At 36.9% G+C, this 223,464-nt stretch overlaps 4 protein-coding genes, 1 long non-coding RNA gene and 1 pseudogene across 5 annotated transcripts; 4 read left to right on the top strand and 2 right to left on the bottom strand.

Moving 5' to 3' along the window:
- The first annotated feature begins 10,329 nt into the window (after window positions 1–10,329).
- LOC140246719 (uncharacterized) lies at window positions 10,330–29,809 on the top strand. Its single transcript, XM_072326058.1, has 6 exons — window positions 10,330–10,443; window positions 15,231–15,335; window positions 15,623–15,730; window positions 26,399–27,229; window positions 27,527–28,498; window positions 29,675–29,809. Exons 1-6 carry the CDS (start codon window positions 10,330–10,332, stop codon window positions 29,807–29,809), a joined length of 2,265 nt encoding a protein of 754 aa, XP_072182159.1.
- An 8,921-nt stretch (window positions 29,810–38,730) lies between these two features.
- Window positions 38,731–52,239, bottom strand: LOC140246718 (deoxynucleoside triphosphate triphosphohydrolase SAMHD1-like; annotated as a pseudogene).
- A 764-nt stretch (window positions 52,240–53,003) lies between these two features.
- Window positions 53,004–53,591, top strand: LOC140246717 (uncharacterized). The gene has a single exon (XM_072326057.1). The coding sequence runs from the start codon at window positions 53,004–53,006 to the stop codon at window positions 53,589–53,591; it is 588 nt and encodes a 195-aa protein (XP_072182158.1).
- Window positions 53,592–72,345: 18,754 nt separating this feature from the next.
- On the top strand, window positions 72,346–134,281 carry LOC140246716 (autocrine proliferation repressor protein A-like). Its single transcript, XM_072326056.1, has 15 exons — window positions 72,346–72,532; window positions 72,893–73,007; window positions 74,223–74,288; window positions 74,893–74,941; window positions 84,405–84,521; window positions 85,132–85,227; window positions 85,932–86,021; window positions 86,550–86,679; window positions 87,508–87,625; window positions 88,893–88,980; window positions 89,430–89,474; window positions 92,861–92,949; window positions 93,592–93,685; window positions 126,189–126,254; window positions 134,159–134,281. The coding sequence occupies exons 1-15, from the start codon at window positions 72,346–72,348 to the stop codon at window positions 134,279–134,281; spliced, it is 1,473 nt and encodes a 490-aa protein (XP_072182157.1).
- LOC140226503 (uncharacterized) lies at window positions 117,827–119,711 on the bottom strand. Its single transcript, XR_011900969.1, has 3 exons — window positions 119,530–119,711; window positions 118,504–118,582; window positions 117,827–117,881 (listed from the first exon to the last, which is right to left on the bottom strand). It is a non-coding gene; the product is annotated as an uncharacterized lncRNA (long non-coding RNA).
- Window positions 134,282–141,042: 6,761 nt separating the features above from the next.
- On the top strand, window positions 141,043–214,580 carry LOC140246715 (uncharacterized). Its single transcript, XM_072326054.1, has 13 exons — window positions 141,043–141,115; window positions 146,557–146,862; window positions 166,776–167,117; window positions 168,358–168,483; window positions 169,188–169,262; window positions 180,524–182,070; window positions 183,209–183,370; window positions 186,937–187,119; window positions 196,093–196,275; window positions 202,220–202,402; window positions 205,584–205,769; window positions 213,852–214,028; window positions 214,524–214,580. Exons 1-13 carry the CDS (start codon window positions 141,043–141,045, stop codon window positions 214,578–214,580), a joined length of 3,600 nt encoding a protein of 1,199 aa, XP_072182155.1.
- Window positions 214,581–223,464: the final 8,884 nt, after the last annotated feature.

Here is a 223,464-nt window from a genome sequence, read left to right as displayed (position 1 = left end):
ACAGAATATATACTGGGTTATACATGCATACATCAAGTTTTAAAAAAAATCCTTCAGGCACTGCATAAATATAAGGAAAGTAGTTATATTTTGAGGAGTTGACCTTGACCTTTGACCCCTGACCTTTGACCCATGACCCCCAACTTCCCTAGATAATCACTGCCCATCGGTACAAGCATATATACTAAGTTCCATGAAGATACCTTGAACCATTTGTGAGATATGGAGAAAAACATGAAATTTCAATTTTTTTTCACAAAATAACCTGTGACCTTTGACCTTTGACCCTGTGACCCTAAAATCCACACAAAGTATCATCCCCCAAGGACATACCCTCATACCAAGTTTGATGCAAAACCACCACACGGTTCTTGAGATATCGACAAAAACAAAACGGGACGGACGGACGTACGGAAGTACGGACGTACGGACGTACGGACGGACGGACGACCCGAAAACATAATGCCTCCGGCCACTTCGTTGGCGGAGGCATAAAAAGGATAAGAACAAAACGTGATGATGACGCGGAAGTATACATATTTCGGCTCACTCGCGCGTGCTAATTTGGAGTATTTTTTTTCAAGTCCTCAGTTCAGAATTGGTATAAATCGTTATCTTAATATGTAAGGCCGTCACTATATCTTGATTAGAATTGTAAGATTTGATAAGGAAAAAAATACAAGAATTCCATGTTTTGTAAGCTGAAATACAAAAATGTTCGGCTCGCTCGCTGCGCTCGCACGCCAAAATTTATCCACAAAAAAAAAAAAAGAGATAAGAACAAAACGTGATGATGACGCGGAAATACACAAATTTCGGCTCACTCGCGCGTACAGATTTAGAGTATTTTTTTTCAATTCCTCAGTTTGTTTGTATAAATCGTTATCTATAAGGCCGTCACTATATCTTGATTAGAATTGTAAGATTTGATAAGCAAAAAATGATAAGAATTCCATGTTTTGTAAGCTGAAATACAAAAATTTTCGGCTCGCTCGCTGCGCTCGCTCGCCAATATTTATCAAAATTTATTACATTTAAATCATCTTCAAAAGACCCTTTCAAGTGCTTGAAAAAGCATATCATGTGGAAATTTTTAAAGTCCCTACCGGGATGGGGTTGGGGTTGAACACTTTTTCAGAACTTAAGGGCGCAATTTTCGCGATTGCACCGGGCGCCTTTTTCCCTAGATGCGCCACTGAAGCAGATTCCTGGAAACTTATACCTTTGGCTGGTGAATACTTTTACTTTGAAACCTCACTCTTTAACCTTTTGAAACGACATTGAATTTTATCTCATTGTGAACGTTTGTGAGCTTAAAAAAAACATTGTAATCAATTTGTGTCATATTACTAAGATAACCATCATATTATATGCATAATAAATATCCACTTTGTTTGTTATGCATTTGTTTTATCTGACTAGATTCAAATAGAAACCATCTAAGGCAATTAGTAAGCCATTCTAGTCATAGTCCTTGCTTGTTTCTTCATTTATTCTTTGTCTATGTAATTGTGTGTCAAAGTCGTTATAAATCTGTAGTCTCTTCCATCCCTGTAGAATCCAAGTATATCATACTTTCTCTTTCTTGCTCAATTTCTCTTGAACCTATTTTTCTTATCGCTCTCTTCTTGTACTGCTCTGATTCTCTCATTCTCATTCTCCCTGGTGTGCATAATTTGCTACCTTTCTCTCTTTTCCATTCTCCTTGTTATGCATATATGCTACTTCACTCTCGACCTTTAAGAATGAAAAAACAACAACTTTTGTCTTGTGTTGGCGGCTTAAAAGAGGGAATGTCTGAATGGAGTTGTCTCATGTTGTAATGTGTACGTTTCTTTCATGAATTTGATTTGAATTTGAATATTTTCTCAGTTGTAAGAGAAGAGAAAAGCTACTGTATGTAGAAGAAAGATGCATACTATATCTTATTCACTCATGACTTCAATTACCATTTTTTCTTCTATGTGATTTTAACACACCCAGATGTGAACGATTTGCCCTTCACGTGTGAACGTGATGTAGTGATGTTGAAACCCAAGTACAGGGTTTCATATAATGAAGAGTGTGTATTCATTGCATTTTTTTTTCCGGTAGCATTTTGACATTGCACAATTAAATTGCATCAAATGTGAATATTTTTGAAACAGTTCACTTATTCAGAACTGTCTCGAGTGCTGTAGTTGATTGATGTTGTTGATGGTTTTGTTGGCGCACAGTGAATTTTGTGTATCTTTAAAGATGAAAAGATGAAAATGGCAAACAAAAAACAAACATATATACGAAATAAAGAATACAACATTGTTCCAAACATTAATGACCGCAATTACAGTCCTCAGTGTGAGTGGAACACATTCTATATATATATATATATATATATATATATATATATATATATGTATGTATGTGTATAACTGCACCATGTGTGTTAAATGCCCAATTTGGCGTATAGCTAAAACTAGCACAAAATTCTGTACTAGTATGAGGTTCAACATAATTAAATTGATAATTTCACCCTGTGCATGGTCTTTATATTATACTATTGTACTGGGCAATATATTATGTACTTAGCCTTGGCGTGTTACTAGTATACTACATATGGCATTTTCCTCACCCTCTTCCTCCTTATTTTCTCTCTTTCCCTTCTTTCTTCCTTCCCTTCACTTATACTTTTTTGCTCTTCTCCCTTTCCGCTCTATGTAACATACGAGCACATGACAAATTGTATCACTTCATTGCCATTATGACGCTTCGGTGTAAGGTCATCGCTATTATGACGTAACAATCATAAGCGCGCAACTCAGCGAGTGTAATGGATATTTTCCAACTTGGGTCAGATCTGAATCAATCCCAACTTTGGGTTCAATTCCCAGCTCCGTATCGTTCCCCAAATTGCTTATTGAAACAGTTCCAAACTTGTTGGGAATGATCAATCACAAAACTGCCCCTGGGATCAATTGAATTGATTTTAGGATTGATCCCAGAGCTTAGTGAAACAGGCCCCAGGTGCATAATGGGTACCTGGCAACGCAAGGGTAATAATAATGGCAGGGCCCTCTGGTAGAGCAGTGGCAACACTGAAGAGGGTACCCTTGGTAAATATGACTTATTTTCTTATAATTATTATCATCGTCATTATTATCATGTGTGCTCTGAATATCTATTTTTTTCTACTACGTTTGATTAAGTGTGTTGCTGTACAAATTTGCTGAGCGCATTCGGACGAACGGCCGACGAATAAGACACGAACGCAGAGCGACCAAAACTTTCGATCAGCGGATGCTAAGCGAACACAGAGGGATTATCATTCCGTTCGTCATCCGCTCAAAACATGGCTCCGGCGGATCTCTGCGAATCTCTGCGAAGAGCTAGCGGATACAGCGAACGTCAAGCGGGTCACGAACGACGAGCAACGGATGTGAGCGTATCTCTAAATTTTCAGATCCACTGGGCATTCGTTGGCTCGATCCGCTCTAGTGTGACGGGGGCTTTAAGGCAGTCATACTGCCGTATCAGAAGGAAAGTCTGTATAAAATCGTGGAGCAAATGCTCAATTGCCATTGAACGCCCAAGCAGTTCTCACACTAAAAATCGAGAGCAAAATTTGGGCGATCCTCCTTCACAAGGCTTTGGGTCTTGTGAGCTCCCAACTTCTACAACTTCTACCACATGGATAAATCCTTTCTGAAATTCACAGATCATGCAATTGACACAACAAGAATTAAACAACTCACGTTACCATCGATGGCCTGACACTCTCGGGCTTTGCCTATTGTATGATCTGATCATGCACCATCGAGGTAGCTTGAGACCGCTTCTCAACCCTTCTCAACAACACTTGTGCAGCAAGTCGATTCCACTTGATAGAAAGTTGTTCAAAAAGACATCTGAGAAAGATTGACAAGTGTCACATAAGCACACAACGTGGGTCATAATGTATCTATCCAAGCCAGCAAAATGAGAGAGAAAGAAAAGATGGGTACTGTCCAAAACCGTTCATTGCTGGAAATCTCAAGCTTTCCAAAGATGTCTGGTCAAAATAACTTCCAATCCTTGGATATTGGCCACAATATTTGGCTACGAAACCAATAAATCTTTCCTCTACAAAGGGTACATTCTACCGAGGAGGAAAAGGCAACCCATGAAGACTTGTCTCCATAGATTCTCTCAAAGCAAGCTATTAGAGATTCCTCATTTAAAGTATCAATTCTTTTCCACCAGAGACTGGCGGTCTATAACTCTAATCATAAATTTGAAAAACTTGAAAAAATTTGTGAGATACGAACACTTCAGAGTGGAACAGTTTCGCTTGATTAAGGCTTCAATTTTGCCCCTCCAAAGGGTGCATATTTATCGGTATCCGCTCACCTCGTTCATCAAGCATACTATTAGTCTTTCGAATGGAAATAGTGTTTTTACTGCACGCCTCCAGTGCCTTCTATCTGGCCTTAGTTCGGCCCCACAGATTTTCATTAAAGTCATGAAACCTGCCTTTGCCTCGGTGAGGAGTAGTGGCATTAGAACAGTCACCTATCTCGATGATATCTATATTCTTTCTCACACCTGGGAAGAGTGTCTTAACAAAACCAATTTTATGATCAACTTGTTGTCATCTTATGAGTTTCAGTAAGGATTTCGACAAATCCAGCTTAAACCCAAAGCACGTCGAGACCTTCCTTGGTTCTCATATTAGATCCAAGCAAATCATTTTCAGTTTTTCCTCAGAACAATATTGACAAGGTTATTACTCTTGGAAATTCAATCTTGTAGAGCAACGAAACCAAATTTCGGGATTTTAAATGCTTTCCACAAAGAAAATTACATTCTTGTCACTTGGGACTAGAAGAAAATGACTTCGACACTTTATTTACGTTATCTAGTCATGCGATGCAAAATATTCTTTGGTGGTGGCTGTCTCGCAAGACAAAGAATTATTTTCCACCTCCATTAGCATGATAATTTCAAGCGATGCTAGCATCTCAGTATGGGGGGTAGTTAATTCTGAACAATGACAATTCCTTTCCTCAGGGAGTCTGGAGTGCTAAACAGAATTCCCCGCATATCAGTGTGCTTGAACCGCTTCCAATTCAGAACGGTCTTGAATGCCTGTGTGGCTCGTGTGCAAAAAAATGAACATATTCATAATTCGGTCAGACATTTCTACAGCTGTTTCTTACGTAAACAAAAAGATGGTAGCATACATGACCCGAACGAATTCACAGCCAACATTGGAATTGGTGTCTAGGAATTGGATATCAGCTTCATATTTAACAGGTGTAGAGACATGAACAAATGGTTACTATTATACAAGTTTTTTCATCACATAATCCACAAACTACATATCAGTGACCCTGATGTTGACCTTAATTTGCATCTCGGATCAACCACCAGTTCGCTCCTTATGTCAAATGGAAGCCAAATTTTATTGCCCTGGCTTTTGATGCCTTTTTCCTTACCTTGGAACGTTTTCACTCCTCCACAAGCTTCAACTGAACAAGGTGGACAGAGCAATCCATTCTCAGCTCATAAGTACGGAAGTGCCACAACTTCTAAAGCTTTTGCGCATGGAGTATAATAGTCTTAATGAAATCTTGTCCACAACTGATTGGACAAATGCTGGTACATTTTGAATCTTCTACCTTCTGACAATTGATTCCACATTAGCTCAACAATTCTCGGTTCTGCTGAGTTAGAAAGGGACATGTAAATTGTGATAGTATGTGTATACTTTTATATCAGTATCTCAAGAACAATGTCCTAATACGAGTCAGATAAGACACAAGACCAATTATATCACGTTACGTTGTGCACTAGAAATTGGTGACACATAACTCGGCCACTGGTTTAGGAGATTTGGTTCACCAAAATGATGAATTTAAACTCTAATATCAACCCAAAATGGCAACAGAGTTGCCTCTAATTATGCTTACTGCAATATTACTATGCCGAGTATGAACTGGTTAATGTCCAACTCTTCCATCAAATGTATATGAATTAAGGAACAATGATTATGTCTTGATTGGGGAATCGGTACAAGAGGTCCATTGTATTTGATTTGTCTGTGCGTTATCATGCTTAATCCTGCTCCAGTTAAAGCACGCAAGGTATAAAAATGATATCATACTCAAAACCTATGCCTTGCACCTTATAGGTTCTCAAGCAAACTTTGCTCGAGTTCTTCTCCTGTTTGCGACATTGTGTGTCACCATCGATAGACATTCTCTGTGCATGAGGTGTCATGATTAAAGTTTCAACCTTGTGAAAACTGTCCATCATCCTTCTTGTCCTCTCGTTCTCACTAAACTGACTTCTGTACCGAACTTTAAACATGCTAACTTCTGAAGACTTATACGAGTATTACGTAATATAATTCCTAAATTATACAAGTAATAAGAAATGTGATTAGAATTCTATTAGTAATAATGAAGAATAAGTCGAAGAGGTTTCCATCCAGCATCTCTTTTATCATGATTGACTCTCTTAGTTCTGAACCCTCCCTTTCCAACACTGTGCAGGAGTCAAAACTACTTGGCCCTACTGTATGATTGCTTGACATGAGATGTCCATACGTATAAGAATGCTCCTTACCATTGGAACAACAATGATTGTCCTTTATTTGTTGCTTGTTTGTATGATCAGAGGGACCAGTGAGCTAATTGTCTGCATTGCACCCAATACTGGTGTTGCTTGTCTATCTTAAGCCGTTTTCTCTTTGAAAAGATGTTTGCTGCTCACTAACATAGGTATTTATAGCCAACTGGGACTGTTTGGAATTTTTACCAACTTTGAATTTCATTATGTGACTTTACTGCCTTAAACACCTGGGAAATGCTAACCTCTTCGACTTATACTTTATTATTACTAATAGAATTCAAATTATACTTCTTGTTACTTAATTAATTATTAAAATTTAGGAATTATCACCCCCAAAATGCGCTTCGAGGCGGGAAACAATTTGTGCTGTCAACCCTGAGCACAAATTATCGTCAAGCGACAAATTGTGCAGTGGACACAATTTGTGTCGCAATAAACGCTCGTAGATGCCTATCAGCCATACTTCACCGGATGAAAGTTAATAAAAGGTTACTTTTCGTGTTAAAATGCAGAGTGTATGGAGAAAAGGACCGGTGACATAACGTCATTTTTTAATGATAAGAATGTGTAATTATGCAGCGAATACATTGCTGATCTGAATTTGTCTGCAGAATTAACTTCCCTTTGTTTTGTCAGGTACAAACATGCATTTCGACTGGCTTATAAACATCTCAACTTTCAAGGAAAAGATGGGTAAGTTTTGTAATTTGAATTCTTGCGAAAAAAAATCATAAGGGATAACACAGTATGTGAACTGCGAGCTGCACTCTGAAAACTAGTATAGAGTCATGTATTAGTTTAGGTGAGAATGCATAATCTTTTTGGTCAAATGGACACTTTGGAAATTCTTCATTTTGTTTCATTATCTTGGTAAAAAAAGACATTGAAAGTTATACTGTTTTCTCTAAAAAAAAAAAAAAGAGGAAAGCAGAATATTTATAATATATTTAAAATAGGTTAAATAAATAAGGTTTAATAAATATTTATAATTTATAGGTTATAAAGTCTTTCATTACATCCAATATGTGATTCAAAATTTGATAATCACACATTGATAATGTCACATTTAAAGGTAGGGGATACCTTTTTCACACCTCCGAAAAATGCAGCAAAACATTAAATATGAACCTCGGGGGACTTGTTTAGGCCACTGCTGAGAAATTTGGAAGTCAGCAGTTATCTACAATTTGAATAATGGACAAAACTCAACTACTCAGTAGTTCTGTGTGTCAGCCACACTTATGCTTTTTTGTTGCAGTCTTCTGTATTTTCTTATCTATAAACACAAATCTAAAAGACAGTGTAAGAGCTGATGTAATAACATATAGAGTGTGTGGCAAGAATGTATATAGAAATGTTAGTAGGTTTTGATGAACTTTCTTCACAAAATATACATGATGCAAACGCATGCAGTGCATGGGTCTGCAAAGGTAGCCTAGTAATGTACTGGAATTTACGGTGAGCCCCGAAAAAAAAAAAATCAATTCAAAATCTTACGGTCAACAAAAATGTACTAAATGTTACCTTCCACTTTCAATACTTTATGGGATACTCTCTTCAACATACCATTGTATCTATACAACTCTTCATTTAAGGCATGCAAATGGGATTCCCTACCTTTAAACTATGAACTGATTGTTATGGGTCAGTTCAGATTATATTTATATAATATTCTCTCTTCAACATACCATTGTATCTATACAACTCTTCATTTAAGGCATGCAAATGGGATTCCCTACCTTTAAACTATGAACTGATTGTTGTGGGTCAGTTCAGATTATATTTATATAATATTGAAAAGAATTACGATTGGCTGCACGATCTGTTTTAACCTGGACATCCGTTCACACATTTCACACATTTCATATTCATAAATCATTTAAAATGCATGAATTGCATCTTATCCATCGTCTACCTCAGGTGTTCAATCCGTGGACTCTGCAGCCTCCACTAAGTTTAATGTAATAAGAACCGTCATGTTTAATCATAATAACTCTACACTTGTCAGCAAAAAAACTAAACAAAAAGATCTTACCAAATACCTCATATGCGTACTACCTTCAGCAAAGCACTGTCATCAATTCTGGTCTATTTCAAATAGTTTGCCCACCGGTGTCATATTTGCAGCATTTATGCAGACATTCAAAACACCTCCTTGACTCGTATGTTATTGGTGTGTAACCGTTAATCAATTATCAGTACGTGTATTATTTTTGTACTCCCAAATACAGCTTTCCAACCATAGACAATTTGTCTGGTTATCTGGCCTCTCAATAATGCCATACACTGTTTTCTGAATATCAAATATTCGTCACAACTCTCTTTAGCGGAAATGAAAAAAAAAAAAAAAAAAAAAAAAAAAACATCTAACTAGTCTACATTGACTATAACGAGAACCTTAATGTGAGCCTGCACCTCAAAACCAAGAAAATAGTTTCCAAAATATGGATTTTTAGTTAAGGGCAGATTCTAAAAGAGCAAACTCTACGAATTAAAATGATGTATACCTCAATAAAAATGGACTCCCCTAACCTACCTAAATACCCTAAAGAAAGCACACACTCTGGAAAAGTGTGAACTGAGCAAAGAGGCTCTGAAGTACACGACTTATTCAAGCGCTTAACTTTTACCGATCAGTGCTAGCTGTGCCATGAAAGTGACAAAGCACAGGATGTAAACCATAGGAGCAACAACAATCAAAGGAATTTCAGATAAAGCTGAAATTAAGCCTGTTCTACAAACATATTCTGCCCATGATTTATGCTAACATCCAAAGCAGTGCCGTCATTCTTTTAAAAGTTATGAGATTTGAAAGTGAAGAGTAAGCAAAAGATTTCCAAAAAAAAAAATGAAAAGTGGCCTCTGAGACATATCTGATCTCTCCCTCAGAAAGAGTTGTAGAAAATCTTCTTGAACACACTTTCCCATTCACGTTAAGATTCCAAACTGAAGAATAGTGTAAAACAAGGAAATATAAAAAAAACCCTCAAGATTGGCTTGGTTCAATTATTTTTTCTTTTCTGAGTCCTCACGTAAAATCAGGGGGTGCCACTTTTTTTTTGTTTTTTTTTTGTGTTCATGGTCACAAATTGTTGTTTTCTTTGCGCTGAAATAAGAACACGCCAAATAAGGTCATTACCTATATATGCAGGATCACTATGTTTGTGGAAAGATATAGCTCGCTCGTGCACTATATATGCTAAGTATAACTGTCACTGCTCCATGTCATTTTTTTATGCCGGTACGCAGTGTTTCTTCTTTCCGTACCTCCTACTTTATTTCTTACCCCAGCCCTACCTTTTGAACTAGGTCATATTCTCCATCTAAACAGTAATCTACTTTATTTGATGGTTTGTTAAACAAGCTGTACATTCAAATCAAATCAACATGCGATGTGTAAACCTGTTTCAATTTTGAAAGTGATACACATTTCATTATTATTTAAATGTTCCCTCTACGTGTCTGTGCAAATGTTCATCAACTTAATGTTTGATCGAGAAAATAAACAAAAAAATGAAATGGAAATATCTTTTCACCCTATATTTGAAAGAGAGTTCTTGTATGTAGAGCCGAACCGTAATAGCACTAAATAGGATGTTAACATGACATGATGAATGCTATCCATTGTTTATCCTTCTCCTTGGGTGCCTTTTTTTGCGAAGGATCTTTAACCTTTTAGAGTGCTGGAAAGACGATACAGCATTCTGCAAGGCGACCGATGTAATCATTCACGATATCATGGCATCAAAATCCACAAATCCAGGAATGGAGAAAGCCAAACGTATCATCAGACGGATCTACGCAAGACATCTTTACCAATGTATAATAGAGATCACCCATGCAAAGGGAAAGGTAAGAAGTGTGCCACCATCCACTCCATCAGTCAAAAAAAAAAAATATATATAGTTTTAAGACAATAGCTTTTAATTCAAATCAATTCCATTCAATAGTTTATTCATTTCCATCATCAAAAAAAAAAAAAAAAGGAACATGATCCATACTGGTAAAGTTTTTCGATTCGTCTTTCATTCGTCTGATAAAGGCATTTTCTTTTCAAAAACGATATAAAGTGTATGCACAAATGATGTCATAAAAAAAAACGATACACTTTGCCATGGTAACCAAAATAGTAAATAATCATAACGATGGAAACAGTGTTCTACTAAAGAGCCAAGCTTGTAAGACTTGGAACACTGGAACCTAACAACAGCACCAATTTGTTACACCAATAAAACATATTCGTTTTAAATTCTTTTATTTACTATTGTAAATTTACTCATAGATACATGATGCTGATACTATAAACAATACTTACTGTGCTTTGGGAATGCAAACATAAGAAAACTATATAACATATCACATTTATGGCACATACACTTTAGGGCCAGGCATGCCAGGAAAAATGACCAGAAATGAAGATATACAATCGGCCACACAAAACATAACAACAACAACAACAACAGCAACAACAACAGTAACACAAAACACAGAAATATCAGAAATTGAGAAAATGCACTCAGACAGCTACTGAACAACGAAGAACGAGGAAAGAGAAGCAGTGAAGAATAGAGGAGGAAAGGGAGAAGGATGGAAAAAGGTCTGTGGACATACTACAAAATCCCAAGGACAAGTGAAACATAACGTGTTTTTTTTTTTTCATTAAACAGAATTAACTGGTATATAGAAAACAAATAAACAATGTACAAATATACTTAAAGGACAAGCCCACCTTCATATACACAAGGATTAAGAGAATGCAGCAATATTATTAAAACACATCAGTGAAAGTTTGAGGAAAATTGCACATTCCGTTCAAAAGTTATGAAATTTTAAAATATCTGCTCAGTCACTTCTGGATGAAAAGACTACTACAGTGTATGATGTCACATGCGTACAACGATATAAGGAAAATAAAAAGAGAATTTCACAAAACGTTACTTCTTGAATAAAGTGCACATTTCTTCGACTTATTACTGACGTATGTTAAGGGTAATATCATTCCCCCTGCCTTCTGATAGAGAAAAGTCAAGTGTTCTTTTGCTGTGCAAGAAAAATGGAAATATGTTGAATTTTCTTTATTCTTTCTTTATATCGTTGTACACATGTGACATCACAAGCTATAGCAGTTTTTTTCATCCAGCCGTGACTGAGTAGAAACTTCAAAAATTCATAACTTTTGAACGGATTGTCAGATTTTCCTCAAATTCTCATTGATGTGCTCTACTTATATTGCTGCATTCACTCAACCCACATGTCTATGAAGGTGAACTTGTCCTTTAAATGTAATTAACTTCTCAGATTCTTGTAAATCAATATGTAAGCTATTCCAAAATCTGGATCCGGTATAAACAAATGTATGTTGAGTGTGTACAGTTCTCATTATTTAGTGAAGACGTAATACTTTGGATTGTCTCGTGGGATAGTTATGTACGTGATTGTTACGGTGAAATAAAGGATGAAATATTTTGGGTAGGTGGTTGCATTTGTAATTAAACATAAATTGACCAAGTTGAAAAAAAAATGCAAGTGTTTTATTTTAAGTATTTTGTATTTAAGGAACAGCCGATCGGTATGTGCTCGGATATGAAGATTTAAAAACAATTCTGAGCGTCATTTTTTTTTTTTTTTGCAAACGAAAAAAATATGTCTAACAATGCCGAATATGTATTCCCCAAGCAAGAATTCCGTAATTCAAATACGGCAGTACCGAACTCGAATAAAGCGTCATCAAAGCAGAAGAATTAAAATCATATTTCAATCTATTCATTATGTATATGTTACGTGCAAATACATTACAAATATCAGTTTTATGACACTTCCATAACAGCTTATTACCAACACAACACCTAAAAATTTAATAGAAGAAACCTCTTCTAGGGGATTACTGTCGAACATAACATTAACTTCGGCATCTGTGAATAATAACATTAGTACAAATGATAATAATGATAATGATAACGGTATTAACAATAAGAACAACAATGAAATAATGATAATGATTATAAAAGTAAAATGAAAAATAATGATAATGATTCTAATTATTTTTATAAGGCCTTACGCCCCATGCGCACCCCACCCACCCACTCACACAAGTACAAAGACCAGTTCTTTTTCTTACCGTTGATACCTAATTATATTGAAAAATGTAATGCATTACGAGTACATAAACTCTAAAAAGAATAATGATGAATTGCACGTTTTCCAAGCTTGTGTGTTGATAAGGAGGAACAATGCATGTCTTACCGCACGGATGAGATGCAGGGAAAGTGAATGTGAAAGTGGCCAATTAGGCCAGCCTGTACTAATGCAGGTTTGTGTTTAGGGCTTGTGGTTAGGTTTGCCCCTAACATTTTATGGTTTATAAGCTTGAATATGGCAACCAGTCTGATAACTTGGTCTGCACATTCATTTTTTTCTGTTCATATTCAACACATAGCTTGGAGCGCCAAATCATGTCTTGAATATGAAGAGAGAGAGAGAGAGAGAGGTGGAGAGAGAGAGGAAAAAATAATGGTAACGTTTTTGTTTTTGTTGGTTTTTTTTATGAGAAGGACCAACTTATCGACAGCAAGGCTACGTTGAAGGTTATGTAGCATTAAAAGGCTCAAAGAAAACCTTAAAACGAATTTGCAGTCGTCCAGGCTGGCATAATGTTTGGGTCGTTTTCAAGGACATATCACATCCATGCAATATTACATGCACGGTAAGCCACTGCATTAGAAACTGCATCTGAGACTTTTTTTTTTTAATATCTATTCTAATACAGGACATTGTTGTAAAACAGCTTTTGCTGAACTTTTTATCCTAAATAAACATATTTTAACAAACAACAACACAGTCCCTTCTCGATAACAAGCAAACTTAAAAAAAAAAAAAAAAAACGCGCAATTTGTCAATGCTGTCTTTAAAGTTCATGACAGCGTTCAGTCGTGAATGATATTTGTCAACATAACCAGGTATCATTGTATGATTATAACTGGATGATTATTTTTCCGAGCGCTAAACATCATTTGAAACTTATCAAATTTTAAAGGGAAGGTAAACCCAAAGAGCAATGTGGACTGAGTGAAAGCAGCAACATTAGTAGAACACATCAGTGAAAGTTTGAGAAAAATCGGACAATCGATGCAAAAGTTATGAATTTTGAAAGTTTTGGTGTTGGAACCGCTGGATGAGGAGACTACTAGAGGATATGACGTATGAGTGGACAACAATACAAAGAAAATATAAAGGATATTCAACAAAAATTCACTTTTCTAGAATTATGAAAGAGCAGTGGACCAACCGCTTTCAGAAAGCAGGGGGAATAATTGCTACCCTTAACATATGTCAATATCAAGTTGATGGAATTTGTAATTTTCATGAAAAATTGATTTTTGTAGTATTTTCTTTATATTTTCTTGATATTGTAGTCACTCATACGTCAAAATCTCTAGTAGTCTCCTCATCCAGCGGTTCCAACACCAAAACTTTCAAAATTCATAACTTTTGCATCGATTGTCCGATTTTCTTCAAACTTTCACTGATGTGTTTTACTAATGTTGCTGCTTTCACTCAATTCACATTGTTCTTGGGGTTTATCTTCCCTTTAAATAGTGTGTTTGATCTCAAAATATGATGAGATTAGGTTATCCAAGTTTTTTCTTTTTTTTTTTGCTGCATATTAACCTTGTGATTTACGCCTTTGTATTTTTATTGTCAAGAAGTTTATTCTTTTTTTAAAGATGGGTTCAAGAAATTGAAACAGATTTCGTTTTAAATTATTATATTATGTCTCTGATATTTGATCATGACAGCATAATTTCCATTCAGCGTGTAAGCCATACTTAGAAAAAAAAAATAAAAGAAAGTAACATTTTCAAATTTTATTTCTCTAAGAATACTTGTCTAAAATGTAATGCCTTTTAGACCACAATAGAGGTAATTTAAATTACCATCAACCTGGTAGGTCATTATAAAGGTAAACTTTAGGCATGAGTGTATAACTACATTTTATGCCTCGATGGCACACAAGAAAAAGCAAAAAGATACAAAGTTGTCATTTATGCGTGCTCTTTGTAAATACTTTCCTTGTATCAATACAAAAGATACATTTAACACAATAAAAACATGAGTGAAGTTGTTACCTTTGTTGACTTAAAGGGCAGTTCCCCAAAAGACATGTTCTTTTTGAGATGTTTAATTTTGTGCCTTACATTATAAAAACCATTCTGTTCCCTCATGTGTAAACATTTCCTTTCAATTTTTTTACTAGTTTTGTAGTCACTCAAATAACTCTTAGTATAGTATATAATACATTGATAATAATCAGGATTTTGATGAAAACAGTGAACTGATTTTTATTCTCTGTTTTTCTTCGTGTATACTGCGAGTAACAAACTTCATCTCATTTAAGGACTGGATTATCCTTTGACATTTTGATAATGAGAGACCCGAACGTATTAACAAATGAATTGTTCTTCGTAGTAAGAAAATTATTTCCAATTACAGTCTGAAAACTAACCCTTGTTAAGATTATCAAAGTTACCTATTCTTTCCCATTTTAAATACAAATGAATCCTCGAAACAATAAAATGTATGAAAACGTATTTTTTGGGGGGTCAGATTTCCAGTCTTTTTATGGCGTTATCTCCTCATAGGTGCGGTCGCATGATCCGATGGAAATAAGAAAATATCTTGTTGCAGAGAAGGACGCCAAACCTGAAGACAAACAAGTGTGGAACAAGGACCATTTGTTCGTAGCGGTATGTATAAGAATTGAACGGTGTTACTAGATTTTTCTACACCAATACTGACGAAAAGATGAATATCATCTATTACTATAAACAGAAACATAGAGCCTGTTCATTAGATATTTACACAACCTAAAGGTCACTCTTGGTTTCACTTATTCCATGTTCTGTGTCATATATAAATATATGTGTGCGTATGACATGTAGGCATGCGTTTCATTTTTGTTAAATACGCTTACTTTAGTATTACATAACATCAATGTATATGCTGATTGTACATGCACTCATTGTTGTTACAGGTATCAATATTTGATTACGGCATGGGAAGCAAAAATCCATTTCATGAAATTCCAGTCTACAAAAAGTCCCAGGAGAATAAAGAGGCTGAGCCATTGACACCACAAAAGGTAAATTTTATGAGAGAGCTTTAATTCTGACATAGATTTTGTTTGGATTTCCGAATCAGTCATGAGAACTTTAAAATGTGACCGTGAATCACAAAACGACCAAACACCTCTTGATATACATGTAAGTGAGATCTCAACAAATTTAAAATTTGTCAACCTTGACATGTTCATATTTCCTGAAAGAGTTGTTCTTCCCGTACATAATTTCTAAGTTTGAGATTTAAAAATGAAAAAAAAAAAAATGATTTGAAAAGTGTGTTTTCAGATTTTTTTCTACATTTTTTTTTTTTTTTTTTTTTTTTTTTTAGTAGTGTGATCAGGTATGTTACAAAAGCCCCCTGTTGCGACACGGATTGTGACGGGCGTTAGCGGCACGGATTGTCGCCCGCCCTCGAAGCACATTTTGCTGGGTAATATCGTTCTTGACATAGTCATTGAAATACTAACACATAACTTACATGGCTACATCCATGCAAACATGCCATGTAAAAAGTCATGGTGAGGTTTCAAGGAAGTGTGTATGTGCGCGTGACATGATGATTTAGTGTCCGTTTGTGCGTGTGCGTGTGTGTGTGTGTGTATGATGGAAGAATGTGTTTATTATGTCAGCTTTTTACGTATGTGTTTTTTTAGCTGCGCGTGGGGAGGGTACCTAGTAAGCTGTTGCTGGCATAAACGTTGATACTGATTTTATCAGCAGCTTTGACTTTGATGAGTTTGTTTGGCGGATTTGTATATGACTTCGGAGTGGAGCTTGCGTGCGGGCGGATGCTGCTTTTCTGCATACGGTCCATTATGTCTTATTTATCAACATTGGGAAGTCGTTTCATCAGGAAGGATTGTGGTATCGGTTTGGGTGTGCGTGTGTATGTGGGGAGGGGGTTACATTTCGTTATTGCAAAAGTTCATTATTCTGAAGGCTCCTTAGTCCGAAGGTTCTTTATTCCGAAGGTTCGTTATTTCGAATTTCATTTTTGGATCAACAAACCTCTAGGTATAGGGAATTGTGTGTTTCGGATAAATGAAGCCTCGGAAAAAACGAAACTTCGGAATAACGAACCTTCGTGTGTGTGTGTGTGTGTGTGTGTGTGTATGTATGTATATATGTGGGTTGGTGAATGTGGGTGTGGGATGATTTAGGTTTTGGTTAATCAGGGGTTGGTGGGTTGGGGATTGGATTTGAAGAAGGATAGTTATAAATGGTATGACAGATGTTGGTAGGATTTAATACTTAGGATAGATGTAGGCGCTAGATTTGTTTCGGTGGGGGGGGGATGGTCGGGTTTTTTATGACTGATTTCATTCTAGATTTGTGTAATGTATTTGTGTGTGTGTGTGTGTTTTTTTTTTTTTTTTTAATGTCTATGCCCTTGTAGGTAAGAAGGTGTAACATGATCCAAACCAATATATTCAAGGAATATAGATTTGGTGGGGCCCTACATGTCAAAACTTTCTCGTGAAAAAATTATTAGTAGGGTTGGTCTATAATCTATGTTGAAGTGAGATTATTTGTGACCGTGCACCTCAAAACGAACATAAAGTCGCACACACTGATTTTGCGTAAGGACTGAAAATAAGTGAAATGGGTCAACCTAGCAGAACTTGACTTTTTCATATTTTCTGAAAGAGCTGGTCTTCTTTTACATTATGCTGAAATTTGGTATGATAAAACGAGCAGGAAAGTGTGTTTTTTAGCAGTTTATCTCGAACATTTTTGGTAGAATAGTGTGATTAGGCGTGTCTTTAGAATCCCTTTTTTCATTTCTGAAAAACCTTGTCCACACTCTTCACTTTCAACTCTAATAACTTTTGAAAGGATAGTGCTACTGCTTTGAAAGGTGGCATTAATTATGGACAGAATGTGTTAATGAGGCATGCATTTTTTTTTCACTTTAATCTGATAATCCCTTCATTGTTGTTACTCTGGTGGTTTACTTCCTGTTTTTTGTCCCGTTCATCGCACAGCCAGCACGGTTTGGTAAAGATTAAGCGCTTGAATAGACACTGTACTTCAGAGCCTCTTTTCTCAGTTCACACTTTTCCTGAGTTTGTGCTTTCTTTCCAATATTTAGATAGGTTAGGAGAGTCCATCTGATTTGAGTTATACATCATTTTAAAGCTTAAAGTCTGCTCTTTCAGAATATGGTCTTAACTAAAAATTCATGTCTGGCGACTTTTTGTTTGTTTTGAGGTGCAGGGTCACATTTGTAGTATAAATGGATTTGTTTGTGTTTCGAATTGCCATTTGTAACTTTTTTGTTCATGTTACACCCAGAATGGGTCGATTTATGAATGATTGGAATGAAATCAATAAATATCAAGGAAAAAAGTGTTGAGTTGGTTTATTTACATTATGAGGATTTGTTTGAGTGTTTGTTGGTGTTTGTTTGTTTTACGTATGTATTAGCGGTGTGCAGTGGCAGTTTGTTTGTGCTAAAATCAACTGACGATTGACAAATTATTTACGGCGTGTGGAAATTATTCGCTCATGCATATAGCATGCCAAACCTATTCTGGGACAAAGAATAGTGGTATGGACGTTGTAGTTAAGACTGATGGAAGAAAATGACTGCAGTGAAAAATGAACAAAGACAGATAACATTTGGGGAGGGTACCTCCATCGTATGTATTTTCTCTCGGTCTCTCTCTCATCTAGCCCGCCTCACCGCTGATATTGGTTGACACACCCATACTTTTTTTTTTTAGATCAACGCTGGTGTGAACTCTTTAAACACGTGCTCATACACGCTGAAGGCATTTTCATTGCCACAGTAGTGCCTGCTGCTCAAAAAAAGTTTGTTCGCACAACTATCAAAACACTACGGAGCCCTTTCAGGTGACATGAGGAAAAAAAAAATCTGCATGGATTATTGTGTTCCCTCTCAATAGTTATTGCGTTCCCTCGCAATATTTATTGCGTTCCCTCGCAATAAGCGTGCGTCAACTTGACGTGCGCTTCTGCGCACGCTCAGACCATTTTTTCCCCCCTTTGAACGTCCGCGCGTCTAAAATCTAAAGCTCCCTATTATTGCATGGGAACGCAATCATTATTGCGAGGGGACGCAATAAAATTGCGAGGGAACGCAATAATATGGCGAGGGAACGCAATGATATTGCGAAGGAACGCAATAATTATTGCGAGGGAACGCAATAATCCATGCAGATTTTTTCCCTCATGTCACCTGGCGGGCTCCGTAAAACACAAACACAAACAGACACACGTACGCATACATGCACACGTATAAACACAGACGAACAAACCACTACCACTATACAACCACCACACATGCACAATTTCTATTATATGTGACCCTGCACCTCAAAACAAACAAAAAGTCGCCAGACATGAATTTTTAATTAAGAACATATTCTGAAAGAACAGACTTTAACTCTTTATTTGCCACGTTCGCACGTCCGACTCAGTCGACGGCGTGCTAACTTCGCATATTCTGCTCAACAAACAAAGCCGCCAAGACCGATCGATAAACCGCTAATTACTGCTAATCCCGCGGCACAATGAAAGCGTTTCTCGTGCTTTTGTTTCTCTCATATACGGCTTGCACTCTTATGTGGTGATCGACTATCAAGCGACGTTCCAAACTAGATTTGCTCGTACATTCTGAGTTTCTGTCACGGTTTTATGTGCAAAAGTCATGCCTTTACAGTAATGTAGCATTTGGCCATTCAAAAGAAAAATGGAAAATAGGGTCGCCATACAATTTATATCGAAACAAAGATTGGCATTCCTCTTAACTTTACCTACTATTATGCCCATCTTAACAGAAATTTGTAGAAGTTATACAAATTGGAAAAACATAATTCTTTCTCCAAGCATGACTACCTTCATGTCTCAGAATAACGTGGCACACAGGGAGTTTCCACCATGGCACATAAAGAGTTAAGCTTTAAAATGATGTATAACTCAAATCAAATGGACTCTGCTAACCTTTCTAAACATTGGAAAGAAAGCACAAAATCAGGAAAAGTGTGAACTGAAAAAAGAGGCTCTGAAGTACAGTGTCTATTCAAGTGCTCAATCTTTACCAAACCGTGCTGGCTGCGCGATGAATGGGACAAAAAACAGGAAGTGAACCACCAGAGTGACAACAATGAAGGAATTATCAGATTAAACTGAAATTAAGCATGCCTCATTATCACACTCTGTCCATAATTAATGCCAACTTTCAAAGCAGTAGCACTATCTTTTCAATAGTAATTAGAGTTGAAAATGAAGAGTGTGGACAAGGTTTTTTCAGAAATAAAAAAGGGATTCTAAAGACACACCTAATCACACTATTCTACCAAAAATATTCGAGATAAACTGCAAAAAACACACTTTCCTGTCCGTTTTATGATACCAAATTTTAGCACAATGTAAAAGAAGACCCGCTCTTTCAGAAAATATGAAAAAGTCAAGTTCGGCTAAGTTGACCCATTTCACTTCTTTTCAGTCCTCACGCAAAATCAGTGTGTGCGACTTTATGTTCGTTTTGAGGTGCACGGTCACATATTGTATTATACTCCAAACACACACACACACACACACACACACACAGCTATACGGAAACTCATACACAAGTCACTTATAATACTCACCTACAAATCATACACAGCACATATCATGCAGCTCACAACAAACACACACACACACACACACACGCACACATACGCATAACTTACCAGTCATACCCATCCCACCAAAGCTTAACACCGGAGGAACCACCCCGAGCCCGGGGCGACAATCCTCGACGGGGCGACAATCCGTGTCGCAACATTTTTTTTTTTTTTTTTTTTTGCCATCACGGATTGTCGCCTTCGAGGTCAAACACTGGGAACTGCACAAGCGTCACGGATTGTCGCCAGACGACAATCCGTGACGGGGGCGACAATCCGTGTAGGGGCGACAATCCGTGTCGCAACACCCCCTTTCATTTCATGGAAAACCTTTGCACATGACTCTTTGCTCTAATAACATTGGGAAAAAAATGCTACTGCTGGCAAAGTTGGCATTAATCATTGACAGAAAGAGTTGATAGAGCCTACTTAATTTCATTCTGTTCCAATAATGCCTTACTTGGTGTTGTTCCAAAGGTTTTCATCCTTTTCATCTATTTTTTTTTTTTTGTTCCATTTGTCACACAGCTGGCATGGCTTGGTAAAGATAACGCGCTTAAATAGACCCTACAGTTAAGAGTCTCTTTTCTCAGTTCACACCTTTCCTGAGTATGCTTTCTTTCAAATATTTAGATTATACATAATCTAAAGCTAAGAGTGTGCCTTCTTAGAATCTGCCCTCAATCAAAATCTATGTCTGGCGACTTATGGTGGTTTTGTGATGCATGATCACAAATGTAGTGTACCTATGTGCTAACAAGTTTTCGTAGAACCTTTATCACTGTGTCGTGGGTTTTAAGTGAAGGATATATTCTAAAAGACCAGTATCTAAGCTGGTAAAACTCAGTGGAAGCAGATTTTCGTTACCTATCTAAATAGAAGAATCTTTGGGAAAGAGATATCTGAGAAAAAGTGGCTCCGAATGTTAGGATCTATTCAAGTGCAAAATCTCGCGACAAACTGTGCTCTGTGCAGGGAACGAGACAGAAAAACAGACAAACGAAAACAACAATACATTACAAAACAAAAACAACCAAAAACAGGATGGAAAACCCCCCAAACAACCAGTATGAAGAGTAGATGTGGGAGTGCTGGTGCTCCGCCAACCGTATATTCTATATAGGTGAGGCGCAATTACAGTGTAGATTGTCATCAGGGGTGAAAGCCGAAGGCAACGAAGCAGCTGTTAAACGCCCGCCTACAGTCACTCAATGACTGGAAATAAACCTCCCCCCCCCCACACACACACACACAATTGACTACAGCTGACGTTCTCAAAGACGAATGTGTTCATGACGAAAGTGAACTTTCTACTGTTATCGAGACTGTTGTTCGAACTCTCCTCAACAACAAAAACTTTATCGCCTGATAAGCATGTGTTTCATCAGGCAGAACTACGTATCTCTTTTCGTGGTTAACCATGTGCTTATCAGCCAGAACTGCGTATCTCCTAGAGATACGCAGTTGTGGCTGATAGAACTTCCCCAGATATTGAGTCAAGAAATCTGTATTAGGTAATTTTATTTGTAGAGATGTACTACATTGTAGGCCGTCTAGACTGTTGTCTATTCATGCCTAACGTTACCCTAGACTATCTATAGTTAGAGACAGAGTACAGTGGTAGAGGGATCTGCATGCGATACAGATCACATCGTTCTTACTCTATGCCCAAGTAGGAGTAGGCCTAGACCCTATTGACTGTAGGCTCTAATCTTATACTCTATTTAAACTAAAGAATACTAGGCCTGGCTAAAGGTTTATATACAGCTCCACTCGATATAGAAAATACACCTTAGGTCTAGTTTGTGCAGTACCGTACTACACTAATACTACAGTACCAGGGTAGTACCAGTAGTAGTGTTTTACTCTATACTTAAATGGGATGGCTAGTAACTGATCAGTGGGAATCAGCGGGAATCAGTGGGAATGCTGGGGGATGACTGTTCCAATTCTTGTGGGATTCATTTGAGAGTATGTTATATATCTGTAGTTGTGTGAAAATCATTTGATTCAGAATAGTCTCATATTCAAGTAATGTTCAGTTTAATGTCCCGTCACTGTACAGGCATGCTAACCTGGAAACATTAAACTGCACATTGCTTTAGCATGACTGTCGTCTACTGGCAATTATCCAATTAAATTTAAAACAAATCGCAGTGCGTTTGTCGCTACAAAGGCCGCGCACGCGCGTGTTAGGATATAACATGTCTGTGCGGGATGCAAAAAAAAACAAAAAACAAAAAAAAAAAACACCTTAGTCCAAGCGTTGTCGTAAGCTTAGTGGACTTACGCACTTCTGCCTGATTAACATCGGAAATTAATTTTGTATCTCGCTCTCTAGGAATTTTGCCAAAATACTTTCTAAAATAATCTGTACCGATTCACAGCCCATTTTAACCCACTTGAAAGAGCATGAAAACACACACACACACACACACACACACGCTGGTATTGTGTAACGAAAACAAAATAGTTCTGTCTCTTTTTTTGAAGAAGTTGAGGAAAATCTAGAACAAGTATTTTCGGTTCAGAAAATTCCTTGTCCGGCAGGCTAACTGAAATGGGTAAATCACTGGGATTAAAACAGCTTATGGAGAGACCAACACGTGTGACCCCCTTTAATCAGACTCTTAATGATGTGATTTTTGCTTCAGCAGCTTTCGGATAATATTATTGCAATCTTTTAGGTTCTGTTACCACTCTCTAGTATAGCTACATTGTAACGAAGGTAAATCTTCAAATATGTTGCCTCAAGTATCTCGTTTTCGATCTTTTCAGTCGTGTAATGGAACTGCTTTCCTCAATGATTCATTATGTATTGATTGGAATGAATAGTTTTCAAATGTTACTGATCCAATGGAAGAAGTTTAGAGATTTTTTTTTCTGAAAATTTCTGACGATCAGGCACCTTATTTATCAGTGCGCAAGAAACTTAAAGGTTCCCCATGAAAGTAATCAATTATTGTTTTTGTGGGGAAAATATATTTCATCGAGAAAAAAGATAATATTTGAATTAAAAATAGTTGAAAAGAGCTTATTTCCACAATAAGATTTAAGAATGAAAACAACTTGAAATTATACAGTAGAAGGAATTTTGCCTGATAGCAAATGTAACGCATCTTCACATCTGGTCATCGATTTGGATATTGTATCTTATCCTTCGAAGATAGCAACGGAGTTCAACAATAATAATTTTTAGTAAAATAACTGAATCAATTCATGGAAGAGAAGACTCTGGTGAAATGGAACACAACAGCGAGGATGCTATTTAACGAAATAGTAAAGTACAATCATGTTTTGTATTTGACAAGATCACCTTTGAATTTGTAAAAAAAAAAAACTGATTATCCTAGATTGCTCGAAATCTGCAGGGCTTGATGACCTCTACCCTCGACTGCTAAAGCCTAGTGCTGAATTTCTTGGCATTCCTGTTTTGCGCCTTCTTAATCAATCACTACAATTTTGGTGGCTCCCTGATGATTTTAACGTATCCACTGTTCCAAAAACGAGAGCAAGTCATGAACTAAGTGACTTTCGTCCAATTTCCCTTTTGTCAATTGTTTAAAAAAAACTTTACATTTTTTTTTTACTTTTTTTTCTCAATTTTTTTTCTTTACTTTTTCTCAATTGATGGAATATCTGACTAAAGAAGAATTGTTTAGTGATAGGCAGTCTAATTTCAGGAGTAAACATTCCACCTCAACGTGATTAATAGAAGTTTGTGAAATGTTATACGATAACTTTAACAAAGGTGGATTTACTGGTGCTGTCTTTTTAGGCATGAGGAAAGCTTTGATATCACTCCCTATGATCTTCGTATTAAAAAAGTCAGTTTATTTTTTATCTGTTTTTTTTTTTTTTTTTTTTTGGGGGGGGGGGGGTAAACGGTATTGAATTATCATCGTTTGAATCATTTTTATTAGGGAGAAAGCAATGTATATCAAACAAAGGAATACGAAGTGATTTTCTTCCAGTATCTTCCAGTGTACCGCAGGGTTTAATACTGGACTTTCATTGTGTATAATGTACATTAACTGGCATAAGCAGTCTACCTTTTTATATAAATACGAATGTTTCATTGTACGCAGGATATGGAGCACAGGCTGTCCAAACACAGTTACAGAATGATATTTATGTTTTATGTAAATGGTTAAATGAAAATGGATTGTCAATACCGATAAAACTAAAGTTATGTTCATTTCTGGTAAAAGGAAGAAAAATCATGTTAAATTACAAAATAGAATAAAAGACAAATTCTTTGAAAATGTAAACAATTTTTAGTATTTAGGCGTTCTTGTAAATCGGAATTTAAATTGGTCTTTTCAGATCAATGATATTGAAAAGAAAATAATGAACTTTCTTATATGTATGCGAAGGATTAAGCACTGTCTGACGCAACCAGTACTCCTTCATTTATATTCAACTTTGATACTTCCTTATATTGATCATTGTTGTTGACTGATTGGGTCTCACTGCCGGAGAAAAACTTGATAAACTCACTACCCGTGTTTATCAAATCCTCCCCCTCACTGCCCCTTTTTAAAAGTAATGTCCGCAACATCCAAGTGGTTATTAGCAGGAGTTAATTTCTCTTTTCTTTGAAAGTTGCACACATGTATTCTTCTTGTCACCTTTCTTTCTCTGTTTCTCTCTCTCTCTCTCCTTTATCTAATCTACCTATTCTACTCTCTATTTACAGAGGCTCTCCACTTTTACGAAGTGTATTATTGGGTATATTTGTACACTATATAATATGTTTGTTATGTATATATTTTAATAAAGATAATAATAATAAGGTCTTATTTACCCAGGATAGCCTCTTCAGTGTTGCCACTGCTCTACCAGAGGGCCCTGCTATTATTATTATCCTAGCGTTGCCAGGTACCCATTTATACTCCTGGATCGAGAGGGACGCAGTGGGTAAAAACGTCTTGTCCAAGGACGCAAGCACTGAGCTGGATTCGAACTCGGGTCCTCCGATCGGGAGTCGGTAGTCTTATCCATTATGCCACTAACAGCGTCCCCCGCTTTTATTTTATTGTATCATAAACGCTTTTTTGTTACGGACGGGCTACCTTGGATAGCAGTCCTTGCGGCTTGAATTGGACTACCCTGCTTTTATAAAAAAGACAATAAATAAACTAAATAGATGGTCAAAAGCGAAGATTGTGTAGATTTTCTTTTTTGTATTTGATTAGCTTTTTGAGAATAAGCGCACATACTCAAGGTTAACATTTGAAGTCAAACGCTCAAGAAGATTTCCCTATTTCCCCATATCTATATAATGTCTGATTTTTTTTTTTTTTACATGTATTACCTGATAAAGGCCATCTAGATAAAGTTTCGGTCATGATGTCAAAGTTCAAAGGTCAAGAAAAAAGTACTTATTTTTTTCCTCTATATCTCGGAAATGGTTCAAAGTATGAATAATCATGTGTACATTGGCGCTGTCATCCATAACTACCTTCTATGCTGCATGGATCCCCGCCCTACTGCTCCATGGATCTAGAACATTGAAGAGGACGAAGTTTGGTACTATAATATAGTACAAAAGTGGATATTATCCACTTTCAGTTTCAAAAGGTAGTACATACACAAAACATAGAAATGATGAATTCATGAAAAGAAACAAAAATGAATGCATGGATGAGGATTCTTGTAAAGAGCACTTAACACTTTATGTGCCATGTTCGCACGTCCGACTCAGTGGACGGCGTGCAATATCGCATATTCTGCACAGACACACTAATCCGCCTAATCCGATCGATAAATCGCCCAGTGCCGCGGTACAATGTAAGCGTTTCTCGCGCTTCCGTTCCTCTCACATATAGCTTGCATTTCATGCAGTGATTGACTAACTTCAACCTTGGAGATATTGACTGGAAGGAGAATACTGTCAAACAATATGCAAAAGAATCCACTAAATGCCAAACCCTTCTGGATATCTGCAATGAATACAACCTGGAGCAACAGGTCTCAGGGCCAACAAGAACCAGAGAGCGAGCGAGTAATGTACTTGACTTAGTCTTGGCAACTCACCCAAACTCCATCAAGAACACAAAGATCGTTGATGGCATCAGTGATCATGATGCAGTTGTATGTGACGTTGACCTTCATCCCTCTATCAACAAGAAACAACCAAGAAGGATCTTCATATACAGCAAGGGAGATATAGAAGGCATGAGGTCTGACTTCAAAACATTCCAAGATCAGTTCTTTTGTGTAAACCATCAGCAGACCACGAATGAGAACTGGCTCCAACTGAAGAACTTCCTCTTACAGACAATGGAGAAACATATACCAAGTAAACTCTCACGACCCCTTACGAAACAACCATGGATCACGCCATCCATAAAACGTATGGTCAGGAAAAAGGCACGACTGTACAAAAAAGCAAGAACAACAGACTCTGATAAGGACTGGAATCAGTTCAGGTCCTTCAGGAAAACTGTACAGAAGAAGATTAGATCTTCCTATTGGTCTTATACCAACGACATGCTAAATGATCCTGATGACAAACACTATAAAAAGTTCTGGTCTTTTATCAAGGCAAAGCGACAGGACAACACCGGTATACCACCGATGGAACAAAATGGCAGGAAAGTTACAGACAGCAAGAACAAAGCTCGCATATTAAATGAACAATTCCTGTCAGTTTTCACTTCCGAAAGCCTTGACGCTCTGCCGTTGATGGATGATTCTCAACTCCCAGATGTCCATCGCATTAAGGTCACAGTATCTGGCGTGTTAAAGCAACTGAAAGAGCTCAATGTTCAGAAAGCAACAGGTCCAGATTTAATACCAGCTCGAATTTTGAAGGACATGGCATCAGAAGTTGTACCTATTCTTGCATCAATCTACCAACAGTCCTTCGATGAGGGAGAAGTTCCAGATGACTGAGGATTGGCCAACATCTCTCCAATCTACAAAAAGGGAGATCACAGCATTGCAGCAAATTATAGACCAGTATCACTTACATCAGTGTCATGCAAAATACTGGAACACATTATCTTCAGTAATGTGATGAGCCATTTTAGCACCTACAATGTATTGAATGATAATCAGCATGGTTTCCGCCCGGGTCGCTCTTGCGAATCACAGCTCATCATCACTGTTCATGATTTTGCTAAATGTCTTGATGAAAGAAAACAAGTGGACTCCATCTCCCTTGACTTCTCAAAGGCATTTGACCGCGTCCCACACCAGAGGCTGCTCATGAAACTCCAACACTATGGTATACGGGGCTCCTTGCTGAAGTGGTTCCAGAATTTTCTCACCAAGCGGTCACAACGAGTTGTTGTGGATGGTCAGGCCTCAGAGTGGACTGACGTCCATTCAGGTGTGCCTCAAGGCACAGTTCTGGGACCCCTGCTCTTCCTCTCATTTATAAATGATATTGCAGACTCCATCCAATCACCCATACGCTTGTTTGCCGATGATTGTCTCATCTATCGGTCAGTTACGACAACTGAGGACTGCATAGCACTACAGAAGGACCTTGACATGTTACACTCATGGGCAACAAAATGGCAAATGAAATTCAACACCAGCAAGTGCCATCTCATGCGAGTATCTCATCGTCAAAACATCATCAATCACATGTATCACCTTGGTGAAGATGTCATAGAGTCTGTCAACAAATACCCATACCTAGGCCTCACTCTCACATCCAAACTCTCCTGGAAAACACACATTTATAATGCCACCCTGAAAGCCAACCGAATGCTAGGACTCATCAAGAGAAACCTGAAACACTGCCACCCAAACCTCAAAGAAAAAGCATACATATCCCTTGTCAGACCCCATCTGGAATACTGCTCAACTGTCTGGAACCCCCATCATACAACTACCATCAACCAGGTGGAAGCAATCCAGAGGAGAGCTGCCAGATTTGTGCAGAATGTATACCAACGCACAGAGAGTGTAACAGCTATGCTGCAGAAAATGCATTGGGCCACACTACAATCCAGGAGGGAAGCTGCCATCAAGATAATGATGTACAAAATCACTAACAATCTCATAGCCATCAACAAGGACACCTATCTGAAACCAATGACCGACATCAGATTGCGGAATTACCATCCTTCCAAATATCAACCTCTCACAACACACTCCACTAAAGATGTATATAGGCACTCCTTCATGCCAACAGCAGTAAGGTTATGGAATGCACTCCCTGCAGATGCCCTCACCGCCACATCACTGGGCGTCTTGAGGACTCGGATATTCGCATGTTAGCTCCACACTGGATTTTTTTTTTTTTTTTTTTTTTTTTACTCGCACCATGTATAATATTTGCACAACCATCCACCGGCATCACATACTCAAGTTTCATCCTCAGCATCATATCCAGAATTGGACTTTGCTGAGTACCGACGTAAACAAGAGGTGTTCTCTGCTGGATTTGAGAGTAATTTCTAAGTTTCTGTCACTGTTTTATTTGCAAAAGTCATGCTTTTGCAGTAATGTAGCTACTGGTCATATGAAAGAAAAACAATCATACATTTGTCATGCAAAAATACATCAAGGAAAACTTGGCATTTTCTCTACAACTTTACTCACTATTTGCCCCAGCTCAACAAAAATCTAAAGAAGTTAAAGAGACTTGAAAAATAGAAGTGTCTCAGAATAATGTGACACAAAGGGAGTTTCCACCATGGCACATGAAGAGTTGATAGTGTTGTATCACAAATCAGTACAACGGGGAGAAATGTCATTTATTTTTGACACAGATAGTTATTATGGTAAAAAAAAAAAATCAATTGAATTGAAAAAAAAAAAATTTTTTCCAAAATTTGAAATTATGGATGTAGAGCCTTTTGAAACTGAACTCTTCATTTATGCAAGAACAGCCTAGCAGTGATTCCCTTGCAAATTTTAGGGTAATGGGGTCGAAGGTCATTGGCGAAAGCTCAAGGCCATTTTACAATGCTAAAATAAAAATGAATAGTCTATTCAATAAAATCTAAATACTCAACACATTTTCTGACAAATAAAACAGTTGCCAAAGTGACATTCATTGACTCTTTTAAGTGTTATCAAAAAACAACTCTCCAAAAATTTCATTTTTATTCCTAACTTTCATATAATGTAGAAGAAGAAATTTTGTTTTCGAAAATGTAAGAAAAATAAGATTGACCAGTTTGACCTATTTAACCTATTTGTTGTCCTCACATATTTATTGTAATCAGGATGTGCAACTCGTACTTGTGATGCACGGTCACACATGAAAACGTTCCATAATTGTTTATGGTTAATTCATCATTCCTTATGTACCCTCAGAAAAATTTTATCATTCTTATATCTATTTTCTCTTTTCTGTGTGTTTAGATACCTGCTGATGTTCCTCACGAGTTGGAAGACATGACTGTGCGAATCTATACTAGCGTGACTGGAGCTGACTTAACTCGGGCTCGCAAATACTACGAGAAGAACCTCAAACACCTTATTTTGACTGATCGTTAATTACTCTCGAGCAAACAATGAAAAGCGATGAACTTGTGTTACTACATTCTTGCAACCTTACCTGGCACTTTTTTAGACATCCGTTCCTGCTACTCGGCAACCCTTGGATGGTCCTTTGAAAGTATACATGTGCTTTTTATTGTGGAATGTACTCAAGCTATTATTGACATGTTGGTCCGAGTCGCTGGTGCTAGGTCCCCGTCGGCGTACCATACAGATTCATTGTTCCCGAGAGCATGAAGGGCCACTGACTTTTTCCAAAGTTTAACTATAGTGTTTGGCTATTTCAAACATCAAAGTTTCCGCAGTAAATACATCGTTTATTAAATGTTATTAATGGCTCAGGTAACCTTCCATACAGACGAGGTTTGAAAAACAAAATTATACAAAGATATGCATATATATTACTTTGTCTTTACTTGTATAAGCTTTTTATTATTCGTCTTCACTAATGGTATTATTTTTCTCAACAGCATTTGCATTTCCGATTGAATTTTTCCACTTTTCTGTAGTGGTTTTATCCCCGGTCGTTTCTTCCATATGTAATCAATACGTGTTATAAAATCATGCTGCTATGACAAATTCGTATGAGCGATCCATAACGCGAGGACACCTTGACGAGGAAGAATACGGGCGAAGAGCTGACAGAATCTATTCCGATCAGGGAGACTTATGATAGATGACATGTGCTCGAATGCAGTTTAAGATGCCTGTATTTGTGTGAGTGTGTTGGTGTCTTGTGTGTGCTTTCTATTGTGGGCAGGTGTACTTGTGTAAAGTTGGGCGTGCATCCCTCTTTTTTTTTTTTAAGTTAAATCCCTTTAGTAATTAACAGTACAAATTGTTCTTATTTTTTAGATAACATTACTTCGCCACAACCATTTCAAAATATTGAAACAGCCCATGCAATAAGTGTACGTGCGTGCGGGCATACATTTATGACCTTTGAATGGTATTTCAAGTTTTTGTGTTTGTATGCTCACATTTATGTTGTAAGGATTTATCATAGTTCTATCGATTCCAGTTTTGTTGATACTTTAATGATCGCACTAATCACTTTTTTCCTTTAATGTGCATTACGGTGCTGGAAATACGCCAGTGAATATTAGTCTACAAAGAGCATCCCTATCAATTTTCTTCACCATCCAAGCAATTGTATTTGCTTTCTTATGATATTTCAACGTAATCCGAAATGTAACACAGTGGATACCTCCACATAGCAGTATACTGCGTTGTTGAAATGGTCATTCTTAAACGCAGTGTAGACTTCATAGGCAATGTATTCAACGCAACCATAGTGGTACAGGAAGTTATTCTATATCCTATTTGACGCCATAGCTTTTGAGCTTTGTCCTCACAACCTCTAAATAACATTGTTTCTTTCTTAATTCCTTATTTACCCACATGTGGCGAGAATCCGATTACAGGTTTTTAGTTAATTTGGAGATTTAGTTCATTTTATGTCCTTTATGACGCTATAACCTTTGACCTCATTAGCTTCAATTTCATTGTTTCTTCTTACGTCACTATACTTTACTAAGAACACATCCAATCTTCCGTTCTTGGATCATTTGGATATTCCGCTTAGCTTTAGTCTTTTATGGCGCCTATATAACCTGTCAAGTTTGGTGAAAATTCAATATTTTTTTGTTTTAGTTATGAGGAGATAAAACTTATTTCCAGTGTTCATTCTAACCCTTATGACCTTTGACCTCATAACCCAAACAGATTTCTATTTTAAAACTCAACATGAACAATCGATATTACCTTGTTGTATAAGTATGATTTTTAATCTTTTCATGTTTTATAATCATCGATTTTGAACTTGCATGCCCATAATTGGGTTATTGAGTTATAAAAAAAGGAAAAAGCAAACTGTTAAATTTCAACTCTACCACTTTGGAAGATTTTAGTTTTGTAAACAAACAGACAGACAGACGACCGGACAAGACAAAAAGACAGACCGACATACGAAACTGAAAACAGAACTTCCACCAACGGTACGTTTCACTATACTTGATGAGAAAAAAAAATAGAGGACTCTGTTCAATCATTTAAATCTACTGCATGCACACCCACGACTCCAGAAGTGTCATATATGCTAGGCCTAATAGGTTTCATAGCTTATCATGTACTTAACTTACTTCAAACCAATAACAATGTGGGCGGATCTTCATTTTCCATGCTAATTAATAATAACATTATTTTATGAAGAATGCAAAATACATTGCAACTGATTGACAAATTGCCCTACATCGACGTAAATAAGCACTGAATTGATTAGTGTTTTAGTAGTAGCCATGATAAAAAATCATGGGCGTACATACTCAAGCAGGATTCGAACCCACGACCTCCTGTCGATGTAGGGCAATTTGTCAATCAGTTGCAATTAAAACATCACGTTTGAAGAACTTCATAAATTTGAATAGCAAAATACATTATCACGTAAAACGGCTCTAAACAAGCTGAGTTATACATTTACACACACACATATATATATAATTATATATGTACGGACATTTCCATCCAAGTACACCTGTTGTGACTCTTCGATACCCCAGAATAGGTCAAATATTCCTTAAATTTTCGTGAAAATTAAAGTACTATAGGAAATGATGTTCGGTTTTAGCACCGCGCTATTCAGTAGGAAGTCCAATCTCAGTTCCCAAATAAAACTGTCACTTCTTCAAGCCTCCGAGTTTGCGTTGATTAAAATTTTATTTAGTATCAATTTTGATTATCAATTATTTGAAATGATACAGCATGATTACGAATAACTGATGATGTTTTCACGTGCTACGATATTGACTTTAGTGTCTGTATAGTTTATATTACACGCATATATATATATATATATATATATATATATATATATGTACAACTGCAACTGCAAAAACAGTAACCAGACATTATGACTTTGAAGCAGATTGATGTGTGTAATGACATAATCATTAGGGGCTATTGTAAAAGGGCCTAGTTGATGTGTTGATATCACATGTAAGGCCATTGTAAATGTTTCGTTCTTCGGTTCGGAACAAGTGTGATGAAATTATGTCGTTGACTCCCACAGAAAGACAGACAGACCCACACACATACACACACACACACCGTCAAGCATACATATTAATATCATCGCAGTATACATCCACGACAACGTGAACTGTATCTTCACAAAACATCCGGCTTTCAATAATTGCAGATGAAATAGAATTAAAAACAAAAGAATATAATACACGATTTTCATATTTCAGTTGTGATTGTCATCATGGAATTGTATTGACGATTAATGATCAACGGGGATATAATTGGATTTGACTAGAATAAACCCTTGTAGAGTTGAATTTCATTATAGAATAATGTTGACTTGAATTTGATTGAAACGATTGAATGATTACCTAATCGCTACGGACAGCAGAAATGAGTTCAAAAGAAAGCAAAAAGCTTCGACAGGCTGCTTAAAGTATATTCTGACTGACTAGACAATGAGATTAAAATGCCTTGCTCAGAGGTAGGCATCTGAATATACTAATAGAATACTAGAACTAGAACTAGCAGAACTAATATAATTTACTATAAATATCGTGTATAATAATTTTGTTACCCACATGAAATCAAAGTGGCAGATTAAAAAAAAAAATGAGTACATGAATTGCCATATTCTCTTAATTATATAAAAAAGTGATACTGTGATTTTATTACGGCCTGGCTGTAGAATAACATGTAAATGAATAAAACCGTCCAGAAATATTGACATATGTGTGTTCTTTTAATGCTTTCCGTATTTTCTTTCCTCTATTTTCATTATACGTGTAACGCGTCCTCTTTTATATATTGTGTACTGTGTAGGTCCTAAGTGTGTGCGCGTTTGCGATCATGCCTGCCTGCGTGTATTATTTATGACACTTTAAAGAAATAAGTATGTAGAATGAGGATTGTCGACGAAAGATGTTTTCTTCAAAGCACGTGATTGTCTTTTTAGACTTTTCCTTTCTTTTCCCACATGATTGAAGAATAATGAGACGGGACTGGTTTCAGAATAAAACAAACAAACAAACAAACAAACTGCCCTTTATGCATTTATTAACGATAAAACTGTCAAGGAAATATAAGTGAAATTCCACAAAATGTCATTTGCACATAACATATCGTGTTGGAAACTGACATGCCAATGTAGAAACAGATGCAGATGCGATCGACTCAGTAGTATTAAGTAGTGTTACGAATATGGATAAGCAGAAAACCACTGACCAGGGACCCACCTCCCTGCACTGACCATGCAGAACAATAAGTGCCTTGTTGTAGATGAAAACCACTCACCCTCCCCAGCGAATTCTCGTGGGCTCAATGTTTACGTTCCGCACGTGCCAAGCACGCCCCTCCATGTTGACACTTTCTAGGGTTTCTCCTCCTAGGATTTTTGGCATAACTCTACCTCATAAAGTACCTAGTAGGGCACATTCCATAACAAGTGGGTTTCCGTTCTAGACTGAATCTCTGATAAAGTACACATTCCTTGCACATTCCGTAAATTCTGTCCATTCCTCGCATTACATCGTTTGGAATTTTATGTTGTGTATAGTCCACTAAAGAATTCTATGTTTTACCTAATATGAAGGTATACGCCCCAAATATTCTATGTTCCTCATAGTTTCCGCATAATTTGAATTGCCCGAATACCTTTGTAAGTTTAAAGAAATACACTGAGCATAGAGGTATAAATATCGATTGCTCTGTCTAAGCAAGGGACTTAACTTTTTGGACTTCTGGAACTTTACTTCTTAAGAGGAGCGACTTCTTGAATCTAAGGACTTTAGCGAAAATCGTCGTGTCATGCTGTTAGAGTGATTGCACAAGTCCTGTCATAACTCATTTTGATCATGTACGTTTGTCAACGAGAAGTATATCTGCCAATAAAATAGCAGTTTTTGCCCGGAACATACGCTCTTCCGATTGAACTATGTTGCAGCCCTCTCATCGTGATGGTGAATGAATTGTGTGAATGTACCTGATGCACCTTATATCTAACTAATTAACTCTCTTCCATTGCGGAAAATGTGCCTTTCTATTGGGGGTATCATTCCCGCTCGGTAAACATCCTGCCACCCCCAGTAGTCAGTGCAACAACACCCATTTTCCCGCAACAGTATATTTCCTCGAATGTCGACCAAGAATTGAACAAGAGGTTGCATACATCTTTCTCTAAGATTCTTGACCATTGATTGTTCTTTGAAGTGTTGGTACAGACTTTTGTATACGATCGCCAATATTGAAATTTGCCCTTCTTGATTAAAAAGAAAAATGATTCGAAATGAATAGATGACTGTAACTGGGTTGGAATTTCAATGCTGTCGCTGGCCCAATCGATGGGTCATTAATTTTAGTCTAATACCTTTTGTTTAAATTTACATGAAAACGATGGGAGAGACGTCAGATGATTATTATTGTTATTGTTTAGTTATTATTATTGTTGTTGTGACTGCGATTTCTCTTCTTTTCCCACATAAATGGATTGTTACCAGAGTACTCAGTTGCGTTGAATTCTTCAGCATTTAACGTGTTGAGTTAGGGCAGTTTAATTATTATCTTTTTTTTTTAATGAGCCATGATGGAAATCCCCCCGTGTGCCATATTCTGGGACTCCAACGTAGTCACGCTTTAAGAAAACATTGCGTTTTCAAATCTATGCAACTTCTATTTACATTTCTGGTAGTGAGTGAAGTTGTAAGAGAAAATGCCAAGCTTTGCTTTGATCAAAATTGTAAAACAAATCGATGATTGTATTTCTTTGAAATGACAAGTAGCTGCATGACTGTAAAATAATAACTTTTGAACACAAAACAGTAACAAAAACACGGCTTGATAGTAAAATCACCACGTAAAATGCAAGCTATATGTGAGACGAACGGAGTGTGAGAAAAATGTCGTTTTACTGCGGCATTCGGCGATGTATCGATCGGACGTGCGAACGTTGAACATAAAGAGTTAAGGCTAAGGGTTTTATTTGTATTATAATCTTTCCTGTCATTAATATATATTTTTTCTTTTAAGATATTATCATTATAACTACATAATCCGATATTTCGTCTTTTGCTTTTTGGTCCGTACGTGTTCAAAGACACAATTGTTAATACCAATAAATGAATTAAAAAAGAAAATCAGGTTCAACCCTGAATGGAGACCTGACTTACAAGTGAAAGTACCACGTATAATGGATGTTACTCCCGGTAGACTTGTACTTCTGAGACAGTTAAAAGACGAACACTAGAATAAACAGGAAAGACGATTGATTATAAATGGCGAAGCGTCCAACACGGATGGGTACATCATTGGCTTCATGGCATGATGTCAGACAAGCTTTTTTTCCACGTAATCCCGAGCCTCTATGATCTCAAAACCAGTCACGCTAGTAAAGATTCGAACTGTCACTTCTTTCAACTGTTGGGGGATATCAGCTGGTATCTAAGTAGAAGAAATTGGGAAAAAGACGAGCAATGCAGTATAACTGGAAGTAATTTGAGAAACAATAAGTGAGGAAAATCGAAACCGTAGAAAAGAAATCTAAGAATCTACATAAAGAATTTATATGTCTTGGCCTTATATGCCATAAAGTATACTTCTATAATTAAAGACCTGAATATAACAACGACCCAATGCCAATTTTTTGGTCAAATTCAGTTTGACATGGGAAATTCTAGATTATGCATGGACTCATCTTGTGTATAAATAATAAATCCTAATTACCCCCGGAAGTGCCTGAAATGAATGAGTGAAATCTTATATGAATGTAAGAATGACTCAAGTCCAGGACTTGGGTCATTTTTACATTCATATTTACAAGCGCCCTCTCTCATCGCTTCTCTCATCTCATACAGCAGCCTATCCTCATCCTGTATATATGATTCAAAGAACGACCCAAGTCCATATGAATCAAAGAACGACCCAAGTCCATATGAATCAAAGAACGACCCTAGTCCATCACACAAAATGGCCTCTCCACACTTGATATAAATGTTGATTGTCATAATAATATATGTTCTAATGTGTATATACAATGTTGCCTTCCTATCACAGTTAAATTGAATATTATTGGGCAAATAAAAAAGATATGATTTTTTAACGTTTACTCGAAATGGCCTTCCATGGACTTGGGTCGTTCTTATATTCAGATACTCATATATACTGGGTGTCCCTAAAAAAACAGAACAGTGGATTTTCAGTACCTTGCGTTCTAAAAGTGATATACTATTTGGCATCATTAGAAAGAGTATCTTCCGTAGAAGACAATGATACCATAATCATTACATTTAAAAAGTACTGAACCAAATTTAATGACTTTGATATCATTGTCGTTTGCGGATAATGCTTTTTCAAATGATGTCAAAAAATATATCACTTTTAGAACGCAAGGTACTGAAAATCCACCGTTCCGCTTCTTTTTTTTTTTTTTTGACACGCAGTATATATATATATATGAATATATATATATAGATATATATATATATATATATATATATATATATATATATATATGATAAAAACATAAAATGGCATTAGACTGAAGACGGACAAGGCACAACTACTGGCTGGGATGTCTCTATGGGGGCCGGAGGTGTGAGTTTGCGTCAGTGAAAGACAAGATGAGGTGGGTCTCTGAACCGTTTATCTTCGTGATAGTAAATGGGAGCATGACGTTGGCAATATAAGTCCATTAAAAAGCTATCAGGGATTCATATTTGTCATGTTTTTTTAAACACTGATTTCATCCTTTCATCTTTGGCTCTTCGTGGAGGGAACCATGCCAGTCCATGGATGCGTCGTTGCTACGCCAAACGCGCACATTCACACTGCGCGGTTACCATGCACTGTGGCAGCAACTACCAGTCTAGACGCATTCCATCACAAGCAGGTTAGTTTTGAAATCCGTCCGCCCAGGAGCAGACGTATACCCTTGTGTGTATGTTCTGCTTCAGAAACGGATTTTTAATATAACATCACATCGCATCCTGGTCGCTGATGAAGAATGCGATGACTAACCTGTTTGGTGTCTTGTTCTAAAACATGCGCTTAATTTCCTCGCCAGGATATAGCGTTTTAATGCCATGGTTTCAATCTCATATATATATATATATATATATATATATATATATATATATATATATACATATATATGATGACAACATAAAATGGCATTAGACTGTAAACGCTTTATCCTGACGAGGAAAGCGCATGATTTAGAAACAAACAGGTTAGTCATCGCATTCTTCATCAGCGACCAGGATGCCATGTGATGTTAGATTAAAATCCGTTTCTGAAGCAGACATACACACAAGGGTATACGTGTGCTCTCTCTCTCTCTCTCTCTCTCTCTCTCTCTCATATATATATATATATATATATATATATGTATATACAAATATATGAGAGTTCTCCCAATGCACCATATGTTTCGCCACATAGATTTGTCATATAATTCACCAAAGCTCATTTTACGCTAAGGACAATTAACAATGTACAAAAAAATATATATATATGATGCAATATTGATCCTAGGAAAGAAAGGAAATATTTTCCTTGGTGACACATTAAAGTTTAGTTAGGCAGCTAGTTTTCACTTATCAATTATGGGATCGACTGTTTTTGAATTAAAATATTTGTTTATGTTTTTTTTTTTTTCAATTCCCCCTAATTACCGATATATCTTAATAATATCAACAAATTACATAATTCCCCCATGCCCCCAATAATTTTATATATATATATATATATATATATATATATATATATATATATATACATTATAAATTAAATAATTGACCTTGAAAGTGAGAACAGGTGTCTCCGACTATTAGAACGTTAACGCTTCGATTTAAGCTCTGTTTACCTTGTCAGGTTGCAGTGGTTGTGCCTGGTTATTCTGCTCCTTATCGTAGAACGGTATGCTGAACAATGGATTCTCGTCTCTCATCCCGTACCTGCTTTTCGATACCTATTGGGTTAATTGCAACATGTTTAAAGGGTGTGTACAGTTCTGGTCGAGGTGAGGATTTAGCTTTTAACGTTTTGCGAGATATTCAGAAACCACTCTATGAGATGTCAAAGAGCATGCAATTCTAAAGGGTATCAAAAGTTTATTTGATGAAAATCAGTTTTGAAATGGCTTAGATATCCAAAAACAATGTGAAACAAAGAGATCCTAATAAAGTTGTGGCCTGTCGCCTTTTATTATTATCACTTTTTTGGATATCTCAGCCATTTCAAAACCAATTTTCATCAAATAAACGTTGAATCCTTCTTAAAATTACATGCTCTTTCAAATTTCATAAGAGGTTTCTCATTATCTCACTTAGAAGTGTTCAAAACATGAATCCCTTACCTAAACTAGTACTGTGCAGTCCCTTTAAAGCAGTGGTAATAATGCTCAATGCAAATTTGTCAATTATGCTGTTGTTTGTCTTTGTTTTGCATGTAGGGGCTAGCAAGAAATAAATGTCATTAGTTAAACACAGTTCACATAAACCATATACATACAGTTCATGTTACATATTATATGACCGTGCACCACAAAACAAACTAAAGGTCGCACACCTTGATTTTACGCGAGGACTCAAAACAGGTGAAATGGGTCATCTAAGTCAATCCTGAGTTTTTCATATTTTATGAAAGAGCTATCTTTCTTTTACATGATTCTTTAGTTTGGGATCATAACATGACCCTTTTTCGGGGAGAGTAGAATTATTAGTTATGTATTAGAGGCCCCTTTTCATTTCTTGAATTCCTTTGTACACCCTTCACTTTCAAGTCTAATAACTTTTGAAAGGAAGGCTCTACCGCTATCTAAGGTTACATTAATCATGGACGGAATGTGTTAATTCCTGATAATTCCTTCATTGTTGCTGATCCAGTGGTTGACATCTTATGTTTTGTCCCTTTCATTGTACAGCTACACGGCTTGGTGAAAGATTAACCGCTTGAATACACCCTGTACTTTACAGCCTCTTGTCTCAGTTCACATTTTCCAAAGAGTGTGCCTTCTTTACAATATTTAGGCAGATTAGCAACGTTCATTTGAATTGAGTTATACATCATTTTAAAGCTTAGAGTTTATTTCAGAATCTGCCCTCAACTAAAAATCTATATCTTGCGACTTTTTGTTGGCTTTGTGATACAGGGTCATATATATATATATATATATACATATATAGAAATATCGGGATGGGAGGATGAAACTAACATTTCCTGTAATCATGAATTCATTGCCTTTGTAGTCGTTTTATATATAAAGAAACAACATAAAATATTGTAGTCGTGATAGCAATAAGGTGTTGTTACATTTGTATTTCAGATTTATACCGTACGGTGTGTGGAGAAAAATGCACCTTGACTGCTGGAGATTTTCATTATCGATTTCCCTATCAAAATTTAAAGCCGTATTCCCATCCTCCAAAATTAGTGTTGCTATCCCTTGCGATAATACACGGTTGCTCTTTTCACGTTTTATATCATAAAATCTCAAATTTGTAATGTTTTTGTTGAACGTGCCTTCAGGGGAAAATATTGAGTCCTTGTTATTGTATTTTAATCCCTTGAAATAAAAACGTTAAGTTGTCATCCACAAGTATATTGCATACCTCTACGAAGAGATTGTCTTTTTTCCAGATGCTTTTCTGTAAAGGTGAGATGTCATTTCGAGAAATAAGCTTCTTTATGAGTACGTTTGGATCCGTAGTGCTTAACTGAAATAAGAAAAAGAACAGTGATACTTGAAAACAAACCTGGTTTTAATGGCATGGGTATAAATATAATAATTATGGTTATGTCAAAGAACATAACATATATCACTGGGAAATCGTTCCAAAAACGTTCCAATTTGACATTCTCTGATTGCTTTAATAGTTGCGCGCGCGCACTCGCACAAAGCATACAAGGATATATTCAATCACACACGTATATATGTATATGTGTGTATCTAAATACAATGGTGTAATAATTACGATATAACAATTCAGACTACTTATAAATGAATTGTTACTTTAAGATATCACCTAAAATTCCTCATTCAAATTTTTATCATGAAAAATAAAATAAAAATAAATCGAATGGCATGGACGTTCAAGCGTTGTCAAATTTCCGTTCACCGACAGTCCATTGCATAAACGTAAATGTAGAGAGCAAGACGCAGATTGGGTACGCAATTTAACCTTTATATTAGCTTGTGGAATCTCTGTGATGCATTGGTAAAGCTGTCGGCAGTGGATTCGATGAAGGATGTGTTTAGCTTTCATCATACCCGGCTCTGTGGATCTCGACTGCATTATGACATGAACAATGCCATCGGTGGCCTGACAGAATGCTTCCTCGTCCTCAACGCAATTTGTGAGATTGAATTTGCTTCGAAAAAGAAAGAAACAAACAAATTAAAACAAATTATATAGGCATGTCAAATTAGGTATACGTTTATTTTAAGCAGGAGAAGCATGATTGTTTTCATCATCATTACTCTTCCAAAGACGACAGCACACAAAATGTAGCCACGTCTCTCTTTTTTTTTTTTTTCATATATATCTTCGCTTGGGTGACAAAACCTTGTATATGAAATTTTGTTGAAAAGGACTTTTTGGATTGATGGTCAAATGATGGGCTAATGATGTCCTATCCCGATCCCAACTGTCGTACTACAAAAAAGTGAAGCCAAAACGGCATGTCAAAGGAAAGGCTGTCGCATAAAATACTCTAGTGCTTTGGCCGCCATGTTATTTGGCTCTCCTGAACATTTGACATTTGTAGATACGAGGTCTAGGATGTAATTTATAATATAGACGTGAATTATTAGAAATACTGAACATGCCACACACTCTCCAAATATGTTACCGCGATATAGGATGAGATTTATACTGAAGAAAAACACTAATGCACAAGTTACTAAGTGCTTAATATTCTACTTGAAGTAAAGAATGAGCAATTCACTTAAACTTGTGAAGGATGACTTACCCGTTAGCTCCGTAAAACTTGATATGTCTTGCTGCTGCTCGAAATGCATCTTTATACCTAACAATTAAACAAGTTTTACCAGTTGATCATAATAGGTCCATTCTTAACAGCAAAAAATAAAATGTTACTTTTTGAAAAAAAAAAATCTTGATAAGCATCGTGTTCATGGGCTTGTAAATTGATTAAAAAGATATCACTAAAGGTGACCTGTGAGGAAATTGTATCATAAAATGTAGTGGTTCTTGATGAGATTCAATAAATATTGGAATAATTTATAAAGACTTATAGACTGACACACACATCCACCCCCACACACAGAAGCATACACTTGAATATATCATATACGACATAAACAAAGAAAATTGTTCTTAGGCTTGGAATTATTTATCCTATTATCGTCCTCTTTCGCTAATATTTGTGGGCATGCTAAAATATACATTTATAAGATGTGACGTGCACCACGAAACCAACATAAAGCCTCCTCACATAATTTTACTTGACGACCAAAAAATGGTGAAATGAGTCAACCGAGTCAATATTTAGTTGTTTATAATTTCTGAAAGAGCTATCCTTCTTCTACATTATTCTTTAGTGTGGGATCATAACATAAATGGGAAAGTGTGTTTTCACCAGTTTTGGAATGATCAGGTATTTCTTAGACACTTGTCTTCATATCTTGCAATCCTTTGCACACACTTCACTTTCAAGTCAAATAACTTTTGAAATGATACGCTACGTAACTGCTTTGAAAATTGGCATTAATCATGGACGTAATGAGTTAATACAACATATTCAATTTCAGCTTAATGTGGTAATCTATTCAGTGTTGTTGCTCCAGTGGTTGACATCGTGTGTTTTGTCCATTTCATCGAACAGCTAGCACGGCTTGGTGAAGATTAAGCACTTGAATTCACTCAGTATTTCAAAGCTTCTTTTCTCAGTTCACACCTTCCCAGAGTGTGTGCTTTCTTTCCAGTATTTAGGCAGTTCATTTGATTTGAGTTATCTAAAGTCTGCTCTTTCAGAGTCTGCCCTTAACTAATCCCTGTTGGCGACTTTTTGCTGGTTTTGTGATGCAGGGTCAAATTATCAAGAATATATGTACCTGAATTTCTAAGGGACCCAAATTCATTAGAGAAAAAAAATATAGAAAATAGAAATCATGACATGATTGGAAGAGTGGAATGGTATTCATATAAATTTAAGTGTAAAACATTCTACTGATTATCTTTCCTTGTATGACTTCGTAAAGGGTCTCCAGAGAGGCGAGCCAAATTTGGACTTGGGTTTTTCATATCTAGGTATCTCTATGTATGCAACAAAAAAAAAAAGATTTTGCACCAATCTGCATTATTATTTTCTATTTTTTGGTGATTATTGATAGTATGGACCCCTCTAGCGTGGTGCTTACATAATTGATATCGCGATAGTCACCCTGTGATGATAGGCTGCATCAAAAATATGACGCCGTGTTACAAACATGTGGTTTATGTCATTTGCAACCTACAAAAAAGCATAGAAGAAAAAAGAAAGCACATGATTCATTTATCTTACTAGTTCAAATGAGAGAAAAGGGTAATTTGATTTAATGACAGCATGAAAACACATTTTGAAAGACAATTTACATCATGATTACATTTTCCATGATTACAGAGTAAAAGTTTCGTTGTATATACAAAAATTAAATTATGTTTCCTTGTATGATTTCTTAAAGGTGCATGGTCCCGGTGTTTTAGTCAAATGCGTACGCGGGCGCACGGCGCAAATTTCCTATAGAGAACTACGCTATCAACTCCTCTTTAGCGCTTACGCTGTAGTCAGTGGTCGACTCACAGTTCGGCTCATGATTCGGCTGAGGGGGTTGACGGCTTTAGCAAACTTCTTTTGTGATATCATAATAACAAGCACATTATGCACGCACCCTGCATTACTACAGACTGCGCGATGCGCAGAGAAGACAACGAAGGCAACGTTACTTAGCAACACCTACGCACTTTACTCTTGATGACAGCTCAACTTCGGTAATCTTCGTATCAATGCTAACGGTGATTGGCAGTATAATCAACAGCGCCCTCTACACTACCGGGACTATGCACCTTTAAAGAAAAAAAAATAACTAGCTTGGAGGACTAGTCACCAACAGACTGTGTCTAAAGCACACCCCTTGTTGGGACACGGATTGTCGCCCCTACACCGATTGTCGCCTCCTGCTCGGGGCGACAATCCGTGACGGGCGTTGGCGGCACGGATTGTCGCGCGGAATCACATTTTGCTGGGTAATATCGTACTGGACATAATCATTGGAATACTAACACATAACTTACATGGCTACATCCATGCAAACATGCCATGTAGAAAGTAATGGAAAGGTTTCAAGGAAGTGTGAATGTGCGCGTGCACATGATAATTTAGTGTCCGTTTGTGTGTGCGTGTGTGTGTGTGTGTGTGTGATGGAAGAATGTGTTTATTATGTCAGTTTTTTGCGTATGTGTTTTTTTTTAGCTTCGCGTGGGGAGGGACACCTAGTAAGCTGTTGCTGGCATAAACGTTGATATTGATTTTATCAGCAGCTTTGAATTTGATGAGTTTGTTTGACGGATTTGTATATGAATTCGGAGTGGAGCTTGCGTGCGGGCGGATGCGGCTTTTCTGCATACGGTCCATTATGTCTTATTTATCAACATTGGGAAGTCGTTTCATCAGGAAGGAATGTGGTATCGGTTCGGGTGTGCTTGTGTATGTGGGAAGGGGGTTACATTTCGTCATTTCAAACGTTTGTTATTCTGAAGGCTCATTCGTCCGAAGGCTCTTTATTCCGAAGGTTCGTTATTCCGAATTTCATTTTTGGATCAACGAACCTCTAGGTATAGGGAATTGTGTGTTTCGGATAAATAAAAAAAAAAACGAAACTTCCGAATAGCGAACCTTCGTGTGTGTGTGTGTCTGTGTGTGTGTGTGTGTATGTATGTATTTGGGTTGGTGAATGTGGGTGTAGGATGATTTAGGTTTTGTTTAATCAGGGGTTGGTGGGTTGGGGATTGGATTTGAAGAAGGATAGTTATAAATGGCATGACAGATGTTGGTAGGATTTAATATTTAGGATAGATGTAGGCCCTAGGTTTGTTTCGGTTGGGGAGGGGGTGGTGGTCGGGTTTTTTTATGACTGATTTCATTCTAGATTTGTGTAATGTATTTGTGCTTTTTTATGTATATGCCCTTGTAAGTAAGAAGGTGCTAAATGATCCAAACCAATATATTCAAGGAATGTAGGTTTGGTAGGGCCCTGCATGTGAAAACTTTCTCGTGAAGAAATTATTAGTAGGGTTGGTCTATAATCGAGTTATCTATCTCTCCGTATCGCCCCGCATATTTTTTCCCGTATGTTTTGTAAAAATGCTCTAATGACAGCAAGAGATCCCCGGGTGTCCGCAGAAAAAAAAAAAAAAAGACTTATTTGGGCGTAACGCCGGACGCAGAGCATTATGTGACTGGGGCCTTAAGTAGACACACGAACGCTCACACACAACACACATACGTAGGGCCTACGTAGCCCACGAACACCAAACCCCTCAGATACTCATGCAGGCACAAAATTGTGCCCACAAACACGCACCATCACATACCCTTTGATATACACATAAGCCACCATATACCGCATACACACGTAAGCATACAGGCACACGCATACACACAAACAAACAAACCACTAGCACTATACAACCACCACACATGCACAGTTTCTACATATTGTATTATTATACTCCAAACACACACACACACACACACACACACACACACACACACAACAATACGGAAACCCATACACAAGTCACTTATTGTACGCACCTACAAATCATACACATCATATCTCATGCAGCTCACAATACACACACACACACACACACATACGCATAACTTACCAGTCATACCCATCCCACCAAAGCTTAACACCGGAGGAATCACCCCGAGCCCGGGGCGACAATCCGTGACGGGGCGACAATCCGTGCCGCAACATATTCTTTGTCATCACGGATTGTCGCCTTCGAGGTCAAAAACTGGGAACTGCACAAGCGTCACGGATTGTCGCCTCGGGGGCGACAATCCGTGAAGGGGCGACAATCCGTGTCGCAACACCCCTGTTCCTCCAAGGAACCAGTTTTGACTATGCAGTTGTAGGAGGCAGGGCTTGACACATCCCCCCCCCCTCTCTCTCTCTCTCTAGGTGTATTGTTCGTGTCATTAAAGTCTTAAAATTCAACATTTTGTTAAATTATATAAAACATACTTTATTTTGACCTTACATACACTATATATATATATATATACATATATATATATATATATATATATATAAAGACGATGAAGACAAACAAGTTGACATAATGCATTAGAATCCAACTTCATTTATTTGTAAACCAAATTTTCGACCCTTGCACGGATCAAAAGGGTCGAGAATTTTGTTCACAAATAAATGAAGTTGGATTCTAATGCATTATGTCAACTTGTTTGTCTTCATCGTCTTCATGCTCTTATTCCGACACGCGGATAATAATACCATTATATATATATATATATATATATATATATATATATATATATATATATATTAAATGTTCATGAAATTTAACGGAGAGCTGATAATATATTTAACAAAAAAAAATATTTCTTTATTGCGTCTCCATATGTGAACTAATTTCAAACCGTACAGTTTCTTGTCACTTCCGGAAATGGTTAGGAAAATTAGAATCTAATTTTCATTCCTATAAACTATTGTGTTTGAATATTACATGTGAAATGATCTGAAAGCATTTCTGAAAGTATTTGTGACAAGTCAACGTTTATAACGATTGTATTTTAACGTATTTGAAGTACGAACATGAAGTACGAAACATTACCTTTTCTCGGAAACACAGTTCATTCAGTGCCTTGTCCTCCCCGGCACGCTTGACCTCGCAAATTTTGACATGTGAGAGAATTCGTTCGATTTCGAATGCTGATGCTATGCCAAGAAAATGTGCGTCTCTTGCAACACAGTCCCAGGTGTCGACATCTATTCCATTGACGATGTTCTTAACTATCTGTCTGAGGTAGAACTTCTCTGCAGGAATTAACTGAAAATTATATTCAGTGCAATCCGTGACTTAATATAGTTATTCCTATATCAGATATGGATAAGTGTATTGTTTATGAAGACCTATACAGTCATTGTTGTTGAAATATGACATTCCATTCAAAAAGTGCATACGGTATTCGAGATAAATATTACAAAAAAAAAGTAAACTCACTTTATCATTTTTTCGTAAAGACTACCGAAGTTTATTGTATAACTAATGTTAAAAAAAACAACAACAATACTGATTGCTGCTTCTGATATTGGAATCTGTAATGCGCTAGGTGTGAAGCTAACCGAAAGAAAGGATAAAAAAGAGGAACTCATTTAATACTGAAAAAGGTGGCAAACATTTTTCTGTGATGTGTTATTGACCGGATAAAAGTCGACATATTTCATACTATCAACCGGCTGAGGTAACATTATCAGTAGTTAGTTGTCTACTGCAAATGATCCAGAGAAAACGTGATCACGTGAAAAATTATAGTACACAGACATTATAGGGAATATATGAAGCTATCTTTGTTATTTCATGTGTCGTTGCTATATTTGTTATCATTCATGCCTTTTCGTCCAGTTGAATGTGTGTAAATGAAATATTTCTGAAGAAGGAATACATTAAGTGACGTCATCTAAGTAATGATCTACTTAAAAAAGAAAGAAAGTGACTTTCTACCTTGTCACCTTTCCGCTCGGTTGTTTGGCTGCATATTAGTTAACAGATGATATCTAATTTCTCCTCAGTGATACCAAACTCCTCAAGCTTGCCCATGAGGTTGTTTTTCGTGATTAAATGTCTCAGAATGCGAGTACTTTCTTCTTCGGGCTAAAACAATGGTTTAAAGTTGAGAAGAAAAACAACAGTCGGTTATGATAGATCTGTAATGACGTGTATACAAACTTTTGCTGCAGCAGCGATGGTGACTATTCAGATAGAGTGAAATGCGGGGAGAAAAGAAAGTGAAAAGAAGACAGTGTGCGACACTTTCTAATTGTGATATGAGTCTAATATAAAATTTTTGATGCCTACAACTGAAAAAAATCCCAAGAACAACAGCAAAAACAAAAAACAAAAAATAACCCAGGGTAAGCCTGTTATGATTTCTTTGAAAACAAATTGAAAACAAGCAAGCCATGGAACGATCCATACAAATTGGTGTACGTCACAGGTGCACAACTCCTATTTGGCAAGACAAAGTACACATGCCAAAGTACTAGAAATGTTGCACGAAGTACTGAAACAGCTGTTATCTTAATATTCAAATTGCAAAATGAATCTGGAATAAATATGTTAAAAATCTCTCTAAAATCTTTTTACCTAGATAAAATATGACCCTGCACCTCAAAACAAACAAAAAGTAGCCAGACATGAATTTTTAGTTAAGACCAAATTCTGAAAGAGCAGACTTTAAGCTTTAAAATGATGTATAACTCAAATCAAATGGACTCTCCTAACCTATCTAAATATTGGAAAGAATGCACAAACTCAGGAAAAGTGTGAACTGAGAAAAGAGGCTGTGAAGTACAGTGTCTATTCAAGCGCTTAATCTTTATCAAACCGTGCTGGCTGTGCGATGAATGGGACAAAAAACAGGAAGTAAACCACCAGAGTAACAACAATGAAGGGATTATCAGATTAAATTGCAATTAGGCATGCCTCATTAACACATTCTGTCCATAATAAATGCCAACTTTAAAATTAGTAGCACTATCCTTTCAAAAGTTATTAGAGTTGAAAGTGAAGAGTGTGGACAAGGTTTTTCAGAAATGAAAAAGGGATTCTAAAGACACACCTAATCACACTATTCTACCCAAAATGTTCAAGATAAACTGCTCAAAAACACACTTTCCTGCCTGTTTTATGATACCAAATTTTAGCATAAAGTAAAAGAAGACCGGCTCTTTCAGAAAATATGAAAAAGTCAAGTTCGGCTAGGTTGACCAATTTCACTTATTTTCAGTCCTCACGCAAAATCAGTGTGTGCGACTTTTTGTTCGTTTTGAGGTGCACGGTCACAAATATGTGGAGAAATTTTCAAATCTCTATGAAAAATTAAATTGGCATAGTTACCCGTACATGCTGACCGTAGAAAACTGTGTTGTTCCTGTGCTGAAATTTTGTAGGTAAGGTATAGGGTTTTTAGGATTTTCGATGTTTAGCTAAGATAAACCTCTTGGTGGTCTTATTCACACCAAGGGCTGGATCTAGTTTTAGAAGGAGTTATCCCGGAGTGTGGCCTGACCAGGCAGCTCCCGCAGCGTTGGCGCTGTAGTGTAGACAACCAATGCTAGCATACTTCCGTATTCATGTGGATATTCTCAAAATTCACCATACCAAATTGCACCACAATCACAAGAAATACTTTATGACTCATTTCCAATTGCTCATGTAAATTTGAACCAATTCACATATCGGGACGCGTAAGTGTTGATATTGACTTTCATGTCGTCGCTCAAAATTTACTCTGTTACTTCGACCGCGGCGTACTCTTCCTGCGAGCGCACAGACAGGAGTTAGCCATCTAACATTATGAGACAACTCTTTCAAGTAATCAGGAGAAAAAAAAATCAATACACAAATCATTTGTGACAAGTTGAATGAAAAATATAGTTCCTAAATCACACAGCTTGCCACAATCATTGCACATTGAGTTGTATCTCTCGCGTAGATTCCCTGTTCGCACAGTATTAGATGGCTAACCTTCAGTTCTCGATTGTGGAGGCAGTGCTCGCCGCGATCTCTCGCAAAGAGCAAGTTTGTTTTGAGTGACGACTTGAAAGTCAGCATCGATATTGATACTTCTCGATAACCGATTTCGTTCAAATCTAAGTGAGTACCTGGATATAACCTATAAAGTATATCCTGTAATTTTGGTATAATTTGATTTAGTGGAATCTGAGATGTCTACATGGATGAACAGTACACAAACGCCCATACTAGCCTACGACGTCGTATGCTACTCGGTACGAATTAACGCTCGCGTATGCGAGCGCTTGTAATCAGTATGTTAGTTGTGCACCTCGTACGTCTCGACATTTAGGCTCCTCAGCTCATCAGCATAAATAACATTTTGCACAGATTGGTCTTTTGGAATAAGAAGAACAACATATCTGAATATAAACTAGCGGTTCAGTCTTCTTTTACATTAATTTTAATTTCAAATTTCAAACAATAAATGTGAGTCAAAGGTCAAAAGTAAACGTGCGTTTTGTGTGTGTTTTTTATTTCTTTTGGTTGGTTCTGTTTTTAACATCTATGCATGGTGACTTCATGAGCTGTCTTAAATGAGACGAACAATTCCCCCATTGTATCAACACTGGTGAAAATAGGACCTATAGCATTATTCTCTCAGTACCTTCCAGTCCTTTCCTTGTTCAGCCATAAAGTCTTTGAAAACATGAGAGAGGGGACCTTGACCGAGGTCATGGCACAAACCGGCAATTTCCATGCATCGTACATCAACAGCGGTGATGTTGCTGTTTTCCTCAGATTGAAGCTTTTTTGCAAGCTCTCCAGCCATATAACAGACTCTAAGTTATACAAAAAGAAGGAATGCAAAGACGAGCATTATTAACATAATTGTCTTTGTTGTTGATAGGTGCTGTATATAATGAATAACATCAAATAACTCCTGTAGGCTATTACTGAGACTGTTGAACACATTGAAACCAGGAGTCTTAGTCTATAAAAATCCATCAAGATCAACCAAAATACATATATAGGCGAGACATATTAAAGTCAATGGGATTTGAAGGTAGCAATACGTCGTAAACACCAGGTCTTGGATTTATGCACCGTACCTGAAAATTGCGTGTTTTTTCATATTTATCTAAACAAAGGTTTTATGACCGATATTGAAAAGTCAACATTCAAGTTATGAAAATATATATTCGTGGTAAATTGAGCAAAGAAAATGGGATTCCATTGGGATTCGAACCAGAGACCTCCGGATGCTAGTCCGGTGCTCTACCGACTGAGCTACAGAAAGCCCTAGTTCACTGTTCGTCCCAGAAACCCTAGATTCTCAGTGCTCGAATGGTCAGAAGCTATATTACTGTGTTTGTGTGTGACACACACGTACAAACTTGATCATTCGAGCATTGGAATATTAGGGTTTCTGGGAAAATGAGTAATGCCATTAAAAGAAAAAAAACCAACAGAAGATGTTCATTTTCTCGTCTTTTGTTGAAGACTTATTTTTCTTGAGCAAAATTTTATTTTCATTTCATTTCACCAACTGTTTCTGCATGGTACAAGTATTCAACTATGATCAGTTTCGGATTATATTATGCACATAGTTCATCAATATTCATTGCTGATTTTGCACAAGAAAGGTAAGCAACTCATTGTGACAGAGAACGGAGATATAATGATTAAAAAAAATCAATACAAGAGAATCCCCAATAAGCCGAAATTAATAAAATTTCACACAACAGAACATTCATGGTTATGTAGTCAAGTGATGCGCAGAAATTAAAAAAAAAAAAAACAAAGAAGAAAGGGATAGCGGTGATGGAAGATGAGAGAAGGAACAGGAGAGAAAGAAATAGACTCCTCGTATATTGTCCAATAAAATACTGTAAGAAAAAAAAACACTATTGAAAGTGCATTTATGCTGTTGCCAGATAACGGCTGGGTGAATCAAGGTATGGATCAGTTACTTAAATACATGAAAGTAGAGAAAACATTCCATGGCATGCCTATGGCAAAGGGCAGAGTATAATATCAGTTCTACTGTAAATTTATTTGTTTCCGTTATTTAACACATGAAACAAAAAAGAAAAAGAAATTAGAGGGATAGAAAGAGAGGATGAAAAATTAATAAATAGCCTACCCGATGGAGTGGTCAAATCGAGTGTGTACTGCACAAGGGTAAACATAACACACTGGTCCCAGCTGTTTAATGAAACGAAGGCGCTGAAACTCCGGTGTGTCGATTATAAGGTGACAGAAATACGGTAATTCGATCATGCCATGAATGACGTCGTTGATTGTCTGGTACGGGTGACAAGATAATTTAAAAGCTCAGGGTAATTGTACATGTATTCAACGTGATGAGAATGTAATGTTTATGCACATAAACCTTTTCGCTCAATGATATTGAATTAATTCTCATTTTTTATGAGATACATGATAAGCATTAGAATGACATGCAAAATACCATATATCATCATACACATGTTGTTTTTCAATCAACGAAAATATATGAGGTAATACCAATTAGTGAGAAAATTAAGGTTTTCAAGTATTAAATACGATGTGATCAATGTAAAGATTTAAGTTTGGAAGCAGAAGGTTGCTTACTACGTTATTTCTATAACAGCTACTCATTGTTGTTATTAATCATAAGATGTTTCATACATTTGTGTGGCGCTCCGACAAAATGAGTCATAAGTCGCACGGGGAGTTTTCCCGTAATGAGCCGAAAATGAAGGGGAAGCACTACTCGGCTCGAAATTTTTTTATGACGGATTTTGATTCCTTGATGTTTTATCTATTTGTACAGAAAAAATGTAAAAAATGTGTAAAAATGAGTACAAGTGTCCCAAATCACAGTTTTTCTGAGACAATTTTTTTCGGTTACATTTTTTTCAAACGCTCGCCTTTGCGTTGCGTTTCGCACCTATTGTTCTTGCCCGATCGAGACTCCGCCTCCGTTGCTAGGGCGTATGCTAATGAAGCATTGCTCTTGACCCCATTGAAGACAAAACAAAGCATGGTGCGCGCGGCGGCGTCGGCGGCCAAGCGGCGAGGGCTTTAGAATTACGCAATAATAGTGAGCTGACCAAGGCTATCGATTGCATGACCAGCGAGTTGCGTTTGATACATTCACCACATTTTCATGAAGTGGTGATTGATGTGACGCACAAATCGCGCTGAAAAAAATAATTCCAACGAACGATCACGCAAAATTTATGAAACTTTATCAATGAGCTAATACATGATCACATATCGCGTTGAGAGATGAAGTAGCAAATCTCTCACGTATTCTCAACGACAAATTTTCTCAACTGGAGAAAGCGGTCTCGGAGGTCAAGGAGGGCCAGCAAGGCATATTGAACTCTATTACTTTTCTAAATGCCAAATTCGAGGAGATGAAAAAGACCACCGAGCGACTGGAGGGAGAAAATCACGAGCTCAAACAAAAAAATCAGCAGCTGGAGGGAAGAGTGGACGATCTGACTCACCAAATTAATGACCTTGATCAGTACCACCGTCGGGTCAACCTTGAAATCGCCGGCGTGCCGGAAGAAAAGGGTGAAAACCCTGAAAAGATCGTCTTAAAGATTGCTCAAAAGATCACCGAAGATGTGAGCGCTGGCGACATCGACATTGCTCATCGAATAGGAAAAGAGGATGATCAGCGGGGACCACGGCCGATAATCGTGAGATTCACCAACCGACGCTCACGAAACATGATCTACGACGGCCGAAGAAAGCTACAGCACTTCACCACGAAAGATTTCGGGCTCCGCAGCAGCTCTAAGGGCAACGGACGGATCTACGTCAACGAAAACCTTGTCGCGTCCACCAGGGAGCTGCTGAAGGAAACTAACAGAGCAAGGAGGCTGGCCGGATACAAGTACCTGTGGACCCACAACGGGCGAATCTACGTGAAGAAAAACGACGGAGGCGCAATCAGTGTCATCAACAGGAAAGAGGACCTGTCAAAGCTACAGTAAATATACGAATTATACCTCTGTTTGTTGTCTACCACTATGATCCTTCCGCTAAATGCTGGATAACAATATTTTTCCTTTTAATCTCTTAACAGATGATGACTTTGTTACTTTATTTCAAAAAGACCGAAATGTACCTGCTAGAAACACCAAGTTTGATAGGACTGCAACTAGAATCTTAGCCGACAATCTAGACGAACTTAACATTGAGTTTAACAGCCACGATGAAGCGTGTCAACTTGCTCAATCGCCATACTTTACAGAAGCTACCCTTAGAGAATATCTACGAATGCTAGAACGAGACGAATTATTTTGTTTCCATTTGAATATAAGAAGTGCTAATCGAAACTTTGAAAAGCTTCGCTTATTTCTTGATAATATTGATTTGCCCATGTTACCTATCATAGGCCTCTCTGAAACGTGGTCTGTTGAAACTCCAGCGTCAGGTCCAATTAATGTTCTTGCTGATTATGATATTGTCATTAACAACAGATCAAATAGACCAGGTGGTGGAGTAGCTATATATGTTCCCCGAATATATGATTACGCTATAAAGGAAGAACTGAAATATATGAATGATGTAATAGAATCATTATTTATTGAAATTTCAGTCTGTAAGGGCAAAAACATTCTGCTTGGAGTTATATACAGACCTCCTCAATCTAATTATGATGATTTTATGAATATTATGAACGATATTTGTCGAAACGATGCATTCCACAACAAGGATTGCATCATCATGGGTGATTTCAATATAAATCTTCTGTCAAGCAGTAATGCTGCCTGTGATAACTTCCTTGATAACATTTTACAAGCCTCATTTCTGCCTCTTATTTCTAAACCAACAAGAATTACTGGTCATTCTGCTACTCTTATTGATAACATTTTTGCTATTGAGCAAAACCTTAAACCTTTTCCAAAATCTGGCATAGTGGTGAGCGATATATCAGACCATTTTATGATATTTTGTCACTTTGATATTGGACCAAGGAGTCAAAGTACAATTCGAAGGCATGTATTTCGTCGTAAATTCACCCCTGAAAACATCGCTCTAGTTCAAGAAAAACTTCAATCTGTGGACTGGTCAATTGTGTATGACGCAAATGAAAATATTGACCAAGCATATGATAATTTTCTTTATCTTTTGAATAATTGCCTAGGTGCATGCATTCCATTAAGGAAATGTCGTACTCAGGATTACAAACGAATCCCCAAGCAACCATGGGTTTCCAAAACACTCTTACGCTCAATAAATCGCAAGAGTACTTTATATGTTAATTTTATCAAAAACCGTGACGAAACCTCTCGAATGAAATATATCTCATACAAAAATATTCTTACCAATACAGTCAGATTAGCTAAAAAGAAATATTTTGCGGACCAATTGAGTCAATTCAAATGTGATATCAAGAACACTTGGAAAGTAATAAATACCGTTTTGAATAGAGGGAAGGCTGTAAATCTCATTTCTAAAGTTCAAGTTGATAATACTATCATTGAAGACAAGTCTGAAATTGCCGAGATTTTTAACTCATACTTTTCAAAAATAGGTTCAAAATTAGCACAAACTATCACTCGAAGTGATAAATCATTTTACGAATTTCTTTCCTCACCAAACGACTCCTCAATTTTTTTCAAGCCAATTGACAGGCAAGAATTAATCAAAATTGTACTTCAGCTCAAAGCAAACAAAGCCCCTGGCTATGATGACATTGGCAATGTCCTTATCAAAGACATTATACATTGTATAGCAGATCCTTTATTGTTTTTATATAACCTTTCACTACAATCTGGTCAAGTACCATCTAAAATGAAACTCGCAAAGGTGACTCCAATATTCAAGAAAGGAGACAAATTATGTATCAGCAACTATCGCCCAATATCTTTGTTAACTTCGTTATCAAAAATCTTAGAGAAAATTGTTCATTCAAGGACTACTACCTTCCTTGAATCTCACAACATCATATCCGACTCCCAATTTGGCTTTAGAGAAAAACATAACACAACTCATGCCATTCTAAGTTTAATAAATACCATTTCAGCTTCAATCGAAAAATCCTGTCATACTATCGGTTTGTTCTTAGATTTTTCTAAAGCATTCGATACTATAAATCACGACATTCTGTTATACAAACTTGCGCACTATGGTATTAGAGGCAAGGCTCTGGAATGGTTCGAAAGTTATCTTTCTGGAAGAAAGCAATTCGTTACCATTGATGGATATAATTCGTCTACGGTACCAATCACGTGTGGAGTTCCCCAAGGAAGCCTTCTTGGTCCACTGTTATTCTCTATTTATGTAAATGACATTCGATGTTCTTCGAGTGTTCTTTCTTTTATCCTTTTTGCTGATGATTCAAACATATTCTATACTCACAGTGATCCTAATAAGTTAGTAGAAGTTTTAAATGTAGAACTTACACATGTAACAAATTGGATAAAAGCAAATAAATTATCTTTAAATAAACAAAAAACCAATTACATGTTATTTAGTAACTCTGTTAAACAACTTCCTGACCAAGTGATATTTGATAATTCTGTCATTAAAGAAGTCAAGACTACAAAATTTCTCGGTATTACAATTGACAATAAGCTAACTTGGAATTGTCATATTGATAATATTTGTAAGATAGTGTCAAGAAATATTGGCATTATTAATCACGTTAAACGGATTCTCCCCAAGTCAGTGCTTCTTATGTTATATTCAAATCGTATTCTTCCTTACCTTAATTATGGCGTGATGGCATGGGGAAATGCAATACAAACAAAAATGGACAGGGTACTTCTCTTGCAGAAAAGAGCGATGCGTTTAATATGCAATACCGCTTATAGATCACACACTGATGTCTTGTTTAAAGAAAACCGTATTCTTAAGATTACTGATTTATATCGTCTTCAGCTGGGTTGTTTTATGTACAATGTAGAAATTAACGCTACCCCTGCTGTATTTAAGGAAATGTTTCGAAAAAATAATGTTATACATAATTACTCAACAAGGAATGCGAATGATTATCATCTTCCTAAAAATAGAACTAGTTTTGGTAACAGAAATTTCATGTTTACTGGTCCTAAGCTTTGGAATTCCTTTGATCGTTCACTAAAACAAGCTCAGAGCTTGAATAGCTTTAAGTATAAGCTTAAAACTTTGTTTCTTGATAAGTATTGATAAACAGTTTTATGGTAATAAAACGTATATGTATACTTCAATCAATGTTTTCTAGAAGTACTTTCATTAAGTATACTTGGAAGGTTATCTTCTGTTTCATTCATTATTCTAATGGTATATAATGCACACTGTAAACACTTTATACATAAACCTGTGCTTTGTAACATATACATGACTTATTGTATATCCATAGTACGGTTCATAATTGTGCCCTTGTAAATAGTGTATATATGGTGTTTTTGTTATTCCACTCAGCCTTATCTTTGATACTATTTTGTCTATAATATGTAGGGGGACTACATTTAACAAGCAGTGCTTCTAAGTAGTCCCCTCCACATTTGTACATGGTGTGATTTTATCTCAGAATATCACGATATTTTGTATATACATGTTATATACTCTGTATAGTATTGATATTATATCCACTATGTGTTATACCCTGTATATTTTATCATATAATGTCCACTATGTGGAATATGAATAAATTTCATTTCATTTCATTTCATATCGAACTTGAAACCTCTTTATACGTGTTTGTACTTTTACAACGGTTATTGGCCTCATTAATGAATTCATTCAAATAATTATAACTTTCGTTCCCTGGTATGTGACTTGCTGTTTAAAGTTCATCCTTGGAGATATAGTAGGGCCTAAGTTGTCAATTATTCTCGTTTTTATAAAGTCGACAATTCGTGTGATGATTAGCCAAAGGTATGTAATGCGTACTATCATTTCCCTGGTTAATAAAACGTATTGCCCTGTTTCTTATGATGGCTTGGGCAGCGACGACATGGAGAGAAATCGGAAGACAAACATTATTAACGCCCAAATAGCTCGTGTTCCTTTTGGATGATATTCTGACTCTTGTCATATGTGTATTTTTTAGATGTAGGACCTATTTGAGAAAGTGACAGAAAGCTGTGTCGCTACTCAAAAGTGTGCTTCTTTATTTTGTTTTGTTTTTTAATCAGAATGTTTGTAATGATAGCTGTTTGTAGTGTGTTACGTGTAGCTGACATGTGAGAGGTCAAGTCTGCAAAGAATTTGACTAACAGCTTTGCGAAGTAGCAGCGCTAATTGCCTATTGAATTGCGTATACTGAGGAATTCCGAATGAAAGAACTCGGAAGACACTGTTCACGCCTTGTATCCGAGAAAACCCCGCATCAACGAAGCCTTGAACAATGAAAGGTAAACTTCCTGCTATGAAGGGGTGGATAATCACGCAACCAGTATTCTTTCTTCGCCATTGATAGCAGAATCAGTGACGTAATAGAGCAACAGTGTTGGAGAATCGGCATTATGTCTGCTAATTTGTAAAATAATTTTTCAGTCCCCTTTTGTGTTCAGAACCACAGTCAGGGACGCTAACTTCCTTTATCTCCTACAAGCTATCGTTACTCTCTTAAAACTTGAATTTTATGAAAGGTTGAAAAGTGATCGCGGAATCAGTTCTTCTGCGTGACACCAGGCTTTTATAATAGCATACCAAGCTTAAATCGTTTACCTGTATAGAAAGGGCGGGAATACACACTTATCGCAATCATCCGGATTTGAGAGTGATACACTCTACTATTTTCTTCATCTTACCCCCGACAAAGACCATGGTGATTCAAAACAAACAAACAAACAAATCAACAAGCAGTTGCATTATATCAGAACGTACAGAATTTTTGTGTTTCATGTATGTATGGGTCATCTCTTGATGTATAGTAGGCATTTGTTGTCGTTTTTACAGCGTTTCCTAATAAATGCCTTTAGCGAAAACCCAACACAACTTTTATCAAGGAGGGAAGGGAACTTAAATTTAAATATAACATAGTTTACAGAAATCAGACATGTAAATAAGGCAATAATACACATCCGCATTGTGGATGGCCGATCGTAATCTTTTACTTTGACTATTAAACTTGATCGCCTGCATTTACATGCTTTTTCTAATTTCTTGTACTTTGCCTCATTTTCTCTTTTTTTTTAACAATTGCTTGCAACATTAAAAAATCGTAACACAGTCTGCTATCCCACAATATAATGTTCCATTTGATTCGTCACTTATTGTTGGTCGGATGACGCCAAATGTTGGAATCTCGAGCGATGATACATGGCATTCTGTTTGTTGGTTTTCGTCTCATCGCTCAAAAGAATTTTGACTACGATTACAGAGGTATCATCTACAAGACTTAATTGATGGTTTACAGAAGTGATCATCAATTCAGTAAGGATTAGTCAAGTCATGAATTCACTTTACCCATCATGTCTAATCAAACTACGACATTGTTGGGGTAACCGCGCCTTTTTATTCTCATTGTTCAAACTAATTCTTGACATAATCAAAACAAATCATTCTTTATACAATTTCTCAAAATACTCAAAAGATGGCCTAAGTCAAAACTTTCTACAAAGATTGCATACGGCAATTTTTACTACGGCAATCTTTACTGGCCTAAACAAGTTTTCTAGTGCTATCAGTTCCCCCTATGACGATGACTTCGATTGCGTTTTGAACTTGTACCGAACCACTTTCAAAACAGCTATTACCTTTATAGTTCGATTAATGAACCAGTCTTTTGAATTCATAACCAACATTCGTAATCGTAACCATACAGTAACATAATACTGTCAATAACAGTTGGAAAATGTAAATGTTATAATAATAGCGAAAAAAAAAATGAGTAACGATTATCTTCATACATTCTAATTCCTAAGTGATGGCGCTACGAAAATGACACATGGTTTGACTGCTGCTTCAAGCAAATAAAAGTAAAAAGGAATGGGATATACTTCTAATGATAGTACCCGTACAATCCCACTGTATTTGGTAACGTTTGGTTACGTTTCTGTGCGCTTTACGTACGGAAAATAAAAGGCGGATTGATGCTATTAACATGCTAACACATAACGCATTCAAAATGTTTTTTAAATACACCGTGTACAATGTAATGTTTTAGTATACGGTTTGAAACTTTGAATTTGCGAGTCCTTTACAGAGTTATAAGGGTTATTACATTATCAAGCAAAAATTAAAGTATTTAGGGATTCGGATTTGCTCAGAAGACTAACAATGCTATACATATATGGCGATCGTTCGCAACAGAGACAATCCCCTTCAATAGATATACAATGTAATATATTCTGTTTTCATAAATTGAAAGAGAAACGAAAAGAAGTCAACTTTTTAACTTCATTTAGCTTTCTCACCAATTGAACTTGATTCGATCTGCCATGCATGATATCGCTGTGTGTTCTATTAATTCTATTAGATTATTTAATTGTCGTGCTTGGGTTTTTTTTTTATGCAGAATATTACAGGTAAGTTTAATTCATTGAAGTTCATATAATATTTGTACATGTGGCGTGTTCGTTGTTTTGTATTTTCATTTTTATAATGTATCACGTGTCCATTATCTGATTCTGACCACGAAAATATGGCGACTGTTTAAATGCGGAGTACGTACTGGAAAAACTAATGTCCCCTGCCAGTATAGACAAAATATTCTAGTCTATCCCCGCTTGAAATGGAAATGAAATAAAAAAAAAACAAAAAAAAAAAAACAAACCGAAGTTCGATTTTCAGCAGATTTCAACCGTTTTGTATAGTGCCTGATACATGTAATGGATACAATTCGATAGCACATAAGCAATCACATAACTTTCGGGAATAAATGTATGTCTTAATGATTGTATCTCATGGAAGAAAACTCGTCTCCTTGCTTGAATTTTGGCTTCTTCCTTTTCAAGCTTGCGGGAAAGAAATAGTTGAACATCAATCGCAATCATAAAGAGAGGCACATCCTTAAAAATAAGCACAGGAGTATTGAGACACACTACGAAATAAAAAACGGGCCTTTTATCACTATTGACAACGCACGCATGACATGCTTTCTTTTTCGGGGGGGGGGGGGGTAATACAATCGATTATTCTGAAGGTTTGTTAATCACACAATGAAATATGGTTCGCTATTAGCTTAGGTTCGTACTAACAAGAAAATTAAATGCGGTTCCTTTTTCCGGTGGTTCCTTTACCGAAAGTAATCAAGCAATCATTTATTCTGATAAGGTTTGTGAATACAAAACGAAGTGAGGAAAGCCTAAGTATTAATTCCGATTATTTGTCAGTATAATTGTCTATACTCCACTTCTCAAATGCAGAAAGATTGTAACTGCAAATGTGATGAAAAAAACAAACAAACATTTAGCTTAAGCTATAGCTTAAGCTACAAGTTAATGGTTCTTTATATGCTATGGTATTACAAAAGTGACTGAGAATAAGAAGTATATCTATGATTCATATAAATCCATCGTGAAGCTGTCAAGCCTACATCAACCTTTGCTTCTGATACGTATAGTATGTGCAGCATTGGCAAGCGTGATAAGCGATAATTACTGTGCACGCAACGCCTATAAAGGAAATGTGCCTAATATGGCGGGAATTCAGAATGTTACGGCTGTATACAGCTGCAGCAGAACAGACGCGACCACGCCGTACAATGCATTTCACTGTATTTGGTAACGTTTGGTTACGTTTCTGTGCGCTTTACGTACGGAAAATAAAAGGCAGATTGATGCTATTAACATGCTAACACATAACGCATTCATTTTTTTTTTTAATACACCGTGTACAATATAATGTTTTAGTATACGGTTTGAAACTTTTAACTTGCGAGTCCTTTTAAAGTTATAAGCAGGTTTATTACATTATTAAGCAAAAATTAAAGTATTTAGGGATTTGGATTTGCGCAGAAGACTAACAGTGCTATATATGGCGATCGTTTGCAACAGAGACAATCCTCAACAATAGATATACAATGTAATTCTGTTTTCATGAATTGGAAACGAAACGAAAAGAAGTCAACTTTTTAACTTTATTTTGAATAGCTTTCTCAACAATTGAACTTGATTTGATCTGCCACGCATGATCGCTGTGTGTTCTATAAATTCTATTGAAATATTATATAATCGGCGTGCTTGTTTTTTATGTAGAATATCACAGGTAAGTTTAATTCATTGAAGTTCATAATGTTTGTACATATGGCGTATTCGTTGTTTTGTATTTTCATTTTTGTAATATTTTTTGATATTTCTTTTAAACATAACAGTTCAGATCCACATCTTCATTACACATAAATAGTGGGAGAAAACGGAGAAACCAACTTGAGACGAAACAAGTCAACTGTTAAAGCAATCTGCTTCTTCTTGAAGTCATGCGTGGAATGAGGACCGAAAAAAGCCCTCAATGAAACAAAGACGACAGCTATGCCATTCTGCGCCCATAAAATTGTAGATATATGTCATTAAAGCCACTATTTACCATTTGCAGATGAAACAAAAACCCAGCTTTATAGCTTCGAAATAGTTCTAAAATGTGAGCCATGGATAGAAACAACGACTGTGAAATTTGATTTTGTTACATACAAATAATATGAATGTTTATAGACTAAACAGTCTACGCTTATTCATTTTTTAAAGACAAAAAGTAGTGACATCTCCGTACATTCTAGGCTTAATTGCAAAAACTTTTACATGGAAGATATTTCGCGATAAAACGGACCCACACATGCGCATCAAATGCAATATCTCGAGCATGTTTTTTTTCATCACCGCTCCCAGTGGTTAACAGTACCTTTAAAGATTAAATATTCATTCAACATAACATAATATGTCTATACATAAATAACAAATTGTTCATTCAGCCTGACTCTTTTATATGGAAGATAGATGGATAATATAGAGATGATTTTTTTTTTATTGCTCTCTGATGTATGATGTGCTTGATGTCATGTCATTGTTACCTTTGTCTTGTTTATTCGACCTCGGGGTTTTCCTGTAGTTGCACAAATGACATAAACAGTCAGTTAAATATAATCAATAAAACAGAGGGTCTAACTTTTTTATTTTTGTTTTGGTCTACATATGTTAAGATGCCAATAACTCTGATATTATTAACTTCGGCAGAGGTGCATTTTTTATGTAGTGTAAATGTTTCAAATATAGATACAATGTAATGATAACAAAGGAGTCCTTTTTGCTTTTCATCTCGTAATTGTTTTACTTCACTCTGACGTTAATACAGTGCTTTCATCGATTATTCTGCATTGATGGTACAATTTCCCAATTTTTATTTCAAATTTTTATGTAAACTCACACAGTTATTCTTCGGACTTTTTGAAGAGTAATAATGAAAACCGAGTACAAAATATACCATTTCTGAAGTCTGGAAGAATCGGAGACGATACATCTTCTTCCTCTTGGTCTCCGAAAATCTTCAATGTAATCCCTGTTTGAAACAATAACAATAAATTGGGAGATATTTGCATTCAATTTTACCAATGAAAATTATCTAAAGAACGCGTTGGTACAGTATGATAGTTTAAAGATGTACGGACACAAATAGGATTTCTTGGATTAGGCTGATGAAACGTTGTCTGCAGTGTGCTTGAATTACTGTTTGTTTGTGTTTTGTATAAGAAGGAAAATGGTTATCAAAGAATATAGCATGTATGTCTGCAACTTATTCCAAAAGGAAGTAACCATAGACAAGGACAATTTACTGGGGGTTTTTTTCTCTCTTTTTTTCCCCCAATCATAAAGACAGGTGCGAAATAAATGACATTAAAAGAGATTTACTTCGGTAGATCTTGATCTACTTAAATTCCGTTATTATTAGTCTTACATTTGAAGTTGACAAACATGGTAAATATAGCTATAAGAGAACATGATTAATTAAAATTTGTTTTGTCGCGATTTTTTTATAATGGCATGTTAATAAAGATGTCACAAAACAGAAGACAAGGCTCATGTGTGTTGTACATTAAACATAGATAGGAACGCAAAAAGTTGCAAACAAATCTAACCCATAACTTTATGACTTGCCCTCACAGATTCTTTTCATTAAAAACAGGTTGACGAGAAATTTTCGTGAATATAAAGCTCTCGTCGCATTAAATCTTTTCGATATTTCATGTCAATTCGTTTTTTTTTATTTTTTTTTTTTTTACATGATAGCTATTTGCAAATAATGCCACCTGCCTTTCTTTCTAATGACAACCACGGACACAAGCGACGCGACCCAGACGACTATTCCAAGAAAGATGAACAAGGCAGTAAAATCCGGTTTTGAGGTTGGTTCTTCGACGATATTTTTTCCTGCAGTAATCAAAATCAAAATGTGTATAACTTGCCTTACACATTGTGTCACCGAAAATATTTCTCCCCCCACTTACTTCATCATGCAAAGCTTCAAACAACATATAACTTACCATTAGTTTTGTTAGTATTTTTTTTATTACCAATTAAGCTACAGCGGGGTAAAGCATTGTGTAGTTAAAATACAAAGTAATGATGTGTAGTGAAAACGAAATAGGTCCATTGAAGATTGCGTATTGGTGGCCCGCTACAACAAAAGGATCCTAAAGTTGCTGACGGGTGAGCCGAGAAAATCGAGTTTAATGTCAGATCATCGAAATCCGTCAAAACGTTCAGAAATCTATTTTTGACATTAATTTTGTAGTATACTGTTTCTTCTATCATCTCCTGAAATTTCGAAGCTAAATAATCAACTGAAAGGCAAGAGAAAAGCATTTTTCTGGACCATGATTATCTGACTTTTAACGGAACAGCAATGTGTCCGAAGATTTGGATTTAGCGCCGCAGCTAGACTCCGCCCCTAGCAACGAAGGAGTGATCTCACTGGTCAGTGCGTGGCATCCTGGTTAATGATTGGTCGCTAAGCTTGAATGAACATCGCGGAGGTTGCTAGGAGCGTCCCTTCTTTTGTCAAACGATGAAAAATGTCTTGCTTTCCCTTGATCATGATAGTGTCAGAAGGACAACTTTGAAGGCGGTTTTCTCGAAACGCTGATGTCCTAAACCACTCGACATGCGCTAATAAAATCACCGAATGATTTTATGAGTCATGTTACATATGACATTTAAGTGGAGGAGTAAGGAAATAATGTCATGTCATTTTCATAATTTTTTTTTCCTTCGACTTTCGGATCCTTTTCTTGCAGCGGGTCACATTTTATTTCATTCTTGTTTTTTGGTTGAGGTCCACGTTTCTCGTAAACACTGTCTGAAATATCAGAAATGTGGTACTATGTAATAAAGACGGTCATAATTTCCTACAGGTTCGCTGAGAGCTTAAATTTTTCGGTTGTTGGTTTGTTTGATTGTTAATCTCTATATTGTTTTCTCATGCAATATAATATGTATACAATCGGTATTGGAAACCGTCGCCTATACTTTTCTTTTCTAGCAGCCAGCTCCATTTTCATTTTCTACAGATTTTTTTTTTTTTTTTTAACTTTCACATTGCAAGCTAATTACACGTCTTCCTTGTTGATCCGTGTACAAAAACCTAAACCACTGACTCCAAATGAAGAGCTTGCAACATAAAGGCGCTAAATCCATTGAAAAATGATGGATTTAGCGCCTTTTGGAAGCAAGCTCTTCAAATATACCCTTCACTTTAATTTTACTTTTCTCGTTAATGTAGCATGGCATTTGTTTAAGCGTTTGCTATCAAAATTATCTCTGGCTATTCTGATTATCTCAGTTTTACCTTCTAAGCGTTCTTACGACTACTTGCAGCGTTCTAGGCTAATAATTGCCGTAGAACATTGCCATTCAGTGAAGTTGGTGGAGACTTTATAGGTCTTCAAAGAGTTATGGTGTCCATATCACTTTAACCACTGGGTTGTATTTTTCTTGTATAAACAGTGTTTTGTATTTTTCGATATGTATAGCAACAAAAATTCGCTGCCCTTGATTTTTTTTTATTGTGATGACTCACGAAAGGTGAAACGGGTCAACCGGGCCAATTGTTAGTTTTCCATATTTTCTGAAAGAACATTTCTCCTTCTATATTAGTCTTTAGTTTGGAATCTTAAATTGAATGGGAAAGTGGGTTTTCAGCTTTTCAAGAGAAGAAAAAACAGGAGGCCTACATTTAAAAATTAGCCCCCAGAGTTTGGTTCCCAATCAGTGCCGTTTCCCTAACATGCGCCGACCAGGAATTGCAAGAATACATTTAACACTGTATTGTTTAACCCTACAAAGCCCAAACTACTTTTACCTCTTCTAGGCCGGGGGGGGGGGGTGCGCATTGTGCCATCCCTCTATATAAATTCTTTATCATATGTGACCGTGCACCTCAAAACGAACATAAAGTCGCACACACTGATTTTGCTTGAGGACTGAAAATAAGTGAAATTGGTCAACCTAGCCGAACTTGACTTTTTCATATTTTCTAAAAGAGCGGGTCTTCTTTTACATTATGCTAAAATTTGGTATCATAGAAAGTGTGTTTTTTAGCAGTTTATCTCGAACATTTTTGGTAGAATCGTGTGATTGGGTGTGTCTTTAGAATCCTTTTTTTTTTCAGTTCTGAAAAACCTTGTCAACACTCTTCACTTTAAACTCTAATAACGTTTGAAAGAATAGTGCTACTGCTTTGAAAGTTGGCATTAATTATGGACAGAATGTGGTAATGAGGCATGCTTAATTTCAGTTTAATCTAATAATCCCTTCATTGTTGTTAATCTGGTGGTTTACTTCTTGTTTTTTTGTCCCATTCATCGCACAGCCAGCACGGTTTGGTAAAGATTAAGCGCTTGAAGAGACACTGTACTTCACAGCCTCTTTTCTCAGTTCACACTTTTCCTGAGTTTGTGCTTTCTTTCCAATATTTAGATATGTTAGGAGAGTCCATTTGATTTCAGTTATACATCATTTTAAAGCTTAAAGTCTGTTCTTTCAGAATATGGTCTTAACTAAAAGTTCATGTTTGGCGACTTTTTGTTTGTTTTTAGGTGCAGGGTCACATATATATATATATATATGTATATATATATACCTTTTTTTTTTTTGGGGGGGGGGGGGTCAGAAAGTACCTACAGTTTTGAAAAAAGTGATCTGACGAAGATAAAGGACTAGCCCAAAATATAATTATAAAAACTTTGTGACTTTTGCATGCACACGCTAGCCTTATAAGCACTACATTAGTTAGAAGTATGTGCAGTTCTAGTCACCAGTATCATAGCTGCCCGTAATTCTCAGAATGGTCGTAGTGGCTAAGTACTCCTGAGCGTCATACAAGATTACGCCACACCGGTAGCACCCCGCATCATGTTGAGATACATTTACAAGAATCACATCGAAATCGGCCTTCAAGATCAGTTTGGATTTGAAATCACTCGTCAAGTTAGCCCCGTATTGAATGGTACCGTCGAGTCGATTTTCTGTTACAAGTTCTAGGAAGCTTTGGTTTCGGCATGTTGAAAATGGCTCTTTTGGAAGGGAATACTGCCAGTACTGCACAAAGACGTCAGCTTTCTGCAGGGAGCACTGAAGCATGACATCTTGACCCGAGTTGGAATGTAAGTGCACGTTGGGATCCGCAAATGCTGCATGAAAATGGCACACCATTACCGAGAAATAAAGGGAGAATCGAAGAAAAAAACATCATCAGCAAAACGGTAACAGAGCCCAATAATACAACAAATCCACCAGAACAAGTCGAGATATACTATGAATTCCACTGTCATGCACTGACAAGTAAATAAAAACAACAAGTAATAGAGAATGTAAGATTGTGATAGGAACAAAACGTTGCAACATGCTAGAAGGTCTGAATAAAAATAAACATCACTTACCGTATAAACATCATAGAAATAAACATGTAAAACTGTACATTAACCTGTTTTTTTCGTCGAACGCTTCACACATGTAGATTTTTTTACAGTTTATTTTCTGACATTTAATAAAACAGGGGAAAAAAGTTGATTCTGTTTTACAGTTTATACGGATTCATTTCGATTGCAAATGCAGTGTTCTTGTTGTTTTATAGTATGTAAATGTTATGTTAATGTTATTATTGCCTAGAAAATGCATGGGAAACCAACTTCTGATATTGTCTGGATGCGCTGGTAAAATACATAAGCCAACCCAATATTAAGTGTTACCCAAATATAAGACTGGTTGCATTGTCTGAACATATTTTAAAGTTTATATCGAAAAGTCTGAAGATTTTTTTTTTTTTTGGTCATACCTTTATAAGCTGCGAGTGTGATGAACACAATCCGGAGTATACACCATGCCATTTTCACACAAGGGAAGTGGATATATCCTCATGTCTGCTTAAACAAAATGGAAGAAACAAGCAGAGAAATAAACAAACAGCCAATCAAATTAACAGAAAAGTATGCACTAAGAAAATAAAACAACAAATCAATACCGTTTGGGAAAAAAGTTTTAAATATGAAGATGACACTTTAACTCTTTTACATGTTAATTATACGTCACAAGTTGTACTTTTTATCCTGCACAACTTACCATATACCGAATATTGACAAGGAACGCCTTTTTATCTGCAAAATTTACAAGGCGTGTAGTTAATATAATACATGTGTCTAGATGCATTTATGACAAACTCTGTTTTGAAAATAATGCAGTGTCAAGCTAATTAAATTTGTACACGTAAGAAACAAAAATGTGCATTTCTCAAAAAAAAACTTGGGACATTGAGGGAGTCTTTGAAGAATTATGATGGCTGTTTTTTTTTTTTCTTCAAGGATTTGTTTGAGCCCTTTTGCCATTATGAACACCATAGAATTTAGAATTTCTTGCTTCGTCAAATTTGCTCTCACACACACACACACACACAAGAAATATAACAATAGTAGTAATATATATGCTAGTAGCAGTAGTAGTAATAGTAGTATTTATAATGTTGATAATCATAATAACAATCACAATAGTAATCATAATAATAACAAAAATAATAATGCCAATAATTAATGATACACACACGGACAACAAGTCTCAATATAGGTTCCAGGGCGTCAGACGACGAATGATCTAAGAATAACAGCACTCACTCATACAACAGAGAGACAATGTTTCACACACTTCAAAATAATCTTCCTATTTGGTTTCCTTTTTTCGAAAGGAACCATTTTGTCTGTTACTCTATCTCTACTAATGAATAAATGTGCCCACATTCCACAAATAAATCGTTGTACAACTGGATAATGTGGCACGCTGACGGTTAATTTGTGTTTACAAAAGCATCACTGAACGAAACACTCTCACTTTAATAACTCAAATTGTAGTCAATGGCCTGGCACTTTCAGTAATCGAGAAAAGGGTTTTCAAACTAAGTGTGTCAGATAACAATGATATAATGATTGCATTAAGCTATCTCTTTACCGAGAGCGGAATTTCAAAGAACCGGTGCTATTCAAAGTAAAAGGCTCATTTCGTACTCTGCAGAAATTGAAGAACATAGAGGCACATGTTACAAGAAAAACAAATTAACAAGTGTCGCGAGTGTATGTGTCTGTGTGTGTTTAATGTTCCTCCATATCCATACCTAGGTATGGCCAAGCAAATGTAAGGACAGGAAGTCAAATATTATTTGCCTCAAAATGATTGTTATCATTAATAATATACTGTTACTTTCATTCACTCACTTTCAAAGAATTAATGATGCTATACTTCCCATGATTCATATTAAATAGTGTTAAGTTCACCAATTGGCCAAAGTACCAATTTCACTTTTATTCCACATTTCCAATACACAATATCATATGTTAGTCAAACTTAATGTTGCTACGTAACATGTAGCGTTACAAAGCAAACGCGCCAACTATATAAGTGAAAAAGACACTGTTAGAGCCATCTTACCTCAACGAGGACGTTATCTACAGATTCCATGGGGCTTGGAAAGTCAAATGTCATAATCGCGTCAGTCTCACAGTGATATCAATGTTGCATGAGCTTATACTTATCCTGCCATATAGAGTTATCTTTACAAGTAACTATTGCTCTGCAGCAAGTCATGTCTACACGCCCTTTGAACACATAAACGTAATCTAAAGGATACATTTTTTTCTCCCTCTCTTTCTCATCTTTCTTTATATGTTCGCTTGCCGGGGTGGGGGGGGGGGGTGGGGGGTGGGGGGGTAGAGATTGACCTATGGTCCTTCACGGCGAACAATGTGGAATAGAACAAATTATCTTTGAATTTGTCTGCAGTGTTATCTGCAATGTGTGAACATTGTAGATAACTACGGTTTTTCAGTTGCTTGAATTTGTCAACAGCGTTTCCCTTGTCAGACTTTGGAGTCTGTTCCACTTCCTTGGAACGTGACAGACTAGCCCAATCACGCACACGCATTCAATGTACAACAGATGTTCATGGTTGAATAATCCTTCAAAAAGAGGGAACACATAGTGTGAATGTTATGAGATGTAATGCTATATAACATATCTCATAGCAAGTAACAAAATGTCCTTCTTGAGAACGAGAATAATACTTGCATGATCATTTGATTTTGCTACAACAGTTCCATATCTGAAGAAAGGGTTTTGAAGCAATAAATAGCCCAGACTCGAAGGCATACCTAATCTAAAATTAATATGCTTTAAACATAAAAAAAAAAATTGAAGAAGCACGATTTCCCATTTGTTCCTCATCCCAAATTTTAGATCAGTGTAAATTGCTATGTCACAAAATGTGAAAAAAGGTCAAGAGTAACTATGTTGACATGTCTTGCCCATTTTGAGTCTTCACGTAATATATATATATATATATATATATATATATATATATATACATATATATGAAGAGTTTGATTGCAAAAACCGATAAGTCCATATTTGTCAAATGGAGATATTTGCGATTAAAGGTCAAGAAAAATAAAGAGAATAATAAGAGTTTTTTTGCTTCTTTTGAACATAACTTCAAAAATGTACCTTTATGTGTAGTGACCAATATACCATTTAAAAGGTATTATTTTGTACTTTATGACAGATACCGTACTTCAAAATCTTAAAAAATGGACTTATCGGTTTTTGCAAACAAACTCTTCATATATAATTATAAAGTGCGGGATGGCGCACTGCGGTCTCAGAGGGCGTTTGATCTTTTTGGTATATTTTAGATCACCAAAATGTCCCGCCCACTTTCTTCCTGTGTATACATGAGAGAATTCAAACAGAATTCAGATTTATGTGTCGTATAAAAAGGTATTCGCAATAGCTGTATTATGCAGTACATTGTATTTTGAAGAAGTTCGCATGCGGATCCGGTAGTCCGTGGCTCGGACCAGAATTCTAATACAAGTTTACCCCTGTTTTGTCGTTGTTCTCAATTTAAGACGGTTGCCTTGTAAACACTGATACACCCCTTTTGTTTTAATATATATATATATATATATATATATAAATCACCATAATACTGCCTGTGTGAGGAGCTAGAAAGGTGGATTTTTTTAATATATGTACACTGTAACTACAGCTTCAATTTCCGTACTTATTGAAGAAATTTTGTCCTGCCCCAAGAGCAATGAAGAAAATCTAACGATCAAAGGACTTCACTGAAGCATTGCAAACTCTTTTTTTTTTTTTTTTGAATAATAAAATGAATGTCATTTTATTTGCATGCCGAGCACATGGCATCGCTCACCTGGCGTAAGTCGCTACTACAAACACTAGAATGAGTAGGTAAGGAAAGCTAGTCCATATGCACGCGCACTTCTTCAAGATACAATGTATGATGTCATCTCATGTACCGGCTCAGTAGCCAACGGAGAATACATAGAATGCAAGAGGGGGAGGGGTGGTGTTTATAGACATCCCAGAGCAAAATCAAGGATTCGGTAACATCCTCGATCGTCATAGCATGAATACAGGGCTGAAATCGAAAAGTACTCCCTCTTGAGGCAGATGGACTAACTATGTAAATAAACTGTATTGACATACCATGCGGAAAAACCAAAATAAAAAAAAAGCGAAAACAACATCATTTGATCCCAACTAAGTATGTTTGGACCTGGAAAATAAATTGTACGTTGAAGAATGTATTGTAGTCTGAAATTCAAGCACTAACCCAAGCACTGTTGAATGAAATCTGAACTTGTATAGTATATTTTTCATATCAGCCATGCCATTGCGAATTTCTCTAAGATTAGATATACGTAATTGCTATCTTGTTTATGCTCCAGTTTCATCAATTATCACTTTACATCCTTCTTTTTTTTTTCTTTTTTTTTTGATAAGCTTGCTTACGATTTAATTGTCGTAAAAGTTGTTGTAGAGCGGATTTTTTTTTTTTTTTTTACTTATAATGTATAAAAAAAGGACTCCTCACAATCAGCCAAGTCCTGGTAAATAAACAAATAAACAATTTAAAGGTTTCTTTTTAATTCCATTCGAGAAGTTTTTGTATTAAGTTGAAGATTCGTCGCAATGGGAAACAAAAACTACAATTAAACCAAAGTGCCTGTGTGTGTGCATGTACTAAAACTGAAGATTTTTTTCCACTTGACTTTTGTGCAAACCACTGACAAGCCACCACTCAAATTGGTCTAACCAAACATAACAGCGCTGATATCATTATTTTTATCAACCAACTATTAATAGCCACAGATACTTTGCATAAGTATTCGAAAAAATGGATATACTAGTCGGCTGTACTTTGCACTGATCAGAAAGGACAATTTTTCCTTGCCTTCAAAGATACAGTTTCGACACTAGTACTAACACTCGGCAGGTCTTACACTGTGCCGTGTAGAGAGGACTTGCAGGAATAATGGTTTCTCCAAACTGCGTTACCCTGCTTATTGCCTTCATGGCAGCAGTAGCAAGCGCAACTCCACTTGACGATTACGTTAATGCCCCCGACGATCATTACAGCTTTACACTCCTCAACAAATATGTCATTCCAGAAGAATATACGGCCTATGTTATCAACATGACGTCACAGAAGTGGCTTACGTGTGAGTTGTTTTTTCTTGTAAGATTTCATAACATTATGTTTAAATACCGTTTAGTGTGTTTGTGGTATTATTTACTCTGTTGCTGTGTGCTATATTTGATTTAATGTCGCGATGCTTTTCTGGCGATATCTGTAAAACACGATATCTTCTCAGCATGAAATTTTCGTGAATTTCCTTAGATTAGTGTGTAGACAAGGACTTTTGCGTGCATTTGAAATTAGAATGCACGCGAACATTTATTGTTTTACAGTAGCTACTGAAGTAATACAATCAGAGTCTAATCTGCTGACATATTCATGGTAATGTAATCTCCATGCTAACATATAATTAGGCAGATTAAAACGTATCTTTTATACGCAGATAATGACTCCGACAGTGCCATTTGGTGGCATTACCTGACGATCACGATTCCTCATCGGTTGATCAGTACTGAGCATGCGTTCTTATTCATCACCGGTGGATCTCAACATAGCAGGTGCGTCAAAACGATTATTCTTTTGAAGAGTTGTAGATCTTTCTAGTTTCGCATTTAACTAATTTTGTTTTGAAAGATATATCGATTTATGGCATCTTTTTTTTTTTTTTACTCTTCAGAAACACATGAATAAATACTTTATCCAGTTTATAAATGGTCAGTTTCTGTTCAGCCCAGCACAGGTGATGCGCATGTCAACTGACATAAACACGAAAATGCGTGCAATTTCTGCCTTGAATCTAATGTGATAGACAACACATTATTCTCAAACGATGAAATATCTTAAACTATCATGGTATAAATAAATAAATATATATATATATATATATATATATATATATATATATATATATATGTGTGTGTGTATATGAGTTTGTGTATATCTTAATATACGTGCCAGTGTGTGTGTGTGTGTGTGTGTTTGCGTGCTTAAAGTGACAACACACACATTTTCATACTCAAAAACACAAAAAATATAAACAGAATTGAAGCATAATATACACCCATTAATATATTATGGACTGCATCCATTCCCATTTGATTTCTGACAGATCGCATTCAACATTCTAAGACGCCAAGTAATAGCACTAATTTAACATGTTTGTTTGCTTTGTTTGTTATTTCATTCTGATTGATTGTTTTGCTGACCAGCTAATGTCCAGCTAATGGAAGTGATGAATCTGCTTTAGTGTGTTAGTTGCTTTTGTTTGTTTAATTGTTTGCTGACCAGCTAATGTCTGAAAATATCAAGCCATGATATTCAACGGCACTAATATACCATGGTCAAATGCAACACACAAAAACAAAATGGAATATTCTTTGGGTTTCTTGATTTGCTCAGTCTTGGTATAATATACAATCAAACAAACAGGCAAACTACTATTCCATATTCATAGGTCAAAAGTGTAAATTCAAGTCCAGAATCCATCATTGAAGTTTGTGCTTTATTAAAGTTTGAGCTTTTATTTCTGTAGTATTTCTTCTCGAGAAAAAAAACCAAAACAAAACAAAACGAAACAAGTGTAGGTAAGTGTTAAGTGTGTTTGTGCAATTGACTATATGACTAATAACTTGATATGAGGGCAGTTAATCTCGCAAAATCCCAAACCTTTGTAAACAGTGTCCAATGTCCCTGGCACAGGAGAGAAAAAAAAGCATATTGCTTCTGTGCTTCTCTTTTGCAACGGATATCTACACTGACCATAATTTTCGCAGCCCACCCGACCCAAGATCGGACAACGAAGTACGACGAACGTCAAATATCGCTCTTGGTGCTGGAATGTAAGTGTTTGCACTGAGCTTGCTTTTTACTAGTTCGTTGATAATTTACTTGTAACGGTATGTGCTTATATCAGTATATATATATATATATATATATATATATATATATATATATACACGCTGTATATTATATATTTATCCACAACAGACAAAAGTGAATAGAGGTAGTGAAGGGCGCAAAGTAGCGAGGTGCTTTATGTAATATTTCCTGCAGGTATTTCTTAGGAAACTGCGTTAATCAAATTGATTCTAAGTAATCGCTCTGTATGCGTCAATGTGAAATTAGAGTCACCTCTATCCAATAGTGAAATTGTTTTCGTCCAAAGAAAAGTGTTACCGCAATAATTTTCTAGGTCCGTACATTTTCATACTAATGGCACAAGGTATTTTCTCTTTTTTTTCCATTTTTTGTCAGATATTTCCCTGGGTAAATATATTTTCCTATTACAGCATGGGACGCCGATTTAGCCAACCTAAACAGTTCCATGCAAATATGCAGTATATTTGCTGTGAGTCCTGATATTTAAATAATTTCAGACTTACTGAAATATCTCCTTTTGCAACAGTGTCTTCTTTTCTTAAAAGGAAGCATTTGTCATTTCAGCGTTGGTGCTACATTACGGCAAGTTCCAAACCAACCAATTGTTTTCAAGGTGAGTCTATGGATATGATTTTAACGTTTACAGCACATGATATAACGGAAAACATGGACCCTGTTAAAAAAGAAAAAAAATATATATACATATATATATTGACAGCAAATCTTGCACATTAATAGACGTGGCTGGTGTTGGGTAGCACCCCTTTAATCATCGAGCTTTCGGGCGAAAAGCCCTTCTTCAGGATTGTGTTGGTGCTGAGTGTGGTCTTGTAGTGTTGTCACACTCAGCACCAACACAATCCTGAAGAAGGGCTTTTCGCCCGAAAGCTCGATGATTAAAGGGGTGCTACCCAACACCAGCCACGTCTATTAATGTGCAAGATTTGCTGTCAATAGATTTACTGTTCTTGCACCGCCCGCCATGTTGTGGTTAAGTCTTTTGATGCCAGTATACATATATATACATCCTCATCCGGATGAAAGTATTATCTAAATTTCTTGTAATAGATGGATATTTTTAAGGGTAGATTACAATAATGCATATATATAATTATATGTATATATATATATATATATATATATAATAAATATATATATATATATGTATATATATATATATTGCCATTTGATTCTTACATATTTTATGGCAAGTCCAAGATAATATCCCCTCAGATGCTCAAAATTCATCTTGATTTAATTAAGAAAAAATGATATCATGTCGTAACTAAAGAGACAAATTGTATATTTCTAGCAAAGAAAATATTGAATTATGCAAATTTGTGCAAGAAATACTGCCTTAATTTGCATAAATCAAAAACAAAGCTTACGTATGGGACAAATGAAAAATATTCATCTAAAATCAACTGAATTTGTTCTTGACCTAGTCCCTTTATGGACATGACCCCTGTATGACCTAGTATAATTTCCAATTGGTAAGACATGGTCAGCAGATTAATTATGCAAATTATGCATTTACCCAGAAAGAAGTGTCCCATACGTAAGGATTTGAGTATGTTTTTTTTTTTTTTTTTTTGTTAGTGCTGTTTTTTTCTGAAGATTTCTAACATTGACCAATCATACTTTAGGAAGTTCTAATTTATTCATTTTAACTCCAGATTAGCAAAACTAAATGTTGAAATTTAATTAGTCCTTCATCTTATAACTAATTAAATTGTGCTTACGTATGGGACAAATGCCTTACGTATGGGACATTACATGCAAAGTGAATGGGAAAACCTCCGTTTGACATGGATGCGATATTTGTTTGGTTGATGGTTATCTTTGCACCTATTCAGAAGGATATATGTCTTTATATCTGCCTCTCCTATTCATTTGACCTGAGGGAAAGTTTAAGAACGGCATTATTGAATCATTCTATGATTAAGAAAAGAAAATATAGAATCTATTTATTTCTACTTGTATTTTATTATTTCTTGACAGGCTGTGCAGCCGGTATTCAATTAACATTCCTCAATTTAACATTTTGATATTGGACATTTTATTAATTCAGTTATCATTTTCAAGAGCCCTACAAAATGACTTTGTTTTAATGGGATTATCTGAGTGTCATTTCAGGTAAAGTACACTGTTCAGCATGTACAGAGAACAAGAGCAGCGCCTAACAGGAAGCAGCAGTGTTTCCAGAGCTCCTGAAATTTCGGATATTTCGTCATTACTGTGTGATAATCTGAGTTACATCGAAAAGTAGATTGTTGTATATCACTCTCTGACTCTTATGGACCTTTCTGAAGGTATGTAGTGGAGTGATTTACTAGAAATAACCGAATTTCCCTGTGCTGTTTGCCAACGATTGGTATGCGAAATACACATGTATAGCAGCCATTACACAGGGGCACAAGCTAGCACCCCTCCAGTCAATGAGCTTAGCCAACCCTGACGCGCAACACAATTGAACTTGGATCTGATGAATACCATCACTTTCTTTGGACCTTTTCATGATGAAGCCCGAGTCACGCTTTAGAATGCTTTACGTTCTACATGCGCTTTGGCTGTTACTGTGTGTGTCGAACCAGTATGCATCTCTCACTGGCAAATACTGCATTGAGGCGCCATTTGCCCAAAAGGCGCCATTTGCCCAAACTCTACGCCATCAAAAGTTCTTCAAACAACGAATCCCGTACTACAGTAATAGTGCGTCATCGTTTCAACATGAGCTTCTAATTTGTGGCGACATCAGCCCTAATCCTGGACCTGAATCTGCAACACTCTCGGTTCATCGACATAGGTACTCCTTGTCTACACTAAGACAACTGAGACATGGAAGTGAAACACGGAGAGTACCTTTGTCTGCTTGGAAAGCGATTAAGGATCTCGGCATTACGGCCATTCCCCTACGTCGTCGTGGAACTCGAGGTGGTACCAGGAAACAACGCCACCATGCACAGCTTTGTGTTGATACCACAAGCAAAATAAGCTTGAAACCGCAACAAATTCCAGTGAGGGTAACCTGTCGCGCCTCCAAGCCCCCAAATACTACACCAAACTCCAGATGTCTATCGAAAGTGGCGATATCATGCTGCAAGAACAAGGTAAAAAAGCATGAGTTACCTACCATTCTCCTTCTAAACGCTAGATCTCTGAGAAACAAATTTGACGAGCTATCCATAGTCTCTAATAACCACTCCGCAGATGTTATTGCGGTAACAGAAACTTGGTTTGATCCTGACACCCCTCTTGATATGTTCAAACTTCCCGACTTCTCGTTACATTCAAGATGCAGGGAAACCCGACCTGGTGGTGGAGTAGCTCTCTATGTAAAATACCATCTTAATGCACGAGAACTTGATGTCCCTGTACCCGAAGGAATCGAAGTACTTTGGTTGCATTTGAGACCATCTAAACTTCCTCGCCAATGTTCGTGCCTCATTATATGCGTTGTGTACTTTCCCCCTCAACATCCCAGAGCCCATGAGTACGTTGATCATCTGCTTTCTACTATTGATACTGTTTTGACCAGATATCCAGAAGCTGGGATCACATTACTCTGTGACTTTATGATCTTGACCTGCAACCAATCCTCAGCAACGTCAATTTTAAACAAGTTGTTTCACAAGCCACTAGAGGAGCAAACATCCTTGACAAGATCATCACAACTAACAGCTCATTGTACAATGATACTTGTGTAATATCCCCTATTGGAATGAGCGATCATAATTGTGTTTTGTGGTGTCCAATGGAATCGATATCAAAGTCCAACAAATTACGGAGAAGGATAGTACGGCCTCTGACAGACAGTGGAAAAAGAGCCTTTGGTAACTGGATAACAAATCATACCTGGGAGGAGGTTTTCCAGGAACAGGATCTTTCAGTTAAGTGTGATCTGTTGATGAATTCTATTCAGAGTCAATTGGATGTATACTTACCTGCCAGAGTCACGCATGCCCACAGTTCAGATAAAGTATGGATGACCGCTGAAATCAAATCTTCAATCCGTAGTAGGCAGCTTGCCTTTCAACAGAATAACATACCACTTTGGCGTCATTTCAGAAATAAAGTTACTCGTTGTATCAAAAAGGCCAGATCCGCGTATTATAACAAAAGAGTGAAGAACCTCAAAGTTGACAACCCTGCAAAGTGGTATAAGCAGATCAAAATACTTACCAACAATGATGCACGCCCAACACCAATCTCAGTACCCGGGACTGACGCCGGTGATCCCCGTCAGTTCAAGGTTACAGCGGACCGCATAAACAATCATTTTACGTCAATAGCAGGTGACTTACCTCCCCTCGATAGAGACCATCTACCAGCTTACCTCCCCTTTCCGTCTCCTTGTCCTGAAATCCAGCCGTGGCAAACGTACCGAAGGCTGCGTTCACTCAACCAGCGTAAAGCAGGTATTACCGGAGACTTACCTGTCCGCATCCTTCGTGAATTCGCGTATGAAATTTGCTTCCCACTGACAAACGTACTTAACGCTTCCTTCCAATCATCGGATGTCCCGCGTCAGTGGAAACAAGCACAGGTTGTTCCCATACCGAAATGCCATCCACCAACAGTTGAGAATTTACGGCCAATATCTCTGACTAGTCATTTTGCCAAAATCGCAGAGTCATTTATGTGCAAGTGGTTGTTGGAAGATATAAACAATCAAATAGATCCTAATCAATACGGAAATCGCCCAGGTCTGTCGACGAATCATTATCTCATTAAGCTCCTTCATCAGGTAATAGAAAATGCGGAAAATGCTCGCTCCGTCTCTACTATTGTTCTTACCGATTTCTCAAAAGCCTTCGATCGCATTGATCACAATATCCTCGCCCAGAAATTGATCGCCTCGAAAGCTCGACCGTGTCTCATTACATGGATTTTAAACTTTCTGGAGAATCGGCAACAGTGTATAAGATATTTTGGAAAATTGTCAGACCAGTCAACGGTGTGTTCTGGTGTTCCACAGGGAACGAAATTGGGTCCAGTACTGTTTCTTTTAATGATAAATGATGCCTGTAATGATTCCGTGGTGCCCTATTTCAAATATGTGGATGATCTGACGCTTGTTGAAAGCAGGAAAGAAAGCCAACCCCCAAATATTCAAAGTGTCCTAAATGATTTTCATGAATGGTCTCTTCGCAATAACATGACTTTAAATCCCGCAAAATGTGAAGTTATGACAGTATGTTTCTCCAGAAACCCGGCAATTCCAATCCCTCTTTCAATAGGCGACAAGATTCTCAATACAGTTGACAAAACCAAAATATTGGGCATCACCATTCAATCAAACCTGAAATGGGATTCCCATATATCCGACATACTGAAACGGTGTAACAAAAAACTGTACATGCTGAGGTGTCTGAAAAGACACAGACATGATCACAGTCTATTGTGGATACATCCGACCTATACTTGAATACGGAGCACCTGTTTTCAGTGGCAGCTTAACAAAAGAAGGAAGTGATCTCCTTGAAGTCATTCAAAAACGGTCTTGCAGGATAATACTAGGCGATAACTATACCACGTATAATGAAGCACTAGAAATTTGTTCCTTGGATACGCTCAGAAACAGGCGAAATAAGCTTTGCCTGGATTTTGCTACCAAAATAGTCAGAAACCCATTGTGTAGTGATTGGATTCCTGTTACTCAAAATGTCAACTACAGCCTACGTAAAAGACCTAGATATCGACAATTTAACTGCAAAACAAAACGGTTTCAAAGTAGTGCCATTCCCTATCTTATACACTTATTAAATGAATATCATAGTTTTGTTTAGTTTGTTTGTTTTGTTTTATGTCTCCTTCATAAAGTGCCACAGAGTATTTATCATTTCCCTCATTATGCAAATTATTATGTGCATGATTTGTGTTGCCAGAGAGTATACCATCAATATGAAAAAGATTGTGGACCACAGAGTCAAGGGTTTAATGGTTTAATGACAAGGTCAAGTGTTTAATGATAAGTTGAAAGAGTACATGTCTAATTGTATCCGGTATTCTCGGACACGGTTCAAAATATTTTTAATGTTATCTTTCAGTGTTTTGGTGTTTTATTATGTGAGATCAAATTCTGGTACAAAATGTGCAATAATATCATACAGAGTGTTGGTTACATACAATAGAGTCTATTTGCTGGTTAGATGTACGAGAGAGTGTGCATATAAGTGGAATGAGAGTTAGGAGAGAGAGAGAGAGAGAGAGGGAGAGAGAGAGAGAGAGAGGAGAGGTGGAGAGAGAGAGAGGGTGATAGATGTGCAAACATCAGACTTTCTTAAAACGGTTTCAAACAAAATGGTTTCAAATAGTGCCATTCTCTACCTCATACATATATAAATGAATAGTACAGCGTTTTTTTTTCTTTGTCTGTTTGTTTTGTTTATATTGTCTCCTTCATAAAATGCCACAGAGCATTCACTATTTCCCTCATTATGTGAAGATGTAATTTTTGAAAGTATATATACATGTTGTTTTAATTATGATGTGCATGGTATGCGTTGTCAGAGAGTTTATTATTGATATAAAAAAGGTTGTGGATCACAGGATCAAGGGCTTAATGACAAGTTGAAAAAGTATAATTGTATCTTTTTATATTATTATTCTTAAAAACGGATGGATTTTTTTCATAAGGTTATGTTTTAGCATTTTGGTGTTGCTTATTTGTGAGATTGAATTTTGGTGTAAAATGTGCAATAATATAACACAGAGTGTTGGTTATAGAAACAATAGTATATATTTGTTTGTGAGATAAACATATTGTACGTGAGAGTGTGTGTAATAGTGGAATGAGAGTTAGAAGAGAGAGAGAGAGAGAGAAAGAAAGAGAGAGAAAGAGAGAGAGGGGAAGAAAGAGGGGGAGAGATGTGCAATTATCAGATACTATTTTCGTATATACAATGCACATTATGTAATGCGAATCATTGATTGCTGTGTATAGATTGAATGTATTCTGATATGGGAGTTTATGTATATTACGAAGAAAAGATTGTGAGGATTTTTGTTTTCTTTTTAAATCAAACTGATTATCTTTGTTGTGTAAAATGTGTTGATTTGAGCCTTATGATTATCTGATTATTTTTGTTTATTTGACTATCTTTGATCATTTTTGATAAACTGATTATTTTTGTTGTGTAAAATGTGTTGATTTGAGCCGTATGACAACACAACATCTGTATTAATTGATAAGTATAAATGACCGGTATATATGATTAATATAAACTCATTTTTTTTTAATAATTATTGAGAATAGTAATATATTGTATCTGTAATATCTGATTTTGTTTTGTATTATAGGTTAATCTAATTGTGCAATGGTTCTGATGAATAAGATTGACCCTTTGTTACTTTAATGTATTTTTTTCATCGCTACATTGTATTTTGTGAGTATTTTTAATGTATACATGGCCATTGTTAACAATGTCTGTAATTCAGCCTCCGGGTTGCAAAAGATATTGATTAATAAAACACCATTTCAATTCAAACTACAGCCTCAAAAGAAAAAATCAAAACAATTGTGCTTGTGGTGCTCATCAATGACAACATTACAGGTCTTATAGGAGATTCACTTTGAGGTGACAGCAGGTAACTTAGTCATAACTAGAGTTGATAACAAAGGAAAAACCATACTAGAATACTTTATTGTCATATATGATGTTTAATATTTCAACTGCACATCCCCAGAATATGTCATGACTTGTCAAGGTCATGAACATGATTTCTGAAAATCCTGTAAAATGAAGACTATTTCACTTTTGCCATGAACCACGATATCAATACTGGTTCTGTGGTTGAAGTGCTGAAAACATACACAAACAAATGGGAAATTCATTTTTCTTTTCCATTTTGTGTTTGAAGAGACAGATTTGCTTTGAGAAAACCTTAATGAACTAAGTCAGCTAGGCAATTACTCACACTTACTTTGTACCCCACATCTACACATTATCAAAATGTAATGCAATCTGGTGCTGTATGATCAAATGAGGTTATAGCATTTATCAAAATTGTAAGTTTAAGATCAGTGAGTTACTTAAGTGTTTCAAATCTAGAATTACAATTTTCTCTTAAGATTTGAATGTAGAAATGATAATCTTTCCTGTATCAGTAAACGAGCATGCTGTACATATTTATGTACAAGGTAAAGCAAATTTTGTTGTCTTTAGTTACATAGACCTGAAGCCAAGCAATAAAAAAAAAAAAAAAACAGCACCCAAGGTACATCTGCATTCTTTTATCTCTTTGGTCTACCATGGCTTTTAAAATCTTTTAAAAAGTTTCAGGAAAATTTGATGGATTTGGCAGAAGCTATAATTTACATGGCAAAACATGATAACAGAGCAAAACGAAGTACAGTTGTTATTGTTGTGTTTTTATGCTGCATTTATAACGCTCTATAAAAACTTAGACAACTTGCAAGGTACAGTAAGCCTAGAGCTATTGAAAGTATCTACTTCAGACTGTATTTGCGAATACATGACATTAAATTTTAAGTTGAAACTATCAAGAATACAAATTAGTCATGGTAGGCTATATCAAGGTCGCAAGCTAGAATTCGCACATTTTTTTCTTCAGTTGATAAAAAATATTGACCAGAGTATTACAAATGGGATACAAATAGAATGTCAATATACAATATCTCTACATACATGTAAGTATGTAGACACCATTAGGACAGTGTTAATGCATGAAGGGATCCAAACTAAGACATATAATTGTAAATTGGTGATTACTTTCATTTGTCTTTATTTTAGCTTAATTGTTAAGTACCTAAATCAGGAAAGTACCCACTTACAAGTCTATCATTTGTTACATGTTGTAGTATGATCTGTGGAAGTGAATATGACACTATGGAGACATTTAAAGTCATTTCCAGGAATACACCCGTGCACTAAAGACAAATGTCCCATACGTAAGTTCAGCCATGTCTCATACGTAAGGTGTACTTTCGTTAATTAAGTCAACTTTATAAAAATATGCTTTATTTTTTTTTGCAGTGAAGCTTTGCTGAAAGATACTTCAGTACTGTACCTTTCTTCACTTTTAACTAGAACTTGATCAGTAAGGTACTTTTAGAGAATTGTCAATTCAAACTTTATTTTGAAAAATCCAGGTTTTTTCTGGTCCCATACGAAAAGTTGCCATATTTTTTCTTAATAAATTACTTAACCCAAGGTGAAATGACATCAAACTTAAACACAATATTCTTCTCAGGGATACCAGTCTTACTGATGATAAACAGTAAAATCCAAGTTCTCCTTCATTACTTTTCAGAGGTTTGAAATCTCTGAATGTCCATACGTAAGGTGCGCGATATCTTGGACTTGCCCACTATATCATCTATGAAAAAAAAGACAGTTCTCACATTCTTTGTTCGGCAATGTATTTGTGACATTGTCTAGGTGCTATAGGTTTGTCATTCATAGAATTATTGATATAATACGCTTCTCAAGGCGTACGAATATACAGGCATTAGTACAATCACGACCACAGATGTTAAAAATTCTCTTGTGTGTGTGCGTGCGTGCGTGCGTTCATGCGCGTGATATTATTGATTGCTGGAAATTTTACGATACTTTTTGATGAGCTGATAAGGAATTCCAATTTGTACATGAGCGGGAAAAAATCCTTTGCAGACCATGGTGCAGACGAGATATACACGAACAGGTTGTTTCGTTAGAAGCAAGAGAGAAAAAAAGAATGGGGGTTTATACAACAAATAATTTTGCCCAAGACAGTAATGACACAAATGAAACATAATAAATATTACAAGTATCAAACAAAAATATTAGATATATCATAATGATGTCTCCGCGAAGGAGTTCATAACGTCTCCACAAAGGAGCTCATATTGGAAGTCTCCGCAAAGGAGCTCATGAACTCTCCTCGAGGGAGCCCATAATACAAACATCCAGGATTAAAGCAAGTCATCAGTCAACTGTAAGCAACTGCTACTGAGATGCAGATCTCATTATAGGAGGTGTACCCTTTTAGTTCCCTGTAGGTGAGTACTACAAAATTCTCCCTAGAAATATCTGAAAACATGTATATTTTTACTTTATGTTTTATGCAAGACCGATCCCAAGCAGATGAAAAGAACAGAAGACGCGATCATTGCTTTCACCTGGCGCCATTTTATAGAGAATGGGACGGACCAACCAAACTGGCTGCTTAGGTTACCCATGACGAAGGTAGACACTGACGAACCTCAATTTGTTACTTTTGAGGAGATTTTTTGCTTCTTATTTTAACTATTACCTCACGATCTATCGCGTTAAATATCTCGTCAATAGGCCTATATACCACGAATAAGTATATATATGTTATATTACATACATGTATAAACAAACATATATACATACAGGTGTATATTCTACTCTGAAAACAGGAAATGGTAGTCTGCTGAAAGGTCACATGTAGTATCTCCCTTATTTACGATCTTGGTATTTAATTTCTGACAGCAATTTGTTCTAAGGTACAAAACCGAAAAAGAAATATGAGAATACAATTGCTTCACAACTAAAGTGTGAGTTAAGTGCGAAGAACATAACATAAGGTATAATGGAAGTACAAGGAATAGGAGATGATATCGAGACAAACACACAGCTGTTTTTTTTTTGTGAAGCATTGTCTTACAGTGAAGAAAACGTGGAATGATATATCATAAACGACATTTAAAAAAAAAATATGTATACACAATGCATAATCTACATACGTACATCGAAATACGTTTGTATATTTGTATTTGTATATGAATAACCAAATATCAACGTTAAATATCTTCTTGTCGTTCGTTTGCAGGCAGCTGTTCGCGCGATGGACACTATCACGACGTTTGTAGCACAACAGTACGCGGGACAGAATGTGTCCAAATTCATCGTTGCTGGGGAATCAAAGGTACCTTTTCTTTACATTCGACTAATTATTGTCATTATTTTACTTAAAAAAAAAATCAGGCGACAGAAGCCTTTAATAATATGAACATGTTAAAATGACCGTGTATAAAATACTTTTACGGGGATGTAATGTTGATGGCTTTACTTTAGATATTTGCTTTAAGTGAATCAATTAGTGTACATCCTTAGAGACGTAAAGTACGCATCTCTCTCTCTCTCTCTCTCCATAAAAACAAAACGAACTATTCTAACATCCGCTTTCTTCCTACTTTTGTTATTGAAGTTTATGATTGTGCTTGGTTGCACAATATAGCTGGTGGACATGGAGTGATTTTTCACCTTCAATGACGGGTTACCCTTATAAAGCTGCAGAGCATCTGTTACAAGCAACTCGAGACTTGTAAATCTATCCTGTTATTTATTCATCTGTGCTGTTCATACAGCCTAAGTATGGAAATCACGTTCCTACTCTTTTCTTATCAGTGTCAGGTCTTGGGCTAATTCGATTGTTTTCAAGAACTAATAACATAACCCTTTTACAAAAGGTGCACGTGCATTTGCATGTGCATTAGGGGCTTTGAAGGGACAGGGATGTTTTGGACAAGCAATGATAACTATTTTTTTTCCATATATTTGTTTTAATTATGACCTTAAAAGAGAAGGAACATTTAAGAGCTGATTGTTTCTCCTTCTTGACCCTGGCAGAGGGGCTGGACCACGTGGACAACGGGTGTCGTGGACAAGAGGGTCGTAGCCATAGCGCCTATAGTCCTTGACCTTCTTAACATGGTTAAGGTACTATTTGACAGCGTGTCTGATAAAAGAAATTCTTATGAAAAAAAAAAAAGTTTTGATAGTATGTGTAGGGGAAACATGATTATCTATACGAACCCCCCCCCCAAAAAAAAAAAGAAAAGAAAAAGAAAATACCGTGTCCCATTAAAACGAAAACTATGAATATGACCTTTTTTTTTTTTCTTTGGAGAGTAAAAATTAACATCGTATTAGATGACTCCATGAAGGTAGAACGTCTTTTTTTTTATTATTTACTCGTTGAATAGGGTGACCAATTCTGTTATAAAATGCTCCCCACGGTTAACACTGACGTTGATGAACCGCTGTTTGCACAAGACTTTCATTTCGACATAATACAACTGTAAGCAAAGTACTGCTTGTACCATATCACGTAGATAGACAAATCGATGTTATTCCATGACCTAATGAGAAAGAAATCGGAAACATCCATAGAAATGGAAAGTATATAAATGAAAAGTATTTGAATGCAGCTGATATCTCATGCAATATTTTCATACTATTCTTCAGAACATGCATCACCATTATCGTTCACTCGGAGGCTGGACATTCGAGTTTAACGACTACTACGAGGAAAACATCACGATTTATATGGACGTGCCGCAGATCTTTGAAATGGCCAGCATAATAGATCCATACGGTATTGCAAAATATTAATTTTGCTTCCTATCATATACAAATGCTGCAAAATCTATCGGGAACTTTATCATGCATTAGGTCCATATTTAGAACTTTTACTTAAAAAAGTTCAATTAATTGTGGAATAAAGATTGATAAATTTCAAAACTGTTATTTAAAAGCTTGGTACTTAGTTGTATTCTGTTTTACATGTAGGCATCTAAAAAAGAATAATAATTCTATTTCTTCATTATTTGGCTGTACAACACAAAACAAACAAATATTCTCACACCCTCGAGATAGGTGTAATGGGGTAATGTGATTGATATGTAGTGGTTGTTGTTGCTGTTTGTTTTGTTTTTTGCGTTTTTTTTTTTTTTTTTGAAAGACCACTCTTCTACGAAACTCCGTCTTCTATTAAGTTCAGGATCAGGAAGTGACTGGAAAATCGTGATTGTATTCTGGTTTTACATCATTGCACACTACTTGCTACTTGGCCGTTCTTTTCAAAAAAAAAAAGAAAAGAAAAAACCACACACACATACAAAGAAAAAAACACAATCTAAATATTTTTCACCTTCATCTCCAATATCTTTTCACGAGGTGCTGCTGCTTGTTTAAAAGTTAAAAGTTATCATAGAATGTGTTCATACAATGAACCAAATTTTAGCATAATCATTTTTTTTTTCGTTAAATAGATGATATCATTAAGGACTGTTTTTTTTTTTTCTGTTACTTCGTTGTAATGATTATTATGTCCCTTGCACGGTGTAGGTTGTGATCAGCGAAATGTTGTTACCGATAGAATATGACGTTATTCTCTATTCTCTTTCGTTTGTCCACACCGCAGCTTACAGGGATCGTTTGACGATGCCAAAGCTTATCATAACGGCTGGGTCTGACGAGTTCTTTCTCCCAGATGACTCCTATTATTATTTCAATGACTTACCCGGTCCAAAGTATCTCAGGTGAGTATTCGAACTCTAGGATCCTTCATGCAGTTTGTTTACATGCAGTCAATGAAAGCTGTTGCATTTTTGTGGCTGTGCATCTCAAAAAACCATTGAGAAATTCCGCAGTTAGGAACGTTACATTTAAACAGATTTAGATATTTATTTTCACTACTAAATCACCATTTAATCATTTCAAGTCAAAATCATGTTACAAACACGTTAATCGTTCTCAGGTTTATGATATAGAAAAGAATGAATACAATCCAATAAATATTAGAATTGCTGTGGCAACTAAAAGGGCTCGTTAGTAACGTTACGAAAAAAGGACAGGACCAAAACAAACAAAAAAAAAAAAATCAGTATCTTGTGACAAAAAGTTTGCAAAAATTCAAGTTACTTTGAACAAAGTGTTTGCATTAATTTCAATAATTGCATCATGACAAATGTTCATGCATTTTTTTTTTTTTTTTTTGGTGCAGTTCAACTGATAATTTATTAGCTAGACCCCAAAAAGCATGGTTAGTAACGTTTCGGATAGCAACGTTACATTTGTCTTGAGTAATTTCGCAGGTCATTTCACCCTTTTGTAATTGACAAAATGTCACATGCATTTTGGAGTATTTAATTGTATTCATCTTTTACCCCTTAGCAAAACTTTGAGGAAAAATTTTCAAGGAAACCCACTGTAATTTCACATTTTTGTGAATGTCAATGTCCCCAGTCCCACATGTGCATCTTAAATGATGGTTTTAGATCTCGCAAAACCAATCAAAACGAGAAATAAAATCTACTGAATTTTAAAGACCTTAGTGATTGGTGAACATCCATGGTATTATTTGATACCTAAATTAAAGAGTAAGATAAAGAGGCACATTTCTTTCATCCATATGTCATGTCCACCCAACTGTGGATTTGCCCCATTACATATTACAAAACTCTTGTTCAATAGTGGATTAGGTCGTGGCAGTAAATATGTTGTATTTAAACATCAAAATTGTTGCTTTGTAAATTCACTGATTGAGCAATTTTCTCAGAAATGATAAAGCTCGAGACAATAAAACATCAAATTATTAATCAAACTGTTATCATACGTATGTCTTTGAATAGTTACAGATTAGTTTTCATTAAAAAAAAATGGTTAATACACATGCCATATGTTTCTCTAAACGTTATCGTCAACATTATTAAACTTCCTCCCTCTTTCACTGAACCATTGTATTTATAACCAAATAACCTTTTATCATCTTTATTCCGACGATACTAAACATGACGCCAAAACAAGCATCACGCCAAACGACGAGCATGAGTTACGATTTCACGACGTGGAGCTCACCAATCAACTTACGAGTTTTATTTTGAGTGTCGTTGAGGTATGATTTGTTGAATAGCAAGAGGAAAGCTGCAACATCTGAGTAATCAGTGCGTTTTTTTTTTTGTATTTATCTTTCAAAAAGAAAAGTGTTTTAGAAGTTAATTTTTCACTTCGTGGGCCCACCATTTTAAATGGCACATGATCTACCCAACTTCAACTTCACAAGATATCCCTTTTCTACAGATATCCGGCTTGTGAATGATATAAGCGAGCAATGTAACAGAGTGAATGATAGGGTCATCCGTTTAAAGTTAGGTGACAATGTTTGATAAAGCGAATTACATTTTATAAATGCATAAGTATAATCTAATGTGGTCATAATGATAAATTATGACAACATCATCGTATGTTGAGAATGAGAAGTACTGAATAAGGTGCTATGCATATGCAAATCCATTTGTTTAATTTTGTCACGTTAATTTGTTGTTTTTGTTATTGTCAATGTAGCCGACTGGCTGGATTCCACCGAATATCACTTGGAAAAGATATGAGGTACTGTAACCCATACATTTATATTGTTAATGACGCAAGTAATTCTAATGTTCAACGTAAACCAATAAGGACGTTGCTCAGTTATGTTTGTGCGCAGCTCCCCAACGCGGCCGCGCTGGGCGGCCTGTCCGCGTGCCGACTGTATGCGTTACGTACTACGCACAGTGACAGTTCAGATGTCCGAGCCGCATATTATGTTCATGGTCATAGTAGCACAGCACTGATCGACGGAATCGGGAAGTTCGCAAGTGAGCTGTTTCCATTTTCATTCCGTAGGTCTGTTTTGTGACAAAATAATATCTGTTCATCAACATGATTCAGTCGCCTACTAAGGTTCCTAGTCGGGAACTATTAACCTACTAGACTAGGTGTTTAAACAAAATAAACAAAAATAGGTACACATTTCAAGTTAGATCTAGAAATTGTCATTACTAATAAAAAAATAGTGTTTGTTACTTTTCGTTACAAAATGCAAGGTCACGAAGGTATCACGAAGGGCGCTTGCACATCACATGCGCACAAATTTCAAATCCATGAACGGATAAGATGTTTGTGTGCGCATGGCCGTAGTATTCAGTGTATGTAGCTCTCCCAAGGTCCTCTTGACCGAGTCACATTCAGTCATCGATTCGAACAGAAAGGGACTATTGGCAGAACCAAACGTTGCCCGAAGCCTGTTTTCAATACTTCAACTTAACTGGTAAGTTTTCAAATTGAAGAAATTTTTGGATTTTAAATTGATATTTACCCGCGATTCTAAATCTGTCATGATCCTGAATGCTACAATGCGAAGCCCCATTACGCTATGCGTATGGGGCTGCTGGTCGCAGTTAGCTATGCGTATGGGGCTGCACGCTGCGGGTCGCAGTTATTATGCAATAATGGTTTCGCACAATACGTGTACTACCTCACCGCCGTACGGCGGCGGCTCTGGTACGAAACCATTATTGCATGATTACTCAGGCATGAGAGCACTTTGGGGCGAGTAAGTCTCATAGTTTTAGTTATAATTTTATGAAAGGTACTTTAACCTGAAACAAAAACTAAGACAAGGAAATTCAGGGAAACTTTTGAGGTACCAAAATTGTATATTATCTTTAAATCTGTCATTGCACATTTTGTTGACTGTCATGGCCTTGATCCTGTATCGCTGTCATTTTGTACTATACGAGAGTATGTCATATTCTTCAAATTCCCGTAGTAGAAAAAGAAGCACAATAACATAATTATGTTTGTTTGTTGTTGTTTTTTTGTTTGCATATCTCTTCTTCGGATGGGTCAAAGTTACGGTATGGGAAGTTTGAAAAAAAAAAATGACATGGATTTCACCTAAACAGGGGAACGTACTTATAAAGGTATAGACGTGCAGAGGACGGAAGATATTTTACAATTACCAATTGTCATTTGTTGTCAGTCAAATGGTTTTATTGAAATGTTCTTACATGAAATTTTCATTATTATTAAATAGAAAATCAATAAAAATAAATAGAAAATTAAGTAGAAATCATTTTGCACACTCTTCACTTTAAAGTCTTATAACTTTTGAAAAGATGACGCTACTGCTTTGAAAGTTAGCATTAATCATGGGCAGAATGTGGTAATAGAAAATGCTCATTAACAGCTTAATTTGATAATCCCTTCATTGCTGTTACTCTGGTGGTTTACATTGTGTGTTTTGTCCCTTCCATCATACAGCTAGCACGGCTTGGCAAAGATGAAGCGCTTGAATAGACCCTGTACTCTTTTCTCAGTACACACTTTTCCAGAGTGTATTCTTTCTTACCAGTATTTAGATAGGTGAAGGTAGTTCATATGAATTGAGTTTTACATCAATTTAAAGCTTAGAGACTGCTCTTGAAGAATCAGCCCTTAACTGAAATCCATGTCTGTCGACTTTTTGTTGGTTTTGTGGTGGAGGGTCACGATTATTATACAGGGATTCGTTTAAATAAAACATAAGTTTTTAGCCACATCCGATCAAGGTTTATCATTGCAAGACTTTATGTGACACTGCATCACAGACCCTACAGAAAATCGACAGATATTTTAATTTATGTTTTTCTTTACTTGAGGGTAAATTCAACAAGAACAGACACTGAGCTTTAAAAGTAATGTACAACTCAATTCAAATCTAATCTAATTATTTGATAGACAGCAAACAAGTTTAAAATTAGAAAAGAAACTCTGGAGTACAGTGTCTATTCAAGCCCTAGCATCTTTATCACGCCTTGCTAGCTGAGCGATTAATACAAAAAAAAAAAAAAAAATGAAACCACCTGAGCAGCAACACTGAAGGGATTATCAAATAAAATTGAATTAAGCATGCCCTATGAGCACATTCTGCCCATGATTAATGCCAACTTTCAAAGCAGTAGCATTCTGCTTTCAAAAGTTAAGAGACTTGAAAGTGAAGAGTGTGCAAAGGATTTTCAAGAAATGAAAAGGGACCCCTCAAAGTCAACCTGGTCTCACTACTCTTCAAAGAAAGAGAGAGAGAGAGAGAGAGAGAGAGAGAGAGAGAGAGAAAAAAAAACACACACACCTTCCCGTATATTTTATGATCCAAACCTTAGGAATATTATAGAAGAAGAATAGTTTTCCCGGAACTCAGAACTGAATATTACCTCGGTTGACCGGTTTCACTATTTTAAAGTCTTTGTATTAAATCAAGAAGTGCAACTTTTTTGTTGTTTATTTTGTGTGTGCGTGTGTGTTTTGTAATGCACAGTGACATTAGCAAGTACACTGGGCTGAATAACACTAAATTAGCGATACAACATTGCCACAAAAGACAAAATGAACAGGTGTATCCACAAACACCAATCAAAATGATGGAATTATCGATTCTTAAAATGACACTCATCAGAAATTCATATTTTCCGTTTTCTCCCGTGATACACTATATACGCCGGAATATTTTTCTTTTATTACAAAAGAAGTTTTATGCGGAAATAATTGTTTAATAGGTGAACTATACGTTTCTTGTGCATTGTCAAAAATGGGAATTCACTTTTTTTTTTCCAATGGTGAGAATGACAAGTACATTGTATAAAAAATTCAATTAATACATATTATTTTTTATGAATATGTAACACGTGTAAATACATACGCATCTATTTCTATAATAATTATATTAATACTATTACTACTATTAACAATAACAATAACAATAATGTTAGTAATGATATTATAATCATACTCAAGAAGAATTGGCAATCAGAAGCCAAATACATTGTTTGTTTGTTTTTTGGTTTTTTTAAGTGTAAAAACTTAAAATATTTACATGTGAACATTCCAAATGCCTACCGATGGTTAGATATGCACCTATGTCCTACTTCATTTTTTATTGTCTGCGTCTTGATGATCTATTTTTCTTTCATTCACAGAACAGTACCCACGGTATCATAGAAATGAATTCAGACCCTTTACCTGCAAAGGTAGAAGTCTTCCGAACCCTAACTAACAGAGGACCTAGGTAAACAACAAAGGACCTAGTAAACTTTTATTTCACTTGACAAATTCTATATTCCCTGTCTATGTGTTATATCGACATAAATTGAATATAGAAAAATACAGCCCTATAGGTATGTTATTTATTCAAATCATACAGTGAATACAAAGTGTTTGAAACAATTGTCATTGTCCTTGGGACAAGTAGACGTCGTCTTGTCCTTTCCACTAAAGAAGATAGTTTGAATTTGACCAAACGAGACTATCAGAGAGAAAAGAGATTTGACGACAGCCCCGTAGAGCTTAAATGAGAGGGGAAAATCACTCGAAATAATAGTATAAAATGAGAAAAACAGTTAAAGGAGTGCTTTATTGAAAATATTCTAATGTTAAACTTCGGTCCTTATTTAAGGTACATTGTATATTTGGTTGGTATTATGTTTTCTTCTATAGGAATGTTTTACCGATGTTACGATGTTATGGTTCAAGATGTTGAACATTTCAATGGTCTTTAAAAAAATGAGAAGTATTCAGATTGAAAACGCTGTTACCAATAACCCAATGATCCCACACAACAATAATTACGGTAACAAAAATTCGATAGGAATTGAACAGACCGGCATGTCCGTTATCTTCTTTTCTTTTCTTTTCTTTTCTTTTCCTCCAGACGTGATTTTCGATGGGCTGCCGCCAAAGTACCTGGAACTACAGATCCCAAATTACAAGTCATTCTGTACAAAAGATTTCCTGTCAGAAATCCGGTAGGGTGCCATTAACATTGACATAGTTATATATTTATTTATTGACATTTGTTACATTGGCATATTTCGTTGTAGAAATTTATTACCGTGCAGTATGTGGACCTTAAGCTTTAGTGATTGTCTCTTCAATGCGAAAAAAAAATGTTTAACCTTGTGTTGAATTGCAGTAATGGTTATTTATTGTTTTATTTCTCTTTTGAAACAATTACTTTTCGTTTAAACATTGACTGTAATATCAGTGACATGTGTGTAATGCTGCAGTATAATAACCTAAAAAAAGTATATATATATATATATATATATATATATGTGACCGCGCATCACAAAACGAACAAAAATTCACACGCAGTGAATTTGTGTGAGGACTGAAAATAGGTGAAATAGGTCAACCTAGCCAACCTTGAGTTTTTCATATCTTCTGAAAGAGCAAGTCTTCTTGTACATAGTGTTAAAGTTTGGGATCATAAAACAAACAGGAAACTGTGTTTTTAGCAGTTTTTCTCAAAACACTTTATTGTAGAAAAGTGTGAATACATGTTTCTAGCAGAGTCCACTTTTATTTCTCACAATTCCTGTACACACTCTTCACTTTCAACTCTAATAACTTTTTGAAAAGATAATGCTACTGCTTTGAAAGTTGTCATTAAGCATGGACAGAATGTGTTAATAAAGCACGCCTAATTTAAGCTTAATCTGATAATCCCTTCATTGTTATCGCTGCGGTGTTTAACACTCTATTTTTGTCCCTTTCATGGCACAGCTAGCGTGGCTTGGAAAAGATTAAGCGCTTGAATAGACGCTTTACTTCAGAGCCTTTTTTCTCAGTTCACACTTTTCCAGAGTTTGTGCTTTCTTTCCAACATTTAGATAGGTTAGGAGAGTCCATTTGAGTTGAGTTATACATCATTTTAAAGCTTAGAGTCTGTCTTTTAGAATCTGCTCCTGACTAAAAATCCATGTCTAGAGACTTGTTGTTTGTTTTGTGGTGCAGGGTCACATATATGAGACTTGTGTTGATGACACGTGTAAGACATTATAACGTAAGACTTTCACCGCTGTGTCCACATTACAGAACTGGGATTCAAATATAGAACCCTATGTCATGGCATTGCAAATCTCCTCACAACTTTCCTCACATATCCATTCCGACTCCGGAAACATGACATAAATCCACACAAGTGTACATTACCGTGTGTTCGATCTTAATTGTTCGTGTGTTCGATCTTAATTGTTCGATCTCCGAGTATGCCATAATCTTGTTGAAGACAACAGGTCTGTGAGCCGCATGTCATTGTACAGTAAAGGCTATGACAGCAGGCACAGCATGAAACCTCTTCTGATGTCTACCTTTCCCCAACTCCTCGTGCTAGCCCTAACCAGTCCTATAGCCCCCGTTTGTATCTGATGAGCTGTATACATGCGTACACTCCTCTGATTACAGTAGCTATCTCACTCTGAACTAGGGGAAATGCATGCATGGCTAGCTACGCGCTCCTGTGCTGTATGCGCAACATGTAGCACACACCCTGTGTGTATAGTACACACGGCTACTAACAAATACATGTACTAGTGATTCCAGGCACACACATCGACAGGCCACTCACACACATATACAAAGAGGGAGAGAGAGAGAGAGAGAGAGAGTGGGAAAGAAAGATCGGAGGGTAAGAAAGGGAGAGTGAAGAGAATAAAAATCATCATAAAATACAAGATGGTGTCCAATACAGACATTTCCTTCTATCTCATAACCATTTTTTGTTCGTTTTTTGTTTTTACGATACGTTGCTGGAAAATGGATCAACCCTTTACAATAGCAAAGACAATCTGAGGCACCACAGAAAAACCTGATAGAGAGATATCTTCGTCGCGACGATGTCGCATTGTGCATGTTTGATGATTTGCATATGAACAGGCGTCACGTGCATATGAATAAGCAACCGTGCATATGAATACACGTACTTTCTATTCATACCTTTGTTTATTCGTCCCGACGATAAGCGACGATAGAGAAAGGATTCCCTTTCACTAATCGTCGCTCTTCGTCCCGACTTACTAGCTATTTTCAAAGTTCGGCTTCTATTGTGCCTTGCGTTTCTTTTGTTAAAAACGTCGCGTATCGTTCCCGACGAATCATTGTTCAACCGTCGGGAGACGTTCTGACTATATGGCTTCGTTTCAATGCCGTTTGTGTTCAAGTTTATGTTTTGTTCAGCTTTACCTGTCACAGCATAAAGCCCGTTATCCGTGTGATCTAAAACGTCGCATATCGTCCCGACGAATTACCATTACTGTACCACCGAAATTCCGTCTCTGTTCCATCGTCGAGCAACGTCCAAAACGCGTGGCTACAGCTAATCCGCTGGGTGATATGATTCGCAATGCCGAGTACGATAATGAATGGGAAGTTTTGTGTTTTCACGAGAAAAAAAAAAGTATTCTCGCTGCTATAGATAATTGTGAATAACAGGCTGACTTTCCGTCTTTTGTGCAAATGGTAGTTACGGCGATGTGAAAGGAGACTTGACCGCAGTCGATAGACATTGAATTTGTATTATCTTGTCTTTACGCGTAGGAAACACGGCGGAGAGATTTTGTCCGGTTTACAAACGAAAACTTGACCATCGTTGCAAAACTTATTTGATGGTCGCCGTTCGTTGTCAAACTCCGACAACTTCTGTCATATTTTTTGCTGTAGAATACATTGATTTTTTTTTTGTTATTTGACACAACATTGAATCAAATATTTGTATTTTAACAACGTGTTTACCTATTTATTCTGTTGCGGCATTTGCTTCAACTGGTCGTCGGCCTTCGCGTGGTTGTAATCATTGTTAACATTTATGTCGTCTTGTAAAATTTTAGAGCGGGCGGAGAGATTCTGTCCAGCGTTCAAACGGGAATTCGACTGCAGAACTTGTTTCAGCTGTCAATCCCTGCTGACTGTTCTCATTGTTTGTTATGCTAAAAAAGGGATATTGATTTCATGTTGTCAACATACCGAAAATGTCAGCTGCATTCGCCTTTTAACCTTACTGTAAAGGCGGATTTTTTTTTCACCCACTTTGCGCAACCAGAAACTAGCGCAAAAAGAAAATTATGCGAATGTTTTCACTTGCCATTATGTTTCAGGAGATGATGTCTTGGTTTCGGTAAAATACGAAACTCTCTTTCACGGCCAAGTGCGAAGAATTGGTCATTAAGATGGTTGATGGTAACTACGACGACTTGTAAGGAAACTTGACTGTTATCGAATTAATTGCTAAGCTTCAGGTGGAGAGATTTTGTCCGACTTCCAAACGGGAACTAGACTAACATTCTTATACTTATGTCAGCTGGTTGTCTTTCTTTGTTAAATTCCGTTGACTTCTGTCATTTTTGTAGCTGCATAGAATACATTGATTTCTGTGTTCTTTGACACATCATTGAATCAAATCTGTGTATTTCAATACCAGGTTTACCTTTTTACTTTGTTGCGGCATTAACTTCAACTGGTCGTCGGCCTTCGTCATGGTTGCAATATAATTGTTAAAATTTATGTCGTCCTGTAAAATTTTAGAGCGGGAGGAGCGATTCCGTCCAGTTTTCGAACGGGAATTCGACTGAAGAACTTGCTTCAGCTGTCCATCCCGCTTTTGTCGATCCCTGTTAACTGTTCTTATTGTTTGTTATTCTTAGAAAAAGAAACAAAACAAAGAAAAAATTGATTTCATGTTGTCAACATACCATAGAATGTCATCTGCGTTCGCCTTTTAACTTTACTGTAAAGGCGGATTTTTTTTTTTTCGCCCACTTTCCGCAACCAGAAACTAGCACCAAAGGAAAATTATGCAAATGTTTTCACTTGCCATTATGTTTCGGGAGATGATGTCTTCGGGAACACACACACACACATACAAAATAAACCACACACACACACACACACACGCACATACACACACACACACACACACACACACACACACACACACACACACGGAACTATTTTTTTCACGGCCGAGTGCGAAGAATTGGTCGCTATAAGCCCCTTTTACACTTTCACGGATTGCATCACCGATGACCACGGATCGTCAGTCCGGGATCATCCGTACTATTTCCGGCATGACCGTGTTGACTTCGTGAAGTCATCCGACATTATCCTTGATAATCCGGCATGTCCGCCGAAAAAAAAAAAAAAAAATTAGCTTGCTTAATTTTTCATCTCGGACATCACGGATGGAAATCAATACAAACTCTTCCTTGTCGGCACCGTCTACTCCGTGTTGCATCCGTATTCCTTCCTTGTAGGCACCGGCTACACCGTGTTGCCTCCGTGAAGACATCTGAACGTCCGTATTAGCATCGGCTCCATCCGGGATGAGAAATTCGTGTATATTTTGCCAATACAAGCTCAGAAAGTCAATGAAATTTGCTCACATCTTCACCCATCAGTACAGCCAATCGACTCCTCTAGTACGTTTATATCGCATGAGAATCCTCAAGTGACCCACACACATCTTCTTGCTGTTTTTTTTTTTTTTTTTTTTTGGGGGGGGGGTTGATTTGTCTTAGTTTGTTTTGCTTTGTTTATGTTGTTATGTTCCCGCAAAATGAGATTTTGCAACAAAGAGATATGCCTTCATGATGTCGACAAGCAGATGCGTATGTAATCTGCTGTAGATTTTCTGGTGTGCTTGTTACATATTACTTAGCTCTGGAAGCATGTCGCCCAAGATAAAGTATCAAAAGAAAAAGCAAATGTAATGTGTCAACTTTTTGGGGATATCCGCGTAAACACCGCGAAGGGACCCAATTGCATCCGTGCTCTTCCTTGATATCCGTGTACTCCGTATCGTTTCCGCTGTGGTCCGCGTTCATTCCTTGTCTGTCCGTGTAGGCACCGTACTTGTCCTTGTAGCTTCCGTACTTGTCCGTGTAGACAACCAGTTGGGACTGTATTCACACCGGCATTGAAAGGAAAATCGATATTTTGCACGCCGGAACACCACGGATGACGATCCGTGGTCATCCGTGAAGCAATCCGTGAAAGTGTAAAAAGGGGCTTGTGATGATATTAAAAGATGGTAGCTACGAGTTGTAAGGAAACTTGACTGTTAGTGATATAATATTGTTTGGCATCAGGTGGTGAGATTTTGTCCGACTTCCAAACAGGAACTAGACTAACATTCTAATACTTATTTCAGCTGGCCGTCGTTCTTTGTCAAACTCCGTTAACTTCTGTCATTTTTGTTGCTGTAGAATACATTGATATTTGTGTTCTTTGACACACCATTGAATCAAATCTTTGTATTTTAACACCGGGTTTGCCTTTTTATTCTGTTGCGGCATTTACTTCAACTGGTCGTCGGCCTTCGTGATGGTTGTACTATAATTGCTAAAATCTATGTCGTCCTGTAATACTTAAGAGCTGGAGGAGAGATTCTGTCCAGCTTTCAAACGGGAATTCGACTGCAGAACTTGTTTCAGCTGTCCTTTTCCGGCTGAGTGCGAAGAAATGGTCGCCAAGAAGGTTGATGGTAGCTACGACGAGTTGTAAAGAAACATGACTGTTATTGATATAACAATATATTGTTAAGCTTCAGGTGGAGAGATTACTCCGATTTCCAATGGTTTGTTTCATTTAACATATTAAAGATATTTTCTTTCAGTTACATGCATTCTTTCAAACGTTGGGGTAAATCTACAATTATGAATGAGTATCTCATGCTTTGAATTGCACCATGTGCCCATTTCTATGCAAGAGCCAAATTTTCCTTTTCTTGAACTTGTTGGACACCTCAGTGTCTATATAGAATAGTTATTTCAGGCTAGAGAGGCGCATCAATTTTGAACTTTGTGTTTGAAAGGCTATTGTCATCTTAAAGACGACTTATAATGTCGCTCAAATCGACTGAATGGAGCAAGCCCTCTTACGATGCATGCTCGGATCTACAAAGATTTTATGGTCTAGTGCTCCGACATACCCAACAAAGAGACGGGACGAAAAGCATCGGTGTCTGTTTTCTCTGTTCTGTCCTCACCCTTTCCTCTATTCTTCTATCATCCCTCCTCTTCCATGATATCCCCGCCTATCATATAGGCTAACACTAGAGGCGCCTGCCCCCGGGAAAGGCCGAGACTTCACCGGCGTCGGCGGGCGGGTCCTCTACCTGCTTGCCGACGGGAACGGCGTAACCCTGCATGTCGGTGCAGGAGTATAGGCAGGCGATATCTTTTCTTTCTCTTTTCTTTCTCTGTAAATATCTCGTTTGTAAATATCGATATATATATATACATATATATATATATATATATATATATATATATATATGAGATATGAGAAAGGAAGGAGAAAATCGGTGCGTAGCTTTGACATTATTATTCCTCTTACTGTTCCTCCTTTTCGGAGGAACCATATATATATATATATATATATATATATATATATATATATATATATATATATGGTTATTATTATTATTATCATTATTATTATTATTATTATTATTATTATTAGATTTTGTAAATAATTAGAAGTATAGTGTAGGTTTTTATAATTGAATTTAAGTGTATATTTAAATTGAATGTATTTTTTGGAGTAAATTGCCCACCCGGCACACCCGGCACACCCGGCAGAGAGCTCCACAAATCTAAAAGAACAACATCAGCATCGGTGGTACACGGGATGTGGTTGCTTAGGCGACGCTTTCTATTGTCGGGATGGGGATGATGATGTAGGCGACGCTTTCTATTGTCCGGATGGGGATGAAGAAGGTTCTTTTATAACGTGAAACGTTCAGCGTAGCAAACGTAATCTCCTGAAAGTAGATAGCGGGAGTCCATTCAAAAAGAAACTGCCGCGTACTGTTGACGTGCTTGTACATTATACGAAAAAGCTATTCTTGCTTGTTGTGATGACTACACGCTGGCACAGCGGTATTCACACTGTTGCTGATCACTTGATGATCTGACAATTAACCTACATGTTGCATAATATTTTAAATGGGCCATTGGAAGTTTGACGGAAATTTGTATACATTGCTAACCATTCTCCTTTCGTCCGTGTATATGAATTCGTCAACATAGAATGAAATTGAAGATTTGGCGCCTAATATATTTGAACCGAATTTTGGAATATGCTTCAGGTTCTCTTCCTGCAGATGTTAATCCCACAATGTCGATCAAATTAATTATAAGACAGTTAATCTTTCTGAAGCGGTGGACACACAAAATTGTCATGTCAGTGATCATCCTAAGAATGATGTGTAAAGAAGACGAAGTTTAACCTTGCCTTTGGTTTTGTATTGTTTTACCGCTTAAGTTGCAACATGCGAACACAAGGGTTTACTGTAAAACGAGGAATAATTGCGTGCATGATAATTTTGCAAATTTCCCGAGAACCAAGAGATTAGCATGCAAGTGTAAGTTCTTGCCTACACTACATGCATTGAATGCCAGCGACAATAAGCATAATTATTATTTATGCCACGGTTACTTTAATGATATTAAGAATCGCAAATCTTCAGTATTGCAGGGATGAACCATAAAAATCAGTCATAATCATGACTGTTTTATGCCAAATAACAATTTTTTTTCTTTTTTTGGGGGGTGTTTTTTGGTTTTCCTCCTCTTTTTTGGGGGGGGGGGCGAGGGCGCCGTGGCACGGTGGATATTTAAGCTTCACGACTCCCAGTCGAAGGACCCGAGTTCAATTCCCTCCCCGCAGCGATTACGTTCTATTCCGTCCTATAGTAACTCTATATACGATAATAATGTCAGGCGGGCCCTCTGATAGCTAGAACACTGATAGCATTGAAGAGGCTACTCTAAATAGAGAAGACTTTTTTGCAATTATCATCATTGTTATCGTTATTGTTATTATTATTATTATTGCGGGGTTGTTGTTGTTGTTGTTGTTGTTTTTTTTTTGGGGGGGGGGAGGGTACTATTGCTACAATATCATTAGTCTTGCATGAATGCGGTTAGGATATGTTCTACCTCCTATCTCTTTGTAACATTCATCTATATCATCTTCACAACAAATTTCAAGACATCATTATGTTTGTGTCATGTAAAAGTGGATATTTTCGCGCGACTAATTTTTCGCGTTTGGCCGGGCAAGAAGAGATTCGCGTGTTTTTAATTCCGCGGAATAAAGACATCACGCACAGGAACATACAGCAAGCAAAAAATATTCACGTGCTTTTATTTTCACGCTAGTTTCTGGTTGCGCGAAATTCGCGAAAATTTCAACACCACGAAAATTTCCACTTTTACAGGTAGTAACTAGTTAGTAGGGATATTCATTTCACTTTGAAATACTGCGATAGTAATTGACATAATCAGACAGTGATTTTTTTTTTTTTTTTTAGTATAACAGGAAGGGCTCATCGTGAATCCAAAACCCAAAGAGAAGTGCGATTTGAAATGGCTGAGATATAGGTGCCCGCCTTTTACAAGGATCGCTATGTTTCACTTTGTTTCTGGATATCTCTACCATTTCAGAACCGATCTTCACCAAATGAAATTTGATTTCCTGTCAAAATTGTATGCTCTTTAATATTTCTTTCTTTTCAAAGTACGTTGTATCTGTAAAAAGGCTAATAGCTGAATCCTCATCTCAACAAATTATAATATTTCATGCTTAACGTCTCGAAAAAAAAATGCGGACAATTTATCAGCATGTAGCACATTGATTTGATGAAACTGCAATACTGAGGCTGTACTTTTTTACATGTTTAGATTAGTTTCGTTTTGATAGCAGCGGAATAGTGTGCAATGAAAGCCGACTTATGGATGTTATCATAATAAGTTATCGAGTCTTATACGATACACTGTTACCTGTAATCTTTAATTATAACTTTGCGATTTTCGTCTTTTACGTTAACTTTCAGTATATACCTGGTATATTATGTATTAAAATGGACATGCGCCATTTTAGATATTGAATAGAGTTATTCTTGACTTTAGATATCAAATAGAGTTATTCTTGACAACGGTTTGTTACATTAAACATATTAAAAGTGCTTTTTTTCAGTACCATGCATTCTATCAAATGTCTAGTAAGTTTACAACTAAGAATTAGTATGCTTAGAATTGCACCATTGGCCCATTTTTATGCAAGAGCCAAATTTCCCTCTTTTTTGTACGCGGTGGACACCTCAGTGTCTATATAGAATATGAGAATGATAGTTATTTCAGGCTAGAGGGGCGCATCAATTTTGAACTTTGTGTTTGAAAGGCTATTGTCATCTTAAAGACGACTAATGATGTCGCTCAAATCGACTGGAGCAAGCCCTCTTATGATTCATGCTCGGATCTATAAAGACTTTATGGTGTAGACATTCCCACTAGTATATACGCGAAAGAGACGGGACGAAAAGCATCGGTGGTACACAGGATGTGGTTGCTTAGGCGACGCTTTCTATTGTCGGGATGGGGATGAAGAAGGTTCTTTTATTATGTGAAACGTTAAGCGCGTGGTCATCTTAATCTCCTGAAAGTAGCTAGTACAATATAGGAGTCCATTCAAAAAGAAACTGCCGCGTACCATTGAATTGTATATCAGAGAGGCTTACAACCTGTTTCTTTTCTCGGACGAAACGCTAAAGCAGTCCTGCTTAGCGACGGCGTTCACGCTCCATCTCACGCACTACCATGAGAAGGAATAGCGATACCACGCATGATACATGAAAACATGTTTAAAAGGCGAGAAAACTAATGAAGTTTAAAGTTGACTTCTCCTTCCTCTTTCAATGAAAACAGAATAATTGAATAGATCTATTGAAGCGGATTGTCACTGCTGCGAACGATCGCCATAGCATCGTTAGTCTTGCGAGCAAATCGAAATCCTAATACTTTTATTTTTGCCTGATAATATGAGTAGTAACCCTTTAAAGGACTCGTAAATTCGACGTTTCAAACAGTATAGTAAAACAATGAAATGTATTTCAAAAACATTTGGATGCGTTGGGTGTTAGCATTTAAAGGGGCATTCCGGACGATTTTCATAATTTCACATCAAGTAGTACATAAATCAACAGCTTCATGTATAGATGTGTAGAATTTATTGTGGTTCTTGAGCAGAGAAACAGTACTTTCAAAAACCTTAAACAAATTACACTGAACAAAGATGATGACAAAGGAGCCTCACATATCTCAGAAATGTAGCAGTGTCATTCCATTACAATACCGCATGCTTGCAAGCTCACCTGTGTATAATCTATGCATGCCTTCTTCTTTTGTTCTGCTTCCTTGAGCCACATCTCATGCATTCTTATGGTGAGGCTGCCATGTCATCATCCTTGTTCATTGCAATTTGTCAGAAATTTCGAAAACATTCTTATTTTTCATCCCAATCATTATAAATCCTGAAACTCTGTACCCAGTATAACTAATTTATATATGTTCAAATGTAAAAATTTGAAAATCATCCGGAGGTCTCCTTTAATAGCATCCATCTGCATTTTATTTTCCGTCCGTATTGATGCACACAGAAACGCAAGCAAACATTATCATGATTATACTGTGAATACGCTGTAAAGCATCGTATCATTATTAAAAGTGTATTCATTCTTCTTTTATTTTCAGCCTGCTTGAAGTAGTAGTCAAACCATGTAATCAGTTAGGCAGCCTATATATAAAAATAGTCGTTATTCAATATTCGTTTGATTTGTTACTGTGTGGTTACGATTACGAACGTTGGTTATGAGTCCGAAACACTCGTTCATATTGAACTACATGTATAAAGCTCAAAGCTGTTTCGATAGTTCCATAGCTCCGTACGAGTTCAAAACGCAATCGAAATCATCAGAATGCTATCATAGGCGGAAATTATAGCTGTGGAAAACTTGTATTAAATATAGGTCAATAAAGATTGCCATATCCAATCTCCGTAAAAAGGTTTTGATTCATGCCATCCTCTGAGCATTTTGAGATATTTTGCTTGTGTTTTGATTATGTTACGATTTAGGTTTGAACTGTGAAAATTGAAAGGTGTGGTTACCTCAACGATGTCGCAGTTCCATTAACCATGATGGGTAAAGGGAATTCATGACTTTATAAGACTAATCCTTGCTAAATTGAAGATCAATTCTTTAAACCATCACTTATGTCTTGTAAATAGATACGTCTGTAATCATAACCAAAATGCCTTAGGAGACAAAAATCATCAAACGTTTATAAGCGTCATCCGACAAATTTACAATTGACAATGCGAATGTATGATTGCCCCATTTGCATGTAGCTGTAAGCTATCTTTACGTTGAAGTTAACTTCCCTCCTTGAGAAAAAGAAAAAAAAAGTCGGGTTTTCGCTAGAGGTACTTATTAGGAAACGGTATAAAAACAATTATCAAGAGATAATCTATACAAACATGAAACAAACGCATATTCTGTTCGTTATATGCATGGATCTGTTTATTTGTTTGTTTGGTCATTATTTTAATGGCATTGATCTTGTTTGTTTTTTTTTTTAATGGCATCGGTCTTGGTCGGGGGAAAGATAACAAAAACAAAAATGTATCACTCTGTTATCAGATCAGGATGATTGCGAGAAGGGTGTACATGTATTCCCGCCTTTTTTTTATACAGGCAAACAATAAAAGCTTTGTATGCTATTATAAAAGCCTGGAGGCAAAAGGCAGTTTCAACGTTCAACTTATAGTAACTATAGTTTATCCAGGGCTCGACACTAACGGTGGCCCGGTGGCCCGGGGCCATCAAAAACGCACATCGGGCCACCAAAATTTCAGAAATGAAGACTTTGGTGGCCTGATCGGGCCACCAAAAAAGGACGGATGTTTACCTTTGGGCCACCAAAAATAAAAGTTAGTGTGGAGCCCTGGTTTATAAGACATAAAGTAAGTTAGCGTCTCACTGACTGTGGTTCTTTTGTTTTGGCAAAACATGAACACAAAGGGGGTCTTAATTTTTTTTTTTTTTGTACATTGTACTTGTAGCAGACATTTATGCAGATTCTCCAACAGCATCGCTCCATTACGTCACTTCCTGCTATCAATGGCGAAGAAAGGATGATGGCTGCTTGATTATCCATTCCTTGAGATTGCAGGAAGCTCACCTTTCTTGTGTGTGTGTTTCGTTCTGTGTGGTTCTGTGGTACTCAGTTACAAGGCGTGAAGGTCCGAGTCTTTTCATTCTGATTACACATTTCAATACAGGCAACTGATTCGAGTTTCGCAAAGCTGTTGAGGCAAATTCTTTGCACACTTGACCTCTGAACTGTCAGGTACACGTTCTACACGAAAAACATTCTTATTTAACAAACACATTTTGTGTAGCGACAAAGCTTTCTGTCATTTTCTCAAATAGGCCCTACTTCTAAAAGTGCTCAGATGAAGAGATTTCACAAAGAGAACACGAGTTAAAAATGGGCATCAGTTATTGTTCCGATTTCCCTCCCTGCCGGCAATAACTTATTCAATAAGTCTTTGGACTGGGAAAAGTACACATATATTCATTTGGCGAATTAGCGAATGAATTATTACACGAATTGTCTTTGCGAAAAGGAAATTAACCTTGTATATCTCCAAAGATAAACATTGAACAGCCTGTCACATAGTAGGGAACAGCTGATTATTATCATTATTTGAATGAATTATCTATTGATGAAGCCAATAACCTTTGTAAATGTACACACGGAGAGCTGTCGTAAGTTCCTTTTGTGTTTTAGCTGTTATAAAATATCTCACATTACATATATATATATATATATATATATATATATATATATATACACATATCGTACTTTGTGTCTACACTTTTCAAACGCCGTTGTGCGTCATGCCAATCACCACGTAATGTGGTGCGTGTATATCGCCGATCAGAGTCTTGCTCAGCTCATCAGTATTGCGCAATTCTAAAGCCCTCGCCGCCGCACGCTCTATGCCTTTTGTCTTCAATGGGGTCAAGAGCAATGCTCATTAGCATCTTATGCTCTACAACGGAAGCGGAGTCTCGATCGGGCCAGCCTTTTGTCAAGGCCCTCTCGCTGTATGGTGAAGAAAGCCCAAATGTAGCTGAGTGGGGTTGCGCGCTGGCGCGGTGGGCTGGGCTCGCTTCGCTCGCTTCGCTCGCCCATTACAGCGAGAGGGCCTTGACAAAAGGCTACGATCGGACAAGAACAATAGGTGCAAAGCGCACCGTAAAGTCGATGGTTGGAAAAAAAAATTGTAACGGAAAAAAAAAAAATGTCTCAAAGCAACCGTGATTTGGGACACTTTTACTAATTTTTCACACTGAAATTTTCTGAACAGATAAATAAAACACCAAGGAATCATTATCCGTCATAAAATAACTTCCCTATTTGACCCGAGTAGTGCATCCCCTTCATCTCTGGCTCATTACAGGAAAACTCCACGTGCGACATAGTACTCATTGTGAGAGAGCGCCACACCGAATAGACGTCACCTAATAGGTTGCAGCGTGAAAAGCTTAAACTTCTTTAGACGAGCATGGGATCATTTTCTTTCTTTCTTTCTTTCTTTCTTTCTTTCTTTCTTTCTTTCTTTCTTTCTGTCTGTCTTTCTTCCTTCCTTTCTTTCTTTCTTTCTTTCTCTATTTCTTTCTGTCTGTCTTTCTTCCTTCCTTTCTTTCTTTCTTTCTTTCTCTACGTAAAATAAAGAGAATATGTGCGGAATCAAACACAAAATCCTTACGTTTTGTTTTCCCGTTACCCGACTATTGCAATAATGTCGAAAGATAACTTTACAACGAGAAATGACAGTGTTTGAGACAGAAAAAACAACAACAAAAACGGGAAGTAAAGATTTGTTGGATTTTACTTTCATCACTGGGTAATACTGTTCCGTAGAATCTTTGGTTAGAGGGATTTAGCATTGCGTGCTGGCCAACGCGGCTCTAGCTGAAAGTCAGGGGATCGCGGTGATCGAACAGCAATTACTCGTTTACCTTCCTGTATATCAAAACATCCTTTGAACTAGTGCGTATTGAAAGTAACGTGTAAAGGATGGAGAAAAGGACAGTTTGTTTTGAACAAAACAAGCACAAGTGTGATGATGGCACAATACCAATATACACACTGTCTCGAATAAAGAGAATCAGGTGCTAGTGTAGGGCCTATTTTCATACCCATGGGGACTTATCAAATTAAACAAGTACCAACTTGCACCAAAATGACGAGAACGCTAAATATAGAATTTCCGATCACCTTCGTAAATTTGAACCGAACCCGTTATCGCAAATTACGGCAAATTGCATGACATCGATCAAAACAACTCGTGACTATATCTGTTCGATCTGAAATTGAAACTAGCCTCCTACACTCTTAAAAAGAAAAGGGTAAATCAACATTTAAAAGGGCTGAGGAGTGACAACGTTTTTAAGGTAATGTTGCATTCACCCTATCTATCCAGCTGAATCCAACGTTAGATGTGCTAGATACAGCTAGAAAAAGGGTGAATACAACATTTTGAAAACGCTGTCGCTCCTCGCCCCTTTTAAAACGCTGTTTTACCCTTTTCTTTTTAAGAGTGTAATGCTACGTGTTTTGGTTGAGCAACCGCCTCGACAGACCAACGGACATTATGCGCAATATGTAATCATACAGCCAACTTCACTTTCAGATTGTGTACGTGGCGGTTGTCGCAAAGCGAATAACTTTGGAGCTGTATTTCTTTATTTATTTATCTATCTTTTTATGGCATTCAGTTACATATATATACCTTCCATTCAATCCTAGATTGGAACTACTTTCTCGATGTTTTCCTCTCTATCTGTCTTTCGGTATATGCAATGCTGAATTTCGTGTAGGATATTTTCTGCTATTACTTTTCGAACAAGAATCCGCCTTGGGGCTGGGTTCCACTACCGATCAAATCTGCATGTTATGATCTATAGTCCGACAGAGTGTTAAAAATATCGTGTATAGGAGGAAGCCAAAACCAATGTCGATCAAGGTAGATCGATCACATCCAGATCGATTCCGATCGCGTCCTTGTCGAGAGAGATTTGATTGGCAGTGGGAATCCATCGTTTCCATACTTGACTTCATGTATAGTTGCTATTACAGGGCCTACAGTTCGGGACATAGAGTCAAACTTTCGTTTTATAGGCCTATGCTGATGGTATTACGCGTGCATTGATACATAATAAAAGCATTTCCTTCCTTTGTACGTTAGCGTGGGGACGATTAGTGAAGTTCACCACGACAATAATGAAAGGCTTGACCGTCAAAAGAAAGATAACCCTTTCCCAGGAACAATGAAAGCAGTGTCCAGCTGTCTTGAAAGACACCATCCTGGCGGAACAATACAAGAAGAATCGAATAAGACACGCTGATTCAACAACACACACAACGAGACTCGTTTTAGACACAGCTCGCAGAGGGTGCGCTCGCTTGTGAGTTGGGGTATCCCTCTTGCCAACTAGCTAAGAAATCATGTAAGCCATTTTAATAGTGTAAAATTTGTATGAATTTTACATACTAATTTTGGTGCAAACACCACACATCACGAACAGCTTCTTAGTGTAACTGATTAGGCCAATGATAACACAAGCAGTTGTATGGGCATAGTATTCGCGCTGTTACGTCACTGATAGGCAATCACGGGACGGATACACTGATTTGGTCTATCAACAAACATCAATTAGAAAAGCTATCTTTTTCGATTCTCTGATTAGATAGAATGATGTGGAATCGGGTTCTTTAGTGTGATCACTGTATAACAAAGGTAAGATTATATGCCTAACTAAGATTTGACTCATTTCAAAAGAGCGCGTACCCTTATGTGATCCCCAAAATTCATAAAGAAAGGGAGAATGGAGTAGGGGATATAATAGGCTTTACCAAACATGCCAAATGGAGCAGCATCGCGCTGTCGACGATGCTTTTAACACATGTCCGAAATCATTAATTTTCCTTCAAAATATATGCAGCTGAGAGTGATCAATTTCACTAACATAAAAGTCTTAATCTCATTTCGTTCTGTCCCTTCTTTTTCATTAATAGAAACTATAATGATGAACGAGGATTCAAATCCTTAGGTTGTGGCATTTCTATTGCGTTTGACGGTTAAATTGCGGTATTGTGAAGGTTTCCAATTGACAGGACACATAATTCGCTGTAATTTAGATCAGCTGTAGAACGCGGGCATCCAATATTGATCATTATTTTAAGAAATATTTGTGAAAGATCGTGAAGATATCTTACGATACTCAAATTTACATAATCATACTACCAAATACCCAACGTCGAAGAGCTCTGCAAACTTCATAGTTGTATTGATGATATTAAGCGATGGTCTCGCGATAATCATTTGAAATTGAATTCTGATAAATCAGAATTGTCAGGCGGGCTAGTTTTCTCACAAAAATTCATCTCCCAGTCCGTCAGAGATCTAGGAGTTATGGTAGATAAGCATCTGAACTTTAAAAAAACAACAACAAACGAACAAATGAAATAACACACACATTAAGAACTCATGTCGTTCTGCTGCTTCAGGGGTATTTGTAAAAATACATTATTAATATCCGTAAGTTATCGGAGCAGTCTTCCACCGAACGTCTAATTCACGCATTTGTTACTTCTCATCTTGACTACTGCAATTTCCTTCTTGTTGGTCTCCCTGCTTCGAGTATTGCACCAAATTCAAAATTCAAAATACAGCTGCAAGGCTTGTAACCCTGACCAAAACATCTGACCAAATTACTCCAGTTATCCAATCCCTCCACTGGCTCCCCATACATCAACGTATCACCTTTAAAATCATCCTTATTGTTTACAAGATAAATATTATGGATTAATCTTACCTCCCTTCCGCTCCTCCACTTCAGCCTGTTCTCTCTCTTCTCTCCAATTATCACGTGGTCCCGCACATACCCGCTATGGTGATATAGGACCTTTTCTGTATTTCCCCACCCCTTTGGAATAAACTCCCTCTCTATATTCGTATAGCTGAAAGTGTTGATATGTTCAAATCATTGTTGAAAACTTGTCTGCTTACTCAATCCTAATCTTGTTGTTGTTGTTGTTATGTACATAATGCTGTATCTTAATTATACCTCAATATTTTTAATGTATATATCGGGCATCCTTTCTCTTTATAAGATTATTGGTGCTGTTCGTTATTCCCAGGTTCGCTATTCCGAAGGGTCATTAATCTGAAACGCACAAATTTCCTATACCGAGGTTCGTTAATCCGAAAATGAAAAAGGGTTCGTTAATCCGAACATTGCGTTATTCCGACGGTTCATTATTCCGGAGATTCGTTAGATTGAAAATGAAATTCGGAATAACGAAGCTTCGGAAAAACGAATCTTCGGACTAAAGAGTCTTGTGAATAACAAACCTTCGGAATAATGAGCTGTTACCAAGATTATTGGGCATTTGCAGGTTGATGTGCGATGCGTTGTAATGTGCTGGATTGTAAGCAAAAGTAAATATGTTATTTTTTCTTAATTGATCAACTTCTTGTACATTAAGTGTAGAGAGTTATATACGCCTACGCATGATCATCTTGATCTCAGTGGCCTCAAAATATAATTTAGAAGACATCCCAGTGCAGCTGTAACAAATCTGTTAATCCAAAAATTACACGAAGGTTCGTCATTCAAAAAGGCGAATTATCTATCTATGCCGAAAAATAAACGTATGGCTCATCCTGCATGATTTAGAAAATGAAATAAAGTCTCATCCACAGTTACAAAATAAGGAGATGCAGTTGAAAATAAAACAAAATGACCGGATTTCACAGCACACTCACCCGAAAGAGGAATACGTATCACACACGAAACCGCTTTCATCAATATTGGAGCATTGTACTATACATGGTGAATGTATGCTTTGCGTAAATCCAGTTTCCGAACACAAAAGCTATACTCTTGATAGCTTAGTCAGGGGAGCACAATTGACTGAAAAAAAAAATCATATCAATGAGATATTTCAACAGACTAAATAGAGAAATCACAGGCCTGCTTCTTAAAGAGTTAGTATTGATATTATACACTCTATTTATTTAGTGCTCCACTGTGAATCGAGCGTAAAAATACAGTTTTGGTTATTGCTGAAAGCAAAACAGAAGAACACTTCGAATCGCAACGTTTATGATTATATCATCATGCTTTACTTTAATGTAGCTTGTAGATACATGCATAGTACTTCCCGTGTCCGAGGCACGAGGATAGAGGTCATGAACTTCATGTCCAGTTTTATCATTTTTAGTATGTCAGTGTAGTTCATTCTTTTAATGCTAGATTTCATCAGCCCCCTCCCCCCATGTTGAGTCTGATATATCAATACCCGCTCTTCACGATGTGCAAAATAGCGCGTTACTGAACATGCTCCAATACTCGAGGGTTTTTTTCCAACTTCTCAGACAAAAGAGCGTACACGCGAGGATTGTACACTTTTTGGTTCAGACGCTCCAGCCACCCTCGGAAAGTTGAGGGTTTTTTTTTTTTTTTCCAACCGTTCACACGTACAGAAAATAACCCGCTAATTGCCAATCGATGAAACTATTGTTCTCATTGTGCCTCACAGTGGTGTGGAGAGCACGCTGTTGTTAATGATGAGAATAAAAGAACTCAATCAAGTTTCTAAACCCGACCGTTCAAGTACTGCCGGGGCAAATACCGCGCTCATTTAGAAATATCAGCAAGATTTCTGAGGTTATGCATCGCGCTACTGGTTCGCACTAATTTTCTGTTGTGTGTGTGTGTGTGTGTGTGTGTGTGTGTGTGTGTGTGTGTGTCCACATGTGCAAAAGACTGGAGTTTGCTAAAGGGTAACAAAAATTGAGTTCTGTAACATGCTGATTTGTGTACGTGTGAACCCCCTATTACAGGTATGTTGTAAGACTTTTGTTGGACTTTCCTACAAAAGGAGGTTTGATTCTAGCCTGCTCGCTTGCTGTGTTCTATCATTTATTTTGCAGTAACGTGTCTGTTTGTATTGCTGGTATGCCATACGGAATATTGTACCATGAATCCACCTTCCTGGGGACCGTTTCATGAAACTTTTTGCCAGTGATTTACACTGACAACTGTTAAAAGCTACTGAAATCCTTGCGTCTGATTGGCTGATGGCAAATTTGTCGGTGAAAACCTCCGACGAACTCGTTGATGAAACGAACGGCATAATTCTATTAAAATGTCGCCTTATCTTGGCTTCTTTAACAGTAAAAAAAAACCACACGTTGAACAGTATTGGTGTATTACACATTAATGTTAACACTAAAACAAAACAAAGGGGTTATTCGTCGCTTCATACTTACAATCAAATCACGTGTCAAAAAAAATGATGATATAAAAAAGGTCCCGAATGCCGAAGAAAATACCGCTTTCCTAGATGCCGCTGCAACAAGCTGAAGTTTATAGTGTAAGAGCTATACCTACCCAATTACACAACAGTAGGCCTACATAATATCATGGCAACATATATTGAAACTTCTTTCGATCTCACACTCATAAAATCTGCGTACCACTGCGTGTGAAAATTAGAATGAACATCACGGACATATCAACTGAGAAGTTCCTCTAGATACTACTTCCCGACTTGGCGATCATCAAACAGTAAAAGACGTGACTATTGATTTATTTGTATCGAATGTAAACTGTTTACTGTAAACGAAAAAAAACTATACGGAGTGCCTCCTCCGTTTATTGTCTTTGCCGTAACCATGGAGCTACTACGAAACCAAACAAGAAGCACGCATGGACGGCGCGTTTCATTGAACTTGATAACCACGTGTTTCGCACTTCGGCACAGATGCACTGCGCGAAACGTAGCGATTACCGTACTTGTGGCGGACATACTGACTTTGGTCAAGGAATGAAAATGGAATATATTAAGAAAAATATTATGATATTGAAATACCGACATCATGAAAATGTTTGAAAACAACGAATGATTATGGAGTATAGAAATGAAAATGCCAAACAAAGATTTTCATTCGCTCATAGGGAAGCTCTCTAGAAGAGATGAAAGCATCTCCCCTCGTATGGCAGTACACACTAAGAAAAAATGGTTCACTCTTGCACCTTTTAAGGGTGCAAAGTGATGTCACACTGGTGGCTCCCTATGGGTGTTATCTTGCACCCTCAAGAAATTGGTGCAAAAGTTGCACCATGGTGCAATGGCATAATTTTGCACCCTGTGGGCGCACCTTTGCACCTCCATAGAGGATGCAACATTGCACCCTTTATTGAGGGTGCGAAGTTCTTCCCTTGGGTGCATATTTTCACCCACACTAAGTGGTGCTAAGTTTCACCCTTTTCTTGAGGGTGCATCTTTCCACCCATACTAATTGGTGCTGAGTTGCACCTTTCTTGAGGGTGTGATCTTTCTCCCTTTAATCTTCGGCGCAACTTTGCACCCTTTCTTGCCTCTACTTTTGGTGCAACTTTACACCCTTTCGTGAGGGTGGAAAGAAGCACCCAAAGTTCCAAGATTGTAGCCTCTCTTAAGGGTGCGATTTTGTGCCCTATATATAGGTATAATGTTGCACCTAAAAGTATGTGGTGCTTATTTGATCCATGACTGCTGCAAAATTGCTTCTTTAAAGGAGCCAGTCAGTGTCACTATCTACGCCTTTAGAGGCGCAATGTTGCCCAGTAACCTCAAGTGCACCTTGAGATTACTGGGCAATATTGCGTCTCTAGAGGAACAAGCAGTGACACTGGTTGGCTCCTTTAAAGAAGCAATTTTGCAGCAGTTATGGATAGAATAAGCAACACATATTTGCAACATTATACCTATAAGGTATATACTTAGCATCACACATAACCGGGTACAATTTGGTTACTTAACTACTTTAAACCTTGAATAGTGCGAACTAATGCAAGCCTGTTTGCTCAGTATATCAAACTTATGCTGTTGTTGCACTCTGCAAAGTAAATAGGATTAGTGTAATTTGGATCCTGTGAATCATGAAATGTGTGTGTGGAATTTGTGAGTTTTGAAAGTTAACTTATAGTTGTGTTTGAATGACACACTAAAACCAAATGTTTACCCAGTTACCTTTCCAATAAGGTGAGCACTATCACTATCTATCATCAAATCCTCTAGGCAAGAGTATACATCTGCATGAAGGAAGAGGTAAAAATATGATATACATTTGTCTGGATACGTTTTATTCAAAACGTACTTGAATACGTACTTATTCACATAATCTATAAGAATAAGATATGCTTCTTACCAGTACACAAAGCCTCAAAAACAAGAGCATGCTACTTACATTTCTAAAGTATGCACCATATCTATAAAAAAAAAGAAGAAAAGATGTAAGAGGATTTAACAAGTTGTTTGTATGCATTTAAACGAATAGGCCTACATATTTCCATGCGTACAATATTCATGTAACAGTGACGTCATCATGAATCATCAAAAAGATATGTTTCCAGCATAAACATGAATTTATCTAAAATCTAAAACATGTCTTACAATTGGGAGTTTGTTTTATAATGACGATGCCAATTGTCTTAAAGTCCTTATCACGACATGTCTTGGGGTTCACACTTATTTAAATCATGAGATTCTTGGCACTTAGATTACGACACAATTTATAATGGTTTAGATACTTAATTGACATACGCATACCGTATACAGGTATACGGGCATTTCGGGCATCAAAAAGATATGTTTCCAGCATAAACATGAATTTATCTAAAATCTAAAACATGTCTTACAATTGGGAGTTTGTTTTATAATGACGATGCCAATTGTCTTAAAGTCCTTATCACGACATGTCTTGGGGTTCACACTTATTTAAATCATGAGATTCTTGGCACTTAGATTACGACTGCAATTTATAATGGTTTAGATACTTAATTGACATACGCATACCGTATACAGGTATACGGGCATTTCGATGAAAACATCTAAATACAAGGTATGATTATAATATGAAAATCGAACTTGATACCAGCCCTTATGGGCTACCAATGGAGAATAGGCAGAATCGCAGTTATGTATTCAGATTTTGTTTTGGGTGATACACGCATTCCGACTGATTTGGGATCAATTCGAGTCCCTCGAGCTGAGATTCCGGAACTGCAATGAGCAAATCATCATAATGACTAACAAAGTGACTGAGAATAATACATGTACATGCACCAGTTTCTGTTTCGTTGTTCTATACACAGAAAGTTGTTACGTTTTCCAATCCTGTGTAGGCACACAGTGATTTGCAGATCACCTTTGGCTATAACGCCATGGTCGCGTGCAAAATGAATGCAGCTTATCTAACTTGTAGTTTCCGAATATGGGACTACCGTGCTTATACATATTAATCGGATGATAGACCCCGTCAAAGATTAAATTGCGGATATCGTATACCATTGTCAAATCCACTTTTTGTTCTATACACAGTTTCACTGGACTCTTATGAACCACTTAAGCATTACCAAATCATGGAGTATAAAAATAATCTTATGATGTTATTTCCTTGAAACGGCTGCATTTGTATGAGCGGGAACAGTTTGGCATCATACATAACTAAATACATGTATTATACAAGGTTTCAGGACACTTTGAACCGTGTCCCCCCCCCAAAAAAAAAAACAAAAACAAAAACAAAACAAAACAAAACAAAAACAAAAACAAAAACAAAACAAAACAAAACAACAACAACAACAACAACTACTGAAATGTTGTATACCCTAGGTCCATTAACGTATGATCTTTGACCTTTGAATACATTGCCCACATTTTTCAACGAATAGGCATCTGGATGCAATGTGGGTATATATAAAATGAAAAACGTTTTAGGAAAATACATTTAACCACTTCAGAAATAAATATGGAACAAATAGCATAATATTGACACGTTGCCTTCTTCCTAATGACGCGACAGAAAACTTTCCTCACCGAATCATTCTGTCGTTATTCACGTACAAGTCATAGTTCGATTAAAAGTACACATGGAGTCATGCAAAAGTATCTAATGAAAAGTATGCTTCAGAACTACATCATTGTCATTTATTCTATAATGCTAATAATAGAGTTATTGTTCCGCTATATTGCCTAACAGGTTGTAGTACTCCTATGACGTTTGTTCAGCAAATAAGGCACAAAATAAAATTTTGCGAATTTTACACGCTGTTGCCAAAGTCTCTAATCTTCTTTACCACTATTCTCAGACATGAGGTATGCTGATGCTGTATGAATTAGAAACTAAAGCTTCACAAATATTCACCATCTAACAAGGTAAAAGCGAAGTGATGTCTTGCCCACATATCGTACATACATATGCAAAGTTTCATTTGGATACCTCAAACAGTATAAAAGGGGAATGAAACCCAAATGTACCCGTGGATTGGAGCAATATCATAAGAACACATAAGTGAACGTGGGAAATTGTATGATCCAGTGGAAGTTATGCATTTTTTAACGTTTCAGCGTCACTTTCATGTATGGAAACGTATATGAAGATAATATAAAGGGAATTCCATAAAATCTGATTCTAAATGAAAAGTACAAATTGCCTCCACTTATTTGTCGTTGCCATAATGTTAAGGGTAATATTAGCCCCCCCCCCCCCCCCCCCACTTCTGGAAGAAGTAAATCAAGTGCTCCTTTTGTAATGCTGGAAAGGTGAAACTATGCCTATTTTCTTTACATTTCTTTATACCATTTTCCATGGTTGACGTCAAAGATGTAGCTTTCTCATCTCGTAATGGCGGCACTGAAACTCTAAATATATATGTATATATAGCTCTTCAACGGATTTTCCGATATTCCTCAATTTGTCACGATGTGTTCAACTGCTAAAGTAATCTCCCTGCATTAACTTTTCTACTTGTACTTTTCGTTTCATTTCCCTTCGTGATTCAACGTTGCCATAATCGATTACAGACAGATGTACGAACGGAGGGACAACCTGAACAACATCATTTCTCTGGTGACAATTCCTTGTAAAAGTATACACCATGAAAACTTTAGGCTGGTAAACTATATCAAGACAATTATTGAACAATATTGTTAATGAAATGCCGTAGGTTTTTTTCGTGACAGTTGCCTGTTCAGATCAAGCATTGCAATGTACTGCTGAAGAATGCATCGAGTGTTTCTGCCTTGTTTGGGATACTCAAAGCCACAGGGCACAGAAGGCCGCAAACATTGTAGCGAAGGAAGACACGATTGTATACAGGAATTCGGGCAGATTTCACAACCATCCAGCCTAATTGTGATGTCACTAGTGCGCAGCATTCACAGTGAAGATTGTGGGATTTAGTCCTGCCAGGTTCTGAAAGAGATTTTGGCATGAATAAATAATGACTGAATAAAATTTCGAAGGAAATAGGTCGTTTACACTATTTTGTTGCTTACATAAACTAACAGATTGCAAATATGACCATTGACCAGAAAATGGAAAATTAAATTGATTGTATAGTTTTTGTTGAGATCTACTTCAGGTTTCTAACATCTTTTGCTGAGATAATGAGAAATGGTTTTGAAATAGGTACGATATCCAAAACAGAGCAATAATAATATAATGTAGGACCCACATTTTATCACGATCGCTGCGTTTTACTTTGTTTTTGGATGCCTCATCCATTTCAAAACCAATTTTCATCAAATAATCTTTAGAATTCCTCTTAGAATGGCATACTCTCTATTATTTCATAAGTAGGTTCTTGGTATATCACAAAAAGTTAAAAGCCCAAATCCTCACCTCCACCAATACTATACCATCCCTGTAAGCTTTGATATTGGTTTCAAAACAAATCCGGTCGGATAGATTTATTTCAGCTCTTTGTCATATAAGTAAAACATAATAATGTTGCAAAGAAATGTTCCTCTTATATTTCTAGTCACAAAGCAGATGGAATTCCCGTCTCCCATAAAAAAAAAAATGCAGCACTTACTTTGTCACAGACATACAGCATGTCCTCTCCAAGCAGGCGGGAAATCAGGAGACAGCATGCAGACATCACTAGGTTAGAGCTGGAAAAAAAAAAAGAATAGATGTGGAATAGCCTGAGTAAAGTCATGTTGAAAAAAAAATGTGGGCGAATTTGGACTGAGATGAAAATACACACCTTTTACACACCTGCATACATTTATGATATAGGGCATATTCAAATATTCTCACATTTTTCCTAACCAACTCAAAGTCTTCATAACATAAAATAACAAAGTAAGACAACATCATATTACATGCCAATTTAACATCAGTTTGCTGTATATTTTCCACAGTTAGGAAAGGAGTAAGACTTATAGACCTCAGCCATTCACCCGTTGCTGAGCTTGCCACAGATGATGGTCCGGGTGCTGATGGCCATGGCAATGGGTGTAATGATGCCCATTATGGTTGACACCTCTAATCCTGTTACCACACACCAAAAAAAGTGAAAATATAGCCCCCTCTACTTATTCACAACATTGATTTGATTTACTTTAATAATACTGGTTACAGAAAAGGAGATTACCCCCCCCCCAAAAAAAAAAAAAAAAAAAAAAAAATGGCTATTCAGGCATTTGAAGATTCTTGCGGGGTAGAGATGCTGCCTGTATATGAGAGACAATCCATCATGGAGTTTTCAAGAAAAAAATAACAAAAATAAAAAACTGAGAAGATTTAGAACGCAAAAGGCAAGAATGAATGATCGCAATGGTCCACTTGAGTAACATATCTCTCGATTATAGATGGTATCAAAAATTACACTATATAGTCGTATCAAAAATTACACTATATAGTCTTATCAAATTTTCCGCAACCCACTAAACGGTGGCTACGTTTTATAGTAACTTATAAAACTGCGTTCATGTGTAATGATAAGCTTTAATGTAATATACATGTACTTCACGGATATCACATGCTGAAAATCTAGATGAATCAATAACCTGAAAATACATAGAATATTACGGATTAATCCATTAATGAAACTTACATATTCTGTTGAGGAATCACTCTGTCCTTCAGAATTGCATATAAGTTTACGTGATCAGGAGAATGCGCGCAACTTCATCATATTGTATCTTGCTTGAATACCTGAAAAGGAAAATCAAGTGTCATGAGTTCAAGGCCACTGCTCATGCGTGTGTAGTAATTTTGCAGAAGAGCTGACTTATGTAAATGTGACTACATAACTCTCTCCATGGCAGCTTAATGTATACTTCAATTCTTATGCACTGCCTTGCTGCATACAGGGTGTACTTAAGTCCACCACTAACACTACCTGACTACAGAGAATTATCCCAGCATAAAAATGAGCGTGCAATGTTTGCCATTATAAGTTTAGTTAGTACACTGGTCTTCTTTTTATCCATAAGTTTATTAACAATTATTCATCAACTTTCGTTCCTTTTATTCGTTATTAATCAAGTGTGGTATGGCACGATGCGATGTATTATCCTTGGGGATGTGTGTGTGGGGGGGGGAGGGGGCGTAAAGGTTATGACAAAGGATACACTTCTTATAGGAACATCCGATTCCACGTTTTCTGAACTGTTTTGTTTTGTTGTTGATCGGTAAATATAAAGAATTATTTGAAATTTGTGATGATGTATGTGTTCACTATATTGTGAGTATAAATTATGCTTGTATATAATTGTGTATGTAGTGAAAATTGTATCATTTATAATGTGTACATGTACATGAATTAATATGTAAGTTTATGCATGTATGTAGATATTCCTATGTGCACGCCCATATACCAACAAAAAGAATTTCCTTAATGAACAATAAATGAATCGGAAATCGGAAATCGGAAATCGGAATGCCATGACGTCTTTACCAAGACTTTTTATCGTTAAAGCTGATCTAATTCCACAGAATGGTTACGAAACAAAGCAAAATAAAACAGAAAAAAGCACGCATAAAACTAGCCAATTTTAACAGAACTCTAAAATGAACGTTTCAATATTACTGCCTACAAGCCTACATTATAAGACAAGGCTATACAACCAAAAACATAATACATACAAGAAATTTGATGAAGGGTAATATCGAGAGTAAGGCCTTGGTCGAGAACATTGTGGATATTTCAAATCATGCTTTACGATGATATTTTAACTCACCATTTTCCACGTAGTAAGAATCTGCGGGGTCTTGATATTTTGAAGTGGACAAAATAATGTTAAAGTCAGAGTTGCAGTAAGCCGCTACGAAAAGCCTCAGAAGAGCTGATCTGCTGTGGAAATGGAATTTGCGCTGGATGCTCAGCTCAAACACCCATGCACGAGCTGTACAATGAGCCATCTGGGAGTCAACTTATGTGCACATAAGTTCGCACGACTCAACAATTCATTGAATTCCTAAATCATGTTTAAGAAAAGAATGAACATGCCCACGCCAGGTGACCAAACGACTGGGTCCGTGAATTTACACTTAAGGAAACATCCATGTCATTATTTTGCATCGAATGTATTCTATGGATTAATAGGCGTTTAAAAAAAATTTTTTTTCCACTTTTGATTCTTAATAATTCAGTAATTATATATCAGATAACACTGTCATTGATATGGGTGATAGTTGTATAGTGTACAATTTTGTTGGAGGTGGTTTAAAACATAAATCAGTTTCATGAAATCCATGATCAATTTCACAGTTAGGTTACAGATTTTGCTCTATTTCCAACCCTCTGTACAAAACTTTCACTTTGCACAGGGGTCAATGGGTGTGTATGGGAGTATGTGGTTAACACCCTGACAATGTGTTGAACAATGGCCAGGGTTTGAATGCTTTATTATTTATTCATGAGAAATTCCACTGTCACAGCTAGTCTTTATTCATTCTAAAATGTGGTGTTTGCAAGCACATGGAAACATGTGCTTACATTTTTCATGTGCATGCATTTTACCCTTAGGCTTTACCGTGCATGAATCCATGAAAAAAAGGAAAAAAATCAACCCTTAAAAATAAATCGTGTAGTTTGCATCCTTATATATCCGCGATTTTGCTCTCTAAATGATTTTTTTTAATCATTTCATTTATTTTCACTTAATAAAGTATGCATACATAAAATGTGACAATGGTATGACAAGTATAAAATGACAATGTGACAAACAAACAAACAAAGCAAACAAACAGCAAAAGATATCAAGTGAAGGGGTGAGTGAGAAGGCAATTGGCCTTATTCAAAACTAATCCCGGAAAAGTAATTATATTGTATATACAGAGAAAAACATTGGCACACACACTCACACATACACACACATGCATACACAGACAAAAACATGGACCAGCGCACATTAACAATACGCAAGATGTCATTTTCACAAACACACCCTATCTTGCTAGTCTCTTATAAATTCGTAAAATGATATTGGTAACTTCCAGAAAACCTTTCAAGTAAAATACGCTTGAATGCTTTCTTAGAACTTTGTACCGTTTTCTAACATTTCACATCAGAGTGGATGGAATTCCAGATTTGAGGGCTTTGAAAAAATATTGACTTTTTTTTTTTTTTTTTTTTTTTTTTGCTGTCCCGAGATCGAGTCGCAACGAAAATCTTTAGCGTGTAGTAGGGTTTGACTCCATCATCGCACAGTAAGCATGCAGGGAATGCTGTGACATATTCCATTTTGATTGGTCAATACCAGACGAGCAGTCAGGTATTCTTAGTTTGTTCGCAGACCCTTTCATCTCAACTTCATTTAAAAATGCTCCGATGAATGATTATGAAATTATGGGAGAGCAGCAAGTTTTATGATGTCTTAAAAAAACATGTACATAGTAGCACCACGACGGTATGCAATATTGTATTCAAGTGTCGATCAACACCACATAGGTCTTTCTTTGAGACTAGTTATGGGCTCAATATTGCACCTTAGCAAGAATGAACCACAAACAGGAAGATATGTCTTTGTAATGGTAATTACGTTTCGACATCCCAACCAATAAGAGATAGGTTAGGTGAATGTTAAAGACACGGGGATACACGAATGTAAATTGCGCCAAAAAAAATTTAATAAAACGAACATTATTCTAAGAGGCATGCCTGGGCAGTAATCTGATGTATCTATTGATAAAGAATTCTATTTGAAGAATCATATCAGTTTGCTTTGTCAGAATCATGAGGAAAAGTGATAAAATAAGCCGGCTATCCAGGGTACAGTTTAAACACTTTCACAAGAAACAGCTCTGATTAAGATTAACACTTTTGCACAATAATATTTCTGTTCAGAATTGACTTTTGCTTGATTTGTTTTTATCTTAAAGTATAGGATTTCATTTCATTTAATAGATAAACAAGCAAAATATAGCCAAAATTATGTTAACGTCCAAAATGAATCTTCAGATTGCTCAGCGAGACGGCGGCATCGAATCCCGATCAGCGAAGGCACAAATGCACCTGTGGAATTGTTTTGTACAGCAATAGAAATCTGACGACTATTTGAATAATTACAGCCAGTTGGAACTTCATCTGTTAAACCTCCTAGGTTATGTGTACAATGTGATTGGTCAATACCAGACAAGCAATCAGGTATTCTACGTTAGTTTTTTTTTTTTTTTTTTTTTTTTTTTTGTAGTAGACCCCTTTCATCATGGACTCAACTTAATTTGAAAATATACTCTCGATGAATGATTATAGGATATGAAAGAAAATTAAGTTTCCTGATATCAAAAAAATATACGTTCAATAATATCAGCACAAGGATATGTAATATTGCATTTTAGTGTCGAGCAACACCATAGGAGGTCTTTGTTTTGAGACTAATTTGGGGCGCAATATTGCACCGTCAATGACCGTGGCAAGATCGAACCCCAAATGAACCATATAAGAAGCAAAGTTCCACCATTTTCGCAAATCGTGTAATTTGCACCCATTTCCGCGACTTCGAACCCTTCTAGCTCCCTTATTGAACCTTTTTTTCTTAGTGTGTATAAGTTTCCCCAACAAGCTGATGTTAGTGAGGTGTACACCAGGGCTCGACACTAACGGTGGCTCGGTGGACCGGGGCCACCAAAATCGCACGTCGGGCCACCAAAAAAAGTCGGATGTTTGCCTTTACTTTTGGAAATGGACAGCGGTAACAGTCGACTCCGTATAAGATGCTAAAATAAATGTCAGATGTTGTTTTTATTTTTGGAAATGAATAACGGTAATATTCGACTCCGTACGGTACTAAAATAAATGTCGGATGTTTGCTTATACCAAGGATGCTTATACTTTTCGATTTGAATAACGGGAAGATTCAGCTCCGTACGGTGCTAAAATTAATGTCAGAAATTCGATTTGGCGTTCGGAAATGAATAACAGTAATATTCGACTCCGTACGGTGATTAAATAAATATCGCATGTTTGCTTTGACGTTCGAAAATGACTACTAATGATATACAACTCCGTACGATGATAAAATAAATGCCCGGTATTTGCTTATGCGTTTGAAAGTAAATAGCAATAACATTCAGCTCTGAGAGATGTTAATATAAGTGTCGGAAATTTGCTTTGACGTTCGGAAATGAATAACAATGATATTGAACTCCGTACGATGATAAAATAAATGCCGGATGTTTTCTTTCAAGCTCTGGATTTGTGGAAAGATAATAATGTACGTTCATCACTTTTTTTTTTCATGATTCATTCAAGAATTTCGGGAGTCTGACAGCCATCGGATCTCGTTACGATGTTTTTGTATTGTTTACAGACAAGTATGGTAAACATGAGAGCAAGGCTTCATAGAAGATGAATTACCCTGGTGGCAATCATTGAACGACAACTTCAATTCAATGGGCAATCGTTGGGACCACTCGCGATGTTAGAAAAAATAAACACCTCAGCATCGAGCAATTTCTATTACTGAATGGGCAATCGTCGGGACGATGTGCGACGTTTCAAACTCATACCAGACGGTGATTTAAGTTCAATGGGCAAGCCTAGGGACGATGCGCGACGCTTTAACAATTACTAAACGCGTCTCTGACCAGTGATTCAAGTTGAATGGACAATCGTCGGGACGATAAGTGCGACGTTTGAACAATTATGGATTAACAAACTCGCCACGGAACGGTGATTTAAATTCAATGGCCAATCGTCGGGACGATGAGCGACGCGAAACCATCACCAAAACCTTTACAAAACGGTTAGTCAAGTTGAATACGCAGTCGTCGGGGACGATGTGCGATGTTTGAACAATCACTGAAACGCTTCGCCGATCGACAAAAGACCTCCTTAATTGATTAGTCGCGACGAAAAGAGACGACTTCGTTCCGACTCGTCGGAACCATCTTTTGTCGATATTTATAATGAGCCAAAAAGAGCGCAGTAATGAGCACATGAGGCCCAAAATTTGGATCGTCGGGGACGATTGGCGACGATCTTTTGTCTCATATCGTCGCGACGAAGATATCTCCCTAACACAGTTTTTCTGTTGTGCCCGTATCGAAGTTCTGCGTAATCAATTTGAGCTTGACCTACTTTTTTGTGTTTTGTTTTTTAACACACATACATTTTGCGTGTAAAGAAAAATATAATTTTGTGAAGACATTTGGATCAACCATGGTGGCTTATACTAGTGGAATCTTGATATATAATCTGTAATGATTGACATGTATTTTTTCCGATGGTCTATAAGCAGGAAAAGCGCTTCTATTCACGCACACAAAACAAAAATCAAAGTGATGGTTAAATATAATTGTATTGTAATAATAGTTAGTCAGGTTGCCATGTAAAAGTTTTGTAAACTCCAAATGTGACCGTGCACCTCAAAACGAACATAAAGTCGCACACACTGATTTTGCGTGAGGACTGAAAATAAGTGAAATGGGTAAACCTACCCAAACTTGACTTTTTAATATTTTCTGAAAGAGCGGGTCTTCTTTTACATTATGCTAAAATTTGGGAACATAAAACGGGCAGGAAAGTGTGTTTTTTTAGCAGTTTATCTTGCACATTTTTTGTAGAATAGTGTGATTAGGTGTGTCTTTAGAATCCCTTTTTCATTTCTGAAAAACCTTGTCCACACTCTTCACCTTTGACTCTAATAACTTTTGAAAGGATAGTGCTACTGCTTTGAAAGTTGGCATTAATTATAGACAGAATGTGTTAATGAGGCATGCTTAATTTCAGTTTAATCTGATAATCCCTTCATTGTTGTTACTCTGGAGGTTTATTTCCTGTTTTTTGTCCCATTCATTGCACAGCCAGCACGGTTTGGTAAAGATTAAGCGCTTGAATAGACACTGTACTTGAGAGCCTCTTTTCTCAGTTCACACTTTTCCTGAGTTTGTGCTTTCTTTCCAATATTTAGATAGGTCAGGAGAGTCCATTGATTTGAGTTATACATCATTTTAAAGCTTAAAGTCTGCTCTTTCAGAATATGGTCTTAACTTAAAATTCATGTCTGGCGACTTTTTGTTTGTTTTGAGGTGCAGTGTCACAAATTGTCAATAAGATTGTATTTGAGGTTCTGCTGAAGAAGAAAAAAAAATCATATTGAAAATGAAGCTAGAATACAAGTCTGATGGAATAACAAAGTGAGTATTATTTCCATACTGTGTTTATATGAAAATTGCCAAATGTTTATGAATCACAATTGCTTATAACATTTGAATTCGGGTATCTTTAACAGACATTTGCATCTCACGACTCTTGTAATTTAATAGGTTCCTGGGAAATATATTGCCGAGTTTTTGACCCCAGAGATTGGCTGGCAGTGCTTTTTCATTCGGGTAAGAAACTTTGTGAGAAAAACCTTCAAGCCTTTCGGTGCATTATTTCATGTTTTTTTTTTTTTTTTTTTTTTTTTTTTTTTTGCCTATACTCTTGCGATGTATGCTAACAGCCGGATGAGCGTTCGTTTTATCACAATCAATGGAAATTACCTTTACTTGATAAGACTTTCGCCTGCTGGCTCTGCAGGCTTCTTCAGATCGAGCATTGTGAGAAGGACTTCCCACGAGCCGACGTAGCTGGCGCACGCCGATCTGAGGGAATGGGATCGTATAGGGCTCACACCCATAAATATTTCCCCATAGGGATATGTGTTAAAAATCAAACTTTAAAAAATTCTGTAAAATAACTCATACAAATGGCGTCTTTCATATCACATGTCAAAATAAAGTAAGATGTGCCCTTTCACTCATCAAAATATCAAGGGGGGGTTTTCAGTTCAAACTCTGTCAAAAGGTCCGCAAAGTCAGACTACGTGTCTTTTTAACTCAAAAAGGCTCTGATTTTCTGTGCGTGCGCCGAGTTAAATTAGTCCCTTTAAATTCCACAAGAAAAACCTATCACCTGCCAAGCAGAACATATTTTGTAGAGGAATTCACACTCATCAACGTGAGCTAAAAACTTTTCTTCTACCTTCATTTCCTGATTTTTTATGATTTTTTTTCTGAATTAATTTTGGTATCTTTGGTACGAATTTGTGATCAGGCCGGGAAGAATCCATTATATTTACGGGTGTGAGCCCTATAGTGAAGGTCATTTTTCTTAAATTATCATTTTTCATAACTAATGTCTTTTTCATGTTATATTGACCCACACTAATGCAAAAATATTGATATCATATCATAGTTCACCCATTTAAAGGGGATATTTAAACAAGACATGTACATAGGGATTTTTCAGATTATTGTTATAACAAATCTGCTTAACTCATACTGCAAGGAACTGACAGTTGTATGTTATGTTTTCACTGATGGAGAGATAATCACTTCTCATGGAATCGAAAAACACACAGAGACTTGAGCTTCGTGTAAAGTAAGACATTGACCCTAATTTGCAACCTACAGATGAATGAAATAAACAAAAACATTAAAAACTAATATGTGTATTGAAAACAAAGAGTGTTGACTGTATTTCTTCCACCAACAATGTGAGGACACAAGTGTACAATGATAAGAAACAAGGCTTTAAAGAACAAAGAGGTATTATTCAATAAACTACAAAGAAAGAGAGAGAAAGAGAGAGAGAGAGAGAGAGAGAGAGTGGGTAACAGTAATCGGGTCACTCAGGACTGAGAGTGCTCCAGTGGTAGTACCTACTACTGCATGCCTGTCAAAGTTCCCTGCTGCCATCAATCAGTCACCAAGCCCGAGGTTGTGTCCATGGTAATGGCTGCTTGAATGGGTCAACAAAATGAATATTTTATGACGTCACTAGAATGACATAACAGAAAGGAGAAGGTCTTCCCCATTCCTTGTAGCATGAAATATCTTAGAAAAATGATATCTCTTAGAAAAATGACATAATCAATTATCTCACTGATTCCATAGAAAAGAAATCATTATACTCTTATAATTATTAAGGAGCATAAAGAACAAGAACACAAACACTTTATTATATTGCAAGGAATATCATTCAGATCATTAGATCTCGACATTGCATCGATAAAGCAGTATATTCAATACTTCCCCATCTTGTCATAGGAGAAAGTAAAGGGAGATGGGGCCGAAAAAACTGTCTGTTCTGAAGAAGAATACCTATTTGCCTGGCCACCAACCATGGAACAAGGGAATGACTTACAAGAGTGAAAACTCACAAAATAATTCTCTGACAACCTATATTCGCCTTACCAAGGAAGACTTTGAACGCACAACACTTTCAGGCACTTGTGGAACCAACCCTCCAGATTGCGGTCAAGTTTCCCAACAAACAAGAACAGTCATGCTGTTACGGCCTAAAAAATCGGAACTGACACTTCTCAAAAGCTGTGTAACATCTGAAGATGGTTTGGCAAAAGGGCATCGAGTTATAGATGTACAAAAATTGACAGAAGCAATGAATGGTGTCTGTAAAGAGCACAGAGAGAAAAGCCCTCTGTGTAATGATATGGAATTAGTAATATCAGAGGAAGCAGAACATCAGAGAGGAATCGCTGTGCGTACATACTTTGTTTGCACGAATTGTAATTTTGTGTCTTCCACTCACAAACTTTACAAGGAGATTGCTCGAACAGGACCAGGAAGAAGAATTGCTGTACCCAACATGGCCCTCCAACTTGGGCTTTATCAGAGTAATATCGCTCAGTCAGCAGCATCGCGAATCCTGATATCAATGAGTGTACCACCAGCTTGTATGAAGACCCTTCAGGTTAATTCTAATCAATGTGGAGATATAATGGCAAAAGCAAATGAGATGGATATGACAAAAAAGCGCAGGAAAGTTGTGGAAGTACTAGAAAACAGAGGTATGGATCCAGACACACCAATCGACATCGAAATTGATCGACAGTACAATGTGCCACTGAGTCATGGAAGGAGGAGAACCCCATTTGCCCCAGCTACACAAGCAAGGGATATTGCAGTGGAAAATGTGACTTCAGAAAAGTATGTCATTTCACATCAATCCTTCAACAAACTGTGCCGATATGGGCAGAGGGAAATCCGTGCCGGTAATAAGCCCAGTTGCCCGAATCATCCAAAATGCACAGCCAATCTAAAACTGCATGAAAACATCGGAGACGAATTGAAAGGGGGCGAAATGTGTGCTAGAAACATGTTTGATGGAGAAGAAAAGCTTCTGATTGGAAGTGTGACTACTGATAGCGATGGCCATTTTGCACGAGGAATACAAAAAGTAATGAATGAAAAAGCAAATATCAAGACAGAGACATATCTATGCTCCATTCATCTACAGCGATCTCTGGCTCGTCAAATCACTAAATTGAAATTGAGCAAAACTTGCTTTCCTGGGAGAACTGTCCAAATCAGAGCAAAACAGCAACAAAATCTAGCAGATGACTTTGCACAGCGTGTTCAAGCAGAACTCAATGCAGCGCACGAAAGGTCTCCTGGTAATCTACCGAAATATACAAAGGAACTTGGTGAATGTGCAGAGGCTATACTATCATGCTATGTTGGGAATCATGAACTATGCCGTACTCAGAGTTTGGTTTGTAAAGGAGACTACAAATTCTCTTTCTTGGGACCAGCATTCAGAATAAGATTAACACTTAATGCTGATGACAAGAGACAAATACTCAACATCATCACACAGAGGTTGTCACCGAAAATGCTGCAAAAAACTAAACTGCATTCATCAACCCAGAAAGCAGAATCTATGAATGCCGCATTTGCAGTAACTAGTCCCCACTACACTGGGAGATATTCCCGTAATCGTTCAAACAGGGAACAGTCTGCTATCCAACTCACCAACAATGGACCGATCTCAATTCTAGAAAAGGCTTCGGCTGCTGGTGTACCGCTGGAGGGAGGTCGAGTTCTCAACCGCAGACTTCTACACTTGCAAAAGCGACGGGAGTACTGGAGGAAAAGGAACAGAAAACATGGGAAGGTTTCTAAAGCTATACACAGGAATTACAGATACAGACTTTATGAGCAAAGCAAAAACTGGAAGAATGACGATCGATTTCGGTCATATGTTAAAGGGCAGCTTGAAGAAGAGCACTTCTCTGTTGCACTAGATCACAGCTATGACAGAATGATTACAAATGAACTTGAAGAGTCAGATGATGAATCCATCTAGATCTGTTTTCCTGGGGCGGGGGGGGGGGGGGATAGAAATTCAAATTCAACAGATCTACAGTACAGAAGAGAGAATCATCCCCTCCTCCTTCCCCCCCCCCCCCATAGACATGATAGACTCATACCATACTCACAGTCACAGCAGTTCAGTCTTTAATTTGTATAAGGGAAAAGTACAAGTTACAGTGTGGTTCTAAAGTTTAGACTTTCAAAATGATTATAATATGTGCAAAGTCCAAAGAATCAATAGATTAAAGAATCTATCAATGACTTACTCTTTTCCATTTGCAACTTGGTATTGTGTGATAAAATTATTGAGCTGGTGGAAAAATGCACCTTGGTCTTGGATCATGTCCAGTGCAAACTTTATAAGTTTGACAAATTTGTCTGGATTTGTTATCTTCACGGCTCTCTAGCACCAGGTGACTGGGCCTCACACAATTTCGTGTGCCACAAAGGTGGGATGCATCGAGCTCAGATGGAATATCCCATGATCCAGTGACCCAGATCATCAAAGCAAGTCGATGAGCATGAATTGTTGTTCGCACTTTGCTTCTCTCTGGAATCACAACATCCACCAGCCCATAACCATTCTTTTTAATCCTTCCCGTGAAGAGCCAGCAAGATGCTGGGTCTTCCCCACACTTCTTAGTTTTGCTTTGCAACCTTTCCTTGAACGGAGAGAAGCCTAAATCACTTGTAGCCATGACAAAGTCTCTTCTTGAAAATTAATTCACTCTAACTTAGCTCTGACATAGGACTAGAGACTAGAGAAAGAGTACAGCAATAATTAACTAGGAACGGATAGGACTGTACTAGATCTAGTAATCAAACTTCCGCGCTCAGGCTCTCATTTAAGTTTTAACCCGACAGTGGCAAAAAGACTCTACCACCTAATCTATAAAATTCATGTCGGTAATGAGAAAAAGACCACACTTGAAAGAAATTTGAAATCATTTTGCAAGAATTTACCAAATCTGCATCAGCTCCAGTTTAATCCTACTCTCGTCAGGCGAAGATGTCGAAGAATAAGTATTGACTGTTTACATTGGCAATTCCCAATTGCATTGCCAAATTCACTGGACCGAGTACACGTATGTAGAATACCTATCTTGTACGCGGTACGCGTGTACGTGTATGTAGTGTCTACAGCGAGCATGCAGCCCACAATAACTCGAGTATGTGACGTGACTAGTCTTACATCTAGCTGGATTTGCATTGTGTACAGACTTGCTAACTTGTACTGCACTAAACGAGTATGGTAATTTAAATACTCTAACTGAAGTATATATAAAAAAAAATGTGTAATAGATTGCCTAAATGATCAGTTTTCACAAAACAGCACTTACTTTTTGCTCACAGTAGCTGCCATCGTCATATCACAACAATGACTCCCAGTGCAATTCAGGTTCCCATTGACTTGTGTACAATATGACCATTCTCTATAGGGCTCACACCCATAAATATTTCCCCATAGGGATATGTGTTAAAAATCAAACTTTAAAAAATTCTGTAAAATAACTCATACAAATGGCGTCTTTCATATCACATGTCAAAATAAAGTAAGATGTGCCCTTTCACTCATCAAAATATCAAGGGGGGTTTTTCAGTTCAAACTCTGTCAAAAGGTCCGCAAAGTCAGACTACGTGTCTTTTTAACTCAAAAAGGCTCTGATTTTCTGTGCGTGCGCCGAGTTAAATTAGTCCCTTTAAATTCCACAAGAAAAACCTATCACCTGCCAAGCAGAACATATTTTGTAGAGGAATTCACACTCATCAACGTGAGCTAAAAACTTTTCTTCTACCTTCATTTCCTGATTTTTTATGATTTTTTTTCTGAATTAATTTTGGTATCTTTGGTACGAATTTGTGATCAGGCCGGGAAGAATCCATTATATTTACGGGTGTGAGCCCTATATTGAGGAAAGTGAAAATTGTCCGAGGTCTCGGTTGAAGGTTCTCCCTTGTTGTTTCCGAATGTGAATTGCTTCCCTTATCCAGCGTGAGGTTTTTCCAGAGTCTCTGGCTAGGATGGAACACTTCTTCCAGTTGATGTGGTGGTTTTCACTGGCCACATGGTCGCTGATGGCCGACTTGTGCATGTGGGAGGTGGATTCCTTCTTTTTCCCCTCTTGTGTAGTAGGACGCACTAACTGTGTCTACCTCTAGTTTGTGTTCATTTTTTTCTGGTGCCAAATTTTCTAGCTGTTTCTCCAATGTAGCTTCTTTCACAGTTACCACATGGAATCTTGTAAACTACCCCCGCTTGGTCATCGATGGATCGTTTGTCTTTTGGGTGGACTAGGATGTTCCTGAGTTTCTTGTGTGGCCTGGATGCTGTGGAGATGTGGTATTTGCGGTAAATCCTTTGCAATGCTTCCGAGGTACCCTTTACATATGGGATGGTTACCATTTCCTCCTCTGATTGGTTGGTTTGGTCTGTGAGTTCTTCTTGGTTTGATTGTCCCCCCCCCCCTTTTCTTTTTGGCTTTCTTGAAAGACCAGCCAGGGTATCCACATTTCCTGAGAGAGGACTGGATGTAATCTTCCTCTTCCTTCAGGTCTGCTTCCTCCGTGACGATGCTGTGTGCTCTGTCCATGAGTGTACGGATGACCCCTAGTTTTTGATGGAGTGGATGGTGGGATTGGAAATTCAGGTATTGTCCCGTGTGTGTCTTTTTCCTGTAGACGACCATCTTGGTTGTGCCATCTGGTCTTTTTGTGATCTTGGTGTCCAGGAAAGGGATGGAATTATCAACCTGCAGCTCATGGGTGAATTTGATACTGCCTGTGTCATCGACTTGGTCTAGGTGTGCCTTTAGTCTGTCGACTGTGTCCGCCTTTACGATGGCAAGGATGTCATCCACATAACGCTTCCAAACTCTGGGTTTGATGTCATCATGAGCGGAGGCAATGGCTTCTTCTTCCAAGTATTCCATGTAGATGTTTGCGACAACGGGTGACACTGGGCTGCCCATAGCTGTTCCATATTTTTGGCGGTATATCTTGCCGTCAAAGCTGAAGTAGGTGGTCGACAAGATAAATTCGAGAAGCTTTATGATGTCGTTTACTGTGAGATTGGTCCTCTTGTGTAGTTCGGAGTCTTTCTGGAGTCTGTCCCTTACGATCTGGATGGATTGGTCGATTGGGGTGTTGGTGAAAAGGCTCACGACGTCGAACGAGACCAGAACTTCATGTTCCTCGAGTGTGATGTCCTTAAACTCTTCTGCCAAGTCCTTGGAATTGAGTACATGGTGATCTGTCTTCCCTACCACCGGTGACAATATGTCTGCTAATGACCTTGAGGTATTGTAACCGATGGATCCAATGTAATCCACTATGGGGCGGAGGGGAAAGCCTTCTTTGTGAGTCTTAGGGGTACAATACAGACGTGGTACATTCTCGGCCGTTGGATAGAGGTAGTCGTACTGTTTGGAAGTGATCTTGTTGTGAGCTTTGAGCGGCTTAAGTAGCGCTATTAACTTCCGTTTGTAAGAGGCAGTGGGGTCACAAGATAGTAATTCATACGTCCTAGCATCTGCCAACGTGGTACTGACCTTGTCTTTGTAGTCTCGAGTGTCCATGACCACTGTAGCTTTCCCCTTATCTGCGGGAAGGATGATAATTTCCTTATTGGAAGCTAGTTCTGTCAATTTTTCGTCTGTGCTGATCTCTCAGATCGGCGTGCGCCAGCTACGTCGGCTCGTGGGAAGTCCTTCTCACAACGCTCGATCTGAAGAAGCCTGCAGAGCCAGCAGGCGAAAGTCTTATCAAGTAAAGGTAATTTCCATTGATTGTGTTAAATCAATGTTCATCCAGTTGATTTTCCAATCAGATGAACCTTTTCAGCGAGTATGCTAACAGCCATATGTAATTGTACGTAAAGGATACTATTGCAAGTTAAAGACGTGGTAAATTAACATATTGCATACACAGTTAGGGTGAATATCATGTCCTGCAATTTCTTGCATAACTTTGCCTTTCTTCCTTCTCATATTCATTCCTATGATAAAATTTCAAATTTCTGCTCATTTATTTATTTTTCCATTCATCCCCGTATATGTTGCTTATTGCCCAACAACCAGCAACCTTCATGCGGGAACGTTAATTGTTATTATTATCATTATTATTATTTACTTACCCAGGCGTATTACAACACCCCAAGGAAAACTACTATAACGTTTACGACAGAAGCTAATATTACGCCGGTGGACAAGTTTCCCGTGCCGGACTGCCATGGAGTCGAATGCAAAGGGACTCTTGTATAATTACTGAAAGTGATGGGGTTTAATTTTCCAATTTAATCTTTGGTGTTGTTGTTATAATGTTAACAAACTATTGCATTTTTATTCGTATCAAAGAGTACCTCGCAATGCCTTCTGGAATATTTGTGTTTCAAATAAAATTTATATAACTGAATCTTCCTCTTGGATAAAGTCATCGGGACAGATCGAAGCTAATTCATCAAGTAATGTTTAAAATTGTTGCCTCATGGACAAGACAGCCAGTTCCTTCTTATGATAAAACCAAACAAAGAGATGGAACATGTTCCCTTGTGTAACACCTTAGGAAGTTAAAAAAAATCCATCAAATGTGATTTTTTTTCACATTGTTTGAAAGAACTATCCTTCTATTATATTGTTCTTTAGTTTTGGAATTATAACATGAACGGGAAAGAGTGTTTTAAGCCGTATCAAAAATTGAGATATGAGATTGTGAACTATAAGTTAATAGAGGTTCAAGGGGACTTCCGAAATAGATATTGTGTTTTTATTATGTCTGCTTCTTTATGTTTCTAATAAAATATAATACGGAATGCATTTGACATTTGCTTTATAAAAAAAAAGAAAAAAAAACCTACGCAAGATATCTTTTTTTTCACTCTGTTCACCGGTCATGAATGAACTTCGGTAATGACGCAGGTACGAAGCAGCAAAGTACAGAATAAGTACGGGCACACGTATTTTGTTTGTAATTTTGGTGAAGCACATGCATGCTCAGGCTCTACACATTGCCTTATGTGTTGTTGTACTTTACTAAACTTACACTGTACAGATGGCACTGATATGGGAGTAAGGTTTGTTGACGTATTTTTTGCAACATAATCAGAATTGCGCCGATACTGGTAGAGCGCGTTATACTTGTACATTTAGTATTCCATACATGACTATTTCCGAACACCACTATCTTCATTAATTTTGGACTTGGGGCAAAATCTTACTGTCATATGACATTTTATTTTCCGTCAGTATTTCAACGAATAAATCTTGATGTGACTATTCGGATACCCTACAATAAAATACGGTGTCTATATGGGATGACATTCGGATACATGTTCTACAATATATTTCATGTTCTTACTTCATGATTTTACAAATGTGGGATTTACATGTTTTGTATTTTAGTGTATCAAAAATGTTTTGCAAAGATTTAGATAAGCGCTGGAGCCAGAGTGTATTATAAGGTGTTGCTTATGCACCGCTAAACTTTGATATTTGATTATGGAAATTATCATTATCCTACGAATCAACATGTCACAACATGTCACATACCACGCTGTCATAAATGAATACTCTTTATCTAGTCATCTTTTTGAAAGATATTTAAATTGAAAATGTGTAGACGTGCTGATTAGAGGATAATGACTCCCGTGGGTCCTGTGATCGCACTTTTGTCATGAACAAATAATGAAACCTATATTTTCTGTTTGTTGTGGTTTGCGTGTGTGTGTGTGTGTGTGTGTGTGTGTGTGTGTGTGAATGGGTGTGCGTCTGTTTATTCATACTTATTATTGCATATATGTAACAACAGATTACGATACCAAATTAGATCAGAATACAGTCTATTAAAGAAATCGAATGGCGTACTTTATCACAGTAAGAGCAAACATTATGGTCTGTCTTCTCTCTGTCACCATCATCATGCTTCCATTATTAGACATGGGGCACGTATTCGTATAGCCCATATGAGGGCAAATCATTCTCTACTGACACAGGTTCAGTTATACCACGACGGGTAACTTCCATAATCCCTGATGAAATATGGGGTGAGCGAATGAGAAGCGTTTGATCCTCGAAATAAGATCTTCTTTTCATATCTGGAGGAGGTTTGGGTAAAAAAAAAAAATCAAAAAATGCACACGTGTGGTCAGTATTCCAGCAATGAATCGAATACGGGACAATACCATAACGAAGTTCCCCATACAATAAAGTCAACGTTCAGGTGTCGAAATTACTGCTCAATGAATGAGCAGCAGTTTCGAGACCAGGGACCCGTTTCATTAAACTTGTCATCAGTGACAAGTTGTCATATATGTGTAAAGCTACTGAAATCCTTGCATCTGATTGGCTGAGAGCAAATTTGTCACAGAAATGTGGCAATTGTCACTGATGACAAGTTTAATGAAACGGGCCCCTGAACGTTGACTTCATTGTAACCGTACTTTAATCTATTGTTCAGTATTAACAACATTTTTAACATTTTTAACAATAGGTCGAAATATATATACTATATTCATGTCACAAGAGAGATGGAAGAAAAGTACTGTGATTTTTCTTTTGTTTTTTTTTAGAATAAAATCGTGTGTTTAGCAACATGTTTAGGCAGTGTTGCAGCTGCTTCAATGGCATACCGAAGTGGTTCAACAGATGGAGTAACAACAGTGTTATTTCCTTTGGTCCCATGTTTGATGCAGTCACTAAGAAATATTTGAAGTAGGTGTGATAATCTGTATCTGACTCACAGATAGAAAGACAATTGATTCATGTGGCATTGCATCATGACTCGTCACTCTCAATGGAAGACATGTCTTTGTGATGGTAATTACTTTTCGCTGTCCCTTCTTATGAAACACTGCAACACATAATTAGTACATTCAATTAGAAATCACACAGACAAGATGTATTGTTTGTGTGTTTATGCATAATTATTAGATGAATTACCTCCTTATGACAGCAGGGTAAACGATTCGTGAAGACCTCAATTTGTCGGAATAAAAACGTTATTTTTTTACGGGGGGGGGGGGGGTACAATATGGATCCATGTATCAGCTATCACCAAAGAAGTACTAGGCGAACTCGCCTAGGACCTACATGCTATCACCTGACTGCTACTCATAGGCAGGATAAAACCAGATGTATGTAGGTCTATCATGTTTGAGGCAAACATCGTATACTACAATAAACAAACGAAGATAACGTCTTTATCCTCACTGCTCACCGTCTTTTGCAAAAGGGAAAAACACATTTTATTGAGAACAAAGCGTACCGCATATCGCCGATACATTCAATTCAATTCAATTCAATTCAAATGATTGCAGTTACATAAAGAATAATACAAGCACTATTCCGATCACCGCTTACATGAGTACATACTAAGTAATTTTGAATTACATAATCTTCAGCAAAACATGAATACTATTTTGGTAGTATCAAGTTTGTATTTCGATAAAAAAACAAGTAGGCAAATGCAATCTCATTTTCAACTCTTTCATGCGAAAGAGGATTTCACAAGAGAAGCATAGCTTGTACAGTTTGTGAGTTGCTCCTAGTGATGAAGTCAAAAAAGAAAAAAAAAACTTCCTGATTGACTCGATTACCTCCAACATAATTCAAAATAATATATCATAATATTATGAAACGAATGGCAAGTCATGTAGTGCCCTTAACCACAGTGGGTTATTCGCAATAACTTTACTTTTCCTATATTATAGCCATAAAATACAGTGTCTTAGTTAAGTATTTGCTATTGATACCGTGTATTCATTTTTAAACAAAATTAATATAACTTTTATTTTTGTGTTCGATTCATGTACATTGCCATCTGTAGCGAAGAAGTTATGTTTGATATTATTGAAAAAAAAAACAACAACAAAACTATTCTATACGTAAGACATTTGGCTGAAGAAAATAAGATTAACCAAATTTGAAGACCAAACTATGGACTTGCAGTTTCATGGAAATATGAAACATTCTTTTAAAGTGCAGATTTTGTAATCTCTATTTTACAGCATAACAGGATTTCTTGATTCCCAATGTAGTCTGCATAATTGTCATATAGATCACCTTGATAATAGTGTGAAGTGCCCTTTTAATTTTTTGTGGACACTTGCAGTATTCTCAAAACTCTGTTTTGAGAATGAAAAAAAAAAAGATTATGATGAGCATACATTTGCGGACGTGTCAATTGTCAAGTTTGTTTAAGCACCTCACATTGAAGACAAAGTCCATTTATTCAATGTTTTATCACTTTACCCTATCATGCATACTCCATTGCTCTCATGCATATGCACAGTTTCAGTGGAATACCTTATACTTTGTGAAAGTCATAGACAATAACCATGTAATTCGTGTTGCCTAGTATAAAAGAGGTTTCCATGATGTAATTCTTGTGTCGACCAATACCAAGGTAAATTGTAGAAAAATTAATCTATCTGCGTATATGTATATATATATATATATATATATATATATATATGAAGAGTTTGTTTGCAAAAACCGATAAGTCCATATTTGCCAAATGGAGATATTTGCGATTAAAGGTCAAGAAAAATAAAGAGAATAATAAGAAAATTTGTGCTTCTTTTGACCATAACTTCAAAAATGTACCTTTATATGTAGTGACCAATATATCATTTAAAAGGTATTATTTTGTACTTTATTACAGAGACCGTACTTCAGAATCTTCAAAAATGGACTTATCGGTTTTTGCAAACAAACTCTTCATATATATGTATATACATATACATATTTGTCTGACTGTGTTTATCAAATCTCAAGGAATGAAACAGAAAGAAAATTAACATTCCTTAATGCATGTAGCGAAAACAAAACACAACACCCTAAACATGTGGAAGCTTTTGTAACATTATATTTGTTTTTTTACTACATAGCGCCTTAAATTTGTCGTCGATGGTTCATTTCTTTGTTTTTAATCAGTTAAAAGGGGGTAGGATTAGGGTAATACCAATCTATTTGGAATCTTTCAATCACTAGATAGTTTGTTTCTGTTAACTCGGCATTCTAGTGCTTTACTTATTTATTTGTTAGTCATTTTGAGTATGAACGACGTTTACGCAAGTCTTATCTACGTCATGAATTTACATAATTAACATATCAGATGTAGGAGATTTTGATTTCACAGTTTACACTCAGAGTCATCTTGTTAGTCAAAAATGACTTCCCCCTTGGGGAAACGTTTGATACAACCTATAATATACTGTAAGGAGAGAAAGATAGATGAACAAACCTTCTGCCACCCTCATGTACCTTTGCACACCCACCCTAACTTGTTGACAATGGAATGATGGTAACTGCGTTATGTGATGAGTGTTTGCCGTATGTTGACTTTGCTTCCCTGCTTTACCAAAACTTGCTTGGAGTTCATAACAGTAGAAAGTCTACCATTAATCGAAACTTAACATGCAACAACTGGGTCAATTAGACCAATCTCACTGCTTGGAGGGAGGTAGGGGTTCGGGTATGAAAGACAATAACGTCTGGCACGAAAATCAAGTCACTCGAATTGATTATACACTAATGATAATAATACACATTCATGTCTATTATTAAGTGCATTCGTGTAGTATGTGACCGAGCATCACTAAACCAACCAAAAGTCGCTACCCTTGATTTTACGTGAGGAGTAAAAAAAAGTGAAACGGGTCAACCAGGTCAATCTTTTTATATTTTGTGAATGAGTTATTCTTCTTCTACTCCTCTACATTGTTAATACGTTTGGGATCTGAAATGGATCGAAAAGTGTGTTTTCAGCAATTTCTCTACAGCAATTTTTTTGTGTGTGTGTAGAGTTGTGTGATAAGGTGTGACTTAGAGGCCCCTTTTCAACTCATGAAAATTCTTTGCAAACTCTTCGCATTAAAGCGTTAAATTCCTTTTCATACTTGCCCAAACCCGTTATAATTGAGCCGCAGCCCACTCTGTAATTCAGCGCCCATAAATAACGACACTATGAAAGGGGAGTGATATGATAGCCGTTTAATACGAAGGCAGAGGTTCACTAATGTAGATTGAAAAGAAGCCATGAAAAAAAAATGAAAAGAAGCGGCCATTATCTTAAAATGAAATAAAATAAAATAAAATGAAATAAAATAAAATAAAATGAAATGAAATGATATATAACAAAACAAAACAAAATAAAATGAATGATAAAAGCCTGCCCCTCCCCCCCCCCCCAAAAAAAAAGGCTCTGGTATGATTTGCTACTGGCAAAAGCTTCTCCATTTTTGTTCGGTACCACAACCGGAGTCCAAAAAAGAGGACTGATAACACCCTATGTATTCCTATGTATTGTTCAAAAAGTATGCTTAGCTATTATTGTGTCGGCCTATGGCCGCGGAAAAAACAAACAAAAGTAAAACATAAGACTGAAGTTTAATATATTATAAACATTATCGTGCTGTGCATCACTTGACATATTTATCTGTAGTTATTATATAGGAAATATACGAACATATTTCTCATTGAACCGTGGACTGCAATATCTCTTATGACTCGACAGTGTCAACAGAATGTATGTCACATGATATACGAAACAGTGATTTACTTGCAAGCACAAGGTTAATTTATAGGGAGTAGTTCCGCATTACCAGTCTTATTCTTCAGGAGAAAACTGTCTCAAAATGGTCGACTGGAACTGACCTGAATTGATATCATTTATAAGATCACTCAAGCATGTATGGGATAAACTTCAGATGTGATTCCCCTCTGCAGTAAGATACAATGAGCACGGTGATGATATAATGTGCCTTGGTTATTATAGCGATATAAACGCTGCAGCAGTAGAGATCTCAACTAAGGGGCATCGTGCTTGATGATGAATGGTTGACCTATTCTCCGAGCTACAAAAGCTCCTACTGTTGGCTATACTTTGCAAGAGGTGGCTCGACTACCGTCCCCTTTTGGGATATTGTGGTGATCAAGAAATTATACACGAGAGGCATGCCGAACATTGGGATCCAACGTACCTTCACACTCGTGATTTCAAATTTAACAGTGTGTAACTATTTGTCATGGATAGAAGGCAAGACTTCGTTCTGCTACTGACATTGATTACATCGGTGTTCTGTAGTCTCGCTGCAGAAGGTATGTTTAACGTACTCATGTATCAACTTGGTGTAGATTGCTGGAAGTCAATATAAGAATTATACGTAAGTAAACTAAGTATTGCTCTTCAGAACATCATGAATTTGATTTCAACAGATATCTGTAATAATTAAAATGTTACAGCGGGCAAACCGAATTGCGGCATTACACTCAAAAGGGTGTTTTGACTTGGTGGATAATAAGCCCCCCCCCCCCCACACGCACACACACAAAAAAAAAAAAAAAAACAAAAAAACAAGGGTATCAACAAAGTTCATTCCGCATTTCTGTAATAGCTCATCATGAGTGAGGGTGACACAACAAGTAAAATATGATGTGTACATGATGAATGTAAGTGTCTTGGTGCGGCCTGTGCAACGTATTTGATCGAGTGTGACTCAGACCATGTCCATTTCGAGGCACATATGGTCCCACTCTGTTAAGAAGATTAGAGTAGTTTAAGAAGTTAGGGGTTGAAGAATGATCGCACAACGGCACCTTTTGACATTGTTTTAGAATTTTAGACGGGTTCTTATGCAGATTATTGTTTGATTTGGTTCGACATTACCTACCACAGCTAACAATGTGGAAATCAATGATTCATTAGCCGGGTTCACACGTACATCAATTAGCGGGATACAAATCTCGAGATTTGCATCGCGATCGTCATCCCGCTAATTTGTACGTGTGAACCCGGCTATAGTTGTTGTCAAGACACACAAATTTAACACCTGCAAAGTGGGAACGCTTCGATTAATAAGATACACACACACACACACACACACACACACACACGCACACACACGCACATACACAAAAGCCTTAAATATAGGCAAATGGGTACAGATATTTTGGGAGAGGTGAGAGATCCGGATTTAAATTAAGCAAATGGATGATCTGATGCCTTCATCAAGACCGTTCATGGTCTTCAGCGTGCAAGGTTCTTTAATTCGAGGAAAGAGAAAGAAAATAAAGTATACCAATATCAGGTACAATTTTAGCTGCATTTGCAGTAGCATACGGGGGTGGGAAGGGTTTCTTTTTAAAGGAAAGTTAATGGGATTTCAAAACAACTTAAAAAACAACAACAACAACAGAAGGTCTTACTTCTTCCGGTAAAAGGAAACAACAATTGTATTGTTTAAAGATGAATAGGTGTAAAATAATATAGGATATCATGTTAACACGAATGGTGATGTAAAATTTACCTATATTTGATATTGCTGGTTGCCATGGCAACCACAAACTGCCAAATATGTCAGTGAGATTTTGCGTATTTTCCTGTTCCAATTCCAATTAACAATATTATAATGTATGAAATGGGCGTTTCTTGACTGAAATTTGCTGAAGAAGCAAAATGTGAAGTGATTATGGCCCTGAAATGTTTTTAGAAGATCCCAATGATATAGTTAATGTTTTTAACTCTTATTTTTCAATGACTGGAGAGAATTTGGCAGACAAAATACCACAGTCAAATATACATTTTTCGAAATTCTTTGGTCAATCCAATTTCAGTTCTATCTTTTTTGTTCCAACAACAAAACATGAAATAATAGATATTGTTACCGCAATGAATAACAAGCGAAGTGCCGGTTATGACGATATCAGTAATTTTATTTTAAAGGGAATTATATCTTCAATTGCTGACCCACTTTCATATATCTTCAATAAATCCTTATCATGTGGTGTTTTTCCTGATTTTATGAAAATAGCTAAGGTTTTCCCTTTATTCAAAAAAGGAGATGATTCGGATATATGTAATTACAGACCGATTTCTTTGCTTTCATATTTATCTAAAATATTGGAAAATTGATATTTACAAGAACAATACATTTTCTGAATTTGCATAATGTTTTTACAAATTCTCAATTTGGGTTTCGTCAGAAACATAGCACCATTCATGCTCTTTTAAAGTTTATTGACCACGCTGCGCACACTATTGATAATCATTCTCATCTTATTGGTATCTTCCTGGACTTCTCCAAGGCCTTCGATACAATTAATCATGAAATATTACTTTATAGACTGTCTCATTATGGAAGGCCTTGGAGTGGTTCAGGAGTTACCTACAAAACCGAAAACAATATGTATCTCTGAACGAGTACAGCTCGAGTTTAGAATTCATTAAATGTGGCGTCCCACGGGGTAGTTTATTAGGACCTTTACTTTTTTATCATTTATATTAATGACTTTTGCAGATCATCTGACATACTCTCATTTATACTTTTTGCTGACGATTCAAATATTTTCTTTTCTTACCAAAATCCAGATACGCTTGTACGCATCGTTAATTCCGAATTGAAAAAAGTAACTCAGTGGATAAGAGCTAATAAATTATCTCTTAATCTTCAGAAAACTAAGTTTACGCTTTTTAGTAATTCTTTAGAAGATTTAGGCAAAGGTACAGGTATTGTTAGAACGAGTTTCTCATATGAAATTCCTTTGTATTACAGAGGACGATAAACTTTCGTGGAGGCCTCATATTACAAACATTAGTACAATAATTTCACGCAATATTGGTATTATCAATAGACTCAAGTTTCATATTCCATTGTCCTCTTTGTTGACGTTGTATTTTTCTCTAATTTTACCTTATCTTAATTACGGACTCCTAGCGTGGGGTAGTGCCCATCAAAACTTATTAGATAAATTACTTTTATTACCAAAAAAAAAGTTATTCGTATTATTTGTGGCGTCCCGCCACGTTATCATACAGAGCCATTATTCACTAAGTATAAGATTTTGAAAATTAAAGATTTGTATTTTTTTTCAACTTGGTCAGTTTATGTTTCATTACAGTCTAAATGTATTTTCCAGTATTTTCAATTCAATGTTCCCACGGATCCAGTCTTTTCATGATTATCCCACTAGACAATCTATTGAGTTTCATTTACCCCTCCTGAGAACTTTATTGGCCAAGAATACATTTATATAAACCGGTCCTAGATTTTGTAACTCACTGAGCTGTGAAATAAAAATGTCCCAATCTTTGTATTCTTTTAAGCGCAAGTTGAAATCGTTTCTATTAAATCCTCTCTGATATGTTTTTTTTTTCCCCTTAGCTATAGGTTTCGTCAACCTCAGGGTTCATCATCCATCCACCAATCATTCAATCACCGAATTCATTATTACGCAAAGAAGTAGCCATCACAATCCTTGGTCAGCTTCATGCAGCACCAACTCTATGAAGCACATTCTCTATCATTCCCTGTTCCATTTCCCTTGTTCAGCGTGTAGGCATTCTCACATTCTCTCATTCTCTCTTTCTTTCTTTCCTTCCATACTTTTCATCTATTCTGGCAAGTTGTGTCATGTTGTTGTGTTTCTTCTGTTTTGTCCCGTCCTGTCGTATATCATATTTTGTCACAAGTGTTTGTAGTAATTCATAAGTTTTGTGAGTGGTTCACAATCTACAAGCTTTGCTTTTTAGTGGACCTCTCTATTCTTTCTTTCTTTCTTTTTTTTTAACTGAATCATGACTTCGTATTATTTTTTTTTTTTGCCAGTATGCGCTCTTATGTTTATCGATATCATTTATTTATTGCAAAGGCAAATGTTTTGTTTATGATTAATACGTGATTTATCTTGTGTTATGTTTTTGTTGAAAGAAAGAAAAAAAGAAGAATGAAAATAAATGAATTGAATTGAATTGAAAAAAATTCCTATGATTTCCTTTGTTTTTCTGTGACAATGGCATAAAACAATGGATATAATAAAGATACTTGAATATAACAGTATTTTTCAAAGATTGCTGTTCTATTTTGTGCCATTTTGATTCCTTCACCGAAGTTATACTTCTTACATCACTTGTTTATCACATTATCAATCTCCAAACGTAAAATTCCAGTATTATGGAAATATGAAATATGATAGCTTTGCATGTACCTATCCCAAACAATACATCACAGGTCTCATAATGTATTTTTTTTTTATTTTGGTATGAATAGCGCCCCCATGTGGTGGACATGAGGAATTTCAACCAAAACAAATAATGAGCTTTGACTTGCACATCATTTGTGACAAAATAATGAAAAATATTAGTCTATGATAAGACATAATAACTGGGGATAAAGAAATTATACAGCAAAATAAAGTTTTTAGCATATTTCTCATGTATTTCTTTATTTTTGGTATATAGCGCCCTCTTTGGGTGACCTTATAAAAATCAAGTATGTGGTCATGTAGTGTATGAGTTGCTCTACCACGTGCCAAATATGACGATGAAACGTCAAATAATTACAAAGTAACATAGGGGGCATAATGTGCCCCCTTGGGCCTGGGAAGGGTTAACGCACAACGTACGTATTATGGTCCTGCACTAGAGACAGGCAAGACACTTATTTACCTCACCCGAGCTGAAGGCTCGAGTAAGCTATTACGATTGCTTTTCGTGCGGGTATGCTGTGTGACCTGCGTGCCAGCTGCGTGGGGCTGACAACTCAGTAAAGGAATTCCTCTGAAGGAATGGCAGATGTACCACTGCATATCATTAATTTGGCCGCATACGGGGACTGCGAAATACATGGATGGCATTGTGTTGGAGTTGGCTGCGAGGTGCTGCCGCTATTAAGGGCCTCCTACTGACCTTCTGCGTGTACCTCTGCGGGAAATTCCAACGAACAGTACCTAGCACGTATCTCACTCAAAGTCGCCCGGAGGAAGTTCTTTTTACCCGTAACTCACACCTTTCCGAGCAAGCTACGCGGGCTTGTTGAATGTGAGGATTTTCGAGCATACCGGACAATTTCTGAGGGCGGACAATGATTCGGGCGAGTTGTGCATGTGTCTTACTTGCTAGATGCGCGCTACTTTTTATGTTCTTCTTTCGGGTATTTTGTGTGGCATGCGTACCAGGGCAGACAACTCAGAAATTCATCTGGAGGAATGGCAGAAGTCCAACAGAAATGACAGAATGTCATTATCTTAGCCGCGCTGACCGCATACAGGGACTGCGACGTACCTGCGTGGGAGTTACCTGCGAGGTGCTACTCAAAACTTGGCCACGGTTAAATTGGACTTGTGTGCGCAGCTCCGGGCAAGTACGGACGAGATAATTTTCCTGCGTGCTAGAAAAACCTTACTCTCACCAAGCCCGCTTAGTTTGGTGTGAGGTAGCTAGAGAGGTGTGACACGGCCTTTAGGCTGCCGATCTCATTCGTTATGGACAAAAACCAACTGCACTTACAATTTGTTTGTGTAATGATTGTGCAGGAGCAGAAAATCACCAAAATGTGCCGTCAATGTCCTGCACAGTTTGGTAAATTCACCAAAATGTGCAGTTAGCAAAATGTGCCGTAACATAGTTACAAGATGGTATCAAAATGTGCAATTTACTAAAATGTGCCGTGACACATGCACCAATTCTATTTTATCATTGATGAATCAGTAGATTTCCTTTAATAATGATTATTGGATTCACATTTTTCTTTTCGTATTATCAGTGGTAGACACTGCCCCCATCGTTCAGGGATGGAAAGGAGAAGACATCCGGCTACCATGTTACTTCGAATCGGAGCCTCAGGTTGTGGTGTGGGTCAAGGAGAGCATCTCACGTCAGCAGCCGAGGACGATCAAGGCTGATTTCAGAGATGGGACATTCGACAGTTTGGAGGAACGATTTGAAATCGACACAGACTTTAGCCTTGTCATCACCGACCTGAACGTGGCAGATGAGGGTCTTTACATTTGTCAAGTGGTTCTGAAGAATTTCGAGACTGTAGAGAATACCAAAGTGTTCACAGTTAGCTGTAAGTAATACTCTACTTTATTAGGAAAAAATATTTTCTTCTTCCCTTTCACTTATGTACTCCTTTCCCCTCTTCCCTTTCAGTGTTATACCTTTTTCCTTCTTCCCTTTAATAGATTGATATTCCTCTCCCCTTTCTGTCGTGTCATGACACGACAGGAAAGGGTGGGGATTTCTTTTTAAACAGCATTGCCTTTCAAGACGTTAACTGGTAAAATTATAATAGCATATCCATGGCATATTCACGGCGAATTTGAAGATGTGTGCTTTTAATGCTTCTATAGGGCTTCAACATATCCGTATTCTTGAAACCTTAATAGTTCTGAGTCGTAAAACGCTTACATTTGCAACAAATACAGAAATTACTAGCATTATCATTATTATTATTAATATTATTATTATTATTATTACATGTATTATAATTGCAATTTCATTATGTATTATTAACTGGTCCAGGGTGTGTGCTTTCTTTGTAATGTTTAGATAGCTTAAATGGAGAGTTTATTTCAATTGAGCTATACATCATTTGAATGCCAAGAGTCTGGTCTTTCATAATCTGCTCTTAACTAAAAAGTTCATGTTTGGAGACTTTCTGTTGGTTTTGTGATGAAGGGTCACATTTTATAATACACAGGTAACTATTTGTTGTGCAAGCGGGTCCGCTATGCACTATGCACATTTAAAGGGGCATAGTCTCGGTAGTATAGATGGCGCTGTTGATGATAATGCCGATTACTGTTAGCATTGATACGAAGACTACCGAAGTTGAGCTGTCATCAAGAGTAAAGTGCGTAGGTGTTGCTAAGGAACGTTGCCTTTGTTGTCTTCTTTGCGCATCGCGCAGTCTGTAGTAATGCCAGGGTGCGTGCATATGTGCTTGTTATTATGACATCACAAAAAAAAAAAAAGTTTGCTTAAGCTGTCATCCTCCTCAGCCGAATCATGAACCGAACTGTGATCGGACCACTGACTACAGTGAATCGGACTTCTTCGGACTCGGGAAAGTGGGCAAAAGCGTAAGCAGTCAGACCGCAACGCTGCTGTTAATGAGCTCAAATCAAAAATTTATCGTACGCGCAGGTTTTTGCGCATGTCCTTCTCAGCAAACGAGATTTTGCGAGATAATTCAGAGACAAAGTGCATGGTCTACGAGATTCACTTATTGACGACACGAAGATCTACTATCCGTGACTAATTGACTTGATTTTTGAATATTTGAAATAAATCACACCTTTTAATGCTTACATTATATAAAATGAGTTTATGATACCATTATTTATATCTCTGCATCATATCGATATTTTCCAAACGACCCTGAGACAATTTAGAACAAGGCTTTCTATTTATTGCCAACCCGACCCGTTCATAGGTTGAATCACTACATTAATGATAGTCAACGTTTTAGATATACTTGTTATATTAGCACAGTAAGAACTGAATTGGTCCCTTGCTTAGAAAACAATAAAAATTGAAAGTCTCGTCGAGTAAAAATCATAGTGTGGCAATTTGAGATACATGAATGATCATGCGCTCCTAGGGTATCATTAGATAAATTACTCAGCGATGTATACAGTGGATCAATAAGGAATAATTATTCTAATACCAAATACAGAGCCCCAAAGAACTTATGTGCGCAGACTAAGTGCTAGATCTTTTTTTTTACTGATTTGTATGCTATTTATTAATGCACGCTACTCTATCTAGTTGTGCAAACAAAGTTCAAGCCAAAGTTGAGCTGTCGCCCGATCAGAGTGGAGTGTTGTTCCTGTTTTTTACGTGGAGATCTTAGCTGCAGTTGCCTGAACCTGAGCGCGTATACATAACATTGCGTGCGCGCGCACACACACACCATAGGGTCCTACACTGTCATCTACACACAGTGTATTTCTGTTATGTAGAGTACACGTTTACTGTCATTCCGCAAGGTTCGTTCAACTCTCCACTCAGAGGGAATTAACCAATCAGAAACGCGTATTCGCGGCAAACTGAAATCTCGTCAAAAATTAACTGTACAACGCAATGATTTATTCGCAAACCTGACCCGTTCATAGGATCAGTCCACATAAAGTCATTATTTTTTCATAGAATGATATTTCCTCTCTCATTTTATACCTCTTCCATTTTGGTCCACCTTAATTTCGTTGGTCTAGTGTACCCCTTAGGAAAAATGAAAAATATACAAATTTTGTGTTTTATAATTTCCTTGTTCAGTTTATTTCATACGTCATAACCTTTTAAGTGGTCGAATTTCATCAAAGTACAACTCTTCAGCTTTTCGTCGATGTATAAATCATGAAGATTAATGATGTCGTTTAGATTTACAGACACTCTAAAAATGTGGTCTCCCAGCTCATTACGTATTCATGTCCGCGAAGTCCATGCATACGCGTACGATAAATGCGAAGGCTTTTCAGGACGTTACGGTCTGACTGTAAGCGCCAAAGAGAAGTCGATAGCGTAGGTCTCTATAGGAAACTTGCGCCGTGCGCCCGCGTAAACATTTGACTAAAACACCAGGGCCCTGTTGCATAAAGCCTTAACCAGAGTAATTTTCATGGTTAAATCCAGAAACTCTGGTTAGGAATTTTTAACCAGAGTTTTTCTATTGCATAAAGCTTAACCATAGTTTTTTTCTCAGGTTAATGTTCAAGAAACTCAGGTTATTTAACCTTAGCTCTCTGACCAAAGGTTAAATCTAAATTTCTCTGGTTAGCCCCACTTAGACTCAGAGCTACCAAGGCTACCATTCTGGCAAACAATTCAGCTGGGAATTGGACTAGGAGAACTACTGCGCACTGTTTGTTCATTCATTTCTGGGAAGATTTCGGTGCAGGAGTCGGAAACGCAGGAACAGCTAGAGCTAGTACTAGTAGATTCTACTAGATCTAGCAGTTAGATCTAGTTCTCTAATATAAAATAGTTCCATGTATCACCTTTATCGATGTAGGCCTACTAATCGATCTAACGTTAAATCCAGCTACGTTGTTAGTTAGAATCTACTCTTTAGACACTGTTTATAGTAGTATGGTTGGGTGTTCATAATACCGGACACCTAACGTTTTGCTACCAATAGAAACGTGAAAAATCTTACAATTTGCCTGAAATTTTACTCACGTGTGGAGAAAATACTCCGGATTCACAAGCGCGCACTGAAAATGCGATCTGAGGTACGCGCTCTTAGATGGCGGCTTCGAACGCGTGGGGTGTCATTTTTGCCGCACTCAGTTGCCTGCTCCTTTCAACCGACCACCCTGACAATACGTCTAAAGGGCACTTAAATGCGTTTTTTCTACAGGCCGCTGTTTTTTTCTAGCCGTCATTTTTTCCCCAATAATATTTGAATATATTTTGAATCCTTCGATATCACTTTTGAAGGACTGTTTGATGAATTTGACTTGATTTTCATTAGGAAACTTTTCATCGTAATTGAAATGAATTGATGAGTCGGTTTGTTTTTTTCACATTCATTTCTCGTTTCTGCATCAACTCGTACGGTCGTAGCGGGCGACACAATGTTTATGTCATGTGTATGTGTAACGTGTGTGCACGATCGTACAAGCGGCGGTGACAATTTTGCGGTCAAAATCGTCAAATTTATTACGGAAGGATACTCTACATCTAACAACGAGTCAGCAAAGGTAGGCCTAGTTATATGTAGTTACACGATAAACCTTATTCGATTTTGCTAAATTTCGGTAATTTAGAGGGAATACTTAGTTGTTTTTGCCACATTTTACTCGGTAGCGTAGCCCAGTGAAGAATCGAACACCGTTGCGCGTAGTCCCATGCGTACATTTTCTTTCTGTACGCGCAATGCCATTATAATGCGCGGTCGGTCGTTATGGACCCGGTCGGTGGGTTGAACACCTACCATACTAGTAGTAGTACATGTACTAACACTAGATCTAGTTGAGTTAGGCCCCCTAGGTCTAACAGTAACAGTATACATAGTATTAGTATACAGGTACTTACTGTGCCTGTAGATGTGTAGGGCGTTTGCACTTTCGTATCCATGTCGATATCTCCCCTTCTCAGCTTCCATAATGCCGTATTGCACCAGAATCACAGATATAAATCCCTATAACTCATGATTTATTTCCAAAAACTTATTAGAACCAGATTGGCTATCGGGAAGCTTGTAGCAGCCTCGCTAGCGAACATACAGCTACTCGTATTACATGTTTGTGTGGCAGCGATGCGCGACAGCATGCAGCGCGATACTGTCATGTATACAGTACATCGTACATTCAGACAGCGCGTAGCGGTGATCGCTAGCTGCGCGCGGAGCGTAAAACTGAGAAAATCACTAGCCTCGAGCAAATCACTTATCCTCGTCCCAGTTTATTTGAATAAAAGAAAGCCGATATACCGTAACCTTAGCTTTTTTTTTAACCAGAGAAATTGACTAACCATGAAACTCAGGTAGGCACCTGCCTCTAACCCGAGTTTTTCTCAGGTTATTTATGCAACAGGGGTGGTATTCTGTAAGCGCGATCCTTATTTCGATCCTAGGAGCGCGCGTAGGACAGCATTCGACAAGGCATTCGACAGCAAGGCATTCGACACTCTTGACCACACTATCCTTTTACGCAAATTACATTGTTATGGAGTTCGTGGCATTCCACTGGAATGGTTTGATGATTACTTATCGAATAGACAGCAATATGTATACTATGAATAGGTAAATTCTGAAGTTTTACCTATACATTGTGGCGTCCCACAAGGATCCATATTGGGACCATTACTATTTCTAGTGTATATAAATGATATCACAAATTCTTCTAAGTTACTGCAATATATTCTGTTCGCCGATGACGCCAATGTATTTTGTTCCAATTCTGATTTTGAGTCGCGTTTAAGAACTCTTAATACTGAATTGCCGAAATTATCTACATGGTTTAAGAGCAATAGATTGTCACTCAACTTAAAAAAGACAAATTTTATTCATTTTCACAATAAGAAGCATAAAAATGAAATGCACCATTTGAATATTATGGTGGATGGTATATTATTGGAACAAAAAGAAAGTGTCAAATTCCTTGGAATATATATCGACGGGTTTACCACGAACTGTCCTATCTCAAATAATGACGTTTTGAGAAAATCGCTTCTAAACATTGTATCTCTCTTTATGCCTTACTTTTTCAGAAATGGCTTATTGCTTATCTATAAAACGCAGGCCATAAGAGAGAAGAGTACCTAGGGATAGTTTGTGCCAAAGAACATGTCACAGTGTCGACAAAGTTTCTAGCAAGAAACTTGTAAACTTACATATTAGTTTACGGTTTCATAGAAAAGCAGTATTGAGCCGTATTTATGCGAAGATTCTTTGCACGATCTGTCCTATCTTGCGCGCACTGCAGTAGCGAGTCTTCGAAATTTACCACGATGTGACCTATGTCGAAAGCACCGGAGAATCGAGTGTCGATTCTTTACCACGAACTGTCCCATGTTCACGGACCGTATAATATGCATGGGACGGAAGCAGAGATGCATTTTTTTTTTATTTGTAATCTTGATGCCCCACGTGACCATTATAACTTAGGATATGGACTCGCACTTTTTAAATACAAATATAATCAAATAGGCCAATATACGAACAGGTTCTCACGGTTTGTGATAGGCCTCTATTGGAGGGAAAATTCGTAGTTAGCAATGATTTTTCATCTACGTTAACTAAACTGTTCATGCTGATTGTTTCTTTCACCGTATTAAAGGAATCTTGAAGGAACGGGTGGGAGGCTTCTCAACTTGTCCTTTCAAATATATTTTATAATAATGTCCTTATCGAGTAGTAATCAACTAAGCAATGCTTGTAGCATTTTCTGTAATAAATTTCACTGAATACCAATCTTCAGAAATTTAACGACCCTTAAAAAAACTTGGATAATCATGAATAAACACACATGCGGCCACAACCGCACACACACTTAATTTCACACATACACACACACACACACACACACACATATATATATATATATATATATATATATATACATGTATATATATATATTATGTATATATACATACACACACAAACAAAAATAAACACACATACACAATAACATCTAGATAGCAAACAACATGCATACAACCAACGCACATACAGACACAACGCACAAAGTGCATAAAGTGCACGACGAAAAATATTAAATGGGAAAGAAAAATCCCCCCTAACCAAAATACGCATACAAAGATCTTTAATCTTGCATAGAGAGATGTACAGAGAGACAGAGAATGACACATAATTTGAAGCACAACTTTTTTTATTTGTTTACTGACTCACACAATATCTTATTGCAATTAGTCAATAACGTCATCAAACAAAATAATTACAATGCATTAAACGTGAAATGAGAAAATAATTGCAGATTATGAAATGGGAAACTTTTACAACAGAATTCATATCTTACGAACTGCATGTTCTTTAAAACAATAATATTTCGATTCCTGTTTAAGTTGCATTGTCGTAGAGAATCACATAACATGGCATGAACAGTTAGTGTAAAAGCATTGACAAAAGAGGATATATGAAATTGTTGCACTGCAAGAGTGTCATTTTTTTTTTTATTATCAAGAAACAGGTTTATCATTATCGAATTTCGACAGTATATTCAATTTCCCCCTTTTAATGTGATCCCATTGAAATACTAGTTAAACATTAGTGAACAGAAGTTGCGGTTACGCTGTCAGCAAAACATTGAAACCATGAAGTCCTGCAATGCAATGAAATGAAATAACTGCATGCAGTGCATGTTCTGGTGATAACACATTTACATTTCCAGCTTAAGATAAAAACTACAAATCCTCACCGAAGGGATCATAATTCAGCAGTCAATAATGGTGTACAAGTCAGACATGTTGATCTCCTTGGCTGTAATATTTAGGCTATCAAACACACATGTATGAAAAACACTTTGCAACTGAAGCATCGTTAGAAATCACTAATGTCCAAAGCTTTATTTTTTTCTCAGAAATGAAAAACGATATTGCATGGTTTACTCTAAGTGTGAATGCATGATGAACAAGGCCATATTACCATTGGCCTTAAAAATGCATGTATCAACCTGAAGCATATGGTTTACACAGTAGCTGCAAAATTGCTGAAAAATAACAAGCTCCTAAATTCTTCATGTCGCAAATACGTTGCTTTTCCTAAGGTATTGAGGAATAAGCTTTTGCACGCTTTTAGCTTACTGCCCGCTAGAGGTAGAAGATAATGAATAGCGCGTTTCTTCCTTAGCGCCATGTCATTTACTTTTGTTTCCGTGTGATTAGCGATCCATTGCCTTTCCTTCCCAAGTCCTCGAGGTCGAGGTACGTCTTCCGGATTTCTTCAGTTTGCTGTGCTGAATTTATGACAGCCATGATTGGCACGTCGACATGAGGTTGATAACCAGATTTATCGGAATGAACTTTCTCGTACGGATTAGCCTGTTTGTCTTTTCAATGAGGTGCACCATTTCTTTTCTCTTGACAACTTTATACCGAGTTCCTGGGCGTATTTTCTTTACATACAAGCGGCTACCCCTTTCATCCTCTGGATACCTTCTACGGGATGCATCGAACTTCGTGCAGATATCTGGTAGGCCTACGGTCTACGCTACGTAGCTGCTCCTACTGTTATCAAAGATCAGTCATGGACGGCTTTACACTTCACCGCAGATCAATTCCAAGGAATGCAGGTGGTTTTCAGTTTATAATAAGACTAGACTAGGTCTGAGGACAATAATCTTCAAATATTTGGAAAGAAAATCCATGAATTCGTTTCCCCCTCCTGTTTCGGCCCTCCTTTCCAGTCCCCACTCCAGCACCCTGCAGTCCGTGGCTAGACTAGCTACTCGTCTAGAGTGTCACTGTGTCGCCTCCGCCCCGATTCCGTAGTTCTTTGAAGTGCAGCTAAAGTGATGTCATCCTCTAGATCCAACATTTCTGCCATCTCCATTGTTGTTTGTTGAACTTGATTTTTGATCTGTATTTGAAAACAAAGAACGATCCCAGTGCTAATATGAATACTCCAAATCAATGCATCAACAGATTTTCAACATCATCATCATTGATCCATTCATTTCAGGTTCTTTCCTACAACCTGCATAACTCTTTGAAAGGGGAATTTACTTTATTAACGTAAACCATTTTCTATAGTGCCCCTATTTCTCCTACTTTTTCCCTTCTCTTGTTCCACAACTATAGTTTTCTTATACACGTTATTTATTCTCTACTTTAAAGAGAAATAAAATGTACAATTGTGTTGTGTCAAGTTATACATAGGTGAAAAATATGAAATACCTGCTGTTTTTTGTTCTCTGCCCCGATTCCGTAGTTCTTTGTAGTGCAGCTAAAGGGATGTCATCCTCTGGATCCAACATTTCTGCCATCTCCAGTGGTGAACTTGATATTTGGTCTTCATCTGAAAACGAACAGTTTTTCAAGGTTAATGCCAATACTCGCATTGTGACGATTTTGAACATCAACATCATTGACCCATTCATTCAATGATCTGTCCTTCAATTCAATTTTTTTTTCTCATACTCAATGAACTTGATTTGTTGCTCTTTAACTGAAAATGAAGAACCTTCCAAAGTCAATATCAATACTCACAATTAATGTAGTGACAGATGTTGAACATTACCGCCATTGAAACATTCATATAATGTTCTTTCCTTCAACCTAACTCTCTGTTATAATTGAAATTACATTATTCAAGTAAGTCCATTATCTATACTGCCCCTATTTCTCCGAATTTCTTTTTTCTCTTGTTTCCCTTACATACTTTTCTCATACGCGTTATTTATTCTCTACTTTAAAAAGAAATAACATGTAAATTGTGTTGTGTCAAGTTATAAATAGGTGAAAATACAAAATACCTGCTTTTTTTTTTGTCATCAGCCCCCGATTTCGTAGTTCTTTGAAGTGCAGCTAAAGGGATGTCATCCTCTGGATCCAACATTTCTGCCATCTCCAGTGGTGAACTTGATTTTTGGTCTTCATCTGAAAACAAACAGCTTTTCAAGGTTAATGCCAATACTCACATTGTGACGATTTTGAAAATCAACATCATTGACCCTTTCATTCAATGATCTGTCCTTCAATTCATTTTTTTCTAATACTTATATTCAATGATTGAAAATTCATATCAACTCAAATACTTGCATTTTTAATTTTATAATTTTGTCATGTATATAAGCAAATCCTAAGGGATAAATTCTCAAGAAATAAAAGTTCGCAGATTCTGTATTAAAGCCGACGTTTCACCAGCGGTTATTCGACTTCTATGTATGTATTGAATACCAATCCACCAAACACGTACACAAAAGACAAGAAAATCAGAAATAAAGGAACGTGAAAAAATTAAAGGAAAGGTACATGCCAAATTTTGCAAGCATTGCTATTAATAGATTCCTTAATATTCCACTTACAATTATTATTTATCTTACTATAATTACCACGATTTTGTTTTACATAGTAGAAGCTGATTCATGCAATTCACTCATTTTATTTTGTTGAACTTAAATACCATATATACGGTGCATTATACAGTATCCCCCCCCCCCAAAAAAAAAAAAAAAAATAATAACAATAAAAATCGGATTTTCGCACTGGTAACCCCCAACATGATTAAACCATCTCTATGCTACTTCAGGTTTTACAGTACCATGGGATATTATTTTAACTCTATTTTGCAGAAAACCCCATTTAATTTTTAAGTAGAAAATAGACCCATCTATCTAGTTGTACATATGATCTGCCAGACTAGTGATAGAGATCTAGTAGAGGTAGAGCTACATAACAAAGCCTTGTTAGACATCAGTCAGATGATTCAACAGACTCTGACGTTTGACACTACGCCAAGATAGGGTCTATTCTAGAATCATTATATCAGCAGTAACTGTTAGACTTGAGTTCCAACTTCTATGTCTAGCTCGGTTAAGTGACGTTGTCTGGAGCAGTTCAGTCGTCCTACGAGTACGGGGAAACCGAAACAGAAACAGATTAATATCTATCTATGTTAGGCATAATCGATCTAGGCCAAGGACTAGGCCAAGTCCAGATAAGGTTCTAACAAAAACGAATGAGATTAAACTTTAATTTGAAGCACCTCCTTTTGCAGCGCCAGTAGGGCCTAGTCTTGATAGACACAGAGTCTAGATGAAGAGAGATCTAGACCAGAGTTTGGTCAAGTTGACTTTAGGCTCGAGTCTATCATTAACGTTAGTTCATGTAGATCCCACTTAGCAGCTAGGCCCTAACGTTAGACTGTACAGTTGTATTCAATTTTGATGTGTAACGTTGAATACACATAGATATACTACAATCTGGATTTTTTTTTTTAAATACTATAAGGGAAGTACCGGTGGCGGTACGGCGGTAGAACATTAGGCCTAACGTTTGTAGTAGAATTTCTATCTACGCCCTAACTGTTAGTTTTTAGAATAACGCTAAGATAATTGGTCTACATTACTAGTTCTAGACTCTAACAGGTCAGATCCTGTGTCCCAAACATTTTCCAAACATTTTGAGTAATGTCCCTCCTACCATGACCTATGAACCAAAGTTGAGTGTTGCTCTACCAGGGCTGATCAACGTACACCATCAAGATCAAGATCAAGATCAAGATCAAGGTCCCTATTTAACGTTACAGCACTACCACTAGCGTAAGCAAGGTTAGTGATATACATGTACAGGGCTGCCACCTCTCACTCATTGAGAGTGAGATTCACTCTGACTCATTTTGGTCCTTTCTCATTTCTAAAACTTTATTTCATTTGCATACATTTGTTATTGATCTCACTCATTTTGACTCCTAAATTATAGCATTGGCCTGGAGTCTCACTCTCAACTAATTTCCAATGTTGGCAGCCCTGGATATAGGTTGAGTTCTACTACTAGAAACTCTACACTAACGTTAGTAATGGATACTAGCCTAGATCTAAAAGGCTTGGCCTATCTCACTGGACGTTAACTAGATTCTAGTAGACACAAGTTGTCTAACGTTTAAGACCAAAGAGATCGTTTAACAACTGAGTTTAACAGGGTCTAACTGAGATCTTCAAGTTCTAACGTTAACATTTCTAGGCCTAACGGTAGGCCTAGTAACATTGTTACTCCCGTAACGTTAGAACTGACCAGTTAATTTAATGTTAGTGTCAGTAGCCTACCTCTATTATTACGGTTTACTGCTCGTTAGTACTGTAGGGTCTAGAACTAGTTAGACTGTCTAACGTTAGTGTTAATAACTTAATGATAACGCTACTATGTACTAACTTACCATAGTAGATGGTTCTATACCATAGAGATATATACTATAAATTATTAGTATACATCTCTATGTTCTATACCCTATTGTAGTATTAACGTCGTAACGTTCGAACTAACCTTGAGTAACAATGTTACTGTTAGAACTAATCAGATAATATGGGCTCTTTTTACAATTCTGACATTTTTGTTAAGAACAATTCGGAATTTTTTTTCTAACGTTAGGCCTAACCAAGTTGGATCTAGATGATATCAATCACCCCAAACCCTCATCGACATCGTTAACGTTACAGCGACTAACGGTCTGGCGTAGAAGTTAAGGTTACACTACATACACTGGTCTACAGTGACACTGTAACATTTAGTCTTGACGCACTAACTCACAACATTTTACTGTTTGTTATTATATAAGCTTTTCATGAATTCATGAATTGTCTTCACAAATATCTAACGTTTCTTGTCCTTATACCCAGAGTAGTCTTATAAAAAACAGAAATTCACCTGTAATCCTTGGAATTGATCTCCGGTGAGAGGAGAGCCGTCCATGACTGATCTTTGATGACACTACAACTACACCAAAGGAGCGCGTAGTATAATATCCCCAACTAAGTATACAGCACGTAGGCGCAGGCCTGTCAGATTTCTGCACGCACACGCACGAAAGCCCGAATTGTACATGCGCACGTACCTGCACGTAAGTTCTTGCGCGCGTCAAGTTTTACCACAAAGTGACCTATCTGACATAGGACGATTCGTGGTAAAGGGTTTGTTACATTTCTCATCAGAGGGTTTGAGATAGACCACCCTATATTTGTAAAAAAATGCGTTTTTTGCTTAGAAACTTTAACACGACAAAGAGGAGAGTCTATATGTAACAATTATGCAAAAAACTCAAATTCCCAAAAATCGAGATAGAACGGTTCGTGGTAAACCCGACGATATCAATGAAAATTTGAAATGGAATGCTCATGTGCAATATATCTCAGATAAAGTGTCTCGTAACGTTGGTATACTCTGTAAGCTTAAGTATTATGTCCCAAAGAATATTTTATTTATGCTTTATAATTCCTTGATATTATCGAACATCTCATATTGTAACATTGTTTGGGCAACTGCGAAAAGTCACATTGACAGTATATTGCTTCTGCAAAAGAAAACAATTCGTATATGCACCAATTAAGGTTATCGGGACCATTCAGATCCTTTGTTCGTAGAATTAAAAACACTAAAGGTAAATGATATTAATTTTTTGCAAAATTCACTTTTTATGTTTCGTTTGTATAACGGTCAGTTGCCATCTTCTTTTTTCTCATTATTTAATTTAAACAAGGATATACATTCTTATCCCACAAGGCAATTTGATAAATTTCATCTACAAAATCCTAAAACGGTGATGGCTCTGAAATCTATCAGACACACTGGACCCGATATTTGGAACTCTCTTCCTTCAGAAATTCGAACTTTAAAGTCTATGTATTCTTTCAAGAAAGCTGTAAAGACAATGCTGCTCTCTGGATATCAGTGATCTTATAATGTCATTGCAATTGTATTGTATATGAAAGTCCCTCGTGGAATTATCGTTGTTCTGAATTTATTGCGTAATGTTATGTAACCGACCATGACCTGTAACTGTTCACCTGAACCTCGGTGAGAAAATACTTTGCCATGCTTTGCTATTCAGAGATCCAGGTGTTCTAACTTTGTGTAATAGTGAAAGCAGACAGACCTCTCCTCTCTCCTTTCTCCTATCCCTATCTCTATTCAAGTCATCCCTTCCCTATTTTCCTATATGTTATGTATTATGTACGAGGGCTGCATGCAAATCAAGCAATGCTTAAGCTGTAGCCCTTCTGCGTTATTCATAGCATCACTGTTCTGTTGGACATTTATGTACAGGCAATGAAGAAATGTATTGCTGTATATTCTAAAGGTAATGAAAAAACTCATTTTGTTAGCAACTAATGTTCATGTATATCCATTTATATGTATGGTACCATTAATGTATATGATATATGTGTATGTATCTGCATGAGCAATGATATAATGCAGGAACCAATAAAATCAAATCAAATCAAAAATAGGATACCCTTAGGACAGGCAAAATCGGTATTCTGTAAGCCTGTCCTAAGCCTATCCTAGGACAGTCATTTATGAATAATGAATATTAATGAGGAAAGACAGGACACGCCCGACGCAGTATCTACAAACCAATCATCTGGCTAATTTTACGCAACGCGCGCCCAAGATCTACATTGCTCAAGAGTGCACAGCGCTTCACGCAGCTCTACTGTGCGAGGAGTTAAAAATGTATTGTCAGTCTAATTTTATAGTTAAGAATACAATTTCGATTATCAAAGCTTTAGCACGCACTTAGCCCACCATACTAAATGTAGACCTTACGAGTTCCATTAATTTGCATTTAAAATTTTTGCAGAAATTAGCTCAAATTTTGAACTTTTGGAGGACGTTGGGGTAAACTGGGATATAATCACTGCATGCCAAACTTCGCCCTTAATTCAAAGTTATTATAAAATATATAAGATTTTCTTGAATATAAAAAATGATAATAATAACAGATGCACACACACACACACACACACACACATGCGCTCACATTATTCTGTGATCGATATGCTTGTAATAATAATGTCTTGCTTATAGTAACTGTTTGTCCCACTTAAACCAAACCAATCTTCCATTTCTCCCAAGAAAAAAAAAAAAAAAACAAAGACAACACAAATACGACACTTACATGAATGTAGCGTAGCAACCCGTTATGTGGCTAGCATCAAAAGTCTTTGGGTCCGATTTAAAAGCCCCTCACACCTGAGCGCATGTAGGGGGACGAAGGGGGACGAATAAGAAAAACGTACGAAATGCGCGCGAATTCAACGATTTCAAATAAAGTTGCCTTCAAATCATCCGATTATAAACTAAAGTCAAATATGATCAACTAACGGTAAGCGAAGGATAAAGATGACATGCGAAGAATAACGATTTTTCGGTTCACTTCTTTGAGTAAATTGCGGCCGAAGGCGAGCGAAGGGTTGATATGACCCGATAAGAGGAACGAACAATGAGCAATGGTTTGATATGGCGTGCGATTGGAAACGAAGACGAAAGAATAGATCAGGCGTTCTCGTACGTGTGTGTGCACTCCTTGGGGAGTATAAAAGCGACCAGGGCCGTCCAGATTTCAGTGCGGCCAGAGAAATCATCTATGCAACATTTACATTTAAAGGACAAAAAAGATAAACAGTAAAATCAGCCGGAAGATTCCAGTATTTTTGGCACTGTAAACATTAATGTTTTTTTCGCAAAAATTGTTCGAGTACGTGGAAGGTGATAGTCATCACGATGACGAGTTGGGTAGATATGAAGAGAGTTATTTCTTATGAACATGTGCAAAAATGTCAGGAAGCTCATCAATTGAAAATGTATACATAAAAATACCAACATTATAATGAAACAAATCAATCAATTTCAGATTTTTGCTTCTACACAAAAGATCATTTGTGTGAAATAAATATCCAAAATTGTTCGAGTACGTGGAAGGTGATAGTCATCACGATGACGAGTTGGGTAGATATGAAGAGAGTTATTTCTTATGAACATGTGCAAAAATGTCAGGAAGCTCATTTATTATGGTGGGCTAAGTGCGTGCTAAAGCTTTGATAATCGAAATTGTATTCTTAACTATAAAATTAGACTGACAATACATTTTTAACTCCTCGCACAGTAGAGCTGCGTGATCGATATGCTTGTAATAATAATGTCTGGCTTAAAGTAACTGTTTGTCCCACTTAAACCAAACCAATCTTCCATTTCTCCCAGGAAAAAAAAAAAAAACAAAAACAAAAACCCAAAGACAACACAAATACGACACTTACAGGAATGTAGCGTAGCAACCCGTTATGTGGCTAGCATCAAAAGTCTTTGGGTCCGATTTAAAAGCCCCCTCACACCTGAGCGCATGTAGGGGGACGAAGGGGGACGAATAAGAAAAACGTACGAAATGCGCGCGAATTCAACGATTTCAAATAAAGTTGCCTTCAAATCATCCGATTATAAACTAAAGTCAAATATGATCAACGAACGGTAAGCGAAGGATAAAGATGACATGCGAAGGATAACGATTTTTCGGTTCACTTCTTTGAGTAAATTGCGGCCGAAGGCGAGCGAAGGGTTGATATGACCCGATAAGAGGAACGAACAATGAGCAATGGTTTGATATGGCATGCGATTGGAAACGAAGACGAAAGAATAGATCAGGCGTTCTCGTACGTGTGTGTGCACTCCTTGGGGAGTATAAAAGCGACCAGGGCCGTCCAGATTTCAGTGCGGCCAGAGAAATCATCTATGCAACATTTACATTTAAAGGACAAAAAGGATAAACAGTAAAATCAGCCGGAAGATTCCAGTATTTTTGGCACTGTAAACATTAATGTTTTTTTCGCAAAAATTGTTCGAGTACGTGGAAGGTGATAGTCATCACGATGACGAGTTGGGTAGATATGAAGAGAGTTATTTCTTATGAACATGTGCAAAAATGTCAGGAAGCTCATCAATTGAAAATGTATACATAAAAATACCAACATTATAATGAAACAAATCAATCAATTTCAGATTTTTGCTTCTACACAAAAGATCATTTGTGTGAAATAAATATCCAATATTATTAATTATTCTTAAAGCACGTTTTTGAAGAAGAAAAAGGGTATCAAGCAAAAACTGAGATGAATTGCCCCAATTGCTATCATTTTAGCAAAAAAAAAATATATATATAAATATTGAAACAGTAACAATGGAGGTGAGATGATAACAAATTTGACGTACCCCTAAATTGACCCGACCTACCCCCTTTCCCCTATTGTATCGTACCTACCACCAACATCGCACCAGATACATTTGTAGTCACTGTCCACTATGATAGCCAACAGGATTATACTAAAAAAGCCCTTGTAGTTGCAGCATAGCGAGCCGGACAGAGGAGGCTTTCTGATGACCACATGCTTGCCATCAATAGCTGCCACACAGTGGGGAAAATTCCACCGCTTGAAGAATCCACCAGCAAGTTGTTTCCATCCATCAGGGGTTGAAGGGGCTGTCATACTCGTCACATTATGGCCTGACACACTTCCCTGGCCACTACAGATAGGGTGTTTTCAGGCACCGTCCACCCCTACTGCATGTCGGAGTACTTGGTGCCAGACACAAGATGACAGAGAGTAGCTGCCAACTTGAGACCTTCTTCCAGCGGCTCCCTGTACCAGGTGTACTGCCTCCTGATTCTTCCTCTGACCCTCTCCAGGATTTCATCGTAGAGTTCAGGGGGCATGCAGAGAAAATTTCTTGAAAGTCGAAGGGTCTTCTCTTCGGAGCTCAACCAACAGCTGGTCGTAGATTCCGAAAGCCCTTCTTCTGGCAGGGTTCAGCCACGTCTTTCTCCAGATACGACGTCGTCTGAAGCCTCGTCTCCATCTGAATCGGCCTCTGATGAACTGGTGTAGGTTCAGCTGCTGATGTATAATATCATTCTGAGCCATTGCCAGTAAACACTGGACTCTGAGGCGGGCTGCATCTTCCATTTTTCTGAAGAAACTTTGAAACTTTCAGGTGGAATGTTTATATATGAGTAACGTGGCGAGTGGCTGGTCACAGAGAGCAGCTCAGCATTCGCCAATTTTTTCGTCAGGTCATTCGCTGGTATTCGTATCACTTCGCAATCCATAGTTTTTCATAGTATCTCTTAGACTTGCCTTCGTGTATGCATCGCCTTTCAAATTTAGTAAAAGTCAATCTTAGTTTCCCTTCGCATATAAGATGGCAAGCGAAAATACGTTTGTCATAGTATCTTCGTTTCTATGCGTAAGTCATATTTAGTCATTGTGTTGCTTCGTTTAGGGTTCTTTCGAGATCGGTCCACCTTGGCAAAAGCGCGATGAGGGACTATGCGTGACGATAGCACGCGAACGATAAACGAACGATTACCGCAGACTAAATAAGAGATGCAAATGACAGACGATTTTTCAATTCGTCGGGAAATTTTAAACATGTTCAAAAATCCCGTGCGAATTTGAATAATCGCAACTGTTAGTTCAGAAGGTGTACGAACCCAAACACGAAGGGTAAATATGACTTACTATCAATTACCATTGAAAACGATTTTTCCAAAAATGCCTTTCGCCAGCCATCGCAAGTCATATTTCAGGCAATTCGCTCAGGTGTGAGGGGGCCTTAACATGTGTGCCCCATTCTAAATATCAGAAAGTTATTAGAGGAAATTCATCAAATCACCGTAATTTTTTGTCCCACTTAATTCACCCCGCTAGCTCTCTCCTATTTTTATGGTATTATAGACTTACATGCTGGGCAATGATAACATAATAAATAAAGGAGATTACTGATAGATTAAACAAAGATATAAACATGGAGCTACTATAGCTCCATGATATCCTTGTATAAACACGTATAAGTTCACTACATTTTGAAAAAAAAAATAACCCACGCACATAGACTGTTAGGTCACCGGGTTGCGTCACACACACTATATACGTCTTAACAATAATGTGTGCGTATGGATCGTTGCGTTACTTGTATTTTTCATATTCTACACGCGACCTAGAAGCGCACTGCGTACGTTTCTTTTTCTTTGGTTACCAGATCTTTATAGCAACGAATTCGAGGGTCACGTAATGTGGGCGGCGAAGGTAGGCTACTTGCACTGCGTCCGCATGACGTTCGGGCCGACGCTGAGCATTATAATAATGATAACAACAATAATGACAATAATATAATAATAATAATAATAATAATAATAATAATAATAATAATAATGAAAATGATAATAATAATACTAATCTTAATAATGATTATCATTGTTACAATATTAATAATTAAATAATAGCTTTTGTTGTTATTGTGTACATAATATACTTTCGACTTATTTGTGCCGAATGAAATGAAGTGTGAATTGAATTGAAAATGGCGAACAACAAACAAATAAACACATACCAGCTAGATAAAGAAAACAATTGTTTCGAACATTATAGATTGCAGTTTTAGAATCCTCAGTATGAGAGGAACAGATAACTCTGTTATACGATTCATGTATTTATTTTCTTGTTCATGAACATACAAAATAAGAGACAGTAGGTCGTCAGTATGGCCTATATACGCAATAGCCCGGCATAAAGCGCCAGAGAAAGATTGCCTAGAGGCTATCCTTATTTTTGCTCCTAAACTTGATCCTACTTGTGCTTACAGAATACCACTTATCTTAAGATCTCATTAACATCTAATTATATCTAATTAACATGTCAAGTTACGCCCCTATCCTAAGCTGGTTGTTAGTAAGGATCCCTGACGTCACTATCCTATTTCTCCTCCTACGCGCGGTGTTACAGAATACCAATCGCGTATTTAGGAGCGAGAGCTGTCCTAGGATCCTTACAGAATACCACCTTTAACCTCTTTGGCGCACCACAACAACAGCGCGCGAACCACATCACTGACGCGGAAAATACAATGGACAAAGGGAAGTGTGCGCAGGCAGTGATAGAGGAGGGCGCTGTGTGACCCAATTTGCAGGTTTGGCTGTTATCTCGATCAGCAATTAGCGGGATAATTCTGTACGTGTGAACGGTTGCAAAAAACTCGAGATTCCTAGCGCGATCGCTATCCCGCTGATTTTGAGAGTGTTAACGCTTGCAATAAATCTCGTTAATCTTTCTATTTTACCTTCCCACTGACTTCAAAATCCTGTCAGGGGTGAACTTAAATACACACATTCATAAGTTTAAGGTACAAAATCATTATAATAATTAACATTGGCGTAAAGCCAATTTTCCGTAGCCACTGTGGGCTTCATGCAGCCTGAGAATTCTCACGAAATTAGTCTTCAATTACTTGTTATTCTAAACAAAGGGCTTTCCGTCCCTATACAGCATTCCATGTAAATGTCCCAAACCCGAGCAACATTCACTGTAACACTGCCGTTGTTTCGTGTGAATTCAATTGCGTAGCTGATGTCATTGTCTGCATAGGGCAAAGTCTGAAGTGCTGAATGTTTGTTTTTCGACTAATCGTAAAGTCGATATAAATACAGCACATTTTCATGAAACTTTTTATCGAGCGTGCGTTCTTCATATCTGATGAATAAGGTTTCATATAAGAGAAAAAAATATGGACGTTTAGGTTATGAACCTTGCTTTAAAAAAAAAAAAACATGACAGTAAAAGTCTAAAAGAAATACTCAAAGTAAAAAAAAAAATACTCAAAGTCACCATTTCGGTGTGTAAGTGAACAGTAATTGGTACCACCACTGTTCAGTGTTCTAAGTTAGCCATGCATGAATGATGAACATTGAGTTGCGCATCTAATGAAAGAAGAGAAGCGTACCTTTTTTATGTACATTTCATAAAGAAATGTTTTGATTTTTAAAGTAAAATCTTGCTAGGAAACTCGGTTTCTATATTTTTATTTGTTTTGTTTTTGTGTGTGGGACGCGTTGTATAGCAAACGAAAGCGCAGATATGTTTTACACTCTCGTCCTTGAGAAGAGATAGTCCCGGAAAACTAGCTGTAGTCTTTGAATATTTGTTTGTTAAGAGATTGCATGTGTCTCATTCCATGTATAATTTCTTATTTCCGTAGCGATGGCATCAAAACACATCATTGACGAATGCGTCGATGAGAGCCAGTCCCATCAAAGCCCGTGTGCATACCAACCTCCTTCCGATAGCCCTTCCATTACACTTACGTGTGTAGTGAGTGGATTCAAGCCTAACATCTCCATGTTGTGGACCGATAAGTCTGGAAAGAGATTGAATTCCGTTGTTTCACAGCAGAAAACATTATCTGACGACACATACGAGAGGCTCGAGACGATCAATGTTTCAGCCAATCAAGGGACGGAAAAAACGTTCGTATGCATGGCTACCGGTGACTCGATGAATGGGACGTCGACCGCAGAAATCACTCTTCTTTATTTCCCAGGTATTGTGAAACGTTGCCAAAAGTTTTCAAAAGTGGTGAGGGAGGGGAAGCACTGTTGGGTTTCATGAGCTAACAACCCTCCCCCCCGTCCCCCCCCCCATCGGTTACAGCTCGTTATTCCGAAGGCTCTTTAGTCCGAAGATTCGTTATTCCGAAGGTTCATTGTTCCGAATTTCATTTTCGGATCAACGAATCTTCGGAACAATGAACCTGCGGAATAGTGCCACAAATGTTCGGAATAAAGAACTCATTTTCATTTTCGGATTAACGAACCTCTAGGTAAAGGGAATTTCTGTGTTTCGGATTAACGACCCTTCGCAATAACGAACCTTCGGAATAGTGAACCTTCGGAATAACGAACAGCACCCCCATCTCCCCCCCCCTCCAAAAAAACAAACAAACCAACAAACAAACAAACAAACAAACAAACAAACAAACAAAAAACAAACAAACAAAAAAAAAAAAAACCTTCAGCGAAACTTCTGGTGCCACGTCCGGGTTTGTAAAGCTGACAAAAATAGTAATAATAATAATTACAATTATCATAAAAATCAAAAATAGTCCTCAGCGCAAATACAAAACCTTGCCACTTCCGCACTTTCGGGAAAAAAAAAAGGGGTGCAAAGTAGTGACACCTAATATATCTCTTTGTATAGTGCAAAAAAAAAAAGTGTCATGTGATGTTTCTGAATGCTGACGTTAATACTTTTTATGATGTTGATTTGTTTAATAGGGGGAACAATAATCAGAGCAATGCCTAGTGCGTCTTGTTGAGTAATTGTAATGTTTGAAGACTTGGTCATATAAGACTCTGTCAGTTTATCACTGAAATCATCTACGAACAAAAACGGAGTTATCCAATTTTGCTGACTAATGATTAAGACCTATGTTTGTATGTACATGCATGTATATGTGCAATATATATATATATATATATATATATATATATATATATGAAGCAAAACTATTACATTAACGACACTAAGAAACAAGTAACATAAAAGAAAAAAAAATATCAAGCTTGTTCTTCTCTCCTTCAAATGTGTATTTAGTACCTTTTGGATGGGAACTCGTCACTATGGTTATGCTCGTATTTTTACTTATTTTTTTTTGATAATAAAATACAAAATGTTATTATGCTGTAATATGTCGAATCACGTATCTGCGGGTTAATTGTTTTCTTTTGAAATCTAGTTATTCCTGACTGACGTGTTCTCTCCTTACCTTTATCACATTTCAGGAAATGGTAATAATGTCGGATTGATCTGTGGTCTAGGCTTGGGTGTAACGTTTGTGTTATTGATAGCATTTTTGCTACTTGGAAAGTTTCTGCAGAAGAACTATCCGAACTATCTACCGCGTCAAGGTGAGAATGCTGTTGCTTGTTTTTGTTGCCTCTCCATATCCATTCATTTATATTCATATGTTTCTTTGGGTGGTTTTAATAATCCCATAAAATATAGTGATCAAAGATTCACATTAAAGCAATTGCATGTTTTTATTTTTTGATATTATTATACGACTAAAATCGTGGTAATTACACACATCCCTCCACCTCCACCCCCTGAAAAAAAAAAATAACAATAAGTTAAGGTACAGATATCAACAAGATTTAAATTCAATGTAAGCAGTGTTACTGCTGCACACTCACAATACTGAACCCAAAGGTATTTAGTTACAGGGTATATATTTTACCAAATTTTCATTTTTTTTTTTTTGTTCTGAAAGAACTGATTATTGCCGATTCATTATTCTTGATATTATTACCCTTGTAGATGACGAATGTTTACTAAACGTTCTCAGGTATAAAGCAAGGACGAAGGCAGAAAAAAAAGAGGGAAAATGTCTCCGTGTTTGTTTTTGTCTTTTTCTTTTTGCTTTTTGCCTGTTTGTGTGTGTGTGTGTGTGTGTGTTTTCTTTGGTGTATTTGTGTGTGGGCGTGTTTGTATTGATCATGACTCTATCTCGCTTCCATACAAGCTATACTATACGTGGCTTTAAATATTTTGTATTTCGAATAACGGCATTTGTCTTCCCTGATATTTCCGTTGTTAATATTACTTTGCACAGGATGTGCCTGGAATCCCTACTGGCGGATACCACAGAACCCAAATCAATATGATGAAGACGAAAGAACAAGGCTGAGTATGAAAGACAATTAATTAACCGCAATGCTATCCTTGCAATGTTCGAACGATGAAAGCAGTTATTATGCATTTCGTAATTACCCTTGCCTGAATATACTCGGGACTTGTCTTCAACGGAAAGCATGCAAATAAAATTAAATCTACCATTTTCTTTTCCCTCTATCTCTCTATCTTTCCCTCATAAGCGCTATAATGCTCGGTAGAAGCGTTCAGGGTTTGTTTAAAATTGTTTATTGAAATTGATTAGGTTTATTGCCATAAAAATATCTAATTTCAATTTCAATTCAGGTTCAGTCCATTCTTCTTCATATCTTTTCCAACAAAACATAAAAAAAAAATAAATCTGGAATTACGTCATAAACATAAACATTCCACTTTGCAAAAGATAAAAGATACAGATAAACAGAAGAATGCATACTGACAAAAAAGTACAAAGTTATGCTTCAGTTGAAAAAAAAAATGAAATCAGAGGTTCACTTAAAAGCAACTTGTATGTTGCGTACCACTCAAAAAAAAAAAAATGAATTGCTTATCTACCAAGACTTATCACAGATATAATTTACAACTAAAAGGAACAAAACAGGAGGAACACAAAAACATGACACAACCTGACGGAATAGATGGAAAGACTGGAAGAAGAGAAAGGAACAAAAAAGAAAGGAAGAGAATTAATACACGTTGAACAAGGGAAATAGAACAGGGGGTGATTGAGGATGTGCTTCAGAGAGCTGGTATTGCACGCAGCTGTGCAAAGAATGTGATGGCTACTTCATCACGTAATAATGTATTCAGTGATCAATTGATTGGTGGATGGATGGTGAAGCCTGAGGTTGATGAGATCTAACTAATAAAGCAAAAAAAAAAAAATATCAGAGAGGATTTAACAGAATGAATTTCAACTTGCGCTTAAAAGAATGCAAAGATGTGCATTTTTTTTAACAGCTTAATTAATTCTAAGATCTAGGACCGGTGTATTATATTCTGACATTAAAAAAAAAAAAGTTCTCAAGAGGGGTAAATGAAATTCATTAGATTGCCTAGTGGGATAATTATTTTTCAAAAAGGGTTCCGTGGGAACAGTGAATCGAAAATACTGGGAAGTGCATTTACATTGTATTATATTGTATATATATATATATGAAGAGTTTGTTTGCAAAAGTCCATATTTGCTAAATGGAGATATTTGCGATTAAAGTTCAAGAAAAATAAAGAGAATAAGAAGAAAATTTTTGCTTCTTTTGACCATAACTTAAAAAATATACTTTTATATGTAGTCACCAATATATCATTTAAAAGGTATTATTTTGTACTTTATGGCAGATATCGTACTTCAAAATCTTCAAAAATGGACTTATCGGTTTTTGCAAACAAACCCTTCATATATATATATATATATATGAAGAGTTTGTTTGCAAAAACCGATAAGTCCATTTTTGAAGATTTTTAAGTACGGTCTCTGTCATAAAGTACAAAATAATACCTTTTAAATGATATATTGGTCACTACATATAAAGGTATATTTTTAAAGTTATGGTCAAAAGAAGCAACAATTTTCTTATTATTCTCTTTATTTTTCTTGACCTTTAATCGCAAATATCTCAATTTGACAAATATGGACTTGTCGGTTTTTGCAAACAAACTCTTCATATATATATGTATATATATATATATATATATATATATATATATAGACATTAACACTGGAAGAGTAATTTTGACACTTTTTTTTTAAAGGCAAATTAAATATTAAATATGCAGACTTTTAGCTTTTTAGGGTTACGAAAACTCCAGTTCCAAAACAAAATTCACCGAACTTGACCATCTAATTTGCATAAACAAAATCGCTGCCCAGCCACAGAAATTGTCAGTTTCGGACACGTATTTTTTAGAAATTCTTTGGAAACGATCTGGAAAAAAAAAATGTGATTTGATATTTTGTACATATTAAAAACAGAAGTAGCACTTTGAGGGATAAACGTTTCTCAGATGGTAAATAGTATATTCTATTCATTATCATGCAAATTAGGATTGAAATATGCAGATGAATCTAACACTGCAAGAGTACTTGTTACAATTTTTTTTTTCTTGAGAGGCAAGTTAAAAACTTAATATGTAGACGTTAAGGTTTTTAGGGTTAGGAAAACTCCGGTTCTCAAGCGAAATTCACTGATCTTGACCATCTAATTTGCATAAACAAAATGGCTGCCCAACAAGAGAAATTGTGAGTTACAGACAGGCATTTTCTAGATTTTTTTATTTATTTTTTTTTGTTTTTTTTGTGAACGACCTGGAAAAAGTGATTTCAAATCTTTGTACAACGAATGGACTTAGCAACTTTAGGGATAAACGTTTCTCAGGTGGTAAATAGTATATGTGACCCACTGCAACAAAAGTATCCGAAAGTCGGGGAAGGACAGTTTTCTGAAAATTGCATGCCATTATTCCCTAACTCTTCTACTTCAATTTTATATATAGCACAACTCATAAAAGTACTCGGTTGCTGAGATATCGATGATTTTATTAGCACTTGTCAAGTGGTTGAGGAAATCAGAGTTTCGAGAAAAACGCCTTCAAAGTTGTCCTTCCGACGTTAGATGATCAAGAGGAGGCGAGACAGATTTCACTGCTTGACAATAGAAGGATGAGTCTATCAACCTCCGCGATGTTCATTCAAGATAATAGCGCCAGCGGTCTACGCACGACCAATCTGTATACAATGCCACGCACTGACCAATAAAATCACTCCTTCGTTGCTAGGGGCGGAGTCTAGCTGTGGCGCTAAATCCAAATCTTCGGACACGTTTCTGTTTATACGGTGAAAGTCGGAAAATCATAGCCGAGAAAAACGCTAATTTCTTGCCTTTCCTTTGATCATTTAGCTTTGAAATTTCGACAGATGATAGACAAAACATTAGAGTACAGAATTATACCAAAAACAGAAATCCAATTGTTTTGACCAATTTTGATGATGTGACTGCAAACTCGATTTTTTTTTCGGCTCAGCCGTCAGAGACTTTAGGATCCTTTTGTTGTAGCAGGTCACATATTTCTTTCATAATTAAGCAAATTACTACTGAAATATGCAGATAAATATATATTGACACTGGTAGATTTACTTATATTTTTTGTTGAGAGGGAAGTTAAAAACACTAGACATAATAGACTTTAAGGTTTTGACGGTTAGTTAGAAACCAGAATCCCTTCTCAGTGGTATCAAAGTAAATGCAAATATTGTAATTTGTATGCAAATTGTATGTGGGCTTCATGAGTTTTATGTGCATGCAGTTCATTCAATAGCCTATATACCCTGGTAAAATTTGATTTTTTTTTTTCAAATCCTCTAAAAAGGTCCTTTTGGATTTTTTTTTTTTAAAGAATTGAAGTTAGGAACCCGATTTTTTTTTTTACCAAAATTGATTGCGCTAAGGCAAACAAAATATCAAACAAACAAACAAATCAAAACAAACAAAAAACAAAAACAAAACAAAACAAAAAAGGGTCTTTTTCAATCGAATGAACTTTAACATCTAATTTGCATAAAACATACAAAATAGCTGCAATATTGCCTTATAATTCCATGAAAAATATTTTTTAGTACATCGATAATGGCAAAACGAATTCATGAAAACTCTACGCGGATCAAGACTCAACTTCTTATAAGGGGGAGGATGTCATCGATCAATACCATTTTGTTCATATGCAACAGCGATTATTTTATTGTTCCAGTATGCAAATCTGTAGCATTAGCACGGAAATTCTATTTCCAAGTAAACCAGAACATGGTTATCATACATATATTATATAAATTGTTATATATGATTATATGTTACCATGCACCTCAAAACAAACAAAAAGTCGCCAGACATGAATTTTTAGTTAAGATCATATTCTGAAAGAGCAGACTTTAAGCTTTAAAATGACGTATAACTCAAATAAAATGGACTCTCCTAACCTATCTAAATATTGGAAAGAAAGCACAAACTCAGGAAAAGTGTGAACTGAGAAAAGAGGCTCTGAAGTACAGTGTCTATTCAAGCGCTTAATCTTTACCAAACCGTGCTGGCTGTGCGATGAATGGAACAAAAAAAACAAAAAACAAAAAAAAAAAAACAGGAAGTAAACCACCAGAGTAACAACAATGACGGGATTATCAGATTAAACTGAATTTACATGCCTCATTAACACATTTTGTTCATAATTCCAACTTTCAAAGCAGTAGCACTATCCTTTCAAAAGGTATTACAGTTGAAAGCGAAGAGTGTGGACAAGGTTTTTCAGAAATGAAAAACGGATTCTAAAGACACACCTAATCACACTATTTTTCCAAAAATGTTCGAGATAAACTGCTAAGAAGACACACTTTCCTGCCCGTTTTATGATACCAAATTTTAGCATTATGTAAAAGAAGACCCTCTCTTTCAGAAAATATAGAAAAGTCAAGTTCGGCTAGGTTGACCCATTTCACTTTATTTTCAGTCCTCACGCAAAATCAGTGTGTGCAACTTTATGTTCGTTTTGAGGTGCACGGTCACATATATAGCAAACATTCGTATATAGGTTGAAATGGGATAGGTGGTTTTATTCTATATTCTCTTGAAGCGTCTTTTTTTTTTTCGTGCAATTGGACGAAAAATACCTTTAAATGTCACAACAAACAGTACTGATGCCACAAGGAATAAACATCATTATGTTGTAGGTCCGTTAGATGAAATTTATATATATATATATATATATATATATACGACTGGAAAATGATCCATTGGAAAGGTACGCTTGTAGAATAGCCGCGATCACACACTGGCAAAAGGTCAAGAAGTTTAAGATCGCTATCTCCAAGATATCAAAAGGCGCGACCAGACTGGCAAATTATCGAAAAGTTTCAGTTTTTCAAGTGCTTGTGACTGCAAACTTTCCGCGAAACTTCCCACTACAGCCAGGGATATTTCAGTTTTATTATCGATCTCTTGCCAGTGTGACCGGACAACAAAAGATCGTGAAGACTTCGCGATCTTAAACTTTGCGATCTTTTGCCACTCTGACCGCGCCTTATCATGATGAACTTAATTAACGCTGTTTGAATAGCAGTGAGGGAGAAGAAATAAAAAAAAAAAGACGTGTGGCACACATCTACTTATATTTGATCCTTCTACATATGTTATAATAATGTAACTTAGTCAACTTCCAAGACAGTTCGAACTCTGAAATTGCCTCGACCAGTGCAATCTGCGAAATAAGGGGCTTATACCTTCCTGTTCTTTTTTTTTTTCCATATACGTGGATAACATACCGCCAGTGATACCACCAAGTACGATGCATTTCAATGTATTCTTAACTGGACGACGCCTCGCTCCTTGTCTGTCTGACTTACGATATATCTTACCAGGTGTGATTCACATCATAGAAATGACATTCTTAGGAAACAAGCATCTAACTATAAGGAATCATGAATTATAACAATAATAATGATAATAATGTCTTACTTATCCAGGGTAGCCTCTTCAGTGTTGCCACTGCTCTACCAGAGGGCCCTGCCATTATTGTTACCCCAGCGTTGCCAGGTACCCAATTATACACCTGGGTCGAGAGGGACATGGTGGGTAAAAACATATTGTCCAATGACGTAAGCACTGGCGGGACTCGAACTTGGGTCCTCCGACTGGGAGTCGGGAGTCTTATCCACTATGCCACAGCGCCCCCACTCATACTCATTTGAAACCATGTTACATGCAGGAGATTCTACTTCATATCAGACGTAAACAGTCGCCATTTTGCCTCTCATTATATGCTTTCTATAGTTTTTGAATATCCACGTTGTCACTTGAATTTCTGCCCAATAGGATATGGATCTTTTCATAGAGGACCTGGGTTTTCCACCACCTTGCGAACATGAAGTTACTTTTGTTCCCTTGAGTAACATCGATCCGATAGCTACCTTAAAGAGGCCTACTTCCGTAGATACTGGAGTTGTGCTTTTTCTACCAGACTGATATTGACAGTAGCACTCTTATTAAAACAAGTGATCAATGACTCACAGTCATCAAGGATGCTGCTTGTACGAGAAGAAAACTAAAAGGTTCCGAGAACATGGTTGTTATCAGTGGTCTTTATAAGAATAAACTTATATTAGATGCAAAAGATGCATCACACAAGCTCGTTTGGCACAAATATGTTCCGCCATTTTACCGACAAAAGTATCCTGAACGCTCGCGGAAGCAGGTCAACGACAATAATCCTGTATTAAAAAAAAAAAAAAGATAAAACAGAAGAAAATCCTGTTCATTGTGCCAGACCTGATCTTTCTTCGCCAGATATCACAAATCAGGCCTACGATGTACAGCACTGTGTGCATGTACAAGCTAGTATCTTACCAACGGAGACGTCTCCGCGACGTCTCCAACTTATGAGTCGCAGCAGTCGCGGAGACGTCTCCAACATAAAATGCCTTGCGGTCTCACCAAGGAGACGTCTCTGAGACGAGTTATGGCAGGTGTAAAAAAAAAAAAAAAAAAAAAAATCAATCAAATATGAGGGAGCCGTTTCAGGATCACCAGACTTGATCTAGGCAGGATGTCAGCACGCATATGGGTCACGTGGTTTCTAAAGTAGGTCAAACAGCGTCAAATAGAGTCGCGGACACGTCTCCGCGACCTCTCGCCAGTTTTTCTGGCCTCCAACATCTCCCGGCGACGTCTCTGGGACGTCTCGAAGACGTCGCGGAGACATCGCGAAAACGTCTCAGCAGTCGAGGATATGATTAGTCTCTGCGACGTCTCCGCAACTGATGGAGACGTCTCGGAGACGTCGCGGAGACTTCGCGGAAAATCGAATATGTTTAAATTTCTTGCGACTAATCGCAGACTCTGTAATTTTCAGGAGACGTCTCGGAGACGTCGCGGAGACGTCTCTGCAACTAGCAAAACCTGGAGTCGCGAACTAGTCGCGAACTAATTTCAATCCCGGTGAGATACCCCCTTTAGCAACAATGTGATGATGCAAACCTTACATGAATGTAGATCAATTCAGCTCGATTGAGAAATAGACTTTTCGACTCAGATTATGTTTCTTTTCAGCCGAAATATAAAGGTGTTGATGACTAGAATTACAAAGTTCACCCTTCGTTTCTGTTTCCGACACTGTCTTAGATACCAGGATTTTTCTTTCATTGTTGTTGTTGTTGTTTTTGCTTGAGCCTGCAGAATGCGTGAACAGATAAATAAAACAATAAAGAAAAATAAATGATGACGAAATTTATAAAAGTTGCCACTTGAATTGAATTTCAACAAAATGAAAATAATTAAAAACCAATCTATCCATTGAAAACGACAGAGTATAGGAAGGATTAGGTGACCTTGCACTAATCCATACTGTAATGTATAGTGATGTGATTGCCCGATAACTTTGATGGCAAGACCTTGTTTTTGGTGGTAAATATGCATAGAGAATGGGTGAATATTAAGATGTGTGTTGTTTAGTAGTTGCAGTTAATTTTTGCATCTCTTAATCACACCAGGAATCATTAACAGGTTTTGATGTTATATATATGAAACATATTCATATATTGCGGCAGTGCGACGTAGAATCTGGAAACCTGCCTGGTGTATACGGCCCCTTGAATATCCATTTGCAAACATATTTTCTTTTAGTGTCATTCAGTTATCCTTTTTTGATTGATTCCAGTACCTAGTTTACTTTGGACTCTGACGACATCATAATGTGCAACTTGTTTGCCCGAGAGCCTAGCTGTATTTTAGTACGCCAAGGTACATTTTGATGGCAAGATTTTGTTTTAGGGAATATATCCATAGCGATGGCCAACTATTTGTGTAATTCCTTGTGCAAATTAGATTATTAGGATATTTCTAATCGCGGGTTTTTTTTTTGTATCTCTTTATCACAAAAGAATTATCAACTTATGTCTTCATTATTATAACTATAATGATTCAGATTCATATATCGCGCCAATGTGTTGTAGAATCTAGAAGCCTGACGTAGTATAGCCTCTTGCATACCAATTTGCATACTTTATTGCAAATATTGTTATTTATTTCTTTTTTTTTCTGAATTGGTTGATTTCACTACATGATTTTCCTCGGACTCAGATGACACCATATACACTTTCTTTGACCGATAGCATATCTATTTTTCACTTCGCCAAGGTACATTTTAATAGCAAAACTTATGTTTTAGGGGAAAATATGTTGAGAAAAAGAAAAAAAAAATGCATGATTTATTATGCAAATGAGATGCATGTTTTATTTCAATACTTAGAGTTGATTCTTGTATCTCTTTATCACACTAGGAATTGTGAACCGGTCTTGATACAATGATAATTATGATTCAGATCCAATTGCGATAAGAATATTGTAGAATATAGAATCCTGCCAGTTATGTATCCTCTTGTATACCAATTTGCATAGATATTTTCATAAGTGTAATTCAATTCTTTTGAATTGATTGAATTAATTGAATTGACTAGTTTTAATTTGAATCTGGCGACACCAAGTACTTTTTGTTTGCCCGATAATGTGTTAAAAGGATTAAAAACAGAAGTGAACACGTACGTATTATACATGTGCAAAAATACGCGGTAACGCATTGCTGTATAAGCGGCAACTCCTAATTTGCATATTTCACTTCTTGATTTGCATATATAAGTGAAAGTTATGAACAATTGATGACATAGCTGTTGTCTTTGCACCTTAATTTCTGAAATTATTATTTTTTTGCATGTATAGGGAGATTTTATGAAAATTAGATCATCGAAACACCTTAAAAAGCAATGAATTGGCGGCCATTTTGTTTATGCAAATTAGATGCTCTTAATCTCAAAATTCTGCTCGGGAAACGGAATTTTTGGATTCAGTGTACTTGAATTATACAAAATGGACCGGTTCCCAACTTTTACGAAAAAAATGCCTCTAACAGTCATATTTTCCCCAAATCCTACTGTAGACTATGGGTAAGGGGATGGGGGGGGGTGGGGGAGGCGTTCACTCAACAAAAAAGGGGGTGACGATGCAAGAACAGGTCCCTAACGTTGCGAGATATGACACCTTTATAGAGAGCAGGGGGAGAACACATCTGGCTTGATCAACACAGTTCTGCAAAGTCTTTATTCACATTCCAATAATACATAATACTTTCAATGTACCAAAACACAACCTTCACAATTTTCACATACAATGACATAACTATACAACAAAGTATACAAAGGAAGCTTTAAACAGCATGGGCACTGTACATGTACTACAAAATGTTAGCTCCTCTTTTCGCCTCTTCCAGGCCTAGAGAAAATGAGATGGGGAGAGACTTCCCCCATTAAGACTTTGAAACAAAAGAGCTACCCGCACATCTTTCCGGCCTCCACCGAAGTAAGGACTATTGACAATGGCCCTCCGCCGTAGTGCAGTCTTAAAAAGCTGTGGTCAACCGGCACAGTCTACTCGCGCGGACCCTATTCATCTACCGTACTTCAACATACAAAAGCACACCCTGTCTGCCTTGTGTACAAAAATTACTTCAACAGTATAAACAGGCCTGAGCAGGAAAACTAGCGTCCTAGTCTATATCAAATCACCTATGTCTTCTATATGCCAGCGACTTACACAGGGCACAGATTACACACAAACACACACACACACACACACACACACACACACACACACACACACACACACTCTCTCTCTCTCTCTCTCTCTCTTACACACACACACACATACAACCACACACACAAATGCTGCCATGTACATAACATAATTTTGTATATTACGCTATTAGAAAAGCCATGGTGAGTTCCTTCACATGCAATGCAATTTCTGTGATTAAAGAAAAACTATACATTATATACAGTAGTGTGGGGCACGTTCCCACATACAAATACTTACACTTTAACACTTTATATACTGTGAATATTGCGAAGGGCATATCTAATAGAATATTCACCGGCATATTGAATAATAGATTTGTGAATAATATGACAGCGTTACCACAATCGCTAACGCCTAGCTTTTATAGCAATATATGATTAACGCCACAGTATCATGCAACTGAGGCAGTTACCAAATTTGAATTGATTAAAGGTAACTAGAAATCAATCCTTAACTCCTGAATATATCAAGTCTGTATAGAAAACTGAGAATAATGTATATATCTCATTGCTTGTTTTTAAAAACTGGAATAAACTACTATTGCAGGGCAGCGACCAGACGTTAGCTAATTAATAAAATCATAGCTACATACATTATGAATTAATATAACAAATTCTCAACCATATCAATGATTTTGAAATCCTATGATTGTGAAATCACAACATACATCATTAATAATAAATCAATATGTGAAACACACAGAGGCAGCAAGAGAGTATATGAAGTAGAATAATTTTTACCTGCGTAGAGAGCAGGGGGAGAACACATCTGGCTTGATTAAAACATTTCTGCCAAGTAAAAAACTTGTGCTGACCCACGCCAGATGATGTTCATTCAGCTCCCAGGTAAGTAGGGATTTGTTTACCAAACAAACGCCGGGTTCTGAAGTGATCTCTTGGTGGCCTTTTCATCAGAAAACAAAAAACTTTACCAAGGAAGGAACTCGAACTCGGACTAGAGCAACTCTATGTTCTCCAACATACCCGTGTTACATAATTACATTGTATATATGCATGTAAAGTATGTCCCAGAAAAAAAAATACAATCAGATTTTCGCATTAATAACACCCAATGTGATTAATTTGTGTAAATGTTACTTCAGGGTCTAAAGATGTAACAGTTTAGCCCTACTTTGCAGAAAACCCCATTCGATCTGGTTATGAAGCGGTCACAGAGAAATGTGGATTTTTGTAAAGCATGTCATAAGTCTGATTCTTCCGAGTTATGCACTTCGATGCTCTTGTGTGTGAATACAATAGACAGAAATTGAAGGGAAGAAATTCCCGACGTCCTCTACAAAATTCCTCATTTCTCTTTGACCACCGAAGCAAATCGAATTAAATTTTCTGTTAGTTGTTGGCAATGAGTTATATATTTTCATTCCCTGAATTTGTACCTAGATTAATTCAATATTTTTTTTTAAGATATTACTGTGGAGGGTCCCGTTGTATTTATTTTTGAAGGGACATACGGTATAGTTACACAGAGATATAAAGCGAAATATATCACAATGTGCATAAAATACAAATGAATATATATATTATTATGATACATGCATCTGGATGTTTGTTTGTTTTTTTTTGTCTTTGAACTTTTTTTTTTCACTTTCTAGAGTCATTAACTGGCAATTCGCTCACAGATGAACAAGTACGCCAATGCAAACATGACTTGAAGGTGTATTATGGAAAGACACGACGCCAGGTCACGGTGAATCCACTAAACTTTATAGAACGTGTTAACTTAGATGAAATTTACACGAACTTGAGTCTAATCGATAGAAGTAATTTGCGTAAAACACCAATAACGTACGAGGATCTTTTGACCAATGATGACATTGGAAATCTTTCAAAACGCCTTTTGATCCAGGGTGAGGGAGGCGTCGGCAAAACAACACTTTGCGCAAAAATAGCCTGGGACTGGTGCCAGGGAAGGATTCTTGATGATCTGGACATGGTGATTGTAATTCCTCTCCGAGATGTCACTGTCGAAAAAACTATTGGTGGCATAGTGGAAAGATATCTTTCTGACTCTAATGAAGCAACAGCAACCCAGATAGATGCCTACATTTCAACAAACCTAAATAAAGTTTTCCTCATATTTGATGGTTTTGACGAGTTCAGCGGGAAAATGGAAGGAACGAGCAGCAGTGAGGTCATTCGTATTCTAGGATTAGAGCAGTATGAGTCATGCAAGGTTATTGTGACCTCAAGACCATGGAGAACAGATGAGTTTAGAATGTACAAGAGTCTTGCCATGGCTTACACTTTTATTAGCGTTGAAGGATTTAACAAGGAAAATCTAGGTACTTACGTCAAAAGGTACTTTCGACTAAGAGAAAGGGACACTCTTGCAGAAACCTTGCTAAATTTCATGGATGAAAATGATGTCATCCGATCTAACATGGCTCCGTTCCCCATCTACTGTGCAATGCTTTGCCTCATATGGAATGACGTGAGTGAAGATAGACGAAAACAATTGCAGAAACTACAAACTTTTTCGGAGATTTTCGGTGAAATGATAACTTGTTTGAAAGAACATTACGCGTCAAAATTCGGTGAAAATCTACAGACTCAAAGCATCCGTAAAGCTTTCCAAGAAGCTAGTACAGCAATTGAAGACATTAGTGCTACAGCGCTGGATGGCATATTAGAAAAAAAGCTTTCATTTCCTGAAAAACAATTTAAGAAGTGTCATGATGCCATGGAAACATGCTGCAAAGTTGGTGTTTTGACAATAGAAAAAGATATCGACAGGAAGCGTCAGCGCGATGCCAATATTCCATCATCCTTTGTTGCGTCAACAGTTTCGTTTCCCCATAAACTGTTCCAAGAATATATCGCAGGTGTGCATATTGGTACTTTATTCGCCGAAGATCGCTCTAGGTACAATAAAGTAAAAAAGAAGCTTTTCCGTCAACCTGAAGAGTTCCGCTTCCTACTCTATTTCGCCTCTGCTTCCAAGGAGGAACTTGGCCGCGATATTATCGACAGCTTGATAGAAACATGTGACCAGTATTTCTGCCTTGATGTTGCCTTTGAATGTCATACAGAGGAGGCTGCCAAGGCAGTGGGAGAACGATGGGATGATTTCAAACTATTACGCGATATGTCAGAACATACAAAGGCAGGCGTTGTGTTCATGGGGAACTGTAATCAAACCGTGAGTGAAAATCCTTTGATATCAATTTCAAAACTAATATGCAAAATGACATTGAAATTTTAGTCCATTGTTTGTGTTATGTGTGTGTGTATGTGTGTGTGTATGTGTGTGTGTATGTGTGTGTGGGTGTGTGTGTATGTGTCTGTGTGTGTGAATGGTTGGACAATGATATTGCCAATCCTTTTCATTCTCGCATTTGTCCTGTTTGTTTGGAGCGGATTATGGGAAATACAAATGTACCATTCAGAGTTTTGAAGGTAAACTGTAAAGAATGCATACTGTCACTCGATATAGATATCGAGTGACAGTATGCATCCTTTACAGTGGTTAATACCGATATCCTATCACCATGCAGATGTTTACCCATAAGACAATGTCATTTCTTTTCTTTTTTTTTCTTTTTTTTTTTCGGAAAAGTTCATCCCACTCGTTGTTTTTCTCGATAACGCGCAAATTCATTCTAATATTCTGTAAATGTACTTTAGCTATGGGTATAAAAAAAAAAAAATAAATAAATATTTTCGTTGTGTGAAGCAATAATATAATTGGAAGATAAGTGCAAGTATGATTTCGCACTTGATAAAAAATCGATCTGACGTAATCCACAGTTGCCAAATTGACATCGGTTATATAGTGAACATGTCAGTTTGACCAGGATTGTACTGAAAACGCTGTGTATCAAAGCGAGTTGTCATACTGTCAAGATATTTCTCCTGAAAAGAGCAGTGTCCCACGTTTTGTGTATTTTTGGTTGTTTGTTTGTTTGTTTTCGAAAACATATCAATATTTGTTTTAGATTGTTGAGTAATGATTTTTTAGTTACTAATCTGTGCCAATAATGTAAGAACGCAAAAACAAAAACGCTCGTATCTACAGTGTGAAGATTATTCCAAACTGCGTTTCACAATGTTTGGGACACTGTGTTCTTTCCAACAGGGATATGATATTTACAGTGAGTAAACTAGCATGAATACTGTTTTGTAGTCAAGTCCATTGTGACCCTCTATATGTATTTGTTTGGTTTTTCTTTATTCTTCCTAATTGCCCATCCCTAAAATACATTTTTTTTTTTTCTTCTGGCATCACTCTTCTTATAGATACTAATTGTTACTGTATCTTATCCATCATTCGTTTTTAGGAAACGTTGCTTATCAATGATGTGAGTTGCGGAAAAACTGTGTCACGTTATCTGGCGGAGGGTATGTGTTCAAGCACTGTACTGCGCAAAGTTACATTGGAAAAGACAAAATTACACCCTACCTTTTACACGATCATGGGTAAAGAGGCTTCAAACTGCAAGGTAAGGCTTCATAAAACTAGTTTCATAACTGGTTGTTATAGCAATCAGACTTTCTATGTATTGTTACTACAGCATTTTGAGTTTTTATCACAATTTGTTAATAGTGATAACAATGATAATAAACATAATGATTATGATAATAATAATAATTGTTATCATCATTATCATTATTAGAATCATAATGACAGACAAAACGTTGTAAGACATTCTTTGTGTTACTACCACTTTAGTTGCTTGAAATCATACAAAAATAATGGTCAATGGAACAAAGGAAGGTTGTTAATGACCAAATTATTTGAAAAAAAAATGATGAGGAAGTTATTTTTATGGATCTCTTATAAAAGAACCTGCTCGTTTTGGTCTAGTGGTATGTATACGTTCTTGTCCAAATCACTCGCCTCTGTATTCGCGCTCTAGTTCTTTGTCCTCGGAAATGCCTTCGGAGATTGTTCGCCCCGAGGAAGAAGCAAAGCTGTTGTCGGACCAAATAGGCACAAATATTATTTAACATCAAAACCTATCCCTTCTGCAGCTCTTAACTACGGTTTCACATAACGCGGAAAGCACGAATTAACACCTCAACTTATTACAGGGTGAAAGGGTTCCGAACATCATCTCCACACTCCCTATACGTATTCTATTTCATTTCATTTCATTTCATTTCATTCATTTCTTTAAGCATGGCAATATAATTCAATCCGAAGAGGATGAAAACAATATATACACGTAACAGATATGAAAGGCAAAACTTAAAACAACAACAACAACAACACCAAAATATAGAAAACAGACAAACATGGTGATGAAACTACGGCATAGATCTCGACAAAAACAAACGTGACCAATCAAAGACAACCATGCACAATGACTATACAAGTACATCTTCGTACTAGTAACAGATACGAAAAAGGAGAGTTCAGGAGAGAGAGAGAGACAGACAGACAAACAGATAAAAAGAGAAAGAATGAAATAGACATGGAAATATCGAGAGAGAAGCGCATGGAATGGAGAAAAAATAACCTGAGGTTATAGTCGCAGTCAGTGCCAAATACATGTAATTTTACAATACAGTCGCGTAACGGTAGCCAAAAATCTTTGGAGGCGGTTATAATTGGTGGACATGTAAGTCACATAATAAGTCGTCCCATTAAATCTGAAAAAAGTACATTAACGTACTCGCATTCGAAGGAAATGTCTCGTGCGTTTGTTTGTTCTTTTTGTTCTTTTTAACAGACCACTTTGGTACTTTCTTTACCGTGAAATGAAAACTGTTAAAAATTATAATTGCCAAAAGCGACAACATTAACAATATTAAACAAAATTGTATTATAATGTTTTAGTGTACACTTGATTTCACCTTCCTAACATTCACCTATTTTACTCTACTTAAATACTCTGTCCTTCTTGTATCTCCCTCCCTCTACTGAAGAATTCGCTGTTCTGGAAGACCTAATCATCAAAAACCAAAGTCATGGATGACTCTTCGATTAAAACAAAATTCAAAGAAAATAACAACTTTGCAAAATCCTATGATGTCTTTGTGCTATAATTTTGAACATGGCAAATCATAATACGTCTGTTCATTCACAAATGGGGGATGCAACAACAGCAGAGAGAACATGATGAATTCGAACAATTTCGGCGGACCTTCGCAGGAAATAAAAGGAATTGCAAATATAAAGAACGCAACTTTCACTTAAACTGGACTATTGAAGGTTCTCCGACGTACCCGTGATGCATGTAGGCCCTTACCCTTTCCACACGTAAAATTTTGTTTAGTACTTATCCCCTTCTTTGTAAAGTTCAATCTGTTGTCATGTACCATCGTTTGTTAAGCTATTTTGGCTTCAAATGGTATAAAAAAATGTGCGATGAAAGGTTTGTTTCAAAAGAAAAATCATTCTACATGCACCATGAAATGCTGAATATGATTTAGTATTAAACAGAATAATAACGACCGTGTCAATACAACCATTTCTACCAATATTTTCGATCATCCCAGGTTTTATGATCATAATCAGTTGATGCACGGACATAAATTACTTGTAAAGCTATCAATTAGAGTTAAACCTATCTACAATAGCGTATAATTATCATAGCCGCAACGTTTCTTGCCACCAACACGGTCAGCTGTTGTTATGAATGTTACAATAATATGTTAGTTATATGTAAATTGAGCCCACACACTTCGCTTTCATGTTTCGATTATTGTCAATACTTTATCATTTGACGTGTCATCTTGACTGTTTCGCCCAGTTGTACCAAATCATTTCAGTTGTAGAGTACTGTTAGATGGCTGCTTTTCTTCTTTCTAACATGATTTTTAGCATGCATCGACATAATGCATAACAAGTGCAATGATCACTATGACTTGATCTTGTCTTGGGATTGATTACAAAAATAATGTTTCTAAAAAACAATACATGTCCTGCAGCGAGTCTATAGTGACCTCATCAAAATGATGTATTATATATCTATATTTAAAAAAAGAAAAGAAAAAAGAGCGTAACTGAATTCTGGTTGACCTAAACATAATTATGTCGAGTTTTTGCTCACAATTTAAAATATTAAAGGAATACAACATGTCACCTGCTTTCGTAAGTGTGTTGGTTAGTTAGGTAAATACCTACATTTATTTTTGTTTTAATTTTGCACTTAGCGACATGTCATTACTACCGTTACTGCTGTTAATGGACACCATATTGCTAGCAGAAAAAAAAAAAAATGTCGATTTTGTAAGGCCACGTGCCAAGTCCCTCTTAATTCATAAAATTTTGAGATAGGCCTATTTTGTTTAAACAGAATTATATTTGAAGAGTTTGTTTGCAAAAACCGATAAGTCCATATTTGCCAAATGGAGATATTTGCGATTAAAGGTCAAGAAAAATAAAGAGAATAACAAGAAAAATTTTGCTTCTTTTGATCATAACTTAAAAAATATACCTTTTTATGTAGTGACCAATATATCATTCAAAAGGTATTATTTTGTACTTTATGACAGAAAATCTTAAAAAATGGACTTATCGGTTTTTGCAAACAAACCCTTCATTTATAACGTACTGGAATTATGTGGAAAATGTGTGGAAACGAACAAGAGTAAATATCAGGTTGTGTTGTTATCATTTAATTTTTATCAGAGCAGTCTATCTAGCTTATCTTGTAATTATGTATAAGGCAATAAACTTGTGAATGTAATAATCTTTTATTTCAACTGTTATTTCCATTTCCATGGAATAAAAAGGGAAAATTAATACAATAATTCACAGAACATATTTGTAACAATTTCAGAGAAAACGTACATTTGGTCACGAGTAACAACAGAAATTCCCTTTTAAAGTATATACATATACATAATACAAAGATTAGAATGGAAATGGAGGGTCCCAGTAAAAATCAAAGCATGTAGGGGTATCATCATCATGAGGCTTTCGTCCAGATGATTATGCATACAAAATTGTATTGTGTTCTTTTCGTGTTTTGATTGCGTTCAGTCATTCATTCTTTAAGTATTTTATAAACATCTTCTTCATGTTATGACTTGTTTGTTTTTGTGTTTTATTCTACAGATTCAAGACCTGGAGTTGCTTTTTCAAAGTTTGGATGACGGTTCTCAACATCTATCTTCAATCTGGGAAGACTTGAGCCAATGGATATTCACCATGCCAAGACTCTCGAACTTCATTATGACATGTCCTTTCCTGGACGGTATTTTCTTTTCAAAAGCCGCCGCCTCAGCATCAGCTTGTCAGGTAGTGTACCACCTTGGATTGTGTTCGATGTGAATTTGGTCGCTAATGTTCAAATATATCTATAACATGTTTTCTATAAGTCCATTCATGATTCAGATGACATTCTCTGAGTTTGGTGTATTTTTTTTTTAATAAATTCAGTTCAATTCAACTTATTTTTATATTTCTCAACGAAGGAATGCACATCAAATATAATAAAATGACGTGAATCACAATGCCCATCTTGGATGCAAAGTAAATTGATATGAACGTATAAAACATAGTGGTCATTCTTCGTAGATATGGCTCTATGTATTAAGCTAAAGAAATGATTATGATGGAACCCACTGAAAAACGACCATGTTAAGCGTAGGTCCCAAATTCTGAACGAAGTGAAAGATACAGAAGAGGAGCAAGGATGCAACATATGAGGAAAACAAAAATAGGCAAAAATACCCTGGGCAATAACAGAATCTTCTCAATACAAATAGTAATAAACAGACAACCACATGCTGCAGACGTAAGAATAGTTGATTTAGCAATGTTGACAATAGTGTAATAATACGATTTGAATTCGCTCCCTCCAAGAGGATCTCACTCCGTCTCATAAACGTATCCCCGTATGCTCTAATTATAGTCCTTCCGCACCATTTTTTTCACTATGTTTGATTTTCTACAAACTTGCTTTTAAATGCTCTATAAACGCGACTTTGCACTCTATTTTTACAAAAAGTCCCTACCCCGGGTTGGGGGTATCTGTTGAATCCACGAATGTAAAAACGCCCACAAATGTAAAAAACACCGCCCACAAATGTAAAAAAAACGCCTACTAATGCAGTAAAAAATTCAAACATCAACCACAAATGTATTTTTTTTTTTTTTACATTTGTGGTTGTCGTATTTCTACTAAGTAGGCGTTTATGTATACCCTTATTTCGTGCGTCTTACCTGTTGCTAGACGTGCGCTACTTAATTGCATGTATTCCGTGTACTGTGACCTGTCGAAGCCAATCCGTTTTCAGTTACGAGCGACATACGGGGACTGGAGCTTTAAAACTAAGGCCTTGTCACATCATGTCTGCGGAAGCCTGCGGGTTGACTTGCGGGGAGTTTTTTTTTTTTTTTTTTTTTTTTTTTCCCTCCTCCGGAGCTCCCCGCAGTGGTGTTGGTCCGCACTAGTACCCGGAGATGCGCACGAAAGTCTGATTTGCCAGTGTCGCTGGTCATCTGCGTGCATGTTGAGGGTCAGTTACTGCCTCTCTGCTGGTTGAGAGTATATTATAGACATTCTGTATGACTTTCTGCCATTTCAAATTTCTTCAGGGGGATTCCTTTGCAGATAAGTTAGTCCTCACCCGCCGCCCAGAAACAGAAACTTGCAGGAAAACACACACACACACACACACACACACGCACACACAAACAGACAGAAGACAATCATGTTATCACAGTAGTACATGCAACGATACTCCATGACAGGTTGGCATGCAAATAGCAGGTAAGTGGCACGCGTCTAACAGGTAAAACGCAAGTACGGAACTCTTTAACATCTTTGTCCACCCGCAGAAATTGTACTACTCATACTCGCAACAAGCCCGCGTAACTTGCCCGGAGGCGCAGCTGCCCGCCGGAAAGGTGTGACACGCAGCACACCGTAACACACAGACAGACACACGCACACACATCTCCCCCGCCGAACTCTCCACTTACTATACCCACACACACGCACTCGTCTCCGTACACGTACACATTATTTTACAAGAAGTGCACTGCTATCCTAGAGAAGGGAGTCTATTCATATCGACGTACTATAGTACTTGTCGTTTTTACATGTGTGAGCGACGTTTGAAATCATTTCTACATTAGTGGGCGTTTTTTACATTTGTGGGCGTTTTTACATTTGTGGGTTTAACAGTATCCCCTCCCAAGTCCTCCCCCCTCTCGTTCACTTTGCTCCCTCTCCGAGGATCTCACTCTCATTTCACATTATCCCAGAAATGTACCCCCGTACGTTTTATTCGTAGTCCTTCGCGCTATTTTTTTTTTGTATCATGTTTAATTTATGCCATTTCACGATATTCATGATAATTCTAATAACATGTTAATATATATACATCAATAATATTCTGGCAGTTGGCGTACACCATTGCTTAAAAAGATTCTTGACACCATTATCGATTTCTATGAAATCAACGTCCACAATAATGCAATGCGAAATCCAGTGTCACATGTCGCTTCATGAATATTGCACGCGAGGCGTATTGGGGCAGTAGTCCTATGTATTGCGGTTTTATGACATTTGTATCTGATTCTCCACATGTCGTTAGAAAATTGGTGACCCGCTACAACAAAAGGATCCGAAAGTCGGGGAGGATAATTTTCTGAAAATGGCATGACATCATTCCCTTACTCTTCTACTTTGATATCATGTATATCACAGCTCATAACAGTACCCGGTTGCGGAGATATCGATGAATGTATTAGTGCATGTCGAGTGGTTGAGAAAATCAGAGTCTCGAGAAAAACGCCTTCAAAGTTTTCCTTGCGACGCTATCATGATCAAGGGGAGGCGAGACAGTTTTCACCGCTTGGCAATAGAAGGCATGCTCCTAGCGACCTCCGCGATATTCATTCAAGCTTAGCGCCAGCGGTCTATGCACGACCAATCAGTAATCAGGATGCCACGCGCTGACCAATAAGATCAATCCCTCGTTACTAAGGGCGGAGTGTAGCTGCGGCGCTAAATCCAAATCTTCGGACACGTTTCTGTTACGTTGAAAGTCGGAAAACCATGACCCAGAAAAACGCTAATTTCTTGCCTATCCTTTAGTCATTTAGCTTCGAATCTTCGGCAGATGGTAGACAAAACATTGAACGACAAAATTATGTCAAAAACAGAAATCCGATTGTTTTGACCAATTTTGATGACGTGACTCCAAACTTGATTTTCTCGAATCAGCCGTCGGCGACTTTAGGATTCTTTTGTTGTAGCGGGTCACATTATCAGATTCGTGTGCATACAACAATTCCAGGTTTCCGCTTGACTTGTAACGTTGGCTCGATTTCTTGTCTTTAATCAGCTATTGTGTGTGAATGTTTCTGGGGTTTTCTTTTCTACAGCTTGACAAGATCAAGTGGATATTCACTATGCCAAGTTTTTCGAGGTTCAGTGTGACATGTTCCTCCCTTGACTGTAGCGTTTTCAAACAAGCAGCTGCCTCAGCCTCATCCTGCCAGGTATGTTAATAATGGACCATAGTTATTTACGGTGATGTATTAGGATTATTCCGCTTTGGATATCAAAATCGCTTCAAAACCAATTTACATCAAAATGATTAACGTCGATACGTTCCTGGAATTACGTGTTGTTGTTGTTGTTGTTGTTGTTGTTGTTTTTTCATATAAAAAAAAAAATCAAAATCTATTCTCATCTTCGTATATTAATGATAGATACCGGGGGTAAGGTCTCAACTGAAATTATAAAATCCCTTCAAGGTTTGTTGAACGGTGCAAGATTTGATACTGTAAAAAAAAAAATGGGAATAACTGCACTATCACCAAATGCTGAATGTTATCAAAAATTGAAATAGGACGCTCTTACAGAAAATAATCTTATAACTTTAATACAATCGGGTAAAAACAATTGTTTTGTCCCAGTTAGTTCAATCATCTTGTAAATAGTTCAACAACAAAAAATAGCTTTAACCTGGACATTGTCGGTAATAAGCTGATTTTTCAGGGTAGCTCAATATTATGTATCTACATAAGCAAAAATATAATGCAGGAACAAATACAATCAATCAATCAATCAATCAATCAATCAATCAATCAATCAATCAATTAATCAATACATGCTAGTCTTTATTCGAATAACACTTTTGATAGAAAACAATATAGTATTTCATCAACAAGGCGCACCATTAAACCCGTAACATGGAAAAAGATATATCCATTTTGTGGGATGGAGCATCACACACACCTCCGCATATTTAAATAAATACATACTTTCTTACTTTTATGACAAAGACAAATATCCAATATTTCATCACCTCAGTCAGTGTCTGTGTGCGCTAAATCTCTGAATTTCAAATTGGAAAGTGCCACTATCAAAATCTCCATCGTATGGGAAGAAGTATTCTCCTCCCACACTCCCCCTCCCCGACACTTTCCTGAACATATCTTTTTCCTTAACTGTTTTTAACTATTTATGTGCCATGGTGGAAACCCCCTGTGTGCCACGTTATTCTGAGACACGAAGTCATTCTTAGTGAAAGAATTCTGTTTTTCCAATCTGTATAAATTTCTGTTAAAGTGGACATAATAGTGAGCAAAGTTAAAGAGGAATGCCAAACTTTGCTTCCATATACAATGTATAACAATTGTATTTTTAATTTTCCTTTTGAATTACCAGTTGCTACATTTCTGTAAAGGAATGACTTTTGCACATAAAATAGTGACAGAAACTTAAAGTGTACATGCAAAATCTAGTTGGGAACACCGTTTGATAGTCATTCACCGCATAGAATGCAAGCCGTATGTGAGAGGAACATCTCATGTATTTGAGGTGACAAAATTGACCATGTAGGCTTTCTGTTTAGCAACACATGCAATGGTGAAAGTTTCTTTCGTAACAAGGACACACTCCTTGATTTTAACATCCAAATGTTTTTAATTGTTTACTTTACACATAAAAACTTGTTTTTTTATTCTTATTTTAATTTATACTCACATTAAAGGACAAGTTCACCTTCATTAACATAAGGACTGAGAGAATGTAGCAATATTGGTAGAACACATCATTGCAAGTTTGAGGAAAATCGAACAATCCGTTCAAAAGTTATGAATTTTTGAAGTTTTTGTGCAGTCACCGCTGGATGAGAAGACTACTGCAGTGTATGATGTCACATGCGTACAACAATAAGGAAAATATAAAGCGAATTTCACAAAATTTCATCTTTTGAAAAAAGTACACATTCCCTCGACTCGTTAGTGACATATGTTATGGGTAATATTATTCCCATTGCCTTTAGAAAGAGGTAAGTCAAGTGCTCTTTTATTATGCGAAAAAAAGTGAAAATATGTTGAATTTTCTTTACATTTTCTTTATGCTGTTGTACTCATATGACATCACGAGCCTTAGTAGTCTCCTCAACCAGCGGTTCCAACACAAAAATTTTAAAAATTCATAACTCTTGCATCGATTGTCCAATTTTCCTCAAACTTTGACTAATGTGTTCTACTAATATTGCTGCATTCTCTCAATCCTTATGTTTATGAAGGTGAACTTGTCCTTTAATTTACATAATGGTGAGAAAAAAAAAATTGTTACTGCCGCCCATTTTGCTCCCCGTTTTGCATTTAACCCGTTGAGGACGGTTTGATTTTGCTACAACACGCATTTCCCATAGACGCTTGCCCGAGTATACTCGGGACTCGTCCTCAACGGGTTAAGGAAGAGTTCGAGTGGTTTGATCGCTACTAGTGTGTCATCATCTCTTAATATGTATTTTATCGAGTTCTTCGTGTTTCGAGACAGGGACACTTAAACTTTGTATCGAAAAGCCTAGTTCAAAGGTTAAAAAAAAATCAGGAAATGGCAGTCATTTTGGACGTCGTCTTGGATTACGGTACTTGTGTCCGTCAAAGCCCCCTAATAATAATGTATTTTATTGAGTTCTTCATCGTTAAAAAAAAATTATTCCTAAGACATTGGACCTATGTATTTGGGTAGCCTATTTGAAAGGTTATAAATATTATAGTTGGAAACGGCAGCCATTTGGACGACATCTTGAATTACGGAACTTGTGTGCATCACCCTCCCCCCCCCCCCCCCCAAAAAAAAAAAAAAAAAAAAAACGGAAAAAAAAAACACGGGTGTTTATTTTTCGTATTTGGGTTACCTGGTTGACAACTTATAAGAATTTAAGAAAATGACGGCCATTTTGAACGCCTCCTTGGATAACGGTACTGGTGTGTGTCAAAATCTCTTGATATGTATTTTACTGAGTTCTTTATGATTAAAAAATATAGATTTAGATATGTAGGTTTTATGTAAGGGTTCTCTGGTTGAAAAGTTAAAAGAATTTCAGGAAATGGAGGCCATTTTGGACGCCATAATATATTGTCGAAAATGCTCAAGGAGAATTTATGAGGACTTTCAGTATGTTATTTTAGACATATTTCTGGACCTGTTGAGAAGAAAAAAATCAGATTGTTACAAAAATGTCAAGGTTTAAGCTTATTTTGACCTAATGCTCTTGGACTACATATAAAACTGAAAGTATGCATGCCTCTTGTTAAAAAAAATAATAATAATAATCTATGGTTATGACTTTTACAACTTGTTATTTCCTCCAAAACGATTCGTTGTCATGTTTTGACTTCTGTCACTACTATACTGTACTATCTGACGCAGGACATTGATTGTATGACGTCTTTGTAACAATGTTTGATTAATTTAGCCTTGCAATACTAAAAAATGCATATGCATTCTTCTTACCCATGCACAATTTTGGGCATGTACTGGCATACAATCATTCAGAAGATTGATTGATCAGTATGGCTTACTCGTGGACAGAGAGTGAATACATTAATACAATTCCAAGAAAGTCATGTTGCCTTTTGGAGATTTGTGATGCAGGGTCATATTATATTTTTGCGATGATAATTTCCAACTTTCCTGTGAGTTTTGTTAAGTATAGATCTGCCTATAAATGTGCCGATCAATATTAAGCTGTTTCCACATACTATTATTCGCTCATTTATTTTACAAAACGTCATGTCCTGCGATAATCATTTTGTCAGAGCAAAAATTACACAAACGATGACAGTGCTGCTGTTGTTTCTGTTATTTGTGTTTGTTTTTTTATGCCTCATGGCCAATTTGCACGTTTTATTACGAATATTTGTAATACTTATTACGAGGTGGCAAATCAATTTGTACATCTGTGTACTGGAATGTAAATGGAGAGTATCTTTGACACCGAATTGTCAGTTTTTAATTTGTTATTAGTGGAAAAAATGAGCAAAGAAAATGGGATTCCATCGGGATTCGAACCCGAGACCTCCGGATTGCTAGACCGGTGCTCTACCGACTGAGCTATAAAAAGCCGTAGTTCAATGTTCGTCCCAGAAACCCTAAATTCTCAATGCTCGGGTGGTCAGAAGCTACAGCAGTGTGTTTGTGTGTGACACACACGCGCACACTTAAACCTGGCATAAACTCGATGGATAATTCAACTTTTTAGAGTTTGTAACAAATAAAGACAGAATAAACTAACCAGAAAGAATATAAATCATTATTAGAAAAATGAGCAAAAATGAGCAAATTCTTTATTAATTTGTTATGAAGTTAACAACTTGCTGGTTGCGTCAACACAGTAGGTATTTGCCAGGTATACATTATCATTTGACATTGCATGGGCGTTGATTGTTTTATCTTCGATTTGTATTAGAGTGCCATTACGAGTTTTTATAAACAATGTGAACGAGAAGTGATGGATGTATGATTTCCTCTTTTTTATGCCTAATTGTTGATGGGTACAGGAATGAGGCATGGAAAAGGATTGATGATCTGTGTTGCTTGCTCTAGACTTGTTTTTTGCTTTTTGTTTTGTTTTGTTTGTTTTTTTTGATTGGTTTCAATATTCCCTTTAGTAACTTTTCTTCAGTAACGGGTCCATTGACCTTTACATAAGAAATCCTCTAGTCACTGAGAATGTTTGTCATTGAACGAAAATGACCGGATGGCACTCTCCTAAAAGTATGAAACATTATACAAGCGAGAAATCACAAGTTACCCCTCACATTACTTTCAAATGTCTGTATATCCATTCTTGTAAATGACACGTTATTTACTGATATGGTATTACTGAAGTGATTATACCTGTTCACCATTGATCACTGGTGGAAGGAACAATGAAAAATCTTCCTTGAATTCTTGAAACGGCAAAGTTGACGATATCCGATCCGCCTCATTACACACCTAATTATTATACTCAACGGACATTTCTCTCGTAGTGGAATAAATAATATGTTGGAATATGAAAGAGAATTTCTGCTTGCCCAATCATTGTGAAAAGTGGGGTAATATATTACCGCAGGCAATAAAGGCGTTGACATGAGTATTACGAGGCTGTGTTCCAGGTTTTGAATGTTATTGCATGTTATGAATCATTATTGAGGTGACATTCACTTGGTTATGCGTTCTAAATGATGTTGATATATGTGACAGTGCACCTCAAAACGAACATAAAGTCGCACACACTGATTTTGCGTGAGGACTGAAAATAAGTGAAGTGGGTCAACCTAGCCGAACTTGATTTTTTCATATTTTCTGAAAGAGAGGGTCTTCTTTTACATTATGCTAAAATTTTGTATCATAAAACGGACAGGAAAGTGTGTGTGGTTTTTTTTAGCAGTTTACCACGTGTGATTAGGTGTGTCTTTAGAATCCCTTTTTCATTTCTGAAAAACCTTGTACACACTCTTCACTTTCCACTCTAATAACTTTTGAAATGATAGTGCTACGGCCTTGAAAGTTGGCATTAATTATGGACAGAATGTGTTAATGAGGCACGCTTAATTTCAGTTTAATTTGATAATCCCTTCATTGTTGATAATCTGGTGGTTTACTTCCTGTTTTTTTGTCCCATTCATCGCACAGCCAGCACGGTTTGGTAAAGTTTAAGTGCTAAAATAGACACTGTACTTCAGAGCCTCTTTTCTCAGTTCACACTTTTCCTGAGTTTGTGCTTTCTTTCCAATATTTAGATAGGTTAGGAGAGTCCATTTGATTTGCGTTATGCATCATTTTAAAGCTTAAAGTCTGCTCTTTCAGAATGTGGTCTTAACTAAAATTTCATGTCTGGCGACTTTTTGTTTGTTTTGAGGTGCAGGGTCACAGTTGATTATGTTATTGGCTTTTACTTAATATTCCCTAATTGATTTTTTTTTTTTCACTTGTTTGATATTCCCTATTTTTTTCTTTCACAGATACAGGATCTGACGTTGAATTTTGAAAGCTGGCACGACGGTTCTCAACAACAGTCTTCGATGGGGGATGACTTGGCCCAATTGGTTTGCACTATGCCAAGTCTTTCAAGCTTCAGTCTTAACTGTCCCTACCTGAACTGCCAGTTTCTCTCCAAAGCATCCGCCTCGGCATCATCCTGTCAGGTATGCTAGTTAAGTTTAGACTGTGTGTGATTTTCCATTTTGTCCTCTTATGTCACTTAGCTCTTTGTATAGCTTTTTGCTTAAACTGAAGACCGCTTCTGAGTATAGTATGTGACCCGCTGCAACAAAAGGATCCTAAAGACGCTGACCGGCGAGCCGAGAAAATCGATTTTGAAGTCAGATCATCAAAATCCGTCAAAACATGCGGATATCTGTTTTTGACGTAGTTTTGCAGTCAAATGTATCTTCTATCATTTGCCAAAATTTCGAAGCTAAATGATCAAAGGAAAGGCAAGAAAATAGAATTTTTCTGGGCCATGATTTCCCGACTTTCAACGGAACGGAAAAGTGTCCGAAGATTTGGATTTAGCGCCTCAGCTAGACTCCGCCCCTAGCAACAAGGGCGTGATCTCATTGCTCAGTGCGTGACATCCTGGTTACTGTTTGGTCATGCGTAGACCGCTGGCGCTAAGCTTGAATGAACATCGCAGAGGTTGCTAGGAGCGTACCTTCTATTGTCAAACGGTTTTCTCGAAACGCTGATTTCTTAAACCACTCGACATGCGCTAATACAATCATCGATATCTCTGCATCCGAGTACTTTTAGGAGTCATGTTATATATGACATTAACGTGTAAGAGTAGGGGAATAATGTCATGTCATTTTCAGAAAATTGTCCTCCCCCGACTTTGGTACCCTTTTGTTGCAGCGGGTCACATATACGTCTTTCTTTTACAAAATAATGTGCAACATTTCACTTTTTTTTTCAAATATACTTCTCCCTTGGGACATCAATATCAGTCTCTGTTTTGTCTGTTGAGCTGCTTTTGCCAACATACAGGGGATGGAGTAGTACTGGTGGAGAGAAGAATCGGTTTTTAACTTTTTGCGAGAAACCAATATACCACATAATAAAATAACACAAAACATACCATCCTCAGAGGAAATCCAAATTTATTACATCAAAATTACTTTTAGACTGGCGCAGATATAAAAAAAAAAAAAAACACATTGTAAAACATGGAGGTCCTATGATAAAAGCTTGGTTTTAATGTTATTAGGATTGCTCTATTGGATATCCCATGCATGTCAAAACATTTTTTTTTCTTCAAATGAACGTGGAATCCCTCTTGAAATTTCATGAGATGTCTTTCCTTGTCTATCTTGAAAAATAGAAATAAATAAATACATGTGAGAAACCTGAGGTTAGGTCTCAATCAAACGTATTCGATCCGTTTATGCTTGTAAATTGGACGAGGAAAGGATAAACAATGATGAAAAGTGTTCTAGAATGGGGTGGACTGTACATCAATTCATTTGCATGAATCATAAACAAACGTTTTGGTTCGGTTTCCTTATCTCTCTTTCAGACAAACTGGAAGTATGCATCACAACTAAATTTGACACTCTGAGAAGAGTCGTTACCAGTACATCATTCTACACTAATATGAAAGTACAGATTGGCTGTGCTCTAATAAGAATAAACCACTTCAGTGGAAGTCATCTCAAAACTGATATTTTTTTCATGTAATAAGTAATGCAAATATCGATGACGTAGTAAAACGTTCAAAATAAAGATAAAGAGATCATACACACCTGGCCGTGTGTTTCGTGTATTGCCATAAATCACTGTGAGGCACGGTTGTTTGGTTTTGTTTCTGTTACTGTTATCTTACTCTTCGGAACAACTCATCTTCCTTTCGGCCTTTGCTGAAATAGTGGCGTACCGTGGGTCAAGACATTGGAGGGGGTAGGGTGGGCACCTCGTGAAAAAGTAATTTTGAGGGTGTGTATGCTTGTGCATGCGTGCGTGTCTATGTGTGTGTGCGCGCGCTGTCAGTCTGCAGTACATAATGGAATGTGATAAATTCCACAGCGTAGTCATTGAGCAACATTTTAAGTTTTCCTTACATGGATTATGGAATGACGGTGTGAAACGACAAATTACTGGTAGCAACATCAGAAGAATTTCATAACAATTAAATTGAATTTTGACATGTTACAGTCCCCAAACTGCCGTTTGTAGCTATTTTTTTTTTTTTTTTTTTTTTTTTGGAAATTAAGAGGGGCGCACCGGGCGCAACTGCTGGCCTTTACTGGCAGCAACATCAACAGAATGGCATAACGATAAAATGCGAACGAGCTTGAAACTTTAGACACTTTACAGTCCCAAAACTGCCGTTTGTAGCTATATATATTTTTTTCGCTTTGGAAAATAAGGGGGCGCACCGGGCGCAACTGCTGGCAATTACTGGCAGCAACATCAGGAGAATGGCAAAGCTATAAAATGCGAGCGAGCGGAGTGAGCTAGCTTGAAAATTTTGACATTAATAGTCCAAAAACTGCCATTTGTAGCTATACTTTTACGCTTTGGAAATTAAGCCCCCCCCCCCCCCCTCCCCCACCGGATTCTCCACTGGTAGTCAAGGGTGTCGGTTTATTTTCTGCACTTTAGAGCATCCCCTAATTGTTTGTGTTTGTGTGTTAGTGTGTTTTATATACATGGAAAAGTTGGGAAATAGCCCAGGTCAAGCCTTATTATTGGCAATGCAAGACATTTTAATATAGACTAGTTAGTAAAGCAACACTGCAAAATCAATGATCTAGCTTTGATATAACGAAGCGTAAGGTACAAACTAGGTGGACATTCTATATCACATTGCGAACAGTGCAGCGACTCTTTTTGCCGTTCGGATGTTCTGAGTACACTGCGCACATCCTGCTTTTATATTCAGAATGGGCTTTTTGAACATTGTTTCACAAAATATAAGTCTTTAATTATGGTTAGAAGAAATCTCAGAAAAAAAAAAATATCTTATTTCCTGATCACCCTTTCATGTTGATTTCAAAAGCAGTTTACTAACCCTTGAATTAAAATTTTGGATTTTTTTTTCCAGCGGGTGGGGGGGGGGGACGGGAGGGGAAGGGGGTGCACGTGTTCCCCCCCCCCCCCCGTAGTTACGCCACTGTGTCAGCTGAAAGGTACATCTATCAACTGGTCGCATATCGATAGTAGTCTTTAGACAGTTTAATCATATTTGATAATATCAATGCGAAAATATGATTGTAATTTTATTGGGACATACATTAGTGTACGGGAGTGCTAAAAAGAAACCACTGAAATATAGATTGACAGGGAAATACACTTACATAGACGAGAGGAAACATGAAACGAGACTAGATAACAATGCCACTACTGAAGGAATGTATGTATAATACAAAACAGAATGAACAAGACTAACAGACAGGAGATGGAGACAGCGATCTTCGGCGAAAGCATGTCAAGAGAAATAAATAATAGTTATGGAGATAAAAATGATATTGTGACGCCTGAAAAAGGGGACAAATAAAGGGACATAATAATGTACGGGAATAATATCTAAAAATTCATCTCCTATAGTCATGTTAATTTGCTAAGACGCTTTCGGCAATATCGAAGGGGAGACAAAGCGAGTAAGTATGTAAGTACGAATGCCAAATTAATAGTTCAGTACGGTAGAATCATACGATAAAGAGTACTTAAGTCACGCAATAAAAAGGGCGTCAGTCTCCTCTCAAAAGAATATATGGATGTGGCATTTTTTTTAACATCTTGATTCAAAGAATTCCAATAACTTGGGCCTACATGATTTAGTGTATTTGTATCAATGACCATTCGTAAAAGAGGCGTAGGAAATTCATAGGAACTCCTGGGATATATTCATGGAATGATTGATTTTTTTTAAGGAACAAAGTATTAAAAAAAAGACGGAAGCAAATTATTGCTAAACATATACACGAGTTGCTTTAAATGAAATGATAGAGTGTCAACTGTCTTGCACTTCGCGAAACCGAAGAAAGATGCTTCCGATAAAGAATTATTAATGACATAACCTTTCTCAAGCCGGTCGCATACAATGTGCTTAATACGAAGAAATGTGATGATGTGATCATATTTTCCGTCAGGCATGGCGATATTTACAATCGTGCTCATATTCTTTGAAAACAGATAATGAGGATGGTTGGACGTTGTTAAACTGAAACATATACAATCGGGAAAAGGGTACATAATCGGGAAAAGGTACATAATACTGTAAACCCTTTTATTTTTTAAACAGCAGGAGAACAAATCCTGATAGAATAAACTCTGATCTTTTTATCAAACTCACTTTTCTGAGCATTCTCACACAAAGAAACATGAATTTAGGCCACTGAAGCAGGCATCCTTGTCTTCATTTTGGGAACCTGGTAAACCAGGTTCCCGTATATCAGTTGCTCCCACGGGAACCTGGTAAACCAGGTTCCCTTAAGGAACGGGTTAAGTGCTTGAATAGACGCTGCACTTCAGAGCCTATTTTTTCAGTTCACACTCTTCCAGGGTAGGTGCTTTCTCTATAATATTCAGGTACCTTAGGAGAGTACATTTGAATTGAGTTATACATCATTTAAAAGCCAAGAGTACACCTGTATGCTCTTTCAGGTTCCATGTCTGGTGATTTTTGTTGGTTTTGTGATGCAGGAATATGATTGACCATGCAACACAAACTCAAAAAAGAAAAAAAAAAAAAAGGTTGGCAGACATGGCTTTGTAGTTAAAACAGATTCTGAAAGAGCAGATTTTAAGCTTTAAAATGATGTATATCTCAATGCAATTGGACTCTCCTAACTTATCTAAATATGAGAAAGAAAGAACACACTCTGAAAAATTGTGAACTGAGAAAAGAGGCTCTGAAGTACAGTACATGGATTTGTAGTTCAGACATATTCTTTAAGAACAGATTTTAAGCTTTAAAATGATATATACCTCAATACCATATTGGACTCTCCTAACTTATCTAAATATGAGAAAGAAAGCACACACCCTGAAAAATTGTGAACTGAGAAAAGAGTACAGCGTCTATTCAAGCACCTAATCTTTACCAAACCACACTATGTGATGAATGAAAAAAACAAACAAACAAACAAACAAAGATAAAATGGGGCATGCAAACCACTGGAACAACAGCAAAGAATGGATCATCATGTGAAGCTGATATTGGGTGTGCTCTATTCACACATTCTGTCCGTAATCCCAACTTTCAAAGCAATATTTTTATTTTTTCAAAAGTTGTCTAAAAGTGAAGAATGTGCAAAAATATTTTCAAGAGATAAAAGGGTTCTCCATAACATACCTGACTTCACTATGCTACAAAAAAAAAGTGGTAGAAAACCTGCTGAATACACAATTTTGTATTTATTTTATAATGCCAAGGTTGAGAACATGACGAAAAAAAAAAAAAAAACTCTTTCAGAAAACATGAAAAAATAAAAATTGACTCGGTTGACCCATATCACCATTTTTTAGTCCTCACATAAAATCAAGAGGTGCGACTTTTTGTTTGATTTGTGATGCAATATGATCACATGAAATTATTAATATTCTAAACTCTCTTCTCATATATTTGGCCACGAGCCATACTATCTCAAAAAGGTCCATGTATCAACCTTTTAAGATATAACAGGTCAACGAAAGCAGAAAGCATGGGAGTATCATCTGGTAAAGATACTGTATAACCGGTCCCGATAGCAGAAACCACGGGAGTTTGGGCCTACTCATCTAAGGTCTCATGTCAGCGGCTCTTTGAATCACCAAATTATAGTATCTGACGATACCGTCTCATTCATGATTCTCTGTCTTGTTGCAATTCTTTTGCCATTGTGTAAATTAGGACGGGAAAAGTGAAAAGGTAAAGAGAAACGTTATTAAAAAAATACAATAAATGTGTCTATCTGTTACGATGTTTCCAGTTAGTGCTTCAAACTTCTCTTTGTGCTTGTTTTCGTGTGTGTGTGGAGCCGTTCTATCAGTCATTGTTTCTGTATATATTTCTGTTTCTATTTTTTGTCTGCATGTGAAAAATTAGATTTATGTTTATTCATTAAAAAAAAAAAAAAAAAAAAAAATCTGTTTTTTTCTTTCCCCCAGATTCAAGATCTGAAACTAGTTTTCGACAGTTGGGATGACGGTTCTAAACATCAATCCTCAATGGTGGACGACTTGGCAAAATGGGTATTCGCTATGCAAAGTCTGTCAAGCTTCAATCTTCATTGTTACTACTTGGACGGTGATTTCCTCGCAAAAGCCACTGCCGCAGCATCATCATCTCAGGTATGTCACTAACACGGTTAAACTCTGTACGACCTGACATTAATTTTCGTGGCTAATGTGCAAATTATATGTTTCTCAATGATGTTTTTAGATATCTGTTTTTATCTTTTGCAAAATTCGTCGAGAAGGCTTTAGTCTGTTGCGAAATAAGTGCTTATTCACCTTTTGGGTTTTTTTTTTTTCATTATTAAAAATAAATCTTCCGAATATTCATATTGCATTTGGTCATCTATAAATCTGATATACTGGTTAGGTTTCAGAGTTTATAATGGTGGTATACGAAATAAGAAAGTTTTCAAAATTCTTAACAAATTAGAGTGACAAAGAATGAAGACATAGCATTTGCAAATAAGAATGTAGTACTAAAGAAGAAAGTATATATTAAATTATGCAGAGGTGGACATGTTAAGCAAATGAGTATATGAATATAAGAACGACCCAAGTCCATGGAAGACCATTTCGAGTAAACTAAAAAAAAAAACTTCATATCTTTTTTGTTTGTCCAATACTATTCTATTTAACTGTGATGGGAAGGCAACATTGCATAAACAAATTATAACATACATTATTATGACAATTAACATTAACATTAATTGTGGAGAGGCCATTTTGTGTGATGGACTTGGGTCGTTCTTTGAGTCATATACATGATATTCTGCTATAGAGATGAGAGAAGGACGAGAGAGGGCGCTATAATATGAATGTAAGAATGACCTAAGTACTGCATTCTTACATTCATATAAGATTTAACTCATTTATTTCAGGCACTTCCGGGGGTAATTAGGATTTATCATTTATACACAAGATGAGTCCATGCATAAGCTATAATTTCCCATGTCAAACTGAATTTGGGCAAAAATTGGACTTGGGTCGTTCTTATATTCATATACTCAAATGGTAAACTGCTAATTCTGTCATGGAATTACAAAGTGGATTTACTGGAAGTCGTGAGCCTCTACATCAGCATCCTTGTTCAGTTTAGTCCAGTATATTTTCTTTTCATCGTCTAGATTATTAGTCTGTTTAATCAAATACCACAACAAATTCAACAAAAAACAGGGTGCATATTCTGGTACAGTAGTCACATCACTTCGCCTCCAAATTTCTAGCATTTTCTTCTGCCATAGATAACCACAAGACAGTGGCATCACGAGGCATGTTGTAGGTTACGAGGCACTAAAAGCACATGGCCGGAGGATTGGGGGGGGGGGGGGGGGACACCCCCACTTTTGTTTCGCACGAAACAATGGTATACGTAAGGGTTCACCGCTTTGTTCTCCCCCCCCCCCACCCACCCACAAAAACACACACTTAGAGATAGAAAGGAAATAGAAACCGTGTGAGCACGGTAATGTATGTTTTTGCGCTGAAGACTTTTTTTTTTTTTTTTTGCTTTTTTTGCTTGTCAGCTTAAGCAACCCGAAAGTGGATTCAGAAAGATGAGCTAAAGACAATCCGTTGAAAACGTTACGCATTAACGAATTATTTTTTGTGATAAGGAACCTTAAACATAACAAGATGTATATATATATATATATATATATATATATATATATATATATATAATTATATAGTAATTGCAAACCTCTGGAATTCGTGAACTGTTAAAATAGTCATAGTTTGGGACAGATTTCGATGTACTTTAGGTCTGCCCCCCCCCCCCCCATCGTACTCATAAGTCACATGAACCATGGAGTAAAATACTCCCTGTCTGACATTGACTGATACTAATCTGGAATATTCTGCTATTCATAGCGATATTGATGCTCCAAGCCATTTTCTATGTTACCAAAGACAGGGAAAGGTAATGTGGTGGAGAGACAAACTGGGTTGGTAGTCACTTTATGGTAAAATAAAGCATTAAATATAATTTAAATTGTTTAACGAAACCTGGTGGTTGTGTTATATGTCGGAGGGATTCCAAAATTAAGTATGGAGTTCGTAAGACTATGATTCAATTGTGTTGCCGGTATTTCAAAAGTACATTTTCCTATCTCTCTCTGGATTTAGTACAAAACTGCTAATTCTTACTTTCGGAAACTAAAGATTCCTATATCGATCAAACCACTACAATTGTACTTGATTATTGTCAGAGATAAACAAGTTACACGAAGGCCACTCCGAAGACAATAATGCCACATACGTACTGACAATCAAAGATGTAACACGTTTTACGCAAAGGAAGAATTGAAAATTGAGTTCTCAACCCAAGAGAATCAAGGATTTCTCAGTTACTCTTTCATCCAAGAGCTTAAATTCGATAGGAACCGGTCAATTTTATGGAACATTACCCCTCCCCAAGCAAAAGCTCATGGTGGGGGGGGGGGGGGGCTCCCCCCGCCCCCTTATGAGCTTTTGCTTGCTGCAGGCTTCTCCCGACTGGCGTTAGCTCACCGTAGATATGGGGTTTTGGCAGTATTGAAATTCGAATGGATTGGTGCAAGTTCCGATTCATCCAGGTAACGTTCAACTAAGGTACATAATTACATCGATTCATCGGGAGTTACTGTGTTGGATTCTGAGAACGGTTCATCAGCTCGTATGATTTGATGGTAGGAAGGTATCGTTGTCCATTGTCGCAAACGAACTAATAACGTGTTTTTTTCGGAGTCAGTCGTCGAGGAATTTTCCGGATGACAAAACTGTACCTTGGATTTGAGTTTGAGATTGCTGCACCTACTATTTTCCTGCGTACCCCCCCCCCCCCCACCACCACCACCACCTTTTCTTTTTGTTCTCAATTAAGAAGTGAACTTATGGTCAACATTCCCAAACAACGCGTCTCATTTTCTTAAAGCACCATGAACTGTTTAAAGCTCGACAGTTATAAAGTCGGGTTTTGCTTGTTTTGAAATGGATTATTTTGAATCAAGAGAGATTTTAGAGCGGTGACAGATGAGAGAAAAAAAGAGAGAAAGATGACATATTTTATTAAAATTATTAGTTTCATGACAGATCAGTTTTACGATAGGTTTTATTGTCTTCCTTCGATAATTGATAGCTGTTAATGTTTCATCGCATGTTTCCGTCTTTTATGATAATCTTTATATAAATTGATATTCTCACTGCTCTGATAAATAAATATTAGTTCTTACTGTACACACCTTGCTTTTTCTTGTAGTTTGACTGATTATTTTGGTTAATGTGTGTGTGTGTGGTTTTTCTTTTTTTTTTTCTACAGATACGAAATTTGACGTTGACCATCGATGACTTCAAATTTTATAGTAAAAGTGCGCTCTCTGCGTCCAAAGATATGGCCCAATGGGTGTGCACTATGCCACGTCTTTCGAGCTTCAGTGTAAAATGCTGCTACCTGCTGAGCGATGATTTCTTCTCAACAGCCGCCAAACTGGCGCAATCCTCTCAGGTATATTATTTTAAATTTCACACTATGAAAACGCTGCACATACTTTAAATATGATTTACTTTGAAAATAAAGCGCATTTTCCTTAATTTCATCTTTTTTTTTTTGGGGGGGGGGGCGGAGGGATACTGCAGGAACAGGAAACTGCTAACTCCCAACTATAATCGGTCTAAATAGTGGTCAATTCTTTAAACACAAATCTATTGCAATGTTTATTATAGAGCTCTATTTTCGATCAATATATCATACATTTAAAGATAATAAAAAGTTTTGGTACCTCAAAAGTGTCCTTGAATTTCCTTGCCTTAGTTTGTGTTTCAGGTTAAAGTACCTTTCATATAACTAACACTGTGAGACTTACTCGCCCCAAAGTGCTCTCATGTCTTAGTAATCATGCAATTAACTGCGACCAGCAGCCCCATACGCATAGCGACCAGCAGTCCCATACGCATAGCGTAATCGGGCTTCGCATTGTAGCATTCAGGATCATGACAGATTTAGTATCGCAGGGTAAATGTCAACTTCAAATCCCATAAATTCTTCAATTTGAAGACTAACCAATTAAGTTGAAGTATTGAAAACAAGCTTCGGGCAACGTTTGGTTCTGCCTATAGTCCTTTTCTGTTCGAATTGATGACTGAATGTGACTCGGTCGACAGGACCTTAGGAGAGCTACATACAGTACACTGAATACTACAGCCAGTGCCTGCGAACACAATATGCAGCCCGCACACAAATTTCAAATCCATGAACGGATAAGATGTTTGTGTGCACATTCGCTGGCCATAGTATCCAGTGTATGTAGCTCTCCCAAGGTCCTCTCGACCGAGTCACATTCAGTCATCAATTCGAACAGAAAGGGACTATTGGCAGAACCAAACGTTGTTCGAAGCCTGTTTTCAATACTTCAACTTAATTGGTAAGTCTTCAAATCGAAGAAATTTTTGGATTTTCAGTTGACATTTACCCGCGATCCTAAATCTGTCATGATCCTGAATGCTACAATGCGAAGCCCCATTACGCTCTGCGTATGGGGCTGCTGGTCGCAGTTAGCTATGCGTACAATGGGCTGCACGCTGCTGGTCGCAGTCAGTGGTTTCGTACAATATTTATGCAGCTGTCATTTGTATGACGCACCTCTTGACCCCCGGGATAGGTGCGTCAAAGTACCAATGTGCGTCATACCTTTTAGGTACCATGACGTACCCTCCGTCACAAAAAGTGACCCACCTCTATGAGACATTGACGCATTAACCAGTCAAAATGGTGACGCACCTCTTCGTGAAAATGACTGACCCTTGACGCACATGTTATTCGCAGTACGTGCCAGACTGGAATGCTGCAGAGCTCTGTGTGCGCTCACGCAATTCGCTGCCTGCGAACTGTGTACACCGAACGGAACTTCGCCCGCGTGAATCCCTGTCGCCTACGGACCCTGGATGTTTACTTCGATCGCCGTGGTACTGTATCCCCATGCTGTGGGCGGCTGGGGAGCGTTAGTATTAGCTTAGCTGCACACTGTAGCCAGCTGCCACGACAGTACCCTGTTTCGATTCGAATCGGGGTAGAAGCGTTCCGTTGTGCAATGTCTGCTTCTTTTTCTCTTCTTCTTCATCTGCTTGTCCCTTGCCTCCCAAGTATGAAATGATTTTTAGAGTGTTGTGTGTGTTTTTTGTAACGTTATTGCATCATTTTTCTGCAAGGAAGAGGTGAGTTTCTGTTCGTGTATTGATGTGCACTGTAGTATGTGCAGGTGAAAAGCGTTCGAACTGTCTTTCCCGAGTATCGTGGAAGCTCGATGTATTTCTCGGCCTATCAAAGGAGATCTCATACAACAGAATACTTATAACAAACTATTTTCCGGTCAAAATGAATTGATTTCCTTTGTTTTGTATCGTTTATTGACTTGATCCTAAGGATCTTGTCGCAATACCGAGTTTCCAATGTGTATTTATTTTCACCTTATTTTCGCGTAGCTTTCGGTGCTGTAAACTGTTGCTAGGGCCTAAGCCTACTACTAAACTTAACGTTTTTCACTGTCGTTTCTCACACATCGTTTGGTACGATTTCTTCCATTTTATATCACTTTATCCGTTCCCTTTATACTTTGAAGTATTTGACGTAATTCTTTCAAGTGTCTCGCACTGCTATTTTCGTAACGGCGATTTCTCCGCTTTGCTGCAATACTTTTTCGAATCGAAGCGACGAAGTTTGATACCAGCCGCTGTAGTGTGCCGTGTGTTGTCTTTTCTAAATATTTGTGTTGTTGGGAGGTGTTGATACTTTGTATTTGTTATTTATTTTTTTAATGTTGATAGGAAAAGGCTAAAATGGTCTGAGTGATGTCTGATGGTGATGATACTATGCTGGTGTAAAAAGACGGCTTACTGTGAATGCTGAGCGTACGTGCCGTTCGTTCCATTTTACTTTCCCTCTTATTCTTCTTTCCCCCTTACTCTTCTTTTCCTTTCCAAGAATGATAAAAAAAAAGAAATTACATACACCTCACAACAAAATAGAACCACGTGCTACCAACCTTCGTAAAGTTAAATCTAAATGTTCAATATCAGCAAAGAATAAGGGGAAAGCACGAATGACAATAAATTGGAGCGAAGAGATTGTTTTACATGCAGTCTCTTCGGCTCGAAGAAACTTGACACCCCACCCCTCTCCCCTTGTGGAAATTTCCACAAAAGCAGGTGCCACACCCAGGTGCGTGCCAGACGGAAGAATGCGCGCACTGGAATAAACAGCGTGTAAATATCATGGAAATATCGATCGAAGAACCAGCTCATTAGTTGAATTAAAGGAATCATTGCAAAGATATCGTGATTCTATAGCCTTTCTTTTGGCGCATAGTAGGAAACATCAAACAGTCGAATATAATGTACTTGATCGAATATCTTATGTTCCCTGAACAATAAAAAAAAAAAGATCGATTAATCAGTCAATTAAAAATGCAACTGAGCCAGAAATACTTAAAAGGTCTCGTATGCCCAGAGAAATTCACTACGAGTAGGTTCAATGAGATGCAGTCATCACCTGGTTAGACAACAAAATCATGACAATTAATTTCAGTTCACGCTCATGATAACTGCTTATTACTTATCAAAGTTTTGGCTATCAACATTCGTTCGTAGGTGTTTTTTGTTTGTTTTGTATGTTTTTCCTCGTGAAAGACGTAATGATTTCTTCGTATCGAACGTAGACTGCATGTTTATCGTTTATCCAAACAGTAGGCGCCTAGGCGTACTTTCTGAATATATTCAGAAATTTCTATCAACATTTTAAATATATTACAAGACTCCCAAATACCAGTTGAAAAAAATTAAGAAATCGAATTTTTTAGATATGAACAACAACAAAAAAAAATGCGTAGGAAAAAACCACTTCAACCTCGAATGACTTCGAATTTCTCTAAACCGTTCCCTAGTTCATGGACATCCCATAGAAACGCGTGTTTTGATATACACGTTGCTATGGCAAACTATCTAGTTTCGCGAAACTACGGCCTGGCCACAGTAATTTTTTCCGTAACCTCCCGCCTCCCCTTCCCCGATTCGAAAACAGCTTGATTGAAGCCCCTGCCTATTTAAACACGAACCTTATTAAACCCAAGTTAGGTACATGGTTTATATGGCTAGTGTTTAAATAGAATTTACTATTTTAAGTTAATGCAGGTTTTAATAGACTCTCAGTAATGTTAGTTCCATAATCGTTTGTATGTGTTTTGGAGCCTGGCCTCTGCCATATGCCTCGCCTTCTGTATACGTATGTACGCGTGTACTGTATGTATACATGTACCACATGGTCGACATCACGCACGTGGTTTTGCTGCATGTTCCACGGTCGACGGTCGATGCTACACTACAGTGAATGCGATTGAAGGATAGCGAGCTTCGCGATGCCGCGGGCTGTATGTGATGATTTTAATCACAAATCGTGTTTGGTAGTGTGGTTTTGGAGCAAATTTGTACTCAAACTTTCTGAAAAGACCTTTAGTCTGACATCAGATAGAAAAAGAAGACATACGAGAATGAAGTGAGTATCAGTATGTTATAATAAAACTGATTGAAAATTGTGTCATTTTCGCGTTTCCAGGAGCCGGTGAATTCGGCCGACTCGCGATCGCGAGTTTGTTTTAGATGTTACGGAGGGATACCATGCCCCATGCAAGAAGCCTCGCAAAATTATACCATGACGGTCCCATTAACGAACCTTTTGACACACTCTGGTTAAATGACCGACTATGACGCACATAATGGGTCAGTATTGTGACGGACATTTTGCTCCCGTGACGGCACCACGCGTCATCAAATTGGTGGTACTTGACGCGACCATGACGCACATTTCCCGGGGGTCAAGAGGTGCGTCATACAAATGACAGCTGCATTATCGACGCTGGTCAGCGTCGGCTCTGGTACGAAACCATTATTGCATGATTACTAAGACATGAGAGCACTTCAGGGCGAGTAATTCTCACAGACAACGTACTTTAACCCGAAACACAAACCAAGACAGGAAATTCAGGGAAGCTTTTGAGGTACCAAAACTTTTTATTATCTTTAAGTATCTGTGCAGAAATCAACATATATAATGAATATAGTGTCTTTTTATCCCGGTGATTAAAGAGTCATTGATTGGAAGAAGCATAAAATCAGTTATCTTGCACTCTCTCGTGGGTGTGTTAATCTATTAGGCTCTTGTAATTACCACCCTCCCCGTGGCCTGATTGCTTATCATTAACTTGATGTTGTGAAATAATGACACTTTTTGGGGGGCTTGCTTAGCAACCCGTTCTTACCCTATAAGACAGGAGAACTAATTCGACTTTTCCCTTTTAAGAATACTGGATTTGCACCTAAAACAATAGTACACATGTGTCCGACATTCTGGAATAGCCTTGACACTCACATCACTGAATCATTGTCACTCAATTGTTTTAAACGAAAAAAAAATCCTTTGTGAAGGAATATGTTTTATCATAGCACGCAATTTTATTCCAACGTTCTCCTCTTTATCAGATTTGTTGTTTTTTTAAGTATTCTGGGTTTGCTTTTCGTTCTTACAGAGTCGCTCATGTCATTGCTATTCCTGAATTCATGAATCATATTATGATATTAAATGGGTTAGTCAAATACCGGTTAGTGATTGGCTAAACACAGTCACGTGGTGGAGGCACATTGGTTATCTTTGTAATGTTCTCCCATGGGAAAACATTTTCACGTGACAAAATGACAGAAGGCCTATAAAGGACCGCGCGCACAGTGAATTTGGCTCTGCGCGAGCGAGCGATCGAGTGCGTTGTGCTGGTGGTTGACATTGACGTTGACGTATTTGACTAACCCATATAATATAACAGATGATGACTTTTATTGTCGGGAACATGTACCAAACGTTCCACCTTCAGGGCTTGAAATGCTATTTCGGGAGGCTACAAGTCTCTCAATAGCATTTCAAACCCTTCTTGTGGAACATTCGGGATGTTCCCTCCCCCGCCAGTCATCACCTAGAATGTATATACTATTATGTGCACCCATATCACCCATTTAAATTTACATGCCCTCTTCTACATTTTCTTTTTCTTCTACAAAAAGAAAACCGGGTTTGTGTCTCAACTAAATCTAACTCTTTGATACCAAATATCAAAGCCATTATGACATAATATCAGTTTTGTGGATGCACTTTCGCGGAAAGGACAGACTCTACGTTTTCTCGACTCAGTTGTTTTGTTGTTTATGTGTAAAGATAATGAATTAAGATATATAATGAATTGATAATAAAGTGTGCGCTTATTGTGTTGTGAATAGGAATTGTACTTGTATAATTGTGTATATTGTATTCATTTATACGTGTATTTGAACATGTATGTACATGGTATGTATGTATGTATGTATGTATGTGTACATGAAAATATTCCTTTGCTTACGAAAAGAATTTCCTTTATGAATGATACATTAAGCTGAATCTGAATCTGAATTTATGGCAGATTAGTTTTACAATAGACATGACGTCTTTCTCTGATAATGAATAGACCTGTTAATATTTTAAGGCATGATCCGGGCTTTACGCTTGCATTCCTATCTCAATGCACAAAAAAGCAAATATTATTAGTCCTTTCCATCCACTTGTTTTTTTCTCGTTTGACCAATACTTTGGTTGATGCGTTTTTCCACAGATACAAGATATGACGTTGGTCGTCGGTGACGACAATTTTTATGGCAAACATGAGCCCTCTGCGGCCCAAGATTTGGCCCAATGGATGTGCACTATGCCATGTCTTTCGAGCTTCAGTGTGAAATACTTTTACCTGCTAGATGATGATTTCTTCTCAACAGCCGCCAAACTGGCACAATCCTGTCAGGTATGTCACCTTTAATTTGTCATCATGAAAATGCTTCATATTATCATGGGACCAAAAAATGACAAAAAGGCATTCTTTCCATGATTGATGCCAAGTTACAAAGCAGTAGCTTTATGCTTTCAAAAGTTATTAGACTTGAAAGTAAGGAGTGTACCAAGGATTTCAAGATATGAAAAGGGGCTTCTAATAAATATCTGATCATTCTACACTCCCCCAGAAAAGGGTTGTAGAAAAACTGCTGAAAACACACTTTCTCATGCGTGTTATGATCCAAAACTAATAAAATAATCTAGAAGAAAGATAGCTCTTTCAGAAAATATGAAAATGTCAAGAGTGACTCAGTTTACCCATTTCACTTGTTTTGAGTCCTGACGTAAAATCAAGGAGTGCGACTTTTTGTTCGTTTTGTGGTGCACGGTCACATATTTGAGTATTTGTGTAGAGATCACCATTTCCATGAATATAATATCTGGTTATCCCAATGATTGAAGAATCATCAGTTGGAAAAACAATCAATGTGTCACATCCTGCCTGTTGATATATTGACTCATGGGGCACCTGTCCCGTTCATAATTACCCCCCATCTGCTTGCCTATCATTAACTTGACTTTATGAAAGGTAACCTCCCCTCCCCCTCCCCCCCCCGAAAAAAAAAATGTATATATATAAACAAAAAAATAAGAGAACAAATATAGGAAAAGAATTGCCTGCATTCCAGTTTGTGTCACTAGCTTGCATGAAGATCAGTGAAAGGAATAAATCTGACCGTATGCATATAACACAAAACCAACCATCCACTGGAATTCAAATGCGCTCTTCTATATTCCGTTTTACAATGGCAAGATTGGGTTTGAACCGTTTAATGCAGTTTCTCTTGGCGTTAAGTATTTCTGTGCAGATAATCTCTTACATAAATTGTGATTCAGTGTGCACAGCGGACAGTCATTAAAAGCTTTCTCTTTCCACTAAAAGATAGTTTGGAAAAGAAGAAAAGACGACAAATTAGAATAAAACACAATACAATGGGACTCATCGATCTCAGTAGAACCTACTCCACTCCACTCAATACTACCTGTCTTTGAGACTTCACTCCTATCTTGAGACTTCTAGGAGTATACTCTTACTGATCTTCCTGTGATATACTCGGGTCTTTTGGAGCTGCATGACAACACACTTGAATCTGTCCTGCTGTTCAGTATGAATGAGCACATACAGTACCTATGGCCTGTAGGTGATTATGTACAGAATAATATCAATTTTGTGGCTTTTTGCAGTGCATTGTGATGAATTCATTCTGGGTGCTCAAAGGCATGAACATCGCAAACCTTTTTTTTTTTCTTCTTGTTGCAGTCTCATTCTGTATTTACATGGAAACCATAAGGTCTGTTTTGACCCATACTCCCATTTGTCCTCTTGTCTTTATTACCTTTTCTGACGACCCCCCCCCCCCAAAAAAAAAAAAAAAAATAAGAATGGAATTTATTGCACTATGTCATAAAGTTATAGGGTATATATTATTGTTCCCACAAGAATTCATCAAAAACAGTATGTCGTGTGCTTCGATAGCAGATCGTGAGTGTTCTCTGCACTTCGAAGTAATCCATCTTTCAATGCCTCGATGGGTTTAATCAAGACGCAATAATCAACATGAACGATGGAGGACGGGACAATAATAGTGGAGTATTCGTGGACATTTGCTGTCTTCTATTCCTTTTCGTCAGATCTGCAAACTTTCCATGGAATTCAAATGGGGTTGGAGGTCAAACTCAACGTCATCAGCAGCGAATTTTGCCAGATTTCTGTGCCACATGCCCCACCTTGAACGTGTCGATATTAAATGCCTCGACCTGCCAAAGATGTTCTTTACGGGAATGACTTCACAGCCAACAATCTGTAAGGTAATTATAGGACACTGTGATTGCTTGAATACTTGCTGAAAATGTGAATAGGTGTGCATCCATAGGATCAGAGTTCAATTTCAAATCATAGGCCAGTTTTTCTGATGTTTATCCTTGCGGGGAAAGGTAAACTGAACATATATCTAATTATGCAAGCTGTTATGGCTGTAAATTTAAACAGAAGAGAGAGAGAGAGAGAGAGAGAGAGAAAAAAAAAAACCCATTCAAGTTGTTATCTACGGAATTATCATTTTATCTCCGCTACACAGTTCACAAAATCGACGCAAGTGCAGGGTGTCTAAATGTGTCAAAACGCAGAGACACGATATCAAACAATCTGTATTATTCATACGCGAGACTTATGAGTGAAATGTTGCCATGCACCTATTCTCCTTCGAGAAGAAACAAAATGGACTGTTTATTTTGATACGTATTTACACGTGCTATTCATACATTTTTACCTATGCGTTTTGTTATGTTTGCACATTGCTGCAGATTGAGGCCATAACCATCAATGGAAAACCGTTAAACGAGTGTCTCAGTAACAAGTAAGGAGGCAACACGCTGGTGTTTCCTTTGCTTCTGTGTATCTTATTCTATGTTTCAGAATATGTAATGTTTTTTTTTTTTTTATTCGATCGTCCAGTCCTGGATTCTTATGGATGGGCTTACTTTGAGCGTATTGGTACACCCAGGTGGAAGAAAATCAAAATAATTATAATATATCTTCTCAGTGAAACACTCCATACACCATACTGGGATATGTTTTCCTCCTGTAACCTCTAATATATATTAAAAAAAAAAAATCTCACGTCTTGTATATCATTAGTGTGTTTGCTATGGGACAAATGAGTAGAGTCTCAAAGTGGGTGAACTGCGCACTATATTTTTTTTTTTATTCATTTTTCTTACCCAAAGCTTATTGCACCATATTATATTAGTATGTATTATTTTTCTTTTATGTCATCTTGTAGCTTTAAACATTCCTCTGATTGTCATCTCCAGTAAAGACAGAAGAAAGGGATAATTCGTGGAACAGATGTTGATGGCTACGGAAATATGGTTACTGGCCTGAGGTTTATAACGTCGAATAATCATTGATTTTGAAATGTTCATATACTTTGAAACTATTATGCTCGGTAGAAGTTGGTAAAACTTGAAAGAAATTATCCAGTAGAGGTTCAGGAGCTTTTCGGATGTTGAAGTCACTGACAGTTCGTAAACGACTCCAGGGACACAAATGCTGATTCATTATTTATAGTTATTGTTCACATTTCTTTTCGAATAAGGAGTTATTAACGGTCGAGACCGACGTTTGCTGACAGTGATCCGTTTACCCCTTATAATAGATGATGGCTCTGTATGCATGTCGTCAGTCAGCTTGTCTCGAGCCGCCCACATACATATCTACGAAAAAAAAATATTGCCGAGGTACATAAAAGGGGAAGAGCGGTCATTTACGATCTTAATTGGCGTTTGAAATAGCAGCTAAAATGGAAAATTTGTAGTTCTTTTCTTTTCGGAAAGCATACAGGGTCTAAAAAAAAATCACAGCAGAAGTGTTAAATTTAATAACAAGTCATGTCTTTTCGTTCAATGGCACATACAGAGACGCAGAGGTAGCCGCAGCCAAGTGAGAGGTTGAAGAAAGTTTCACCTACTCCGATCCATCTTAAAAAGAGCAGAAATATGACCGAGGAGTTTGGCTATTAGCGAAGAGCAGAAAGAAGAGACCGGCATACAAGAAAATGACGTCAAGACACCAGAGGAGAACTTACCATGGAAAAAAAAAAATACGTCATTAAGAGGGGTCACAGAGTTATTACGGGATTCATAAACCAGTAAACCAGTTACGACCAAGGGAGAGAAGACACATGGAAGGCTGGAGAGATTGTTGAAAGGGCAGAAAAGGCTGAGGACGTTGATGGTTGAGTCGAGAAAAGTCACTAGCCGGGGGAAGGGGACATCGAACCAGAATACATCGGGGGAAAGAACAATCATGGAAACAGGGAGGGGTAAGGGTAGATGAGGGGGGAAACTAATTTGGTTGAGAGTTAAAACATGAAAATAATGCAGAGGAACCACTTAATGAAAGTCTCCACAACGAAACTCGGGAAGTCTCAAGAATAATATGTTTATTGTAACTGTATAGGATAATCTAAGAACCCTAAGTTTTATGTTGTTGTTGTTGTTGTTCTGATTTCTTCTTTTATAAATGACACCCACAGGCACAGAGACTTGCAGCATCTTGACAATTCATATTGGAATGATATCAGCAAAGAACAAATTGAAAGATAAAAAAAAGAAACATCGAACAAACAAGGATTAATGCAAAATTGTAGTGATAACAGTCATCTCCTCTAACAGACGATAGAGGGCAACATTTCATACAAATTCTATTAGAGAGCAGCCTTTGGTTACATTCTATGTACCTAAAGTATCTCTGGTAGTAGATCAAAATTATAACCGAGTGGACATACTTAAGATCACCTGGTAACGTTTCTTTTTTTTTTTATCAACATCTCAATCATACTATTTCTGAGGGCTACCTTCGAATAATCCATGCAGGCATTTCAAGTCAAAGTAAGATTCCAATAAACGGTTATTGGAACCATGCACTGTACTCAAGCAATTTTTTTTTTCGTCTTTTTCTCTGTTCCTGTTTTCAGAATCAGTTGAATCCTTTCCATCTTCAATGGAGTTTGCCCGATTTTTTTTTTTTTTGCTAATCCCTCCCTTTTTTTAACATGACGAAGAAAAAGTGTCACTTTATTTTGATTTAATTTCATTTTTTTATGCAAACAATTTCCTGAAATAATGAATAATAGTAATAAACAAGCGGGGTTAGCAATACCGCGCATGTGGACACGAGTAGCAATTCTAACGCAGGAAGAGCCAAAGAAAATAAATATGTGAGTTTATTACAGACTATGTTTCAAAGAGTATTGGTCTAACGGAATTGCGTGGTGGAAATAATTCAATATCATTTTTTTCTCTCTCTCTCTTCAAATTACTATGTCAGCTTTTGTATTCTTCTGGTATTTCAGTTCCCTCAGATAACACTACCATGTATACTCTGAAAGAGTGTTACAGTGTGGCTCGGAGAGCATGCTCCATTGTTTAACATTTCTTTGATTGTTTTTTTTTTTTTTTTCGTTTAAAACTTTACACATGTTCTTTGAACGACCTAAGCGGTGCGTCATATTGACATATCATCAAACAATAAAGAAAGAAAGTAATCGTGTACCACCTTTCTCCATGAAATTTAGGCTATTTGATTATCTTGTCTTATCTATCCATGAAAAACCCCTTATATATTTCATAAACTTACCGCAAAGACTCAACACTGGTAGTTTTTATATTTTTTTTCTCCTTTGCAAAAATCATGACATAACTAGAATGACTCATTCATGTATACGTTATTGAAAATTTAATATGAAGCAGATCACATTATTCTTTTTACACTACAGATACAAATGGAAATAATTACTGAACAAAAGCTAAAAAATCAGGACATCCCCATCCTCTCTTTCACATTCTACAAATCGCTGTTCACGCTGGTATGATATGTATTGTTCTTTGCCGTTAATAATGCAATAATAAGGTCATCTTCATCCAGGGTACCTCTTCAGTGTCGGCACTGCTCATCCAGATTGTCCTTTAATATACCAGGGGGCCCTTCCACACTTGGATATGAATGGACTACCATTGTGGGCCATGTATAGTTCATTATGACTGACTTAATATAGGCTTACATTGTTACTAGTTGCTGTATAGTTTGTATATGTGTGAAACACTTTAAAAAAATGTACATAGCTACTATGTTATGTAGGCAAAACAATGTATGGATGTGTCAACCCCTCTTGAATTAACGCTGCTGCATTGTTATGTCATAGTCCTTCTGTGTTTGTTGTCGTTAAGGGTTCGTACTGCCAAATGACGTTATGTGAAGAATATCTTATCATGATAAGAGCCAGACCTCATTGGCAATATAATTACTTGGGTTGAAAGTTCATATCAGTATTTGCTGTTATAATTTTGTCTTCAAAACGATACAAAGTACTGCGCATTTTTATATATTAAAGGGACAGTATCATAGTAGAGGACTACCTGGTTGAGATGATGATTTACCTCGTAACGTTTTGCGAGATATTTAGAAACTACTGTATGAAATATTGAAAAGCATACAATTATAATGGGAATCAAAAGTTTATTTAATCAAAGTTGGTTTTGAAATGACTAAGATATCTACAAAACAAGAACAAACAAAGAGATCCTAATAACATTCGTGGTCTCTAAATTTTATTAGGATTATTTTTTTTTTTGAATATCTCGGTCCTTTTTATTCCAATTTCATCAAATAGACATCGAATCCTTTTTGAAATGACATGCTCTTTCATATCTCATAAGAGGTTTCTCATTATCTCACCAGGAAATGTGAATTCTTGAATTCTGACCTCAACAAGCACTGTGCATTCTTTAATTACCAGAAGAATGTCAAGGTGAACAAACTGCATTTATATGCGTATAATGCGGAGAGAGAGAGATAGAGAGAGAGAGTTAGTTAGAGTGGGAGTCAATAAAGTCCGTAATAATGTACGAGAGAAAACATTGCCCAAATAATATCATAAATAGTTACTTTAAACCTTTTTATATGCCAGCTTCGATTGGAAACTCAAACCTGAGCCTTCACCCGTCTGAATAATATCTTTCTTTCACTAATACAATATTTCATAATTACAGTAAAACATTATGGTAAGACTGCAGAAATGTTTTTCTCAGTCAATAATTTAAGTATGAAGTGTGAAAAGAAAAACGAAACTTTATATATGCTGATTGTTAATTGAAGTGCTTTGTGTGATCAACCTTCCCACACGGATGCGAAGACAGTGCAATATCAAAATGAAGAGGTGGCCTCAGGCAATTGAGATATCGGTTCCTTCGGGGAAAAAAATGTTATATCTTTTCAGGATTGTAGAAACTTTACGATTTTGAGACAGTTTCCTCATTCTTGCTTAACTGCGTATTTCAAGGGACTTCCATTAGCTGTACAACATATCCGGACACCTAGAGAAGATAATTATAGAGAGCGTTTCAGTCTGATGTCACCCCGAAACCTAGCGATGCTTCATCACCGTGAGAAAACTGTACTATGCGTCTATTTCGGACGGTAAATTATCCTAAAAATTGGACTTCATTTATTATGGCTGTGCCATAGGTTGTCATTCATAATATTATGTGCTTAGACTTGTTTTTTTTTTTTTTTTTTTTTTTTATAATAAGTGATACGAGATGTGTCGTATCATTAATGGACTGTTAACAAACCTGCTTGAAACATTATGTCAAAAGTGGTTGCCTTTGGTTTTGTATTGTTTCATTTCTTCAATCATTTGTCATATTTCTCATCCATAGAGTATATAAATACAACAATTATTAAAAAAAAACATAAATTAAATGAGACTTCATCGGAATGTACAAGAGTTTGATTTGGTATAAACAAAAGGTATGTATACATGAGAATTCAACTGTGGTCATGATGCGAAAAATATGATGGGGCCTGCGTAAAAGCATTAGTTTGTACAACCGCAGGTCCCGTGATAAATCAGATTACGGGAAGTTTAAAATGCCGGTGTTTTAAGACAAACTATAACTGGGGGAACCGATTAAAACAAAAAGAAAAAAAAATCCAATTGAATAAGTGTTACTAAATAAAATACAGCAAGGTTACATGTTGAAGCAATATTATAACCTACTACAAGTAAGGACCTTGGTCACATGCTGGTAGAACAACATCTGGGATTGCAGAGATTCAAGGGGTGTGAAGTATAGTATAGTATTTTTCACATACACACACAAAAATAATATTAATAATTCAGTGGGTTTTTTTTTTCTTCTGTTATCTACATCACTCCAGCCATGTTTTCATTTTTTGAAGGGTTGAGAGAACATAGTGCGAAGGTTATTTAACGTTTAATGTAAAGAGTTGAGACACTTAAAGCAAAGATCTTACTTTCGTCTTCTTTTCTTTTCCTTTTATGTGCTTGTGAAAATATATTGTGAATATATATATATATATATATATATATATATATGTATATATATATATAATAGAATACATACTTATGATACAGGCCGGCAGTGCATGACAAAAGTTATAGTGCACGCAAAATATAACGATTGCCAACGATAACCCACTATCGATTTGATATCGGTTTTTGCTCCCTTTCAATCATCGAGTACTGAATCCCGCACCTTATCGACGCGATTGCGCCACAGCCGCGATATGCTTTGCTCGATATTATCGTTATTCTCAATTCTCCCTGGCTATGCCGGTAACTTATTTGTGTGGACTAGAATTTCAGCGGTAGATTTAAACATGGAAGCTGAAATGAACAGGTTCGCTACTTTTACAGAGACTGATCTATGTAAACAGTATCTTAGATAATAAGGACACAAAGGACGCCATCAAATACGCCCTACGAATTTTGGACTCCTAGTGTTCTGAAAAAGGAATCAATCCGATGGATATTGAGCAAGTCAACCCAAGATTTGTGCCGCTTTCTCCGTACATTCTACGCGGAAGTGCGCCGTGGAAATGGGCAGCGTGTGTACGGTATACGCTAAGCGCTCTTTGATCACGCTACGCTATAAACTTTTACAATTTACAATTTTACAATTTACAATTTTTACATTTACAATTCACTCTCGGAATCTACATGTGCAGCAATGGTGACTTCAATGATGCCTGGCACGAGCCTTGTGTTTAAATCCAGGAGATCCCTAATCATACAAAACATCATTTAGTCCTGGTCCTGGACCCACAGTGCAGTAAGTAGGGCGTCTAACGTGTTACTGTTAGATCCATGGTAGACCTACACTGTATTGTAGGGTCAAGTGTTAACTAACGTTAGCTCTGTCGCTCGTAAGTGACGTAGAAATCTAGATCTAGAAGAAAATGTTACGCCAGGGCCCCTTGACCTAACCTATCGTAGGGCCTAGAAAACGTTAGACCACCACGTAGAACCTAGACTCTATAGTTGAATTCGGATCTTCAGGATTTTGTCTACACAGGTTCAAAGAAACTGGTATTATTGCTTGTCTAGACACGTGTAGAGTCTTAACTGATCTAGGCTTTCGTATTTTTTTTTTTCAATTTATCTTGCCTGGGTATGTATGCTATTTTATATAACACATAGTGCATGACATCTTATTGCACTATTACAAGTACCAAGCACCTTCAAATTCTGAATTTGCCCTCAGGCAAATTCAATGAGGCCGCAGGCCGAATTGAATATAACTGGCCTTCGGGGCAAATTCAGAATTTGTCGGTGCTTATATTGTTATAGTGCATTCAGCCTCATGCACTATATATCTATATATATATATATATATATATATATATATATATATATATATATACTAGTAACGAATTCGTTGCCTTTTCCAAAGAAAATAGAGAATAAGGAGAATACATGTATATGTGACCGTGCAATACAAAAAGAAAAAAAAATCGTTAGGACTGAAAATAGGTGCAATGGGTCAACCCTGCCAATCTTGAGTTTTTCGTATTTTCTGAAAGATCAAGACTTCTACATTTTACTAACATTTTTGGATCATGAAACAAACGGTAAATACATATTTTTTATAGTTTTCCTTCAACCCTATTTTTTTTTTTAGAATAGTGCGATTAGGTATTTCTCACAGAGTTCTCTTTTCACTTCGAAAAAAAAAAAACCCTGTCCATACTCTTTATTTTCAATTCCAATAAGTTTAGAAAGAATCATGTTACTCCTTTGAAAGTAGGCAGTAGGAGTCTACATAATGTGTTAATGAAGCATGCTCAATTTCAGCATAATCTGATAATCCCTTCATTGTTGTTGCTCTGTTGGTTAAAATCCTGGTTGTTTGTTTTTTGTTTTTGTTTTTGTTTGTTTGTGTGTTGTTGTTTTTTTTATTATTCATCGCACCACTATTACGGCTTGGTAGATATTACGGGCTTGAAAAGCGCTTAGACTCTTCACAGCCTTTTTTCTCAGTTCACACTTTCCAGAGTATGTGCTTTCTTTCCAATATTATGATAGATTAAGATGGTCCATTTGAGTTGCATTATATAACATTTTAAAGCGTATTGTCTGCTCTCTCAAAATCTGCTCATTACTAAAAACCACGTCTGGTGACTTTTTGTTGGTTTTGTAATGCAGGATTACATATTTGTGACCGTGCATCACAAAACGAACAAAAAGTCGCACACACTGATTTTGTGTGAGGACTGAAAATAGATGAAATGGGTCAACCGAGCCGATCTTTACTTTTTCATATTTTCTGAAAGACAAAGTCTTCTTCTACATTATGCTAAAATTTGGGATCATAAAACGGGCTGGAAAGTGCGCTTTTTAGCAGTTTTTCTGGAACATTATTCGGCAAAGTAGTGTGTTTTTGGAGTCTAATTTTCATTTCTTAAAAACCTTGGACACACTCTTCACTTTCAAGTCCTATAACTTTTGAAAGGATGGTGCTACTGCTTTGAAAGTTGGCATTAATTAAGGACAGAATGTGATAATAAGGCATGATCAATTTCAATTTCAATATAATCTAATAATCCCTTCATTGTTGTGACTCCGGTGGTTTACATCCTGTCTTTTTGTCCCATTTATTGCACAGCCAACACGGGTTGGTAAAGATTAAGCGATTGAATAGACACTCAGACTGTACTTCAGATCCTCTTTTCTCAGTTAACACTTTTCTTGAGTGTGTGCTTTCTTTCCAATATTTAGATAGGTTAGGAGAGTCCATTTGATTTGAGTTATACATCATTTCAAAGCTAAAAGTCTGATCTTTCAGAATATGCTCCTAAATAAAATTTCATGTCTGGCGACTTTTTTTTTTTGTGCAAGGTCACATTTATAAGAATGTTGAAGATATTTTTCAGCCTACTTAATTCATAGCAGGAGATCTTAGATTACCACTGTGATTGTGAACATGCTTGTATTGCTGTGATATCGTTGTACATGAAGTAGACATTGCAATGAACCCTATGGGATGGAGGTGTTTATGACGAAAAGTGGAATGAAATGTAATACACATGCAGAACTGTATATTACCTGCCAGTGAATGCAAAGGTCAATATACAGCACATTAACATAGTAGAGGATTATCCGTTCAGAAGTAAAACATTTTTGTCGGTTTTGGTCGGCGTCGTCTTATCCGGAGAAGAAGATCATGAGTTCGTGATGTCACTACAGCACATTTGTTTTCATAATGTACCTGTACAAAAATCCTAAATGTTTTAATTTTTATCATGATGAGAGACAAAATAATATATACCTACACCTATTTCTGATCCGCGTTGGGGTATGATTGCGTTGGACTCAATTTGTCAGAACGGAAAAAGAAAAGAAAGGGCAATGTTGCTATTGAATATTTAAAAAACGGGTGC

Source organism: Diadema setosum, chromosome 3 (assembly GCF_964275005.1).
Source record: "Diadema setosum chromosome 3, eeDiaSeto1, whole genome shotgun sequence".
Classification (NCBI taxonomy): Eukaryota; Metazoa; Echinodermata; class Echinoidea; order Diadematoida; family Diadematidae; genus Diadema; species Diadema setosum.
Note: the sequence above shows the minus strand (reverse complement) of the source record. Positions and strands in the feature narration are given on the sequence as shown.

Excerpts from the sequence above, each read along its gene's own strand:
- LOC140246719 (XM_072326058.1), top strand. The coding sequence starts at position 10,330 with ATGGCATCAAAATCCACAAATCCAGGAATGGAGAAAGCCAAACGTATC. Across the intron at positions 15,336-15,622 it reads AGGACCATTTGTTCGTAGCG|GTATCAATATTTGATTACGG; the intron begins GTATGTATAAGA and ends TTGTTGTTACAG. Across the intron at positions 15,731-26,398 it reads AGCCATTGACACCACAAAAG|AACACAAAGATCGTTGATGG; the intron begins GTAAATTTTATG and ends AACTCCATCAAG.
- LOC140246717 (XM_072326057.1), top strand. The coding sequence starts at position 53,004 with ATGAAAAAGACCACCGAGCGACTGGAGGGAGAAAATCACGAGCTCAAA.
- LOC140246716 (XM_072326056.1), top strand. The coding sequence starts at position 72,346 with ATGGTTTCTCCAAACTGCGTTACCCTGCTTATTGCCTTCATGGCAGCA. Across the intron at positions 84,522-85,131 it reads TTAGGTTACCCATGACGAAG|GCAGCTGTTCGCGCGATGGA; the intron begins GTAGACACTGAC and ends GTTCGTTTGCAG. Across the intron at positions 85,228-85,931 it reads TCGTTGCTGGGGAATCAAAG|AGGGGCTGGACCACGTGGAC; the intron begins GTACCTTTTCTT and ends TGACCCTGGCAG.
- LOC140246715 (XM_072326054.1), top strand. The coding sequence starts at position 141,043 with ATGGATAGAAGGCAAGACTTCGTTCTGCTACTGACATTGATTACATCG. Across the intron at positions 187,120-196,092 it reads CCTCAGCATCAGCTTGTCAG|ATACAGGATCTGACGTTGAA; the intron begins GTAGTGTACCAC and ends TTTCTTTCACAG. Across the intron at positions 205,770-213,851 it reads AACTGGCGCAATCCTCTCAG|ATCTGCAAACTTTCCATGGA; the intron begins GTATATTATTTT and ends CCTTTTCGTCAG.